At 38.8% G+C, this 241,594-nt stretch overlaps 9 protein-coding genes across 13 annotated transcripts; 4 read left to right on the forward strand and 5 right to left on the reverse strand.

The window, feature by feature from the left end:
* Positions 1-6,184: 6,184 nt before the first annotated feature.
* On the reverse strand, positions 6,185-18,822 carry FAM151B (family with sequence similarity 151 member B). The gene is made up of 6 exons (XM_063296735.1): positions 18,612-18,822; positions 15,074-15,199; positions 11,224-11,386; positions 9,409-9,620; positions 7,966-8,101; positions 6,185-6,511 (listed from the first exon to the last, which is right to left on the reverse strand). The coding sequence occupies exons 1-6, from the start codon at positions 18,658-18,660 to the stop codon at positions 6,364-6,366; spliced, it is 834 nt and encodes a 277-aa protein (XP_063152805.1). The 5' UTR covers positions 18,661-18,822; the 3' UTR covers positions 6,185-6,363.
* Positions 18,823-20,166: 1,344 nt separating this feature from the next.
* ZFYVE16 (zinc finger FYVE-type containing 16) lies at positions 20,167-65,960 on the reverse strand. Of its 2 annotated transcripts, XM_063295481.1 has the most exons (18): positions 65,754-65,959; positions 59,742-59,850; positions 57,300-59,482; positions 56,705-56,801; positions 54,408-54,509; positions 53,287-53,408; positions 50,601-51,021; positions 45,681-45,797; positions 44,504-44,659; positions 40,225-40,449; positions 38,513-38,595; positions 35,057-35,161; positions 33,626-33,776; positions 32,948-33,028; positions 30,235-30,397; positions 29,228-29,333; positions 27,399-27,560; positions 20,167-25,029 (listed from the first exon to the last, which is right to left on the reverse strand). In XM_063295481.1, the coding sequence occupies exons 2-18, from the start codon at positions 59,809-59,811 to the stop codon at positions 24,865-24,867; spliced, it is 4,509 nt and encodes a 1,502-aa protein (XP_063151551.1). In that variant the 5' UTR covers positions 59,812-59,850; positions 65,754-65,959; the 3' UTR covers positions 20,167-24,864. The 2 variants fall into 2 exon arrangements, with proteins under 2 accessions (XP_063151551.1, XP_063151552.1); XM_063295482.1 differs by lacking the exon at positions 54,408-54,509 and having other exon boundaries at positions 65,754-65,960.
* Positions 65,961-67,721: 1,761 nt separating this feature from the next.
* On the reverse strand, positions 67,722-93,376 carry CCDC125 (coiled-coil domain containing 125). 2 transcript variants are annotated; one of them, XM_063295485.1, is made up of 12 exons: positions 93,226-93,376; positions 91,615-91,981; positions 89,761-89,819; positions 85,129-85,215; positions 83,948-84,025; positions 77,257-77,342; positions 77,083-77,165; positions 75,627-75,742; positions 74,789-74,896; positions 72,967-73,141; positions 70,295-70,410; positions 67,722-70,172 (listed from the first exon to the last, which is right to left on the reverse strand). In XM_063295485.1, exons 2-12 carry the CDS (start codon positions 91,922-91,924, stop codon positions 69,849-69,851), a joined length of 1,542 nt encoding a protein of 513 aa, XP_063151555.1. In that variant the 5' UTR covers positions 91,925-91,981; positions 93,226-93,376; the 3' UTR covers positions 67,722-69,848. The 2 variants fall into 2 exon arrangements, with proteins under 2 accessions (XP_063151555.1, XP_063151553.1); XM_063295483.1 differs by lacking the exon at positions 93,226-93,376 and having other exon boundaries at positions 91,615-93,040.
* A 3,579-nt stretch (positions 93,377-96,955) lies between these two features.
* On the reverse strand, positions 96,956-106,029 carry AK6 (adenylate kinase 6). Its single transcript, XM_063295487.1, has 5 exons — positions 105,698-106,029; positions 104,924-105,016; positions 104,042-104,100; positions 103,805-103,950; positions 96,956-97,855 (listed from the first exon to the last, which is right to left on the reverse strand). Exons 1-5 carry the CDS (start codon positions 105,723-105,725, stop codon positions 97,666-97,668), a joined length of 516 nt encoding a protein of 171 aa, XP_063151557.1. The 5' UTR covers positions 105,726-106,029; the 3' UTR covers positions 96,956-97,665.
* Positions 106,030-108,349: 2,320 nt separating this feature from the next.
* On the forward strand, positions 108,350-132,250 carry RAD17 (RAD17 checkpoint clamp loader component). Its single transcript, XM_063295486.1, is given in 17 exon segments — positions 108,350-108,376; positions 108,378-108,413; positions 109,342-109,596; positions 111,945-112,028; positions 112,919-113,078; positions 114,349-114,485; positions 115,458-115,510; positions 115,789-115,914; positions 116,001-116,070; positions 116,543-116,648; positions 121,880-122,071; positions 123,081-123,166; positions 123,297-123,443; positions 126,860-127,006; positions 127,739-127,859; positions 130,230-130,287; positions 131,270-132,250. Coding segments are annotated over 17 exon segments (2,076 nt in total). The 3' UTR covers positions 131,541-132,250.
* Positions 132,251-136,037: 3,787 nt separating this feature from the next.
* Positions 136,038-144,183, forward strand: MARVELD2 (MARVEL domain containing 2). Its single transcript, XM_063295488.1, has 7 exons — positions 136,038-136,297; positions 137,247-138,372; positions 139,468-139,500; positions 140,108-140,244; positions 141,020-141,191; positions 142,169-142,219; positions 143,409-144,183. The coding sequence occupies exons 2-7, from the start codon at positions 137,254-137,256 to the stop codon at positions 143,517-143,519; spliced, it is 1,623 nt and encodes a 540-aa protein (XP_063151558.1). The 5' UTR covers positions 136,038-136,297; positions 137,247-137,253; the 3' UTR covers positions 143,520-144,183.
* A 10,954-nt stretch (positions 144,184-155,137) lies between these two features.
* On the forward strand, positions 155,138-187,523 carry OCLN (occludin). The gene is made up of 9 exons (XM_063295489.1): positions 155,138-155,230; positions 159,109-159,187; positions 161,244-161,946; positions 163,525-163,683; positions 173,576-173,712; positions 178,391-178,591; positions 180,484-180,655; positions 182,842-182,883; positions 185,316-187,523. The coding sequence occupies exons 2-9, from the start codon at positions 159,138-159,140 to the stop codon at positions 185,415-185,417; spliced, it is 1,566 nt and encodes a 521-aa protein (XP_063151559.1). The 5' UTR covers positions 155,138-155,230; positions 159,109-159,137; the 3' UTR covers positions 185,418-187,523.
* Positions 187,524-201,533: 14,010 nt separating this feature from the next.
* GTF2H2 (general transcription factor IIH subunit 2) lies at positions 201,534-225,185 on the forward strand. The gene is made up of 16 exons (XM_063295490.1): positions 201,534-201,654; positions 209,472-209,547; positions 209,659-209,736; positions 215,761-215,797; positions 216,344-216,430; positions 217,224-217,274; positions 218,369-218,423; positions 218,642-218,747; positions 219,527-219,617; positions 219,791-219,878; positions 221,085-221,192; positions 221,576-221,639; positions 222,247-222,350; positions 223,497-223,599; positions 224,138-224,177; positions 224,775-225,185. The coding sequence occupies exons 2-16, from the start codon at positions 209,492-209,494 to the stop codon at positions 224,892-224,894; spliced, it is 1,188 nt and encodes a 395-aa protein (XP_063151560.1). The 5' UTR covers positions 201,534-201,654; positions 209,472-209,491; the 3' UTR covers positions 224,895-225,185.
* Positions 225,186-229,465: 4,280 nt separating this feature from the next.
* Positions 229,466-238,781, reverse strand: LOC134491613 (survival motor neuron protein-like). Of its 3 annotated transcripts, none has more exons than XR_010067344.1 (10): positions 238,627-238,779; positions 237,969-238,040; positions 236,683-236,808; positions 235,317-235,517; positions 233,540-233,683; positions 230,939-231,010; positions 230,499-230,609; positions 230,278-230,339; positions 229,738-229,822; positions 229,466-229,662 (listed from the first exon to the last, which is right to left on the reverse strand). XR_010067344.1 is itself a non-coding variant. In XM_063295491.1 (10 exons), the coding sequence occupies exons 1-9, from the start codon at positions 238,678-238,680 to the stop codon at positions 229,771-229,773; spliced, it is 885 nt and encodes a 294-aa protein (XP_063151561.1). In that variant the 5' UTR covers positions 238,681-238,781; the 3' UTR covers positions 229,466-229,662; positions 229,738-229,770. The 3 variants fall into 3 exon arrangements, 2 of the variants coding, with proteins under 2 accessions (XP_063151561.1, XP_063151563.1); XM_063295491.1 differs by having other exon boundaries at positions 230,287-230,339; positions 238,627-238,781; XM_063295493.1 differs by having other exon boundaries at positions 229,466-229,822.
* Positions 238,782-241,594: the final 2,813 nt, after the last annotated feature.

Consider the following 241,594-nt stretch of genomic DNA (forward strand, 5'->3'; position numbering starts at 1 on the left):
GTGAGGTGAGTTGGGCTGAGAGAGAGTGACTGGCCCAAGGTCACCCAGTTGGCTTTCATGCCTAAGGTGGGACTAGAACTCTCAGTCTCCTGGTTTCTAGCCCGTTGCCTTAACCACTAGACCAAACTGAAATAGAAAGCCAGTTTGGTGTAGTGGTTAAAACATCAGGATAAGAACTGGGAGACTGTGAGTTCTAGTCCCACCTCTCTCTCAGCCTTAGGGACAAAGCAATGGCAAACCACTTCCAAAATCTTGCCAGGAAAACTGCAGGGACTAATCCAGACAGCCAAGAGTAAAAAAAAAAAAAAAAAAAAAGACTTGAAGGCACACACAGACACATTTTTGTTCTTGTTGTTGAAATACATTAACTTTTAAAATTTAGATTTCTTTTCAATTTATTGAAAGCTTGCTTTCTCTACTCATATTCTTGAATTTTTGTGGAACCTGGAATATGTTGGGTCTGGTATATTGTGGAACTCATTTTGGATGCCTAAATAATATTATAAATAATATATTCATGCAGTAGTAAAACATTATGGAATGAAAGAAAAGGAAATGTCTGTGGAGGTAGTATTTTATTAGGTTCAGCATGTTTCACTTAAAAATTTAGGGACACTAAAAAGCAAAACTATTATTTTCTAAAAACATTTGGGTAATAATTGTGGTGGTGAACTTCCCTAACAAAGATCTTGATCAAAATACATTAAGACTAATGCAGTCACTTCAGAAAAACCAGTATAGCCATTACGCATTGTGAATGTTCATATAATCTGATTCAGATGGGTTAGGCTTCAGTTTTTGTAATTATCTACCCAGTAATCCAGTCTGGAGATTATGGAAGTTGAAGTCCACCACATCCAGTGGATATGAGGTTGGATAGTTGGATCTACAATGTCTGTGCATGGGAACTATAGCTTTCACGTACAGCTAGGCCTTGCTGAACGTAGTAGGTGTTCTTTTTATGTTTACCCTACATCTTTTAAGCCCTGTGGGCATTTATTATGAAAAATAACTTTGCTACTTACTCTTGTTCTATGGGAATAAGAAGGAATGTTAATACTGTAAATGTCAGAATTAAACTTTTTGTTCTGGAACAGTTCCTGTGAAGAAATGTCAGACTTCTACGCTTGTCATTAACAGTTATTTTAAAATTGTTTTGAAGCTTTTAGTGTCTCAGTTTCTGAAGTAAGATCAGGAAATAACAACAAAAGTACACATCATGATTTAAACCTTGGAACTATTGACAGTATTCTGTTCTATGTTTTTAACTTTTTGGTACACTTAACACTAAAACAGTATAAAAAAAGATTGCAGTTTTGTGCCATTTTTACAGATTCTCTTGGGTATCAAGATCATTTAGCGTTTAGGGGGATGGGGATGGCTTTTTCTTCTAATCACAAAAGGGATTTTATTATGGTATCTATATCCCCCTTGTGTTGCCCTTGCACTAATTATTTTTCAGACAACAGTGGTATTAACTGTAGTGGTTAGGGACAACATCTGATATTAGGGAACTGATGAAAAAATTTGTACCAATATTTGTTAATACTTAAAATGCCAGAAGACTTGACTGCTTTTCCTAAAAGACTAATATGTCTATACCTCTAGAAATAATCTTTCCAGAACTGTTCACTGTTCAGTACTTTATGCTGTGGAGTAATTTCAGTATACTCCAATAATATTTAGCAAGAGTTTAGTTTTGCTAATAAATTGGCATGTTGAGTTGATTCATCCACCCTAAACTGCATCATTCTACATTATTATTATTATATCCCATCTTTTTCACACACATATATATATATATAGAGAGAGAGAGAGACTGACTGCATTATCACTTTAAAATAATACTATATTCCATGCATCAGGCTAAGCCTTAATATATGTTTTGGTTTAGCATGTTATGTGAACTAAGTGAATGGTGAATTTGGTAAGTAGTGATGAAGCATACCATGGCTTTCTACCTTATCAGTCTATATTTCTTAAATGTAAGGTGCCATAACACACATTTAAGTTTATGACAATACTATCTGCAACTATTTATAAAAATGTGTTTTATTTAATACAGCATACATCTTGGTTACAGGTAGTTTCATCCAACCCAACATCTGTTTCTGTAACCTGGAAAATAGCTCCTTGGGCAGAGAAAGTTATTTGGTTTTATCTTAACAGCATGACTTAGAAAACCATGGGCTTAAAGTCCTGGCTTAGTGTTATACATGAACACAGTTCTTCAAGATTCCATTATGTACAACCTTCTCTAAATGACAAAGTTATTACGTGCAGGCGGCCTGTCTATCTGTCTTAACAACATGAAAGAAATAATATGTAACATATGCTGGTAATCACTGATACAGCTTTTTCAGAGTTGTATAACAGGATTGTGCAATATCAAATCACTGTAGAATTATTACAGTTTCCTTTATGTACCCTCTAGTACACCCACAGCCGTTGGCAATGTGAAACAGATAACGTGCATTTTGAAAAGATTAAATTCTTTTGTTTCCAACCTCAATACGGCTCTGTTTGGGAGTTACAAGATAGCGTAAAGAGGTTTTATGGAAAATATTGAAATAAATATACTCAAACTTCAGTAAAAGCCTCTGTGATTAAAAAGAAGTGGGATAATGGAGAAAATGGAAAAGGGCTAATATCCAATTAAGATAAATTACATTTGAAAGGGGAGGCTACTGTATTTACTCCCTGCAAATACTCAAAAAGGTTGGCTCTCCATGTTGAATGATAAAGGGAATAAATACTTTTTAATGATGTGCTTTCAAACCAGTATTAATTTTAAAATAACCAAATCAAAATTATCCATTTGTTATAGTTTCACTGCAGAGCTAATTATGTCAGTGAATTGAGGCAAAAAAAAAAAAGATTTGAGTATGTTACCTAAATCCCAAAATTTGATACAATTTTTTTTTAATCCATTCATTTGTGCTTGATTCTTGGAGACTGCCTGGACAAGTACCTGCAGTTTTCTTGGCAAGGTTTTTCAGAAGTGGTTTGCCATTGCTTGCTTCCTAGGGCTGAGAGAAAGTGACTGGCCCAAGGTCATCCAGCTGACTTTGTGCCTAAGATGGGACTAGAACTCATGGTCTCCCAGTTTCTAGCCTGATGCCTTAACCCATACACCAGATTGGCTCTAATGTTTTGTTTTACTCTGTGTTAAATTTTAATTATAATGGATAACTCTTTTACTTCTAGCCTTTTTTCTTAAAACGTATTAAGGTCAAATGCAAGAGCATTTTCAGTCATATATCATTCCATTTACTGAAATGAAAAATAAGAAATAAGAATGTACATGAAATAAAATTGCACTTATTTTCAATATCCTTTGAGGGGAAATACGTATTTCTGTTAAAGACTGTGTTTGCTTGGGTGAAAACCAATATGCCCTTGAAGGCTGTGTTTCCAGAACACACTAAACTTACTAGCCAATTATCCTAGCATATTGTACGAATGGTTCAGTATAATATGGGAACCCAGAATGCTGAAATAATTTAGCGAACCATGACTTACATAGATGGGAGTGGAAAGATGTGTACGTAATATTTCTACAATACTAAGACAGCCATCTATGGAGAGATCAGTTAGAACTATAGAGGAAGGCAGGGTTTAGATAGTGATAAATATATCTGTGGCAGCTGTTTTGTGTTGGTGCCACAACACTAAAAATACCAAATTTGCTTATGGAATGAACAAGAATAGCAATCTTTATGTGGACAATTTTCTCCTAGGAAATTAAATACATAAAAGTAAAGTCTCTTTCAAATCAAGCTTGTCCATTTTGTTTCCTTGGGAAAATACAGGTGTGATTGTGCTGTTGTCTTCTGGGATGTTTTTTGACTGAGTTTTTTAAAATGTAGACTGCAACCCTGGAATTCCCTGAAGTTTTCCATCCAAGCATTTATCAGTTCTGAACCTGCTTAGCTTCCAAACTAAGCAAGGTCATCTACATACTGTCACAAAGCTATATAGCAGTACCTACATTTGTCCTATTAATGTGGACACAGGTTAAAATGTATGAGAAAGAAAAACACATTTCTTACTAATGTAGCACAGGAAGAACAGAGGATTGTGTTTCAGGTTCAACAAGTTGTTCCAACCACTTCAGAATTGTTTTGAACTTTAAACAGCTCTAGTTTGAAACAGTTCCTTAGGTCTTTGAACAGTTCTAGTTAATACAGGATTGGAACATTTCAAGTAAGGTTGTAATAGCTGTTTCAAAGTCAAGATACTGCATTTTAATCTCTCAATGTTTTCCTCACTACTGTGGGATTATATGCATTTTGAAAACAGCTCTGTTTCTTTAGTTTGTTTTAAAGCCAGTTGCCATCAGTTCTCCTTGCAAATGTGTGCTTTCTGGAGGAACTGGAAAATAGGAAAAGGATGTCTCTCTGATTGTCTTCAAAAGGCCTTAGTCAGATCGGAATAGAATAACAGACTGGCAGGGATGTCAAAACTGTGTAATGTCTGTACAAACTAAAGTTATGGACCCAAAACTCCCCCATCTGCCATCCTCCCATGAAAACCTGCTACAGTATTGGCTTTTTCTAACAGTTGGAAGTTCCACAGAAGAAACAGATGAAATGTACCTTCCAAAGAGGAATCAGCTTTCAAAATTCTGGGCACCAACTTGAGAGGGGGAAAAAAAACTTTCAATAGCTTTGGCAGTACCCTCCTCCCCACCATAAACCTCATAGTAAGGATGCACTAAGGAGTGTAAGCATGGACTCTTTATTTTAAAAATGTATATGCTTCTCAATTCCACTGGTTTGGGCAGCTTACAGAAATAATTGTAAAATCCACGAAAGACATAAAATTGAATGGTCTAGACTGAATTTCTTTTGAGTCCACCCCTAAACAGTAATAAGGAAGAGACACCCCTGTGGCAGTTTGCTCTGTATTATAGGCTGCAGTGCTACAGGAGAGTAGACTTAATTGTTGCTGTGAAACGCATCTGTGGAGAACCTGTGAAGGGTGCCTCGCTAATGGCGTAAGAGGAGGATGGGCAGCACGCAGTCCTGCGGTTGAAAGCCCTGAGTCCAATAATGCCTGTGTACCTTAAGTGAGTCCCTTGAACAACTGTTAATCAAGGTAATCACATATCCTTGAGGATGATTTGGCACTATTTGTGTTGCCATATGAAGAGTATAGCCTCAATAGTAGCCTATGTGCCACAGACACCAGGTCATCTCCTGAATGATGCTAATTAGCACCCCCAACTCATCTTCATAGACCAATTGCTGAAGGAAAGTACAGAGCCTTCATGGAATGGGCAAGGCTTTCCCCGTTCCTGCCACCCCTATCATTTGGTCCACTGGGGCTTAGAGAGGGACCAAACTGACTTCAATGTAAGATGTTTTATATGACCAATTAATAGTTGCAATACATTTTCTAGATCATTGACTATTTTTGCATCAATAAAGGAATGCTTAGTTGCACATTATGGCATATGTCTTGCATTCTGCGTAGAATTGTTCTAGAAATTTCTCTGTATGAAAAAGATACAGGTAGTATTAATACCTCGGGGGAACTTGGAAACTGTTGCTAAAGTATAATAGAATCAACCCACTGTACTAAGCCATGGTTTATTGGTTAAAAAAAATCTGTTAACATTCTAAAGCAGAATCAAGCAAATATTTTTTACAGCTTAGGCTGTGTTGTGTGAGTCAATCTATGTTTCAAGTCAGTTAAAAATGTAGCATATTGTGATACTTCGCAAAAATCCATGGCAGTGCCAGTTATCTAAACCAGGAATAACTAAATTTCATCTGGTTTATTTTTTACTACAATTCCCCAAATTCTTTCCCGGTGGCCATGTTGGCTAAAACAGACTGAAGTTGAATTTGAAAACATCTGGAAAGCACTGGGCACAACCTAACTACAGATACAGGGATGATGTTTGGACAGGCAGAGAGAAGGTAGAGCCCAAGGGAGAAATTTCAAATGCTGGAGCTGGTGACCTCAGTAGGAACAGTTTCAGTAAAGTTTCTTAAAATTCTTTTTTTCACTTTAAGAACCCCACTCTGTGAAGAGGATAAGCAAACTTGGGAAGCAAGATAGACTTTAAAAATGTGACTTTGATCTTAGTTTCTCCATTTATGCAAGGAGAAATAATTTCTCCCATAGCATACCTCCATTTGTTCCCCCCTGACCCCCCAATTTCATACTATTCATAAGAGCAACTTGTGTGGAGGCAGAAGATGGAGGCAGCTGTGGAAGGGAAATTGATGAAAACACCCACTTCAATAAATACAACTGTTCCATTCAGGGATGGAAAATTATTCAATTTAATGCATTTTCCACTCAGTCTGATGCCTAAATGCATTGTTGACAAGGGTATTTTATTTATCCTTTTTACATTCCTATGGCTTTTCTGAATTGGGAATTTTGTGGCTCCAAGATATCATAAAAAACTCTGCATCTATCAAAGCTGTGTCTGATGAAGAGTAGGTCATCTACGGAATATTCATCATCATTTCCAGTCCAAATGGTTAAAGTATACCTGGAAGAAGAGTTGCCAAAGTTGAATTCTTTCACAAATAACTAAAATAGGTATTGCAATAAAAGTAAATGCCAAAATTTCCATTGTATTATAAAATGTTATATTCACATAATTCTATCAAATGAAAGCTCTTACATCATCATAAGTCTTATTAATATAACAGTTGGTTTCAGACAATAATTTCCATGTTAATGAACCATGATTCATAGTTTTGGGGTGGCTCAAGGCCATAATGAAGATGAGGCTGCATCATATACGGGCAGAGCTAGGTTTGGGGCCTGGAAGCTGGGGAGATTTCTTTGGGTTTTAACTCTGATAAGCCTACTTTAGTATTTAGTTGATGGGTTTCGTATATTACCCCATGCAAAAATGGGGGTACCTTGCTGTTAGTTTTCACCATTTATAGTCAGAGACTCTGAAAATCATAAAATGAGCCTTGAGGATGGCTGATTGCCCACCCTGATATAAGGTAAAACCAGGATAGTAAATGAAGATTGGACACTTCTAGTGTATGTTAGCATTGTTTCAAATGTCTGTAATGTCTACATGGGCTGCTTCCCTGCTGTACAGAATAGTCATTCTGTATTCAAGGACAACTGATATCCCAGCAAGACTTTACAGAGTGGCTGCTCTCATTGCTCATTTGACATTTAAACATATTCTTTAGGTGGAGTTGTGGGAAACATGACCATCTTGCCCCAGTAAGTATAAGCCCCTGATTATTTCTGTTATCCATCAAAAGTAGTATTTTCTGACTTGTGCTGGCTCAAATGGGGTTATATGGTTTGCCTGTTGTGCTTAATTTCGTTATAGGTCAACACCTCCACTCAAATTTGTTACTGTGCTGTGGCAGAAACCCCTCCACTCTAGTCACTGGTTCCCCTGGCAATTTTTTTTACAAGTTCACTAATGGAAAGTGAAAAGCTGGGCTATTTTTTTAATAAGTTCATTAATGGAAGAGTGAATCTGGAAAATGAGATAATACCAACCTCATTTATATATGATGGGTGTGAAGTGCTTTGAACAAAACTGCAATCCTGTGTGGCTCAGTCCAAGATAAACATAGTGGAAGTTATTCTGAATAAACACACTGTATTAAAAACAAACTATTATATGTTTTAAAATGTGTGTATACTGTGCTAGCTACTTTGTTTTGCTCAGTTCCCACTAGGCCGAAAATATTTAAGCACTGAACTGCTCAGTACACGCTGGAAGAACTAAGAATACAAAGCATTTTCTCAACATAGGATGAAACACGACTATGTATTTGGAACAGCAGACACTGGCCCTTGGATCATACTACATCCGTATTGTGTACACTAGTTGAAAAAGTATATTCTGTTTTGTTAATTTATTTTCAATCATTTCTAAAACCTTTTTAGGATGACTGCATTTGAAAAATACCTGAAAAGATATTATACGTTATTAAAATAGCCAGTTAATGCAAATCATACCTGTCTGATTGCTGTAGTAACCACAGAAGTTCAGATATTGACTGACAGACCAGATCAGCTCTTACAGCAAATGTGATTGGCTGAGTACAATCTCTACATATTGCTGCCATTTCCTGTACCGTGGCTAGACTGTAACCTAAAGAAGGAACAAATACTATAGTACTCAGATACGGAATCTGCACATCTGATCTCTTAGCTGTCTATCACTAAGTATTAATTACTCAGAAACCTTTTTTTTTTGTGGAACCAGGAGGAATAGGAAGAGATAATAAGCACTGATGGGAAAGAAACCTTGACTCTTGCAAATTCCTGTTGTTTTTGGAGGAAAAGTCTTCTCTGGGCTTAGAAGAGATAATGTGTAATGTAACATAATCAGAAGCATCCATATGATCTACTGTTTTTGTCAAAATGATGAAAGCACATCACACTGTCACTCCACAAACTCAACAATGCACATACAAAAGGGGTGCAGCTTATATCATGTCAGCATGACCCTGCTTACATCATTTCTACCCAACTTGCCTCCCTATAGATCAGGATTTCTCAACCAGGGTTGCATGAGAGGTCACTAGGGGTTCCCTGGGAGATCACAATTTATTTTAGAAAGTATTTCAGATTTGGGCAACTTCACATTAAAGAGGTAAGTTGCATTCTTTATTTTTAGTTTAAGAACACTGTTAATGCCTGTAATACAGGCCTACCCATGAAACGAATATAATAATTTTGTCACTTCTGGCCTATATTTGAGCCTGAATGTGCAGGGGTTCCCCAAGGCCTGGAAAATATTTCAAGGGTTCCTCCAGGGCCAAAGGCTGCTAGAGATGCTACTGTGTATTATATTATTTTTTAAAAGATGCTGCATGTAAAGACTTCAGTTGTAACTTCTTGCTGTGTTCTTTGAAATTAATGTTAAAGACGTGGGATCAAAAAAGCATTTTGATAAAAATCTCAGCCATGTCAGGTTTATAGTGCACTTTTTGAAAATTGCATGAATAAAGGAGATGGAGAATCATTTTATTTTATTTTTATTTTATGTGTTTCATAAATTTATATAGCTGCCCAATTCACACAGAGTTGGCAGCTTACAGAGTTAAAACCAATTAAAAACAAACAAACCTCCCCACCCCCTGATTATGATTTTAATAAACTGATCACCCCTGACTGAATATGATCCTCTGGTAGGAGGAGATGGCAGTGACAAATTTGATAAATAAATAAATGAAAATGGCTTCTCCACCTTGGTAATCCTCCAAATGTATTGAACTTTTGCAGTGACCTCAGGGTAAAAAGACAGGACAATAATATATAATTATAAACAAGTAAGTATGCTGTCCTTGTCAGTCACCTGAGGTGGCTACCTAAAGATATGTCTTGCCCAGAATTGCATAGTATTATGTACAGATGAATTTAAAGCATTAGCACTGGTTGATCATATTGCATTACCTGTATTGCATTTTGAATTAATTCTCCCAGTTGTCCATCCCAAAGATAAAGTTACCTCTGGAAAAAATGATATCACTGTGCCCAGGAATCCCTTTGCATCTACTACAGGGTTACTTCCGTTCGGCCCAGGAAGTATGTCTGCATTTATCCAAACAGGTTGCCTAAGTTGTATGTCTCCAAGAAGCTTCATTGAGGGATTCACAGCTGCTAGGCTGTAAACAGGACAATACATTTTAAAGTATCTGGTGAAAAAGATGGAGTATATTTTTCACTGCTTATCCAAATACCAGAAATGCAAAATTGGGCATGTTGAAAATTTGGGGGGTGGGGTTAATAGGAAAATTGGGTGGCTTAAGCCTGCAAAGGCTTAAGAAATTCAGTGTACTCCTAAAAAAAAAAAAATCAGGCCAATTCCCCCCCCCCTTTTTTTAAATTTTAAACTGCAAATTTTCCCCTCTTACTCCCCACAAAGTTCCCAAAACTACAAACTCCTCCAACTACTTTGCATTTGAGTTCATACATGGCAATAAATCGTGACTCCAAATTTTCAACCTCCATAGTCAGGAACTTGCTCACACCAGAAGCGTAACACCGTGACATGGCTTTATTGCAGACAATGCAGAAAGGTGGAACTACGCTAGACAGGAGGGGGAGAGAAACCATTCACAACACCAGAATGTTATGTTTGAGGCTGGCAAGGAGGGAACTGGGATTTCTTTTTACTCATACATGCTTGCTCCAGGGTTTTAATTCTAGGTCTTTTCTTCCTGCTTTTTTGTTTCCATCTTCCACTAGTTCTTCATTTTTTAAAAAAGAAAACTACAGTAAAGAAAAGGCCACAGTAGTTTTTTTCTTTATCAGTAGAAAACAAACACTTTCAGTGTTGTAGTACCCTCTACTGATGAGGAAAAAAACTACAGTTTGTTTGGAACATGTGGGGAATTTTATTATTATTTGCTGTCATTTTCTTTATTAAACTTCAAAAAACTAACAAAATAATAAAATAACTCATAACGATAACAAAAATAAAATATAAGCACTTTGGAGTGAGGCCCTCAGTTTGCCACATGGAGCTCTGTAGTCCTTGAGGTGACAAACTGTACACCCAAGCCATACAAAATTCAAAGGACTTTTCAAATCTATGATACATAATGAAACATCATATACGTGTTAAATTAAACATGGTTAAACATAGAATCACATTTTATTTGTAGTGTCATTTATTTTAATTACTGGTGACTTTCAATTTTGAACTATTTAAATATATATTAAACATATCTGGATTTTAGTATTATAAGTAGACCTATCTATTGCAGTTGCAGTAGAAAGTAGATAACAAATTAGCTTACACAAAAGGAAGTTATAATAAAAATTATCACCTATTTACAACTTGGGAATGGAAAAGATATAGAAAAGAATTAATGGCTGCAGATCAAGTAAAGTAACTATTATATGAATGTTACAGATACTTGCAGAAAACCATTAAATGAATTATTTGCTGATGTTGTATTGTAAAATATATTAAATACTTGCCATAAGGCTAATTCTTCCCAAAATTTTGGTATCAGCTATATCCATCTTATTTTTGTTTTTGTTTTCTTTACGAGGGTATATGTATCTTTTAGCACTTTAAAGAGAGCTCCTGCAGGACAGTACTAATAATTCAATTCTTGACATATTTACTCAGAAGTCATTAAATTTCATTGTGTGTGTGTTGGTAATAGTTTGACCGATAATTGTTTACTCAATACCATAGTGCTTATTTATTTAAAGTCTGAAATATGTGTGTATGTGTATATATATTTTCCAAATTACCTTTTAAAATCAAGTTTGATTCCCTTGTTGGTGTTTTGAATTTCATTTAGCCATTCTTTGAGTGTGTTATCACTATTTGTTTCAGGCGGATGAGCCATGACTGGCTCACTACTTTCCTTTCCTCCATAAAGAAGGACATCTGCTTCTATCATGTGAGCAGCACCTATTAATTTCCAAAACAAGAATGGAAAAAGAAAAATCGCAGTAATGTTATTGTTATTTGTTATTGTCTAAAAAGTTATTTGTAGCAAAGTTTTTGTTTCTTATGACTTACATATCACATGAGAACTAGTGGAAGGAGCTATGTGGAACTCACAACCTACAGGTAGTCCTCACTTAACAACCATAATTGAGACCAGAATTTCAGTTGCTAAGTGAAGCAGTCATTAAGCAAATCTGACTTGATTTTATGACCTTTTTTGCAGTGGCTTTTAGGGGAAACACATGGTCATTAAGTGAATCATGCAGTTCCCCATTGATTTTGCTTGCCAGAAGCTGGCCAGGAAGGTCAAAAATGGCAATCACATGACCATGGGATGCTGCGATGGTCACACATGAGAACTGGTTGCCAAGTGCCCAAATTGTGATCATGTGACCATGGGGATGCTGTGACGTTGTAAGCGTGAGGACTAATTGTCAGTTTTTCCAGCACAATTGTTAGTTCGAACCTGTACTGAGGAGCCATAGTGATAAATCACCAAAGAACCATCAGAAAACCTGTGTCTCTCAAACTGATTTTCCCTTTTATGCAATGGGGTTATTATATTCAACTAAAGAATACAAGAACAATTTCTCTCCCCCCAGGTATGTATACATTCTAATCACATTACTTATGTTGTCTGTTGGGAAGGCAATGGAAATTGTGGTGGATTCTGGCGCTGCTGCTGGTTCCCAGGGAAAGAATGCATTCCGGACTGATAAGAGGCTTCGCAGCCCGGACTCTGTTGCTGGGAAGGTTAAGAGGGTCAAGGTAGCTCCGCCCTAGAACCCTTCTGGGTTATTTTCCCTTAGGTTAGTTGAGTAGCCTTAGTCTGGCAAGGTTCTGTTTATATGGTGAGAACAATAAAGGACTAGAGTTGGAAATATTGGCTCAGCGTGGCTCTTGGCCTGTTTCCTGACAGAAATACTTAGTTTAGAATATTAACTTTAAAACATCTGTGTTTTAAAATGCAAAAAAGTAAAAGAATTAGAAATTACTAAGAGGGCAGCTAACTGAAAAAAAAAAACCACTATTCTCTCTGTTTGCATATCCCAAATTATTTAATTAACTTCTCATTTGTGTTTTTAGGATAAGCAATTTAACTGATACAAGGTATGTTCTATATATAACTATTTATTTATTTATTTTGTCTGTGTGTACAGAGGCGGAGTCTGCTGCACACACACAAAAAATAACCACCTAGTATTTTTACTAGGTAAGCTTCATGTACAATTTGGGGTACATCCCCACTTCCACCCAGCAACACACCCAGGCCTCCTCCTACAATGTTCATGCCAGCCCTAGCCCTTTGGCAGGCTCTCTGGTAGCATAGCTAGGAATAGAGATGAAAAAGGACAGTGTAAATAGAACAGCAAACTATTCCATTTTCTACCAAAAGTCAAGTTACTTTTAAAAGAGAGCTGGATCAATCTTCCAACCTCACCTAAGGAAAGTACTTCATCTCAGATCACAAACTGGAAACAGGGTTTGAGCGCTGTGCCACATGTAAGACACATATAAGTGTTATTTATTTACTTAGCTGCGCACTCCTCCGCCAGCCAACACACATTTCTGTCTCTCAGCCTTCAAAGGGATGGATTCACCCAAACAAGTCATTAGCTGTGTGGCTCCCAAACTGTGGAATTTTCTCTCCAAGGAATGTGTTAGGCTCCCAACTCTTCCAGTATTTATAAAAATGCCCCTAATACATCTTTTTCTCCAAGTTTTTAACTGTTAACTGAATTCTCCTGAGTTTAATTTTGATTTGACCTGTATTAATTTTAGTATTGTTTTATATTTTGTATTTTGCTTCACTGCTGAAAGCTACCTTGAGTGCTTATATAAGCAGAAAAGTGGGGCATACATAAAGGAAGGAACATGGGCTAAAGCAGTGCTTGGCACCATAAGAATAGTTTCCCACTAATCCAAAATCAAGAAATATATGTCTAAATTACACTGTTTCAGCAGTTAAGCAAATTTAGAAATAAAGTACTGTTTTAAGGAAGAAAATATATTAATTTCAAAACTGAGGTATGTGTTAGAAATAAAATATTGTTTTAAATAAACAAGCCCCTGCACATGCCAACCCACTTTTTTCAAAGGATTTCCAAAGCCCTAACATATATAAATGCCCAGTTTAACAAGTTGGAAATAGTAATAAACATCTTGGTTGTTATTTGATTTCTTTGGGTTTTTTGCTTTATTTATAAACTTAATAATGAGAGTGAAAAGGCAATGCACTATCCTATTTCATTCTTTCTCTTCCACCCAGATTTTCTCTTAGCTGTGGAAAAGGTACAGGCCAAGCAGAGGGGTCCCATTTCAGTAAAAACCTCCTCCTGCATATCTTCCCTCAATAACCCTTCCTCATTCTTCCATCATTTGCCCCAAACACCTTGGTTTTTGCTGCATTCTGCACCAGAGTTGGCAACAAAAAATAAAATCAAACAACCAACACTCCCATACCAGCACATAATAACAGCTAAAACAGTTTAGTTGCACTGCAAATAAACTCAAATGTTCTCTTTCTCCTTTATGTCCTAACAGCCCTGCACACAGGATGGTTGTGTTGCTTGTTTGTGGCCCTCATTTACTGGCTCAATAAGTTCTTGCTCAGTCAATTCAGTGGTTGCCTATTGCCTGAGGAATTCAGTAGAGCTAGAAGGACATAGAGGGCAAGGAGAATTTACTAGGATTTCCAAAGACAAGGAGAACTTTCCAGGCAAGATGAGTCACACCGAAGTTGACAATTTTGGCTAATCTAGACGGTAGGCAAGACTTCATTATATCAGTGGCCACTTTCCCACTAGCCAAGCAGGCAGTAATGCATGTGTCTTGGGCATTACATCCATATGTGAAATATCTGCTCTGAATTAGTACCCCTTGGCAGTGAATTCACAAAGGAATGCCTCGCTTTTTCACCAGTCTACAATTCCAGCTTTCTTCCTTGGAGGATGGCTGTGGTAGGCGAGTTAGCCTGATATACAATTGCCTTGGAACAATTTTGGATTAAGTCTGCTGCTCAATTCAAAACATATTTATGCCTGAAGAAATATGTACAGTAATAGAATGTGGGTTTGCAGAACATACTGATCCAGAAACTAGTTAAACTAATACGTTGTACAGTTACAGGCTGTGGTTAATTTATGACTCAATGGATTGTGTAATTAGAGACAATTAGATTGAGCAAACCATGTTTACATTAACCTTAGATGAAGCTGTTATATGAATCTGCCACATTGTCACTTACATTTTCTGCCCTGGAAGAATGTTTAATGGTAGGGTATGTAACCATATAACACATGTGAATGAATGAATACATTAAGCTAGAAGAAATAAATGTACTGCACATTGTACAATTATATTTTTCAGATTTTGTCTCCAAGCATAAAAGTTTTTCCTGATGCAGCTGCCAGGAAACTCAGTATCTCTGTAATAGATCACTTTTTTTTAGAAAAAGCTTATCCCCCCCCCCAAAAAAAACCTGCCACTTCCAACAAACAAAATGCAATGCTGATGTGATTTAACTCTGTTCTGCTTTTTAGAATTACTGAAATAAAATGCTGCTGTATTATATTAAGAAGCACACAACAGCAAAATTTTAGATTTTCTTACCTGATTTACTTTCAAATATTATTTTGCAATACTTACTCTGTATTGCCTCTTTCATGTGTTGCTTGCTGTTTGCTCTATGATACCAGATGATTTCAGCTCCATCTCTTGTTTTAATTTGCTTGGTATTCAGAAAATAATCTAATATATTTTGACTCCAAAATCCTATGTGGAAAACATTGGAGTTAATAAATTCATAGAAGAGACCTTAGAATAAATCATAAATGTAAATTTTATACCTGTTGTGAAATCTCAGAATACATATATGTCATATAGTAAAATAAAAGCAACTGCATCTACTATTAAGAATAAAATTTAAAAAAAGAAAAATTGAACTGAACACATATAAATAATTGAACTTCTAATTAATGTAATAGTTACATAATTTTTTAAAAGATTTTTTTATCCTTCCATTGTAAACTGCCCAGAGTCCCCCTGGTGGGAGGAGATGGGCGGTGACAAATTTGATAAAATAAATAAATAAATAAATAAAATCCTGCCTTTATAATTTTTATAAATAACTCAAGGGAGGGAACATACCTAATACTCCTTCGTCCTCCTATTTTCCCCACAACAACCACCCTGTGAGGTGAGTTGGGCTGAGAGAGAGTGACTGGCCCAAGGTCACCCAGCCGGCTTTCATACCTAAGGCAGGACAAGAACTCACAGTCTCCTGGTTTCTAGTCTGGTGCCTTAATCACTAGACCAATACTAGCAATAGGTAGTAACTGACAGATACTGACTTAATTAGAGGCCACCTCCCCAGCTCTGAGCTGATATACAATAGCACCAGCTGCATATCTTATATAGCTAGAAACTCCCAATTATAGAAGTGTCTTCACTCAAGCTTGGCTGCAATGCCCTCTCTGCCTGTATTAGAAGGTGTTGTGGATTCAGTCTGAAGAAGGAGCAAAACACTGTTTATTGCAACAGTCATGGGGTGCCTGCTTTACAAGAAAGAGGGACCCTGAACAATAATGGAAAAGCAAAGATTGCTATAGAAGTTGAGGGCTACAGAGCAGGGAACCTAGGGATCTGATTTGCTGGCCTGTACCTGGGGCTATTTCTATTGTTAGGCAAAGCGGCCTGGGGGGAAGGGGGGCAGAGGAGCTGGGGAAGTCCATTGTTAAAGGAGATGGAATGTTGGGGCTTCTCTAGGTTGCAATTCCCTTGTAAGGGATGACCTTGGGCTGGGTTGTGAGCTGGTGGAGAGGGTTCTATTCTTTGGTTTAGATTGGATTGTGAGCGGGGGGGGGGGTTGTCTGGGGCAGGTAGGGTCAATTTGTGTCTGATAGGATTAAGCAAAGTGACGAACAGGGTTTGACCCTGATCATGTCCAAAAAACAGGGACAGTAAAGGGTACAGCCTCCATTTTGTTTGTTAGATTTATTTTCTCCACTACAGAAAGTACGTCTAGGAAAATTCCCTTCCCAGAATACCAGTGGCCCTTCAATCCTAGGCAAATTGAAACCAAAGAACATATCTCCTCCTGTTCATTTATAGGGACCTTTATTTATTTTCCCTTATTCACAAGGTTTCCTGGTGGCACAGGCCAATTTTAAAACTCCCTAATAGGTTCTGACTTCTACCACCTTGTGACATATTGCTAATATCAGTCCCACAGTGTCAAGAATTCTCCAGGTATTGCCAGTCAGGCTCAACATAGTTCATGTCTACAATTCTCTTTTCTATATTATAACAATTCTGTGTTGCAGTTGTTAATCCCATAATCTCGGTTGTTACTCTATGCTAGTCAAAAACTAAAATGAAGATATTGTATTATATATAGTTTCTTTAATGGCTAGATCTAGACACCCTACTTTGGCATGGTTAGCACTTGGATGGCTGAAGAAAACATCCCACAAGGTAGAAATGGCAAACCACTTCCATGTAGTCACCAGGAGTCAAACTCAACTTGAAGGAGACTTTACCTTTATAAATTTATTTATTTATTTTTCAAATTTTGCTACTGCCCATCTCCCCCAAAAGGGGGACTCTGGGAGGTATATGCATACAGAATATATGTGTGTATATATACACACACACACACACACAAACATATACATACATACATACATAAACAATATATAAAAAATATACATGCACACATTTTATCATGTTATTTCTAACTTCAGTGGAAAGTGGAACAGATCACATTTGTCTCCCTATCTGCCAGGTCATAGGTCTGAACTATTAAAAACAATTATAGCTGTGTTGGTCCAGAGTTTCCCAAATCTAAAATCCATGGTAAGATAATACTTTTACTAAAAACAAGCACAATGTCGTAAAATAAAGGAGTCTGCTTTCAACTTGTTCAGACTCTTTATTAGACAAGATACAACTAAAAGGTGATGGGGGAAGGCACAGAAAATTCCAAGAATAGCTCTGGATGTTTCATTCTCTCTTCTATTCTCTCTTAATTTATTATCTACTGCCTCAGAGGGCAAGACCAGAACCAATGGGTTAAAAACTACTTCCTGATTATGTCAGCCGGTGGAACAGGCTGTCACATGACATGGTGAGTTTTCCTTTGCTAGAGGTCTTCAAACAGGTTTAATTGTAGTCTGTAAGATACATTCTAGCATCTCAAGCTCTGTAACTTTAAGATAGGTGAATTTAGCTACTGGAATCGCCTAGCCAGCATGCTGGGAGTTGAAGTCCACTGTCTTAAAGTTGCTGGGTTTGAGAAACACTGTGCTAGTGGCTCTTGCGCTATCCTCTATGGTAGAGTTTCTCAAACTTGGCAACTTTTAAGATGTGTGGACTTCAATTCCCAGAATTCCCTGGCCATTCTGGGAGTTGAAGTCCACACATCTTAAAGTTGCTAAGGTTGAGAAACAATGCTCTATGGTGTCTTTTAACTCTGTAATTGTAGGATCCATGAGGTCTGAAGCACAAAATCAATCTCAGGGACAAAGAATGACAGTTGATACCCTTCTGCCTTAGCCCTGAGACCACAATGATGACTAGAGTCCAATCAGTTTCAATCGGAGCAATGTAAACTGGGAAAAGGAAGGAAGACGGAAGGAAGGAGAGAGAGAAAGAAAGAGGTCACGGAATATTCTCTCTCTGGGCAATAGCGTGGTGAGAATTTTCCCCGCGCCCGGAGAGAGGGAGAGAAGGGGCGCAGGAAGTGGCGCCAGCTTTTCTCGCTCAGGAGCAGCGCAAGGGCAGAGTCGAGATGAGCTGATCGTGGTGCGCGGTTGCCCCTAATCTCTTTCTTACTGACGATGGAATGGAGGTCAGCCTAGCAAGGGAGGGCAAAGGGCTTTCTAAAAGGGCTTTCTTCTCGCTCTTCTTTCCAGCCTCTGCTGGGATTATTGTATATAGTTTAATCATCTTTCCTTGGTCCAAATAAGGTTGTTCTGCTGCTTGGGGTATTTGGCTTTAATAGTCCAACATAAATGGGCAAATAAAAGATCCTGATTTAGCGATCAGATCACAAGATCAGCAACTCCGGGAAGAGAGCGCAGCATTGAGCTAGCCAGAGCCGCCTCGGAGCAGCTCCGCACATGGCTCTACCCTCTAGGGGGCTCCAAGACCAAGCGAACTGAAAAGGGAAAAAGGAAGCGGGTACCTTCCACCTTGCCGCGTGCGGATCCTCCTCCTCGCTCGTCCTCTTGCATGTCCGACCTCAGGCTCTTATCCAGGCTTTCCAGCGCCCGCAGAGTTTGCTTTCGCTTTTTAGAGGCGCGCAACCGGCTCTCTTTGCAGCATTGACGGGGCCTTCCGGCAAGCGCGCCGCAGCAAGTCTCGCAGAGTCGACGTCCGAGTGCGCGTGGTTTGCCCATCGCGTGCCTCCGCGTTTGTTGTCCGCGGAGCGACGGCGACGCTTATTCCCGAATTTGCCTCGCTGCTCTTGTTTTTCTAATTTGACCATCTTTGAAATCTGCGGTGCGGGATTTATTTTTAGCTAGACAGCCAAATCAAAGAGAGTTAGAAACCACGGATTCGTATTGGTGCCAGCGACCAACTGGAAGAATCATGGTGTCCTACGATGCATCCGGGCTTAATTCCCAGCTCAAACCAGGAAGCTCGAGAGGGATACGGGCATGGCACCTGCTACCTTTTCAGACACGCGGATTGACTTTACTCGACTGTTTTCTGGAAATTTAGAAACACCAAACCTTCAAGTAACCTCTCTGCCCAAATCCTGCTTTTCTAAAAACGTGCTTGGTAGTTTGTGGGGATTAGTAAATGATGATCCCATAATGAGAACTGTAACCCTGTATCTTTGGAAAATCTTTACTATTTGTAGGACTTTGTGCACACATTTGTTTATTTAATAGTACAGAATGAGAAGTGGCAGATAACAAAGGTAGCTGCAGAAGAGTCAAGGGCACTCAAGATCCTGTTGCTAACATCTGATGGCTAATGCAAATGGCAAGGGAGCTTGACAAAGATATGTTGATTTTATAAAAGCTTTTGACTGTGTAGACAACAAATTGTGGACAGTCCTTGAAAGCACGCATGTATAAAGCCACCTGACTAGTGAAGAATATGTATGTTGATCAGGATGTAATGATATGGGACATCTAAATGGTTCAAAACTGGGAAAGGGGTTGGCCAAGATTGTATTCTGCTGCCTTATTATGAGACATGCTGGATCTGGAAAAACGACAACTGTGATTAAAATTTCTGGGAGAAACAGCAATCTCAGATATGCTGATGATGGCTGGAAGTAAGGAAAGCTAAAGGAATCCATTGCTGAAGGTGAACGGAAAAGAGTGCAAAAGCAAGTGTGCTGCTCAATATTAAAAAGATGCAAGATAGTCAACAGGCAACGTGTGGACGAAGATCCTCAGTCATCCAGGTGGAATTGTCTAGGTTGAGTTATGGCAACTGGATTTCTTTTTGGTAGAAACATTTTGCTGCTTGTCCAAGCAGCTTCTTCAGTCTGGGCAAAGGTTGGTGAGGGGACCCCAGGGTGGCTGCATTGTCCCTACACCTGAATGGCTGTTAATTGTGCCATGGAGGTGTGTTCACACCTCCATGGCACAACCTTTGCCCAAACTGAAGCTGCTTGAATAAGCAGCAAAACGTTTCTACCAAAAAGAAAGAAATCCAGTTGCCATGACTCAACCTACAGTCAAAAGGCAATGGTAATCCAAGGCAAATAGCTGGAGACAAAGTTAAAGAAGTAACTGATTTTATTTTCTAAGGGATGGTGACTGTAGACACGAAATAAAGAGACATCTGCTACTTGCGACAAACTGTGACAAACCTAAGTAAATGATTAAAGAGCAGAGACATCACATCAACAACATAGGTACATATTATCACAGCCATGGTTTTCCCAGTTGCAACACAGAGAAATAACTTTGAATTGTGATGTTGGAGAAAATTGGACACTGGACTGCAAGAAAAACAATATGAAGTAAAATCAAAACACTCACTGAAAGCATTAATAATAAAGCTAAAACTTAGATACTATGGACACACAGTATGAACACAAAAGCCACTGGAAAAGACCATGATGCTTGGAAAAATCAAAGGTAATCAAAAGAGATCAAAAGATGACAAGGTGGCTAGATATTATCATTGTCGATAAAAGCTTACAAAACAGTTACTGACAGAATTAGCACAATGTGTATCAGGTTGATTAGCGGTGACTGAACAACAATGATCTTTTATTATGGTTTAATACTGGTTTATATACTATTTTTAATGGTTTGTCTTTCAATATAAATATTCAGAGAGAAGGACTTGAACTTAATACCCCCTTTAAATGTTTATGCCTAAAGTTACCATGTCTTGTGGAATTTAAGGATGGATAGAATTGTAACTTGAAAAGTAAATATATTTTTTGGAAGAGCAGCAGTCCCCTCATTAGCAGTATCTGTAACATACTGCCTTTACTGATTTTCTGATAGTGCTAAGTTGTAATGGCTCAGCATGATTTGCAAATGAGGTCACTGAATAAGCTATTTTAGTACAGTAAGCAGCAGAACGATGACTTCCTGACAACATGTTTAGTGTGATATGCAACCATTACATGAAGTTCATTTGTGATGTCTTATTTATTCCTGCTTTGTTTTGTGCTCTAAGCCATTAGCCAATTCTTAGACATGCAAGGCAAAATCTTAAAAAACAAACACTCCCCACCCTAAAAAGTAGCCATCAGTCCTTCACTGCTCATTTGCCCAACTAACTCTGCTTTGCAGACCACAAAATAAACAATCACATAGTTGGGTCACATGTTGTGCTAGTTTTACTTCTAAGATTTGTATCTCTTACATCAAGCACTAAGGCACAAATAATCCTACACAGAAGATTGCAAAAACAAACAAACAGAAATAACAGAGATGTCAGGATTACTTTAAACTTTAAGTGTACATTTTAAACAGAGGTTGAGAATTTTTTGTCAAGGTCAGAAACATTTTAAGATATTTTGAATTTTAAACATTTTTTAATCTTTAGCAAACCATTGGCATCATAAGATACAGAGGACAAGAATGTTTCCTTTGACTACAGTAAGCCTATCCCAAAACTAGAGTTAAACCTGTGGGGCATAGTATTAAATCTGCTTCTGAGGCATATCTAGAAAAAAAAGTTAAGCATAAAATGTACAAATCCTTCAGCTGAACCAATCTTTGAAAGTATACATTTGGGATAGCCTGAAAAGAAAAAGAGTATATTAAGGTATATATTTCACATTCCCTATAATCTGGAACTGACCTGAGCTACTTCCTTGCACTAGGCAATATGGAATTATGAACAGTTGCTTGGCAAGAATGTAGTTACCCTAAATCTTTAAAAATAGGAAGATACATAATGCCCCATTCATGAACAGAAACATGACCTGAAGCAACATTTTGAATGTGTACAGTGCTTAATTGAAGCTATACTTAGTTAAAAATGAGGGACAGACATTTGTGACTTTATTATAAAGCAACAGCAATCCTGGCAAATGATTATTAAAGTATTACAGTAACATGCTTGAAAAGAAAATGCTGGGGAACTGAAGTCCAGAGAAAGTAGATAATCCAGTGACCAGAAAAAACACATCCAACTGCTATGCAGTAGCTGTAAAATTTTCATACCAGTGAAAATATAGTGGGTTATTTAATACAGTCATAAAGTATATGAAAACAGTACAAGGGACAATATGAAATAGTCTCCTACAGTCCTAACTACCAGGCAAGATGAAAACAAGGAGAGAGAGAGAAAATGGGGAAATACATAGTGAGGCAGAGAATGACAGCTGAAGAGTTTACAAGTGATGTGGAACATGAACCTAAAACACCACTGGGTCAGAGGAATACGTGACTATGCCAACTATATTTGGTAGTTTCAGCTTTGCCTGGGAAAAGCTTTTGAGGAACAAACCCTTTTGCTTACCTAATACGTTATGAAAGACTGTTCGGTAATCATACTGACTGGATTCATACATAGTGCTGGTTTATTTAACTTCATTTACTGAATAAACCACAATGGTTCACATAACAGGTTAAGCCAAAATCAAATAAACCACATAATGACTTTGAGCTTTCCCCACTAAGTTACAGTACCATCCACCCATCATTTACAGAAAATTATGCTGGTGTGACATTTGCTATTCCCAATCCTGCCTCTATTCTCTAGGCGATAAAGCCTAACAGATTTGTACCCACCTTGAGGACATCTTTGGATGGTTCCACTTACAAACTGGAGATGAACTGTAGGCAACAAGATGAGAACTTGCCAGAGAAAAGATGTCAGGGCAAGATTGTGCCTGTTGGATGCAACTGAGGACTTCAATATATCTAGGGCCATTTGACTTCCTTCTCCATCCCACTGCCATATCAAAATAAGTCTCAAAAGTAGATTCCCAGATAGGGAAGGAAGCACTTTTATTTAAAGGGAAACAAACACTAAGATTCCTTTAAACATGGACAATTGATGTGAAGTTCTTGCCATCTCAGATTTTGTTATTTATGCTTTCAACACAGTCATAAGTCTGCTTTCTTATAGCAGGTTACTCAGCAAGTTTTCTGTAATATGTGGCTCATGAAGTAAGATCACTCCCAATTTTAGTGAATAGTGCTATCAAAAGAGCTGCCAACATTTTTGTGAATACCTTTTTAGGAACTTTTACAAACAGATAAGGAATGGATGAAATTGAACTAAACCACTAAAAGAAAAAAAAAGTACCTAAGTGATCTAAGTAGAAAATTAAAATGTTGTTTCTCATTTGTTAAGACATCATGAGCTTAATTTACAAAGTTTTTGATAATCTTTATATGTTTATATAGCAATATTTATATTATAAAATAAAGGCCTAATGTTGTTAGTTATTTATAAAATGAACACAGGGATCATCCTCCAAGAGAATATAAACTTGTTGTAAGAGTTACACTTGCTGCTACACAATATTGTGTCTTAACAAGCCATATTTACACATTATGGATCAATATTTAAAACATTTAACATTGTCTGCTGCAGCTGCCTTCCTTTGTTCAACAATGTCAGAATCCAGAAATGAATGCATATTACTGTAGCATTTAGTCTACAACCGAGTTAGAATTCGTGACACAAAGGAGTGCAATGTTTCCATTATAGTGGTCCATGGGACTGTAGTTTCTTGGAGTCTTCTACATTTCTATGCCTTTATTCTATAGTTGACAAATGTCTGAATAACTGCATTTATAACTGCAGTTAATATGCCCATCTAATGTCAAGGCATTTAGTTACAACTAAAATGTCGTATGTTCACTGTTATAACATTGTATTTATATATAATTCAAAGACACACTGACACACAATTTCCTATGGTGCATAACAAACAGGAACATTATGCAGGCATTATCAAACTTGATTTAGGTTACTTGAGCAGTAATCTCAGTCATCTTTCTGGTACATAAATGCTTACTTATTGAAAATAACCCATTACAAAAATAAGACCTATATAAAGAGCCTCAAGTATTTTATGGCAAACTGCTCATGAAAATTCACACTTAATACACTGTTCTCCCTGAAAATAAACAGGGATACCAAGAGGTCTCAAAAAGTAGAGAAAGGAGCACAGACAGGCTTCGTGCCTGATTTACTGCTACAGGATGACTACTTTAAGGGTCATCTGGCTTCTTATTCCTTCTTGGAAAATCCAAGAAACAACTGTATATCTGAGCACAGAAGAAAACAACATTATTAAGTATTTAATATAAAAAGTATTAATTTTATGTTCAATAAAGCCATTATAAATATATAACAAAGTCAGCTATTAAAAAAGTGATTCAGTGGGAACTCTCAAGTTCCAGAAATATTACACACTTTAAAATATACCAATTTTAAAAATGTATAGTCTTATAAAATGATCACATCTGGCAAAAGCATACTGTTTTTGTCACAAAGATTATTATGCTTATACAAACATCTTCAGGACAGGTTAATCATGCCAATATTCTAGTAATTAACAGCTTTTTTATCTGAATTTCAACTATACAGCAAGAAACTTCCACTCCACGTAAGTGTGATAATTTTAAAAAAATCACAAAAGATGGTTAAGAACAACTCATTAGATTTACCAGTAACTGCAAAGAATGTTAAAGATGACTGTAAAACAGAGAGATGTCTCATTTTCTTAATCACACATGCTAACTTTATTCCTTCCTTGCCGTAGCTGTATTAAGTGTAACATTTTAGAACATAAGGAAAACTTACAGTTTAATTAGTTTTTCTGTTTAAGTTAAGATAGAACCCAGCTTTTAATTAAATAAAGCTCTCTTAGAAGACCCTAAATCATTGGCTTAAAAAAAAAACTTGACTATTTCATCCGTAGTATAATGTTAACTGCTTTGGTATTGGTGGATATAGCAATTCAGTTCATTACAGTATAATATACTTGCCAGTTATATTAAAAGAGACTCATTAATGAAAAATATTAATTCCATTTCCAGTGGTAAGCTTGTAGTACTGGATATCCAGCCATGAATTACAGGAATCAAAGCACTATCCAAATCATTTAAGTAATGCTGTGGAAGAAGCTGGCCTCCAGATCCTGCCTGATATTCTACCTAAAAGAGAAAAAAACAAAAAATACTGCATTAGATTTCTGAACAAAATATGCAGTCGACTACTATTGATATTTATATCTTATCATATGACAGAATGGTATTTCTGTCATTAACACATTTTAGCATTTTTAAAAGCAATAAGCAATTGACCTCTTTTAAACCATCCTATCCCATCCCATTTGCTGGCAATGTTAATCACCAAACAGATGCAGATATGAACAAGTCATCCAAAAAATGGGACTCCATTGCAAAGGAGTTTGCACTTGGAGGGGGAGGCACAAGCTGACACATTTCTAAGTGCTACCTAGTCACCCTATTTCTCCTCTATTGGACAAGGACACCAGACTCCCAGCAGAGTTGCATTTCCTCTGTCGGATAGGTTTATTTGTCATGGCTAGCAGATGTTAGCTAAGAGGAAGAGGGATGCAAGTTCTCAGTACCTGTAGTTTTTTGTTTAGTATGCTAAGGTTAAAAATGCTGTAGTACAGCAAAAATAACCTTTTTGAGCAATGAGGAAATGCAATCTTTAGCTTCCAATGAATGTCATTTTTAATATTTTCCAAAAGAAAGCTGCATTTTAGCTTTGTATACAGTGCATTCGGAAAGTATTCAGACCCCCTTCACTTTTTTCATTTTTGTTATGTTGCAGCCTGATACTACAATCGTTCAAATTCATTTTTTTTCTCATTAATCTACACTCAGTACCCCATAATGACAAAGTGAAAACAAAATTTTAGAAATGTCTGTAAGTTTATTAAAAAGGAAAAACTGAAATATCACATGTACGTAAGTATTCAGACACTTTGCAACAACGCTTGAAATTTAGCTCAGGTGCCTCCCATTTCTCTTGATAGTTGCTGAGCTGTTTCTACACCTTGACTGGAGTCCACCTGTGGTAAATTAAATTGATTGGACATGATTTGGAAAGGCACACACCTCTCTATAGAGGGCCTCACAGCTGACAATGCATACTGTATCAGAACAAAAGCCATAAGGTCAGAGGAACTGCCTGCAGAGCTCAGAGACAGGGTTATTGCAAGGCACAGATCTTGGGAAGGCTACAAAAAAATTTCTGCTGCACTGAAGGTTCCCAAGAGCACAGTGGCTTCCATAATTCTCAACTGGAAGAAGTTTGGCACAACCAGGATTCTTCCAAGAGCTGGTCGCCCGGCCAAACTGAGCAATTGGGGGAGAAGAGCCTTAGTAAGAGAGGTGACCAAGAACCCGATGGTCACTCTGACTGAGCTCCAGAGATCCTGTGTGGAGATGGGACAAAGTTCCAGAAGGTCAATCACCACTGCAGCCCTCCACCAATCTGGGCTTTATGGCAGAGTGGCTAGACGGAAGCCTCTCCTCAGTGCAAAACACATGGAAGCCCGCTTGGAGTTTGCAAAAAAGCACCTGAAGGACTCTCAGACTGTGAGGAACAAGATTCTCTGGTTTGATGAAACCAAGATGGAACTGTTTGGCCTCAATTCTAAACATTATGTCTGGAGGACACCAGGCACCACTCATTACTTTCCCAATACCATCCCAACAGTGAGGCATGGTGGTGGCAGCATCATGCTGTAGGGGTGTTTTTCAGCAGCAGGGACTGGGAGACTGGTCAGGGTTGAGGGAAAGCTGAATGGAGCAAAGTACAGAGATATCCTCAATGAAAACCTGTTCCAAAGTGCTCAGGACCTCAGACTGGGCTGAAGGTTCACCTTCCAACATGACAACGATCCTAAGCACACAGCCAAGACAACACAGAAATGGCTTAGGGACAACTCTGTGAATGTCCTAGAGTGGCCCAGCCAGAGCCCTGACTTGAACCCTATTAAACATCTCTGGAGAGACCTGAAAATGGCTGTCCACCAATGGTCCCCATCCAGCCTGATTGAGCTTGAGAGGATTTGCAAAGAAGAATAGCAGAAAATCGCCCAATCCGGGTGTGCAAAGCTTGTTGCATCATACCGAAAAAGACTCGAGGCTGTAATTGCTGCCAAAGGTGCTTCAACAAAGTACTGAGTAAGGGGTCTGAATACTTACGTACATGTGATGTTTCAGTTTTTCCTTTTTAATAAATTTACAGATATTTCTAAAATTCTGTTTTCACTTTGTCATTAGGGGGTACTGAGTGTAGATTAATGAGGAAAAAAAATGAATTTGAACAACTGTAGTATCAGGCTGCAACATAACAAAATTGAAAAAAGTGAAGGGGGTCTGAATACTTTCTGAATGCACTGTATAAGATCTAGGGTGAGGATATTGTATACTACCTTCCCCATGATCAAAATAAATTACATAAGAAGTAAAACAAAGGTTCATGTCCCTAAACAATTAAATTATATTTACAGATACATAGCTGTAACATTTTTAAAACTTACCATGTCAGCATCCATGGAGACTCTGAGACCTATCTTGTTCATTCCATTATTTTTCAGTGTTTTGAGATGCTGTCCAAGTGCAGTATAAGATGCCAATGCAATTTCTTTAGCAAGCTGATGAACACTATTGTATAGCTCACTAGCATTTGACAAATAGAATACCTAAAGTATTAATTTAAAAAATTAGTAGTGGTAGGTCTTCCTCCAAAACTAAGTAAGATAGTATAACATCTCTTGAGCAGTGCATAATGAGCTCTAGTCACTAGAAATAGACAACCAACAAAACAGGTAAGATAAATATTTAAACAGAGTGACAACGGCAATAAAAGACCAACATCAGAGAAAAACACTTGTTTAAGATTCTATAATGAATTGATTTAAGATTCACAAGAGGAAATTATGAACTTGTGAACTATGCTTCCAATGGTGTCTCTAGGAATATTCAGTGCCTTCACTATCTTTCTGTATCCTGTTTCTTGTTTGTAAAGGGCGATGATCTCTTCTCTTACCTTTTTGGACCATTCTTTTGACTTAGCCATACTGTATTTCTAACATGCAGTCAAATGTGACACTCAACAAACCCCTAGCCAGTTCAGGTATTTCATGTGTACCAGCTCAAGCTTCACCCAATGAAGCCCTTGATTAGTTGCATCAGGTGCACTTGAGGCAACACCTGTTTTGCATACTGTATGTGTGCTGTTGTGATGGATTCTATTCAGGGGGTTGAGTAATTTTGAGACTGGAGAAGTCATTAGAAGGTGCATTTTCAGTTGAATTTGGGGACACTACTTGAAGCATTCATTGTGTTGAGCTATTACAATGGCTTTTGTTTGATTTGTTCATTGCAAACAGCTGAAAGTCTGTACATTTTGACAATCAACCTGATTTGCAATGGGGGTTGTATAATTTCGATTAAAACTGTATATATTTGCATTTTGTTTACTCCATTTCTACTCACCAATGAAGTGCTCATATTTAGAATATGGAAATAAAATATTTGTGTCTTTCTCAATAAATCAATTGGCAAAAATGTTCATCATACAATAATAGCCATTAGAAGATTGGGGGGCTGAATCATGTGAAGAAGCAAATGTGAAAAATCAGAGTAAGGAACGTAAGTATAAGGTAAAGGTAAAGGTTTCCCTTGACGTAAAGTCCAGTCGTGTCCGACTCTAGGGGGCGGTGCTCATCTCCGTTTCTAAGCCTTAGAGCCGGCGTTGTCATAGACACTTCCGGGTCATGTGGCCAGCATGACGACTCGGAACGCCGTTACCTTCCCGCCGAAGCGGTACCTATTGATCTACTCACATCTGCATGTTTTCGAACTGCTAGGTGAGCAGGAGCTGAGACGAGCAACGGGAGCTCACCCCGCCGCGCGGTTTCGAACCTCTGACCTTCCGATCGGCAGCTCAGCGGTTTAACCCGCAGCGCCACCGCGTCCCTTAATGTAAGTATAGGAGATGTTCAAATTATATAGCCTTTTGTTCTATTGGCATTGTATCAGAGTGAATGTCAAATTCAAAAATGAAAAGGAATTTGACATTATTCACTCTGATACTTTCATCTCATTGCCAAGAAAACTTCATGGATGTGTTGATCTCCAGTTTGGGGTAATTTTATCTTTTTTAGATGAGTGACCATGCAATAAAGAATGAAAAGAATCTTCCCAAAGAAAACTATTTAATTTAATGGACAAAAATGAGAGTTGGGGGTGCAGATAAAGCTGCTGCATGCTGAATTCAGCATTCTTGTCTGTTTCACATTCAGAGGACTATTAATATTCTAACTAATTTCATTTAATATGCATAACTTTAAAAAAAAGCACTTACTTCTGTACATTTTACAAGTTTTCCATCCACTTCAAAACGTTCTTCTTGAACTATTTTTTCACTCTGTACTCCTTCCATAGATTTCCCATCTATTGGGCTTGTAATTCTATGAAGCAAGGTTTAAATAACATTATTTGGACTAATCAGGCTCTTCTGGTCTGCTCAGAACATCAGGAGTCAACCCCAAAAGACTATACTCCTAGCAATATATTCCTAGCTGCCCAGCTAAAGCAAACAGGCATCTATATTGGGCAGCAGATATAGGAAGCTGCTGAACATGGATCACTTTAACTTTAGTGACACCACCGAAGGCATCAGTTCATAATGCACAGGAAATGGCAATGGTAAACCACTGCTACATTTTACCAAGGAAACCACATGGGTAGATAATATAAGGCAATCCTCGGTTAACAACTGCCCTGTTTAGCAACTGTTCAAAGTTATTATGTCACTGAAAAAGTAACATTATGACCAGTCCATGAACTTATGACCATTGCAGCGTCTTTGTGGCCACATGATCAACATTTGGCTGCTTCACAACCAGCATGCATTTATGACCATCGCAGCATCCCACAGTCACACGATCGCCATTCGCGTGCTTCACAGCCAGCTTTCAACAAGCAAAGTCAATGGAGAAGTCGGCAGTAAAATTGCAAGTTGTAGTCATGAGATGTCTCATTTAACAACCGTGGGTGATTCGCTTATCGACTGCAGAACTCATGTTGTAAGTCCAGCACAGTCATGTGATGTTTTGCTTAATGATGTTGCTTCACGATGGAGTTGCCAGTCCCAATTGTGGTTATTAAGTGAGGCCTACCTGTAACATGATTGACAATATAGTCTGGATGATGGGTCCCTCCAGCTTGAAGGTAAAAGCTGAGGAGCTTTTGCAGTGTTAATGGTGTTTCTGCCGGTTGCTAAGTATTAGCCATTTTACAAAAGACTTTGGCACTTTGCAGAAAAATCTTAACACATACTTCTGCTTTAGTAGAAAAAACAATACATACCTCATGTTTGTTTTCTCCTCATTATCTACCCAACAAATATCTACATATTCTCTGAAATCTCCTGAATCCACTTTGCCACATGTAATTCGGAAGTCTTTTTTTCCCCTCAGAGCTTGACGCAAGCCATCCATAGTTTCTGCAGTTATTTGTACCATTATTCCATCTATGAAGAAACACAGTCGTTTTATTGAACATAAAACCCAAGTTACTGATTTTTTAACAATTAAAACTGCATTCCTCTTGTTGAGATCTACCAGCTGATGGATTATAGGGTTTGGCAGAACTGTCACTATGAGGCAGAAGGTCCAATCTGACATCATTTTGATTAATGCACCAGTAGAATATCATAATAGATATGGTAGCAGCTGAATATGCCACTAGCAAAGATATACCAGCAAAACATCTAAAATACAGGAGTGGTTTGAGCAGAAGAATATATTTATGTCATAGTCTAATAATCCACAGTTAATATCATCTCTAGAATTTCTGTCATTGCTGACATAATAGGACTTCATATGGTTTAATCAGTGGATAGCAAATTGTCATCAGGATATACAGTAGTCCCTCGGTTTCGAAAAAGATATGCTGTTGTGCAGTTCACCTGTGAACATGGAGATGGCTCTGCAGTCCCAGTCTGGAAGCACAGAGTGTAGCACAGTGCGGGCACTGTAAGTCCATTTCTGTAGTAACTGTGGGTGTTATTCTGTGATGCCATTCACAGCTTTCTATCAGTTTTTGGCAGCGCTGGTCTTCAAAGCCAGTGGAGGCTTCATAGTACAGGGCTTGCCAGTGGGTTCTGTCAGCAGCTGCAGCAGCTTCTAGTTTCCCTGGCTGAATGTCACAGTGCTGTACGGTTTCATACAATCTTACAAAAAATCACATTATGGTGGTCTCTTCCTCTCTCTGTCTCTCTCTCACACATACACTCTCTCTTTCTCTCTAGCTTCATGCAGAACACAGCATTGACAGATGGAAACTACAGAGACTGGAATCTGGGTATGAGGCTGGAATCCTCTATTTCCTTACTTGGGAATAAATCCCTTTCTGTAGGCTTACTTCTCACAAACATGGATAAAATAGTATTACTTGTCATAAGTGCCATATGTAAAGTATCATGAAAGTAGACATAAAATGTCAAAGAAAACTAGATTGCTGGAAAATTGGTTATGGAGTTGTTTAACAAATTGGGAGGATATAATACAGAAGTAAATAAAAACATAGCATTTGTGTATATATTCCTCATTTTTAGACACACAGGTCCTTACTCTTATCAATATTATCAGTACAATAAACTCTTGCCAGAGCATAGTTTAGCAGTCCCTGGGTGCAAGGGACAAATCCATGCATTATTTTATTCAAGCATAAAATCCCATTCCCATTTTATTTATAATGCTATTTTATGCATACATAAAATCCCATTCTGATTTCATACATGTGCAATAAAGAGTAAAGCATGTAATACATGCACGTTTAACCCCCCCAATGTCATTTTGATTATGTGCCATCAAGTCACTGTCGGCTATAAGCGACCACATAGATCATCTCCAGGATGGCCTGTCCCCAACCTGGCTTTCATGTCTTCCAACAGTGCACCCATTGCCACTGTAGTCATGTCCATCCACCTTGATGTTGGCCATCCTCTTCTTCTCTTTCCTTCCATCTTTCTCAACATTATGGACTTCGCTACAGAGCTGGGTCTTCGCATAATGTGTCCAAAATATGATAATTTAAACCTGGTCATATATGCCTCAAGCAAGAACTCTGGATACATTTGTTCTATGTTCCATTTGTTCGTTTTCTTGGCTATCCATGATATTCTCAAGAATCTTCTTCAACACTCACTTCTTTATTACTTTTTTTTTCTTTCCTTTTCTTTTGCCTTATTTCTTTTTCACTTTCTTATTACTTTTCCCTATTCCTTTTGTCTTCAATTTAAAATTTGTATTGTTTTTATTTTGTTGAAAACTACTTTAATAAAAATAATTTTTTTAAAAAGGATCGTCTCCAACATAAAGTTAAAAAGTATACATATTCTTTCTATCCTTTCTCTTTCAAACCCAACTCTTGCTACCATAAAGTGTCTTAGGGAGAACCATTGTCTGCACAATTCTGATCTTTGTAGGTATAGACATGTCACAGCTTATGAATATCTTTTCCATTTTCATTGCTACCCTACCAAGTGGTACTCTGAGGCACTTGACTGCTGGTTCCTTTACTGTTGATAGTCAATCCTAAAAGGCAGAATCTATCCACCACTTCAATACCTTCACTATTAATTCTAAGGCTGGTTGCTGTACTTGTTGTCATTAGTTTGTCTTTTTTAATCTTGGTCCCACTTTTTTAATGAGATCCTTGACTTTCATTACTAGAGCTTGCAGATCATTTTCAGCTATCAAATTAGTGTCTTCAGCATAGTGCAGGTTATTCCTCCTATTTTAAAACTATGTTCATCTTCTTTCAATCCAGCCTCACTCAATATATATTCAGCATATAAATTGAATAAACAAGGAGAAAGTATTGCCTTCTCTCATTCCTTTGCTGGAGCCAATCTGTTTTGCCACACTTCATCCAGTACTTGCCATTTTACATACACACAAAAATTCAATTCTGGAAAACACTTCCTCTCCCCATTAGTTCATTACATTAAATAATGTAATGTAATTTATTTCATTTGACCCAATCTTTTGATTCTAGTAAGCATGATAATCCATACCTTCAACAATACTAGATTTCGCAAGGAATCCAGAAGATGTCTTTAGGGCTCCATTGAACACTACAAAACTTGCACCTGTAACTGAATAGACAGCATACATTTAATTATTCATGCTAACGCAAAATATTATATACACAACATTGTACATAGTAAGCTATATATGAAATGCTCCTGACTCCTGTAGTTCTAGACAAGCGCACCAGGCTTCGATCATTTCTCCTCAGAGCATGCCTATTCAATTCAGAGTAAATAACAAATGCCACTAAGTTAACATGGCCAAAGCTCAAATAGAAAGGAAATGTGATTTGCATGCAAAAGAGTCTACAAACAATAATCCCCAGCATCTTTTTATTGTAAATCAAGAATAGAAATATTGATCCTAAATGAGACAACAATCTGACTCAGTATGCATCATCTTAATACTAATAGCATTAAGTAAAGTTTTAATGTGTATTTTATATTATGATGCTGAAGTTCCAGAGCTAAAGAAAGATAAAAATTTAAGAGCAAGAAAACTTTTTCCATAATAATCTACATATATCTTTAGTATGGTACAAGATAATATCTTTTGTAATATGCTGGGTATAAATATTTCTTTTCTATAGCCAAATAAAAAAAAAAAGAATTGTACCACATCAGAAACTAGAAAACAGGTGCTCAATACTGTATGACACTTACTTTTCCTAGGAAGTCCAGTGGCACTGTTTGCTTGTGTTTGATATATTCCATCATCATTTTGTACACAAACTAAGTGGGAATCTGCTTGAGAATTAAAACTTGCTCCAATGCTTATGACATGTTCATTAGAAGTGTTCATTACTTTCATCACCTATGAAGAAAAAAAGATAATATATATTAAAATATGTCTAAGGCTGCAATATCATGAATACTGACTGGGAAATAAGTTCCACAGGAGCTTTTCCTGACAGAATTGCACAAGATTAGGCTCAAAAGCGGATTGATGTTATTTACTTACATGTAACTGTTTCAATCAAATTGCCTTTGCCTCAGATTGAACCAGTGGCCCTTTTAAGAACACCAGAATTCCTCCAGAAAACCAATGCTGCTACTTCTCTCTTGTACAATATTGATCAGTGCCTACACAGCAAATCCCTTTCCCCCATACCTGCTGTGAGTTTTGCTATAGAAGCATTACTTCCTTTCCTAATATTTGGGAAAATATTGTTAATAGAACAAGAGTAATATATGCTAGATTTTTCTCCAGTATCATGAAGCCTTGATTATTTTTTCCACTTAAATAAAATGTGCATTATCAAACACAAAGTTTTCAATATTTCTGAAGGCAGAATATTTATAGGACTAATAATTTAATAATTGGGACGCGGTGGCGCTGCGGGTTAAACCGCTGAGCTGTCGATCGGAAGGTCGGCGGTTCGAAACCGCGCGGCGGGGTGAGCTCCCGTTGCTCGTCCCAGCTTCTGCACACCAAGCAGTTCGAAAACATGCAAATGTGAGTAGATTAATTGGTACCGCTTCGGCGGGAAGGTAACGGCGTTCCGTGAGTCATACTGGCCACATGACCCGGAAGTGTCTATGACAACGCCGGCTCCAAGGCTTTGAAACGGAGATGAGCACCGCCCCCTAGAGTCGGACACGACTGGACTTTACGTCAAGGGAAACCTTTACCTTTACCTTTTAATAATTTACTACATTTTATCTCATCCATTCTCCAAGGAGATCAGGACAATAGTACAGGGTTCTCATCTGTCCAAACACCCTGAAAAATCACCTAGTGAGACTGAGTGAGAATTTGAGCCTGAATCTCTTCAGTCACATCATTGTTTAGTCTATAAATATTCTGCCTATCAAGAAAAAGCAAGAAATGCTAAAAGGAAGACATAGCTTTTACAAAAATCTCTGGTATGTCTCCACCAGAGCACAAAGTTGCCTCAAGTTCAAATCCTACAATCTTGCATAAGTGTTTGTAAGTATTGCAAAGGAGTTCATGCCACTTGGCTCTTTGTTGTTTTACTGTAAAAAAATACCCCACTTCAAATCCTAGATAATCCATGAAAGCTGCAGCTCATTCCTGAACCTTACTCATGATTCTTACATCTGGCACCAATCCTTACTAGAAATTATACTTACCTCATTGTATTTCCTCAGAGGTATTTTTATGTAACTTCTACCCATTTCCATATGAATAAATAAGTTATCTATAGTATGCAATGTATATTGATAGTTCCTAAGGTCCTGCAATGCAATAAAAAATAGATTAATCTAGTTCTTTAATTTTGAACCACATAACTCATTACTGTTCATAAAATAAAAAATCAGCACTCAAAATCCAGCACCACCACTGATTCACAGAGATTTTTGAGTGTTACTTGAGTAAGTGAATATCCTTCACACTGCAAAAGCTGACTATTAAGAGTCTGTGGAATGGCTGTTAAAATACTTGGCAACCACAAAGTAACCCAAATTATGCAAGATGGTTTAAAGCGGGAAATAAATTCTAATTGCAGCCAAAGAAAGTAAGATATTTAAATTTATTTATATTAATAAATTTATTTATTAAGTACAGTGGAGCTTAAAGGTTAAAATTTTCAATATTTCTGCATAAATATGACCTAAAACATGATCTGTTCCACATACAAGAACTAAAACTAAAGAGAACCCAATTCAACAGATGTGTCAAAAACATTGTACTTGTTCATTGATTTATTGAGAAAATGTGACCCTGCCACGTTTGCACCAACTGCATTATCCAGATGCTTTTCTTATAAAATATTTTGCAATAGACAAACAATCTGCAACCAGAGCATGAATAACTGTTGTTAAGTCTGACTGCTTCATGAAGGTTCGCAGTTGGAGCACCAGCTGTAATTGTGCAAAAGAGCTCCTCATCGCAATTGCCAACTGCAAATTCAGTGACAGCTGAGAGTCACAGAGCACACCCAAAGTGCAAATCTGCTCCTTCTGGAGAAGTGCAACCCCATCCAGAAGAGTGAGATACCTCAATCCCAGTGTCCAACTTTCTTCTTATCAACAGCACCTCCATCTTGCATGAATTTAATTTAAGGCTGTTTTCCTTCATCCAGCTTATTAATGAGATTGGGTAGCATGTAAGGTACTGACTGCTTTCTTGTAGTTATAAAATAGGGACTATAATGCTGAGTATCATTATTATGGTGATGTCTACCCGCAGTAAATATTAAACACCACAGGAGACAATACCCCTGACATGTGCCCCAGTATCACCTTTTGGGCACATTCTGATGGGAATGTCTGAAACTATTGCAAAACAATGCCCCCAAAAATCAACCATGCCAGATAGGCCAAAAGCATACCATGGCTGAAAAGCCACCAAGAAGAGAACTAGCATGTTAAACTACACTGTGACCAGTCTGCAAAAGCCATCTACCAAAGTGATCAACACAGTCTCAGTAGCATATCCCAGATAAATCCTGACTGAAATAATCCAGAAAATCAGTTTCATGCAGATGCACCTGGAGTTATGCTCAAGCACTTTACCCAGCAGAGTACAGACTTTATTACAGTCACTTACCAGAATTCCATCACCCTACCTGAGAACCAAATATATAAGACTGGCCTACAACTGGAAAGGTCTTCTGGGTCAAGGTTGTATAGCTATAGCTACCTCCTTTAAGTATGCAGGAACACGTCCTGTATTTAGTGAGGCATTAATCATCCATGAGACCAGTCCCAATTTGACAGATTTTATCAGCCAGGAAAAGCAAAGGTCAAGCAAGCAAGCAGTGGTCCTTATCCCTCCACATATCCTGTCCACACATCCATGATATCTATAAGCTGAAAAGAGTCCATTTGAACCTGGCCAGCAAACGTCAAGAGCTCACCTGCCAAAATACCAGTCCAAATCAAGATGAATTTACTTTTTTTTGCAAAGGATGAAAAAATTGCTCACAGTGGGCCTCTGACTGGTCTGGCTCCTCTCCTATTCTATACTGCCACATGGTGTGAAAAAACATTGTTGGCCTGTTCTGTGCAGACAAAATGGAGACACAAACTCTCTTTACTCTTCCCACTGTGATAAAACAGGTTTCAAATGGACCTGAAAAAGGCCTCTGCTCTGTGTTTTGTCTGATTCATCATGAGATTTCCTCCAGTTGCACTCCAGTCCTCTGCCTATCTGCTTCATTCCTCTCAGCTCTCCATAAACCTGATTCAGCAATGCTAAAAAGAAGGCAGTGTTTAAAAAAAATAATGTCAACTGCCCAGGCTATCTCTATGTTCCACAGATTAGCCAGGGCATCAACAATATTGCTGACAACTGAGGCAGGAAATTCCCCAAGTACATTCAGAAAATCATCTGGATCCATCAAGCAACTGGACTGTTTTAACTGGTCCTCCACATACATAAAGGTTTATAGCAATTGCTAATCTAAAAATGAGCAGAAAACTATTTGTTGATGTCAATGGAGACACAGAAAGATCCTCCATTTTCTGATCACCAGCATCAGATGAACTGAATCCAGTATGTACTTTGCTGCATGGACAGGACCAGATTATCAACTGGGACAGGTGTATGGCTATCATGGCACACATGAAATCCTGAGCCACTAACTGGAAAACTTCAATACAAACCCTGGAATCCTCCAAGACAGGAAGTCAAAAATAATCTGGTCTAAAATAATCCAGAGATTAACTCACTATTGTCATGCAATGAGGTGGACACTACAATATCCATATGCTGTCCTGGCTACCCAAACACAGCAGCCAACAGCAACTATCAGATGGAGCTTGTGGTCAGCAAGATGGAATTCCTATAAATTACAGCTATCCTTCCAAACACAGTCTGCTGCATGACTGAGTATTCCAAAAGATTACTGGAAAGATTAACTCTCCCTCCATTCTCAGTTAGGTCTCCAAAATACATGAGAAATAAGTGTTTTCAGTCAGGATTAGATCCTGGGTGATAGATGTTTTACCAGCCATTGATAAGGTAATCATGGCAGTAATAAACATGCTTCTCATTAACTCTATAGTTAATGAGCTAACAGAAGACATTTCTCTGTAAATATATAAATAGCATTTATTTTTAGCCCCATTAAAATTAACATCAAGTTATTATAGACCACTCCTCCCACACTTAGATTCTTTTGCCACTTGGACTTTTTATCTTTACTCTTATTTATATTATTTATTATTGTAATTTTATACTGTATATTTTATGATTGTTGTTTTAATTGATTATTGTAAACCGCCCAGATTCCCCCGATGGGAGGAGATGGGCAGGGACAAATTGGATGGATGGATGGATAGATAGATTGATAGATAAATTTAGCTATTTGAAACCTGTAAAAGAAGATTAATAATAGTTTGGGGACAGTTTTACAGCAGTAAGCTACACAGCTTTAAGAATATCATTTTTGTTAATTCCATTCAATTAATATATGATATTTTTTTTTGGTTCATGCATTTTACTGGTAGTTTCTATAACTGTATCTCACAGATATTTAAGCCACATTAAATGTTTGATCTAGCAAGCTTTATTTTCTGGTGTTGCTATTTCAGTATCAGCAACAAGATATTTATGAAATACAAGCAATAGCATATACTCACAACAAGTAAATCCATGACTGTATGGCCTATGTCTCCAAACAGTGGCTTTCTATGTCTGATACTTGTTAATGGAGTTGGATATACTAACAAACAAACAAAAAACAAGAAATCAGAGTTTACTGATTCCTTTAGAAGTTGAAACATACGAATCAGTATTTGCACTTAAACTAAATTGGCATGGATGAAAAGCAGTAACGTTTTATACACTAGCCTTAAATGCCACATAGCAAACAACTTAATCCTCTGAAAAAAAATGCTTTATGGAAATATTTTTTTTTCAACAATACAGTAAGGATAATGGCAGAAAGTGACACCATAATGCCTGAGCCCTTGAATGTCCTTTGGAAATGGGAAACCTTGAGTAACAGAAAATTTCACTCGCTGAGATGGGCGGCTATACAAATAAATAAAATAAAATAAAATAAAATAAAATAAAATAAAATAAAATAAAATAAAATAAAATAAAATAAAATAAAATAAAATAAAATAAAATAAAATAAAATAAAATGACATGACATGACATGACATGACATGACATGACATGACATGACATGACATGACATGACATGACATGACATGACATGACATGACATATTGTTTTCAGTCTCTGGTTTAGTAATTTCTAGCTTGAACATGCCTTTTATTTTCACAGCATGATGAGTTGCCACTTAAAAGTCATGTTTTCATGAGTATCTCAGATCTTTCCAACATTGTGTAACAAATCAATTTTAGGGCTCAGAGTTTTGGGACAAAGCAACAGATGAAACAGTATATTTGTCCCAATGTACACTTTGCATTTATTCTGATTATTTGCCACCATTTTGTACCCAGTTTGATACAGTGGTTAGGGTGCTGAACTAGAAACTAGGAAACTGTGAGTTCGAGAACTCCCTTAGGCATGAAAGCCACCTGGTGACTTTGGCCCAGTCACTTCCTCTCAGCCCAAATCCACCTAACCGGGTTGTTGTTGAGGAGAAAATAGGAGGCAGGAACATTATGTATGCCAGCTTGAATTGTGGAAAATAAAGGTAGGATATAAATCTATTAATACATAATTAAATTCACCTACAGAAACTTACATAAATAACATTTCCCAAATTATACAGCAGCGCGTTTGTCCTATAACAAATGCTACTTACTCTCAGTTCCAGATAACTGTATTTATAAACGAGATGTCCAAGCACAGATTCTTGGGGCACTGCACTATTTGCTTTTATCCTTCTTTTTCTATTTTTTTAAAACATATTATTTTGAAATGGGATCATGGGATGTTTCCTCTTAAAGGAATATTTGCTGAGGGACTTTGTAAAGAGATTTTGCAAATCAAAGTACACACGTCTAAAACCTTGCTGACAACTTCACTGAATGCTGAAAGAAAGTTGGCAAGATAAGATTTGCCATTATACAGCATCGTGCATCACTGACCTTGTAACAGAGAGATTGGGTATCAGACAACCTTCACAGTCAATCATATCAACAAGACTGCAATTACATTAGCTCAGATCTGCACACACTATTTTAATCAACCATGCAAAAGTGAGAATGAAATACTTGTAGAGCCATAAACTGCACTGCCAAAATGACCAATGAAACTGCTGAGTCTTTCAGCAGTATTCTTCAGACTAAGAGAAAGTAGGGTATAAGCCTCAGAGCAACCCACAAAAGTTTATCTTTATATAAATACAGATTTTAAATATTTGAAATAAACCTACCCCCATATTCAGCACCTAATCTCAACATCAGGCGAATAGGAAAAACCTTTGCCCAAGGTACTTCCTGTTTATGAATAAGGATACCACATAAAAAGGGATTTGAAGGTAGCATGAGATCATCTAACTTCTGAAATGTGGGTGTAACAAACAGAAATCCACCATGCTCTTTGCTTCCAAGAAAGTCTTCGGTGAATACAATATTTTCCAAATTCCCCATAAATTTTCCTGAGAAGAAAAGAAGAACACATGACATCAAAGTTGTAACAAAAATACCCTTGATACAAAGAGATGAACTAAACCAAATTTCTAATGCAAAAAATAAACAAAGCAGATGGCTATTTTAAGGGCATTTATTTATCTATTTGATACTATGTATAATCTGTCCCTGCTGTGCTATCAGCTGATCCCAGACAAGGGATACATATCTCAGTGTCTTTCAGGCATGACCTTTAATACACAGCAAGACAAGGCTGACATCTAGGCAGGAAGAAATTTTTCCTATCCTCTAAGTCTCAGAAAACAGAGCTCCAGAGAAGATGGAAGAACATCTGGAACCCTCAGGAACCATTTGAGGAAGGGATGCAGGAAACTGAGAGGGGGGGAATGTTGCAGGCAACAATTTTCTCAGTAGAAATAAGTAAATATCTAATTAGCATTGTGCTGAGGTTTTATTTTCTCTTGTGTTTTTAAGTTTAAATTTATAGTCCCTGAGATTATTATTTTTAGCATTTTTTATCTGTGCATGTGTAATAAATTATGTAGTTACTTGTTTATTTACTTAACTAATTTTTATCCCACCAAAATCCTAAATAGCTAACAAAAAGGCAGTAGAATAATTATCCATAATAAAAAACAAAAAAACTCAAAGTTACTTATTATTACCATTTTGTGATTTGCCCAGAATCTGACATTTTTACTGTATTATTCTGTGGGAAATTCCTACCATTCACTGCCTGTAATTTAAGCAGATGGTATTTCTAATTTTCCCTATCCTAATTGTTTTTTGCATTTGACTAGCAAGATTAAAAAGAAAGTCTTACATTTTAATTTTATTTAATAAAGTTAATTTGGAATTATAGATTGTGTGATTGTGAATTATAGGATTTATAGACTGTGATTGTATAGATTGATCCAGCTTACTTATTTACTTAGCTTTAGAAGACCATCCAACTCCCAAATGACTGAAGTTCTGAAGGGCTAGGAAGTTGCACTATAGAGTCATTTATTATTACTGTTGTTGCTGATGCTGTTCTGTTATTCCCAGTGTACTGACAAGTAAATTCATTATGGAATGTGAGATCCTATCAATTTCACATATCAGTCTTAAAAGGGAGGATAGCAAACATATGATCCACAATACCTATAATGTCCATCCATAATCAGAGCCAAAAGCACAACTGCAACAATACCTATTTCATCAGTTTTCACTCATTTTTGAAAATCAGGATACGGGCTATGCACATGTCCAGCGGCAAAGTGTTCAATAGAGGGGGTGCAACCACCTCAAGGGTCTGTTGACTTATCTGTGTCCTGTGAACCTCTCAAGGGGATGGGACTTTCAACAAGCCCTCTTTAGGTGACCTGACTGGACAGTCAGATTCAATTCTAGCAAGGTGCTGCCTGATGTATTCCAGTGTCATGCCTGTAGGGCTTTAAAACATTTTGAACTGTTACCAGAAGTCTACTGATGTCAGTCCTATAAGATAGTCTGAACTAAGAAACAGACAATGTGTGAGCCTAAAGCTATTTTTATTAGAACAGCTATAGTAACAGAATCCTTCAAATCTGAATGTGCTTTCCCTCTTTTTTATTATATCTTCATGTAAATGGGGGGGGGGGCTGACTGAGGCATTTTCATAAATCTCTTTATATGGGCTCAAGCCACATTTATCTGGTCCTTGCCTTGGTAGCAGATCTTCCCTCTGTCCATCAAGACCATCCTCTGTATTCTGTACAACTGGCAACCAGTGCAGCAACTTTAAGTTCAGTGTCACTCTGCACTAATGAGGTTGTCAGGCCAACAATCTAGCCACCATGTTTTGTACCAGCTGCAGCTTCTGGATAATGTCCAAAGACAATCCCACATAGAATGTGTTGCACTAGTTTAACCAAGTAATGATCAGGGTGTGAGTTCCTGTCATTAGGGCATCCTAGTCCAGGTAACATCATGACTGGCACACCAGTTGCCCTCCATTCACAATTTCTACCTGCTATTTCAGCAGAAGGCTACAGTCAAGGAAAATACAAAGTCATAAAGCACCTCATTTGGAAAGAGTGTGATTCCCTTCCAGATCGATATGGTCCAATTTCCAGATATTTATTGATAAGTAACAACTCTGTCTTCATCGGATTTAATCTGAATTCGTTTCATACCAACCATATCCTAATGCTGGTTCAGGACTACCATGGCATGTCTGACTCAACCAGTGGTGGCAATGTCTGAGTGTCATTAGCGTATTGATGACATTTAACTTCAAACTGACAATGAGCTCTTCTAGCATTTCATTTTGTTTTGGGTAACATGGGAGAGAGCCCAGAGCCCTGAGCCCTGCGGGAAACTACACTAGAATATTCATGGATTTGAGTGCTTTCCCTCATGACCATTAACTGTGATCACTGACTCAGAACACAAGGCACAACCACCAAACCATGGCACCCCAAACTCCCATCTGTTGCAGGTAGCCCAGAGAAATACCAGAGGTATTGAGCCAAGAGGTCTAATAGGGCTAAAAGGAGCATACTTGTCCCATCTAGGTCCCACAAAGGCCATCTACCAGTAACGAATGCCATTTCTGTCCATGACTGGAAAGATCCAGATAATGTTTCCTCTAGGACCCTATGTAGTTGATCTTCTACCAACTTCTCAACGATCTTCCCTAAAAAGGGAAGATTGAAGATCAATCAAAAGTTATCAGACATGGTTTGGTTAGGGAACATTTCTTCAGAAAATGATACATAACCTCCTTGGAAGCAGGCAGCATTATGGCCTTCCCCAGAGAAGCATGAGCTCCCAGATCCAAGCTTTCATGTCCCACTTAGCCACCCAAAGGATCATCAGGGTCCTGCAGGTGGCACAACTCAAACTACAAAGAACCTATTCACCTCCTTGGGTTCCACAAACTGAAATATATCCTAGATTGCTATATGAAATGCCACAGTCTCATCCAGAGTGGACTCTGTCTAACCAGCATCTAATCCAGAGTGGACTCTGTCTAACTGGCATCTAATCCAGAGTGGACAGAAACAACTTTATCTGCTAAGAAATCCATAAACATATGGCAGCCTTCCCAGACTGGATGTTCTCTTGATGTACTTACTAATCTACAGTTCTCAACATTCTCAAGTATCATCATGCTGTTTTGGATCCAGAGAAGCTGTCCTCTTCTCAATAGTTTAAGTATAGTTTAATACTTCCTTAACTCAACTGACATTTGAGGGACCATCCAAAATAGAGTTATATAGTATCACAGGAACTGCAATGAATCTGTACAAATTGTCTATGGGCAGAAGGTGGAGTGGGGATTATGCTTAGCTTCTGTGGATCAGGCCACAAATTTTTGGTCTAGCCACTTTCAGGAATTTAAGCATACTTCCCTGAATACTGTATATCAAGCTATCAATACTGAGGTTCCCCCTGCCCCATCCCATACATACGTAGAGGAAAAACAGATGACTTATGGATCAGCATCATTTCTAGGCAGAACAGTTTAGAAAAACAGTTAAGTATGATTAAGCTCATAAATACTTCATGTAGCATCAATGCATGTCCTAACACCTCAGAATACTAGTGTGCACTGGTGATACATGTCAGGCAAATCAACTTATAAATAGAAAATCTAAAATGTTATTCAGCTTCTCTCTTTCTACTAATATCCAACACAAACAATACTAATATCCAACACATATCCAATAATTTGCTTATTGGGGTAGGAAGTGGGGGTTATGCTTAAATATGGAAGCTCCCATATAAGTAAAGAGGGATTAAGTGACCTAAAGCCATTCCTGAATGTACAATTATCTAGGAAGATTGACTTTCATAAAAAAAACAACCTATCATCATCTACAATATTTTTCCAATTTATAAAAAATTCTAATTAAAAAGTACTGAGTAGGCATCCCCCTCCCATAAGTTTGCTATGAATGAATTAAATTCTATCTCTGTGTGCATGTAGGATTAAGAGTAACACACCACATTTAACCACAGGTTTAGAATATTCAAACAGTTCACATATATTATCTTTAATACATACTAGATTAGAAGTCTAGTGAAACTTCATACCTTTCATGGCATCTTTATATATGTTGATAAATAAGTTGAAGATTTCTTTAGGAATGTCACTTTCATTTGACAAACATTGTAATAATATTATAATTTCAGCTTGCCCCAAGCCATGCATTCCATTGGTGGAAAAATACCAACATCTGTCTGAATTATCTAAATGACAAAAAAGCATTGAGGCTTTTTTATGCTGTTGTTAAGATACAAAAATTTAGAACTTTTATATCTTTTGCAATGTATCCAATAGAGAAATTCTGACCCAATCAAAAAAAAGAATCTGCCACAGAACTGTTATTAGCCCCACTTCCCAGAGCCCTGCCAGAACATGTTATCACTGCCAAAAGGGAAATCTTAACAGTCCACACCCCCTACTGGTTTCAATGACAAGGAAAATAACTGCTTAAGTTGAGTTTGGCATAAACTGACCCCTGGATCTCATCTGAAATTGAGATGCTATAATCCAATGGTTCCAAAGTCAATCTTCTCCAGTTGTGGAGTGTCCTACTCAGGGATCATTCCCTAGCTAACATATTGAAAAAATACTTTCCATATTTAGAGATATGGGAAAGGACTGAATTGTAGGGCCAATCGTTATTCTGTATTACATTGTTTATAAAAAAGATTGTTTTTAGACAATCTTACATTTGTATAGGACATTACCAGAAAATATAAAATTAGAATTTGGTGATGTTATTAAATTATCTAAACCTTATCATCAAGAATGAACATATTATAATGAAATAAAAGCAACTGTAATTAGATTACTGAATCTAAAAATATTTGGATCTGATTCTACTTGACTTTCTGTACTACTATATTTCCACTTGATTGGGCCTAATGAAGAGTTTGCAAGGGGGCAAAATCCTGCACTAATACTTGATTTAATACAAAATATCAACCTCCTGTTTTATACCCCTATCAACAACACTTTAGAATAAAGTCAGAGTATGTCCCAATGGTGAAAAAAGATGACATTTATTCAAAAGTAGATCAAAATAGCATAAGACGGAAGATAGAAAGTAAAAGGTAATGAATTATGATAGAAATAGTAATTGGAAAAAAATCTTTTAAAAAGTCAATTAAAACTGACCAGTCCATTATAATAGTTCAGAGTTTACATTTGCAACTATAATTACAATAATATTTTACATGTTTGTTTTGATATAGTAATACTTACAAGATAGTATCTTGACATTCACAAGTAAGTTTGCATTTAGGATGAATGTCAATGGATTAGATTCTTCAAGCAATAAGGTAACTTGCTCATTAGAAGGATGTTCTTCTACTAAGGATTCTGAAGAAAATATGAAAATATTGATCCAAAATATGATACAGTAAAAGGACCGACAACTGCAATTCTGAATATTCAAATTTTTTTCTTAGTAACTAGAACTATATTGAGGTAACTGATGCTTAGAATACAATCCAAATTAATGAAGCATGAAGAAACCAAAGCTGGATCAAACCAATTTTTCATGTTTCCTCAGTTCTGGACCATATAAAAAATAGGTCTGTGAATACCTATTTCAGTGTTCGAATTGGTAAACCTGTTGTGTCTTGAAGTTTGCCTATTTGTATCATACAATTGATGGGTGAATAGACTTCTTTTAACTTATCTAAAATTGAACATACATGGGACAACTACACTTTCCTTGAGAAACAATTCTATAATTGAGGTGACCTAATCCATAAGACTGTACTGGGCCACACAGAAAGTTGTGACCATGAGTAAAGTCTCCTTTGGCAATCTCAATGCGTAAATTTACTGGTATTGGAAAGGTATTAACCTTGAATCCAGCTAATGCAATACTGTTAGGTTAAACATCACATTTCTCACTTAGCTGCTCCACTTAAACTAGCAACTACATTTTCCATTACTGCAGCTTCTAGACAATCTTTAAGGGTAGTCCCATGCATACTTCAATAATGTAACCATGAAATTATTAAGATATAGATAACCAAAAACCAGGAAATCCCCAACTCTCAAAGCCAAGCATGGGCACTAGATGCAGCAGCCATTGTGCATCTCTCTGTACTGTAGCTCTGGATTAGTCCCATCAAAAGAGCACAACCTCATCCAGAACATGCCATGTCCCACAGCACCTCATTTTACCAGTTTTGAATTTCAATTTATACACCCTAATCTCTTCAGCAAAGGATCGTTACCTTGTCGTGGTGCTGGAGCTTGAACACCTCAATGATGCTATGAGCTAAACCGTGAAGGGCCACCCAAGACGGGAAGGTCATGACAGAAAGGTCAGACTAAATGCGATCCCTGGGGAAGGTAATGGCAACCCACCCCAGTATTCTTGCCGTGAAAACTAAATGGATCAGTACAACCAGAGATATGTCGGTATACCATCGGAAGATGAGACCCCCAGGTCGGAAGATGGTCAAAATGCTATTGGGGAGGAACAGAGGATGAGTTCAACTAGCCCCAGACGTGATGACACAGCTAGCTCAAAGCCGAAAGGACGGCTAGCGGCCGACGGTGCTGGTGGTGAACGGCGAATCCGATGTTCTAAGGATCAACACACCATTGGAACCTGGAATGTAAGATCTATGAGCCAGGGCAAATTGGATGTGGTTATTGGGGAGATGTCAAGATTAAAGATAGATATTTTGGGCATCAGTGAACTGAAATGGACTGGAATGGGACACTTCACATCAAATGATGACCACCAAATCTACTACTGTGGACAAGAGTACCACAGAAGAAATGGAGTAGCTTTCATAATTAATAGTAAAGTGGCTAAAGCAGTGCTTGGATACAATTCAAAAAACGATAGAATGATCTCAATTCGAATTCAGGGCAAGCCATCTAACATCACGGTGATCCAAATATATGCCCCAACCACAGATGCTGAAGAAGCTGAAGTAGAGCAGTTCTATGAGGATCTGCAGCACCTACTGGACAACACGCCTAAAAGAGATGTTATTTTCATCACGGGAGACTGGAATGCTAAGGTGGGCAGTCAAATGACACCTGGAATTACAGGTAAGCATGTCCTGGGAGAACAAAACAAAGCAAGACATAGGCTGATAGAATTTTGCCAAGACAACTCACTCTGCATAACAAACACTCTCTTCCAACAACCTAAGAGACGGCTTTATACGTGGACTTCACCAGATCGACAACACCGAAATCAGATTGACTACATCCTTTGCAGCCAAAGGTGGCGGACATCTATACAGTTGGTAAAAACAAGACCTGGAGCTGACTGTAGTTCAGATCACGAACTTCTTCTTGCACAATTTAGGATCAGACTAAAGAGATTAGGGAAGATCCACAGATCAGCTAGATATGAGCTCACTAATATTCCTAAGGAATATGCAGTGGAGGTGAAGAATAGATTTAAGGGACTGGACTTAGTAGATAGGGTCCCAGAAGAACTATGGACAGAAGTTTGCAACATTGTTCAGGAGGTGGCAACAAAATACATCGCAAAGAAAGAGAAAACCAAGAAGGCAAAATGGCTGTCTGCTGAGACACTATAAGTAGCCCAAGAAAGAAGGAAAGCAAAAAGCAACATTGATAGGGGGAGATATGCCCAATTAAATGCAAAATTCCAGAGGTTAGCCAGAAGAGATAAGGAATTATTTTTAAACAAACAACGCGTGGAAGTGGAAGAAGACAATAGAATAGGAAGGACAAGAGACCTCTTCCAGAAAATTAGAAACATCGGAGGTAAATTCCAGGAAAAAATGGGTATGATCAAAAACAAAGATGGCAAGGACCTAAGAGAAGAAGAACAGATCAAGAAAAGGTGGCAAGAATATACAGAAGAGCTGTATAGGAAGGATAACAATATTGGGGATAGCTCTGACGGTGTGGTCAGTGAGCTAGAGCCAGACATCCTGAAGAGTGAGGTTGAGTGGGCCTTAAGATGCATTGCTAATAACAAGGCAGCAGGAGACGACGGCATCCCAGCTGAACTGTTCAAAATCTTGCAAGATGATGCTGTCAAGGTAATGCATGCTATATGCCAGCAAATTTGGAAAACACAAGAATGGCCATCAGACTGGAAAAAATCAACTTACATCCCCATACCAAAAAAGGGAAACACTAAAGAATGTTCTAACTATCAAACAGTGGCACTCATTTCACATGCCAGTAAGGTAATGCTCAAGATCCTGCAAGGTACACTTCAGCAATTCATGGAGCGAGAATTGCCAGATGTACAAGCTGGGTTTAGAAAAGGCAGAGGAACTCGGGACCAAATTGCCAATATCCGCTGGATAATGGAAAAAGCCAGGGAGTTTCAGAAAAACATCTATTTCTGTTTGATTGACTATTCTAAAGCCTTTGACTGTGTGGACCATAACAAACTGTGGCAAGTTCTTAGTGGTATGGGGATACCAAGTCATCTTGTCTGCCTCCTGAGGAATCTGTATAACGACCAAGTAGCAACAGTAAGAACAGACCACGGAACAACGGACTGGTTTCAGATTGGGAAAGGAGTACGGCAGGGCTGTATACTCTCACCCTACCTATTCAACTTGTATGCAGAACACATCATGTGACATGCTGGGCTTGAGGAATCCAAGGCTGGGGTTAAAATCGCTGGAAGAAACATTAACAATCTCAGATATGCAGATGATACCACTTTGATGGCTGAAAGCGAAGAGGAACTGAGGAGCCTTATGATGAAGGTGAAAAAGAAACTGCAAAAGCTGGCTTGCAGGTAAACCTCAAAAAAACCAAGATTATGGCAACCAGCTTGATTGATAACTGGCAAATAGAGGGAGAAAATGTAGAGGCAGTGAAAGACTTTGTATTTCTAGGTGCAAAGATTACTGCAGATGCTGACTGCAGGCAGGAAATCAGAAGACGCTTAATCCTTGGGAGAAGAGCAATGACAAATCTCGATAAAATAGTTAAGAGCAGAGACATCACACTGACAACAAAGGTCCGCATAGTTAAAGCAATGGTTTTCCCCGTAGTAACATATGGCTGCGAGAGCTGGACCATAAGGAAGGCTGAGAGAAGGAAGATCGATGCTTTTGAACTGTGGTGTTGGAGGAAAATTCTGAGAGTGCCTCAGACTGCAAGAAGATCAAACCAGTCCATCCTCCAGGAAATAAAGCCAGACTGCTCACTTGAGGGAATGATATTAAAGGCAAAACTGAAATACTTTGGCCACATCATGAGAAGACAGGACACCCTGGAGAAGATGCTGATGCTAGGGAGAGTGGAAGGCAAAAGGAAGAGGGGCCGACCAAGGGCAAGGTGGATGGATGATATTCTAGAGGTGACAGACTCGTCCCTGGGGGAGCTGGGGGTGTTGACGACCGACAGGAAGCTCTGGCGTGGGCTGGTCCATGAAGTCACGAAAAGTCGGAAGCGACTAAACGAATAAACAACAACACCCTAATCTAGCAGAAATCTCTACTGATATCCAATTTTGTTTCATTATATCAACAACAACAAAAAAGGTATGCTACAAAATTTATTTTCTGCACAATGGCAGAATCACACCAGCTAATTTTAGTTCAAACCCAATTTCCAAAAATCAAATTCTTAGCCTAACAATCAGTATATATATAAATCTATCTGTATTTCTATTATTCAGTTGCATTAAATGTATATTGATATTAATATCACAACCCTGGGTTTCCTCAGAAATAAGTACAGTATAAAAACAAAATAAGTAATACCAGTGTACTTTCTAGATTTTTTTATCTCACCTTTATTATTTTTATAAAAAACTCTAGGGAGGGAATATACCTAATACTCCTTCCTCCTCCTATTTTCCCCACAACAACCCTGTGAGGAGTGTTGGGCTGAGACAGAGTGTCTGGCCCAAAGTCACCTAAGGCTTTCATGCCTAAGGCTGGGTGAGTTTGGGCCAGTCACTCTCTCTCAGCCCAACCCACTTCACAGGGTTGTTGTTGTGGGGAAAAAAGAGGAGGAAGGAGTATTATGTATGTTCACAATGAGTTTTTTTAAAGTAATAAAGGGTAAAAAAAATCTAAAAAAATAATTTAAAAATTAGTATAATTCATTTTATTATTTTATATTTCTAAATTGAAAAATAATTTGGAAGAATAAGAAACAATCCTATTTTTTTGCAACACCTTGAAAGCAAAACATTACCTTTGCCTTTTTCTCCTCTTGCAAGCAGAAGAGGTGGAAATCCATCATCCTCAGGAATAAGGCTGACCTCCTTGCTGACACAATTTTCAATACAAGAAAGCATCCTATAGTCTAATGTACTAGTAGGCATATCATTTGCTTGATCAGTTGAGGCAGGAACAAGTTCCTTTGATAGTTCAGCAACAGTAGGAAATTCAGTTACAGCTACAATCACAGAGTCAGAATCACATGGCACTTCAGTTTGTGTAATAGGCAGACAATCAGAATCACATGGTAACTCAGGCTGCCCTTTACTAGGCAGTAAGTCTTCTTGTGGAACAGAAGTAGAACACCATACAATACCAGTTTGTTCAGCGACATGCATTTCATCTTTTGATCTGGTATCAGCTGCAGAGACAGTTTCACTTGTTGGACTTCCAACCTATGACAAAAGTTTTCCTATTAGATCTGGCATTCACTTGAGTTCAATACTGCAAAATTTATATAACTACTTTAACTATTGGGTTAAACTTGGGGTTGAGAGAGCTTTTGCCCTGAAAAAAAAAACAAATTAATAAAGAAAATAGGAAAACAAGATCAGGCAGCACTCTGCACACGTAAAAAAAACCTTAAATGCAATCAAGCAGAACCTATTACTGTATTTATTTATTCAATTTATATAGCCACCCATCTCACTTTTATGTGATTCTAGGCAGCTTATAATAAAACAAATTAAAACACAAAATACATAATATAAAACAAAAATAAAAACACATAGCAGCCAGGCATGTTCTAATCCATTATCCATACAACCAGGAAATGTGCTCTAGTCCATGCCCAGGGTCCCAGGCTTGAGCACAAAGCCAGGTTTTCAAGGCCTTATGAAAGGCCAACAGGGAGAGGGCCAATCTAATCATAGGGTTTCAAAGGGTAGGTTTATGGCAGAAAAGTCTCTCCTTTTGGGCCCCGTCAGCCGACATTATCTAGCTGAAGGTACCTGGAGCGTTCCCTTCCTGCCAGTTTGGATAGGATGGGTTGAAACAATTGGGGAGAGACAGTCCCATAAGTAACCCAGTCTTAAGCTGTGAAGGGCTTTAAAGGTGACAACCAACACCTTCAATTGCACCTGGAATCACACCGGAAGACAATGCAGCTTGTGTAGCAGTGGTGTCACATGTGCCAAGTAACTGGCACCAGTAACAGCCGCTGCATTTTGCCAGTCGAATCTTCTGAATACTTTTCAAGGGCAGCCCCATGGAAAGTGCATTGCAGTTGTCCAATCTGGAGGTCACAAGGGCCCATGAGCAGTCCAGGAACAGACACAACTGATGCACAGTCCTAAGCTGTGCAAAGGCTCTCCTAGTCACAGCTGCCACCTGCTCTTTGAGCAGGAGCCATGAGTCCAGGAAGACCCCCAGATTGCACACCGGGTCTGTCTGGGGTAGTGCCACACCATCCAGAACCAAAGATGGAAGGTCCCCAGAACTAGGAGGTCCAAAAACCCAAAGCCACTTGGTCTTGCTCGGGTTAAGCTGAAGCCTGTTGTGCCCCATCCAGGCCCAATGGTAGTATCAATGCTAGTTTTAGGGAATTCTTTAATTCACCTAAAGTGACCTTTAAAAAAAACAAAAAACTCCTCTACCCATGGTGTGAGGCAGCTGAATAGATTTCTGGACTTGAAATGAAGTTCAACTACTCCTACTCAACAATTTAACCCATCGTAACTGGCTGAAATTAAAAACTGAAACTATCCTGATTGTTGGTTTACACATGCATAAACTTAAGTAAGTTTCAGCTTTTCATATTGGATCACTTTATTTTTTATGTATTTATTTATTTGCCATTCAATCATGTCTGATCCTTGGCAACTGCCTGGACTAGTCTCTGCAGTTTTCTTGGCAAGACTTCAGAAGTGGTTTGCCATTGCCTCCTTCCTAGGGCTGAGAGAGTGTGACTGGCCCAAAGTCACCCAGCCAGCTTTCATGCCTAAGACGGGACTAGAACTCACGATCTCCTGGTTTCTAGCCCCTTGCCTTAACCACTACACTTAACACAAAACAAAAAGATGTACAACATTCAAAAAATGATCTCCCCACAGCAGGAACAGAAATATCTACTTTTCATTTTTGAAGCCAAACAGTAAGGTGTGATGTCACTAGAAAAACAAAATTATTATATTACTATCTGTTGCTGTTCTGGTATACACCTATATAAAAAACAGGATACACAAATAAATAATATAAATTATGTTATTTGCTTGCAGGAGAAACATAGTCATAAGCATTTTATTATATGCAGTTGTTGGATAAACACATAAAATAGATCTATGTATGCTGCAATTTATTGCAAATACAGAATTAGAGAAACCTGGCAATAACCTGGGAATATAAGAATACAAATGGGTCATCAATGCACTGGTTCCTTTGATCTTTTGTTACAATATCAGTTCTATTGTAAGTAATGAAAACATTCCTTCCTCGGTATCAACACCTCAACACCTCTTATAATAAACAATTCTCAACAGAGTGGTATTGTTTTCTAGCCTTCTGTGAACTCATTGGCTGCAGGGTAACATGCAGATGCTAAACAAATCTGAGCAGTATATTTTCTGTATTAGAAGACCAAACACAGGTTCGCATGATGCACTTATCAACTAGCTAACTGATTCAGAACATAAAATGACAATTTCAGATAAAGTAAGGCTTACAGGATGTGGTTCCTGTGGGAATCGTCTGACTCCAGATGACAATTTTGTTGTGTCTGCAACTTCCCCATTAGGTAAAATTCCATCTGCAAACCAAACTCTTCTCTGTTCTTTAGGGAGAAGTCCTGTGGGAGAAGAAACAAATGAGTATCCCACAGGTATTTGTTTAGCTAACACTAAAGTCACCTACCCTCTCTCCCCCATACAAAAATTCATTTAAAATCCACATGATGGTTTTGAAATCTCATGGTAGGTAAAAAGAAATGTGATGAACATCTTGATATCCCAAGATACATGATTTCTGCAGCTAGTAATGTCAAGCAACTCCTGTATAATACTTTACATAAAATTTCAAGATGCAGATGGATAAGCAGATAGAAGAATTCGCATAGGAGCTATAAGAATTTACTTCTCAAGACTAGCTTATAAAAGCTCCTTTCTCACTTTTTCCATCTCAGATATGGAGGTGTTATCTTAAAGGTGTTGAATAATTCCTTAGGGGAGTTTTGTTTTGTTTTTTACAAGATCTCTCTCATGAAAGTTCACTTTTTGGGAGTGTTTCTATTCAAATGAATTTCATGGCACTGGCAAAAGGAATACTTGCTACTTTCATCAGTGGGTTCTCAGAATACTACCCACCTGACATTTATAGCATGAATGTAAATGCATATAGAATTAAGATGCATCACAGGTGTACCTGACTTACGTTTTTTTTTAAAGTAAGTTTTAGTTTTAAGAACATCCCACTCTCTACCAACAAATATCACAAGTTGTATGCTGAAGAAAAAATAATCACCAAAAAAGAAATACTTCTTTGAAGAATTTACCCACCTAACAAAACAATGCAGTCTGCAAGTTTATTGTGCAACAATAAATGTCTAAGAATGCTTGGGCAGTAAATTAAGTTTAGCTTGGTTGATCTCTTTAATCAGTATGGATAATGTGCGATCTCTAGATGTTAAACCGTAACTCCCATAATTCTTACCACTGTCCTTGCTAGCCAGTGCTGCTGTCAACTGGAATATAATCTGGAGGGCCCCTCATGGGCCTATTTTTTTTTTAAGCTAACCATTACTCTTTAGCTGTTAAAATAGAGCTGGATAATAACATAGAATAAGAGGTACCAGATGTCTGGGTTTCATGCAGAGATGGAACAGCTGAAGATTCAGAAAATACAGAATTAGGTGCTGGACCAGTTGGGCTCATCATTCTTTCTAATGCCTGTGCTAACAAACAAAATTTAAAAGAGTTTAAATGTCAAAACTATAGCCTAGAATCTTTCACAAATGTCTGCTTGGGGGGTATCCATATGCCTAACAGTAATCAAGATAAGTTCAGGGTATATCATATATAATTTCATTTTAACTACTCCTACAATGTTTGAGATTTTAATATATAACTTTTTAACGTAACTGCTTCTTACAAAACATTTATTTAAAAAGCATTACTGTTTTATATTGATCCAAAGTTTGCTAAATAAAATGCAATCTTTAAGTTTTATGTTCCTTCTTGGAAAGTTCTTTAAGATGATGATGACATTCCACAGCCATTAACATTTCTCATCTATGGCTTTTAAAAGGTCAAATTTAAATTGTGGATCTAGCAGACAGTTGGGAGTTCACTAGGACTTTGTGCTAACTGGGAAACTCAGATGGTAGTGGTGGCCAGGAATATTTTACCAGGAATAAAGGCAAGAATACTCCTGCAATCTTATCTGAAGAAAACACATCTTCCTTCAGTTATTCTTACTCTTGTGACATCTAGCTGGACTGGACTATTATACTGCATTATATACTGTATGGATCTTCCTTCAAGGACAGCTGAAAAATGTTAACTGATGGAAAATGTAGCTCCTGAATACTGCTGGGAATGGGGCAGTTTGAACATTTGGCAACTAGATTATGCAAATTAATATTCTTGAAGGGCCACCTTTATCTCTAAGACTCTTCATGAACCCTGAGGTGCTGCTTATATAGTCCATCTGTAAGACCATTTACAGGGGATGAGGCAGAAGATCTCTCTAGCAATAAACACACAAGCCCCACCATTGTACAATGCGAAATGGCTCCAAAGACTCATTTGCTTACTATTGCTTTCTCTTAAATAGATTTTCTTGAACTGCTTGTAGATGATGTTATTATCATTATCATTTACATAACATTATACACGCACACACTGTTATGTAAGATATATCTATCCTCCCGCTTCCCCAGACAACAAAAACCCTGTGAGATAGGTCAGACTGAGAGTGAGTCAGTGGCCCTAAATAAAGTGAGCTTCCATAGCTAAGATTGGATTAACATCTGGGTCTCCCTGATGCCAGTCCAACGCTCTAATCACTACATTTGTTCTTGTTATCATGCCATGCACAAAAATGAAATGGGAGATAATTACTGTTTATTTAGAAGGAGATAGTATTTTTTACGGACTGTGAGCTGCTTTAGTATTTGCTGGCTTAAAAAAAAACTTTTAAAAAACTTTATTATTTATATATTACAAGTGTATGCATATCAAAAACAGCTTTGAGTTTTATCCTATTATCTTTTTTAATAAAGAAAAGCATTTGTGGAAGACACTTATATTTATAGCTAACTGAAAGTGCTAAATCATTTTCAGAAACAGTTTCAATGAACATACTTCTATACCACAACTGTCTCACATTGGCACCTTGGGCACAGCGACTTATTTGAGAAGAACGTGTGGAAATCCCATCCACTGCTGCTATAAACATAAAAATCAAGATCATACAGATGTAGCACAATCTTAATTATACCTTATCACTGAAGTGGAATACAGAAAAATGTATTGACACATTTAACCTCTTTCTCAGGAGAGCAACAGTAACTATAGAATGAGTATCAACATATAATGGTGTACCACTTGGTCTCCATGGTGTACCACTACACCACATTAGCTCTCATGGTTATTGTGCTTTGCACAAAAATGACATGGGATATAATTATTGCTTATTTTAAAGGGGACTGTACAGTTTCTCAGCAAACATATATAATGCAGATTGAGGACTATTCTTATGCTTAATTTTAATGCAAGGTTATATACTTTTCAGGTGCATATTCAGATTTCTGATTGCACTTTGTTTAGAACTTTTGTGCAAGTAGGGAACTGCTAACCAGCCTTAGCACAGTAACTAGGTAAAAGGATAAGCACCATCTAATCAAGTGAAATAATTCATATTCTATTAGTAATTACAAGCAGCAAATTAATCATTAAATTGAAATAATTTTAAAGAATGCTCTTTTCAAATAGTACATATGGAAATAGCTATTAAAAGGTTTTCATATTTATTTCATCTTAAATATTTCATACCATGTTATTCATACTGGGAAGACTTGCTCCAACATTCAAAAATTATTCTAGTTACTTTTTCTGTTTCTTCTAATTCTCTCCAATTAAATTTTACCTTTGTTAATTGACTCATAGCAGCTTATACAGACTCTTGCTTCTTTATCCAGATATTGGAGTTTGCATTTTCGATTGCAACAGGGAGCACAAAAAACCTAGATTAGCACAAAAGCTGCATTAAGATTTTATAGGTGTATGAATGTATCTATTTTGACATAGCAACAGATTAAGATCATACAGTACTAATTATAAAAATCATAAACTAGAGGAATAAAGGCAACCCAGAGCTATTACATTTGTAATTCAGTACCAGCATAGACAAAAATCACTTAGATAACACAGATAGCTCAAATAAATTCTACAGCATGAAATTGGCTTGAAGAAGTCAGTAAATATGGACTTTAGAAAAATCACAAAGCTTACAAAATTACAAAAGCGTATATTTTAGCCAGTAACCAGAAACATTTTTAATAAATCAGACCAAAAAATTTACATGCTGATCAAAGTTGGTTTTAATGGAGTGAAGAAAAGATACTAGTAAAAGGATTTTTTTTGGCAGAGCAAAAAAAGGGCAACCTGCACCCTTTTCCTCAGCTACTAAATGGAAAGTTAAAAAAATGAGCAGACAAGAAAAAATGGTTTATTTTACTTACTTTCCCACAGGCACGACAGTGGTGTCTTCTTTTTCTAAATGTGAATTTGGCTTGACAATTCATGCACTTAGGTGCTTCTGAGTCAGGAACCCAGGATGGTTGCATCTGTCCCAAGGCTACAACTTGTCCCACTACTTTACTTGGCTCTGAAACCACAGGTAAGATCTTTTCTTCCATGTTTCCCAAGCATCTTTGTCCATCAGCATCATTATAGCTGAAGTCTGATCCGGGGGAAATTTTACCATCTGAGAGGAAGGTACTTGAGTCTGTGGAGTTCATCATTTGGGATTCACTCCCAGATATATTTTTATTGCTAAACTCAGAAGGGATTGTGGCTTTTGGTTGAAGGTTTAGCAGCTGCTTTGGTCTTGCTCCTCCACTGTGCACTGCTGGCCGTCCGTTTATTGAATCTGAAACTTCACTTCCAATCTCATTTGTGTTATCTGTAGTCTCTTGCTGAACCTGCTGTGTGTGTTTTTCCACTAGGATCCCTAAGCTAGATTCCGGAATACAGATACAATTATTTTCAATAGAAGCTTTTGCTTTCTTAAATTCCAGCTCTGCTTGTATAGTATCACTTCTGACACTCAGATGGCTTATATCCAGCAAGTTGTCATTTATTACATCAGATTCCAAAAGTCCACTGCTAGTATCTTCTTTCAGAGGCTTTGAATTATTTGCTTCAAGACAATGTTCAGACAAAAAGGCATCAAGCTCAGTATCACTAATGAGCATGTTACTTCCAATAATGTCTTCTTCTAAAGCTAGATCAACAAAAGGTCTTTCATCAACGTCAACAGGCAAAACACTGCTGCACATTTCAGTATCTGCAGCCAAAAAAGGGCTAAGAGTAGCAACAGAATCCTGATGTTGGAAAGGCTCACAATTACTAGAAACAACACACTCTCTACTTGTTAAGGAAGATTTTTCTGTCCCATATTCATTGGTTTTGTTTAGATTGCTCTCCTTTTCTAAAGTGTCTATTTTTCCAAAACATTCACCTTCAGGAAGGCTATTTTCAGTGTGCAGAGCTATGTCACTAATGACATCTTCTTTCTGAGTAATCTTTCCATTTGTGTCATGAGTATTAACTAATGATGCACATATAGAAACAGCAAGTGGAAGACAGGATAATGAAGTCTGTGTATCTTCAGAGATTTCTGGTACTGAAACTGTATTTAAAGATGTATCAGTGTATTGTTGTGCATTACAAAACTTGTCAGTTGTGCTGTGTTCTTTATCTAAAGCTAGCACATTTTCTGTTTGAAGAGTAGAATCACACAAATGTTTTTTGTTACACATTATGTTGGGATTATTTACTTCATGGATCTTTGGCAAATTCAAGGCTTCTGATTCATTTACAGCTTCTGAAATGGCTTGCTTGTCACTCTCACCATGTATCATTTGAACTTTTGAATTATTTTCATTGACTAACATCTCACAAGGCAGCTTTTCACATGTTGATTCATCTTTGGACCCAAGTGCAGCTGAAAGATGAGTTACTGAAGTTGATAACCTATCTATTCCTATCACTTGTTCTTTCTGGTCAAATACTTTATTATTGTTCAAACATTTTGTTTTTTCTTGATCTTTACCAGAGTCTGCTATATTTGGTTCAAAAGGAGTGTCTGTCTTTAATTCCCATTGATTAAGTTCTCCTGCTGTATTATATTGTATTTTGTACAGTGTTTCATCAATCTGTTGCTGTGCACCAGAATTAGAAATGCACTCAACCAGTGAATTACTAGCTTTGGTTGATAGTAGTGCTAAATCAAAGTTATCAATAGAAAGACTACACTGAGAATCATCTGACTGCAACTTTTGAATGCATCCCAAATTACTTTTTAGTTGGCTCAAGCCACCTGTGTCACTGATAAGATCACAGACAGGTATACTGCATCCCTTCAAGCCAGATGACTGATTTTTATCTGAAGAACCACCACCCACCATGGACAGAAGATCTAAACCAGTAACATTTTTCTCATTCTGGTCAGAGTTCAATTGTTCAAAATTTGCTACTTTTGTAATTTGAGAAGATAATGAGAGATCATTGGATATAACACAACTGACATTTTCTTCTACATTTGGCTCAAAGGGTTCTGGCTGCTGGTAAGATGAATCTGACAAAACTAAGTGGTGCTCAGAATTATGAAGATTTATAGTGCTGTTGTTTTCGAGTTCATCTAAAAAAAATAAGAAGATTATTATTAAGAATGTCACCATACACTTGCTATACACGTTGTTCTCTCAATGATAAATACTGTCTACATTCTACCTTCCCTTATATTTTCCCCGCCACCTTATTTGTCCACTGTAGATTTAGATTTGTCTGAAAAACACTGTGTGTGCCAATGATGTGACATACCATAAGAACAGATTTTTATGAACTTTTATACTTGCTGCTCACATACACATAGAAGAAGACACAAAGAATGAACCAACCTGCATTCTGTTCAAATTCATCAAGTAATTTGTCCAAATCAGAGACCGCTGCTTTAAAGTAATTGTCCATTCTAAGGCTCGATCTGCAAACCGTTTTCTCCTGTTGCACCTGTAGGGAACAATGTAATGAATTAAAGCAAAAAATAGATGTAGGATTACTAGTAGACCCTAGATGACGTACATTAAACTAAAATTATTCTTAAACTCAATTCTCAATTCTTTAAGAGTGACTACTAATAAAAGATGACAGCCAATTTGGTGTAGTGGTTAAGACACCAGGCTAGAAGCCAGGAGACTGTGAGTTCTAGTCCCGCCTTAGGCACAAAGCCAGCTGGGTGACCTTAGGCCAGTCACTTGCTCTCAACCTAGGAAGAAGGCACTTGTGAAAAAAACCTTGCCAAGAAAACTGCAGGGACTTGTCCATGCAGTTTCTGAGTATTGGACATGATTGGATTAAAAAAAAACAATAAAAGAGTTGTTTATTGTTCTGAGTTAAGCTGCTGAGAAGAACATTCGGAAATAAGGAATAAAGCTTAGCTTTAGCATTCAGAGAATCAGGGCACATGCTCAGAAACATCTGAGCTTGTCTAAATATATTGCCTTACCTTATAAACAATGGAATGGTACTTTTTCATACCCTTCCCCCTTAAAACAGGGAGACAGAAAATACCAATCCTTTCATTTCTATCCTGTTGCTTTGCAATAGGCAGGACTTCAGAAACTACCACAGTGTTCTAAGAGTGGAGTACTTTAGTTAAACAACATGTTTATTAGTGTAGTTTGTTTGGTTTCATCTTAGCATGTTGTAAGACCCACATCTTAGCAAACCCATAAACTATGCTTTACGATGTGTGAACCCTGGCAATTTTGGCTTATTCAATAAGCCACAATTAAGCAAACCTTTGCTTAGTATGACTGTGATCTCAGACACTGTAGGAGATAGTTCTGAACATGAAAATTTTCTAGACTTTAAACTATAAATTCATTTTCCTAAGGTAGCTTTGACTCCTACATTATACAAGCTATTTAAGACTAAAATAAGCTAAATACAGCAGTGCCCCAGAATGGCACGATAGCACGCTTCTGTCATCCAAATGAAATTCAGAATATGAAAGGAGAAAAAAATCTGTTTATTTCACTGACTATTCACTGGCCACTCTTATCGACACATTATAGTGACAGTTCATATCCTCCAATAATTATTAAAATAAGCTACTTATTTTTTATCATATTATTAAGGAATTCTGATTCATAGGATTTGCATTATGTTCTGTTTAGATATACCTAAAATTGTACCATTTTATAGTACTTGCTTTATCTTAAAAGCTAGACATACAAGCTTTAAATCACAGTCCCCCCTTATGCATCAGGAATAGATATGTAACAGGTTAGAAGGCAATTTTTAAAAGTTATCATCTACTATATAAACAGACCTCCAGAAAACTAGGTGTATTTGAAATATTGAAAAGGATAGCAGTGTACTCAAAATAATGCATATTGAAAGAACACCAAGAGTTGAAACATTATAGTGAAAAGATAGCAACAACTTAATTTTCCTCAAACATATATCATTTACAATGTTCTAAAAAGCTGGAAAATGTTGCCTTGTTGTCATTGATCAAAAAAAGCCACTTGAACTAAATACAATTGACTGGCAAGAAATAACCCATTCCAATATTCTCCCAAGAAAACCAAATGGAATTTACAATCAGGACAACAATATCAACATGATACCGGAAGATGAGCCCACAGACCAGAAGGTATTAGATGCACTGGTCCTTATAACATAGCTGGATCAGGATTTCAGTTCCTGATGTGGCTAAAGTCAATGTTGCAAAGGTATCTATACTACTGGCATGTGGAATGGCAGAACCATGAACCAAGACAATCTTGAAGTTGTTAAGAACAGAAATGTCAAGACTAATGCTGACATCCTGGGAATCAGCAAACTGAAATGGAGTGGAATGAGATCTTCTACTCCGGACAAGAAAATCATAGAAGAAACAGAATAGATGTTATTAATAAAAGGGTGTCAAAGTCAGTGCTTGTATACAATCCCCCAAATGACAACACTACAGGAAGAAGTGAAGTAGCATGTAATATAACAGAATTCTTTTTACCTTGGTGTATGAAATGAAGCAGAAAAGAGACTAATGGAAAAAGAAAATATAAAGAAGACATGGTGCAAGTAGACAGAAAAACTGTACTAAATGCTCCCAAAATTGATGATACACACAATTCTTTGATTACTGAACTAAAACCAACCATTCTTGATAGTGAAGTTAAATAGCTTCTTGAAAATATTGCTAACAACAAAACTGCAGGACTTTGATGAAATATGAGCTGAACTGTTTAACTACATCAACTTGTAATATTTTAAAGTGCTGCTTGTGGTTTGTAAGCATGTTTGAAAATGCAGCAATAGCCAAGGGACTGGAAAAGATATGCTTATATTCCAATTTCTAAAATGGTCAGTGTTGAAACTATGAACAATTGTGCTTCTTTCAGATGCTAGTATGATAATGATCAAGACTTTGAAGTCAAGTCTTCAACAAAACATGGCACAAGTTGGACTTACAAACTGGATTCAGAAGACGCAAGGAAACCTAAGATCACATTGCTGATAGATAATGAAAAAGGCAAGGGAGTTCCAAACCAACACTGTTTTTACTTTATTATACTAACACTTTTGACTGTGCAGATCACAACTAACTGTCACTAGCCTTTAAAAACATGGGTGTCTACTGAAGGATTTGTATGATGATCAGGAAGCAACAATTACAACAAAACAGAGTAATTAAATAATTTAAAACAAGAAAAGTGGTATGTTTTTAATTCTACTGTTCATGAGAATTTCATGTATCATGAGAATTTCTGGGTTAAATAGATTGAAATTAAAACTGCTGGGAGAATCATCAATAAGCCGGGATATTTTACTGATAGGCTTTGATGGCTATCAGTAAGATCTCATTCCACTCCATAAGAAAGCTCCTGTCAAAGGCTAAAGAAAAGACTTAAAATTCCCCTCCCCCCAAAAATTATGTCAGTGGGCTAGCAGTTAACAGACTTTAACTCTCTAGTCTCAAATTCAATACTAGATAAAGTCAAGTCAGACAGCTCACTAATTAAGAAGCAAGAGTTATTGGAAAAGGCATTGATGTTTGGAAAAATAGAAAACAATCAAAACCAGGCCACAGATAACATCCAGATACCAGCAGATGGCTAGGTATTATCACTGCTGACACAAGCATGCACTTAGAAGTACGTTAAAGAGCACTTACTGACCGTCATGGTGAAATGATTCCCATATGGTCACAAAGAATTGGAAGGGACTGAACAGTAACAACAGTAAAAATGAATAATAACGACAGCCAGTGTGGTATAATGCTAAGGTGTTGGACCAGGAATGGGGAGACCCAGATTCTAGTCTGTCTTCAGCTTTAGGATGGTCACTCTCACTCAGCTCAACCTACCATATAAGGTCATTGTTGTGAGGATAAAAAGGTCTTATGCTAAACTTGTATCTAAGCACACACCAAATAAAAATGCTAATTCTCACTGTAGTAATATGCATGGACGAAAGTGCTCCTAAAAAGTATGTTTAATCAAGAAATTGTCTTATCTCATTTATCAAATTTTACACATTGCTATATACTATTTGCAATCCTGCCATGTTCTCATTTTTTTCTCAAAAAAATCAGTTTGATAAAAAGATGGAATAATTGCACACTACATTTCAAGTGGTAGTTGTTAGAACAGCTCTCTTCCCTCATCCCAAGAATGAAACTACCTTTAATTGCAAAGTTGCAGAAATTTTTTTTAAAGTGAATAAAATATTCCCAATCCCTAGTTGGCCAAAAGGCAGAGGAACTAGAGACCAAATTGCCAATATCCGATGGATAATGGAAAAAGCCAGGGAGTTTCAGGAAAACATCTATTTCTGTTTGATTGACTATTCTAAAGCCTGTGTGGACCATAACAAATTGTGGCAAGTTCTTAGTGGTATGGGGATACCAAGTCATCTTGTCTGCCTCCTGAGGAATCTGTATAACGACCAAGTAGCAACAGTAAGAACAGACCACGGAACAACGGACTGGTTTCAGATTGGGAAAGGAGTACAGCAGGGCTGTATACTCTCACCCTACCTATTCAACTTTACACAGAACACATCATGTGACATGCTGGGCTTGAGGAATCCAAGGCTGGGGTTAAAATCACTGGAAGAAACATTAACAATCTCAGATATGCAGATGATACCACTTTGATGGCTGGAAGCGAAGAGGAACTAAGGAGCCTTATGATGAAGGTGAAAGAAGAAAGTGCAAAAGCTGGCTTGCAGCTAAACCTCAAAAAAAACCAACCAAGATTATGGCAACCCGCTTGATTGATAACTGGCAAATAGAGGGAGGAAATGTAGAGGCAGCGAAAGACTTTGTATTTCTAGGTGCAAAGATTACTGCAGATGCTGACTGCAGTCAGGAAGTCAGAAGACGTTTAATCCTTGGGAGAAGAGCAATGACAAATCTCAGTAAAATAGTTAAGAGCAGAGACATCACACTGACAACAAAGATCCGCATAGTTCAAGCAATGGTATTCCCAGTAGTAACATATGGCTGCGAGAGCTGGACCATAAGGAAGGCTGAGAGAAGGAAGATCGATGCTTTTGAACTGTGGTGTTGGAGGAAAATTCTGAGAGTGCCTCAGACTGCAAGAAGATCAAACCAGTCCATCCTCCAGGAAATAAAGCCAGACTGCTCACTTGAGGGAATGATATTAAAGGCAAAACTGAAATACTTTGGCCACATCATGAGAATACAGGACACCCTGGAGAAGATGCTGATGCTAGGGAGAGTGGAAGGCAAAAGGAAGAGGGGCCGACCAAGGGCAAGGTGGATGGATGATATTCTAGAGGTGACGGACCCGTCCCTGGGGGAGCTGGGGGTGTTGACGACCGACAGGAAGCTCTGGCGTGGGCTGGTCCATGAAGTCACGAAAAGTCGGAAGTGACTAAACGAATAAACAACAACTAGTTGGCCAAGTAACCAAGTTTGGGCTTTTTCTAATCATAGTATGAGGGCTACCTTAAGTGCACCACCAAATATTTCTTTGCTAAGCTCATTATAATCACTACAATTTTTGTTGTTATTGACCCAATACTGGCCCAACATTTTTAATGAAAAGTCTGCCTACTGAAAAGTACAGATTTGGATGCAATACAACCACCGTTTCAGGCAGATATTCTACACTCTCATGTCTCACAATCAACATAGCCCAATGATGAGTTGAAGTTGGAGAAAACTGCTCTACCTTTATACTTACTTTCTTTACCTTGCAGGAAGAAAATGCTCTTAAATGTAAAAACAGGTATTTCCTGTTATTTTAACCTTGTGCCTGATCACCCTACGCTGTCACCGAGCATCTGTGATTAAACTCCAGGGATCCCTGATCTGACTTCCAAGCAGGCATAGACAAAACTTCTAAAGAGAGATGACCCCTTGAGTAATTCCAGGCAAAAATGCGGCTGTGTTTATACACACGAAGCTGGGGCCCAGCTGAGGAAGAAAAAAGCAAAGGGGGAGAAAGACAAGAGAAAGAAGAGGGACTTCGATTCGAGGAAAGAGAGGAGAGAGGCGGAGAGGCCCTCCGTGGGGTTTAGATACGAGGTCAGGCTCCATCAGTGACAGCCGGGCCGGTCTTTCCAGCCCCACCTTCGGTTCTGCAGCCAACCCGCTCTTCTCCTCAGCGCGACGGCTCCATCCTCGTCTCAGCTCGCGGAGGGGAAAACAACACCAGGCGGAGGCGGAGGCTCCCCGGGGTCACAGCCGCGTCTCTCTCCACCCCCGCCCGCCTCGCAACGCGTCAGAGAAAAAGGCGCCCAGCCTTCTAGGATCTCCCTCTCCCCTCCCTCCCTCCCTCGCTCCCTCCCATCCCACCAAGGTGGCTGAAGGGCACAAAGGGGTGCGCGAGCCCCTTGTAAGACTGACACCTCGGCCGGACACGCCCCCTCCTTACCTCCCGTCTGCGCGGAAGCCGGACCTACTCCGAGCAGCCCCCGATCCGGACTAGCTCCCCGCCTGGGCGCCGGCTCCAAGTCATTCTCCGGGCCCCGAGCGCGAAGGCGTCCGCGGCACTTTTTCCAGACTTCAGTCTTTCGGAGATAGAGCCTCCTTCTCGTTCCTGGCCTTCCCACGCAAGCGTGCAGGAAGGCGGCCAGGCCACCACCCACTTGAAGCAGACGTCTGCTACCAATCTCCGGGATGGACCCATCTGCGGCTGCGCAGTTGCTATGCAAGGTTCCTCATCCCGTCCGACACCGCCCCCCCATCCGGAGGGTGTGTTCGGGAGAGTCTCGGGTGTTAATTGCGGGCGGCGGCGCGCCCGGAAGGCGGTGCGTTTCGGACGCTCGTTACGGTGGTACAGATTGACGAGCAGATGAGATTGTCTTCCTTGCTCCCCGAACTTTTTGGGAAACGGACCTTAGAGTTTACAGGCGGAAGGAAGTCTGGGGCTGATTTGTCAGCCGCAGGTATTATTCCATGTAATTGCAATTTATAATAACGGGTTAAATCGTGGATTGTCAGGAGAAGAAAGACGGGCGCACTCCCTAGTTTAAAATATGGTTGGCTCACCCAAGGTTCCTTGTGCTGCGCGTATCTAGGCAGTGTTGTTGAGAAAAGTAAGGGATACTGATAGATTGGAAAGCGCCCTGAACCTTGGGACTGAAGCGAGGTGTAAAAAGAAAAATGCCTTTGTGCAAAGTATTTTACTTACTAATTTCTGAGATAACATAATACATAATGCCGTGCCATATAATATGTAGTTCACACATAGGCTGCGTTTTTGCAACATACTGAACACAAATAAGCCACCACATATTTGAATCCCTAGCTGGCCCGGCTTGGGGATGGAAACGAAGAAAGTCGGGCTACACTACTCTGGGAAGTCTAAGAGAAGACTGTCAGGGATGCAAAGCACTTCTGTCCATTGCCAAGAAAAACGGCATAGTCAATTGAGCCCTCCCAGCGGCAGTCTTAAATAGCGGGCAAACTCAGGCTTTATAGCTGATAGGTGCTATGTTCGCACGCCTAAATTCTCCAAAGCACCTTTCAGAGATCTAAATCTGAAGTGTCTCATAGGCCCATTACATATTTCCAAACGTTTATCTGATTAACCATGGATAAAGCTGATGCAAAGAAATACATGCTTGAAAACAAAACAACTTTGTGGAGTACACAGATAAAAGCAATGTTTTCTTGCTATATACAATGTTACTGAATTAATACAATAATTGCCTTTTAAGATATCCAGATAGTTATGAGAGTCATAACCCATAACTTCACCAGCCAAGCTGAAATTTCTACAATTCAAATAAAAGTATTTATAATACTGTAGTCGGTATTTCAAAAGTTCACTAATCTGTTTCAGATAGTATTCACTTAGAGGTAATGAATTTTTCACTGGAGTTCAGAAGTTAATTTTGTGGGGGAATTAATGCTGTTAAAATAGTGTGCAAACTGGGAACTATGGGCACATATTTAAATTTGCTTCAATTGGAGAATGAACCATTTGTCCAAAAAATATTCTTTAAATAGCTGGGAATTTACTGATTTTCAACAGAAAAGGCTACTGAAAAAAATCTGTTCTCAAATATGATGGAGTTAACAGAGGCCCCAAAGACTGCTAGTTTGTATGTACCAGTCTCAGTGAAGTCGTATCATTACTCATTCAAGTGCTGGGTTTGATCTGAATTTATGTCCTAAAAGAAATTCTACACTTCAGAGGATCGTTCAGTTACCATTGGAATTGAAAGTTGAGAAATACTGTGCTACACTTAAGATATTTTCAGGATCCATTTCACAGAAAGTTGAAATGGTAAGGGCTATGGCCCAGTGTTTTATTTCAAAATAGAGTTTGAAGAGTGAGATGATGGGGAATACCTTTAGGGTTACAGGAAGTATCAAAAAATATCCGCAGCAAGTAGCCTCTCAGTATTTATTTTTGGTCATGCTTACCATGGGAGATATTTTGTGTATGAGCAAGCCCTAGAGTGACAATCATTTTATTAGAATGCCCACCATATACTCTAAAATTTTTAGATACATCCACTGTTCAAAAAAAATTATAATCGCTTATCTTAAAGATTTTGGAGATGTTTCTATATAAAGTTAAACATTTCAATTTACAGAAAATATTTAAGAAGCATTACAAGAGAAATTCAAATTACTGTGGCAACATATACATGCAACATAACTATTAACAGGCAAGACTTCCAAATACAAAATCAGTGATGACAGAAGAAGGCTGGGTTTACTTATCTGTTTTATGTGAATTGGGATTAGCTTAGTGTGCTATATGAACCTAGTCACGATGGTTTGTAAACTATGGACTTACTAAAAATATGGCTAAAAGTAAACCATGGCTTAATGCAATATGTGAACCTACCCACTGGAACAAAATATAGACCATGTTTCCATAAATTTGATATTTTCAAGAAAAGAAACCCTGTATCATATCACCCACTCACTCATACATGCAGCATTTGTCTGTATGCACTAAACAGACATCCAATGTGAACACGACACAAATTTATATTGTGCACACATTTCCAAGTTAGCTGCCATCGTGCTCCAACTTTCTGATATGGAAATCTGGTGAAGAAATGATCACATGCAGTGTTTTTTTATATATGTAGTTTGTACATACTGTATATAGTGTACAGATTAATATTTTACACAAATGTGGGTTAATGTATAAAAGACCTCCACATTTTCTAAGACAAAAGATTTCATCTGATCATGCAATCATTCTTTCACATATATACCTGCACAAGGCAGGGAACTTTCTATGGAGATCAGGTTGAATCCCATTATGCCTTCTCTTGTTCAATGAAGAGATGCAATTTGTAGCAATTTTGTCTGTCTGTATCCTATGAAAATGTGGTCCAGAAGAAATGAAAATCAATAAGCAGACATTTATCCAAATGAAAAATATCTCAGCAATCATTCATTGCTGCAAATAAATTAGTAAATGATTGAATTTTAATGAAAATTCTAGAATGTTCCTTCATAATTTTCAAAAAGAAAGTTACTTGAGCTATAAAATATGTTCAAGGGTGAGAAACTACAGCCTTTAATTCTCATCACACACAAACATAGTCTGTGATGTCTGGAGTTGACAGGACTTGGGAGTCTAACTACATCTGGAAAGTGAAATGTTTCCCTTTCATGCTACATAATTGCAAGGAGAGACAGTTTAAGAGGGAATTAGCAAGCCTTGATTAAGGCAAAAGCTTCTTTCTAGTTTTCTGCCACTGAGGAACAGCATAGATACAAGAAGCTAATACAAAAAGAAAGAGCAGCAAAAGAAAACTTTCAGAGCTGCATCAGACAGGTCTGAAAAAAGAGAAAATGCTCTCTGCTGAAAAGAAAACAGCATGCAAAAGGATGAACGCGCACACAAAAATGGTTTCTAGCCTGTGGAAAGAGTCTTGACAAGGAACCAGCTTAAAGGGCCAGCTTAGAAGAATCAGATGAGAAAGTAATTAAAAATGTCTGTCTTGTTTTCAGGGAACAGAGAAAGCATGCAGCAGGAGTGTGGTAGATGTGCGCAGAGGGGGCATTAGTTGGTTCTGCTAGCAAAGCACTCTGTGAGATCAGAAACCACAAGAAGTCTTTAGAAAAATGGAATAAGGCCTTCTGTTCACAGATGGAGACTGCTGAATACAATCCAACTATAATAAATTGTACATTTCCTTATTTTCTATAAATTTTAAGTTACTTAAATGGTAAAATATGCTTAAAGTAATTTTATAGTTCGTTTCCTGAATTATGGCAGAATTACAGTTCAGTGCAGGTGTTCCACAGATACACAAACCCTTGGATATTTTCAGCTTTTCCTTCTGCCTTCCATTTAATGAGCAGTTTTGCATTTCTGTTTATAGGCCTGTCCCTGATATGGAAGTCATGAAGAAGTCCACTCCTTTAAAAGTTCCGTATGTCCAGTGGAGCACAGATGGAGTTTAAGAGTCCTAAATTACGAAGGAAAATGTTAAGGAAGTTCTTGTCATTGTTTTCCTCCTAGATCTACATTTTCCTAAAAAGCAGTATCTTACTTCATATTAGCAGTTTCTTTGAAGTTGTGTTTATTTTCCTTAGATCCTATGGAATGAGAATTTGGCATTCTGTTGGGGTATGTATTGGAAGCTGAAGAAAAGCCATCCTGAGCAGTGTATGTTTGACAACATGAACATTCAGGAAAAATCCATTGGGGTTTTAACTCTTTTTTGCACTGGTTGTTCTTAAAAGTAAAGTTTTCCTCTGAAAATGTATTTTCTTTCTTTTGCTGTAAAGTATCTTCTTTATCTTCCAATGCACGAGCAAGCATATAACTAACCTTCCTTTGATGAGCCAACATCTCCTCCTTATCATTCAGCTATATCAACAAGAAAGAAAATAAAAATAAGAAATATTGCAGTCAAATATGGCAGTATATACATAAGTTTGTTCAGACATATACAATAATATAACCTCTGAAACCATGTAAGAGATACCAACCAGGTCTATTAGCGTCCTAATGATCTCCAGTGGATTATCTAGTTCTTCTACTTTCTTACTATCAGTGCCAGAAGCGAGCATGCCCATCAGCTTTTCTCCCAGGCTTTTTCTTTTTTCTTGAAACAATGTAACACCAGAAAAAAACATGGGGGTGAATATGGTATCACATTAAAAAAAAATAATTAGATATTGAAAAGTTTATATATTTATTTAATTTGTATTGATTTATATGGCTGCCCATCTCACCAATGTGACTCTAGATAGCTAACAGGAATTAAAATACAATATAAATGCAATATATATTTAAAAGAAAAATTACCATTCCCAATCAACTGACACAAAGTGGCTCCTGAAAATACCTTTCACCAATAGTGTGCCCCCATGCCTGGGAAAACAGCCACGTCTTCAAGGCTTTCCGAAAGCTGAGCAGAGTTGAGGCCAGCTGAGCCTCAGGTGGTATGGTGTTCCAGAGGGCAGCTATGGAAAAGGCTGATTCCTGGGCCGCCCTAGATAGGAATCCCTAATAGATGGGACCCAGAGCATGCCCTCCTGCCTGACTTAATGGAATGGGTAGAAACAATGGGAGAAAGGCAGTCCCTCCAATACCCTGTCCCCATGCCATGTAGGGCTTTATAGGTAATAACCAGCATCTTGAATTGAACTTGGAAGCAAACTGGAAGCCAGGGCACCTTGCAGAGCAAAGGTGTAACTGGGGCATAGTGAGGCACACCCATAACTGCCCATGCTGGTGCATTCTGGACCAACTGAAGTTTCCGGATGTTCTTCAAGGGCAACTCCATGTAGAGCACATTACAATAATCTACTCAGGAAGTTAACAAAGCATGGTCCAAATTCCAAATAAAATTGAAACTACCATAATTTATATCACTGAAAATGGTATATATCTCACATATAGCTTTCAAAAGCATTTTTCATTTTTGTGATTATTACATTTTTAATGCCCAAAATAAAAATCAGAAAAAACATTTCAAAGAGCAGGGCAAGAATTTCTGCACTCTAAGAAATGCATAATTACAACACAGAGGTGCATAAATGAAGACCATATGTCTAGATCTTAGACAAGTTATTGAGTTGTTATTTAATAATAACCTATTGTATGTATTTGTTACTAATGCTACACAGACTCCAGCCACTTTACAAAAAAAAAAGAAGATAAAATCTATGAAAAGAATTAATGCTATCATATCATAATACTTTAACTTTGCAAGCAACCATCCCTAGAAAAATTAAAGTTACTGGAAAAAAAGGAACCTGGAGGTTAAAAGGCATAAAATGTACATAAAATGAAATCAAGATCTACACAAAAAACCCCTCCCCACATGAATTAAATAGCAGTGGATCATTTAAAAGATGGCTTAAGAAACCAACTGTATGATTACACATTTCATAATATACAACCTTTACAATATTCTCATAGACCACCAAGTAGAAATTATACGTGTGTGTGAAAACACTTCCCTCTGTGCTTCTAATTTAATTTTAAAATGTATTTTAGCAGTAGCTTTTTCGCCTATAGTTATGTTTCACCTTTTCCAAAATATTTTATAATCATCTCTCCACATAGCCTTTTGCACCAGATTATAAATATTATACTGAACAAATCTTGGAAGATAGTATTGCAATGTATCTATCACTTTTAGTATGGTTTTAGAATTTGGCCAGCTAATCTGTTTGGTACAATACTGAGTAAATCTTCTCTAGGAATTTTCCAGTCTATACTGATGATATGATCAAGTTTACTGTACAAAAAAAAATCAGAGACAAACACAAAGTTATATTTAGGTACCAACAATATAAAAATTGTCCAATAAAACCCATTTACAGATAATCACGGGAATCCAATTTTTGCAAATACTAACTGTTGCTATGCAAAAGTTGTGACATTATAGGTAACAAGAATTTGATAAAAGAAAGTCAGTATAATATTAGTGTAATTGACATGGGTCGTCTAATCATGAGGGAAAGATGAAGCTTCATCAGCTGTCATTACAAAATAAATATTGTAGCAACACATGAACAATGGATTCAACAATGCCAGAGCCACAAGATCGACAAGGACTTTCCCATATAGAAAGCGTAAGATGTTAACCTGGCTGTAAAGAAGAATCTTTATTGAAAGAGTGAATAGTGAAGGAAGTGTTATAATGCCATCTAGGCTGTTCTGATGGGCTTTGCGATCAGGCCAGTCACATATTGATACTCATTATCCAAAAGCTTTTCTCTGATTATTTTCTTAGCCTAAGAAATTCTAAAAAATGTAGAAAGTCTATACAGAGGGCACAATAATGGTGATTATTGAAGTTATATCTGTGCTATTCTGCCTGGGATGCCTCTCCAACAAATCAATCATTGGTAGATCCTTTAACAATCAGATGACATGCATATGTGAATCAGCTCAAAGCTCTCTTAGTAGGACTATGTCATCTTGTTTCTGTATTCAGAAGAGTGAACACTAATACATACTTTTTTCTAGATTGCCTTGAGAGAATTTTTGCCCTAAAAAAAACTTGAAATAAAATTGGTGGTAGTTATATGAATCCTTTGGATAACGAAGGGAATAGATTAAAACAAAAGTTTAAATGCTAAACAATACTGCCAATACCAAGTTATTTTCAGAATCACTGAAAAATATGTATAATCGAAAGAATTACCATCTTCTTTGGTGCTTTTCCACTTTACTGTTTTAGTTTCTTTTCTGCAGATCTTACTCATCTGTGCAAGCCTGAAAGCCTGCTCCTTCCTCCGCATCAGCTGCTGCTCAAAAGCTATTCTGAAGGCATCTGCCATTATATAAGCTTCTTCTTTACTCTTCTTCAGAAGTTCAAACTGTTTTTTTTCAATTAAGATAAGTTTTAGATTGCATTTTTAAAATAAGGATAAAATCCACATGTCTATGGTTACTGGAAAACAATATGGTTATTGCTTCCTCGGCTTAAGCAGAAATCCACATAGAATTTGAATATAATCTGTCCCAATAATGACATTTTTTTAAAAAAAGTGGTTGACAATACAGAGGAAGTCATTTTTACAGGTCATTTTTGTCCTACAATGTGAATCAATAGCAGAAAGCAGAGTTTCTACAAACATGAATATCACTTATTAATCCTCCCATAAGAACCTCTTCCTAGGCAAGATGTTTAGAAAAACTTTCTTTCCCCTCTGGAATAGAATCAAGAAAACAGAAAGTTTTGCTGGCTACTCAAAGGTTGGTTACTTACTAAATCAAACTAATGTCTGTGCACCCTGATCTTCAATTCTATTCTCTGTTGAGAATTACGCTAATTAATTTTCTTAATAAAGCTGGAATTGATGGATATATATATCTTATTACATGACCAGGAGTAAATCTAAAACAATTAACTTGGTGGAGTAAAGGGGTAGCAAAGCAAAGAATATTATTAGGGGAAAAGGATTTTGTTATGTACTATGTACTTATAAAATTATTGTTATTTTATTGATCTTCTTAATGAGGCTGAATATATTTTAGGGCTAAGAAACCATTTTTTCTACATATCAAGTATATTTGACAACTCTCTAACTCCAAATCCCACCAATAACCATGACAGTCAAATCCCTGAGCTAATCCTTTATCATGCTGCACTTGATAAGTATTAGCAGAACACTCTTCTCCTGCACTTTCTGAGGCATTTCATTTTACATATCTGTACTTCTCACTGATTATTCATTCAGAAAACAGGCAAAATGCTTCTTAGAAACTATTGGATTACTCCAAACTTTCTATTCTACTTCTCATGCAATTTTTTTTCTTTCTGTTCAGAACTATACGGCAGGGGACTGTGGTACAGGAAGAGATGTAACATTTGCAGGAGAGGGGTCCCTATACTTCCTGTAGAGTATAGCCCACCTTCTGGAAAGGACTGAAGCTAAGCAAAGGGCTGATTGCTGAGACGATAGATACATTTCCTACAAAACTAGTTGAACTAGCTTCTGCTGGCAAAGAGACTTAGTGGATGAAAGTTTCTTAACATAATTTGTTTGAACTATAGAATTGTGGCTGTATTAACTGATACTAATTCTGTTGGGTGACTGGGGAAACAGAGAAGTTTGAGTAGGGAGTATCCTTTAGCCTGAAAGAAGGCTAAAAAGTAGATGCACAAAGAAAGGAGATGTATTGGTGAGATGAATGGAAATCTGTTATATTGGGATGAAGCCAGAGGAGCTTCCTCCGTCAGAACTCAACATGTTACATTTTCATGGGTCACCCCATCTAAAACATAATGTTTGAAAAATACTTCTTAAATACATAGACCTGCCATTATTTATATATCCATTCTACTTGTAATTTGAAGTATCTCTCAGTAAACAAGAAAAAAGAAAAGAAAAACATATTGATATACCAGCTGCCTAACTATTACATTTTCACAACAGCAACATTTGACATTATTTCTCACATGGCAAAGCTTTCCACCTGACCTGTTAGCAAAATAATGCTTTTAACCAAAGTTCAAATACCTCTTGCTTGAGTTGAAGAAGTTGCTTTCGAGTTGCTGCTGACATCTTGGCACAGGAACAGGGTTCTCCTTCTGGGCCATTGCAAGCGCAGGCTCCAAGTACTGCCAACTTCCAATTCAAAATGAATTCCAGCAGTTACTTTAAAATCCAGCTCATTGACAAATACACACACAGGCTGGATCACATATACTGCTTAGCTATCAAATGACTTATCTGGAGCATAATAGGATGTACAAACCATCTATCATGACTTTGCATGACTTAATCTTTGCAGGACACTTTAGTTTTATTTAAGTGGAAGGACAGTTCTTTATTATCAGATTAGACTGCATCCAGAAGACCTCCTTCATGCTTGGCAAGGTTTTCTGTTACAGAAGAGACCTTCAAAATGGTAACTCCAAGTCATGCTAAGCCACATCTTAGTGAAATATGGAGTAACGTCTTTCAGTTCCATTTTCTTCCACCTAACTCCTCTTACAGTTCAAAAGAGGAATTTAGTGGTTTCTTTGATTAACGGTAGCTGGCTATGTTATCCAGATGACAATTCTGGATACATGTGATATAGTAAGCCTCAGTTATTCAAAGCTTCCATCTCCTGCTACCAGCCACATGGGAGTAGATAAGAAGATCCCAAGGCTCCTTAGTGCACATAGCCGTTCCTTCATAATGCATGAAAAGAGAACCACAGTTACTAGCTTCTCAGTTCATTATGTGCACTGAAAAGCTCATGTCAGAATAAATCTGTGTCTTTTAAAAACATTCTTGCTCTTAGTACAGATGTTCTGGAATGATTTATAAGATGTTGGCAAAAGAAGTAAGACCATTTTAAAATACATACTTCAAGTCCTGTAACCTCAGTAACACCACTCTTGCTAAGAGACATACTATCTTGAACAAACTTCTGCTGCTTTATATCAAGCATCGCAATCATCTCCAAATGCTGTTGCTCTAAAACTGAAAAAGGTTGAGAAAAAAAGTTTGCTTGTGGCTTACATGGCATATCTAATATAAAAATCCAAAAAGTAGAACTTTAATTTGTCTGGATTATCTGACTTGAAAATATCCTTAGTTAGATAAAGCTGGATGAGGATATACAAGGAAGGAAACAGTTATTGTTTGTGTTATGATTGCACATCATGGACGGAACCCAAACATTGTTCAGTTAAGCCTTTCTTAAGACAGGCAATATTATCAATGCACACTATGAGATCCAGTACTGCATAATGGTTATTGCCTAAGACTAGGACTGGGGAAGTTCAAGTTCCCCCTCTTAGCCATATATGCAAAGCACCAGTCATAATCTTTACATTCCAAGAATGCTGCTGGGCTCTGTGTATATCCCAGAAGCATTTTTAGACAATAAAAGGATAGAGAACTGCAACTCAGTGCTTTATTTGGAAGTGTGCCCAGGAAAAAAAAGACAAGCTGAGTCAATAGAAAGCATCTTGTGAAACTAGGTGTGTGCTGGGAACAAAACTATCTATTTGCCTTCTGGTAAATCAGTGCGGTTTTTTTACTGGTCTTGCCCTCCATGGCACTTCTTTTGTGGAAGTGTCCGAAACATGTTAACAGAATTCCAAATTTGCTTACTGCCCCAAAAAAGCTGTGACCCCCTGGATAATAGTTCTACTTAAGTCACAGGCTTTACTTCAAATAACTATCTGAAGATGACTTCAGAGTGGTATAATTACTAAAGGTAGTAGTTAGGTAGTAACTAGGTCTGTGGAGACTCAATGTCTAATCCATACTCAACCATGAAACTTACTGGGGTACTTTGGGCCAAATACTACCTCTCTGTGTAATGTAACTTACAAGATCATTCCTGTAGGAATAAAATTGAAAGAAGAGTATTATGTATACTGCACTGAGCTCCTTGGAGCAAAGATAGGATATAAATGCAAACAAAGAGATTCACACTAATGGTTTTTCTCTCAAATAAATAAAAAGTAATGTTAATGAAATATAAACAATAGGGCTTAGTTTCAGGTAAGAATGCATAGGATTTTAATCTTCTAAGATTGTATTATAAGATATGTCTTGTATTCTCTTCAAAAGCAACATGACAGTATTACATATTGCACTGAGCATTCATCTGCAGTATGACCAGTCTGCCACTGGAAGACTGTTTGTCTCTGAATGACAAACTTGAGCCAAACATGCTTCAAGTGTTTAGCAGAACACAATATTAAATTGGACATGGATTTCCCAATATGTTTTTTAGATGCTGACCTACATCTAAGCCAAGTGATTCACATTTTAAAAATGAAAACACTGAGAAAGCAGAGCTTACTTACGTTCGTTCTCAGACTTCACTAGTTTAATTTCTTCAGTTTTCAATTTAAGTGTTTCTTTAAATGCAGCATTTTCACAATAAATTCTGTTGACATGGGAAATATATGAATATTTCAATCATACCTTTAATATGCTTTCTGCCTAGTGGGTTATTAAAAGAACATATTTTAATTTACCTCTCGTATTTCTCTGCCCAGATCTCGTCTACATTTTTTAATTTTTCCTCATTAATTTTGATCTCCCACTGCAGAACATTTATTTCCTATAAACATAAAAGATTTTTTTTTTGTATGTTAAACATTACATGGTTAGTGAAACTGGATTAAGTTACCTCAAATGTGTATTTCTTAGGATCATTATATTTTATTTATCACATTTCTTCACTGCCCATCTTGACAAACGACTTGCTTTTACTTTGCAAGAGAAGAATAGCAATGCACAATTAAGATATTTGGAATGTTTTTAACTACAGCCAATTGCCTGGCAGAACAAGCAAACTACAAAAGAATTTCTAAATAATTCTGGTTAAATGCTCAATTTTCTCATTATGATTCCTAAGGCAATTTAGGATTGCTGTTTAAAATACCTAAACTTTTTGGCAATTCCTTAAAAATATTACACTATTCAATATAACAGGTTTAAAATTACTGAATTCAGGCACTTCCATATCACTACCTCATCTAAATCCTTCCAAAGTGACCATCTTTGCATCTGCCAACTGTAAAAGACTGAATTTGCAGAGATCCCCACAACCCTGTGTTCCCTCCAGCTCACCAAAAATATAATTAAATTGGGGCCAAATCTGCTGCCAGTTCTTGAGTAACAAAAATCCTCATATACCTCAACTCTATACAACAAGGAAATAAAATAAATTACTAACATCCCCCTATCTTCATGTGTAGTTCATGTTGCATGCATTTGTCTGGATCTTTGCAAAAAAGTTCTGAGCAGTTGCTATGAAGGGAAGCTTCCAACCACAGAATTGGTCCTCCCCCTGCATTTAAGAGCCTCTTATGACCTGTGATGGTGAAATGATAGTATACTGGTTATTTTGCAACTTGCATTTTCTGTGGCATACTTCTGTGAAGGCTAGAATGAGGAAGTGAAGAGATGCATTTAGGTAGGCACCAGGAAAAACTGATGGGTGTCCAGGAGCAAATGTTCCTGTCAATAGGAAAACAGACCACGCACAAACTGAGATGAATGCTGCAAAGAAAACAGTAGTTTTTCTCCAGTTTGAAGTAAACTGCAGCAGAGCCAGAAAAACAATGCCTCAACTCTCAGAGCCAGCTGACTTTGGGTGATCACACAGGTACATACTGTAGCTGGTTCCAAACTAGTGTCAAACTCATACATGGAGGTTGCCTCAATAACTTTAGTTAATTATGACAAAAGGCAAAAATATTTAGTAAAAAATTGTTTTGTTTTGGCAGAGATCTGGCAGAGGGCATGCTTTGGATCCCATCTGCTAGGGACTCACACTTGGTGGGTCCCAGGCGGCTGGCCTTCTCTGCCGTGATGGCTGCCTGATGGAACATTATCCCCCCGAAGTGAGGTTAGCTCCATTCCTGTAAATATTCCTGAAGTCCCTCAAGGCCTGGCTAAGTCATCAAGCCTGGGGCTCCCAGGGGACCAGTGACATTCTAAGAGGGCTCCATCATTGTGTTTAATTTACTTTCTCCTGTACTTGGTGGTTTGTATTTTAATAAAGACTGTTTTATATGTTTTAATAATGATTGTTTTTATAAATTTATTGTTTTAATTGTTGTACGCTGCCCAGAGTCACTTCTTGTGAGATGGGAGGCCATATAAATTTGAGAAATAAATAAAGCATCCTATGGATTCACATTGTCATGCAACCAATTAACTTCATGGGCTAACAAACTGAATCTCATATATGAACTTAAACTGCATTATCATGTACTTTACGGGAGGGGGGGAAGAGCTGTGAGGAAGTGTTTCTTCAAGTTTGGAGAATTGTCCTTGGGCTCTTCCTCACAGCCACAATAATGTGTTTTCTTCCTGTCCTTGAGTTAGAAAGAAACCTTGTTGATGTAAAAAGCACTGCCCCACAGCCTACCTCTCAGCAGCCAGGCTGGTCAACATTGCTGCCCTCTTTTACTGTAATGCAGGGTACTTTTTAGGCAGCAACTGCTGGATTCATAACCATCCTTCCCTCTCCTACTCAGTGTCAGCTACCAGCAGGAAAACCAACCCCAATTGTTGTTCTGAATGTGTGGCAATGCAGGGTTTGGTGTTCCAACTGTCATTTTTGTTATGAGCTTGATAACAAAGAACTATAGGCTTTTAACATTTGTTCTCTAAGCCTAAGTAATCTCCCAGAAAAGGTACCATCATGCCTTGGTGCTTAATGGGTCCACTTTTAAAGAACTCCCCTGGCTTGCTCTGCTGAGATGGGGTTGCCATTCAGCAAAGCTTATGCCATACCTCTGGTTCTTTGTGATGGAAGTCAAGTCATCTATCTATTTAGTATACTACTAAAACTCTGGGGTCTGTTTGATACTTGTAACCTTTAACTGGGCAAAATGGTGTGTCATAGACCAACAATTTTTGAACTAAGGCACTTCAAATGGGCTAACTTACAGAATGTGTCCAAAATCCAGGACCCATGACTCCCATGGAATAGAAATTTGGCAAATTTTATAAAACATTTTATGATGTAATACAAAATGTATAAAACATTTCGTCAACTCCTGATGTTTGACTGTGCTGTACAGCTCAACATGGGCTACTTTCAAGGCGGATACATCTCTCCCTGAATTTTTAAGAACTTTTCCAGTACGTTAGAAGCTCTGCCATTGTTGAAGGCATTGAGGAATTTGGTATGGAAATATCTCTGAAATGATGACCTAATGGGTCACAGGTTGTCTAGTATACTACTAAAACTCTCATTGTGTTTATCTGTTTTGTATCCCTCAAGTTAGCCCAAACGATGCATTATATGGCAACAATTTTTGACTCAAGGTACCTAAAATCTGCTAACTTAAACAACGCTTAAAAAATCCAAGACCCATTACTCCTGTGGGATTGAAATTTCCATGATGTTCAGACCAGTTTATTTGCAAATGTGTAGCTGTTGCAGCATCCTCGTGGTCACGTAATCCTAATTTCCAATGTTCCCTGCCAGCTTTAACACAAGCAAAGTCAATGGGGAACCGTTAGGAAGTTAGAAGTCGCTGCCACTCCCACTGTTTTGCCCACCTGTGGTCATTCTGTTTATCTGTTTATGTAAGTAAATATTGACTTATTATTGAAGTTTGTTTGCCACTACAATTATTTTTCTATTTATGATATATACTCTTCTTAGATCATGGGACTGTCCAGCATTGGGGTAAAAAAATATGGTCAACCTAAAGTGTAATGTTCATTCTGACTGCACTACCTTTCTCTCAAAGGAGGACCCAACAGGTCACAGGGTTGTCTTTTGCCTCTGGCTGATGCTGGACAGCACATTAATTGCTGGAAAGATCCTGTCTGATTCAGACTCTTCTAGATGATCTCAACATGGTGCATTCAATGTTACCTGAGAATTCATGGCCCCTGCAGCCAGAGCCAATAACTGCTGTCTATGTGCCAGCACTGGTCCTCCTGAGTTTGTTAGATCTCATCTGGTCAGGCTCGAAGAACCCTCCCAACATTCCGATTTTTTCAAGTAGTTGGATACACACAATTTCCCTTCCTACATTTGCCAGTCCTCCAAAATCCTTTAAAGTACAAAAGCTTAGTAATGAGAATATTCATCACTTGGATCTCTTCCATGAGATCTGTATTCCCATGTCCAAAGCCCCCAAAAGAAATATTAGTCTGCTCAAATGAGATGTCCAGTCTTTCTCACTGCCACAGCCAAAGTGCTCTTGGAGGAACAGAGTCCAGCAGCTGCAAAGAAAAGGGCAGTCCCACAGCAGACCTGCCCTAACTGGAGCTGAGCAGATGGCTGGTCCTGAACATGTCCTCCAAAGGTTCCTCCTCCATTTACCTAGAATGTCTGCATGGGAGGTCTGGTGTTGAGGTAATCAAGACGACACTATTTTCACATTAGAACACTTTAGACTGATTTCAGCCTGTTTTCGCAGCATGCCAACTATGAGATGGAGGCTGTATCATGAGCACATGTCCTCAACAAATGGTTAGCGGGGTTCATGCTGTGGTAAGCTGGATGTATTGATAAGCCCTCCAGCAAAGTATATAGATAGATAGATCTGGGCCATAACATGTAAAAATGAAACATAGTTCTCTGACCTCTCTTGTCCCATCGAACCCAACACTCACTCAACCCGACGTAGTTTACAGAGGAGTTGAGGGTTCTGAAGAGGATTAAGAGGCATCTAGAGTGCCACTGGAAGAAGACAAGGACTGAACCCAACCGAACACAAGAAGCGCCACTATTAAGGCCTACCTTGTGGCGGTCAATATTTCTCCACTCTTATTGCATCTGCAGAATCCCGACAGCCCTGTTTCGGATCACCCAACCCCTTCTGGGGAAGGGGGAACTAGGAATTCACCTACAGGGTCACGCAGAGGAGTTTTCTGGGCATCTGGAGGATAAAATCACTTGGATCCCTTCCAAGTTGGATGCCAAGCATGAGGCATGGTCTGTGGAGATGCCTGGGGAGCGTATTTACCCGGTTATCTGGGAACAGTTTGATCCTGTTGGACCTGAGGAAGTGGACAGGCTTCTCTGGAGTGTAACCACCACCGCCTGTCAATTAGATCCTTGTCCCTCCTGGCTGGTGAAGGCAGCTCAGGAGGTGATATGTGGGTGGGTCCAGGCAATGGTGAATTCATCCTTGAGGGAGGAAGTGTTTCTGGCTGCCTTTAAAGAGGCACTGGTGCACTGCCTCCTCAAGAAACCATCGTTGGATCCCATCATGCTGGACAATTTTCGTCCAGTCTCACACCTTCCCTTTTTAGGGAAGGTGGTTGAAAAAGTGGCATTGCAGCTCCAGAGGATCCTGGATGAAACGGATTATCTGGACCCTTTCCAGTCGGGTTTCAGGCCTGGATATGAGACAGAAAAAGCTTTGGTCGCACTTTTAGATGATCTCTGGTGGGAGCGGGATGGGGGCAGTGCATCGTCCTTGCTCTTCTTGACCTCTCAGCAGCTTTCAATGCCATCAAACATGGTATCCTTTTGGGTCGGGTCAGGGAGTTGGGGGTGGCACGGTTTTGAGCTGGTTCACCTCCTTCTTCAACGGCCATTCAGTGTTGATAGGGAGTGAGAGATCCGGTCCACAGCTCCTCCTTTGTGGGGTGCCGCAGGGTTTGGTACTCCCTCCACTCCTTTTAAACATCTACATAAAACCACTGGGTGAGATCATCTGTAGCCACGGGATGAGGTATCATCAATATGTTGATGATACTCAACTCTATCTGCATCATCCAGAGGAAGAGCCACTCTTGGGTTGATTGGTTCCCTAGTCCTGCTGGAACTGGTCTGGTCCCCTTTGGGTGGAATTAGATATGCCATCACTTGGATTTTATTATATTTTATATGTATATTTATTGATATTATTCTGATTTTATTGAATTTTATACTGTTTTATTGTGAACCGCCCAGGGTTCCCCGAGTGGGGGAGATGGGCGGTTAATAAAAATATGACAAATAAATAAATAAATTTAAGTGATGTTGTGACCACCCCTCTCTTGGTGCCTGGAGGCTGTAGGGGTGTGGATGGGAAACAACAGGCTTCAGCTGAACCCTAGCAAGACAGAGTAGCTGTGGGTTGGGGGCTCCCTGGCATCCAGGAACTTACCATCTTTGGTTCTGGATGGGGTTGCACTGCCCCAGGCAGACCCGGTGCAGAACCTGGAGGGTTCTCCTAGACTCACAACTCCTGCTCAAAGCACAGGTGGCAGCTGTGACCAGGGGAGCCTTTGCACAGCTTCATGTTGTGCACCAGCTACACCCCTTCCTGGATCAGGAGTCCCTCTGGTCAGTCACTCATGACCTAGTCATCTCCCGCATAGACTATTGCAATGCGCTCTACATGGGGCTTCCCTTGAAGAGTATCTGGAAGCTACAGCTGGTGCAGAATGCGGCTGCACAAGCAGTTTTAGGAGCCCCAAAGAGGGCACACATAACACCTTTGCTGCGCAAGCTGCACTGGGTACCATTTGCTTCCGGGTCCAATTAAGGTGTTGGTTATCACCTTTAAAGCCCTACGTGGCACGGGTCCAGGTTACTTGAGGAACCACCTCACCCCCATTACATTGATCTGTCCCACCCAGTCAGGCAGAGAGGGAATGCTACAGACCCTGTCCATGAGAGACTGTTGATTGGCAGGGTCCAGGAGGAGGGCCTTCCCTGCCATGGCACCCGCCCTGTGGAACAGCTTACTCCGGAGGTAAGACAGGCCCCCACTCTCCTGGCCTTCCGTAAGGGGGTTAAGACTTGGTTGTGCCACCTCGCCTGGGTTGGGAGGGGGGATAGTCAACTTGGGGGTGGTTGGCACCTTGAGGGGGCCAATGATGACACCGTTATCCACCATCTTGGACTCTATATTTTATATCTTGCATTTTTATATTTATGTATTTATATTTATATTGTATTTATTTTAATCTTTTGTTTTTAACTGCTTGTAAACCACCCAGAGTCACTGTAATACTAGATCGATGGGGAAGAAATATGATGAATAAATACATACATACATACATACATAAAATGTACCCAAAAGCACATCAGAACATTCAGTGGAGCCAACTGCTTCAGAAGAGTACCAGCCCATTGAAATAAACGGTGTTAAGCATGCCTAAACCATGGTTTTAATTTAGAGCTACAGTCTCATGCAATACCACATTTCTACTCTTTTTCTTCTTTTTCAGGGACAGTATAAGATACATTCTTACCTTTTCTAAAGCTCGTTTTTGCTGCTCTGTTTTTATAAATACTGCTTTAGTATGAGTAGTAGCTTTCTCCAAAACAGCCTGAGAAATATATAAAACAAAAAGTAGAAATACTCCATATCACAGATCATCTTAAATTTGAAATCAGTGCATATAAATTAAGACAATCAACAAAAGCTGCTGCTGTACAATAAAACAATGTATATAAAAAGAATCACAATGAGCTGCTGCAAGGGCAATATCACAAGCTATATAAAGAACAAAAATACAATTCTTGCTTTTAAATAAAAAGTATTATCTATCAGGAAAAAGAAAACAATGATAGTAATTTTTTGGTGTGGGGGGTGCCAAGAAGATCCTAAAAGTGAAAGGATATAAAAAAAGAAGGGATATCACTAATTTGTCTTCTGGCAAATGTGTGCTTTGTGACTATCTATGCCTCTCTGTGACAGTCACCTTGTGAGAGCAGCAAAGACATGCTCCCAAAATTCCAGATGTCTTCACTGCCCCCAAAAGGTTGTCTAATCTGCTCTATATCAGGGTTTTTCAAACTGTATTCTGCCAAACCCTAGTGTTCTGTGAGAACTTGATGAGGTTCTATAAGAGACTAAGAGGAAAAAAAAAAGTTTACTCAAACACAGGCTCCAGGGCTGCCTATAGCCATTTCTCTACAGTACAATGGAAAAGGCAGGGCTTATAAGCTGACATTCAGAATCACTGCCACCACCACCCGCCCCAGGGAGCATTTCTCTATCTGAGAGATAATTTCCACAGTCTTAAAAAGCTTGAAATCACCTGCTCTACATAACAGATCCTAAACTCATTACGTGAAACATCAGCAGATCTCCCATTGCTCAATAATTGTCCAATCTATTGTAATACTCTAACACTACACATATGCCCAAATAAGGCTAAAAATATAGGGCTTAAATTAGGCATAGATGAAGAAAGCATTAGGAAGAATCCACTCCTTTGTGTGCACCTCTGTCTGCAAGGTATGTGGATACGGGTGGATCACACATATAACATTTAAGCTTATATAATTTAGACATAATATATTAACATTTTATAATGTTACCTCTTCATCCTCATATAAAGAAAATAAACTCTAATATATTGTATTACATGTTAGTTATAAATACTAACCTAGTTGTTACAACATTTTAAAGTTTTATTTAAGTTACCATGCTCTGCAGAATTTTTAAAGCTTGCTCTTTGCCTTCAAGTTGTCTTTGAGATGCTTCCAATTCCACTCTTAAAATCTCTACTTCCTGGAAAGAAAAAAAGTTAAGATGGGTAAACAAAATCTTAGATATAAAGTATGGAGTCCCTTACATTTGTGGAAGATACTTATGATTGTGGAAGTTGAGGGATTTAACTTTTATTAATTAAAAGGTATACTGCCGCAATCAGTACTACTCTCATTGGTATAAAATATAAAACATCCTCTACTTATAACCACAAATACAATAATAAAATCAAGAACCATAAAAGTCCCAAAAGACAACAGCACATAACATGCCTATGGTGTTATCTAACTAGTTAAAGAAGCCCTAGAAGGTTGGGGTTAAAGAATTCTGCTTTAACTTGCTCCTGGAAGGTCAATAGAATTGGATCAAGTCTTCTTTCCCAGGGAAAGCTGCTCCAAAATGTGGTGCTGATGGCAGGAACACACTTCCTCCTAGCCTCTGCTCAATTAATTTCTTGTAGTGGAGAATTACAAGTAATTTTTCCAGTGATGTCATATCACACAAGTTTATTCTAGCTGAAATACAGTAGGTGCTTGAAACAGCTACAAGACTTTTATATATACAATGATGGAAAGATCCACATATATCTACAGTAGAAGACTGGATTACTAAATTAATGGATTTGGCCCAAATGGCAAAGTTAACAGAGAAAATACTGTCTCTGCATTCATCATTACTTGGCAACCACTTTTAGACTACTTGCATGTGATGGAAAAAATGAAGCTTTAATTATGGGGTTTGGGACTAAATAGTTTGCTTTGAAAGAAACAATATTAATATGGTTTAATTATGGGTAAGAGATTATATCTCAAATTGTATTTATATCTGTATTGGAGAAATTGGAAATCATCTTTCGTTTCTTCACTTTTATAGCCTCTTCTTTGTTCATTAGCTATCTTTTTCTTGTTTCTCTACATTTGTTATATTGTATTTCAACCACATATATTGAAATTGAATAAGGTGCTTATTAAAAAGAAAGAACAGGAAGGAAGGAAGGAAGGAAGGAAGGAAGGAAGGAAGGAAGGAAGGAAGGAAGGAAGGAAGGAAGGTCAGTACCAAGCCAGATGGGTTAAAAAAAAAAGCACTTTAAATTGCATTCTAAAACCTCTAGGTACCCAATGCAGGTCCTGCAGCGTAGATGTAATATGTTCATGGCATCTTATTCCACTCAGTACATAGTCTGTAGCATTTTGTACCAACTGCAGTTTCTAAGTAATATTTAAAGGCAGCCCAATGTTAGGGCATTGCAGTAGTCCAAACAAGCAGCAACGAGAATAACAGTTACTGTTATAAGATCCTCCATTCATGTTAAGGTGTACCAGCTATAGCTGAGCAAAGGCCTTTGTGGTCATGGCCTCTACTTGCCCACCTAGTATTAGCTGTGAGTCCAGCTAATACATGGACAGTATTAGGTACAGATCTGCTCACCTAGGGGCAGTGCCATCACTTCAAAAGACAGTACCAGAGCCAGTGGAGAACCTCAACAGACAAATGGAAATTCTGTCTTGTTTGGGTTTAACTTCACCCTCTTTGGCTTCCCCCAAAGCCTCCAGACCCTGGGACTAGACTACAACATCATCACTGGAGCAACCTGGGATGGCAATGCAACTTGGATATCACCAGCATATTGATGATTTTGTAACCCAAACTGACAGATGACCTATCCCAGTGGCTTCATATAGAGTTTAAAAAACAGGGAGGACAGAACCAATACCATACTCAATAGTACTGAAGGCCACCAAGAAGTTAGTAACAACATAACTCCTGCCACCTAGGTTCCATTAAAAGTCATCAGCCAGTGCAATCATTGATGAGTCAGAGAAGTTAGATAAATAAAAATTTACTTATTGAACTTCTCCACCGCCCAGAGTCATCGTATATGAGCTGGGCAGTGGAGACGTTCGATGAATGAAATAAATAAATAAAATCAGTGGAGTTTCCATCTCATGCCTGGACCTGAAAAGGGTCCAGTTAATCCACCTCCTCTAGAATGCCCTGTAGTTGCCTCCCTACCATGGCCTCAACAACCTTCAGGCTCCATAAGATGTCTGGAGCAGCAGTTTTAATTCATCTATTTGTTCCATGGAGCTTATGGTTGGCAGCTAGTCTTATGCAGACCAGGTAATAGCCTGACCACAACAAAGGTTTAGAAGTTACACCCTCCATATCAATCTCACTAAACAAATGCTTTGAGAACACACAGTTTAATGTATGACTGCCTGTGTTTGTTGGGCCCAAGACTATGTGAGGCACTCCCATGGTGTCCACGAACTCCTGAGTTCTTCCAGATCCAATCCAGAGACTTGAGACTGAATTAACCCACCACTGCCAGGCAAGGAGACTCCAGTACCAGCTGAGATAAAATCTAGCAGCTCAGGAAGGGTTTCCACTGGGCAGTAGGTTGGCTTCTACATTAACAAGATTCCTAATTTGATGAACTGGCACTCATACTTAGTCATCTCAGGAACAAAAATTCTGCTCACAGGTAAAGTATCTTAAAAAATTAGTGTCATCCTGCCTTGATGTTAAAAGCCTAGAGGGCAGATTTATGACAGGGCAATGTTAGGGCCCCTACCTAAACAGTTTTCAGTAATTCAGTAATGCACCCAGGTGCATCTGCTCATTCTCTACAGATTATAGATGAGTGTAGTTTTGTTATAGATGCCCCTGGCAATTACCATCACAAACCTGAGGTGAAATTTACCAAAGGTTTCTGTCACAAATTTCACCTCAAACTATAACTCATTTATCTCACACCATTCAGAGTATTTACTGGGCCTGAAGAGTGCTTTTCAAAACATTACACAAAGTACTGTGCTAGAAAGAAGCTAGGAAGGACTACATAAAAAACATTTGATTTATAGAATCCTACTAATTAAGCATTCAAGGCTTTGTGACCCATTCTTAGGCCCCTGATCAAAGAAAACATTTTGGATGCACTAAATAAATTGTTTTATTTTGACCACTTCATGTTCAACCAGGCAAATACAAAAGCATACAAAGGCCTTCTTTGAAACAAATTGTTCCTCTTTAAGCTTAAATTTCTGTTGGAGTTTTACATTCTCAGTGTATATTCTTAAACCCCGAGTAAAGGAATATATTGGTAAATATAACTTTTTTACAAACTGAATATAAATCAGATAAAGAACAATTAATTCAGTTATAGGAAATGAAGCAGTAACACCATTTTATAAAGAGCAAAAATATTTAAAATACCTGACAAAAAAGGCTAGGAATTCTAATTCTATTCAGAAACCCTTTTCTCTGACAGAATATGTCAAACAAAAAGAAACAGAAACCTCCTTACAAGGAATTTAACGGGATTTATATACAGTATATTTTAAAGATACTGTACTGAGTTGATGTTAATGTTGACACTGGAATGAAGTTTTCCAAAGATTATCAGTGAAGTCAGAAGTTCATCCTAACCACTTTCAGGCCATTCTGGTTCAAAGACCAATTATGGACCTCATCCTTTTGACAATCAAATATATTAAAACAGATCCTCTATTTTCTAGTCATTAGCTGTTCTTGAATCAAAGGGGTTTCCCTTAGTCCTCTAAAATGGTCAGTTCTTGGGTGTATCCATAAATCTAGTTCTAAACCATATCGAAAAATGATTTATCTATGACATTTTGTTATACAAGAATCTTCTTTGTAGACCACAGCACCCAGAATACAGGAGCTTTTCCACCTCATGAAAGGCTGAAATGAAAAAAGCAAATAGAATCTGTGGATTCAGGTTGAAATTGTGAACAACCCTGGAACCTCAGAGATAGGCTGGGATACTTGCATAACTCTTTTCATAAAGCAGTTGGGGAGAGCTTCAATTTAGCAGAGGAAGTGGAAGGAAAATTAAAGGAATTTTTTCTGCTTAAGCAGCCATGTCAAATAATAATTTATGTTTTTCTATAAGACCCACCACCAGCTATTGCAAGACATATTACTGGAAACAAGCTTTATGTTTCAAGTCACTTATCAGATAATAATGTATGCCATTATCTATTATAACAATACACACAATAGTTGCACTTTAGGAAGTAGAAAACACCACAGATCTGGCATTCCAGTAAAATCAAATATGAATTATTACTGCATATAAAATTTCTTTACATACAACTCTAAGTTTATGACTTAGTATTTTAAAAATAATACACACAACAGCTCTATTCAAAATTCATACATTATAAAATCATGACTCTATGTTTTTAACTTTACAGCAACCATTACTTTCATTTTCTATTTATTAAAGACTCTATAGACTATCTGTACTGTGTCTTTATCTTTTTCTTCTGGGAGAAGAGGAAGATATTTTTCATGTCTAAAGAAAGGAAACTTTTAGAGGCAGCTGAATATTTTAAATTAATTTCAGCATTTAATTGAAAATATTTACAATTAAATTCTTAATTTATAAAATAAAACTGTGTTTGATTTTTTTGCTTCCAGATTATGATACATAACACTCAGGTCACCCAAAAACTAAATATAATATAATATAATATAATGTAATATAATAATAATTTTAAAAAATGAGACTCAAGAATCTAATATAGTAGTGGTACTTACCTCTAAAATTTCTTGCAGATGTTGCTTTAATTCTTCATTTGATGTCTCAAAATTAGACTCTGAATTCACAACGGAAAACAAAACTGTTTATGTGTCTTTGTTTGGAGAGACAGGATACCAGTTATGTTTAACTTTACCTTAAATGAACATTAATTAGTAGTTGGGAGGAACAACATAATCCTACTTAACTGTTTCAGATGGCAGAAGGAAAAAGGTTATCAATTAAAGGGATAGTAAAGCAACAGGGGACCTTTCAGAAGTAGCCATATTTGCTTACCACAACTGATAAAAGTTGCTGGTAGCTATACTGTCAAGATCAAACACAAAGGACACAGGCACTCTAATGCTTGAGGCCGGATATTCCTAGTTTTATTTTTAATATTAAAACATGATAATAGCATAACAGGCAGTACTTAATCTCGGAACATGAAATAAGTATTAAGATTGAAAAAGTAATGCTTGCTATGAGTGCATTTCAAAATAACTCCATGTAAAACATGCATGACCACAGTTCATACAAAACACTATTTATCAGGAAGAAGAAAACTATATGTTCCCAAAAATCTAAAAATACTGAGTATTGGGAAAATGTGAATTTCCAAATTCTGGATCAGGGAAAATTATTGCATATTTCCTGACTAATATACAATTGTCCAGATAGGCTTATTAAACTCTTATTCATGGTATCATCCAAATGTGATACCTTTATATTACCACATAGACAGCGTTAAACTCTTGGGTGCTTAGAATTTAAAATTTGTCCATATTTATTGGAATCTTGCATCTAACTGGTTGAGTAAGCAAAAAGAAACCAAAGATTATCTATAGACATGCCAGACCTGAGCCCTGTATTAATTTTTTATTACCATCTCCTCTCTTATGATCCATTGCCATGAAGGATAATTTGGGGAGGGGGGGTTCAAACTATAAGCCCCTTACCTAAATATATCTTCCCAGGGAAACTAAACTGTCAACTCAGTCATAAAACATTTAGAAGACCAAGAAATGCTGATATACTAGGAAAAGATACTGGGAGGGGAGCAGAGCTCTGGGAAAGCAAAAGGAAGTAACCCTCCCAGAAAGAAACTATGTTCATGGAATACAACCTTTTTGTTTTTTCAAAACTCCTATGGTATTGTCTTTGTAGCCCTGCCCCATTACCTCTAATTACATAATTCACTCGCTGACCTCAGTGCTGTAAATGCATGCTGTGCTATATCCAATCAAAAACTTTGCTATTGTGTATACCCAAGTACCTTGCTGCTGTAGGCAATCACTTGTATATTCAAATTTGCACAAGTCTATAAAGAGGGACTGTAACCCCTCCCCTCTTTAAGCCTCTCTGTGTTTTCAGCACTGTCAATGAACCAATTTGTGCTTCAATGTAATTGTGTCCCGGTCTCAGGTTCAAATGTTCCCCTTGGAAAATTCTCCTATAGTCATCTCTTACTTTTAAAGGTACAAGAACAAATTCATTCAAATATTATTTAATTGTATTTTTGTCCAAAATATTTATTTCTTAAAAGAAAATCACTCTGCATGCTCTCATGTACATATAAAATGATGTAGGACCAAATATTTATAATCCAATTATCATGGCATCAATATAAACCAAAATGGTACCTTCTTTTAAAGAAGGTCAAAATTATTTCTGAGACTGACTAATATATTAATTTTGCTTTGAACATATCTATCTGGAAGAATTTATAATTAAACTTCCAGCCACCATCGTTAATCATAGTAGTCTAATGAATGGAATTTCTTCTGCATTATTGGATCAAAAAAGTTTATCAACCTTAATCTTGTAAAACTTTATGGCTTTCATCACTTAATAACAGTTGTTAAAAGGCTTACCAGAACTGGCTTGTCGTTTGAGGTGAGCAAATCCATTCATTCCAATATTTTTGACTGGCACATTATTCAAACTGTTACATTTTGAACAATGAAAAAACACTGCACCATATTCTTCTCCATCATTTGGCAAGTTCTTTCTTACAGAACCACTTCTAGACCTAACTGTATAATTGTGGATGCCTTCTGGTTCATAAATATCACTATGTTTTTTCAATCCATTTCCCAAATCTCCGTATATCATGTCATCTTCACCTTCTGAGGCATCACCCAGTTTGCTCTGCATTAGGACTGCTTCACACATTGGCAACATAAATGACTTCTTATTCCCAGCTTCCACACTTTCCCAAAATCTTCAGGTAAAGGTATACTAGAAAACAAATTCATGAAAATTTAGAGTCATGTTCAGATGTAAGATGCCGCCATTTTTTAATACTTGTTCTAATATGCTTACAGATGTTTTAGCCAGTATCTTTTTTTATAATCATGTTTCCTAATTGATCCAAGCCTTCCATCCTTAAAATTATCTAGTTATGTGAAACATTTTGTTTTTACTGCATACAAAACAAAAATGATTGCACAATTAGATTACAAAAGCCCATCACTGGAAAACTGTGCCTTGCTGGCATAAACACACTGAGGTGCTTTGTTTATTTAGATCAGAGAAAAAAGAAAGCATTGTTTAACTTAATAATTCACCAATTGTAGAAGGTGCATCAAGTTATATGTAGTGCCTAATTATGCTACAAATCATCCAATTCTCCATTTAAGTGCTTTCCAAGTTTTCTTTGATAGAATGTAACCAATAATAATATTCTTACAAATGAACTCTGAGTAATTTTTCTTCTTTGCAAGCAATCTTTTAAATGAAAATTAACTATATTACAATACAGTACCAATTCACCAAAAGATACATCATCCAAATAGATAACTGTTCAAAACATTACTCACTAGATATTGCAATTTTTATAATAATCAAAGACAAGGTTCCAAGAACCAATATCCTCAATGTACAGAAGGTAAATTAAATGAAGCATCTGTTTATTGGTTTTCATACAAAACATCTATGTTGTTTTTACTATCAGAAGTACTGTCAGCAATATGACCTAAAATCACAAACTAGAAACACCCAATAATTTTACTTTCTGATACCTGTAATTTTTTTTTATCTGCAAACCTATCATCACCATCTCCCCAAAATTTAATTTAGTAAAGGGAAAATATCCTTTTTCTACAAGTAATCATTATAGGAACCCAAACCATTATTAACAGCATGTATGCATTCATCCTGTTCAAATTACCCCATACTTCTGTACAACTTACATTAAAAGTTTGATCCTATGCAGATTTCAGCTCAATTAGATACCGATGGATTGGTTAACAGATATTATTCATATATTACATAAAATAATAACCCACTATTATTAAGTTGCACATTCACTGTACTGTATGTATGAAAATTATCAGAGCCTTTATATTTATTCCTGGATGACAAAAATCTATTTTAAAGTTTGATGGACCACTAATCTAACATTAGAAGAGATCCATTACTAGTACAACATATATGTCACTTATGTAAAGTGGAATATATGCTGCAACTCGTGCTTTGTACACCTATTTTACAGGTACCAAGAACCTTATTTGTTAAGCACAGTGGCACTCCATTTGTTCGGAGCAGGGCTCCCCTGTGTCTTATAAACACCTTGCAACCAAGCATTCAACAGGTGCAGCTCTGTCTACGTTGACCAGAACTAAGCCTGTTCTTTGTTGGATTACTTGGTAGGAAAGACAGGCAAACGCTCGCTGCTCCAACCCATCTCTGAGAGGCATGCAGACCCATGGGCATCTGAAGTCCTCCAGCAGTCACTCCGGGGACCACGACACGCAAACCCTTCCACAAACTCCCTCAGCAGGCCTCCCCGAGGTTATTCTATTGCAAACCAAGGGCAGGTTTCCACAGAGCCAAAGCCCGCGACGTCTGCCACAATGTGCTCCTCGCCTTCTTTCTCCTCCCTCGACGAACCTGGCGTCCCACAACTACCCGTCGCGGCTCCCACGCGAAACTTCGCGATCCAGCGGGGAGACCCCGCTCTCTCTCCCTCACCTGGCTAAGCACGGCTGTCTCCATTTCCTCCTTTGCCAGCCCAGTTCTGGTTTGCTTGGCCGGGCCCTCCCTTTCTCCCGCAGGGCAGAGCTTCAACTTTCCCCCAGCTCTTGACCTCAACCCCGCCTTCTCCGCACTTAGAAGAACGCGGCTTAATTAGCTGGGCGAACAGAGACGGAAGTGGGATCCTCCTTCGAAGTCAGGGCCGGTCCTGCCACAAACCACGTCGGCAGACGGAACCAAAGCGAACAAAATTGCGAGGGTCGAAGGTTATCCCAGTCCGATAGACTGCATGACGAGAATTCGGAGGATAACTTAAAACAACTTAATAATAAGTCTTTTAAGATTATTGTTAAACTGCCTTCTATTGATTCAATCACTGATCTATTTAGCTCACCGACTGCCAGCGGCATTTTTTCCTATTCTACCCGGAGATGCTCCGGATTTTTCCTACAAACCTTGCACCGAGTTTTTGTATTTCCTGCTGTATGGTTTATCAGTTTTAAAACAGTTTGTAAATAAAAAATGCAAGGCTTTCTTTTTCGATTCAGGAAAAAAAAAAGCAAAAACCTTACAAGATTTCCACCAGGAGGAAAAAAAAATTCCTAAAAGCTACAAGCTTAAAAAAGTCTAAATTGAATTTTTACTAGCAAACACCTATATAATAGGCTGTCTGAAATTACTTTCATATAGGGTAGCTTACTGAAATCTCTTCCAAAACGCTCCTTTAAACAAAGAATATAGCTAGTACTGTACAGGAAATAATACAGGTTCAGGCAGATGTCCATGAAATAGACATCTGGCTGTGGCTTAATTACAAAATTGATTTTGTAATTAAGCCATAGTTCTAAATTAGTCATAGTTTGAATGTGTTTCCTATTATGTAAGCCACTGAGATGCAAACTGATTGCGTTGGGATGGGATGGAAATAAATAAATAGTTCTTATTAAAGGTTTGCCTTTAGTGTCCTCATTCATTTTCAAAAACTTATTTAAATATTTGTTATTAGTTACATACAGAAAAATGTGGTATGAAAGAATGAATCTAATAATAAACTATAATACAGTATGGTACCAATTCACCAAAAGATGCGTCATCCAAATAGATAACTGCTCAAAACATTTATTTTATTTATTTATTTATCTAATTTATCCCCGCCCATCTCCTCCCGTTGGGGGACTCTGGGCAGTTTACAACAATCAATTAAAACCATAACCATAAATACAGAGAGTAAAATACAATAATAATATAAATAGAGGTAAAAATAAAGAATCCAAGTGGTGAAGCATCTAAAACAGTCCAAGTGTGGGAGGAGTGGTCTATAACAACCATCCCCATGTAGCTCTATTCCCCTCTCCACCCCAAGTGAGGCAGCAGAACCAGGTCTTCAGACTCCGCCGAAAGGCCAGGAGTGATGGGGCCAATCTCACCTCCGGGGGCAGCATGTTCCACAGGGCAGGAGCTACTGCGGAGAAGGCCCGCTTCCTGGACCCCGCCAGATGAAATTCTTTTACAGATGGGGTTCGTAGCATGCCCTCTCTGCACGATCGGGTGGGACAGGTTGATGTAATGGGGAAGAGGTGGTCCCTCAGGTAACCTGGCCCCATGCCATGTAGGGCTTTAAAGGTGATAACCAACACCTTGAATTGGACCCAGAAGCAAACTGGTACCCAATGCAGCTCGCGCAGCAGTGGTTACATGTGCCCTTCTGGGGGCACCAAGAACAGCTTGCGCAGCTGCATTCTGGACCAGCTGGAGCTTCCGGATACTTTTCAAGGGTAGCCCCATGTAGAGCGCGTTGCAATAGTCTATCTGAGAGATAACAAGGGCATGAGTGACTGTTCAAAGGGCCTCCTGGTCCAGGAAGGGGTGTAACTGGTGCACAGCACGTAGCTGCACAAAGGCTCTCCTGGCCACGGCTGCCACCTGCTCTTACTCACTAGATACTGCAATTTTTATAATAAAGACAAGGTTCTAAGAACTAATATTCTCAATGCACAGAAGTAAATTAAACCTTGAAATTGGCCAAGCATCTGCTTTTCAGGTACTAATACATTATGTTAGGATACACCACCTAACGGAAATGACTATTTTCAGTGAGATTAGTTCAGTTGCAATACTAGAAACATAAAATTTTTAAAATGTCTTTTTCTATGAGAACTTTAGTTTCTGACAAATGAAGTAATACTTTTGGCAGAGTGACTAAAAATTATGCTTATGACAGACTTTCTAAAAGTTATCTTTTTACAGGTAGCCTTCATTTAGTGACAATTGGGACCAGCAACTCAGTTGCTAAGAGGTGGCTAAGTGAAACTGCAACTGTGCTTATGATCTTACTTCAGCTTTCCTTTGCTTTACAGACCTGTGAAGGTCCTAAATGTGAGGATTGATTTTAAAGTTACTTTTTCATCACAACTTTAGTCACTAAACAAGGACTACCTATACTACCACCATAGGAGTACTGTAAAGTAGTACCATTGGCCCCATTTATGAATAGACAAGTATTTGTAACCCAATTTTAAAGCCATGTTGATTCGATTTAAGGGGATTTGTAACCATTTTCCTTTCTTTTCCTACAAAAGGTAACCAAAATAGAAAACAGAAGGCAATGGTGCTTATCAATGAAAGTCATTTAAATAATGCTACAAGGGGCAGAAGAGTCTACATCCCTGTAGCTCCTCCTATCCAATCAAAATCTGCTTTGGATCTTGCAGGCATTGAAGGTTGTGGTGAGAGAGAAGGAAATCTGAACATGCACTTCTGTTCATATTCTGGATGGAATCCAACGATGTATCATTAAGGCTAAAATCTTAATCTATCGAATTTATTATTAAACTTGAGAGCTGCTAAGAAAAATGTTTTATGTACCTTATATATGTATTTTGACATGACAAAATAAAATGTACACTTTCTCACCAGTTTTATCACCTTTTTGCTATAGGAAGCCGATGCCATCAAAACAGATCTTCATGTTGCTTTCTGAAACTATTATGTATTTGCCACACTGTATGTACATTATTGTAAAGTTAATGCAATTTTGTTCACAAAATTGTTCACAAAATGTAGGAATAGCACATGAAGAAGCACTAAGCATTTCAGTACAAGAAAACTGATTAAAGTTTTCAGGTTGCACTGTGGGTGGTCAGTGTATTCATCTTTACATTGTAAAGGATGTTTCTATATGCAGACAGGACTGCAAATAACTTCACTTTAATTAATATTTAGAAAAAAATAGGATAATGAATTCTGATAGCAATTATTATGAACCAGGCTAGTGCAGAGAATAGAAAAACATGAAGCAACAGCATCAGACACTTCTTGAATCATTGTAATTATGGGCACATACAACCTATTCACTTGCTTCAAAAATCCTGCAAAATGCCATCAGCATTCACTTTCAGAGAGATGAGTTAATGAATCTGGGGGTGGGAATGCCTTCTATTTAACAAGAAATAAGCTGAGCAAAAAGTAGATTTCTACTAAGCTGCAACAAATCTTGCTTACAAATAACAAAAATATGCACACAAACTCACTTAGGTACTTATAGCATGTTAATAAGTTAATCAAATTATTTTCATATATTAAGTTACATGGTCCCATGTTTAGAAATGATTCTCAAAGATCCACTGCATTAATAAAACTTTGTACAGGAATTAGATTTTGGCAGCCATAATATCTATAGAACTATTATTGCCCACCTTTTCAAATATTTTTATTCGAAGTATTAGATATCCAATTTAGTATAATTTCAGATTTTTAAGTTAACTCTTTAATATCTGACTCCTGCTTTCATAGAGTCTAAGTGAAGAGCACAGTATAAAAGTGAACACTCAGTGGCCTCCTTGACTTAATTTTCATCCTGAATGAAACAACTATTACTGTTTCTTCAATGAATGAAAGCACAAGTTCTAGTTATCGCTGTTCTATTTCTTGATTTTTTCCCCCCAAAATTAGTTGTTGTCTTTTATCCACTGTTCAATCCACTGTATAATTTGATCCAAATTCCGCTCCATATCTTCTGGAGTATTACTGGACAACTGATGTACAATTTCTTCTTTATAGGATGACATGGCCTCTTCATAAATCGTCTGAAAGATTTCACACTGAATATTGTCTTGAAGTTTTTTTCCTTTGTAACCTCTAGAAAAATATAAAAACGACATAAAGTATTTAGATAATTTAGGTAAAAATACTGAAGTTTGATACTATGCACTAATAAGAGGGTTTGGTTTAAGCTGAATCTTACCTATATTTAGTTTTGCATCACTGACCTACTGTCATCTTCACCGTTCCAATGTTACCGTTACATCGTAACATTTCGCATGTCATTTGGCTGATGCGTGTTTCATCTGGGAGGGGAAGAGGATTCCATCTCGTGGGATTGTTATATGTTAGCAGCTGGATTGGAATGTGTTTGGGTTATCTCGTGTGTTCAAGGTTCCTTTCCCAGGATATCAGCAGAAACGGTTACCAGCACCTGGGGGCGGGGAGTTTGCAACGGCAGGGCGAGGGGAGGGATTACATTTGAGCCGAGGGTTTTTAGTTTGTATTTGGCGCGCTTTTGCTCATTCTCAGCTTTCTCTGTATTTGCATACTATTCTTTAATAAATCAGATATCATTAAGTCCCTGCTTGTGAGTCTGAGTCTATTAGAGTAGGCAATCATTACATAAAGCTGAGAATCAAAAAATTTACCGTTAGCCCCTTTCCAGATTTATTTTGTGAGGGAGAAGTGCTAGCGATGAGCAAACCAAATCCCCAAACCATGGAAAGCGAGGAATCAAGCGAGGGGGAACCCAACTCCACAGTGATAAGAATGGAGAGGGTCCCTCCTCGAGAGCTTTCAGAAGTTCGAGAGGGGTCGAGTTCCAGCCTAAGAGAAGAAGAGGTTGGAGGTAAAAGAGCCCCTGAACCGACTGGTGAGTCTCCAGGCGAGCTGACCACATGGGATGAGACACAGGGATCCCTACCAGGGACGTCCAAAACGTCTTGGAAGCAGTGATACCTGAGTTCCCCAACTGTGGTAAGGGAAGAGAGAAAGGAGGATTCCCAAACCCCTGATCGTATAAGACTGGTGGAGGCCAAATTGGAGTCACTGGAATTTATGTTTCGAAAGATGTCCATGGACTGGGGTCCCCGGGAGAGGAGGAGAGAGGAGTCTAGTACTAGGCATTCGACTCCTTCTTTGCCCTCAACTTCCCCGGAGGAAAGGAGTAGGACCCGGCACAGAGAGGAAGCAAGAGTGCCGAGGGTGAGGATTTCAAGGTCCCCTCCTCAAGAGCAGAGATCCCTGGGAGCTACAAGAAAGCTCGACTGCCCAGCTGTGGCAAAGGGACCACCCGGAGTGGGGGTTAAGGACTTTACCGTTAAATTTGATGGAGATCCAACTAAGCTGTCGTTCTTCCTTACCAATGCAAGGAGTTATATGGATGAGTGGGAGCAGTTTTTCCGTTCAGAAAGAGCCAAGATTAATGCCATTGCCACTAGGCTCAAGGGGCGGGCAGCCGATTGGTATGTGCAGTTATGTCAATCGGATGCCCCTGAGCTGGAGGAGTTTGAAGAATTCCTGTGGGCGTTGAAACTACACTTTGAAGACCCGTTAGCTAAAGAAAGAGCAAAACGGGCACTGAGGGAGCTGTGCCAGGGGCCACGATCGGTGGCAGACTACGCTCTGGAATTTAAGACTCTGGCTGGGAAGGTTGAGGATTGGTCCCAATCTACCTTAATAGAACTTTTTAAGGACGGTCTGAATATGGAGATCCTGAGGTGGTCGCTTGGCAGGGACGACCCAGATACCCTGTATGAATGGATACAGCTGGCAGGGAAGGCTGAGCATGCCCATGAGACCTTCGCTCACAGGAAGGGGATGAGATATGCTGGGCTCAGCAAGGGTTCCCGCACTGCTGCGCCCACCGGAAAGTCCGGTCAACGTGCCTGGGAGGAGGAGAGGGAGCGTCGCTATGTGAAAGGGCAATGCCTCTGATGTGGGAAGGAAGGTCACCGAGCGGTGGCGTGCCCGAAGGGAAAGACCGATGATCGTCCGGGGAAGCTGTCGGGGAAATCTCCCTCTCTACCCAGGAAAATGAAGGCAGCCATGGCTGGAACTGAAGTGGAGGAGATTCCTTACTTCGGGGGCGAGGGGGAGCCCGATCTACTCCAGCCAGTAGGAAACGCCAGCCACCTGCTTTAAAGAGCGCCTCTGGGCAGGTGGTGGTGGAGGGGCGCGAACATATTTCGGTGAGTGGCAACTATCCCACACTGACTGTTAAAGTGAAGTTAGGCTCCCGCACAAGGACTGTTGAAGTTTGGGCATTGATTGGTTCGGGGTGTTCGTGTTGCTTGATGCACCCTGACGTGGTGGCTGCTTTGGAGTTGCCCAGCTTTCCACTACAACGTCCCATGATTTTCACCCAGCTGGATGGTTCTACGGCGGGGGGGAAGCCAGTTACCCATTTCACGGGCATGGTGGCGTTGCAAGTGGGCAGCCACCGTGAGGGGCTGCCGTTTGTGGTGGCACCTGTGGGGGGTCCCTTAGTCATTCTGGGGATTCCTTGGTTGGTCCAACAAAACCCCTATATAAATTGGGTGCACAGGACTTTGACTTTTGGGGATGGTTTCTATCAAGCCCCTGGGGAGGACGACACTCCGGAGGCTGCAGTGGGGAGGGCGGCGGCAGCAACCCCGCATTTCGCTGTCACCCCACTGGAGGGCTTGCCGGAGCAATACCAAAGCTTTGCGGATGTGTTTGGTGAGAAGGAAGCGGACCAACTTCCACCTCATTGAAAAACTGACTGTGCGATAGAGTTGGTCCCCGATGCTCAACTGCCCAAACCAAAAATCTATGCCATGACACAAAAGGAACTGGCGGTGTTGCGGGAGTTTGTGGACAAAAACTTGGCCAAGGGTTTTATTGAACCAGCAAATTCGCCAGTGGGCGCCCCCGTCTTGTTTTGAGCAAAGAAGGATGGGACATTGAGACTTTGTACAGATTACCGCGGATTAAATGCAGTCTCGATATTAAACAAATATCCTCTGCCAATAATAAAAGACATGTTAGCACATCTGGCTAAGGGGAAAATCTTCTCTAAGCTGGATTTGCGGGAAGCCTATTTCCGCATCCGCATACGGGAGGGGGATGAATGGAAGACTGCTTTCAATTGTCCACTGGGTTCTTTTCAGTACAAGGTTTTGCCTTTTGGGTTGGCAGGGGCACCAGGGGTGTTCATGCAATTGATCAATGAAGTGTTACATGAACATTTGTTCAAGGGTGTACTGGTCTATTTGGATGATGTTTTGATTTATACTGAAACGGAAGAGGAACATGAGCGCTTGGTGAAACAAGCTTAGCAAACTGAGAAAGGCTGAGCTCTATGCTAAGCTTTCTAAGTGTGAATTTCATCAGACTCAGCTTGACTACCTGGGGTACAGGATCTCTGACAAGGGCATTGAGATGGATCCTGCGAAGATTCAAGCCATTTTGGGGTGGGAGCGCCCGCGTACCCGCAGGCAGCTCCAAAGTTTTTTTGGGTTTTCCAACTATTACCGCCAATTCATCCAGGGGTTTGCAGAAATTGCGTTGCCTCTCACTGACTTGTTACGTACAAAGGGGTTGGGGGACACACGCAAGGTAAAAAACCCGGGGGCATTGCTCACTTGGACACCTGACTGCCAGTTGGCTTTTGACAAACTCAAAAGCCTGTTCACTGCTGAACCCATTCTTCAACACCCTGATCCCACTAAACCCTTTGTGGTTGAAGTGGATGCTTCCGATTTCTCAATTGGAGCGCTCTTGCTGCAAGCGGATGCTGGTGGCTGCCTGAAGCCCTGTGCGTATCTATCCCAGGAATTTTCAGAGATGGAAAGGCGATGGCAAGTTTGGGAAAAGGAAGCTTTTGCAGTCAAGGCTGCTTTGGAGGCATGGCGCCACCTCTTAGAGGGGGCTAAATGTCCTTTTGAGGTTTGGACTGACCATAAAAATTTGGAAGCGCTCAGCACACCCTGTAAGCTCAGTCCTAAGCAGATCCGCTGGGCTCAATTTTTCAGTCGCTTTGACTTTAAGTTGAAGTTCATTCCGGGCAAGAAAAACTTCCTGGCTGATGCGCTTTCCCGCCAGGATTCCCCAGGATTCGGTCCAGGCACCTGACGTTGTGGGTACAGTGTGGACAGCATCCCAATTGGGGTTGCAAGCTGTCACACGCAGTCAGACTCGTGCACAGCTGCCCCCGGTTTCGGTTTCACCAGCTGGAGGAAGAACGCCAATTCCCTCGCAATTGCAACAACAGTTTCTGCTAGAGCTGAAATCTGACACTTGGTTGCAAGCGAATAGAGACAATGTTACATTTGACAGAGGCTTCGCTTGGAAGCAAAACCGCCTCTATGTCCCTGACAGTTTGCGAAGGGAAATTTTGATTAGGTCTCATGATGATAAAGTGGCTGGTCATTTTGGGTTTGTCAAAACCTTGCACCTGGTGCGCCGCCAATTCTGGTGGCCCACATTGAGTCGTGATGTGAAAAGTTATGTTGCTTCTTGTCCTGTCTGTGCCATGTCTAAACGGAAGGGGGGCAAGCCGCAAGGGATGCTGCAGCCGGTGGCCAGCCCCTCCCGTCCTTGGGAGGAGGTTTCCATGGATTTCATTGTGGATTGCCTCCTAGTCAGAGAAAGACTGTGATTTGGGTGGTAAAGGACTACTTTTCTAAGCAAGCCCATTTCATTCCATGTGCTTCCATTCCGTCTGCGCAGCAATTGGCCTGCCTTTTTCTAATCCACATCTACCGGATTCACGGGAGCCTCTCCCGCTTAATCACGGGCTGCGGAACACAGTTCACTTCCCAATTTTGGAGGGCATTTCTGAAGCTGGTGGGCACCAAGCAGGCGTTGTCCACTGTGTCGCATCCGGAGACTGACGGATCTACGGAGGCTCTTAATTCGACCCTGGAGCAATTTTTGCGGGCATTTGTCAACTATCAGCAGGACAATTGGGTTGATCTGCTACCTTTTGCTGAGGTGGCTTATAACAACGCCGTCCATCAGAGCACGGGGCACACCCCTTTTCGTACTGTGTTTGGCCGGGACTTTGTTCCCATTCCTGACTTGCCTCAACCCTCCACACAGCCCTGCTCTGCTTCTGATTGGGCTGCTCGCCTGGCTGATTCGTGGCCAGTGATTCAACAGGCATTGGCTGATGCCCAATCTGCCTATAAACTGCACGCCGATAAGCGACAAGCCCTTCAACCTGCTTTTAAAGTTGGTGATAAGGTCTACCTTTCCATCAAGTTCATTAAATCCCCTCAGCCCTCAAAGAAGTTGGCTCCTAAGTTTGTTGGTCCTTTTCCCATTGTGGGAGTTGTGAACCCTGTCACGTTTAAACTGGATTTGCCACACAATTTGAAACGTTTACATCCTGTTTTTCATTGCAGCTTGCTCAAGCCTGTCAACCACTCTGATCATTGGCATCCGCAACCCCCACCTCCTGCTCCGATCATGATTGATGGACAGCAACATTTTGAGGTGAAGGAGGTCCTTGATTCTTGCAGACTTTGTGGCACCCTGCAGTACCTCATTCGGTGGAAACACTTTCCCAACCCTGAGTGGGTGTCTGCCCGTGATGTTCAATCTCCTGTTTTAGTTAGATGTTTTCATCTAGCTTATCCTATGAAACCTGCTCCTTAATATTTTTGGGGGGGCGGTATGTCATGTTCACCGTTCCAATGTTTCCGTTACATCGTAACATTTCGCATGTCATTTGGCTGATGCGTGTTTCGTCTGGGAGGGGAGGAGGATTCCATCTCGTGGGATTGTTATATGTTAGCAGCTGGATTGGAATGTGTTTGGGTTATCTCATGTGTTCAAGGTTCCTTTCCCAGGATATCAGCAGAAACGGTTACCAGCACCTGGGGGGGGGGGGAGTTTGCAACGGCAGGGCGAGGGGAGGGATTACGTTTGAGGCAAGAGTTTTTAGTTTGTATTTGGCGCGCTTTTACTCATTCTCAGCTTTCTCTGTATTTGCATACTATTCTTTAATAAATCAGATATCATTAAGTCCCTGCTTGAGAGTCTGAGTCTATTAGAGTAGGCAATCATTACACCTACCTGTTTTCTAATCTGTCATACAGAAAAGAGTTTTCAGTGCGAAGCACAAATACTATGTTAAACCAACGTTCAGGAAAGAAGTCACAGCTGTGATAATCAACTATGACACCTCCATCCTTCATCTTATCTTCCATTTCATCAATAACCTATACAGAAAATAATGCAAAGAAAACTTTACAATGGATTCTTAGCTATAAAAACAGAATGCATTACATTCATCTTTCAGCTTAGACTCACCCTGTCTTCATCTAATATTGGGCATTCATATTCTTCATCAAAGCCTTCATACAGTTCCTCTGAATAATTAAGAAAATCAAAGCCCATGATTATTAAATCATAAAAAGCTATTATCATTATTTATTTAAACAGTCTATTCTCAGAAATCTTCATGCTGCTTCATCAAATGAGAGCCCTGGAAATAAGCTTCAACGAATATCAGGTTCACTTCAGATGTATTTTATACTGTTAGTATGTTCTAGATCAGTGTTTTTCAAACTTGGCAACTTTAAGAAGTGTGGACTTCAACGCCCAGAATTTCCCAGCCAGCATCAAAGTATTGTAATTTACAATAGTCATCTATTTAAATAAGCAATGAATTTCTCATTCATTGCTCCTGAGATATGGAAGATTTTCCCCTCATCTATTAGATGGCATCCGCTTGGTTTTTGGGAAAGGAGTTAACAATAATTACTTCAGTCTGGCTGTTTCTAATGATTTTAATGGTGTTTTACAGTTGCTTTTCATATTTTGTTTATGTAATTTGTTGTACAGTGCTCCATTTTGGAAATGCTTCTGGAATGTCAATATTATTAAAATATATAGTTGAACTAATTATAGATACAGTTTATATTAAATATAAAATTTATCCATCCTGAGTGGTGCATATACATTAGAAGAGAGGGATATAAATGTTAATGAATTTTATTTATTTATTTATCAAATTTGTCACCGCCCATCTCCTCCCACTTGAGGGACTCTGGGCGGTTTACAACAAGATAGCCAATTAAAACAGTAAATAAAATACAAATATAATATATAAAAACCATTAATAAATAGATATAAAAATAAGGATAGGAATAAAATCCAAAATGCCAGATACTATAAAATTTAAAAAATTACCTTCTTTAGCCAAATCCCCCACATTAATGTATGTAAAATCTGTTCTCAGAGCTATCTCTTTGCCTAGTGTAGTTTTCCCAACACCAGGCGTCCCTACAAAAATACAAGGCATAAAGAAACAATCAGGACAGTACTAAATATTAATATATAATGAGCTTCTATTGCAAAATTGGTTTGAAAGGCTACACAATGTATTTATTGCAACATATGCTTCTTGGTCCTTAAAAATGTTATCACTTTAGCCCTCTCATATACATACACACACACAGAGACAAGTATTTATTCAAGAAAAGACCCACTGGTTAACCCAGGCCTTCACATGCAAGAGGTGCTAAATGGTTAAGGAATAATAACGCCACTTCCAACTGCAAGTAGGTAATCGCATTTTCGAATGCTTCTATATATTAAATTTCATGCAATCAGAAAAACAACATGAAAAGGGTATTTTTTACCTGCTATTGTTCAGAGAGAAATGCAATCTAAAACGTAGAGAAGCGTGAAAGGGAAAACAGCTAGAGCACCCAGCATAATGCAAAGCAAATGAAGCTACCTTTTGCTGTCCCATCATGGATTCTGACCGCGGCACCACTAGGATCTGTGTTCTTATAAACCCTTGCAGAGACTGAATCGGAGATTTGCTTACGCTCTTCCAAACACACACTCTCTCTGTCTTTCTTTCTGGAAAGTGCGAATGCGCTCGATCTAAAGCTACTGACCCGAACTACCTCCCGCTTCTTTTCCTGTTTACGGACCCTCTCGCTGTTTTCCTCCTACCTGTGAGTAAAATGTTAGGCCTCTTCATATCCGCTCTATTGCTCCTGCAGCCGCTGTGCAAGTTGCCATCAAGAAGACACGTGCAGCAGCTCGCTGGGACCTGAACCGCCCTGTTCGGATGGCAGCAGACTAAGACGTCAGTTCGGCTCTCCTTCCTCTCTACGTTCCAACTGTGGGTGGATAAGCGCCGAAGGGGAAAGCCGTGTAATTGGTTTTTCCCCGTAAACTTTCCCGGTTATATTTACTTCTTCTCCCAGAGTGTGACTGAAAGGGGGAGGGGGGGAAGCAGCCGCCGTATCAGGCGCCTGGCGAACAGCTAAGCGCCAAGGAGCGTGCAAGGCCCCAGTCGGAATGGAGCTGGCCTGAGAGAGGGTAGGGAGAAAGAGGGGAGTGGGAAGGGCTGGGTGTGGTTTTTGGTGACGGAAACAAGTGTGGGTTGCAGCCTGGCAGGGGCAAAAGGTGCCCGCGTACGACAGCTCGATGGAGCCCCTTTCCTGGGACGGGCTTCGTGTGCGTGCAATGGAATCCTCAACACGTTGGCTGAGCGCAGTCGGGAGATTTCTTTCGAAAGTGCATGGCGGCTGAAGCTTTCTTCCACCTTGGAGGTGTCTCCTGTAGAATAACACAGACTCCCGCCTTGCTGGCTTGTTTATTTTTTAATTTTTTTTAATTTATTATTTATTTTTTAATTTATATAGCTGTCCATCCCACATATGTGACTCTTGCTTATAAATCCTACCTCATGTCTTTTTCATAGGAAATGGGGGCGGGGGGAGGCTGGAGAAGCGCACCTATCCCGGTCCTCTAAGGGCAGCCACTGAATCTTGAAGACTTCAAAGAGTCGATATTCAGGGGCAACTGGTTAAATGAGTATGTGCTCGTTACAGTATAGTGTGAACTGAGTGCTATTTTTGTTGCTTCTTTGCAACACTTTTCTTTTGATAGCATAAATGTCTCTTTTGCAAGTAATCACAATTTTTCACTTTCCTGATTTCACTTTGACTTGTAAACGTTAAGATGTGTGGACTTCAGCTTCCAAAATTCTGGCTGGGGAATTCGTGCTGGCTAGGAAATTCTGGGAGTTGAAGTCCACACATCTTAACGTTTGCAAGTTTCAAAAACACTGCTATAAACTCTTCAACATAATCCTTATGCACTGTGTTCGTCAGGGAAGGCAAATACCTTCATTTCAGAAGGGTATCTGAATATAGAAATTGTTAGAAGCTTTTTCTCACTACCTCAGGTGAAATGTACAGTTATCTGAGCAGTATTTATTGTGGGCTTAGTTGTATAAATATGTAATGTTGATGCTGCAAGAAGCTGGGAAATCTTGGCTGTTCTACTTTTGAATTATTAGTATTCTCTTTGACGGTAAGCCCAAGAACTAGTTTTGCAGGTACATTGTCAGTCTGCTTTTCAATTTTTCTCAAAAGCTGGGAATTTATAATTTGATCAAGTAGGGTACAATGAGGGGATGCGGTGGCGCTGCGGGTTAAACCGCTGAGCTGTCGATCGGAAGGTCGGCGGTTCGAAACCGCGCGGCGGGGTGAGCTCCCGTTGCTCGTCCCAGCTCCTGCTCACCTAGCAGTTCGAAAACATGCAAATGTGAGTAGATCAATAGGTACCGCTTCGGCGGGAAGGTAACGGCGTTCCGAGTCGTCATGCTGGCCACATGACCCGGAAGTGTCTATGACAACGCCGGCTCCAAGGCTTAGAAACGGAGATGAGCACCGCCCCCTAGAGTCGGATTCGACTGGACTTTACGTCAAGGGAAACCTTTACCTTTACCTTTTAGGGTACAATGAGGTATGCTGATTAGGAGCATGCTTAGATTAGTATTCTCTTGGCTGATTTGCTTCAAAATAAAAATAGCGTAATGTACTTGTCCTTGTTTAGCAACTGCCTCAGACAGCAACCATTCACAGTTACGACAGTGATTTAAAAAGTAGCTTTGCAACCAGTGCCCGCATTTACGTCTTTCACGGGTCTATAAAGCAAAGGAAAGCTGAGGTAAGATTGTAAGCAGAGTCATGGTTTCACTTAGTGACCGCTTTGCTTAACGATCGAGTTGCTGGTCCCAATTGTGGTTACTAAATGCAGGACTACCTGTATTTAAATTGTTGGTTGAAGTACATTAAGAATTACAGGTGGAGTTCATAGATATAAAGATATGCGATTCCAATTTGCTTATGGCACCTAGCAGTTTCCTTCATATGTGTACATTATTGTACATACCAAGACATTAAATATTTGTGAAAAGTTAAATATACAGGTTCTCTCATGCTGCATGTGTTAAAGTATCATTATAGCATTATATACATTATTCTATTTCTGGGGCTAAACAGATGTTGCTATAATTGAAAATTGTAGAACTATGCTTAATAGAAATGTGTTTTCTTCAATAGAAGGCAGAACTGCAGACACTTTAGAGGTGGTGCATTCCTGTTCTCTAGCCATAAAGAGTAGCTTTTCTAAAAAGAAAAAAAAAGTGACAAGTGGAAGAGGAAAAAAGAGGAGCTATACAGATGAGAAAAGCAGATGTGAGCAAGACCTCTCTTAGTAATTATTGCAGGGCTGCAGATTTCATTTATGTAAATATTTTCTCAACTTTTAGGTACTTTACTTTTAAAGGCATCTAGTCATATAGTTCGGATGGAAACTGCAAAGGTGGATGATGTCAAAAAAATCTTCAAAAAGGAAGACAGCTCCAACTAAAGTAAGTGATTTGTTTATTTGATTGGATCAATGGTCAAGAAACAAGTAAAAAAAAATTTTGTGAAACTGATAAAATGGATTAAGTGAAAGAACAAATGAGATAAAATAATAGGTAAAATAGATTAAAATCAAATAATATAGATTAAGGTGTTATAAACAGCAATAAAATGGTAAATATCGTTAGGCAGCTACTTCTGTAATCTGCATTAGCATATAGTAATATAGGGATGGGTCTGTGAAATTGAGCCTAAATACTATAATTCAATAGTAAAGGGGCAAGGATGTAGCCCTGTTTAATCCCAGTGTGGTGAGGATCGGATTAGTAAGGGCTCTATTGGCACTATATTTTATTTGCATATAAGTGTTTTTGTGGAATAACATGATCAGTTGGAGTAACAGGTGGTCAGTCAAGGTCACTACTAATTTCTTCTATAGTCTTTCTTTTGAGATTGTATATTGTATTTAAAGTGCTGCATTAAGGTACATCAAGACCCTCATGGCCAAGTGGAATATTTTGAAGTCATTATAACTTTAAACTTTTAATAAAAAGACAGGATTGTATAATTCTGGGTATGAAGAAAAAAATCCCGTTATTTTTCTTTTAAGTTGAATTCAGCCACTGACTGTTTAAAAATTGCACTAATTCCTTTAGACTAAACAAGATTGAAAAGTAAGAACTGTTAAACATAAGATATGTGAAATGTTAATAAATGTTTAGAAGTGCTTTGTGTTTAAATTGTTTTGTTTATGTTAAACAAATGATTGCACGCATATTACATATTGTGTGATAATTTTCTTCATGTTCATTTTATTAACTACTAAATTATTGGTTATTCTACTGTAAATAAAAGGAGTAATTAAATACTAACTATTTTAAGAATTGATAATTTCTATACTGCAATAATTTCTATATGCTTATATTTGATCAGGAAATTGACTGGGTGGAACCATCTTTTATTGATTTCTGTAAGACTACAAAACTGTCATCTAGCAGTCTTAATAAAAAATCACCTACGGATACTGACAGTTATCACAAGAGCAAAGACCATTTTCCTCTGCTTGAAAATTACAAGTCTGGGAGAAAAAAAAGAAAACCACTTTCTGAGGATGAGAAATATAAACTCTTCAAACAAAATCACAGCCAAATTGAACCATGGGTAGATAAATACAAACCAAAAACTCAGGTACAGTTCAATACAGAATTTTGTTAAAACCAACAATAAGTAGCTGTATTATTTGTTAAAATAGCATGTCTAAAGAAGTAGAAAAAGTACTAATGATACTGAACTATAAAAATGTAAGGTATGTGTCCTGGTCATAAGTGTTCAATGAAACTGTAATTTAATGAACCAGTTGTAGAGAGAAAGATCTGTTATTCCCAATAATCTGTTAAATTAGAGAGTACATCATTGTAGCAATTTACATTATTTGCACAGTGATTGGTTGGTTGGTTGATTGATTATGTGCCATCAAGTCGTTTTTGACTCCTAGCAACCACATAGATAGATTTTCTCATGATGATCTATCTGTAACATGTTCTGTCAGGTCTCCCACCAGTGCAGTCAACACCACTGTAACTGAATCCATCCACCATGCTGCTGGTCATCCTCTTCTTCTCTTTCCGTCCAACATTTCCAGCATTAGAGTCTTCTCCAGAGACCTAGGTCTTTGCATAATGTGTCCAGAGTAGGATAATTTGAGCCTGGTCATTTTTGCCTCAAGCGACAACTCTGGGTTGATTTGTTCAATGATCTATCGGTTTCTTTTCTTGGTTGTCCACTGTATTCTCAGGAATCTTCTCCAACACCAAAGTTCAAAGGCATCAATACTCTTCCTATCCTGCTTCTGCAAAGTCCAACTTTTGCCTCCATAGAGTGTCACAGGAAATACCATGGCTTGCACAATTCTGATCTTTGTAGGTATAGACGCATCACGGCATTTGGATATCTTTTCCAAGGCCTTCATGGCTGCTCTATCAAGTGCTAGTCTGCGGTGTATTTCTTGACTGCTTGTTGTTTTACTGTTGATGGTTGATCCTAAAAGGCAGAAGCTGTGCTCCACTTCAATATCTTCATTGCCAATTCTAAGGCTGGTTGTTCTTTAATTTTATATCTTTATCTATATATGTATGTGTGTGTATATACATACATACAGTGTGTGTATATACATATACATATACATATATATATATATATATATATATATATATATATATAAAAGTTTTTTTTAAAAGGTAAAACTAATACAAACTGATACAGAGTGAAAAAAAAGAAAAAGAAATCAGAGAGCTAAAGGTGCAAGAAAAAGAGAACAAGAAAAATGGAAAAGAAAAAGATACAAAGAAGTGGCTTCTGATCTTCTTTACAGCAGTTATAAGTACAATTATAAATTTATCTCTTTCTTTTACTTGCTGGGTGTTCTACCTATTGTCACTAGTTTGGTCTTCTTTATATTTAATTTTAATCCCATTTTTTAACTGTGCTTTTTGACTTTTAGTACTAAGGCTTGCAGATCATTTGCATTTTCAGCTGTCAGGATAGTGTCATCAGCATAGCACATCCAAAACTGTTCATGTATTTTCCATCAATTTACTTGGTATGATTTCTGATGATTTCAGAAACTCAGTGTAATGGTATGTGGGAAAGACCTTGGGAGACAGGGCAAAGAGATGCTGCTTAGGGAATGGTCAGATAAGAGACAGCATAGCCCACAGCTGCATAATGGGTGGGGCAAGAGACTCAGAAGGGACCCTCCCAAGTTTTTCGGGCTGTGAAGGAGACGGCAAGAGAACTGTACTTTCAGACTTGCAAGATTCTGTTAATGTAGCTTTACAGTAAAGTAGAATTAGCTTACCTGGTCATGTTTCCTGTCTGGTCTACCTGGTAAGACAGATAGCCATCCACAAGGAAAGAAGGGGAGCAAATTTGCATGATGACATTATTGTGCAGTTTGTTAGGAATGCTGCTGAGTAGATCAGCTTGACGTTGTCTTGATGCAGTGGATTACAATTCTTTAATTCCAAGACAGTAGGATGTGCAGTTAATGTTAAAGCCAAGAGACAAAGAAAATACAGTGGATCCTCATTATTCACAAATTCCGTTTTTGTGAACACCTACCTGCTAAAATGTATTTGTAATCCCAAAATCAATACAGTGCTTTTGCAGTCATTTGCACACATGTGCAAAGTAGCAAAAAGTTTGAGTCGTCTGATGCACACATTCCTAGCTGAGGTTGAACAAGGTAACGCTCTGCCTTCTTGTTGCAGCTCTCATACGGTCAACAAGTGTCCTGTATTTCCTCTAGAAGGAATGGTTCAATATTTGCTAATTCAGTGTTTTACTGACTTCATAGAATGTAACTACTGCAAGTAACGAGAATTGACTATAGTTGGGTATACTTTCCCTAATATTTTAATTGGTTTACACTTTGATTCTAGTGTATATACTAGGAGAATTCTAATATAAACAATGCAAGATTTAATATTTTGCTAGATAAAAATGTCTTTTATTATATGTATATTTTTAATTGTTAGAATGACCTTGCCATACACAAGAAAAAAATTGAAGAAGTTGAAAGATGGTTAAAAGATCACATCTTTCAAAATCAGTCAAGACAGGTAATATTATATACCCAAGGTCTTTACCTGACAGTTTGCTTGTTTTGAAGCTTTTGTTTAACTTAAATCAATAGTTTTATTTTTTATTTATGTTTATTTTGCCAATTTTATTTTGCTGAATAATTAATGAGGTGATTAGAATATTATCAAAATCATACGTTATATTTAATTTTACAGCAACATTTATTTATTAGAATAAAATAAACTTATTTGTGGAAAATAGCGTATTTATTTAAGGATAAAGCAAGTTACAATTGATTTATACAAGGATGCCTTGAAAGAAAACTATTAAATTGTTTGTTTGTTTTTTCTGAATATGCTGAGGTTTTGTGTCACTAAAGGGGTATGCAGGATGGGATTAATCTGTGCCATAGTTTCCACTAAGGAATACCTGCTTCCATTTGGAGAACATTTGACACACACTAGGCCATCTGGAATGCAGTCCAAAAAGTTTGTCTGAATTATCTTTAAGCCTGCAACAGGTATTAAATTGTAACAGGAATTAACTTGCACAGCATAAAGAAAGTGGGTTACTGTAATGAAATACTGAGTTATTGAGAAAATAACTATGGCTATTGTACTTACTGGAAATATAAAAATGGAGGAGAATATTGACATCAAAGTTCTGTTATGTTTTATTCAGAAGCCCATATTGTTTTTATTTATTTATTTATTTATTTATCTATCTATCTATCCATCCATCCAATTTGTCCCCGCCCATCTCCTCCCATCAGGGGACTCTGGGCGGTTTACAATAATCAATTAAAACATCAATCATAAAATAAACAGAATAAAATTCCAATAATAAATAATATAAATAAGAGTAAAGATAAAAATATTTTTCCTTTAAATATTGTAAACTCAGCTTGTGATACAGTATCTTGTTGTAGGGAGGCTCCATTCTAGTGTTAACTGGTCCTCCAGGATGTGGAAAGTCTGTAACTGTGGAAATACTAGCCAAGGACCTTGGCATTCAGATACAAGAATGGATAAATCCTGTATCGCTAGACTTCAAGAAATATGATGACTTTCGAGTTGCTTTGAATCATGGTAAAATTTAATTTTAAAATGTTCACTTCTTCACTGTTGAGCAGTTAGAATATATTTAATAGGAATATCTATTTCTGGTAAGAAGACCATTAGGTGATAGCCAATGTCATTAACATAAATGGGACTAACTTCTAATTAGTAGATTCTAAGATAGATTGCTGGAGAAAATTCCAAAGGGTTTGTACATGTCTTCAAGGCATTCTTTACTCTCAGCTTCCTCTGTATTATGATTTCCTGTGTTTTAAAACTGCTACACTTTAGAGTGGTAGGAGAGTTCAGTCAAGTTTAAAATACAAGCCGAGACATGCAAAACCATAACTGCAGCCGATGGCCGGGACTACTCACAACAAGCCCTGGACTCACGTGCTCCCCGTTTTGCTATCCCTGCTGCTAGTGTGACTGCAAGGAAGTTCTAGATGAACCACAGTATAGCGTTATGTCTGAACTATAATTTGTCCTTACCTATATTTAGTGGAAAAAGCCAGCTCCAAGGACAGGGGGTTAAACTTGGTATGCGTTTATTAAACGTGTTTTAGATTAATTGCAGTTTATTTTATTTCAGTTGGGTGATAAACTGCAGTCTTGACTGCTGCAATTAAGCTGAGGCAGGGAGCTTGTGCAGGACTCCTCACGAGTGAGCCTAGAGTTTTGTGGTGATTGGTGAATAAATTTATTATTGTTTAGTTTTTAAATGTCATATTATTTAAGTTCTATTGAATTTTTATTTTATTTTCTTAAATATTTCCCACTTGCATTTTAATCTGGTTCAGGCCACTCAGGAGTGTTGTGAGCCACATGTGGCCTGTGGGCTGCTTGTTTGACACCTTTGATCTAGATAATATGACTGTTATTTCACTGATGATTAATTTTCGATGCAGTGTGTTTTTCAGTAGATTAGTTTTTAAAACTTTCAAATAAAATTCAGGCCAGTTTTTATGTATGGCTATTGGCTTGCCCAGAACTGTTGCATTAAAATGATGGACAGGCTAAAGCACATCTGACATTTTGAAAGAACGTATAACTTGAACTCAGAAATTGGTTTGTCTGGTCCATTGTTTGAAAATATATATTAAGATCAATACCTGTACAGCCTATCTAGTTCCTCTAATTTACATGTTTGGTACAATTCAAGTTGTCGTGGACCAGTAACAATCCATGCAAATGATTATACATAAAATTCAAAACAACAGGCCATAGCGTTCTGTAACTTTGTGTTTGTATTACTTTCTTAGTACTTAATGCATATTGTAAAATAAGTATTCCTATTTAGAATCAGATTTTCAGATACTTCCTTATCAGAGCCAGGCAGCCATCTTTCAAGAATTTCTGCTAAGAGCAAACAAGTATATCAGGCTTCAGATGGTTGGAGAGTCCATGGAAACTGACAAAAGACTTATTCTTGTGGAAGTAAGTTGAAATAGCTGAATAACTCCGTTAAGATGTTTTAATAATTAAAATCAAATGTTCTGTTGTTTTTCCTCAATTTTTAGAAATAGCAGTTTAAGTTGGTTTCCCAAATTTAGTTTCTCAGTAGTAAAATCTCATTTTTCTACAATAATAATAACAGCTCATTTCAAACAGAACCACTGATAATCGGTGATAGAAATTGCTCATAAATATAGGACAAATATTTGAATTTTTTCAGTTAATTGATTTTAACACTACAGTTTTCAGAAAGTGCAAAAATAGTGGCTTGAAATCTTCATTTCATTCTGTTGAGCTTTATTTTACTTTATTTTACTGGAAAAAAGCTGTAGTCTAATGGTAGAGCACAAACTGTGAGTGCAGAGTCCTAGATTCAATTACCAACATTTCTTGGTGCCCAAAATACCAAAGAGCAACATGTCAATTAAATTATAGATTTAATTGTTTTTAAACAATTAAATAAGGATATTCATAACAATGGCATTCAGATTCTTCTCTGTTCTAAAGCTAGTCAAAATCAATCCCATAACTATTGTGTTGGACTTCTCTCTTAGGCATGCAATAAATCCCAGCTCTCCAGAATCTGTCATAAATGGATAAGCCCAAAGCATATACTATCATGAATAGATAAGTTCCACTTTTCCACTCTTCTCTACAAGGCAATGGAAACCAGCTACAGCTCTTCATTTACATAACAACTTTTTCTGGTTTGAGAGTTGTAGCTTTCTGTTTCTCCAGCTTCAGCCTTGGCACCATATTGCACTGGGTTCACCTCAAGTAATTATTCCATATTCATAACACATTTATAAATGTGAAGTAAAATACCCTTAACATGTCATTTTAGTGGGTCCAACAGATTTTAGTTCATTAACTAAACAGTTAATTAACTAAATTAACTAAACAGTTAAACAGCAGGCATGTTAGAATAACAGCATTGTGTTTGCTTTTCAACAGGATATGCCAAACCACTTTTATCATGACCCTAGCAGTTTACATGACATTCTGAGGTATGTTCAGTATCTCATTTTTCCAAAGGACCACTTAGAGAAATTAATGGGTATGGCTGGACCAAGGCTCATGTTCTCCAGTGCAGAATGGTCTGCTACCAAAATACGAAGTTCCATCTTCTCCTTTTGATGCTAAGTTGGGGGTGGTGAATAAGAAGATGGCAGGTTGTGAGTTACATAGCTTTTCTATTTTTGCTAATACAATTTTACTGATTGCTGGCCAGAATTAATGCTGTTAAGTTTGAGCTGCTGACTTTTTTTTTCATTTTTCATTGTAGGAGGTTTTTGCGGACAGGCAGATGTCCTCTTGTGTTTATAATATCAGATGTTTTCAGTGCAGGCAGCAGCCAAAGGTCTCTATTCCCAAAGGCAATTCAGGAAGAGCTATGTATAGCTACCATTAGGTAAATAAATTGACAGCTACATTGGCCATGATGAAAGGTTCATGATGAAATATACCTTGACAATTTCCTTTTTCCAATTTTCTCAGTTTTAATCCAGTGGCACCAACAATGATGATGAAAGCCCTAAGTCGAATAACCACAGGGGAGATCAGTATGGTGAGATAAATTAAATTGCAATGTTGTCATGCTGTAAGGGATACAGAAAGTAAAGGTTGAAGATAGGGACATTTTTATTATATTCCTTCTGAAGGATAACTTAGAACTTTAAAAAATGTGTTGTAAAATAATGGTTGACAGTATTGATCTTAAAAATCTTTGCTCAGTCTCAAACATTACTGAGGGACTCATAGTTACCATTGCTCAGCCAACTTTAATATAAAATTGCTGTGAGAATAAAATAGGGATAAATCATGGACAGAACTTTGAATGATTCTTTAGAAGTAGTAAAAAAAATAAAAATGACAAGTGATAAATGTTCATTCCAGGGTGGGTAGGGAGCCTTTAGAGCTTTTGAACCAAAGGAAAGATAGAAATGGAAGCAGGAGGCATCTGGGAAGTATTAGTTTTTGAATCCTTTGTGCAGATTTACTACAAATTAGCTTTGCAATGTTTTCAATTTTCTTTGTAGAGAAAAGCTGATGTCCCTGACAAAGCCTTATTGGAACTGATTTGCAGTGGGTGTTCAGGTGACATTAGAAGTGCAATAAACACTCTTCAGTTTTCTTCTCTAAAAAGTAAGCCTATATTTTCATTAATTTAAAATGTGTTAAGGTTTTGCACTAACATTTGAAAATAATATTTTTTCCTTCCTGAGGAAGAATTTGTTTGCTTTTGAGCTTGTCAGAAAAACATTTTATTATACAATACAGGAAAACCAAAGTATATCTTTTTAGCATTATTAATACTTAAGTGTGGGAAATAGCAGTGTTGTCTTTCTGAATAAAAATTCCGAATATGGCTAGTTAAGTTGATTGAATTCTTAAAATTAGAGTGTTATTTTTATATTAACTCAGACTGGTTTTTTTTAATGTTTTCCTTTTTTGCTATCATTTTTTTTCTTTTATCACTATTCTTGTTTATAATTGATGTTTTCATTCTGTTTAACTAAGTTATTGGGGGAGGTATTGGTTTCTCCCCTGTCAGATCACTTCCTGGTAAGCCTCCAGTTCTCTGGCACCACCCCCCTCTGCAGAGAGGCTGGGCCTATTAGATTGGCCCACTGCAGGCAACTGATGGACCTAACTGGGTTTCAGAGGGAGCTTGGGGTTGTTCTGGAAAGTCTGCTTCACGGTCTGGCCAAGGCCTTGGTAGCCACCTGGAATGGGAGGGTAGCCGTGGCTTTGGACCGGATCATGCCTGAGTGGTCTCTTTGTGCCCATGGTTCCTGTAACTCCCCGTGGTATATGGAGTTGCTGAGGGAGCTTAAGAAGGCTAAGAGACGCCTTGAGCGCCACTGGCGGACAACAGAGTGAAGACAATCAAACATGAGCTAGAGCTGCGATTAGAACCTACCTCATGGTGGTAAGCATGGCGAAACGTAATTATTTCTCTGCCCTTATTGCGTATGCGGATAGCCACCTAGTAGCCCTGTTTCAGGTGTCCCGAACCCTCCTCAGAGGGAGTAATTCAGGGGTCTACCTTCAGGACCATTGTGAGGAATATGCTGAGCATCTGGCGGATAAAGTTCCTTGCATCCACTCTGTGTTGAATTCCAGCCTTGATGCAGGGCCAGTGGGGGCTACGGGGCTGAGTCTTGCATGGTTATCTGGGAGGAGTTTGAGTCTGTTGAACCTGAGGAAGTGGACAGGGTTCTCGTAGCTGTTAGTTTGGCCACTTCTGTGCTAGATCCATGCCCTCCTGGCTGGTCAAGGCTACCCAGGAGGGGACACGTGATTGGGTCTGGGCGGTGGTTAATTCCTCTTTGAGGGAGGGGGTGGTCCCACCGGCTCTTAAGGAAGCGGTGGTGCACCCCTCCTCAAGGGGCCATCGCTCGACCCAACTTATCTGGACAGTTTTCATCCAGTCTCCAACCTCCCCATTTTAGGGAAGGTTGTTGAGAAAGTGGTCACACAGCAGTTTCAAAGGGCTCTGGATGAAGAAGATTATCTGGATCCTTTTCAGTCAGGATTCAGGCCTGGATATGGGACTGAGACAGCATTGACCACACTCTTGGATGACCTCTGGTGGGAGCGGGATGGAGGCAGTGCATCCATCCTTGCTCTTCTTGACACCGTTCAATACCATTGATCATGGTATCCTTCTGGACTGGCTTCGGGAGTTGGGGGTGGGTGGCATTATGTTGCACTGGTTCTCCTCCTTCCTCTGGGGTCAGTTCCAGTCAGTGTTGGTAGGAGGGGAGATGTCCAGTCCATGGCCCCTACTGTGTGGGGTGCCACAGGGCTCAGTTCTCTATTTAACATCTACATGAAGCTGCTGGGTGAGGTGATCCAACGGTTTGGGTGAGGTATCACCAGTATGCTGAAGATACCCAGCTTTATATCTCCTCCCCAGGCTGTCTGAGTGATGCCGTGGATGTCCTATCTCAGTGCCTGGAGGCTGTAGGGGCCTGGATGGGGTGCAGTGTCTTTGGATGTTTGGGCCTCCCAGTACCAAGGTTTTTCCATCTTTGGTCCTGGATGAGGTGGCAGTGCCCCAGATGGACCTGGTGCACAATCGGGATCCTCTTGGACTCACGGCTCCTGCTGGAAGAGCAGGTGGCAGCTGTGGCTGAGAGGTGTCATGAGTACCTATGATGAGCAGGAGGGGGCCCCTATCCAGGGGGGGGAAACGCATGCATAGTTTAGAGAATTTGAGCTGTTATTCAAAGAAACCCAGAAAAGACCCACCTTGACTTTTGGAGTTTATCTGTCTGGGTTTTCCCAAGCTTCTTCAGTTTGGTAGGATTTTCTGTCTACAATAGCTGTAATAAAACACTAGAGACTTCTTCCTTGTCTCGACGTGGTTCTTGCTTAGTGAGGACAAGAGGGCCTTTGCACACCTTTGGGTTGTGCACCAGTTGCACCCATTCCTGGGCCAGGAGGCTGTATTCACTGTCATTCATGCCCTTGTGGCCTCCTGTTTGGACTATTGCAACGCACTCTACATGGGACTGCCCCTGAAGAGCATTCAGAAACATCAGCTGGTACAGAATGCAGCTGTCTGGGTTGTAAATAGTGTTGGCTATTCAGCACATGTAACACCACTGCTTCAGGAGCTGCATTGGTTGCCAGTGTATTTCTGGGTGCAGTTCAAGGTGCTGGTTGTCACCTTTAAAGCCCTTCATGGCTTGGGACCGGGTTACCTGAGGGACCGTCTTTTCCCAGTTGTTTCTACCTGTCCAATCTGGTCCAGCAGGATGGGCATGCTCTGGGTCCCATCAGTCAAGGAATGTCGGCTGGCAGGGACCAGGAGATGCAACTTTTTTGCCATGGTGCCTGCCCTCTGGAACATCCTCCCTCCTGAGATTGGGATGGCCCCGACCCTTCTGGCTTTTCGGAAGGCCTTGAAGACTGGCTTTTTGCCCGGGCCTGTAATTAATACAGTTAATACAGTTAATTGTATATTAATTGTTCCATGGTTGTGCTGACACCAACAGATTTCTTGGCTGTATTTATAGTCAGGACCAGAAATATTGGAACAAGGATAACTGTTTTGGCATTTGGCCTCTGTACGCCACCACATTGAAGTTGAAGGAAACACACCCAGATGGGAGCGAAGTCAGGACTTTCAGCTGTAATTCAAGGGGTTTGACAAAAGTGGGGCACTAACCATTCAGGAAGTACAGCCAGTGGCATACACACACACCCATCGTTGGTGGCTCATAGGTAATGGAACAAATGGCTGACAAGAAGCTGCATGGCCAGGTGTGGCCTGTTTCCTGGGTTCCCCATTACCAATCAAGCAGATAAAAGGCCTGGAGGTGGTTCTGAGTGTTACATTTGCATTTGGTAGCTGTTCACTAGAACTCTCAACATGAGGTTCAAAGAGGTGTCCATGCGAGTGAAGGAGGCCATAATTAGGCTGAGAAAACAAAATAAACCCATCAGAGAGATAGCAAAAAAAAAATGGGAGTGGCCAGTACAACAGTTTGGAACATCCTGAAAAAGAAGGAATTAACTGGCAAGCTCAGCAACAGCAAAAGGCCTGGAACACCACTGAGGACAAATAAAGTGGATGACCGCAGAATTCTGCTCGTAGTGAAGAGGAACCCATTCACAACATATAGCCAGGTCAGGGACACTCTTGAGGAGGTAGGCCTGTCATTGTCAACATCTACAGTCAAGAGACGGCTTTATGAATGAAAATACAGAGGCTTCACAACAAGGTGCAAACCACTGGTAATGCTCAAGAACAGAAAGGCCAGATTAGACTTTGCCAGCAAACACCTAAAAAAGCCTGCCCAGTTCTGGAATAAGATTCTTTGGACTGATGAAACCAAGATTAACTTGCACCAGAATGATGGGAAGGGAAAAGTATGGAGAAGGAAAGGAACAGCTCATGATCCAAAGCATACCACATCATCTGTCAAACATGGTGGAGGTAGCGTTATGGCATGGCTGCCAATGGAACCTGGTCACTGCTGTTTATTGATGACTTGACTGCTGATAAAAGCAGCAAGATGAATTCTGAAATGTATAGGGCTATACTTTCCGCTCAGATTCAGCCATGTGATGCCAAACTGATAGGACGCCGCTTCATATTGCAGATGGATAATGATCCAAAACATACAGCAAAAGCTACCCAAGAGTTTCTCAAGGCAAAGAAGTGGGATGTTCTTCAATGGCCAAGTCAGTCACCTGATCTCAACCCTGATCTCAATGGAGCATGCTTTTCACTTACTGAAGACAAGACTGAAGGCAGAAAGATCCACAAACAAGAAGCAGCTGAAGGCAGCTGCAGTAAAGGCCTGGCAAAGCATCTCAAGGGAGGAAACTCAGCATTTGGTCATGTCCATGGGTTCCAGACTTCAGGCAGTCATTGACTGCAAAGGATTTTCATCCAGGTATTAAAGGAGATCCTTATGTTTATAATGATGTTGGTTTGTTCCATTACTTACGAGCCACCAACAATGGGTGTGTGTGTATGCCACTGGCTGTACTTCCTGAATGGTTAGTGCCCCACTTTTGTCAAACTCCTTGAAGGACAGCTGAAAGTTTTAAATTAGGTCCCATCTGGGTGTGTTTCCTTTCAACTTCAATGTGGTGGTGTACAGAGGCCAAATGCCAAAACAGGTATCCTTGTTCCAATATTTCTGGTCCTGACTGTATATTTAATTTTCTGTATTGTTTTAATTGTTTGACTGTTTTTTATTATTGCTAGCCACCCATTGGGCTGAGATGGACGGCTAAATAAATTGAATGAATGAATGAATGAATGAATAAATAAATAAATAAATAAATAAATAGTTCCCTCATTGTATATTAATTGCAGGCTTTCAGTATTTTACCCCTATTGTATACTAATGTCTTTTGGATATCACAAATTAGAATGTTTTTCTATTTGGTGTAAGACTGTTAATAGCACCATGCAAGTACGTTAGCAGGTTGTTATTAATATTATTAATTAAAATAAATAATGCAAATAATATAAGAAAGCATCAAACAAGACTTTTTAATTATTTCCAATTTAAAAAACCTCTTTACATATATAAAACTGTAAATAATCTAAACAATTAAAGAAACAAATACTCAGAATAGAAACAGTTATCCTTTGGAAGAATTTCAAACTTTTTAAAAATTAAAAGGATTTTAAAAACAATATTTACCTCCTTAATTTTTTTTTGTAGTCTCAAAATGTGCATGCATTTTTATACACAATGGAATTAAATAAACAAAAAATAAAATAATTCATGTTCTTTCTAGACAGAACTTTGCTATAAAAGTGTGTTGTATCTTACTATTGAAATCAAAGTTTTCCATTCTTCCAATATATTAATTCTTTTGTTGTTGTTTTTTATTATTTCCAGAGTGGCCATCAGACAAGGGCTTATGGTCACAAAGAAAGAAAAATTCTATATTAAAATATGATACATCATCTAAAATAAAGAAGAAAAAACTATTCAATAATTTTTTAGAAGACCAAGAAATACCAGCTATTGGTAGTAAAGATGTTTCCATCTTCCTTTTCCATGCTTTGGGGAAAATACTTTACTGCAAAAGTAAGAGAATCTACTCGTTATATTGCCATGTCTGTGTAAAAATGTAACATTTTTTTCATTAATTTCTCTGTTTGACTGTAACTGAACATATCTACTGTATATATCTGTTATAACACTTTTTAATTAGCATTTTCAGTGATAATTTTTGTCCTTAACTTGGTCTGTCACTGTAGTGAAAACCATGTAATTTGTATGGGTGGATATACTGTACTGTATATTGTATTGTACTGCTGGCCTCAGCAATCAAGGCTTCCTATCATGTACAGCAATTAAACTCTCCCCACTCTGCATTCCTGAGCAGATGCAGGAAGACTAGATAAGTAGATTCATTATATAGAACTAGCAAGCAATACATTTGAAGAAGCTCTCCATCTAACAGCATCCTGAAATCATGCCATCTGTGGATGTTAGTCCCCAGTTTTACATCCCTGGCTCCTTCTTCCTACCTTTTTGAGTCCACAGCCTGAAGCTGCTTATTTTGTGGCTTTGAAGATTTCTGGCATCTGCCCATGAAAGCAGTTTTCTCTGATAATATAGGCTGTTTCCTCACCAGCTTCAACCCTTATAGCATCTGCAGATATCCATAAGTTAGCACATACACTCTCTATACTAACAAGGCTTTCCATGCAATTAGGACACATGGGAAGCTGCATAAGACTTCTTCAGTACATACAGCCCACCCCAACATATGGACATCTTGGAGCAGGATGTTGTCTAATTACTTTGTGAAGCTAATAGAGAACCAAAACCTATGGAAATGTAATAGTGAAAATCTCCAACAAAACAGAGGTGCTGCCTTTTTGATACAGGCTAATTTACTGTTATATCACTTCGAATTCAGATAACGGTGTACATATTAAACAGTGCAAACCATGTGAGCCAATGTTGCCAGGATTGAACTATAAACTTTTTTATTTTTGAAGAGATATGTGTCCCCATTTGCCAAAATTCTGTTCTTCAGAGATCTAATGTTTGATGAAACTGCAGTGTTTTTAAACTCATTTTATAGGAGAACCAGCTACAGAGGTGGACATTCCTCAGTTACCTCGTCATTTATCAGAATATGAACGAAATCCCTTGATCGTTCAGCCTGAGGTAAAAGTGTTTGCTATTAATTAATAAATATGTATGCATATACAGTAGGCAAAATTCTTAATTTAAAGGAATGCTAATAATTGTTTCCATGTGATATGATATTCTGTGTATATATATTTTTTTTTATTAGGATGTCATAGAAAAATCACATATGCCTGGGGACTTATTTAATGTCTACCTTCACCAGAATTATTTGGAGTTCTTCTCTGATATTGATGACATTGTAAGAGCCAGTGAATATTTAAGTACCGCAGATTTCCTTTGCAGTAACTGGGATGTAAGTTTTTTTTTAAAAAATATAACAATATCACCAACCTTGTGACATACATTCTGTAATTTTCACAATTTGGAATCTTATGGAGAGTGAATAACATAACACCAACTGCATTTACTGTTTATACACGTATTGTTTTATAACCCATGCAAGACACAGTTGCTGTTTGTTCACTAGTCTTCTCTGACATTTCTGACATTATCTCTTGATGGGGTACCACTTCCTCTGGAAGAGCAGGTCCACAGCTTGGGGGTCCTCCTGGATTAACAGGCAGATGGAGGCTGTGGCCAGGGGAGCCAGTTGTGGCCTACCTGGAGCGGAAGGATTTTCTAACAGTAACCCCTTCCTTTATCATCACTAAAGCAGACTACTAGAATTAACTGTACATGAAGCTACTTTTGAAGACTACCCATACATTTCAGTCGGTCCAGGATATGGCCTTTGGGGAAGGCCGTTGGGGTTCTGGCTGTTATAAGGGCATAATATCTGTGCTCTGGGTCCTGCACTGGCTCCCTCTTTAATTCTGAATGCAATTCAAATTGCTGATTTTAACCTTTAAAGCCATATATAGCTTGACATCAAGATGTTTGCAGGACTGCCTTTATCAACTAGCCATGTCATTCACAACATATAACATCCTGGGAGAGACAGATAGCGATCCTCCACTTTTGCAAAGTGAGGAGGGTAGAGGTTCATATGTGCTGTTTTCCAATAGTGCACCTGCATTTTAGAACAGCTTTCCTCCAGGATTCGTTATTATGTTATTTTCTTTATTTGCTTACTATGATGTTTTATTATTTATAGTGATGGAAATTGTAATTTACCATATCTTTGATAATGGCAGGAAGAAATCCAATAAATCAATAAATACTACTAAAATGATTTCTCCAAAGGAAAAGGATCTACCAAATCATTTTATCCATGGTTTGATTTCCAGATACATTTTTGTCATCTTCATTTGGCAAGTAATTTGTTCCTGCATATTCCATTGTGGAATATGAACCAGAATAAGAACCAGAAAAACCCACTGGAATGCACAGAAGTATATAGTAATTAATCAATAAAGATTAATATTCATCATATGAATAATTTGGAAAATATTGTAATGATTTCTATTATATATCTAAAAATTTTTTTGCCTCATAATATTTATCCCACAGAAAAGCCCAGAGTTTATCAGTATACCTTTGATAATAGACAGGAAGTAGGTTTACCTATGCCATCTATACTTTTGTACATTTGGAGGTGAGCTACTTTTCCATCACACAGTGTAAATCTATGTATTTATTTATTTATCTGATTTATCTGACCACCTGAAACCAGCTAGACTTTACGCAGTTTACAGTGTTAAGTACAGCAAACTAGTGATTCTTGAACCTCTAGCATCTCCCTGTCCCTCAAACAGGCATTGACTGCAGACCTATCCAACTCCTAGTCCTCTTCCTTGCTGCTTTGGTTAGATGTGGGACATGGGTCCAGTCCTCAAGTGGCTGAGCTGAAATTGCAAAGGACTCTGTCTACCTCACAGATATTTTTTTTTTAATCGTATGGCATAGCAGTTTGGTGTTCATGCTGCTTTTTCTTGCTGGGAAATCCTTGTGAGGTCCAGCAGCCAAATGTATAGACTATTTAGCTGTGACAAGTCACGTTGCCCTGGCTGTGCCATGAGGAAGCTACTCTACATTGCACTGAGCCAGCTTTCATGCCTATGGCAGGACTAGAAGTCAGAGACTCCTAGTTTCTAGCCCAGAACCTTAACCACTAGACCAAACTGGCTCTCAGCCTCATAGATAATACCACAAGACATCACTTCTGTCTTCTGAGTAGATTCTGCCTATCCAGCTTCCAGCTTGGGGTGAATACGAGCAATTTCTCCATAAAATACTTAGCCAGGTGATCACAGCTTAACACTGATTAGGTCTTCCAGCCCATCCTTCCCCAAAAGGATCAGGACATTTTAAACAGTGTAGTTGGCCAGGATTCTGGAGACACAGTAAGTGCAGTGAAGTAATTATGCTTCACTGTGTTTTATCACCACAAAATAGACTCAAACTTGGGCTCTTATTTGTGTCCAGTTGCATTCACTTCTTGTTTTCAGCCAGCAACCCGCCAGGTGTTTCATGAAGATCCTCAGTAAACCAAATAGCTGCATGGGATCCATCGGTAGAGAGAGAGGCTGCTCTGGTGATTTTTTCCCGTAGTCAATAAAATGCCATGCAGGAGTATCCTCAAAATTGCTGGGAAAGTCCAAAGCTCCATGAGGAAACTTGCTGGATCCATCAGATATCTGGGGTGGATAATCTTAGTAGGCCTCTCCTCCCTGCAGAGGTTGGTGTCCCAGTTAACCCCACTGTTATGGGAAAGTGGTCTGTCCCTGATAGTGGACTGATAGAAAACTTCCCTGGAATCAGATCACAATAGATCTGCTCCAAGATGAATACTAGATCTAACGCATGGCCAACCATGTGTCTTTTGGCCTAGGGATGATCTGGGACACACCCATGATTTCATGGCAGTCCTGAACTCCTGAGCTGCCTCCAATCCCAAGGAGGGGACGGTGAAATCTGCCAATACTAATAGTCTGGGCAAATCTACAGCTAGTCCTGCAATGATATTGAGCAGCTTGATGAGGAATGCTGCTATGTAGCTGCAACGATGGTACAGTTGCAGCACCCCCAGCTTGTCCTTTCGCCCAGCTAAGCAATGTCTCACATCTGCCACCTGTGAAGCAGCACTCTTTGCAACAGCTAGGGTCTCCTGGAATACAATTGTCGTACCACTTCTCCTGCCCTGGGGTCAGGACAGATACAAAACAATCCTTCCTTCCCTCCTTCCAAATGGTAATTACTAACAACTATAACAATAAGTATTAGCAATGGTGGAATAACTCCACAGTTTGAGTGATTCCATATTTTAAGAGCTTTTAGCCTTTGCTTTTAAAGAAAATATGGACAGTATCATCCAAGAAGTTTTGCCAGGCAGTGTTCTGTTCACCATCTTGACATACAGTATATCAATTTCTGTCTGTTTTAAACATAATCTCAGCAAAATGTTCAGAGCTTGTTAATAAAATTTAGTAGAAAATCAGTGATTTTGTTTACTAATTCTAAATGCTAGACCTTGCGCAGTTTTTAATGACAAAGTAGAAGTTTGGTTTTTATATTAACAGAACAAACTTTTCCTAATAATGGGTTTTCTAGGATTGTCTTCAGATGGGGAAAAAACTTGATTTTTATATAATCAAGCACATTTATAGAACCAAGATTTTGACTGCTTTATTGGATGTACAACTTGGTATTTCAACAAGTATTAATATATACCTGTAATATACAAGTAATTTACTTCTGGTCCTGTGTACCTTGCTTTTAAGTCTGTTATGGAACTCTTATACAATATTTTAATTCTGCCGCTTCCTGTAGGCACGAGCTATACTTCAAACGTATAGTGCCTCTGTAGCCACAAGGGGTATGATGCACTCAAACCGAGCCAGAGCCTTTGCACAATGCAAAGGAGGAATGGGCTTTAGACCTCTTCATAAACCACAATGGATCCTAATTAATAGAAAGGTAATTATGTTGATGCTGAAACAATTTACTTTTTCTCAGCCTATTGATGTTATTTGCATCATTAGAAATAACAATCTAAAAGAGGATCACATAAGATTCTAATTTCTTATTATTCCTCTCATGGTGGAGTTAATAGTGAAGTAACATTGACTTAACTTCTGTATTTGTGATAAGCATTATGACAAGATGAGGATTAATAGAAAGATTTAGGCTTCAGCTAAAAATAGCCCTGTCCTTACTAGCAAAGTAAGATATTTTAGATGAGTCAGTAAATGTACCACTAACTTGCCTACAAAAACCATGTTAAAGAAAATATCTTTATGGATTACCATGAAGCATCCTTTGATATGGAAAATATATACATTCCAGCATCCTCTGAGACACTGAAACGATGTTAAAGTCTCTTAGATTATAATCCCTTTAAATAAGTTTTCTCGAAGTTGGAGTGCCCATTTAAGTGATATCTAGAAAACTAAATAGTAAGCTCAGACTGAAAAGAAATAATTTGAAGATTTAGGATCTTGCAATTCATTAGGTATTTGTTATATCATATTGCAGCAGCTATTTTACAGAGCAGTCTAATAGAATAATACTGAAATTAGACTGTTAAATACAGAAAAAGACTTCTTAATATATATAGCTATACATGGAAGAAATGAAGTAGTAGTTTAATGGATAAAACTGAAAAAAGTGTTTTTACATATTAGATTTGTATGTTCTGATTCCTTATAGTATCAAGAAAACTGCTTTGCTGCAAAATCCCTCTTTTCAAGTTTCTGTTTATCACCATTGTGTCTTCAGACTGAGCTAATACCTTATCTTACCATGCTGACTAATCCAATGAGAAACCAAGGTATATTTAAACACATGCAAAGTTTTATATTTCTGTTTGTTTTATATTTCTTTAGAAGCAAGGGCAGTTAGTCATAGTACAGAATATTTTTCAATGCAATTGTATACTGTCTACTTGGAAGTAAGTCCTAGTGACATAAATGGGATGTATCAAATATTTATGTTACTTGTACGCTTCACATTCCTGCAGGCTCTAGGCTGCTAACAATAGAAACATATAAAATACTCCACGAAATCCCATGTAAATGTAAGCATTAAAAAAAAAAGCACTAACCAATACCAATGTCACACACTAGAATCTCACCTTCCAGCCCAGCTGGAGTCCAGCTCATTTTGGATTTAAGCAGTTCCGTCCACCAAATTCTGTAAAAATTCTTCACAGCAGCCTTTCAGAAGGTCTTGGTTAAAAAGGCCACTATGTAGGCTTAAGCTTAAATTTGCACCAGTACAGTATCTTGTCAGACTCATGATGGGCCTTCCTTCACTGGTGCTCCAAGCATCTCCTCTGTTGTGTCATCTACCTAAGTTCCTAAATAAACCAAGGGGCTATAGTAGATCTACAAACAGGGAGAGGTCCAGAACGACCTGGTATAGATGTCCTTTCTCCCTCCTCAAGTTACAGTAATACAGATCAGGTCTCTGTATTACTCTTCCTCTCATTCATCAAGCCTTGGATGAGGAAGATCTTACTACAGATAGACCAGGCATTAAATAGCAGCAGTTGGAATCCTTGGGTTATACAAAGATGTAAACCCATTTTCCCTGAATGAGGCTCACTTTCAGTCTCCTGCCATACCTCCCTTTGCCATTCACAGTTGTGATCCAATTCCCAGTGATGCCTCCTCCCTCTTCCAACCAGTGTCCACCCCCTGCTGAGGAAGAGCCTAAACCATCTAATTCTAAATACTAAAAATATACAGAATTATTTATGAAGCGAGGTCCAATCTGAACATAACAATTAGCCAACGTTCTTTATAAATCTGCCTTGTAATTGAACAAAAAAGCTGAAGTCAGTCACCCTGTTCAGTTTTTCTTGCCTGTGGAATATGATCTGGGATTCCAGGTCTAAAATATTTGTTGTTTCACATTCCTGGCATATTTGGGAGCGACAATCCAAGGATTTGACTTCGCATATCATGCCAAAACTATAGATATAGCTTCCTGAATTGTTCAACTGCTTCTGTTGTAGGAAAAAACAAGTGAGCAGCATACACTAATCTCTTTGCTTGATCACACTAGCCCAGAATTTTAAATAATTCTGCCTTGCTAGGTGTGAACTGGACTGCTTCTGTTATTTGCTTGTGTAACTATAGTGCTTAAAAAGTTTTATCAACAGCATTTTCAGCACTCATGTCAGAAAGTATGAAACGTTTTGGATTTTATAGCCTGACAGTATGATACAGCAGCTAGAATTTGGATCTCAGATCCCAGCTCAGCCTTGAAACCTGGGCAAATCAATTTTACCTTCTGAGTTTACCTCACCTCTTGCAGTTGCTTGGAAAAAAGACTGGTATCTTTTATGCAAAATGTTTACCCCTGAAAGAGGAAAAAAAAAGGATATTCATTTATATTTCCAGACTGCTGGAAGAAAGAGGAGATGGCACTGAATGTATCAAGTGTGTCTCTGCTTAGAGAGAAGTAAAGTACCGTGTTATCATATCCTCAGTTATTAACATTTTGAAATGAATGTATTGGCTAGGATCTCATCTGAATTTTTTTTAAAATGCTGTCCAGTCTCCTTTTCCAGCCACAGTTCCTCACCCTCTTCAAGCTGTCTGAGAGCTCGCTGCTAGAAGAAAACAGATTCTTTGCTTCCCGCAGCTGCCTAAGCACTTTCCACCTCCCTGGGTGGAGGTGGGTGGGGGCAGATTAGCTTAGATCCCAGCAGGAACAACTAAGTGCATTTGAAAAAAATGCTTTAGGTTTCAGTGCTGTATCAACTTAACTTGAGAGAGTAAAACAAGTTGAGCTCAATGGGACCATGCTCAGATATTGATATGTATATAATTACTCTGCAAATGTTACTTTACAACTTTCCCTGAAATAACAATGTATTGGGTTGTTTTGTGAACTTATGCTGCTAAGCTGGATAACAATTCAGTGGTACGTTTTGTATACAAATGATTGCCTGTTTTAAAAAATGTGACTTACAGTTCTAATGAAGCCGTTTATTGATTCCAGAATGATTTAGATTTTAAAGTCTAAACCAGTTTCTGGGGTATATTATCATATATTGACTTTATATATATAGGAGCAGTTTTCGAGTCAAACTGGAAAGGAAATGTTTTTTTATTTAAAAATAGGTATAAAATGCATTCTAGTTACAGATTGAAATTACTTTTAGGAATAATTTTTGTTTGTGCTTTTTCAGCTCAGATTACCTTTATTCAGGATGTTGGAAAACTTCCCTTAAGGAAACACTTTGGAAGGTAACCTTGATGTTATTGATAAAGGTTTATTGAATCCACCCCCCTGCTATCATTCTTTACCTCTCAGAGAAATAAAGATCAAAATGGTCCCTAACATTGTTTCCTGTTGTGAAGTCCTGTTTTATAGGACTTAATATAAAATATCTTAAAATATCTTTATTTACAGATATTTGTTTATATCTGTATACTGTCATAACTTAAAGGTATAAAGCATATGTTTGCTTGTTTTTACCTTTTTCTACTGTGATCTGTCTTCATACAGAAAAGGCTCAGCTGATCTTATTTTAAGAAACACCACTTTCGAATTGAACTGAACTGAACTGAACTCCTGGGCTCTGGCCTGATTTGCACAACACACTCCAGTTAAAGAGGGCTCTCTGAGAGCCATTCTTTCACCTGTCATCTCAGTTCCCAGGTGGATCCATGGGGTGGAAAATGGGTGGGGCAATGGATTCCCCTCCTGCAAACTATCCACTGATACTGACATTGATGGGCCCAATGGGAGCTTATTTTTCTCTCTCTAGACTTTTTTTAAAGGAAGTGGGATAGGAAGCACCAACCTCTCTTACAATGGCTAGGAATGTAAAAATGGTTGAAGCTCAGAAGACTCAGCCATCCCATGCTGGGATATCATATGATGCTGGCACACACAAGTGATTGAACTGATTGGGAGAGAGGCAGTAGGCAGGAAATATGCTAGTAACTCTTTTGATCTCCATTTATTTACACTGAAAAGAATAGACAGCAGAACAGATACCAAGGTTGTAATTTTCTCAGCACTCTGCCCTACTCTGCTGTTCTCCCCTGAGTAATACAGCTTTTGACAGGTAGTTGCTAGAGCCCTAACAACATGAATTGTCTGACTAGGATGCATTTTTTTACAAACATCCAGTGTGGAAGAGACAATTATTATGCCAGGGTTTGGTGTCTTAGTTCACTCTGAGGAAGAATAATATTTCTGATGCTGTATTGCTGTTCACAGGTTAAAACTTGAAACTCTCACTGATAAGGATTCTGCAGTACAAATCCTGGACAGTGATGATGAAGGGGAGTTTGGTGAGATGCAGCCCACAATTCTACATATCCAAGGGGAGAAAATAAAAACTAGTGAGGAAAATGAACTGGATGAATTCCTCCTTACTTCCAGTCAGTATAGTGGAAGTGAACTCCCAGCCAGTCAACCTCAACCTGTCGCAGCACAAGCAATAATGGAAGCAGATGATCTAAATATAGAAGAGTATGACAGTGAATAACATTTATAAAGTAGCAATTCCAAAGCTGTGATAATGTTTAAATTATAATTTTACTTTTGTTTCATATGTTGTATCCCAATGTACAGAAAAGGTAGAAATCACTTTATTCATTATTTTCTGCAGGCTGTTACGTATCTGTCATGAGTAACAGTTAATATGGAGGGAAATGGGTACAGAGGCTTCCTATTTCTATCTGAGTCTACATTGAAAAGTTCCCATTAAAACTCAAGGTTTTCCTTATCCATAAGGAAGCATGGAAATCAGTAAGAGGAAATGTATTTACTTTGGCTTTTTATACTTGTATTTATCTTGCAGATATTGAAGGCATTGTCAATTATTTTGTTAATGTTTCAAAAGTTTAGACCTAACCTGGGGTGATGAAACATTGTACAAAACATTTAACCTAGGTTGTGTACTATTTAATATGTAAATAAATCTCTGGGTGCCTTATTAATAAATTGTATCATTTTACTTTTAGATATTTCTGAAACAAAAATGTGTACATATGTTTTGGACAATTCTATCTTGAGAAGTATTGCTAATACAAGACAGAGAATAACATGAGAGTTCTCAGTATTTTAAAGAGTTAGTTCTTGAACTTGTATTTTCAAATGGTTCTTCATTTTTACTGATGAACAGTTGTTTTTAAAATAATTTTATTAAAGATTATAATTGCAATAGTAAAAACTAATACAAACTAAAAGAAAGAAGACTAGAAAGAAAAAGTGCAAAGGAAAAGAAAAAACAAAGAAAAAAAGAAGCAAATATAGCAAAGAAAAACAAAAAGAATACATAAGAAGTGTTTGTTTTATTTAAAAATTATTTCAGATTGGGGCACCTTCATATTAAAGAGTTTCATTCTTTACTTTTAATTTAAGAACACTGTTAATGCATATATACAGCCCTACACATGAAACCAATATAATAATTTTATAACTTGTGGACTATATTTGAGCCTGCAGGGATTCCCCAAGGCCTGAAAAATATTTCAAGGATTCCTCCAGGGTCAAAGGTTGAGAAAAGCTGGTATAGGGATTCCTTGAGAGTGTTCTGATGAACTGAACACTGTTCAGCTCCAACGACACCCTCCCCTCTCTACTGCAATCCCCTCAAGAAGGCACGACCGAAACAGCAGCTCCCAAGCTGGCCCTGAGCTGCATGCCTCTTCCAGTTGCCATAGGGCTTAATGCCAGGCCTTTGGGGAGCTGGCCAGCCTGGGCCCTGGAGGAAGCAGATGCTAATGACAACAGACAGCTGAACCCTCTATCACCTTTGCCTACTTATTGGCAGTACTCCAGGTTCTACACAGGCTTCACCAAGTAATATGAACTTCTGAAGCCCCACTTGTTTCCCATTTCCCAGAGTTTGCAGGGAAAGGCCATAGGGCCTTTCACAGCCAGATCACAGGCTATCATCTGTGCCCATGCACAGAAGACTCCTTGAAGAGTCAAGTACAGCCAGCCTAACTTCTTTGACACGTTGGACAAATGTCATAGGCTTCAGTTCTGAAAAAACAGGCCCATGACCAAACCCTCCATGAAGAACAGGAAAAGCCTGGGGCTTCCAGCCAGGAGGAATCACAGGAGAATGCAGTGTCAAGGATCTCTTTCTCCAAGGGTTTCTCTCTACACCACCACAAAAGGCAAAAGCCAGGCTGTCTTTCCATGCAGAAGAGACCAGCCATTCATGACCTTTAAGTGAAGCAACTCTGTTGCCCATTTTATGTGTCAGTATGCAGAAACTTAACTTCAAACAAGGGTTCAGTATGGATCAAACCCTGACTCTCCTAGGCACTTACAAATGCCATTGTGCTATTAGGCTCCACCACTTCTTATTTAGAATATTTTAAATTAAATAGGAAACGCCTGGTAGCACTTTTTCTGACTAACAAATTTTATTAAAAGACATAAAACTCTTGTGTGCTGCATCTTCATCATTTGCACAGAGTGAGTAGCCTAATAAAAGATTTAAATTGGGGTGAGGTGTAGAGAGGGAAGGAGGGGAAAATGGGATGGTTATGCAGATTACATGTGAGACAGATTACAAGTACCTTATCAACTAATAATTGTAATGTGTTAAAAACCCATTGTGTTTGTTGAGGCCTGAGTTGCCTGAAACCTTTTGATGGATGGAAGTTCAAAGATTTCTCACTTGATGGTACTGTTGAAGTCCTGCTTTTCCAGACACTTTGATGTCTGCCTTGGAACGTATTGGGAGGTTGAAATATTCTGCTATTATTTATTTATGTCTATTAATTTTGCACAAAGTTTGTCCCATTTGTCCTATGTAGAATCCAGAGGGCATTGCTGGGGGATGATGGCATATAGCATATTGGAGGAAGAGCACTTGAAGACACCTCTAATCTTGTTTGTGTATTTGTTGGGGCCTGTGATGGTGCTGATGGTATAGATGTGGGGGCAAAGTAGACATCTGGGTTTGTTGCCACCATAGCTGTTGACAGCTCTATAGTGTGTAAAGGAAAGTACCAGCCTCGATTGTAATCTTACCAAGAATACTTTTGGATCCACTAATTGCCTAGTTTTACCAGTCTGCTCTCTGTATTTTATGACTGGTTGCTAGGTCTGTGCAATACCTCAACAGGGCATTGCATTTCAAACTAGCCTTTGACAAGGCACTTCTTTAACCTTGCTCCATAAAGTGAACTGTAAGTAATGCAGCAGAGATGTCATAGTACCATACCAAAGCAGCCAACTCACCAAAGCAGCCAGATCACAGGCTATTATCTGTGCCCATGCACAGAAGACTTCTCTTGAAGAGTCACGTAAAGCCAGCCTACCTTCTTTGACAGGAGAAATGTCTTACTTTTTCCGTGGCATGTACTGCTTTGCCCCAACAAGCAGCATCAAGGCAGCTTTTCTTGGTTCAAAACCTCATAGTAATCTTTAGTCTTTTAAAGAGATATAATATAGTCAATAATTCATAAGCAATTAATGATAGATGGGAAAATGGTAGACTCCATGACATTTTCTTGGTTTATGTATTAGAACTTTCTTGTTCTTTTTACTTGTCTTTTGTTTTGTTTATACTCTTTCTCTAAAATGCTTAATTAAAATACAAAGGAGCTCTCTTTCACACAACCATGCCAGCTGGAATTGCAATGTTGTTGTTTTGTTTAGTCGCTTCTGACTCTTCGTGACTTCATGGACCAGCCCACGCCAGAGCTTCCTGTCGGTCGTCAACACCCCCAGCTCCCCCAGGGACGAGTCCGTCACCTCTAGAATATCATCCATCCACCTTGCCCTTGGTCGGCCCCTCTTCCTTTTGCATCAGCATCTTCTCCAGGGTGTCCTGTCTTCTCATTATGTGGCCAAAGTATTTCAGTTTGGCCTTTAATATCATTCCCTCAAGTGAGCAGTCTGGCTTTATTTCCTGGAGGATGGACTGGTTTGATCTTCTTGCAGTCTGAGGCACTCTCAGCATTTTCCTCCAACACCACAGTTCAAAAGCATCGATCTTCCTTCTCTCAGCCTTCCTTATGGTCCAGCTCTCGCAGCCATACGTTACTACGGGGAACACCATTGCTTTAACTATGCGGACCTTTGTTGTCAGTGTGATGTCTCTGCTCTTAACTATTTTATCGAGATTTGTCATTGCTCTTCTCCCAAGGATTAAGCGTCTTCTGATTTCCTTACTGCAGTCAGCATCTGCAGTAATCTTCGCACTTAGAAATACAAAGTCTTTCACTGCCTCTACATTTTCTCCCTCTATTTGCCAGTTATCAATCAAGCTGGTTGCCATAATCTTGGTTTTTTTGAGGTTTAGCTGCAAGCCAGCTTTTGCACTTTCTTCTTTCACCTTCATCATAAGGCTCCTCAGTTCCTCTTCGCTTTCAGCCATCAAAGTGGTATCATCTGCAATGGCAACCATTTAAATAACATGCTTTAACAAGTTGGAGACCCTTGGGTGAGACTCTTCTGCCCACCTCAATCTATTCCACTTTGCATTTCTTGCCAGTTGCTATTACTTCTGGCTATAGTAATCCAAAGTCTTTATCTGCAGCTGTCCAGTTAGCTGTCCTGACCTAATACACAACAGTCCAGTTTTTTTTTCCTTTTGAAGCTTGGATGACGTCCTTTGAAACAGAAATGCAAAATTCATTTCCCGCGGTGTAAAGTCGGAATCATAAAAGCAATTACGATTTGGAAGGGACCGGAGGAGGCAAAGGTTCAGCGCAGAAAGCGGAAGCAACCAACCTGTCGTCCTGCGCAGGTCTACCTGGGGCGGGCGAGGCAGGTAGGCGGGCAGCGTTGCGGCCAGAAGGACTTCGCGCATGACTCGATGGGCGGGATGGTTGTCTGCGGCTGAGCCGCCCCCGAAAGAAACGCCTCCGGGAAAGAGAGACGGAAGCGGGATTGTTCTTCTGGCCGTTGCTCCTCCGTCGGTAGCGGCATATTTCTGCCCGCCCTTTGTCTGAAAGAGTGAGTGGGAATGTTATTACCGGGGTGGGAAGATCCGGTCTGAGCAGCAGAGTGGGCGAGGCTGGCACGGTCGCGGCAGAAAGGCGCCGCGGTCCATCCACCTCGGGGCTTTGGGGACAGGGCGGAGCGGGTGCAAGGTGTGGTAGCGGGAATACATGCAGTTGCGCGATTTGTGGGGACCAGCGGAAGGGAAAATGGGAAGCAGTTCGGAACTGGGTGGGAATTCGACTTTCTGAGACGCTTCTGGTGAAATCCTGTGGACATTTCCTTGGAAGTAAGGCCCGCGAAGTTTAATGGGATATACTCAAAGGTAAGCGGGTATAGGATTGCAGATTGCAACGCGTACTTTAATGCTGGCAACTAGTAAGTATAAGTGGGATATGTCAAGTCTTCCCTCTCTCTCTCCTCTCTCTAGGCAGCACAAAGTGGAATGGGGCAGGGGTTCTCAAACTTTTTTGCTTCTTTACCTCTGTGAATCCCTCATAGTCACCGTTAGCTGGAAAAAAAGGGTTCTTTGCCATCCGCACTGTTTATTAATCTAAACCAGTGTTTCTCAACCTTGGGAACTTAAGATGTGTGGACTTGAACTTCCAGGATCCCCCAGCCAGCCATGCTGGCTGGGGAATCCTGGGAGTTGAAGTCCATACATCTTAAAGTTCCCAAGGCTGAGAAACACTGATCTAAACTATCATATAAAGACTGTGTGGCCCTCTAGAAATATGGCATGGCCTCCGGGGAGGGTGTCACTAGCTCACATTGAGAACCAAAGGAATAGGGAATACCGGGGAAAGGAGTGAGGTACTAAGGTTAGCTGACATTGTTTTCTTCTCTATCTAAATTATGGTCTCTGTGCTGCTTTTTCCTGTGTACATACAGTATTTTGGATTCTCTCAAACTATCCAGGCGTCTTGCTGTTTCCTAAGTTGGGCCTCCTGTTGCGGCAGACTGGACTTTGAACTTGCACGCGAGGCAAGTTTAATGTTTTTTGCTTATCCATTGCCATCTTTACTGTTGTAGGCCCTGGAAGAGGTTCAACCATTAAATTATGATAAACCCAAAGCAGTCCAAGTGACTTGGGAGTTCTGAGCTGCCTTACTGTGGAAGAGGACTTGGATCTCAGTGATTGCATATTAGATTTTTGCTGACTCTGAGTGCAGGAATTCAGTTGGCTTTCCTTTTTAAGGCTTCATGTGAACTATTTATCCTGCTCAGAAAAAAAATTCAGGGTTTTTAAAATTATTATTATTATTTCTGAAACAGGGGAAAGGTCTCAAATGTCTTCAAGGAATACATCACTGGAGCACAAAGCAGGGCAGCACAGTCGTTCTGTCCATTATGATAAAGTATATGTGGATTCCCCTTCACCAGAAGATACTAATGAGATCCTGAATTCGGATACTTTGCCACCACCTCTTCCACTGCAGCCACCGTTTGGGCCTGAATTTTATCCAAGTGACAATGAAGAGTCAGCTGACATCCCTGATATCAAGCCAGTGAGAAAATTCATTCCAGATTCATGGAAAAACTTCTTCAGAGGAAAAAGAGATGATCCAGAATGGAGTAAGCCAGTATCAGCCATTTCAGATGGAATTCAATGCTCTCCACCATCATCTCCAACACTTACTCCAGTGAAACCAGGCCATACTTCAGCACCAAGCTCTTATCAGGATCCATATGGAGGATCAGGGGGAACTTATACTTCGCAAAAAGAAGCTGAAGCCATTCTTCCTCCAGATCCATATGGCTCTCTGGGAAGGCATACTCAGGCTCTGACATACAGTGAGAAAGTAGAAGCTTTTAACCTGAGATATTCCTACATGAAATCTTGGGCAGGATTGCTTAGGATCTTGGGTGTTGTTGAACTGCTCTTAGGTGCAGCTGTATTTGCCTGTATAACGGCTTATATTCACAAGGACAATGAGTGGTACAACATGTATGGTTTTTCACAACCATATGGCTATGGTGCAAGCAACATCTATGGCGGTTATTATTACAGTGGACCCAAAACTCCATTTGTTCTTGTTGTAGCAGCACTTGTTTGGATAGTGACTATTATACTTCTGGTACTTGGTATGTCAATGTACTACAGAACGATTCTTCTGGATTCCCACTGGTGGCCTTTAACTGAATTTGGAATCAATGTGGCTTTGTTTATTTTATATATGTCAGCTGCTATTGTCTATGTCAATGATGCAAACAGAGGAGGACTTTGCTCCTATCAATTATTTAACACACCATTGAATGCCGCTTTTTGCCGTATAGAGGGCGGTCAGACAGCTGGAATTATTTTTTTGTTTGTAACAATGATTATATATCTCATTGGTGCAATAGTTTGCCTAAAACTATGGAGACATGAGACTGCCCGCAGACACAGAGAATTCATGGAAGAGCAGGTAAGTTTTCAAGAACATACAGGCACAAAGCTATATTTCTGTGTATGTTTTTTAATGAAAGATGGAGTATATTGCTTCCATAAAGGTTCTTCATTTTTTTTTCTTAAGATTGTGTCAAACTCAAAGACAGATAAGGAGAAATAGAAAGTTTGGAAAGTTAAGGGGCATTTTCAATCTTTGCAAATTACCAATGAAGTTTCAAGAAAGGTGTGGAAACTTATTCTTCGTAATGCTTGGATTTAGGGAGAGGCAGAAAAGATCTCATTTGTAACTGCTCCTTCCCCCAACAGTTCTTCAAATCTTATTTTAGGGTAATCTATAAAACAAAGCATACTGAATTCTCTGCATTGATAGATGAAAGCAATACACAGTAAGTATCTTCTAAACCAACAGAGAATTACCTGGATTTTCTTACTAGTAAAATTGTCACTCTTGCTTTTTATATGAGTTCTTGGCCAAGGGTTATAATAGAAACCAAGCTTTAGAAGGAATGTTTTAGAGTAAAATTAAAAATATGAACATTATGTATATATTATATCATGTGAGTCATCATGTAGTGTCTTACAACTTTTTTTTTTCTGAATTGCTCTCTAGTTTTAGAAAATGACATGCACAGGCTTGCTATCAAAAAACTTTTTCAACCACTTCAATTTTTATGTACAAATATTTATTTATTATAACGTAAAGATACTCATTTCCTATGAGGATAAAATTTTGTTGAAATCACTCCTTGTCCCATCAGTCACTGAATGCAGCTGGCTAATAAAAATAAAAAATAGAAAGTTTGTTGTTAAAATAAAATATGCATTAAAACAACAATAAAACTGAAAAAAAATTAAAATTTGAAAAGTCTGCCTAAATAAAAACCATATTGTTTTGGTGGACTGACTACCATCTGTTTTTGGAAGATGCTTAATTTTGCTTTCAGTACCAAATTCTCTGCACAGGTTAAAAAAAAAAAGGCATATACACCACCAAAACCTATATTCTGTCAGTATAAAATGAAATGAATTTGCTCTTTTCATCCCATAATAACAATACCAGGCAGTTGCAGTCTGAATGTATTAATACTGTTATCTCTGCTTCTTTTATTAGATGAAGTCACAATCATTTGCCCCCAAAAGAATGGTAAGAACAAAAACTGCATTTGCTCTTTTTAATTTGTAATTACAGAATTTGGGCTACCTTAGTTTCAAAAAGACATGCAAAATATATTGATTCTTACCAAAAAAAAATCTGTTTTAGTGAAAATCCACAAATTTTGGTTTAATGTTCTACTACCATCACCACCTTATCCCCCAGGAAATGATTCCCCTCTCTGATGTTGAACTTTTACAGCACTATCTTGTAGCTATTGCCACCTGCAAAAACCCAGTGGAAAAGGAATGAAATGTTCGCTCTTTTTATGGGTTTTAAGAGGCAACATGAATCTTGTTTTCACAAGTTAAAGTACCGTTTGTTCCCCAGCTCCTTCATTTGGGATGGTTTGGGGCAGGGCAGTTGAGGGCTATTCCAAGTATCTTAAGCCTCTGTAACAACAGTATTGTACTACAAGAGATGTCAGTGCTAGTTTTTTGCCTGCAAGACCTTCTTGTCCAAATGAGTTTATAGAGGGTAGCAGAAGAGTACCTCTAACACAATAGTTCATTCCAGCAAACTAGCACCAGAGGTGGCACTTGGTTACTTAATGCCAATCTAAGCAGGAGTTAAGACTTTTTTTATCCTATTTACATAGTATGAAGATCATGAAAATGACACATCCAAAATAGCAATAAAGAAACTGAAGGGTGGAGAAATGAAACCTGAAGTGCTTAATGGCCATATACCAGCAGGACATATTCCTAAACCTATAGTGATGCCAGATTACTTAGCGTGAGTATAAGTATTTTTAGCATGCAAAGTAGTATTTAAAGTCACCATTATGTCAAGCCCTAAACCACAGTTTACAAACCATGCTGGCTGGGTTCCAATAATATACTAAACTAAAAACAAATAAGACATAAAATTTTAAAATGCAATATATAAATCCAACAAATGTAGTTTACTAAGTTGAGAATGTTAGCCTGTTATTCACACTTCCTAAAAAGTTTACTGCATAAGCTGTAAAGCCACATCATGGGAAGACTTCCCAATCTTTTTAAAATAGAAAAGTACACTTTAGATTTTGAATTTTAACTTTTAATAAGCTTTAGGAAATAATATTCATATAGTATTTTACATATTAAACTGTAACGCGGGATCCAGGATCTCCATCAGTTGTTTGGATTTGGCTTAGTGTTTATGTGAACTCAGCTATTACACTGTAAATGTCTTAGGGTTATAAAGGGACCTAACCAATGGTCACTTGTCAGATCATACTTTAACCATGTGATGTGTGAATTCAGTTGACTTGTTGGAATGTTCAGAGTATTATCTGGTCCAGCCCATTCCACCAAATGTTTTCCAGATAAGTGATTGTCCTGATTTTTGCAGTCCAAATAATGTATGCTAAGGGAAACAATGGTCCTAGTCCTTGTTGATGCAATTTTTAATCTGTAGAGAACTTTCCATGCTATATATTTTAAAGTTAAATTTTCAAAATTCTAACACATATTTACAATTTACTAAATTGCTGACATACCACTGATTGCAAACTTTTTGCTTATAGAAAATACCCAGCAATTCGGACAGATGAGGAAAGAGACCGTTATAAAGCTGTATTTAATGATCAGTTTTCTGAATATAAAGAGTTATCTTCTGAAGTTCACGCAGTTTTGAAGAAGTTTGATGAGTTAGATGCACTTATGAGGAAGCTTCCTCAGCATCCTGGAAATACTCTTGTAAGTATGGATTTAAAGTTTGCATTTATAAGTAGATACTGATAGATGGGTTACATGAACAGTGGCCTAATCATGACATTCCCATATTTTATATTTGTTCCTATTTGCTACTTGTTAGAGAAGAGGCATAGAAGGTCTTGGTAGTTTACCTGCACCAGTTATCTAACAGTGAAATTATTGGATCTAGTAATCACCATACGCTTGGTCTACTTCTTCCTTGGTGTTTCTGACTGAAGATGCATCTGTCAGACCAGCTTCTAACAGGGCTCAGTGGCTATGCAACTCTTACCAAAGTTGATCCAGCAAGCAAGTAATCTCTTTATGGTGACATTCAAACTTTGCCATGATCAAGTTAAGGTTAGAACAGAACACATGTGGTGTTGAGAATTATTATTTTACAGCCACTTCTCATTTAGCAGCTATCTTGTTCAGCAACCATTTGCAAATACGGTGGTAATTTTTTTAAAAATCATTTTCCAACCAATACACACACTTGTGACCAAATTTCGTGCACCTGACAATAACGCATGCCAAAGTGAGAGTAAAGGGTAGCGTAGCTATACAAGAGAACTTCCTCTAGATGAGGCAGCAGCAACCAGTGATCTTTACAGCCTCTCTCTCTCTCTCTCTCTGGGTCATGTGTTCTTTTAGCGACCATTTCGCTTCCAATTTAAGGAATGAATTGTGATCGCTAAATGAGGAGAGGGTGTATTGCTCTTTCTGGACATCTATCATTCTTTTTTGTTGGTTATATAGTTGTTGATAGTCTATAATATTGTGAACTGCTCAGAGTCATTTTGGGGTTAGACGGCAGCAATATTAAAAATTTGAGAAATAAATAAATAGGAAAACGTTAATGGAACAAAGTATTGTACATAGTAGAAAACAAAACAAAGTTATATAGAACATAACTATGTAAATTTAACAAATAAATAAATAAAACACATGCTGATGTTTCACATGTTTTCCTTTTTTAGGAACATGACCGAATCGCCAATGTTCTCCAACAGTATAAAAAGAAAAAGAATGTGAGTATTGTCTTATTTATGGATTTATTGCTGTCAATGGCTTTGATGTTCAGAGCAATAATAAAAACACCACCAGGGGTGCCCTGGACCCCTGAGCTTCCAGGATTTCCATCAGTTTGTTGATACTAAAAGAGCTGTTATTGCAAAGAAAATCAGCAGTGACAGACTGCAACATTAAAGCTGTGTGTGTGTATACACACACACACCGCATTCAAACCTAATGTATCTTTCTGCCACATGTGCATCTTACATGTTAAGAGCCACTTGATGCTGAGCAGGAGGAACAGTTGCCCTGTACATTGCTATTGTAACAGATAGCTCTACCCTCAGTCCCTTTGCTTCTGATCTTGCCTGATCTAATCCTCACATCTCCCTACTCTGGTGTAAAGCCCTTATCTTGAATGCAGTAGTTTCCAAATTAAGTTCTTTATATCTTCAAAGAAGTTTGGAAAGATGCCTCTGTGTAATTCTATTGCCAATATTGGACCGGATAGACTCATTGTCTTACTCGGTGTAAAGTGACTTTTACAAATTCCTATGTTCTCTCACACTGAAATCAATAGAACGATGAGTCTTCACTCCTTTTATCTCTTTTTAACGTTGATAAATGAGGGATACGGAGACAGGATTTCAGTATTGGAGGCAATTTCCCCAGTTGTCTAATAATGGCTTGGCTGCCCTGCCCAAGACCAAAGGATCAAATAGGAATCTGTTTTATATCAAACCAAATCACTGAATATTTTAAGTATTTTCTATGGTGGCTGGCAGTGGCTGCCAGGATTTCATATTGGAGCCAGGGATTGAGCCTTCCTATAAATCAAGTGTTCTATCAATAAGATAGGGATACCATATGCATAAAATTAAATAATAGTACTGTATGTATAAAACAAATAAAAGACATGAACACCAGAAGGTGAAAAAGAACTATAAGGACAAATTCCTAAGACAAATGATCCTTCAGAGCAAAGTTTTGCTTAGATTTTATTTTTCATTCATCTTTTATTCAGGATATAAAAATACTAATTTCATCAATTAAATGTATTGCTTACACCATTCCAAATGACAAAAGATTAAAGCATGCAAAAAAGCCCCATAAAGTAAATGAAGTTCATATATTTTATGACTTAACCCAGCTAATCCAAAGGTACAAACACTGTAAGATTTACTTACTGAATCATTTGTATTTCAGGATCCCACGTTTCTAGAGAAAAAAGAGCGATGTGAATACCTGAAGAACAAACTTTCTCACATAAAACAAAGGATTCAGGAATATGACAAAATTATGAATTGGAATACTTAGAATGACTTTACCAGCAAGATTTTTTTACCATTTAAAAATATTTATTGTCATTACTGTATATATTTTTCCTGTAAAATTAGTAACTAAAAACTAGTATATATATCTTATCAATTAAGGAAAAGCTTTGTGTACTGTAAGATACTGTAAAACTTTCTAAGAATGTAGTTGAACCATGTGCACTGTTGATGATCCTATTCTGCAATAATAGATAAAATTGGTATCTTTTTATTTTTTTAATTCAAAATATTTGTATTTCTGTCATTGAGATATTTTCCTAAATATGAATATGTTGTATGCATTCAAGTATGGCTGTTTCAGTTACATGAAATGCAGTCTTTCAGAGATCCATATGTATTAAAAATTGCTTATGTGCTAAGGTGCCACTTCACTATTTATGTGCAATGACCTACATGGAAGGACAGGGAACCAGAATCTAGCCATCTCCTCCTTTGGCAGACAGGAACTTGGGTTCAGGCTCTCCACAACCCAAACCAGGTATTTGCTGATCTCAGAGCCAGCAACACTAATTCTCAATTCTCTCTGGATAGTTCCTAATGAAATGTTGCACATTTTATGTTTAGGACAAAGATTCATATCCATCGAACATTGGATTGAGCACTATTTTGCATAGGTGGTTAACAAATAAATCCTTTTGTTTGCCTTATTTTTTGGTCTGGGTAAATACATCTTTAGTTTATATGAACTAACTATACAGTACAATAATCTTCAGCAATTTTCCTTATAGCCATACATTTTAAAACTAAAGAATTTTGAAAAGTTTAATATTTGTAAATGTTGTCATTCTAAGCAAAAATTGGAGTTGTATGTTTGTGACCTGTATCTATATTGCAACAAAATAGGTATATCAGATTCCATCTGACTGTGCTGTGGCACTTGAAAATATCTAAATGATGCAAGTATAACCTGTTCATTGGAGGGGCAGTTACTCTCGGATTTCCTCAGTGGACCATATGAATGCAGAAACAGAAGCTTTAGGATAATTACCATCCTTTTAAAATTGATTCTGATGCAGAAAAGGACCTAAATCCAGGTCTTTTGATACTTGTGATTTTAGATGAAGACCCACTCCAACTTTATTTCATAGGTAATGCATTTTGAGGATACAGTATAACCTTTCTCAGAGAAAGTCATTAGCTTTGTGTGGAAGTATATCATTAGGGAAGTAAGTGTTAAAAGAGAATGTGAATACTATCTAAGAAAAGCAACATTCAACCCAAATATTTTCAGACTGAAGTACTGAATCCTACTTCTGCTGCTGAAATATAGCCTGTCATGTATATATCACTGACTTATTAATTACTGTAGTCTTGTTATCTCTTAAAAACAGATTGGAGGAGTGATTGTAGCTGACTTTTTCTAAGAAGCAACTTAATATTGATTGGAATGGCAGGTTCAGAAACAGTATTTGGGGTATTAAATAGCCACAGCTTTTTAATAACAGCTCTCAGAAAATAGAAATCCCACAAATTCTACCTTTCTTTATGAGTGAGGAGTGGTGGGGAAGATCTTGCTAGTAAGTTCATATACATTTCTACATTTCTATATTGTATCTTATCTCAATTTTTGCAGAAGAATCCTAGCATAGCATGAATTTCTACTTGGTGTGTGACTTTAAAAACAAATTTAAAATAAGATGCACTGGAATGCAAGTCACTTTCCTTTGATTTCTTTACAGTGTTAATATTTGATAACCTTCTGAAATACTGAACGGTATATTTTCATAAAATGAGTAAAACATATAATATATCCCTTAGAGTTTATTTTAATATTAGCAGGCCTTGGGAATAGTCTATTTTCTGTTGAGCAAATATTTCAAATTCACATTTTAGCAGAAGTTATAATCTCGAAGTGCAGAACTGTAAGAACATTTGTATCGTAAGTGTGTTTTATAAGCACTGAAGATGTAAAGAAAGAATAAATTATAACATGCTGTATGTTATGTATAGTGTAACGTTTGTATTTTCTTCACATTTATCTTTGGACATTTGAATTTCTTCAAACTTGGCATTTGAAAAAAATACATACAAAAACTTGTGTTAGTGAAAATGCTGTACAGTGAAGAAAATTCCTTGCACAAATATGCATGTTAAGCAAAGGTGTATACCCTGAACATATAAACTGTCCAGTACTCCAGATTAGCTCTAGACCTGCCATTCCCTAAAATGTCAGCTAATTCTAAGGGCTGAATTGGCATTTTTCTTTCTTGTGCTGGTGGATCTCAAACTAAAGCAAAACTGGGTCTTTTTTGCACCACTGAAACATGCAAGCTTTCTGTTTTTCAATTGGTTTTACAGCATTACTGTTACTTCACCATATTTCCAAAACCCTAGTTACAAGCAAGTCTTCCATGGGATCTGCTGCAACATACTAGGGATGGAGGAATCACATCTATGACTCTAACCCTGCTGGGTAGTTTCACAATCCTTCATGTTAAATAGCCTGGCTTGATTTTCTTTGCTTATATAACCATTGTAGGCCAAACACTTGTCTCACCCCAGGCCATTAATTAATCCATCTCTGTTTCTCACATGCAGGATTCAGTATAGAGCTTTTGGTGTCTGTATGTGTGTGAGAGAGGGGGGTGGAGGGGGGAAACTGTGTAGAGTAGTTGCAGGAATGTTGCCACTTTATCCTTTTAGTATCAGCCAGCAAAGGCTTTTTTGTAAGAACAGAATGTCATTTTCACAGCAAGGTGGCTTCCTCACCATAATGCATGTTTGTTTATTTTGCAGACAGCCAGATTCACACAATTTGTACTGAAAATGTGGAAGGAGTGCTAGCAATTCATTTTCTTGTGTGTGTGTGTGTGTGAAGTGGGCATGAGAGATTTTTTTATTATTATTATTCCTGGTGCTGTGGCAGCCCATGGAACTGATACTGCTGGAGTCCCATTGTTCTACTGGTCAGCTACATGAACTGGTTGACTTAGGGTTTTTCCTGAATGTCCTTGGCATTTTGAAATGTAGATTGGCTTACTTCAATGTGGTTTATGATGAAAGACTATCATGTGAAAAAGCCCTCAGTATCAGATAAAGATAGGGGAAGTTTTAAAAGAAAATCAAGACATTTTACCCAATGGAGTCCATCCTCAAGTGGATCTGAACTGTTGATGGAATGGATTCTTACTTCCTCTAGATGCTTAAATCGTCTGTTGAGGTAGCTTCCATTTCATCGGGTACATGAAGTGATCTTAAGTTGGCAGATACAGATGACACCTAAGTGTTTATGAAAAAAGTGAAGGTATCCAGTTGAAGGAAATGTCACATCACTACAGTCATCATTCATAAAGTAATGTTGATAACACAAATAGTCCTTAGTGTCGGACTATGAGGTGGCCAGACAGAATTATTATCAAACTCTTTATTTAAAACAACTATTTACAACAGTAAAAGTCCTGGTGAATAAATAAGCAAACAGTTCCAGTCAAGACCACCCAGGCAATGATGGATGAACAGACAAGGCTGCGGGATCAGACTGAGGCAGAACAGCAAGGCAGAATTCAGCCAACTCTCTGATTGAAGCTGTCAGACTTGGTGATGCTAGAGTGCGTGGCAAGGCAGAAGCTGGAGGCAAGGTTCTGTGGACCGGCACGCAGATAGGATTGAGCTGAAACATGGAGGCTAGTCAAGACTGGACTGGAACCTCTAGGCAAGGCTTGGCTCTGGAGGCTAAGCTGGGCTGGACTGGAGAGTCTAGGCAACACTGAGGTCTGGAAACAAGGCTGTACTGGACTGAAGATTCTAGGCAAGGCTGAGATTTAGAAGCAAGGGTGTACTGGACTGGAGAGTCTAGGCAAGGCTTGAATCTGCGAGCTCACCTGGATCATGCTGGAGTGATGTGACGAGGCTTGGAGCTGGACACGACGCTGTGCTCAGCAGGGATGGCAAGGAGAGGCTTGTACAGAAGGCAGGTCCGCGGTGGTAGAAGGCACTGGTGCTGGTTCCATGCTGGCTACAGGCAAGGCTTCTGATGCTGGTAAGGACTCTTCCACAAGTGCTGTGAGCTCGAAGGATCGGTTGTCTCCAGCAGCTTACTCCTTGCACACCTGCCTTTTAAACGATCCTTTCCGCGCCTTTTCTCTCATGCAGCCAATTGGGGTGCCTTCTGATTCGCGTGCTTCTCAGCTCTCCTGTCTCGAGCGCTGATTGGAGAATTCAAATCCTCCTCTGGATTTTGTCCAATCCGCATCTGCAAATTCTCCCGCTCTGCTGAGTCACTTCCTGGTTTAGATTCTCCAAGTCCCTCCTGGTAAGTTTTGTTTTTCCCTTCTGACATCAGGTAAGTTTTGTTTTCGGAGTCAGAAGTGGGCTCAAACCTCACACTTAGATCAATATGCTAGTCAACATGTGCCAATTGCCTTACCAACACCAAGATGTTGAGCTGACATTTACTAGTAGTTACTAATGATTTTATTTACAAAATAATAATAATAATAATCCTAATCTGTATCCTTGTATCCCTCTGACCTTACTACTTTTCCTCTATGCCCATGTGTTATATGTGTAAATGCATCACAACTGCTTTGTACGGTCAGCCATTTACATGTACTTCTACACAATTAGTAGATTTCTACTACCACCTCTTTTTTTTCTCTAATTGAAATAACAAACTAGGTATCTCCCCGATAGTAACCATGATTTGTTCAGTAACTCACAATGGCTTGGTTCGCTGAGCATGTTACGCCTATACCAAATAAACCACATAACGCCCTAGCACATTGTATGAATGCAGTCACTGAGTATTTTCACATGAAATCTCATTCTGGTTACATACTTAGAAGTGACAGCTGCTTTAGATTTGAACAGCATGCTTAAAGAAAGCTACAGGGTGTTGTTAACAAAAGATGCAGAACAGTTGTAAGATGTATTCTCTTTAACTGCTCAGAATGGCTTAGCATGTAGTGCAATCATGCTAATTAACTAGTGAAAAACATCACTGTCTTGTGCCTCTAATTTTCTGTTGGGTATAATAGAAGGTGAATTTAAGCAACGTGGCAGGTATGTATAGTGCTCTGCATGGCCACTCATACTCTGGTCATCTCCCATATAGACTATTGCAGTGCGCTCTACATGGGGCTACCCTTGAAGAGTATCCGGAAGCTACAGCTGGTCCAAAATGCAGCCGCATGAGCAATTTTTGGTGCCCCTAGATTGGCACACGTTACACCATTGCTTCACGAGCTGCACTGGGTACCGGTCTGCTTCTGGGTGCAATTCAGGGTGTTGATTATTACCTTTAAAGCCCTTCATGGCATGGGGCCAGGGTACCTGAGGGACTGTCTCATCGCCATTACCTCTACCCATCCCACCTGATCATGCAGAGAGGGCAAGTTATGGACCCCACCCTCTGGAACATCCTTCCCACAGAGATAAGACAGATTCCATCTCTTGTGGCCTTCCTAAAAGGACTAAAAACCTGGTTCTGCCTCCTCGCTTGGGGTGGGATGGGGAGTAATCACCCCTGGAGATGGTTAGCACCCTAAAATGGCCTCTTAGATACACATGAGTGATATTCCAACTAGTATCGTCATTTGGATTTTATACTGTATTTATCTTCAATATTATATTTGTATTTATATTTATTATGGTATTTTAATGTTTTTATCCTTGTTGTAACTGCCTAGAGTCCCCCCTTTGAGGGAGATGGATGGTGGCAAAACAAACAAACATGGGGTTCACAAATGGTAACTGCATTTTGCAATGGTTTATTATAATACATTCAGCTTCTTTTGCAGACTGATCCTACTACATTGCTTTTAAAATTCAAAAGCTACAGGTGTTTTGAAGTGATTATATTCTAACCACCACTAAATTAAGTATTAATCGAATCTCCATACGTTTGAGGTTTGTATCCTGGGGCAGCAAGTAGCTTTCTACCATTTGCCAAATGTTAATCTTTTGTGTTAGCAGCTAATTTAAATGCCTGACATCTGTTTTTTCAAGATAATTGGTTCAGAGAAAGATACTTAGGACATTATTCCACTGCAAGGCAGTGGAATGTGAAGTAAGGGGAAAAGATTTAAATAGAAAGACACAGCAACCTGAACCTATCTATAATCCCTGGGATGTATCAATCTCTTTAATTGATTATTTTTAATATATGAATCACAGAATGGATGGAGTACTTTAACTGCTAAATGTACACAATATGTATGTACACATATATTTGTGTAAAAAGCTTCTTCACTGATGTATAGTATAGTTTACTAAAAGTGCCTCACTGTTGCCCAGGAAGTAACAGTGTTACTTGCAAGTAACCAGAGTATTTAATATGAAAATGCTATGTGACCGCATTCACATAATGTGCTAAGACATAATATGGTTTATTTGGTATAGGTTTAACATGCCTGAATTAGCCCAGTCATTGTGTATTTAATATATTACTGTGAATATAGTATAATTTTATTCAATAATTTTGTAAAACTCTTCTTTTGAGAGATAGTGTCCCAATTTAATGTTAGTTAATAGCCAGTGGATTTGTTGACTGTTGACTCCCAAATAGGGAAGTAACAAAACAATAGGGAGTAACAAAATACTGATGTACGTTACCCAGTGATATTACTATAACGTTGGAAGCAGAGCATTTCAACAGAATGCACAGAGTAGTCTATGAGTGATTACTCTTGGTATGATAGCTAGAAGCAAAACCCTATGTATATTCCTCAGAGCTAATTCCCTTCTTACATACAATAAGATTTCATTTAATAATTCTCCAGTGCACAATAAAAGGTGACATAGTTAATAGCAGCTGTTCATTGTTCTCTATGATTATTTTTGTCATGACCTCATTGCAAGGCACAAAGAGCCTCACAACGTAGATCATGATCATCAAGGAATAGAGGAAGAAGATAATTAAACCAGGGATTAAAACAAGCACCCAAAGCACCCACACCCATGGACCCATATACAGCTGAAAAGAAGGACATCGGATGAGCAGAGATAAGCCGCACCTGGTGCCCTGGAGGACACACCAGAATCGAGAGGACAAGAGAAGACACCGGGAAAACGCCCATGCAGCAATCAAGGACCCCATCAAGAGGGATTGGGACAATAGAGGGTGGGGGAGCCCGGGGCCATACAAGAGGGTATAAAATGGGCACCTCCACACTACACCCCCCATTCCCGTTTTTCGTTCTGTCAGCTACCATTCCAATAAACCAGAAATCCTTAATACCCATTAAGTGAGTCTGTGTCTTATTGCGAAGCGAGACTGACCCTGACAATTTTGCCTTCAATTCGGATTTAACTCCTGGTGACTACATAGGCAGGTCCAGGGAGCATTTTCAGAAATGGTTTGCCACTGCCCTCTTCCTAGAGCTGAGAGAGCGACTGGCCCAAGGTAACCAGCTGGCTTCTGTGCCTAAGGTAGGACTAGAACTCAGATTTCCCAACTCTTAGCCCACCACCTTAACCACTAGACCAGTGGGTTTTTTTGTCTGTTTGTTTTGTTTTGCCTATACAAAGATGCCATGCAAAATCTAGCAGGGGAATTGCTTGAGACTGTTACACTGATGGAAAACTGTCTTAATACTTCTTGATGGGATGGTATGCTTGAATGCTTGAATGCTAACTCCTATTTTTTGATAAATGAATACTCTTTGGCTTATGGCAATTAGAAGCAAGATAAACTTTGGGATAAAAGGATTGTATTCACCATTTGCTAATTTCGCCACTGGCTAAACCTCCTTTCTCTTTGCTGGACAGCACTGGATTCTAACTGCCACCCAAAATATTGTATCTTTTTTTCACTGGGTGGAAACATTAAGTAATAGTTCTAATAATGGTTCTAATGTTGTTGTTGTTATTTATCTTGGTTGTATGAATACTGCAATGTAAAAACTACCCTTGAAATCCAGAAGACTGCTACACTGAAATCAGAAAATAGTCTTGTTGCTATGCAGATCACCTGATTTTGCCACAGATTGTGCCTGCCTTGTGGGCAAAGCTGGTAATTAGTACTAATTGGGCTGTGCAATGCTTTGTATTCAGTGCCAAATTCATTTGCCAATTCTGGGCAAAACAGAAAGTTTATGTCATTATCTTTAAAGCCCTACACTGCTCTGTTATAAATGGCTAAGACTCTTCAACAGTTGGCAGGCAGTACAGCAAGTGAAATAAGTAAATAAGATGCTTTGGAGCACCTGGAATGTATGAATGCAGCATCTCCTTGGAACTTTTTTAAGTAGCTACCTCTTTTCTCAGAACCACACAGCTGCCCTCATACATTTTGAAGTGCCTTTTTGGAATAAAAATCCAAAGTGCTACACAGCCCTGTTACTACTACGAAGCTAGAACAATGTTAGAGTCCCCAAGGGTATATATCCCTCCATCTCAAATGCTCTTTAGAGTAATGATTTTCAACCTGTGGCCTTGGAAGATGCTGAATATTGCAAGTGATCCCTGATCTGGGCCAACATTTATTTATTTAAATATTTATACAGCTTCCCATCATGTATCATAACACTGGGTGGTTTACAAACAATAAAACAATAAAAAGCATAAAACCAACATTTTAAAAAACCCTCCTGGTGTCCCCAAAGACAACACACTGCTCACATTCAACAGACAATTTTTCGGGGTTCCAGCTAACACATTACTCCAATGCTTGCAGGAAGAGCATTGGAGAAGGCTAGGAGGTTAGGGGCCTGCCGGATCTCAGAGGTAAGGTATTCCAAAGGGCAGGGGCTGCTATTGAGAAGGTGCACTGCCTAGGTACCACTAGACGGCAACATATAAGGGAAGGAACCTGGAGTGCAGCTACCCTATTGGACCTGGTAGAGTGGGCAGATAGACTCAAGGAGAGGCAGTCTCACAAATAACCTGGTCCTGTGGCATTCAGGGCTTTAAAGGTGATAACCAGCACCTTGAATTGCACCTGGAAAAGAACTGGAAGCTTGTGCAGCAGTGTTGTAACATGGGCACACCATGGTTTGCCCAAAACTGTGTGCGTTGCTACACTCTGGATCACTTGCAATTTCCAGATGGTTTTCAAGGGCAGCCCCACGCAGAGCATGTTGCAGTAATCCAACCAAGAAGTGACCAGGGTGAGAGTGGCTGTGAGCAAGGCCTCCTGATCTAGGCATGGGCATAGTTGGTGCACAGGATGAATCTGTGTGAAGCCCCCCCTCCCAGATGATACCTCACCAGACCCAGGGGAACCAAAATCCCAGAGCCACTCCATCTTGCTGTGTTGAGTCAAAGCCACTTCCTCCCCCTTCAAATCCTTACAGCCTCCAGTCACTGGGCCAACACTGGGACAGTGTCACTTTATCAGCCATTCCCAGATATACAATTGGGTATCATCAACATACTGATGATATTGCACCCATGCCATTGGATGACCTCTCCCAATGGCCTCATGTAGATGTTAAAGAGGAGGGGTGAAAGACCTGAGCCCTAAGGCACTCCACATTGCAGGGGCCTAGGGTTCCACTTATGTTCCCACCCACAACTGACGAACCTGCTACAGAGGAAGGAAGAAAACCACCACAAAACAGTGCCCTCCACTCCTAGCCCACAGAGTCAATCCAGAAGGATACCATGGTCAATGGTACTGAATGCCAATAAGAGATCCAGGAGGGCCAGGACAGATGGACCACCACTGTCCTGAACCTGTCTTCTACAAGCCTGGCTAACCTTGTCTCAGTGCTGTATCCCAGCTTGAAAAGGGTCCACTTCATCCAGGGCCTCTGAAGCTGAGTGCCTACCACCTGCTCAGCAACATTTCCTAAAAAGAGTTGGAAACTGGACAAAAGTTGTATAACATCCAACTTGCTGAGATGGTCAGCTATAGAAATTGAATGAATGCATAAATAAATAAATAAACATAGTTGGGTCCAAGGTTGGCCTCTTAAGATTTCATGAGATCACCAAGTCTTGTTAAGATCTTGGCATTTAAAAAAAAAAATCATTCTCATTACATTCTCATGTAATTTGGTATCTCACAAGATTTGGACTTCTGCAGCTACCATCAGGGGCAATCACATTCCATGGTGCCCACAGGCAGCACTTTGCTAACCTCTGGTTTATGTTATAATCACCAAAAGCCTTCAAATGATAATGTAGTGATCCACACAAAGGTTGGGAACTACAGTTCTATAGCAAGAATACACATTTTTTTTTCCTGCTAGGACTGCACATGGCTTTTGAATGGCATGCTGAGGGCTAATTTTGAGGGACCACCTCTCCATGGTTACATCTACCTATCCCATCAGGTCTGATAGAAGAGACATGCTACAGGTGCCATCTATGAAGGAGTGACAGGACTAGGAAAACTGCTTTTTCTGCTGCAGCACCCACCATTTGGAAAATAATTCCCCTGACCCATCTGGCCTTCAGGAAGGCTCTGAAGATATGGTTGTGCTATTGTGCTGGGAGTCTAGCAATTGTGGGGAGCTTTTATAATATCCGTATTGAATGTGAAGTATTGATTGGATTTGCTGATGTCTATGTCTATGGTTATTTTGTGTGTGTGTGTGTTTTATTGTGGTTTTTTTATGTTTGTTTTATTCATTTGTTTTGCTTTTGATGTTTTTATTGTTGTGCACCGCCCAGAGTTACTTTGGTGAGTTGGGTGGCTATACAAATCAAATAAATAAATAACTCCAGAAAGTGCTGGGTGATGCCACAAAAAACACTGAAATTGTTTTCTTTCATTTATATTTAAATTTAGACATAGCTGCTATTCAGCCATGTATTTAATATTTCTCTTCTGTCACACTAAATAATCATAGTTTGGTAACAACATTTGGTGTGTTTATCTGGGGACCACTTACATTTCTCCAGGTTGCCTGATGTGCACCTCCGATTTAGAGCAGTTTCTCATGCTGGGTTGGGAATTCTGGGAATTGAAGTTCACATCTTAAAATGCTACGGTTGAGAAACACTGCTTCAGAATACCTCCTATCCTGTATCTCTGAGATGGGGGACTGTTTCCCTGAAGACGAATATTCCTTTCCAATAATTTTTTTTTGTGCAGTGTACATTCATGCATCACGACTCCAATGATAATTACAAATTAGGAAGATATGATGCCAATCGAAGAGAATATCGAAGCGATATGAACCCCTTCAAAAACTTTCGATCGCCCAAAAGGGCATATAGCATCAGCTCTTCCGAAGTGGCTGCCCCAGAGCGCCTGTCCTGTCTTTGCCCCCACCTCCCTGGAAGACAGGCGGGAAAATAAACTGCTTCCACCGGAGCGGTTTGCTATCTAGGCGGCTACAGTAAGAAGAAAACGCTGTACTGGACAAGCCTTGGTCAGATGATTACCCGGGCTCCTAGTCCCTGTGGTTGAAACTGTGAGGCGACAGCGAAACAATCGCTGGAAACAAACCCTCCTTGCGTTAAAAGGGAGTCTCCCGCCCTGAAGGACTCATCGAACCAACCTACAGGTTGCCCGCAGGCGAGTTTCAGGTGCTTCGGTCACACACAGACAAACACGCTTCTCTTCACATCTCAGCCTCCCGGGTGCCTCCGAGCCCCGCCCCGAACTGGCCTGGAAGAAGGCGCCAATGGAGATGAGCGGGCCGAAGGCGCATCTCCCCTCCCTTTGCTCAGGTATGTAGGTATTGCGCATGCCCTGACCTTGCTTGGGTGTGGTGCGCGGGGTAGGCTCCCTTGGTTGCTCGAAGAAGCGATGCGCCTCTTAAGGAGAGCGAAGCCTCAACAGGCGGTTGGAGCTGCGTGAAGGCGAGGTAAGATTGCTTTTCTGTGGAGCTGGTGTTCAGAGCGGGGTAGTATTAGAGGCATTCAGAGCAGAGGACTTTAAAGGGGAGCAGGGGAGGAATTATTTCCCTAATTGTTTTTTTCTGAATTGACTGTGATTTGAGGTGGTATCCCCTGTACTTGTCACAGTCACCTAGTTTTAGGTCTTGAAAAGTATTTCGGTCCCATGGCCTCTGAGCTGGACAGCTCTGATCTCTCTGGCTGAAACTAGTTCTCTCAGCTTCTAAAGCTGGTCGTGATTGAGCAATGTTTGCTGGAGGAGGGGGGCAGCCGAAAGGAACGCAGGGAATGGGGGGAAAATGTCCCTTGTTTTCCCCTTTTGTGTTTCTCCTTAAGTTTCAAGGGATATACTAGGTGACTGTCAGCCTTATACTGATGAGGTTTAGGCTGAACCTCAAACAAGCAAACTACATTTTGACTTGGCTTGATGTGTGTGCTAAGCTTTTATCTGTCTACTTTTCCCCTCCAAAGTATTTCTGGTAAATACACCTTCATTTATCATGACTTATTAGGTTTCCACTTAACAGCTGGCTGTGCTAGTTAGTTGTAGCAAAAATAGCTAGAGCTTCCAGATCAGGGTTTTTCAACCAGGGTTCCCTAGAGGTCACTAGGGATTCCCTGGGAGATTGCAGGGAAATCTTTATTTTAAAAAAAAACTCAAATTCAGGCAACTTCACATTAAAGAGGTAAGTTTCATTCTTTATTTTTAGTTTAAGAACACTGTTAATGCATATATACAGGCCTACCAATGAAATGAATATAATAATTTTGTAACTTCTGGCTTAACTATCGAACAGTGGCACTTATTTCACATGCCAGGTAGGTTATGCTCAAGATCCTGCAAGGTAGACTTCAGCAATTCATGGAGCGAGAATTGCCAGATGTACAAGCTGGGTTTAGAAAAGGCAGAGGAACTCGGGATCAAATTGCCAATATCCGCTAGATAATGGAAAAAGCCAGGGAGTTTCAGAAAAACATCTATTTCTGTTTTATTGAATATTCTAAAGCCTTTGACTGTGTGGACCATAACAAATTGAGGCAAGTTCTTGGTGATGCGGGGATACCAAGTCATCTTGTCTGCCTTCTGAGGAATCTGTATAACGACCAAGCAGCAACGGTAAGAACAGACCACAGAACAACGGACTGGTTTAAGACTGGGAAAGGAGTACAGCAGGGCTGTATACTCTCACCCTACCCATTCAACTTGTAGGCAGAACATATCATGCAACATGCTGGGCTTGAGGAATCCAAGGCTGGAGTTAAAATCTCTGGAAGAAACATTAACAATCTCAGATACACAGATGATACCACTTTGATGGCTGAAAGTGAAGAGGAACTGAGGAGCCTTATGATGAAGGTGAAAGAAGAAAGTGCAAAAACTGGCTTGCAGCTAAACCTCAAAAAAAACCAACCAAGATTATGGCAACCAGCTTGATTGATAACTGGCAAATAGAGGGAGAAAATGTAGAAGCAGTGAAAGACTTGGTATTTCTAGGTGCAAAGATTACTGCAGATGCTGCCTGCAGTCAGGAAGTCAGAAGACACTTAATCCTTGGGAGAAGAGCAATGACCAATCTCGATAAAATAGTTAAGAGCAGAGACATCACAGTGACAACAAAGGTCCGCATAGTTCAAGCAATGGTATTCCTAGTAGTAACATATGGCTGCGAGAGCTGGACCATAAGGAAGGCTGAGAGAAGGAAGATAGATGCTTTGGAGGAAAATTCTGAGAGTGCCTTGGACTGCCAGAAGATCAAACCAGTCCATCCTCCAGGAAATAAAGCCAGACTGCTCACTTGAGGGAATGATATTAAAGGCCAAACTGAAATACTTTGGCCACATAATGAGAAGACAGGACACCCTGGAGAAGATGCTGATGCTAGGGAGAGTGGAAGGCAAACGGAAGAGGAGCCGACCAAGGGCAGGATGGATAGACAATATTCTAGAGGTGACGGACTCGTCCCTGGGGGAGCTGGGGGTGTTGACGACCAACAGGAAGCTCTGGCACGGGCTGGTCCATGAAGCCATGAAGAGTCTGAAGCGACTGAACTAATAAACAACAAAAAAGTCTGGCTTATATTTGAGCCTGAATGTGCAGGGGTTCCCTGAGGCCTGAAAATTATTTCAAGGGTTCCTCCAGGGTCAAAAGGTTGAGAAAAGCTGGTTTAAGCATTTGATAAGCATACTACATACAAGCTGATTCCATAGCCAGTTTATTAAGTTTTTAAAGTGCCACTGGACTGTTTTCTTTATGTACTGATAGATTGGAAAGCATCTTCTCGTAGTGTTAATGCCTATTTTCTAGTAGTAGTAATTTGACATACAGGTGTGTCCAATTTAAATGCCTCTGATAGGTACTTAGATCTTTCTGTTCTTTGCCAAAAAAAAATCATTTTGCACTGAGCTCTTTTTTACAATATATGGTTTTGAACAGGCCTGCTCTTGAAGAACTAAAGACAATAATTCTTCAAGAGTCTGATCAAAACTGAAGTCTTTAGTATTAGGCTGTTTTACCTATAATCACAACACCAGCTTCTTGCAATGTTGCCATTCTGTCCATAAATGTGATTCCTTTAATAATCTTTAGTTCTTCCAGATGTCTGCTTTAAATAATACATTAATGGTATTAATACATTGGTGCATTAATGTAATACAGCAATTTATATAATACTATCATTCTGGCTCGTATTTATAAAACATTCTGCACAGCATCCTTCTTTCACTATTAAGAAAACAAGACAGGTGCTTTGAGAGCAAGAACATTTTTCAGTAGTTTTGAGTTATTTCTCTGCTTTCTTAGTTCTTGAGGTTATACTTGGTAAATAAGCTCCCTTGTATACAGCATATGAATATGACTTCTGAGTAAATCTGGGATTGTACTGTGCAGAGCATACTAAAAAATCTTGGCCAAAAAATGTATTTCATTCAGATAGCAAGACTTCTGTTAAAAAAAAAAAAAAGATCTGGCAATCATTGTATAGACATAGGCTTGTTCCAGAATCAAATACAGTAACTATCATATTTAAGTATAGACTGGGAAAATTAAATTAAAGTGCATGCCTTGTCAGGAGTATGAACTAATAATTTTTTTCCTGATTGTTATCTTTCTTGCAAAAGATGAAAAACTGTTTAATAAAAGGGGCATTATGAAAGCTCTTTGCTGTTATTTCCTGCAGCCTCCTTATAAAATATGTCAAGAATGTGAAACTGCAATTTTTATCTAGACTGAAAAGACAACTCATTATAAAAGCTTTGAGGAGGGGGGGATCTATGATGCATATTTCACTGGAAGCCTACATATGCTTGAAATAAATTCCACAGAATGCAGAAGAATTTATTTCCAATTTACAAGTAGTCCTCATTTAGCTATTGCCTCATTTAGCGACCATTCCAGTTACAATGGTGATGAAAAAGTATCTTTGTGACCAATCCTTGCATTTATGATCTTTGCCGGTCTGTAAAGCAAAGGAAAGCTGAAGTAAGATTGTAAGCGAAGTTGCAATTTTACTTAGCAACCGCTTCATTTAATGACCAAGTTGCTGGTCCCAATTGTGGTTGCTAAACAAGGAGTATCTGTATTTCTATAAGATTGCATAGTGAATCTAGGTAATTGTCTGAGGATTATAAGGGCAAACGATACAACTAAAAATTGCTAACTAAAAATAGCTGATTGTGATATAGAGTATTAATAATTTAACTCATGAATCCAGGCATTCTTGGCTAAAAGATTTTTGTTGTGACTTGAATTTAATTTTGAAAATTAGCATTTCACATAGTTATTGCCATTTTGTTTCAATTAACTTAAAATATTAAATAACTTATTCAAATATTTTTTTTTATAGGTAAAAAAGTTACAACCCAAAGTTCCACTATGTCATCCAGACCTTTTGAAAGTCCTCCACCTTATCGACCAGATGAATTGTAAATACCTATATTTGTTTACTATAGATAAGTAAGGTACACTATTAAGATACGGATTCTGGCAGTTTTCTCCATTGCTGATATAAACTTTAGGTTCAGCTACATGGTTTCACCAAGCCAATGCAGGTTTCAAAAGTGAAATTACCTAATGAGGTAAAGCAATTCAAATTTAAATCTGAAAACTTATTTTCTGCATTAGCTTTCACCTACTGCCTTCTAGATGTGTTGAATTTCAACAAATTCCTTTTGCCCAATTTGGATAGCCATTTTGTGTAAGAATTTCAGAAGCTGCAGTCCAGCAAATTTGGAAGACGCTAGGTTAAAGAAAGTTGGCCTTTAAGACTCAAGGGCATAAGAGAATAGACCATTCTGGGTCTTACTGCTTTGAATAATAGCATTACAGAATGTAGGTTGGAAGAGATTTTGTAGATTATCTAGTCCATCCTTGCAAGAATGCATGAATCATTAAAGCATACCTGCCATTCAGCTCCTGTTTGAAAAGATATGTTTGGCCCCTACCTTGCTCCTTTTCCGGAAGGCCCTGAAGACATGGTTTTGTCAGTGGGCCTGGGGACCCCAGGTCAATTCAGAACCGATCAAGTGGTTAGTTTGAGTGTGTTTGTTGCTGCTGTGAGGGGTGGGGGGTTATTTATTTATTTGGATTTTAATCTTGTTAGCCCCTGGATTCACTGTGTGTGAGTTGGGTGGCTATATAAATTTGTTTAATCAATCAATAAATCTCCAGCAGGCGGAAAGCCACTGTTTCTCTCAACTCCTATTTCTGTTCTGCCTAACCTGATGAAGAGTTTCAGTAAACTTACACTCATACACGTGTTTTGTCATTTTGATTGGCTACAATAGAGATTTTGCACAACTGTTGATTGTGGATTTTGTTTTTTCTTTTGAATCCACATAATGGTCTTTGGCTTTTATATATGCAGTGACTTCAAAATGGCTGCAAGGATATGATGGCAGCTGGGAAGGCTATTAGTATAAAGGAAGAAAACTTTTTTTTAGAGAGCAGGTTTATGGATTTGCATTTCACAGCAAACAAAGCTCTTAGTGAAATTTAGTCCATGGCCAAATATTTACTACCTGAACATCATTAATACTAAGTTACGAAGCTGGGTAACTTTTTTTTTAAATGTTAAATTATATAATCCATCTGTATGAAATTGTTTTCTTCATACTCTGTTTATAACCGGACTTGCCATTATGAAGGATTGTCAGGCATTGATCTCTGTTAGCACTGCTACTAGGGATCTGAAAGTCCTAACTGAAAACAAATCCTGTATCCCAATCAATTTTATTTCATGTGGGAGGATCAAGGTGTCATTTCTTACATAATGACAGAGCTGTTAAAACATATGTACAATGATTAGCGTATTATATTATGACTAAAGATTAGATATGCTATAGCACCTGCTCATTTTGTTAAAAACTTTGTATGCTTCCCAAATAGCTGAGTATTTAACAGCAGGCATACAAGTGTTTGGGAGCTTTGAACCTCGTGAAATACAAGTTTAAGTTGAAAGGCAGGTAAAATGTACTTGCCCAGTGACTGGAATATCACAATAACTGACAAAAGCCCCATTTAACCAAGGTACTTATTATACTATGGAAGAGATATTCACTGCTATTTCAGACTGAGGGCTCAACTAAATGGATATGTGAATGAAATATCTTTTCCATCTCATTGTTTCCATCTCATTTTCTCATTTTCTTCCACACTTCTAAAAAGTACTCATCATGGAAACGCTTCCCACCCCACCACAGTTTAGTGTGTATTGCCCATGCATATAATTTCCTACTTAATCAACTCTTTTAATCAGATATTAGTAGCTGAACACAACTTAATGATGAACATTTTTGGGAAGCAGCAAGAAAACTTACGGGCTTTCTACATACACGTTGTATTTTGATCATGGCAGATTATACATGTGAATATGTAGCAGATATAAATGTGTTTTGGAGGACTATAAAGAAGTAAACTTGATATTTAACGTTATTAGCTTTTATAAATAATAGTGTCTAATAGTTTCTTTAATCTTTGTAGCAAACCTTCACACTATCCACCAAGCAACAATACATACGGCGGTGAGTTCCATCCTCAGCCTATGTTCTCTCAACCGGCATATTCCTATTATCCGGAAGATGAAGTGCAACGTTTCTACAAATGGTCCTCCCCCCCTGGAATAATCAAGATCATGTCAGTTCTCATGCTAGTCATGTGTATTGGTACCTTTGCTTGTGTTGCTTCCACTTTGGCTTGGGATATGGACTTGTATGGAGGTCCGCTAGGAACTGGTTTGGGGTACCCTAGCTTTGCAAGTTTTGGAACCAACTATGCTGGATTCGGTGGCAGCAGTGGTTTTGGAAGTTTTGGTGGCTATAATGGTGCATATGGCCTTGGAGGAAATTATATTGATCCACGAGCAGCAAAAGGCTTTATACTTGCAATGGCAGCTTTTTGCTTTATTGCTGGATTGGTGGTTTTTGTGACTGGTGTTACAAAGACTAAGATGGCCAGGACAAGCAGATATTATCTCTTTGTGATAATAGCAAGTGCTATCTTGCTCTTCTTGATGTTCATTGCTACAATTGTATATATACTAGCAGTCAACCCAACTGCACAAGCTTCTGGATCAGCGTTCTACAATCAGATCTATATGTTGTGCAACCAGTTTTACACACCCACAACCACTGGGCTCTTTGTGAATCAATACTTATATCACTACTGTGTGGTGGAACCTCAGGAGGTATGTAAATAAATTAGTAGTATCATTCCAAATGCAAAATATTAGTTGTATTTGAAATCAAAAGTACAATTAAATAGCTATATTAAAACTTAGTTTTATAAGAAAATTATTTCATTAGTCTGTATGGGACAGTGAATGTTAGCTACCCTTTTGGAACAGTGTGATTTTTTTTGGTTCTTAATATGGGAAAACAAGAAAAACGGAGATGTCTATATTTGTGCTCACTAGATGTTTTGGGCTACAACATCCATAATTCCCAGCCATTAACTTTGGGGTTATTGAAATTCTAGTGCAGTACATCTGGAGAATACCACCTCCATACCACCCAACTTAGATATGAATTAATATACAAAATGATGAGGTAGAGACTAAAACTTCCTTTATTCTGTCGTATAAGTGCAGGATTCCAACACAGTGGCTTGACTACATTTATATACCATTATCTGCTTGTACCTGTAAATTTTCAGTCCAAGTATATGTCCCCTGATTAAAGTTCTACTTAATATATAAAATCTTTTGCTAAATAGATTGGCTGCAGTTGCTGCTATTTGACTAGACTAACTTGTGTTATTGGCAGGGGAAATTCTATAAATGGATAAGAACTCTAGATACATGGAATGTGTGCAAACTTCATTTTTATAAACCAATATGAATGGGTAATCTGGAGCTTCACTGATCATTAAGAAGATTTATATATTTTTGTTGGGAAAAAAAAGCTAAACCTTATATATTTTTATGACTATATCCAGTCATATAAGTATGTATTTGCCTGGTAAAATTATAGATTTAACATGAAGAACATTGGATTTTTTTTCCAAAAGCAGTGTTCCATCAGACTAAGTTCAGTAAAGTTTGCCTACAATAAATATGAGAGGGACCTATTTATCTATTGCATAAGTATTATTTTTAAAATAATGCATGTCTGTATGCATGCATTATTTGGCTTTTGCAACTGAAACACATGCAAATAAGAATGCCTACTTCTATATTTAAGATATAGAAGATATATCTTAAATCCCCCCCCAATTTGTTTAATCTTAGGTATAAATCAGAATATCTCAACCTGAAATTCTGACTTCTGGCAACTTCTAGATTGTGTGGACTTCGGTTGCCAGAAGTCTTAGCAATGGCTATGCTACCTGGGAAATTCTCGGAATTTAAGTCTGAATATCTGGAAATTAAAGGGTTAAATCAGTGTATACTAGAAAAATTGTCTAATGCCTTCCTGTCCAATGCTGCTAAAATTTCAGCTTCTAGAAATGGAACATGTTAATTTGTGTGATAATATGGTCCTAGGTACTTGTACTGAGCTGCTGTTTGGTTTTAGGATTAGCTTACAACAATCTTGAGAAACGGACTGTTAATTTTACTAGTGGTTATAGGCCAATTACAGTTAAAGAAAATAGAGTTGAAACAGTAGGTTAAATATATTTTTGAATCTTGCATATTCAGTCACTATGTAATGGTTCCATATTGCTGTTTACTTGTAATTTGAAAAAGGCGGACTTTCTATGTAAGATTTTTTGTGGTGGATTTTAAAAACAGTCATCTGAACATACTAATCTGTTCTTTTCCTAGGCTATTGCCATTATATTAGGCTTCCTGACTGTTGCAGCTTTGGCTATAATAATATTTTTTGCGGTAAAGATCCGAAGTAAAATGGATTACTATGGTAAAATGAATATACTGTGGGATAACTCAAAAGGTTTTGATGAAGCTCCTAATGTAGAAGAATGGGTAAGTTAACTACTTAACATTTGTTTGTTGACTGATGCGGGTTTTATATCTGTTTTATAAATGTGTGCCATGCTGAAATACGCTTTGCAGTAATGTGCAGGTAATTATGTCACTCATGACATGAAATGAGGCAGTATATGAATGAATGAATTTTTATTGTGCCCTTTGGCTAATCAAGATAATATATGCAAATAAGGAGTTACTTTTATAAGTAGAGAATATTAGTTTATAGGCAATTCATTTTAATAAGAAGCTATTTAATTTATCTTATGTCTTGCCTTGCCCCTTTTGGGGGGAGGAATGTGGGTTTTGGCAGATGTCTGTCCATCCATCCATCCATCCATCCATCCAGTTGCATGCAAATGTTTAGGCACATTTGGTCGAATAGTGTGCTTCAATGGATCCCCGAGTGAAAAGAAGTTGATACAACCCCCACATGACACAAAGTTAAACAGCACATTTTTTAATTTACTATTTATGTACAGTTTATGAATCCAAAATAAGCAAACAATATGACAGAACCCTTTATCCATTTCATTATTTTATTCCCCCATGAAGCATTAGAAAGGTAACAGTCACAGAGAATGCTGCTCATTTGGATGCTTCATATGGGAAGCCACTTTTGCAATTTAAAACAAAATGCTGAACTGGTGGGTGAGGGGCTGCATTTCAGTGATCCACCTGTGAAGTTCTTAAAGAGAAAAAACCTTCAAGGAACCAACTGGTAGTACAGAGTGACCACGTGTTAGCGTGAGGGGCATTCCTGGCACTTTGTGCTGAAACCAATAAAGTGATGGGGTTAGCCTCGAACAAATTCAAGTACACCAACCAAACAGACTACAACACTTGAAGCAACATAGGCAGGAAAACAGAGCAGGAAAATGCCTGGAGGTTGCACTCAAGGTACCCCAGGGATAGAAATCGGGCAATGTCTTCCATTCCTGCTCTCCAAAAATAGTTGTTGGCCTAAACAAGGCAAACTGCCAGTGTGGAAAAGCTCTTGGGTGAATCCATTTTCCTTCCACCAACACATTATTTCCTGTACCACTGGCTGGACCCAACCTCAAAACATAATAGGCCTCCCTCCCTGGGCTTAAAGGTTGGCATTGCAGTATGTCCTCTACTTTTAATGCTTCAACCTTTTTCATCTAAAAACAAATAGGTGTTATAGATGCAAATCAAATTTTTAAATGAAGTAATTCACCTTCTTAAATGTCCACAGCTTAGAAGGCTTGGGAACTGAAATTAGTAGCATAAATCTTGTATATAGCTTGTTTGTGTTTATAGTATTCATTGCACCCTGGTACTTTATAACTTGCCTGCGACATTGCTTTGCCTTGACCTTTATCCAGAAGCTTATTGTAAAGACTCTGATTACTTCATCCAGTGCTTTAAATAAGACAATGTGAATCTTTCGGTGAGACAGTTTCAGGGTGTGTTCTTTATTAGCTAATGAACTTGTTTACTCATGTTTCATCAGGTAGAGGAGAGAGTAAAGCGTAGCTGCAAATCAAATCCCAGTGAATAAATTGTACCTGTGGTTTTTGTGTTTATCACAGATCAGTGATTTGTATTTGTCCTCAAGATTTGTGCGTAGGTATAGACTCTCTTTTAGTTCTCCCCTCTCCACTTTATCACTTTGGACTTGTTAGTAGTGTTCCTTTTATTTATTTATTTATTTATTCTATTTATTAAACAAATTTATATGGCAACCCAACTGACACACAGTGACCCTGGATGGCTTACAAAATTAAAATCTGCAATATAAAAACCTTTCAACCCCCCCATTCCCCACGGCAGCCACAAACACAATCAGATCAGCCACTTGATTGGCTCCATCTCAACCTGGGGTCCCCAGGCCCGCTGACAGAACCACGCCTTCAGGGCCTTTTGTAAAAGCATCAAGGTGGGGGCCAATCTAATCTCCAGGGGAATGATGTTCCACAGGCAGGGAGCCACCACGGAGAAGGCCCTTTTTCGTGGTCCCACTAGATGAACTTCCCTCATAGAAGGGACCATAACATACCCTGCCTCCCCACTCCGGTGGACCGGGTAGATTTAACTAGGAAAGGGTTCTCCTTCAAATAACCAGGCCCTGAGCTATGTAGGGCTTTAAAGGTTATAACCAGCACCCTGAATTGGACCCGGAAGCAAATCAGCAGCCAGTGCAGCTCCCACAAAAGAGGTGACACATGCACAAATCTAGACTTGTGCAAAACTGTGTGATATGCTGCATTTTGAACCAGCTGAAGCTTCAGATACTCTTCAAGGATAGCCCCAAGTAGAGCACATTACAAAGTCCAAACAGGAGGGGACAAGGGCATGGGTGACTGTGAGAAGGGAATGTTGATCCAGGAATGGGCACAAATGGTACACAACTTGCAGTTATGCAAAGGCCCTCCTGGCTATGATTGCCACCTGCTCCTTGAACAAGAGTCGTGAGTCCAGGAGAACCCCCAGATTGCGCACCAGGTCTCTCTGGGGCAGTGCAACCCCATCCATGACCAAAGATGGCAATTCTCCAAGAACCAAGGAGCCCCAAACCCAAAGCCATTCCATCTTGCCAGGGTTCAGCTTCAGCCTGTTTCTCCCCATCCAGATCTCAACAGCCTCCAAGCATTGAAAAAGGACAGTTGCAGCATCGCTTAACTCCACGAGGTAGGCTTTACTAGCAGCTCTTACCTGTGTTTGGTCCAGTTTATTCTTCGTTTTTCACCAGCAATGCTCTAGATGTCTCTTAATTCGTTTCATCCCTCTCAGTTCCTCCGTACACCATGGAGCACAGTGAGGTCCATGGGTTGGGAGGGGTCGCTCAGGTGCAATCTAAAGCCTCAGTCACTCTCCTATTCCAGGCGACAACTAGGGTCTCAGCAGGACTACACAGCATATCCTCGGTTAAAACCCCCAGCTCCCTCTGAAACCCATCAGGGTCCATCAGTCACCAGGGGTGGGCTAATCTAATAGGTCCTGCCTCCCTGTGAACAATTGTGGCCCTAGGGAAGCTCATAGCCTTTAACTCTGTTGACAGTGTTTTGTTCTAGTTGTTTTGCTTTCTATCTTGCAAAATTAATAGGGAAGAAAACCACATTCTAGTGAAAAACTTTTACTTGCGGCTTTTGTGTTTGTCATGGACCAGCAATCTTTAGTAGAAGATCATAGCAAAGGCTGTATGTAAAGAAATGCTTTGTAGAAAATCTGTGGTTGTCAGTGCAGGAGGCATGGTAGAGGGGTGGGAGGAGCACTACTACTTCTGTGCGTTTGTGTTATTGTTTTTTTCCTGTTTTTTGGAGAACTTTTAGATGTACATAACAACTTACTCAGAATTACTCAGTATGCAGAGCCATTTATAATACCTTGATCTATTTATCTCAGATTATAATTGCTAACCAAAGTTGCCCGAGGATTAAGCAGAAGACCTCAATATTGATGTTGTCTTCTTTGTGTCCTCAAAATGGCCATGGTTATAGAGATTAAATGCAGTTATTGTAATCGAACAAAACATTAAATGGTTTCAGCAGTGCTGAGTGGGCTGATATGTAAAACCTGAGTAGGTGAGTTGTCACAGGATTTGCAGTGGAGATGGTCAAACCATATACAATAGTAGGTAAAGTGCTTTGTGTGCATATGTACAAAAGTTCTTTCCCACAATTTGGGGGTGATTATTCCCTCCAAGTTGTCGAGCCCAAAAGCAATTGAGGCAGAGCCACAGTTGCCATGAAAATCTGAGTCTCAGCTTGCATGTTGAGGTCCCTGAGAAGTCTGTGGTTCTGAAGCACCAAGATATTTGGGGGGGTCACAATCTGTTTTTCTTTCCTCATAGGGAACATGGTACACTTGGGACCCAGACTGTGTTCCCTTTATGCTTCAACTCTGTGAAGCTGCTGGAAGTTGCTTGTGAAATGTCCCAAATCATGCCTAAGCCCCTTAAGCAGGCTGGGCGTTCTGGACACTGGAATTTCTCTGTAGCATTTGCAAAGCAGAATTGTGTATCATTTAAAAACAAACAACATTCTCTTATTGCGATGTGTCAAGCACTGTTAATTGCCATAGTTCAAATAAGAATTGAGCAGTTGCTTTCACTTAGAAAAGAAAAAAGGTGTCTTTGAGGACAAGAATAAAGAGCATATTCTTCTATTTTTTTTTCCTTCCCTCAAATGATGGTTATGCTTTAGTTTCTCCCTTGGTGCTGAGAAGTGCCATGTGAAAGTGAGTCTGTTACCTTTGTTTGGATTTATGTCCGCAGAGATTTAATATTGTGCCTATACCATATGAAGAAGGAACATACCAAAAGCTATGCAATCTAGGCCCTGCCCCCAATGTTATTTCTTAGATATTGTTCTGTCTGCAGCTATGCCAGAATTAGTGACTATAATGCTAAATCATACATGGCCATTGTGGTCTAGTATGTAAAGTATTAGATTAGGACCAGGGAGACCTAGGTTTAGATTCTCTCTCAAGCATGCACTCATGCACTCTTTTTGTCAGCTATTATATACATCACCTTTGAGTTCCTGGGGGGAAACAACAAGATTGAAATGTAAAAATAAGTAGACTAGCATTAAACTAAGATATCTTCTTTATCCTACTATTTATTCTTCTTGTATGCCACAATTAATTAACACTTCCTGGTTTGTGACCAACTATAGTTGGTGACTGCATCTTTAACAGTAGTGTCATTCACCATATGACAGGAAATGTAATTAGGAGCTCTGAGAGGAGATGAGTGTGTAAGTATAGGTTCATTCCTGGATTGCTAAACCATGGCTTAGTTTATACTATATATGAATTGGCCTTATGTTATTTGGGAACAATAGGAAGACACCCACAATTGTTGATTCAGTGTTCCATAAACACCTCCAAAATAATTTAGTTAGAGTTATTTCATAGATGATGGATAAACTTGCATCTGAGCATATAGATAGATCTATCAAGTATACTTATATGACATTGTGTTAACATTCAGATTTCATATTTTAAAGTCTTATGTTAAGATGTAGGCTACCACATTCTTTATTTACATGTTTAGTTTTCCTCTTTTAAATACATTGTATACCATTTTATACCAGTAGAGTAACATTTGTATGGTTACCAATGGAAAAAAAAATACATTTTCAGAATAATTTGGAGTTTGGGCTATCTCCTTAGTTACAGTGCTCCTACCACAAAGATCAACAACAACAAGAACAACATACACTTATATATTCTGCTGTTATTCACTGCAGTGCTGCTGGGAACATGGGGAAGGGTTGCATTGCTAGAATATGAAATTCTTTACATTAGAGTAGTTTTTCCCAGCATTGTGTAATGATTGCCTATCCTAAAACACCATCAGACTCATGAACAGGTTCATAGAGATATCTGATTTATTAAAGAATAGTATGCAGGATCACAAAGAAAGCTGAGAATGGGAAAAGCGCGCCAAATGCAAACTAAAAAACCCTCGGTACAAACGAGATCCCTCCCCCCGTAGCATCTTCCCAGGCTCACAATCCCAGGTGCTCCTAATGGCTCCTGATGGTCCGCGGGAGAAGTCCTTGAGTAGACCACATAATACAAACACATTCCACAGATACAGAGCTCGGCACAATGTTTCACAGCAGCTCCCTCCCACCATAAACGCGCGTCAGCACCATGGCATGTGAAACGTTGCGATGTACAGTGCACATTGAAACACTGAACATGACACATTGTCTACCAGTTGCATTGGATTATAATTCTTATAAATCCCAGAGCACCTAGCTATTTGGGACTTTAATAGCACAATACAAGTGAAAGGTATTGGTTGAAAAAAATAGCCCTAAGTGATCTACTTAGTCTCCTCTGATTTGAAACGTCCTTCCTATCATGAATTGTTTTATTGTTTGTTCCTGTCACAGTACAACTATTCTTTAATTATTGATCACAACTGTCACTGCGAATCCAAGGTTGAAAAGCAGGGCAGAAAATTAATAATAAATGTAAGTTAGTTGTCCTTTGGAGTAATTTCATTTTCATAAAACGGAAAAAGTAAACCTATGCAGTGAGATTTTTCTTCCCCCCACCCCACTTGGGTGCACTTATCTTGTTAAGATATTGTTTGTTTGAACCATAGTTTATTGAACCAGAGTGAGCTGATTCACATATAATGCTAAGCCATAAACTACAATTTGCAGACCATGTAGCTTGGTTTATTCATCATACTAAGCCAGAATCAAACCAAGCCTCCTATGCTTTAGCACAATACAAGATTTCAGCCAGAGTTGGCTGCTTCTGTTGCTGTGCTCTGGAAAATTGATGTGCTTTGCTATGTCTGTGAAACTTGTAGGCTATTAGCAATTCCTTTTCAGGTTTTTAGGCTTTAAATTCTGTCTTAAAGCTTTTTGAGATGGTAATGTCATATGGAACAAATCAGGGAAGAATGTCAAACACTTAAAAATACTTTCCCCTTTTTCTTTGAAAAAATATTTCTACAAAGCCCCATAAAAAGCTTGAAAAACCAGTTACACTACTCCTTTTTGTTTTGCCTTTCTGTTAGAGGAAATCCTAAACTGAACACAGACCGATAAGAATTTAAGAGCTAAGACTATATAACACTGAGTATTAGCTGCAGTCTGGAAATAAGGTTTTGTGGTATGTGGTTATGCTCATAACATACACCAGTTTACAAAACCTATTAGACTCCAGCCGTGAAGTTAATGGTCTCTTAGATCCATGTTCATATTAACCAGCTCTTGAATAATCTTAACCTAAATACTGTTGCCAGCAAGAAATGTTCTGCCCTGTTTACAATGTGGGAACACTCAACTGTTAACTCCAGTTATCTACCTTGGAAAGATCCATGCTCTTCTGAAGCCACTATAGAAAGGTATTGTAGTCAAGGTGTCACTATAAATAAATAGACACCTGGCAGTATGTTTTTGCTCAAAACATTTGGCATGGTGCACAAAAACGCTAAGACATAATATAATTTGTAGTTTATTAATCATGTTTTTATAGCTGCATTTTCTGAACTTTGCCAGTTGTGATTTATTCAACAAATAATTATTAAACAATGGCTTACATGATATGTGAACTATAGCTCCCTCTTCATGGAGAGAATATTTTGCTTTTAGAGTTTTGTAATAAATCGTTCTGTATTAGGAGAAAAAACAGCATGTAAAGGCTTCAGGATTACAATTTACAGACTGCATAGCTTGTTTTATACATCATACTAAGCCAGACTCAAACCAAGCCTGGTATGCTTTAGCACAATACACGATTTCAGCCAGAGTTGGCTGCTTCTATTGCTGTATTCTGGAAAACTGATGTGCTATCCTATGTGGCAAAAGTACGTGAACCTTTGCTTTCAGTAACTGGTGTGGCCCCCTTAGGCAGCAATAACTACAACTAAGCATTTCCAATAACTGTTGATCAGTCCTGCACATCAGCTTGGGGGAATTATAGCCCATTCCTTCCTACAGAACAGCTTCAACTCAGGGATGTTGGTGGGCTTCTTCACGTGAACTGCATGGTTCAGGTCCTTCCACAACATTTCTCTAGGATTAAGGTCAGGACATTGATGTGGCCATTCCAAGATATTAACTTCTTCTGCTTTAACCATTATTTGATCATATGACTTACGTGTTTTGGGTTGTTGTCTTACTGCATGACCCACTTTCTCTTGAGCTTCAGATCATAAACAGATACCCTGACATTTTCCTATAGAATTTGCTGGTACAATGTTTTTGGCTCATTTGTTTAATTGGGTTCTCTTTATCTAGTTTTAGGACAAGGGTGGAGATCATGTTTTAGGCCATATTTATGTAGAAATATTGAACATTCAAAAGGGTTCACAAACTTATAAGCACCACAGTACTTTGAAGGAATGTATGGATTGTTGTCTTTAGACAGCAGACATTGCTTCACCCACAAATACCATGGTTGTCTTAGCATGAAGTCATATCAGGTTATTTATATGACCAACTCTATTTCTATGACATCTTGCCGTGCAGTTAGAATTGTTAGTAATTTTTGTTAATAAACTCTAGTACTTTGGGCTGAACATTCCTGAGTATATAAGGAATGTTATATACACTCTCACATTTGCCTGGAAGCTGTTCCGGAATATGGCTAATTGATACATGAAAACCATCTGTCCAATCCCCATAAATACTCTGGAGCTGGGCCTGTAGGTGGTCCCTTAAGTGAAAGGGAAAAGCCCTCAAATTCTTATTTTGAGCAGTGAGTGAGGCTAAAACAGACGCAGAATTGAGTCTTCTCTGTAGAATGCATTTCCTAGGATGGGCCTGTTTGCTCTCTTTTTGTTGAAAAATGTGGCTGCTCTTGAGAGTTTTTTTTTCCAACTGGCTGGTTGGCATGTGTGTTAAGCTTTTAATTAGCATATGTGTCGTAGAGGACTGAGCTTTTGTTGGATTGCTGCTTTCTTACGCTAGCATGATAATTGTTTAGACTGGTTTAATTGACTCATTTAAATGAGTTTAGTTGTTGCTGCTTCACATGCTGTTATGTGGTAAAGAATGAGACTAAATGTCTGTATCTGCTCCTTTTTACCCTGATGAGGTAAGAACAAAGCTTCCTAGCAAAACTGCTGTTTTTACTGTGAGCAGCTGCATACAAAGGTCACTGCTGGGGGATTGGGATCCAGTGAAACACTCAAATATTGCTGAAGTAAAACTCACACCATCCTCACCACTGGTCATGCTGTCTAGGGTGGCTGGGCATTAGGATTCAGCAATGTCTGGGCAGCCACAGATTTCCTACCTCTGCACTGTTATAGGATCTATTGCATGTGTTGGTATGATGTACTTACACATGATTAATTTACACAGTGCATTCCGTTACCCAGTCTCTGGGTTCATACAAAGCTCTGATCCAGAAACAAATTATACAAGCATTGGATGAAATAGGGTTGGCTGGTTTGTTTAGTGTAGCATGCAGATACAGCCCTTACATTCTTCCAGGATTATGCTTTTTTCTAATCGGAGCCCATATGAAAATTCCTAAGATGGTATCAGTAAGTGCTGCTTCTCCTAGAAGAAATGGTCACGGTAAGGTGAAGGGGAAAGTTTGGTCTAGTGGTTAAGGCACCAGGCTAGAAACCAGGAGACTGTGAATTCTAGTCCCACTGTAGGCATGAAAACCGGCTGGGTGACTTTGAGCCAGTCACACTCTCTCAGCCCAGCTCACCTCACAGGGTTGTTGTTGTGGGGAAAAATAGGAGAAGGAAGGAGTATTAGGTACATTTCCCGCCTTGAGTTATTTATAAAAATAATAAAGGCGGGATTAAAAAAAATCTTTAAAAAAAGCCCATCCAGTCCAGTTTGTCATAGCATCCCATCAGATGGAAATTAGAAAGCACACAAGCAGGTTATGGAAACACTAATCCTTACCAATGTTCTCCTGTGGCTAGTATTCAGAGCTATGCTACTTCTGATCCTAGAGGTAGGATGTATAGCCGTTATAACTGAAGTCATTGTTAGTCTTATTCTGCATGAACGTTGAACTCCATTGGTTGCCAGCTCTGTCCAAAGTCATGTAAAAGGGTGGCTATATTAAATAAATAAATATTGTTTTTATTTCAACTGTTGAATTGCAGTGATTCCTGTTTGTTCCTGCACTACTGAGAAAAGCTTAGTACAAAATTTTGGCAGTGGAAACACTCCATAATTACATTTGGAGTACAGTGGGCTATTATGCATTCCTACAAACAGATCGCTGGAATCCAGTGTCTTTGTTAGTAGTGTGCTTCTATTGCAGAAGCTATTACCTTCTTTGCATTCCAACATGGTTATTATTTTTTTCCTGACAGTGTTATGTAACATTTAAACATAGGAAATTAACCAATTAAAATCTGAAGTACTGGAATGATAGTATCCTGTTCAGTGTTAAACATTTTGCATGCATGTTCTTCCAGGTTAAGAATATAAGTGCAGAACCAGAGGCAGCTGTGCCAGGTGCTGACTCTCCAGATCAAGTTGCCAGTTCTATGGGATACTCAGTTTCTGACGCTCCTGCACATCCGATTCCCAACAAAAATTACACAGCTACTCCGTGAGTAATCATTCCCATTTTTTTGACAGAATGAATGCAATGTACTTGAAAGTCAGTGCAAAACCATGGATGCAAACTATATTAGAATTTGCTCCTTTCTAGTAAAATTTTATAGACCATGAATCCTCATTATATTGCTGCTGGTGAAACTTTTAAAATTAGTATTATTCATCCTGGCTTTCAGTCCTTTCAGAGAATTTTTTTGGTTACTGATTGGTTTATATGTATCAAGTTTATTTTTGCCCTTGTTTAATTCTAATTTTGTAAATCATCCTGTTCTTCCTTTATAAGAGCATATAAATATTTGCTCTTTAAATATTAATTTAAAATATTTGTTAAATATTAATATGCCAGTACATGACCAACCCAAATACTTTAAAACAATGTTTTTTTAATGGTTGGCACTATTGGTCCTAATAAATATCATTGCTAGATACTTGTGTATTACTTGGGCCACATTAATTCTAGAATAAGAGGCTTCCAAGGTTTGCCTGACTGTAGGCTAGACTGGGAAGTTGAAAAACCAACCCAAAGAAGGCAGACTACTTCCTAATGTTTTCTAAGGAGAAATCATGGGCATTTCCATAGTCACCAGGAATCAAGCTTGACCTGAAGACTTGACTTTTTTTTTTGTTTTAATCATGCACTTGTGCAGTATTTATTAACTACAGTACTTACAATTATTTGAGTCCATATATTGAACTGTGCATGGTACTCTAAAAGCACATTTCAATACACAGAAGATTATGCAGACCTAATGACCAAAAATTCAAAGAAGTTCTAAAATGACCTAGGGAACTACAGTATGTTCAAATGTAGTTTCATATTAAAGAAATGATTGTCTCATATGTAAGTTCCAGTACTAATCTGTATTTGTATAAGATAGTCATTATTTGGATAAGAATAGTTAATTTGCCTTTTGATAATGTAGCATATAAATACACAACTATACTAAATCCTGTGCTCGGTAAGACTGCCTGGGCTAGGTAAGAAAGTAGAGCTGAGATGGACAGCCTGAGCTCCAGGATCAGATACCGCCTTTGAAAGCTTGGGTGCAGCCCCCAGAACCCGCCCAAAGTTTGTCACACTGTAATAAATAATTAAATTTAACTTTTTCCCCTGGCTTTACTTCTTTGTTCAGGTGTTGCTTGCTTCTGTATTCACTCACAATGTACAGAACTATATGGTTTAGTCTCTTGACTATATTTATTGTATCTACTAAAACATCATCTTGTGTTGCATTTTAGATTGACTAATGAGATTAAAAGGAAGCTATGATGAAAGCTATAGTAAACAGAAGGCATGAAGCCAACATTTCTGGGTCTTAAGGCAAAATTAATAATCTACTTTGGATTCCTGATTGGCAGTAATACCCAGTTTTCCCTCATTTGTCTATACTTAATGGAAGGATTATTATCTGTGAATTGAGAGTGTCATTTTGATTTGTTGTTTGGGGCTACAGGCCTGCCAGATTTGACTCTTTCTTTAATCCTTAATAAGAGGTTAACTCTTATTTTTTCCCCTGCTGAGTTACTTCTTCCCCTCCCATCATTTCCATCCAGTTTTGTCCCCTCCTTTCCTTTCTTTCCTAATGCAGCTACCTATTCTACTCCCATGTCTCCACCCTGTTCTTCACCTCCTTTGTATTGTTTCTGTTGGAAGGATGAGAGAAGTATGTGTATGTGAGAGTGTGCGTATGTCAGAGAGTGTTTGTTTATGTATTTCTGCAGAGGAGATTGATTTGTGCATGAGAGAGGCTAGCCAATGCAGAGACCAATTAGTTTTCTAAACCTTGTATCATTCGTATTAAATACAAGTTAACTCTTGATTTAATGGCCTTCTTTAGTGGACTTTGGATGCTATGAAAAAATTTGTAACTTGTAAACTCCTTCAAATGTGTACAATCCTGTTCGCTATTTTATGCATATATAAATGCCTGAAATATGCATACTTAAAATGAATGAAATATGCATGCATTAAATCCTCTTCCCATACATAAAGCATTCATTTTTACAATGTCATTTGGATTTAATGGTCATTCTTTTTAATGGATACTCCTTTCCCCTGTTGGTATGTTAAATCCAGGGTTTAGCTGTAATTCAATTAATGCTTTTGTTTTGTTTTGTTTTGTTTTGGCTCTCCTTTTTTTAAGCACAGGCTTTTGACAAGTATATATATACACATGCAGTATGCAAACACAAGTGTTTCACATGCACATATTTATTTTGGAAAGAGAATGTCCAGGATTGGTTTTAGCTGGACTTGGCCACCCTAAATTAGTAAAGGGGAGCCAAAACAAGTAATGCACAGGATTTTTGTCTAGTTGTTTTTTTTCCTGTTTACTCTTCCATTGGAGATGGGGGTGATCTGAATTTGTCTTTCTTTGGGATAAATATGATACAATTAGAAAGTCTCTTAGTTTTAGTTCATTTTCTCCCATGTTTTTAATCTAGTAGTATTTTTGCAAAAGTATTTAAATGAGAAGCATCAATTTAGGATTGCTGGACAAATGCAGGACATGGTTATTTTATATTTCAAACAGGAATATTGAAATATTTCCTTTTGTTTACAAGACTGGCTTGCTTTTTCTTATTTTCCATTATCAACTTCCGAGTAGGACACTTGTTCATCATGTATCCTATATTGCCAAGAGGCATCTATACCAGTTTGCCTTCTGATAAAGTATTTTGAGACCACCATGGAGCATAAAGCCATACTACCTGCGCTACCAATTTTTAGAGTGCCCTTCAACCAAATGTTTCAGATTTGCCTACTGATTCCAAATTTGAAGATTCCTGGTTTGTTGCAGCATTTACATCATGGATATGTTACTTATATCAGTTCATGATTTACATATATCTTGGATATATTTGTCAGGCCTTTTCTAGTTGGTATACTCAATGTCCATTTTGGGAGGGGTTTTATGGGATGAAATAGATACCCTAAGCACATGAAAGTTTTAAAACACCCAATTTGCTTCTTTAAACCCACCAAGAAGCTCCAAATATTTGATGCACATGGGGGGGGGAACATGGTTACATTCTAGGGGCCACAGAAAGGATGTAGCTGTTAGACCATATGTTTTGTCTCCCAGATCTACATGATAAAGGGGAAGGTTGAGGCTGGCTCTTCAGATGGTAGGTTGTCCAGGACACTTGGATAGTTCTCCTTGAACAGTGCAAAATAAACAATACTTCCCTTTCCTTAGCTTTTAAGAGTGTAAACCTAGACAAAGAAACATTATCATTGTCTCCCTAGAGAAAGAGGAAAAGATCAGGGACCAACTAACCTGACTTTACAGTGAAACTATTTTTCAAGTAAGCATTAAGGTGCACTAAAAGGTCTGTGACCTGGGGACCACACATTTTGTTTGACTACCAAAGCTAATAAATATGATTGTGTATCTCATTCATATTTTATTATAAGAAGACCAGATTTACTATTTATCTTGATCATGGATGTACCAGGATAGTGGATGGTGGATGCATGACCACTTAATATATATACATTGTTTCTAACAGGAGAATAAAGATAATATAAACCTTTCATTCTTGAACCTGACGAATTTATGTGAGCTATTCTGAGAGTTCACAAATCCATGTGGCTCATCAGCTTATAAATAACACGTAAAGAAAGACAAGAAAAGAAAGGGAGAAAAGTGTGGAGAGAGTATGCAATCATTTAACTTATTAGTCCCAAGAAGTCATTGTAGGCCAATGTTTTTCAAACTTGGCAACTTTAAGGTGTGTGAACTTCAACTCCCAGAATTCTGGGAGTTGAAGTCCACACATCTTAAAGTTGCCAAATTTGAAAAACACTGCTGTAGGCTGTAGACTATGCAGACTGACCATTGTGTAATGGGCAACAACAGTATTTATCCATTCAGATTCTGGAAGTAATTTATCCAGTCATTAATGCCAAGTAATTATGTTTTAATTTTGTAGAAGCCTAGATGTGGTGGATTCTGACACTGCCGCTAGTTCTCAGGAAGGGAGGAGCGCATTCCAGAGAGATAAGAGAATTCATAGTCTAGAAGGTTTTTGTGGGAAAGCTAAGAGGTTCAGGGTCACCCCGCCCTAGAGTGTCCCGGGTTATTTGTGCTTAAAGAGCAGCTTTAGGGTTAGATTCTGTCTGTGGTGAGAACAGTAAAGTACTAGAGTTGGAGATATCGGCTCATTGTGGTTCTTGGCCTGGTTCCTGACACTATATGACCAGGCACCTAGTGCTTCTTCATTCTATTTCAATGTTCTAAGATATAAATATTTTCAAATACTTATTTAATTCATATTCACAATTCAGTAAACTTTCATTTCCTTAACATTTTATCATTAGGTAATTCAAAATAGAGAAATAACTTAAGGTCTATTGGCTGAGGTAGAATTGCAATTTTAAATTATTAGATATACAACTAATAATTTATTTAGCATTTGTATCTTTGGAAAAGGATATTGGCTTTTACCACAAAACAGAATATAGGATATAAACAATACAGATAACAAGAATGTTATGCTGGTTGTTACTGAAGACTGCCATGTTGTCTATCTGAAAATCCATCTAACATAGTTCTTATATAACAATTTCTTTCTGCATAATATAGAATAAAATCCCATCAATTGCCCCCTGCATTGCTGGTGTTTTGGTATGAACCTGACAGCTAATTATATTTACTTTTTAACAGGGCACCTGAAGCTGTTGCTCCCTTAACTAAAGGCCTAAAGCAATTCCAGTATGTGAACACCAGCAGTTACAATGGGTCAGCTAAGGAGCCGCCACAGAAAAAGAAAAGAGGAAGAACAAGAAGAGCCAACAATGATCATTACGATGGCGATTACACCACTGGTGGAGAGTCTTGTGATGAACTGGAGGAGAACTGGGATAGGTATTGGTACCTCCAACTATTTGGCAGTTGTTATAACACTAATAGCCAGTGAGGTCTATATAGGAGTGGAGGATCCTAGTTCTAGTAATGTCTAGGAGTGTATGACAGATGATGGTGATGATGATTTAAATGTATATGCTGCCCACTTCCCAGCAACTCTGGGATATGTCTGTATGTTATGGAAAGAGGAGGGAATAAGAATTGGAGTTCAGTCTCACAGTAGTGATTAGGAATTATCAGCCAGAATTTTGACAAGGAAATGGATGAAATACCTTTGTTACCAAGAAAAACACCACTCTTACCTGTGATTGAGATGAAGCTCAAGTCTTTTATGAAAGTGTGTGTGCAATAATGTAAGGTTATGGAATTCAGTAGAAGTGAAAAATCAGTAGGCATAATCTCTGTATTAGTAGTGTAGTATGGTGTCAACATATAAAGATTTGTGCGTAAGGGTAGAACAGTAAAGAGAGATACAGCATTGTGTGTTGAAGTGCAGTCTCTGAAACTGCAAAAACATCAACTTTATTTTGAGATGCTACTTGTATGTTTCAACATTTGATTATAGGATTATGGTAAGGATTTTGATGGTGATTCTAGCAGCATGGAATTCCCTCACCTGACATTTCAGTCTGCCTCTTCTTTGGCATTTTTTTTTTAATCTAAATTTTTATACCATAATTTGTCCTTCACAGAGTCTGCATTTTTTAAATCTACTAACTGGCTTGCAATGTTTACTCCATGTTTTCATGTTCTTTGTTATTATAATCGTTTTTTTTCTTTTTGACTATATAATTTTTTAAATGATATTTGACATACTATGTCCAGAGTTGTTTGTTAATGATTGGATTTTATTAGAAACTACTGTGGGCTGGGTCTGCTGGGAGTATGCAGTATATAAATATGATAAATAAAAGAAATGAAACAAATAGTGTAACCCAAAAAATAATAAGCTTCATATCAGAAACATCATTCTTTCTAAAGGAAAGCCATAACTGCTGTACATTTTGGAAATATATCTGCCCATATTTTTACAACTTGCTCAGTACCACTTTATTGAAATCTGCAATAGTATGTTCATTACTAAATAATTTACTAAACTATTTATCTAGTTCATTTTCTTTCATACATTTTAAAACAATATCACCCACATGGGGATTTAAAAATGTGTCTGTAAAAATAGAAACTTGCTTAAGGAAACCCTTGTGTTAGCCATTTCATCAGACTGAATTAGCCCACATGTCAACATTTTAAAAATGTTCCTTGGGTTGGGTAAGAGAGTGCAATCTGAGTGTAAAGTATTGCTTTATTTTGCAGAAATCATTTTCAACCACAAATATCTACACCAAGTTGAGAATCACCTGTAGAAAATCAAATTAATCATTACATTTGCCTTCAGTCAATAAATTAACCATTGTGTATAATTTAATATTAGTACGTCTGAAATAAAGGTGCAGGAAATACAGCCTGTCAAGTACCACACTTCAAGAATTGGGGGTATTTGGGGCAAATTTGAAGTGTTTAGGGACAAACACGACACTAATTTCTTCCTTTAAAATCCCAGTGCTATCTCTCATATTTTCCTTTATTGCAGTGTGGCCCTCAAGCTAACCGAAGCTGCATACCCCCACTATAATGTGGTGCTATTGAAAGATGTGGAATTGCAGATTTTTATTACAAAACTCCACATTCATACTGTGTGGGTTCTAACAGAAAAGCGTATTTAACTAAGTCTAAGTGTTTCTACATAGATTAAAGAGTAAAAGTGAAAGGTGAATTTAGCTCCTGTGTTAAATATCCTTTTCTTTATGCAAATCCAACTTGTTTTTAGCATAATCTGACCATAATTATGAACCCAAACCAACAAGACCCATTTTAAATTACTTGTCATGTAGAGAGTATCCACCTGTATCATCGGACCAGCAAAGACAAGCATACAAGCGAGACTTTGATGCAGGATTACAAGAATACAAACGATTGCAAGCAGAACTTGATGAGATCAGCAGAGAACTCTCTCGTCTTGACAAAGAACTGGATGACTGTATTGAAGGCAGTGAAGAATATAAGGTAGTGGTTTTACTTAAACTATTCTAAACAGATAATCCATGCAATTGCCACTTTAAGCTATATAAAGGAAGGGAAGGGATTATTGTGTTTTTAGTTAATGTTGGTCCTGAAGTGGGTTCTAGAGTTAAGGATATTGCAACTGCTTTTTATTCAGGTCAGATGAATAAAGAAAATAGGCTGAAGTAATTTGCAATAATTACCCAGACCTTTTTCAACATGTCTCACTGTTTTACTCAGTGAGTGAATCACTGTCAGGCTCATTTAACATGGTTAGGATTGCTTCACATTTCCTATTTTTGTTTTTTTTTGTTTTGAAATGTTCTAAAACATGAAGCAATGCATACATTTGCAAAATCAGATGAAGACTATTCATAGTCATTCAGATGAAGACTATTACGTTATTTTGTTCTAGATGTTTATAGGATACTGAAGAATTAAGGTGGCAGAATTCCATTTAAAGACAGGACTTGGGGAAAAGCACATTAGCAGGTTTATAATCAATGTAATTTTGTTTCCTAGAAGTTAGTCTGATCATATTTTCCCTTAATTAAATGGCTACAAGCATTTTTCTGCTTATGAACTTCACAGAATAATGGAGTTTATCTAACAAATAAGATTGTCTGTGATTAAAAGACCTTTAGTTTTTGGGCAGGGGAATGGGTAGTCCAACCTCCCAGCAAACTCTGACCCCTAGGTGACTGGAGCTGATGGGAGTTGTAGTCCAACATTTAAAGGGCTACAAATTCTACAGCAGATGTAGAAGAAATAGCATTTTAAGGGAACTTTTAAAACTTGTTCAGACAACAAGGTTGTCCATGTGTTATGGGAGTTAACAAAGTAAGAAGTGTTCAGTAGGTCAGTTTTCACAGGAGGAAGGTTTGCGTCTCTATAGTCATTGTTTGTTTCTTCCTCTTCCTTCCTGACACATTAAAATCTTTCCTTCTTAAAGATCAACTTTATACTCTGAGATTACTCTGAGAATAGTGAAAAGGTCTCTTTTAAGTACTGTCCTGGTTCAGACATCCTTCCAGACTGTTCAACAACAGCTATAAAGGGAGATGCTTTTAGAAGCCAAATATCTTTCTACAAGTGCAGTTTTTCTTGTTTCTTTCCTGGTGATGCTCCCTGTGACTCCCTAAGTTTCTGTAGTAAGTCTTTTTATATTTTTTGACCAGTGGCCCATCCAATCCAGTGCTGATTGTTCTTATTGCCAGCAGCTTGTAGGTAATTGGAATAAAGGCTGCTTTTGAGTGAGTCAGAGCATTGGTCTGTCTCGTTCGACATGGCTTATATCAGCAGTATGCAAGATTTGGATAGCCAGGAGTTGCACTTCAACATGGAAGAGGGCTGCTGTGGATGGAGTGATAATATGGAGTAGGGTTACACAAGTGGGTGGGGCAAGCATTTTCTCTTTCTTTCTTTTAGGAAGAGAGCTTGAGGCATTTTTAAAAGAACTATATTAACTCTGTTTTAGATTTTACACTACCATAACCATATTTCCCAATTCAGAATAAGCAGGGAGAAGAAACCATTGGAAAGGTTTCTGCAATCTTTTTTTTTAAATGGAGGGGTTGTAAATGGGGTTTCAGATTGCTCATTCTTAGGATGTGCTAATAGCTCTTCAGCATTTTAACTCAAGGCATATTTGGAATTGATAGTGATTGAATTTAGAACTTTGTGAATATAAAACTTGATCTCTGCCACTGAGCTAAGCCTTGTACTTCATCCTTTTGACCATCATCCTGAGAAATATAGTGAAGTCTATTCTTTTTTTCTATTAAAAATGTTTATTTAATAAATAGGACTGTGCATACTTCAGAAATGATTAGGAAAAGGTGTTTCAGAATATATGGGAGTATGAGTGCAGTATTGCTTTATATCTGCTTCATCTTTGTTTAAGCATTCTGGAAAACTAGAAGAAAGATGTGGCTGCTTTTATGATTCAGCTCATTAAGATGCCATATCTTCAATCTTTAAATAGCAGCGACTTCTTTTAGGCTTGCAAGAAAGCCTGAAAAAAAGACATGTCTGCTTTAAAGAGGTGCTCATGTACTTCATGTTTTGAAGTATATGTATTTAAAAATCGTTTCAAAGTATGTACAGATTTAGCAGTAATTTACCTTTTTATACATTGAGTTTCAACTACAAGGTTGTCTAATTTGACGCTGAGTCTTTTTTTGTCATAGGCTGCAGCTGATGAATACAACAGATTGAAGGATATCAAATCAGTAAGTGGTTTTAAGAACTGTGGAGGCAAAATTCAGTTTAAGAAATCATTTTACATGTTCATTCTTTCAGAGTCTCCCATTTACATTTCAAATTGTTTATTTTCTTCTTTCTGTATTCATTCTTTTCTAGGCTGCTGTGTGAACCCCTCTCTGTAACTCTTGCTTTTTTTTTTAAATAACAGTAGCAGTTTCCCATTTCCCAAACACCCCAGATAGATAGGATAATCTTGGGGAGAGAGTCATTGGACCTGCCAAAGAAGGCAGAGGCGCCTTCCTCAGAGCCAGTTCTCCCAGTACCAGGGCTTTGTGACACCAAACTGTGGTGGCAAAAATTTACCTTAAGAAATAAGTCAAAGTGATGGGAGAGGTCCAGATCATTTTCTTTCTTAGATTAGTCAAGTTTACAGTGATCGCTGTAATTCAAAAGCTAAGAGCAGAGACTGATCAGAACAAATCTTACATGGGATTCAGAGAGAAACGAAAGGGCACAAGCCCAATTTGATCTTCTCGTAGCAAGAGTTTACAACTGATAGGAAATGCAGCTGGGTTGCCTAAGGAATCTTGGTGTTGGGGACAAGAACATTCTGTATTCCTAGGGCACTGTGCTTAACAATAACAGAAATGTCACGCTAATTGCTGTTTGTTGCTATTTTAACAGTTTGCCCTTAACCTACCTGGACAGGGAAAGCTGGAAGGGCATTTCTTATCTGCATCCTTGAGGGGATGGTAGTTGTAAAGACCATCAAAGCCTTTTATGGTTCAGGGAGGACGTGCCTAAGGGAGCTGGTTCAAATGTATAGAAAAGGCTGCCACAGTTAAAGCTACAGTATACTGTGATTGACCTTGTATCAACAGGAACAGAAGACAGGAAATAAAACAAATTCAGAGGTTCACCGAATACAAGTTATTGAACTAAATGCTAATAGATGCATAGAAATACAGGATCACTTTTGTGGACTAACTTTTAAAATTAAAAAGGGCTCAACTTGCCTCCACATAATGTTAAATGTAAAAATAGTTCTCTTGTTCAGTGGTTAATAGTGTAGTCTTCCTTGAAGGTATCAGCACAACTTGGTCTTCTCAATTTCTGATATCAGAACCACAGCAAACAAATATTTTTGTTTTGTTTTGTTTGCCTCTGTCCCTAATAAGCAATGAGAGTACTTGATGCCTGGCCTGGCCAAGAAAACACATGTCAGTTCATACATATCTGTAACAGGAGTGAGCAGATTTCAGGCTTGTAAGATCCATCAGAGCCAGATGTCAGGGACGTAAATTAAAATTAAAATTAAAAGGTGAGGAATTAACAGAACTGGATGGCACTTAAAATTATTCCGAACACAAATTCAGTGTTGATTACCCCAAGTCTTCCTTATTTCAGCAGTATAATTTAAAGGATTCCATTTGTTGTTGCTCTAAAACTAGTAGATTGACCTGGCTTCATCCCACTGTTGATCTATAACATCCCAGAGAGCATATTTGGTCCATTGTGAGGGAGTGCTATCCCATTAATAAAAGGTAGAACTCTTGTTTTACTTAATATAGTTGCTTAATTTGATTTTTAAACAGTTCTGGGCCTGTTTACTTGACAATTCCATTAAAACAAGCAGGAATTACTTATCAAAATACATGTATAAGATTGCAAGATTCTAAAAATTGTGATGCCTCCTCTTGGATGATGCAAAGTATCTCACAAGCTTTGTTATTAGACCAGAGTGTAGGTAGAGCTATTCTTTTCTGTTTGCCTTAAGGCTGTATAGTGCTTTCGATTCTACTTGGAAGAATTGTTTCAGAATGCTCAAGAGCACAAACATAGCACTTATCTGTAATTTACTAAAACAACTGAAGTGGGATTATCCAGTTCTCGAAATAGATCCAGTTGCTTCAGTAATTCACAGCGCGGGCTACTTTCAGGTTTCTCTGCATTCTGAAACATCTGAGTAAAGACAAACTAACCAGCCTTAGTTTTTTGTGCATATTGTCTTTTAAGTACTTTTAATGCTATTATAGCTGGAGGAACTATAATTTCTTAATATTAAATATAGGCCAATTTAATTTTATTAGTATGCACTACTGTCATGAAGAAGTATAGTCTCCTTCGTCTAACTTCATTCCTGGTGATTTCATGGACACATTTATGTAGTTTTCTTGATAACAAGTGTGGCTTTTCATTGTGTTCTTTGGGATGTTTTTTTTACTTCCTAGTTTAGTCTAAAGCCTTGGGATGTCCTGGTGGTCTGTCATCCAAGTCCTAATCAGGCCCACCCTGCTTAGCTTTTTTTAAACCAATCAAAGTTGGCTAGCTATTGCCATCTGCCACGACTATTTTTATGCAATAAAACAGGATTATTAGTCATATTAGTCTAGTATTGTGTTCTTAATATGAAATCTTATATGTTTGATATTAATTCTGTTTTGTATGTTGTCCTTAGTCAGCAGATTATAAAAGCCGAAAAGCACACTGCAAGATGCTGAAGAGTAAACTGTCCCACATCAAAAGGATGGTCAGTGATTATGACAGTCAGAAGTCATAACAAGAAGGAAACAAATCAGTCTGCATAAGAATGCTAATTTTCATTAAGCAGGGATACGTTTGTGTTGGACAACAGATACTGAGAGAGTTCCTCTGTATACTTTTATCTACTTCTTCGTTGTAATACTTGTGCCATGTTTACCATGAAATATGAATTCAGTATATGGGATCTTTTATAGCTTCACTCAGTCAAGGAATTTTACCACCTATGTTATCAGGATCAACAGTAGACATCTTGAACTTCTGCTTTCCTTGTCTTTGGTAACTCATATTCCATTTTTCTCAGTATATTGCAATCTTAATTTCAGAAATATTTGACAAATGTTTTTGACATTGCACCTTCCATAGTATAAGCTATGTTCTTTGTCTGAAAGGTCTGTCTTCCTCCCTTATTCTCAACCAATTTTGTACATCTAGGTCACTTGTAAATATCAAATTAACAGGCGCTTTTAAATGGTGTCTAAACGGACCCATTGTTGATCAGCCACTATTGACAATGTGAAACTGAATGTAAATTTATTCTTTTAAAATCTCAACTTGTATTTTAGATATCATTTTATTACAGAAATATAATTTTGAATAATAGCGTGTTTGACTTGAATGTCCAATTTATAACTGTTATAAAAATGCCTGTATGTTATATTGGACTATATAAGCAGCTACAATCCTATACAAACTTAATGGGAAGTCCTAAATTGATAGGGTTTATTTTTGATATTGCAAGCATAATTAACTTGATCCTTTTAAATTGCCAAAAAATCTAGACTGCTCTGTAAGGACAGGTTAAATTATGGCCAAATGACAGAAGTAAAAGCAAATGTATTCACATTACAGGTAGTCCTTGTTTGACTGCCACTAGTTCAGAGACCACTCAAAGTTAACGACAGCACTGAATGAGTGGTACTTACAACTGGTCCTTGAAGTTCTGGCTGTCCCAGCACCAGGCAACCATCTTGCACTTACAGTGGTTGCAGCATCCTGTAGTCACGGGATCACCATTTGCAACCTTCCCTGCTGGCTTCCCACAAGCAAAGGCAATGGGGAAGCCAGCAGGGAAGGTTGCAAGTTGGTCTGGCAAGTTGCTCGTGCCCTTCCCTACCTGGCAGCAGCCATCATGTGCCTTGCCTGCTTGCGAACCATCTGGGACTCACTTAATGACCTGCAGTCCTCACTTAGCAACAGCAACGGGGAGTGCCATTGCTAAGCAATGTGGTTGCGTGACATTGTGCTTTATGACTGCATTGCTTAGCAGTGGAAATTCCGGTCCCAATTGCCATCTTTAACTGAGGGCTACTATAATGCATTTAATGTTATAATGTTGTAATAACATTGATATTATTAAAAATATATTAAATATAAATTTTACTATGAAAACAAGTATTGTAAAGCAAAAGAACCTAAACTTTGTACTGCTAATTTTCTGTTGATTTTAAACCTAGGCACTCTTAACCATTATCTCCGGTGATAATTCAGTAGGCGTTGGTGCTGCTCTTACCCTGCTGGCGATGGAAAAATTATAAGCACTGAATTGAAAAACCATATGCATACAATTTGGCTGTGTTCCAGCGATGTACCTTATGATTGGAACTGGGGAATTTCTTTCCTTTTGGAGGATCCCTAAAACTGCCTGATTTAGGTCCCTGACAGTGGCTGCATCCAGAATTCTTTGAAACAGATTGGAGGTGGGGAAACATGCTGGGGAATAAAAGTTCTGTGAGTGCATGCCATACATGATGAGTCTAAGACTCTGGACTGCAAACAATTTTGATCATAGAACCATAGATTTGGAAAGGACACCAAAAGTTATGTAGTCCACGCTGTTGCTCACTGCAGGGTCTGTTCAACTATGTTTTAAAGATTCATTGAGATTGGTAGGATCTAGTCATGACTAATAAGTCCCACAGATCAAAATGTGACTAAGCTTGGATCCATCTCAATTTATGTAAGAATTGTAATAAAATTTAAAAAGTCAGCTTCTCAACAATGGAAATTGTGTTTAAATATATGTAACTAGAATGCAGTAACTACTTGTTGAAGGACTAGATTTCGTTTTGTAATTTGTATGATACAGTGTCAATAAAATTGAACTCTGTCAATGCATAAACAAGTTTTGTTTTATAGCATTTTTCATTCTTAAGTAATTGAGGAGGCGGCAGAGGGCACTCCATACAGGCACCAGCTTCATCCTTATTTCCACTACAGCATTTTGCAGGACTACATGAGTATTTTCGGTGCAGCTGTCCGCTGTTCTGTCCTCCCGTTGAGCCAAGTAACATTCCTTCCAGTTGGCCAGTGGGAAAGCATGAAAAACAGCAGCCAACCGGCTCTTTATTCTTACTTCTTTCTTGCTCCATTCATTTTTCATGATGGAGGGTGGAAATGCTCCATCCTATATACAGGAAAATGGCAGTGTCCTCCTCAGAACAGCCAGGATAAATGAAGAAAAATCCATCCAGGAAATCCTGAAGTTCCCATGGCATCTTGGTTTCATGAGTAGGATGGTGGAAGATCCTGCAACAGCTCCCAAAGCAAATGTGCAAAACTGTCTTCACAGCATTTTATCTGGAGTAGTTGAGCCAAATGTTAATCAGCTCAGTTTACAAAGATATTTGGAAGTCCCAGAGTTGTGAAGACACAGGAACATAGCACTGATCTCAAATTAGCATAGCCCTTACATGTGAAAGAATTCAAAGTCCAAGTAGGTAAAACTTTACGGATGAATAACACTGCTTGTTTTACTACGATAGATGAAAAGCTGTTTGACATGTTAGATGAATTCAGTGAGTTGGTTTACTTCTTGGGATCAAATCAATGCCTGGGGGTGCCAATATGTCCATATGCTTAGCTTTTGGTACAAGCCAGTTTCGTTGTCCCACCTGTTGTTGTTTTTTAAGTTATGTAACATTTTAAAAATAATGGAAAGTTAACATGCTGCAAAGTTAACATGCTCAAATACAGTATTTATTTCCAAGAATTCTTCTGAATCCACATAGATTCCAGAAATATTCTTGCTAAATAAAAATAGTAACTCCAGCCCAGTACTTTGGAAGAGCATCTCCCTGCTAAGAAGAAAGACAATACAAAAAGTAAAGAACATCTTGGGTGTTAACAGGACTACCCTCTTTTTCTGTATGTGTGTGTGCGCGGGCACGCATGTAGCTATCTGTGAGTACACCTAATACGTTGTTAAAAATGCCAAGTATCCCCACCAACCACAAAATTTGATGAGCTCTGCTTCACAGATGTATCTATATTGATTTTTTCTATGATCATCTTCTCTAGGCTGCTGCATGAGCTTATGTGCAAATGAGATTTGTAAATAAATAAAAGTATATTCATGGTAAGGCTTATCCTCATGTAAATACTTAACATGGAAGTGTGTAGGAACATTAGGTTTTTCCACTTCTGAAATGTCTGGAGTTTCTTCTTGAATGATCAAATTAGAGATTTAGAAGAATTCATCAACCCTTTTCTCTCTGAAAAAGAATGACTGTTACACTGAATCTCTGTGTTCAGAAGCATTTTTACTAGTGGTTTGGGGACCAAATAAAGGAAATTTCCCTGAAATATCTACCTGGCCAAATTGGAAATGCAATGCTGGACTAGACCAATCTGTTAGCACAGCTTGGGCCTCTTATTGGTAATCCTAATACATACTGTATAATAGCCTGCCCACTTGATAAGCAGTAAGCATTGGAGTCTATCCCTGGAGATAAAGCAGAATTAAAGAATACTGTAGTTTAAAACAATTGGGAAAAAAAAGATACTGCTCTAGAGCAGTGTTTCTTAACCTTATATGCTGGCTGGGGAATTCTGGGAGTTGAAGTCCACACATCTTAAAGTTGCCAAGGTTATAAAATCCTGCACTAGAGTGTCACCCCTTGCCAATGTGATCCAGATGTAATGAAGTAACAGCCACCTGTCATCTATCAAGACCCTGGAAGCACGTCTTTTCCATAGCAGCACCTACCCTCTGGAACAGTTCTGGATGGCCCCTATTCTGCTATTGTTTAGAAGAGCCATGCTGATTTGGCTCTTCACCCAGGCCTTTGGCGAGGAAGAGTGAGACCCCTTGCTTCATTTTATCTGGTTGCTTGCCATCTTTTATCTATCGTTTATTGATTTTGTTGAAATTTCTTTGTTGTAAGCTGCCCAGAGTCGTTGAGAGGCCGAGTACAAGTTTAATAAATCCAGCACAGAGAGTTTTTAAAATTCTATGTTCTGTGTATGTTGCAAAAAGGGGGAAGAAAAGAACTTCAAAAATATGCATTTTGTATGCATTAAATAAAACTAATCCAAGAGGTTGTTCATTTCAGTTCTAGTCTGTTTTCCTATTAAAGAAAGCAAGGCAGCTAATAATAATAATATCAATAATAATAAGCAATAATATAATGAACTGAATATTATTTCATTTTTTGTCAATTGTCTACAACTATGTAGAACTTGATAGCAGCCCATGACATCTTTAAAATTAATGGGAACAAAGATTGTATAAAGAGAGTAAAACTCAGTAACTAAAGCCTAAATTAATTTTCTCAATTACACTAATTATGACACAAACCACAACAAATACTTTGGTATTTTGTATATGCAGTCCATTTCTTTTAAGTGTTTTAGTGTCAGCAGTAAAAGATATTTACCTTAATCCTACAACTATTTATCCTTAAAGGCCTACTTCATATATTAACACCAGAATTGTCCTAACAGTCAGGAACCACGCTGAGACGAGGAGTAAGTCTCTTGTGTTTTATTACTGCTACATTAGACAGAAAATCCTAACAAACTGAAGAAGCGTGAGAAAACCCATACAGATAAACCCCAAAAGTCAAGGCGGGTCTGTTCTGTGTCTCTTTGAATGACTGCTCAACTCCTCACTACTACGCATGCATTTTCCCCCCTGGATAGGGCCCCCTCCTGCTCACCATCAGTGCTCATGACATCACCCTCCCCTCCAGATTTACATTCCATTTCAGCTCCCTCCTCTCTAGAGTTCCTTCCTCCCGCCAAAGTCTCATGAGAGTCCACCTCCCCCTCCAAGCTCCCATGGGAACTGGGCAACAATGGAAATTCTTCAAAGGAAAACTCCTCCAAGGACGAATCAGTGCTGCTCTCCAGGTCTGATAACGCTTCTGGCCCAGGTGGCTGCTCTGGAAAATAGCTAGATAATTAGAAGATTCTTCCCCCCTCTCCCTTGGGAAATGCAAGCCGGAGGTGGAGGGCTGCGGCTCCCCCTCCTCCCAAAGGAATTTGGATCCTTTCTTCAAAAGCTGTGTGAGGGGCTTGGCCCTGTCACTAAATTTATATATGAATTTTCTATAAAAATTGGTGAATCTTAGGAATTTTTTATACATATTTCACATTGCGGGGGGGTTGCCAAGAGAGAATTGCCTGGACCTTTGAAGGATCCGTGGATATGCCTTCTGTTGATATTCTATAGCCCAGGAAATGTAATTCAGTTAAATCGAAGGCATACTTCTCTAGCTTGGCGAACAGCTTGTTCTCTCTGTCTTTGTAAGACATTACGTACATGGGTTACATGAGTTGTAGCATCTTCAGAGAATATTAATATGTCATCTAGACAAATGACCAGATACTTATCTAGTAAATCAGAGAATATTTGATTCAAAAATCGGGAAAATATGGCTCCTGCATTCGTCAAGCCAAACGGAAGAAAAAGGTACTCAAATTTCCCATACCTGGTATCGAAGGCAGTCAGATATTCATGCCCCTCTTTCATCCGGATCAGATTGTACGCATTCCTGAGGTCCAACCTAGTAAAAATGCATGCTTTCTGTAAGCGATCCAGCAGGTCAGCTATTAAGGGGAGTGGGTAATTTTCTTTGACCGTGACCTTATTGAGGGAGCTGAAATCATGAACAACTCTCATTGGTGCCTCCTGAGCTGCCGGTGCCAATGGGTCAGGCTTCTTTGGTACGAAGAATGTAGGAGCAGATGCTGGGGAAGTAGATGGTCGGATGAAACCCTCTTGGAGATTAGAATCCAAGTAATCTTTTAAGGTGGCTAGTTCCTTGGGGGACATGGGATATTGTTTCCTTGCTGGAATCTTGGCTCCTGGTATCAACTCAATGGTGCAATCACAGTCCCTATGGGGGGGGTAGTGCTGTGGCCTCTTGTTCGCTGAAAACATCTGCGAAATCTACATACTTGGCTGGCAACTGGACCCCCCCTGCTTTGGCGACTGCGTTGGTTGCTGGAGAGAGAAGAGCGGCTTGAATCTTGTGGTGCTGGCATTCCTTAGCTGGGAAGGAGACTGCTCCCGTAATCCAGTCCAACAATGGGTTGTGGATCTTCAGCCAAGGTGTGCCCTGGACTATAGGCACATTAAGTGATGCAGTAACATAAAGTTGGATCCACTCAGTGTGGTCTCCCGTTGTTAGTTGCAAAGGTTCTGTGAAACTTCAAATCAGTCCTGCCTTGAGGGGCTGGCTGTCAATGGTCTCAACTTCTATGGGACGTGGCAATTCTATAGACGGGATGTTCAGGTCTTGTACAGTCTGTACATCAATAACATTGGTGGAAGCTCCGGAATCCACGAGAGCCTCTAGCTTGACCTGGTGCTCTGGGTTTACGTGCATTATGACTGGTAAGTAGTAAAAAGATTGCCTGGAATCCTCGGAAAGAGCCCTTAACTGATTGATGGTCTCCCTGCTGAGCTCTGTGGAGGGAGACCGACGGAGTTTCCCTGGTTGGAAGTAGAGGCGGAGGTGGCTCTTGGTTCTGCTGCTTGCCCTGGGGCTCTTACAGAATTTGCTTGGTTTCTCGCTGGGCAAGCTCTCACCATATGCCCTGGGGCTCCGCAGTAGAAACAGAGGGCTCTCTCTCTCCTTCTCTGTCTCTCAGCCTCGGAAGTAAGCCTCCTCCTTGCCCCGATCTGCATCGGCTCCTCTGGTCCTGAGTAGAGAGATGCTGCAGAGAATGCTGGAAATCCTGGAAGCGCTCTGAAGCCCCTGCCTCTCCCCGGCTGCATCTGTCTGAGCTCTTCTAGCCTGGCGTCTATGACCACAGACAGCTGATATAAACCTTCTAAAGTAGCTGGTGTTCCCTGGCGTGCTAATTCATTTTTTATTTCCTCATCCAGCCCGTTTGAATTGGTCTTTCAAAGCACTCTCATTCCAGTCCAGATCTCCTGCTAACAGCTTGAAATCAGCAACGTAAATTCCCACCCTCTTGTTGCCTTGCTTGAGCTTCCGAATTTCCCGGCTGGCAGTGACCTCTCTGATCGGGTCATCAAAGTGTGCTCGGAACCCTGCCAGAAAATTCTGGTAGTCATTGAGAATTGGGTGGTTGTTCTCCACCATGGGAATAGCCCATTTGGCTGCTGGGCCCTTTAGCAGACTTAAAATAAAAGTGACTCAGGTTCAGTCTGTTGGGAACTCTGCCAGTCTGCTGTCGAAAAACATTGTGGACTGTGTAAGAAAGGTTCTCAACTGTCCTGCTTCTCCTCCAAACTTCTCTGGTAAACTGCCCTGGGATCTCAAGACTACTGGCGGAGCTGCTGCTGCTGCTGGCACCGGTTGTGGGTTAATCGGAGCTGGCTGGTGTAACTGCTGTAGCATAGCTGCTTGTAATGTGTTGATCTGGAGATCTACTTGTTGCTGGTGTTGTTGCAAGGCTGCTGCCAATTGTTGAATGGCTTGCCGAATTTCCTGGTTTTCCGAAGACATTTCCCCCCCCCCAATTTTTTTTTCCTTCCTCCCTCTTTCAATGGGAGTAAGAGTTTGTTAGGATTGATGTCGTAACAGTCAGGAACCACGCTGAGATGAGGAATAAGTCTCTAGTGTTTTATTACTGCTACATTAGACAGAAAATCCTAACAAACTGAAGAAGCGTAGGAAAAAACCCAGGCAGATAAACCCCAAAGTCAAGGCGGGTCTGATCTGGGTCTCTTTGAATGACTGCCCAACTCCTCACTACTACACATGTGTTTTCCCCCCTGGATAGGGACCCCCTCCTGCTCACCATCAGTGCTCATGACAAAAATAGTTTATTTCTGCTACTGTGTTGAATATATGGAATCTTGGGATCTGCAGATTTAACCATGATGGAAATTGCATATATATTCAATTGGTCCAAATAATTGTCTTAAGATTTCCTGTACAAATTAAATAAGTAGGAAATAAATTAGAAGACTGAATACCAGAATCACCAGCTATTCTGACTGACAGACTGATCCAAACCTGTCCCTTCAGGTCTTTCAAATTTATCTCCTACCAGAAGAATGTTTTGTTAAGACCATTAAGTTGGAAACTTATCTGATTAAGGGCAATGTTTGATGTTCCCGTTGTGAACTAGAATATGTAAATACTTGGATCTGCCCTACAGCATAGGGAAAGAATTTCCAAAGCAGAAAAAAAGTAACACAAACAGTCCTCACCCAGTTCCACATTTAGTCAAGGGAAAAAGGCTGTGGGTGTGGAGTCATGGATTGCAGTCAAATATTTCATATGACATTTTCATTAACATTTTCCAGATTCTATTAATTACCCTCAGAATAAGTAGATGAAAATATTTGTATTCTTTATGAAGAGTATTACAAGATCTATGAAATCTGAAGGGCTGTCTCATATTAAAATTATAAAACTACAGGGTGTTGATCTTAAAATACATGTATTCGTTTCATACAGGAGTATATTGCTTAGAAGCACACATTGCAAAGTTCTTGAAGAATATGTAAATTATCAGCTATAGTTAATAGAACTTAAAATATTTTTAAGCTTTAGTCACAAAATATACATCTAATACAGTTCTTCAACTGAACTGTTATTGAGATTAAAAAAAAATTAAATGGATGCACCATTCCCATCCTGGCTCTGCCAAAGGTCATCAGCAAGTGTGACCAACACTGCACTGTACCTGGCCTGAAGCCAGACGAAAATGGGTCTAGATAATCTGTTTCCTTCAAGATCCTCTGTAGCAGTCGTCCAACCACCTTTTCCACAACCTTCCTCAGGGGAGATTGGAAACTGGCTGATAATTCTCCAATAGGGAAGGGTCCAGCGATGGCCTCTTGAGGAGGGAGTGTCCCACTGACTCCTTCAAGGCTGGTAAGATCACCCCCTCTCTCAAAGAAGCTGAAACCACCACTTGAACCCACCCTTTGGTCACCTCCTGGGCTGCTTTAATAACCCAGGAGGGGCCAGGATCTAGCAAACAGGTGGCTGGACTAACAGACATAAGGACCTTGTCCACTTCCTCGGATGTAACAGAAGCAAACTCAGCCCAGATAACACCACAAAACTGTTCCCTGGGCAACCCATTAGGACTTGCCCAGTCGGAGTCCAACTCCGAGCGAAAATGAGTGACATTGTCTGCCAGATAGCATGAATATTCCTCACCATGGCCCTGGAGATACTCCTGTGGCCCCAACCCCCCAATCAGCAGATGCAGTAAGGGTGGAGAAATAGTGATGTTTTGCTGCTCTTATCATCACGATGTAGGCCGGGATATGCGTTCTTACAATCAGATTTACTCTTTTTCTCCAGTTGCATTTTAGGTGTTGCTTCTGGCATTTCAACTTAGAGTATTCCAAAGAGCACCCTGGCATTGGTGCACAGAGAGAGGCCACAAAGAAGCAATCCGATCCAGGGCCTCCGTCACATGCCTATTCCAGGCTGCAGCCAAGGCCGCAGCCAAGTGGCTTGACAGGCCCTTGGGAAAAACCCCAAGCTCCTTCTGGAACCCAACAGGGTCCATCAGTCGCCTGAGGAGGGCCAGCTGAATAGGCCCTTTCTCCCTGCGGAGGTGGGTGGTCCCAGCAAGTCAGAGGGCAATCAAAGAGTGATCTGTCTGTGGCAGCGGACTGATAATAATGTCCTCCAGTGCCAGATTGCACTGCAACTTTCTAAGTACAATATACTTTGTCAGCTGTTTCAAGCATGACTGAATTTCTTTTCAGCATTTTTAAAAACTTTTCAAACATTTGTGTTCCATTCTTGTTTATTTAAGTTCCTTTCTTTATATCATGACTTTTCTATTTTTTCCTTTATTTCTTCTGTCTTCTTAAATAATTTCATTATTCAGGGATAGCTATCCTGTTATTTACACAGTTATTTGTGTAAAAGAGACAATAACAAAAACATTGCAACCTCATAAAAGTGTGGTACAGTCCCCTAAGCTTTCCTGCATAAATTAGCTTATTTAGCTAATTTAAATTATTTAAAATAGCTTATTTAACTTTTGAAGAGATGGATGGATGCTATATAAACACACAATTATACTGAGCCATACAATCATAATGACTGATTTGATTATCAGGTCCTTTTGCTTTGAAGTTGCTGAGCCATATATTAAAACTGAACTGTATGATTAGTTTAAGCTATTAGCCTCTACAGCCAGAGGTATATAACCTGAGTCCCAAGGCTACATGTGGATCCAAAAGCATTAGATGTATTCACCAAAAACATAGGAAAGCTGTAATTTTTGCTGTGATGAAGAGAATAATTATTAAATGCATGACTGCAGAGTAATTATATTAACCATAGTAGCATTTTCTTCAGCAAAAGATCGTTACCTTGTCATGGTGCTGGAGCTTGAGCATCTCAATGATGCCATGAGCTAAACCGTGAAGGGCCACCCAAGGCGGGAAGGTCATGACAGAGAGGTCAGACTAAATGTGATCCCTGGGGAAGGTAATGGCAACCCACCCCGGTATTCTTGCCGTGAAAACTAAATGGATCAGTACAACCAGAGATATGTCAGTATACCATCGGAAGATGAGACCCCCAGGTCGGAAGATGGTCAAAATGCTACTGGGGAGGAACAGAGGATGAGTTCAACTAGCCCCAGACATGATGATGCAGCTAGCTCAAAGCCGAAAGGACGGCCAGCGGCCGACGGTGCTGGTGGTGAACGGCGAATCCGATGTTCTAAGGATCAACACACCATTGGAACCTGGAATGTAAGATCTATGAGCCAGGGCAAATTGGATGTGGCTATTGGTGAGATGTCAAGATTAAAGACAGACATTTTGGGTGTCAGTGAACTGAAATGGACTGGAATGGGCCACTTCACATCAAATGACCACCAGATCTACTACTGTGGACAAGAGGACCACAGAAGAAATGGAGTAGCCTTCGTAATTAATAGTAAAGTGGCTAAAGCAGTGCTTGGATACAATCCAAAAAACAATAGAATGATCTCAATTTGAATTCAGGGCAAGCCATCTAACATCACAGTGATCCAAATATACGCCCCAACCACAGATGCTGAAGAAGCTGAAGTAGAGCAGTTCTATGAGGATCTGCAGCACCTACTGGACAACATGCCTAAAAGAGATGTTATTTTCATCACGGGAGACTGGAATGCTAAGGTGGGCAGTCAAATGACACCTGGAATTACAGGTAAGCATGGCCTGGGAGAACAAAACGAAGCAGGACATAGGCTGACAGAATTTTGCCAAGACAACTCACTCTGCATAACAAACACTCTCTTCCAACAGCCTAAGAGACGGCTTTATACATGGACTTCACCAGATGGACAACACTGAAATCAGATTGACTACATCTTTTGCAGCCAAAGGTGGCGGACATCTGTACAGTCAGTAAAAACAAGACCTGGAGCTGACCGTAGTTCCGATCATGAACGTCTTCTTGCACAATTTAGGATCGGACTAAAGAGATTAGGGAAGACCCAAAGATCAGATAGATATGAGCTCACTAATATTCCTAAGCAATATGCAGTGGAGGTGAAGAATAGATTTAAGGGACTGGACTTAGTAGATAGGGTCCCGGAAGAACTATGGACAGAAGTTTGCAACATTGTTCAGGAGGCAGCAACAATACATTGCAAAGAAAGAGAAAACCAAGAAGGCAAAATGGCTGTCTGCTGAGACACTAGAAGTAGCCCAAGAAAGAAGGAAAGCAAAAGGCAACAGTGATAGGAGGAGATATGCCCAATTAAATGCAAAATTCCAGAGGTTAGCTAGAAGAGATACTGAATTATTTTTAAACAAGCAATGCGCAGAAGGGGAAGAAGACAATAGAATAGGAAGGACAAGAGATCTCTTCCATAAAATTAAAAACATCGGAGGTAAATTCCAGGCAAAAATGGGTATGTTCAAAAGAAAGACGGCAAGGACTTAACAGAAGAAGAGATCAAGAAAAGGTGGCAAGAATATACAGAAGAGCTGTATAGGAAGGATAACAATATCGGGGATAGCTTTGATGGTGTGGTCAGTGAGCTAGAGCCAGACATCCTGAAGAGTGAGGTTGAATGGGCCTTAAGAAGCATTGCTAATAACAAGGCAGCAGGAGACGACGGCATCCCAGCTGAACTGTTCAAAATCTTGCAAGGTGATGCTGTCAAGGTAATGCATGCTATATGCCAGCAAATTTGTAAAACACAAGAATGGCCATCAGACTGGAAAAAATCAACTTATATCCCCATGCCAAAAAAGGGAAACACTAAAGAATGTTCAAACTATCGAACAGTGGCACTCATTTCACATGCCAGTAAGGTAATGCTCAAGATCCTGCAAGGTAGACTTCAGCAATTCATGGAGCGAGAATTGCCAGATGTGCAAGCTGGGTTTAGAAAAGGCAGAGGAACTAGGGACCAAATTGCCAATATCCGCTGGACAATGGAAAAAGCCAGGGAGTTTCAGAAAAACATCTATTTCTGTTTGATTGACTATTCTAAAGCCTTTGACTGTGTGGACCATAACAAATTGTGGCAAGTTCTTAGCAGTATGGGGATACCAAGTCATCTTGTATGCCTCCTGAAGAATCTGTATAATGACCAAGCAGCAACAGTAAGAACAGACCACGGAACAACGGACTGTTTTAAGATTGGGAAAGAGTATGGCAGGGCTGTATACTCTCACCCTACCTATTCAACTTGTATACAGAACACATCATGCGACATGCTGGGCTTGAGGAATCCAAGGCTGGAGTTAAAATCGCTGGAAGAAATATTAACAATCTCAGATATGCAGATGATACCACTTTGATGGCTGAAAGCGAAGAGGAACTGAGGAGCCTTATGATGAAGGTGAAAGAAGGAAGTGCAAAAGCTGGCTTGCAGCTAAACCTCAAAAAAAACCAACCAAGATTATGGCAACCAGCTCGATTGATAACTGGCAAATAGAGGGAGAAAATGTAGAAGCAGTGAAAGACTTTGTATTTCTAGGTGCAAAGATTACTGCAGATGCTGCCTGCAGTCAGGAAATCAGAAGACCCTTAATCCTTGGGAGAAGAGCAATGACCAATCTCGATAAAATAGTTAAGAGCAGAGACATCACAGTGACAACAAAGGTCCGCATAGTTAAAGCAATGGTGTTCTCCGTAGTAACATATGGCTGCAAGAGCTGGACCATAAGGAAGGCTGAGAGAAGGAAGATCTATGCTTTGGAACTGTGGTGTTGGAGGAAAATTCTGAGAGTGCCTTGGACTGCAAGAAGATCAAACCAGTCCATCCTCCAGGAAATCAAGCCAGACTGCTCACTTGAGGGAATGATATTAAAGGCAAAACTGAAATACTTTGGCCACACATTGAGAAGACAGGACACCCTGGAGAAGATGCTGATGCTAGGGAGAGTGGAAGGCAAAAGGAAGAGGGGCCGACCAAGGGCAAGATGGAGAGATGATATTCTAGAGGTGACAGTCTCGTCCCTGGGGGAGCTGGGGGTGTTGACGACCGACAGGAAGCTCTGGTGTGGGCTGGTCCATGAAGTCACGAAGAGTCAGAAGCGACTAAACAAATAAACAACAACAAGCATTTGATTATATTTAAGTGTGAATTAAATTAAATCCAGTTTCACTTTTGTCCTCACCCTACCAATTTATATATGGAGTGTGGCTCCCAAAATATAATTCAAAGTCCAAGTACAAACTTCACCTTCAAAAAAGTCATGCATCCCTGCTCAACAGTAATCAGTTAGGCTTCCTCAGGAGGTGTAAATCATTATTCTTTAAGCAAAATACCATTCATCTATGTTAAACTACATTTCACGCAAAATAGGAATTATTTTTTGTTTTGGTTTCTATTTTTTTCTTTAAGTTTAAAGATTTTTCCTTAATTGTGTATATTAAGTAGGTTAAATAAAAATTAACATTAAAAAATTGATGAGATCAGTAACTGGGCAATTGACAGGATAAAGAAAATTATTAATCCATAGAGTCCTGGTTGGAAGGTATGCTAACATGAATTAGGTATTTGAGAATTTGGAAAGTACAAGTTCTGAGTTTCCATTACAGCCAATTGGACATACTCATAATCTAAGAAGAGTCCTCTGCATCCATTTTCATATCTTCATATTAATAATCAAATACTTAATACATTATAAATTTCCAGCGCAACATAAATTACGAAGATGCCACTGACATTCCATCCTCACGGACTGAGAATGTATGAGGTGGTGTTACTAGAGTTGAGAAGAAATTCCTATCTCAGGAACTTCCTGAATCTTTTGCCTGAAATGTTACTCCCACATCAATCATGGGATAAAAATTCCATTCTACATTTTGAAACTTATGGGTGTTACTATATATACTCTGAAAAATGACTGTTTTCTAGTATTGTGCTTCACAATACACATTTGTGCAGTTTTGGTTACACCCAGTGGAGGGGATTGCCACAATAAATCATATGATTATATTTAAGAATAGAAGTAATAATCACTGTTTGTAGGAAATGTATGGCTAATGCAGAGGCAGAAAAGGACAGCCCAGTGGGGGCTGTCTCTTGAAAAGCTCCAAGATACATATGGTTCTCTAAAGAAAATCCATATTACTCAAGTTAAAAGAGTGGTTTAAAATAAACCACACAATCTTACACAAAGACATATTTGATAAAAATACACAAACCCCAGGAAATCATCCTTGCCAAATCAAACTGAACCTCAGAACAATAAATCCCAGTTAGAGAAATGTCAGAATTCAGACTGAACAAATGGTCATCCAGGTATTTTCACATGTTTATAATATAATGGGCACTTCCAAAAGTGTAAGGCCATTGTGGAAAAAGCCTTCTCTTATGCACTGGTCAACTTAATGTCCCCCAAAACCTGACCAAATGAGATCATAATATTGCTTAAATTAATATTGCCTTTCATAGGCAATTTGCTGTACACTTAGGAATAGTTTTTTTAAAATATTCCTAATAGAATTTTATCACAGAAAATCACAGGATTTTACACAGCTTACTGTTACCCCTTTCCCAACACAAAAAATTAAAAAATAGCATTACCTATGAAAGTCCAACAACAATATAACCCATATTTCCAAACTTCAAGTTGCAAGGGTGGAGTCAAGCAACCTGAGGCTGAGGAAGAGTGGTTTACTACAATCTTCCACTATTGGTATTACAGATTATTGTAAAAGGCTGATAGTGTGGCTTTTGAACCAAACCCTCCCTACACATACCCATACATCTTCCTTAAATCACCCCCTCCGTGTCAGGCCAAATCAATCCGACAATCAGTTGGATCTGCAGAAACCAACCTGTGCTCTTGACTTAAATGCTCCGTTAAGGCCTCTGTGTAGTTACACAGTCAACATGTAGATATAAGATTACACAATGAATTTTTTTTTTAGCCAATGGAAAGGAAAATATTCAGTAAACTTGAGCCGTTCCTCCTCTTTGCTGTAATTTTTTTAGCTTCGTGGTCGGTGGGAGCGGGGATACACTGGTATCCAGTCACAATTGCACTGCAATCCATGAACTGCATCCTCTCCCATTTCTTTATGGGTTGCTCTCCCTCAAGGTCTAGTGATACCGTACGCCTAAGCACTGCACAGCTGTGCTGATCCCGGAAGGGAAAAAAATCCACAGCTCAGAATTGAGTTATATCTTTGCTAGAACTACGCAAAATAATCTCCTTTCGGTTCAGCAGAACTCTTTCCGTAACAAGAGGGTACTGTAGAAAGTCTTTTCCAGCCCTTCAAAGATTAAGCCTTTCAAAGCCAGAGGCTAATAACAAAGAGATAATAACATACTCCTTGTACGTCTATGGAGTTCTCCTTCTGTTCACGAGGTTTTTTTCTCAGCGGAACTGTTATGCTCCGTTTTTGCCCTGCGACCGGAATGTTTAAAGTGGAGAACCGAATCAGAGAGAAGGCGGTTTTGTTGGTGCAGTTGTTGCCGGTTTTCTCAGGGAAGAGGGGGGTACTCTTGTTCGTTTCCTCGTTTTTCCAAGAGAATTTGACGAAGAAAAGGAGGCTTGAAGAATCCCTCCCATTCCAGGCTCTTTTACTCTTTCTGTTACCCGAGAAACGCTGTGTGTGAGTGCAAAATGCTTTTCTCCTAAAATTTGTTCTGCTGCTCCTGGAGACTGAACCTTCTCCATCAGACATGCTAGAGACTGGCTTTTCTTCGACTGTATCAGTCTTTGGTCAAAGTTTTGGTCTCGTGTTTGGTGTGACTGTACAAGTATTGCGTTGCTGCTTTCAGTTTCTGAGGTTCCCCTTGTAGCCCCCATCCCGGTTATCAGGATTTACCTCTAATCAAATTACGTTTTGAAGTTACTGGTTATATACTTCTTTATTTTTATGTTGTGTAAAAACTTTTATGAATAACAAGATGTGTAAAAAAACGTTTAACACATTGCCCTGTAAGTTAGGTAAATTCCAGGGATATACTTGTCAAAAGCAATTATTTTTCCTATGTACACAGTAAAGGGTTAGGGACTCAGGGACAGCAGTTTAAAAACTTAGCTGAAATTTATGATTGTTCACAGGTTGATACCTTTGATGGTGAATTAACTCAAATGGATAAGATGTGTAAGAATAGTTATGCTAAGGTAACTGGATAGGAATGTTTGTTGTTTATTCGTTTAGTCGCTTCCGACTCTTCGTGACTTCATGGACCAGCCCACACCAGAGCTTCTTGTCGGTCGTCAACACCCCCAGCTCCCCCAGGGACGAATCCATCACCTCTAGAATATCATCTATCCATCTTGCCCTTGGTTGGCCCCTCTTCCTTTTGCCTTCCACTCTCCCTAGCATCAGCATCTTCTCCTGGGTGTCCTGTCTTCTCATTATGTAGCCAAAGTATTTCAGTTTTGCCTTTAATATCATTCCCTCAAGTGAGCAGTCTGGCTTGATTTCCTGGAGGATGGACTGGTTTGATCTTCTTGCAGTCCAAGGCACTCTCAGAATTTTCCTCCAACACCACAGTGCCAAAGCATCGATCTTCCTTCGCTCAGCATTCCTTATGGTCCAGCTCTTGCAGCCATATGTTACTACGGGGAACACCATTGCTTTAACTATGCGGACCTTTGTTGTCAGTGTGATGTCTCTGCTCTTAACTATTTTATCGAGATTGGTCATTGCTCTTCTCCCAAGGATTAAGTGTCTTCTGATTTCCTGACTGCAGGCAGCATCTGCAGTAAACTTCGCACCTAGAAATACGAAGTCTTTCACTGCTTCTACATTTTCTCCCTCTATTTGCCAGTTATCGATCAAGCTGGTTGCCATAATCTTGGTTGGTTTTTTTTGAGGTTTAGCTGCAAGCCAGCTTTTGCACTTTCTTCTTTCACCTTCATCATAAGGCTCCTCAGTTCCTCTTCGCTTTCAGCCATCAAAGTGGTATCATCTGCATATCTGAGATTGTTAATGTTTCTTCCAGCGATTTTAATTCCAGCCTTGGATTCCTCAAGCCCAGCATGACGAATGATGTGTTCTACGTACAAGTTGAATAAGTAGGGTGAGAGTACACAGCCCTGCCGTACTCCTTTCCCAATCTTAAACCAGTCCGTTGTTCCGTGGTCTGTTCTTACTGTTGCTACTTGGTCGTTATACAGATTCTTCAGGAGGCATACAAGATGACTTGGTATCCCCATACTGCTAAGAACTTGCCACAATTTGTTATGGTCCACACAGTCAAAGGCTTTAGAATAGTCAATCAAACAGAAATAGATGTTTTTCTGAAACTCCCTGGCTTTTTCCATTATCCAGCGGATATTGGCAATTTGGTCCCTAGTTCCTCTGCCTTTTCTAAACCCAGCTTGCACATCTGGCAATTCTCGCTCCATGAATTGCTGAAGTCTACCTTGCAGGATCTTGAGCATTACCTTACTGGCATGTGAAATGAGTGCCACTGTTCGATAGTTTGAACATTCTTTAGTGTTTCCCTTTTTTGGCATGGGGATATAAGTTGATTTTTTCCAGCCTGATGGCCATTCTTGTGTTTTACAAATTTGTTGGCATATAGCATGCATTACCTTGACAGCATCACCTTGCAAGATTTTGAACAGTTCAGCTGGGATGCTGTCGTCTCCTGCTGCCTTGTTATTAGCAATGCTTCTTAAGGCCCACTCAACCTCACTCTTCAGGATGTCTGGCTCTAGCTCACTGACCACACCGTCAAAGCTATCCCCGATATTGTTATCCTTCCTATACCGGTCTTCTGTATATTCTTGCCACCTTTTCTTGATCTCTTCTTCTTCTGTTAAGTCCTTGCCATCTTTGTTTTTGAGCATACCCATTTTTGCCTGGAATTTACCTCCAATGTTTCTAATTTTCTGGAAGAGGTCTCTTGTCCTTCCTATTCTATTGTCTTCTTCCACTTCCACGCATTGCTTGTTTAAAAATAATTCCTTATGTCTTCTGGCTAACCTCTGGAATTTTGCATTTAATTGGGCATATTTCCCCCTATCACACTTCAGCAAAGGATCGTTACCTTGTTGTGGTGCTGGAGCTTGAGCACCTCAATGATGCCATGAGCTAAACCATGAAGGGCCACCCACGACTGGAAGGTCATGACAGAGAGGTCAGACTAAATGCGATCCCTGGGGAAGGTAATGGCAGCCCACCCCAGTATTCTAGCTGTGAAAACTAAATGGATCAGTACAACCAGAGATTTGTCGGTATACCATCGAAAGATGAGACCCCCAGGTCAGAAGATGGTCAAAATGCTACTGGGGAGGAACAGAGGATGAGCTCAACTAGGCCCAGACGTGATGACGCAGCTAGCTCAAAGCCGAAAGGACGGCTAGCGGCCGACGGTGCTGGTGGTGAACGGCGAATCCGATGTTCTAAGGATCAACACACCATTGGAACCTGGAATGTAAGATCTACGAGCCAGGGCAAATTGGATGTGGTTATTGGTGAGATGTCAAGATTAAAGATAGACATTCTGGGTGTCAGTGAACTGAAATGGACTGGAATGGGCCACTTCACATCAAATGACCACCAGATCTACTACTGTGGACAAGAGGACCACAGAAGAAATGGAGTAGCCTTCATAATTAATAGTAAAGTGGCTAAAGCAGTGCTTGGATACAACCCAAAAAACGACAGAATGATCTCAATTCGAATTCAGGGCAAGCCATCTAACATCACAGTGATCCAAATATATGCCCGAACCAGAAATGCTGAAGAAGCTGAAGTAGAGCAGTTCTATGAAGATCTGCAGCACCTACTGGACAACACGCCTAAAAGAGATGTTATTTTCATCACAGGAGACTGGAATGCTAAGGTGGGCAGTCAAATGACACCTGGAATTACAGGTAAGCATGGCCTGGGAGAACAAAACGAAGCAGGACATAGGCTGATAGAATTTTGCCAAGACAATTCACTCTGCATAACAAACACTCTCTTCCAACAACCTAAGAGACGGCTTTATACATGGACTTCACCAGATGGACAACACCGAAATCAGATTGATTACCTCCTTTGCAGCCAAAGGTGGCGGACATCTGTACAGTCGGTAAAAACAAGGCCTGGAGCTGACTGTAGTTCAGATCACGAACTTCTTCTTGCACAATTTAGGATCAGACTAAAGAGATTAGGGAAGACCCACAGATCAGCTAGATATGAGCTCACTAATATTCCGACGGAATATGCAGTGGAGGTGAAGAATAGATTTAAGGGACTGGACTTAGTAGATAGGGTCCCGGAAGAACTATGGACAGAAGTTCGCAGCATTGTTCAGGAGGCGGCAACAAAATACATCCCAAAGAAAGAGAAAACCAAGAAGGCAAAATGGCTGTCTGCTGAGACACTAGAAGTAGCCCAAGAAAGAAGGAAAGCAAAAGGCAACAGTGCCAGGGGGAGATATGTCCAATTAAATGCAAAATTCCAGAGGTTAGCCAGAAGAGATAAGGAATTATTTTTAAACAAGCAATGCGTGGAAGTGGAAGAAGACAATAGAATAGGAAGGACAAGAGACCTCTTCCAGAAAATTAGAAACATTGGAGGTAAATTCCAGGCCAAAATGGATATGATCAAAAACAAAGATGGCAAGGACCTAACAGAAGAAGAAGAGATCAAGAAAAGGTGGCAAGAATATACAGAAGAGCTGTATAGGAAGGATAACAATATCGGGGATAGCTTTGACGGTGTGGTCAGTGAGCTAGAGCCAGACATCCTGAAGAGTGAGGTTGAGTGGGCCTTAAGAAGCATTGCTAATAACAAGGCAGCAGGAGACGACAGCATCGCAGCTGAACTGTTCAAAATCTTGCAAGATGATGCTGTCAAAGTAATGCATGCGATATGCCAGCAAATTTGGAAAACACAAGAATGGCCATCAGATTGGAAAAAATCAACTTATATCCCCATACCAAAAAAGGGAAACACTAAAGAATGTTCAAACTATCGAACAGTGGCACTCATTTCACATGCCAGTAAGGTAATGCTCAAGATCCTGCAAGGTAGACTTCAGCAGTTCATGGAGCGAGAATTGCCAGATGTACAAGCTGGGTTTAGAAAAGGCAGAGGAACTCGGGACCAAATTGCCAATATCCGCTGGATAATGGAAAAAGCCAGGGAGTTTCAGAAAAACATCTATTTCTGTTTGATTGACTATTCTAAAGCCTTTGACTGTGTGGACCATAACAAATTGTGGCAAGTTCTTAGCAGTATGGGGATACCAAGTCATCTTGTATGCCTCCTGAAGAATCTGTATAACGACCAGGTAGCAACAGTAAGAACAGATCACGGAACAATGGACTGGTTTAAGATTGGGAAAGGAGTATGGCAGGGCTGTATACTCTCACCCTACCTATTCAACTTGTATGCAGAACACATCATGCGACAAGCTGGGCTTGAGGAATCCAAGGCTGGAGTTAAAATCGCTGGAAGAAACATTAACAATCTCAGATATGCAGATGATACCACTTTGATGGCTGAAAGTGAAGAGGAACTGAGGAGCCTTATGATGAAGGTGAAAGAAGAAAGTGCAAAAGCTGGTTTGCAACTAAACCTCAAAAAAACCAAGATTATGGCAACCAGCTTGATTGATAACTGGCAAATAGAGGGAGAAAATGTAGAAGCAGTGAAAGACTTTGTATTCCTAGGTGCAAAGATTACTGCAGATGCTGACTGCAGTCAGGAAATCAGAAGACGCTTAATCCTTGGGAGAAGAGCAATGACCAATCTCGATAAAATAGTTAAGAGCAGAGACATCACAGTGACAACAAAGGTCCGCATAGTTAAAGCAATGGTGTTCCCTGTAGTAACATATGGCTGCGAGAGCTGGACCATAAGGAATGCTGAGCGAAGGAAGATCGATGCTTTTGAACTGTGGTGTTGGAGGAAAATTCTGAGAGTGCCTTGGACTGCAAGAAGATCAGACCAGTCCATCCTCCAGGAAATAAAGCCAGACTGCTCACTTGAGGGAATGATATTAAAGGCAAAACTGAAATACTTTGGCCACATCATGAGAAGACAGGACACCCTGGAGAAGATGCTGATGCTAGGGAAAGTGGAAGGCAAAAGGAAGAGGGGCCGACCAAGGGCAAGATGGATGGATGATATTCTAGAGGTGACGGACTCGTCCCTGGGGGAAGCTGGGGGTGTTGACGACCGAGAGGAAGCTCTGGCGTGGGCTGGTCCATGAAGTCACAAAGAGTCGGAAGCGACTAAATGAATAAACAACAAAACCCCCTGTCACTGTTGCCTTTTGCTTTCCTTCTTTCTTGGGCTACTTCTAGTGTCTCAGCAGACAGCCATTTTGCCTTCTTGGTTTTCTCTTTCTTTGGGATGTATTTTGTTGCCGCCTCCTGAACAATGCTGCGAACTTCTGTCCATAGTTCTTCCGGGACCCTATCTACTAAGTCCAGTCCCTTAAATTTATTCTTCACCTCCACTGCATATTCCGTCGGAATATTAGTGAGCTCATATCTAGCTGATCTGTGGGTCTTCCCTAATCTCTTTAGTCTGATCCTAAATTGTGCAAGAAGAAGTTCGTGATCTGAACTACAGTCAGCTCCAGGCCTTGTTTTTACCGACTGTACAGATGTCCGCCACCTTTGGCTGCAAAGGAGGTAATCAATCTGATTTCGGTGTTGTCCATCTGGTGAAGTCCATGTATAAAGCCGTCTCTTAGGTTGTTGGAAGAGAGTGTTTGTTATGCAGAGTGAGTTGTCTTGGCAAAATTCTATCAGCCTATGTCCTGCTTCGTTTTGTTCTCCCAGGCCATGCTTACCTGTAATTCCAGGTGTCATTTGACTGCCCACCTTAGCATTCCAGTCTCCCGTGATGAAAATAACATCTCTTTTAGGCGTGTTGTCCAGTAGGTGCTGCAGATCCTCACAGAACTGCTCTACTTCAGCTTCTTCAGCATCTGTGGTTGGGGCGTATATTTGGATCACTGTGATGTTAGATGGCTTGCCCTGAATTCGAATTGAGATTATGCTATCGTTTTTTGGATTGTATCCAAGCACTGCTTTAGCCACTTTACTATTAATTACGAAGGCTACTCCATTTCTTCTGTGGTCCTCTTGTCCACAGTAGTAGATCTGGTGGTCATTTGATGTGAAGTGGCCCATTCCAGTCCATTTCAGTTCACTGACGCCCAAAATGTCTATCTTTAATCTTGACATCTCACCAATAACCACATCCAATTTGCCCTGGCTCATAGATCTTGCATTCCAGGTTCCAATATTGTGTTGATCCTTAGAACATCGGATTCGCCGTTCACCACCAGCACCGTCGGCCGCTAGCCGTCCTTTTGGCTTTGAGCTAGCTGCATCATCACGTCTGGGGCTAGTTGAACTCATCCTCTGTTCCTCCCCAGTAGCATTTTGACCATCTTCCGACCTGGGGGTCTCATCTTCCGATGGTATACCGTCATATCTCTGGTTGTACTGATCCATTTAGTTTTCACGGCAAGAATACTGGGGTGGGTTGCCATTACCTTCCCCAGGGATCGCATTTAGTCTGACCTCTCTGTCATGACCTTCCCGCCTTGGGTGGCCCTTCACGGTTTAGCTCATGGCATCATTGAGGTGCTCAAGCTCCAGCACCACGACAAGGTAACGATCCTTTGCTGAAGCGATTGGAATGTATTTAATTCCAATTGTCTTAGAAAACAGGCTGATTTCCCAACAGAAGTAATAGAAAAAGGATGTGGAAGTTTCTTGGAATGCAGGGTCAAGAATTATAATAGAGGGAGCCTCAGATGTGTATGGAATTATATTAATCAGAGTATGAAAAAGGATGCTTGCTGGGTTGATGAAGTGAAAGATACTCTAAATGAGAAAAACAAAAAAGGACATGCAAGAGAATGATTGCTTAACTGTTAGTATCCAAGGGGGAAAAATGATGAAAGGTAAGTCATAAATGCTGTGAGGAAAGTAGTAAAGCTTCAGTTATAGATGCTGTAACTGAGGAAATGTTAAAAATATGGATGTACTTTGTTTATCGAGTGTTTGTGTGACTTGTTTAACATGTGTGAAAACCACATCTGTGTGTGGAAGAATGCAGTTAATTGTTTTCATATGTGAAGGAAAGGGTAGCAAGAATTGATGCCAATGTTACAGGCAGACTAATTTGTTAAAGTAACAAATTTGCAAAATTCTGATTGAAAGGCTATGAAAGGTGACAGTGAACCTTGTGACCTCTATTAAGTCTTAAGAACTATATATTTCCATGTAGCAAATACACACTAAACTGCAAATAACTGCTTTTTCTGAATCAAGGGGAACACAGCCACATAGATTTAGTCCTCAACACAGTTCAGGGTGTGGCTAGATTAGCTTTCTATCTTGTATGTATGTATTGTGTGTGCATATAGGTGTGTGTGTGGCTATTAATACAATGTTTTAAAATCTTTTTAATTAGATTATGATAATTATTTTTGTTACTTACTTAACTAGGAAGACGTTGGCTCAAAGAAATGGATGATGAACCTGAAAGAACCAAACGGTGGGAAGGGGGTTATGAAAGAACATGGTAAGCATGCCTTTTCAGCACTTAGTTTTTTCTCCATTCATTTAAAATGTGATGTCCTACTGTATGTAAATTATAGTATTCTTACTATTTTTTGTTTCTTTTTGCTTCTAGGGAAATTCTTAAAGAAGATGAATCTGGATCATTAAAAGCAACTATAGAAGATATTCTCTTCAAGGCCAAGAGAAAACGGTAAGCACTAATTGAATACAGTCCTTAAAAATAAATCCATATTGATATAATTTTATAAGAAGTGTGTAACTTGAATTTAAATGCAGTTAAATTCATTCCATTTGGATGTAGATATTCAGCTGTCCCTTGTTTGTAGTTATATTCAGTCAGATAAATGAAATGCAGCACTGTCCTCATCTTTAGTGCTTTATTTTAAAACTCTAAAATATGTTCCTGGTAATATTTACTTATTTATATGAAATATTTTACCCCATTGTTCAGCTGAAAAAGACCTCAAGATTGATTTTAAAAATTAAACAGGTAGAGAGTCACTGCTAACATTAAATAAGTTGGAAGTCACATGCTAAAAAAGGAAAAGAGATATGGACTGAGGAAAAAATTGAATTCAAGCATACTTTGTAGATAGCACATTCTTGTAACAGCCAGTTAAAATGACAAGTTAACATCAGTTAACATATAGATATGTGTGATCTGTTTAAAGTTTGTGTCTCAAATATCAGTTGAATTTGATGGGATGTATATCTGAGTAAATGCACAAAAACTATATACCTGTAATGTGACCTAGTGCATTTCATTATCATTAGAAAATTGTTAAGGTGCAATTTGTTTACACATTTCTGATGCAAGTTGCACAAATAGTGGAATGTAGCCTAATACAGCTACTCAAAATCTTTTTAGCAACATACATTTTTAGCTATTCAAGTAAATTGAATAGTCAATTTTATCTGCAAATTAATGTTACATACAGATTTCTAAATACTGCATCTTTAACTTTCAACATTTATTTTTAAGAACTTTAATTCTGTTGTTCGTTTGATTTAGAATTCCAGGATCATATACAATTCATTAAATCTTGTGTCTGTTCCTGGAATGGGAGGCTTTTCTCACAGTAACTCATGTCTTAGTCACCATGTGACTACATTACTGCAGTGCACTTTACATGGGGCCGGTCTTGAAGACCATCCAGAAGCTGTAACTAGTTCAGAATGCAGTGGTGGGAGTAGCTATGGGTGTACCTCAGTACCGCTATGGGTGTACCTCAGTACCACAATGTAACACTACTATGTCATGAGCTGCATTGTTTACCAGTAGGCTTCCGGGTGTAATTCAAGGTGCTTGTGGTCATCTGTAGAGCCCTTCATATTGGATATTTGCAGGACTGCCTCTCCAGTTGTTTCTATGTGTCTGATAAGGTTTGACAGGCTTGACCTCCTCCAGATTGGATCTGGCAACTTATAGGACCCAGGAAACAGCCTTCACTGTTGCCATGTCTGTCCTGTGAAATAGTAACTCCCCTGAGGTCCATGTGACCCTCACCTTGCTGGCCTTCAGGAGGAAATTACTCTGAATTACTTTTATATATTGTCCTTCTAAGCACCATAAATAGTGTAATACCTCTGATTTGTTTCTCCCAAAATGGCTGGTTTTTGTTGTAAACTGCTCAGAATCAACAGTGAGTAGTCAGCCTTGCTTCAGCTTGCCAGCTTTCAGTGATCTTATAAATACCATGAGGGAAGGAGCTTTATGAATTTCAGGGAGTTCCAAGATGTAGAGGCTGCCAGCAGATAGGCAGGTTTCTTACTAGTATTCAATTCACCCCATGCCAAGTTATTCTCCCCAGACTGACAGATCTGATTCTGTCAAGATGATGCCTGATATAACCAGGTGCTGTGTCATATAAGGCTTTTTCTGTCATAAACAGTGCTTTGAATTGGATCTGGTAGCCCGTGCAGTAATTTTAGGAGAAGTGTTACCCTGCAATGATGGAATTTGTTGGCAGACTGCTAGGAAAGCATTTGGCCCAGGAGAGATCAGAAAAGTCACACACCAGGCATTTCTATAAAAATAAATTTATTTACAGAAAGCAAACATATTTAAAAGCTTCTGCATTCTTACAGGCTCTCAGTGAGAGCTGCTTAACTCTCTACATGCCTACACAGAAGGGAAACTGAAACTAAAAAAAATCCAGGCAAGTTCTTCCCTTAGGCAATGCAACCATTAACACGTGAAAAGGGGACAATTAAATTCATCCTCTTCACCCAATGATTAGTTACCATAGTAACTTTAATCTGTAGTAGAAAACATATTAACACTCCACTTTTTATACTACAGAATAAGACACAATCCAATTTTCTTTGACAACTCTGTATGTCTTTCCATTCACATTATTTTAACATTATCTCCCCTTTGGTTTAATAGAAAGCTACCATCCTTCTCCCTGTGTATTTCCAAACCTAGGTTATTTGTTACAGTTTCAAGGCTTTTTAATGTGAAAGGGCTTTTCATGCAGGCTTCAAAATCAAGCCTTTGTTTTTCTGTTGGTGTGAACAGCAGCAAATCATCAACATAAATGCACAGATACATACAGCCTTGTTTGTCTTTCTTCATATATACACATGGATCTGCTTTTCCTTCTTCAAAACCAAAATTCTGCACTTTTTCATCTAATTTTTGGTTCCAGGATCTAGCAGCTTGTTTTAACCCATAGATTGACTTCTGCAGTTCACAGACTAGATTCTCCCCTTTTTCATAGCCAGGGGGTTGCTGCATGTATAATTTGTGGTCTAAATCACCATAGAGAAATGCAGTTTGAATGTCATAGTGGTGAACTGACATTCTTTTGAGTGCAGCAATTTTTAACAGTAATCTAATTGATTCACCTTTAGTAACTGGTGCAAAAGTCTTGTCAAAGTCTAAATCCTTTGAGTGAACCCTTTTGCAACTAACCTTGCTTTATATTTTTGGATTTTGCCATCAGCATGCCTTTTCAGTTTGAAAACCCACCTACAACCTAGACAGCGTTCATAGGGAGGTAGATTTACCAGTTTCCATGTTTTATTTTCTTTCAAGGATGCTAACTCCTGTTGCATGGCAGAATGCCAATTTTGTGCAATCTCAGGTGGTAAAGCTTTCACTTGTTCTAAAGACTCAGGTTCTCTGAATATGTGAAAAGCCTTTACTGTTTCAACCTGAAAACATGATGGAGGAACGCCTTTATTACTTCTCTGAGATCTGCGAGGTAATACAGGGCTTAAATTTTGACTCCTATCACTTTCCTGAGAAGCACCTGTCTCATCAGACAGATCTTCAGTTTGCTTTTCTGGTTTAATGTCCTCATCAGGCAAAAGATCACCATCAGCAAGTCCTTGCTGTTCTCTTGTGGTGGTCAGATCAACTGGAGAGCTAGAATTTAATCTCCCCCAGTTTTGTTCGGCAAAAGAAGCGCTTTTGCTAATTATCAATTTCTCTCCCATTATGAACTTGTAGCTCCTTTGGCTTTGTTCATAGCCAACAAAGATGGCTTTCTTTGTTGTGGGGCCTCCTTTCCTTCTCTGTTGTTTTGGAATATGAACCCAAGCAGTGCTACCAAACACTCTCAGATGGTTTACCTTTGGTTTCACACCATAAAACAAATGGAATGGAGTGTCCTGAATCACAGAGTTACACAATCTGTTTTGTACGAAACAGGCAGTAGATATTGCCTCTCCCCAATACTTAAAAGATAAATGTGAATCTTTAAGCATGCATTCCATCGCATTTTGCAAGGTTCTGCCCTTTCTTTCAGCAACACCATTTTGCTGAGGGGTATAAGGGTTAGAAAGAATTTGTTCTATCCCCTTTTCCACTAGGAACCTTTTGAATTTGTGAGAAAGGTACTCTCCTGCTCTATCACATTGGAGTGCAGATATAGGCCTAGGGAATTTTCCATTTGCCCATGTCACAAAACCTTTAAATTTCTCAAATGCCTCATCTTTATGTTTTAAGATGTAGATAAATGTGTATCTTGAGAAATCATCAATGATGGTCATTGCATACCTCGCTTGTCCAGGACTTGGAGCAAAAGGACCAATAATGTCAGAGTGTACAATTTCCAAAGGTCTAGTTGTAACTCTGTCACTGTGCTTACTCACAGGAGCTTTTAGTGTTTTGCATTCTTTGCAAACTACACAATCTAAGTATTTGTCACAGGGTTTTATCTTTAGGTCAGCACACAGCTGTGGCATTTGTGCTATATACTTGAAATTAGCGTGACCAAATCTCCTGTGCATCAGGTGTACACATTGGTCATGATATGGCGTGTTGCCAACTGCAGCCTTGCAGCTTGGCTTCCTTGCATTTTGCACAATGTACAAGGAGTCTTTTAATATACCAGTAGCACACAATTTTCCATGTTTACGTATCTCACAACCATTTTTCTTAAATGTTATGATATACCCTGTTGCAGCCAATTATGCCACAGATAAAAGGTTTGATTGTAAATTTGGCACATACAACACACCTTTTACAGTTTCTCCCAAGCAGGATAAATACAAGTCACCTTGTCCCATAATTTTGGTCACAGACCCATCAGCCAAAGATACACTTTGTCTTTCAGTTTTAGACAGTGACACAAAAGAGCTTTTACAATTACATAAATGAGAATTGGCCCCAGAATCTAACACCCATACATCAGAATTACCCTTCTCAGCAACCTGTGCAATTTGGGTTGTCTGAAGAGCCTTCTTCTGTGTTGCTCTTGTGTTCTTCTTCTCTGTCTTTCTACTGTTGGGTCTCAAGGCACAGTCTTTCTGCAAATGTCCAGCTGAACCACAAGTGAAGCATCGCTGGCTGGCTAGCGCTGTGGCCTCAGCTTCCTTTCCCTTCTTTTCCCTTGTTTTCTGGTACTGCAGCTTTCCAGAAGAGATGGGGGGGGTCTTTCCTCTCTCTTCTCCCATTCAGCAAGTAAGTGCTGTGTAACATACGATGGGGTGAGATCTGCTTCAGGCATAGCCTCCAGGGTACAAATCAGCGTGTCCCACGTTTCATTCAGTGAGGACAGGAGGATATAGGATTTTGTGAGAGGTGTAAATTCCATTCCTCTCTCCTGCAACTCAACGAACAGCTGCTGAATATAATGCAGGTGCTCAGGAAGGCTATCTCCTTCTGCAAGGTAGGCTTTGTACAGCTTTTTTGTCAGGGTAACTTTACTCCCTGCTGTTGCCTTTACATACAAGTCTCTCAAAGTGTCCCAAAGTTGCTTTGCAGACTGCATACCTCGCGCATGGACTAGCTGATTGTCCTCAACTCCCAGGATAATGGTGGCTCTAGCCCGCTCATCCTGTCTAAGCCATTCAGCACTGGGATTTTGGGGGGTTTGCTCACCAATTGGCAGCCAAAGATTCTCTCTGCGAAGAAAGATCTCCATCTTCAGGGCCCAATTCAAATAGCTGGTCTCTGATAGGCGCTCCAGAGGCATTGCTGAGGGCTGGGAGGTAGCCATGGCTTCTTCCTTCTTTTGCAAGTCACCTCAGCTGGCTTCTTTGTCCTATAGACCGGAAGTTGCTGGAAAATCTCCAGGTGGCTTCAAAGAAAATCTTCATAGGTCTTTGCTACCTGCCTTTAAATTGTGCATGAGGTGTGGAGCTGATCTCTATTCTCTCTGGGTTTTACTGGGCTTACTGGGATTACTGGGCTGCTTACTGGGCCCATAACCTGTTGGCAGATTGCTAGGAAAGCCTTTGGCCCAGGAGAGATCAGAAAAGTCACACACCAGGCATTTCTATAAAAATAAATTTATTTACAGGAAGCAAACATATTTAAAAGCTTCTGCATTCTTACAGGCTCTCAGTGAGAGCTGCTTAACTCTCTACATGCCTACACAGAAGGGAAACTGAAACTAAAAAAAATCCAGGCAAGTTCTTCCCTTAGGCAATGCAACCATTAACACGTGAAAAGGGGACAATTAAATTCAACCTCTTCACCCGGCCAAAATGATTAGTTACCATAGTAACCTTAATCTGTAGTAGAAAACATATTAACAGAATTGACCCTCCAGCCACCCTATTCTGGATCAGTTGTAGGTTCCTTTTAATCTCCAAAGGCTGCCCCACATAGAATGTGTTACAGTAATCCAGGTGGGTAATGATCAAGGCATGAATTACTTGGATTCTATCCTTTAGAAAATGCATAAATTAAAATATATGAGCAGCTTACCTATTGACCATGCAACGTGAACCATTACAATAATTAATTCTTATTTTATAGAACCTTTGAACATCATGGACAAGTTCGACTTGGAATGGTATACTTTCATTTCCTCATTGGCTCAAAAACATTTTGCTTCAAGTAAAATTGCTTAAATTGAACTTACGTATTAAATGAAGTAGGACGAATTGGGATGACAGCCTCTTGAAACCCCTGGGTTTCATTGTGGGAAAGTCAGTTATATTATCAATCCGTTTAACTTTAATTGTGGTGAATAATAAATTACTTGGACTGGTTCAAGTGCATTTTATGATGCTTCAGGCAAAGAGGTTAGGGTGAGCCCTCACAAAATTTGTCTGTAATACCTGCAATCTGAACTTCACGCTTATATATTCAGGATTAGTTTCTTTGCTTTCAGTGGAGTTTAACTTCAGTGGATCTTAAACAAGTGTATGCAGGTTTACAATTTGTAGTTCTACATTAAAGGAATGACAGCAAAAGAACCAACCATTTTGAAAACAATACATAGGAGTTTTGTCATTTTAGGTTAAGTTCTACATAAAGTTAATATTTAATGCTGTTTTTTAGTGCAATAGTATAGATAACATTAGTTTCATGTTTGTTTTTTAAAAAAACTTTACAGATGCGCCATCTGTATGTAGTTGTAGATGGATCAAGAACAATGGAAGATCAAGATTTAAAACCTAATAGATTAACTTGCACCTTAAAGGTAATCATTTTTTAAATAATTCAAAATGGCTCCAAATCTGTATAACAAATAGAATGTGGGGTTTGGACTGGAGACCCAGATTCGTACTGTTGACCATAGACCAGTGACCATTTCATAGTTTAATGATCTGGCAGAATTGTTCTACTAATAGAGGAGGGTAGGAATAACATAATACATCCCTGGGAAATGAAATATATAAATATAGTAAATTGCACACTATTGTTTTTCCTGTTCAGTGAAGATAGAAGCCATTGAAATTTGTACTTATATATTAAGGTAACTGTATTGCAGCAGCTTTCCATCATGTGAGTTATCAGTATGTATTAACCTGCTTTGCATCAGTGAATCTGATTCCAGGCATATGAGCAATCCCTTTGATTCACTGGGAATTAATCCCTAGAAAATGTGTTCAGGAGTGCAGTTTTACAAGGCAATCACAAACACATCAGTTCAGTTTCAAGTCCTGCTAAATTCAGTGAGAGTTGCAGTCAATAAATGTACATAGATTTCACTTATAATTGTTTTTAACTAAATATGTAGGCTGGTAGAACTGGGAACATAATTTTTGAAAAGAAGCTGACCCTTGAAGTATGCTTATTCTCATAAATATAATGATTAGATGTACTGGTATTTTTTTGCTAATAACTCCTAGATATATATTTTAAACCACTATAGTTATGTTTAAAAAAACTAGTTTGAAGAGTGTTTTTATAAAGAGATACAAAGAAATGAATACATTTTTCCAATATAAAATAGTATTTGATATATTGTTTTAATGTTTGTCATTCTGTAGTTACTGGAATATTTTGTCGAAGAATATTTTGATCAGAATCCTATAAGCCAGGTATGTGCACTGTTGAAAACAATAAAGTTTCAGAATTGTTGCTACTGAAAGGAATCTGTTTAAATATACAATTTCCTTTGAAACACTGATGGCAATAATGAGTTCTCTTTCTTGTTTGTTTTTTCTGTCTTGTTATAACTCCATAACAAATAGAGCTTTGTAGTCCTGGAAAAAGATTCTAGTACAAAACAGATGTCTAAGCAGTATATATGTTGTACTAAAATAAAATTAAAAATCACTAGCATAACTCATTTCTGCCCTGGCAAAAATCAAAGCTCCAGTGGATATTAATTCTGTACTAACATTTGTTATTGGGTAAGGCAACAGGTAATGCATAATGGAAGAAATGAGGAAAGGATCATGTAGGATTTGAAATTATGTAGGGTGGGGTGCTGTGTGCAATTACATTCCTGTAATAGACGTTTTCCCTAATGTTTGGTAAAGTAGGGGAGATTAGTTAACCATTTGGAGTTGGGGAAGCCAGCATACTTTCTTTTTTCCCAGTTGTTGCAACTGGATTCTTAGAATGATTTAGAATGACCAAAACCAGCTAGGTTCTGCAATCTATATAAACGTAATTAATATTTCTCTATTCGTTTTCCTGGATTACGGAGAAGCAGTGCTTGATAATATCCTGAAGCTCTGATTTTTAGAACTGTGATTTCCTTCCTTCCTGGGCTTCTGATTTCATCAGGCAGCAACTATCAAGCCTATTTTGTAGCCATATAAACTAGACACTTAAAAATAAAGGGGGTGGGGAACAATGATTCCTAGGATTCATTGATGATGAATTAATGATACCTGCATTATCAGACTCCATGGCTTTGTAGCACAATTAAGCAATAACAAACTCCTTCATATAATGGAATTAAGTATGCAGACTACAAAATGTTTTGTAAAGCATTTTACTAAATATTTCGTAATGACTGTTTTTGTTAAGTCTTTTTCCCAGCAATACCTATGGTAATACAAGGAGAGGCAATAGTGTTCTGTATGTGGAGCTGTCCTGCTCTGGCTGTTATAGAAATATAACCGCATCTTTTACTCAGATAGAATTTTCCATTGAGCATTAACAGCAGACAAATTTCTTGCAGATTGGCATCATTGTAACTAAGAGTAAAAGAGCTGAAAAACTGACTGAACTTTCAGGTATCGATTCTATGTTTCTTCAGTTCATATTTCTTCCTGAAATGGCCATTGTTTCTGATACAAATATTATACGTATTTGATGTTGTAACAACATGTACATTAATTTTCTGAAGGCAGAGAGAATGACAGCAAAATACAGCTCCCAAGGGAGTATTTTCCCTAGCCTGGGAGTGACTTAGGAGACTAATCTGTGATGACAGGTTAATTTTTTTTCATAGGGAACCCAAGGAAACATATAACGGCTCTGAAAAAAGCTGTAGATATGACCTGCCTAGGAGAGCCTTCTCTATATAATGCCTTAAATTTGGCCACCCAGACATTAAAGTAAGTATATTAAGAGTGAATTTTCTTTTATATTTTATTTTAAAATAGCAGTAAGAGATTCTACTAATTATAATTGATCTTAAAAGGGCTAGAAATTGGCAGTGCAGTTTAATAACTTTTGAGTGTGAATACTTATTCATTTCTTTCACATGCTCTGGTTCTTCTCTTGACTTTTGATTTCAGTGGTAAATCATAGTTTCTTGTTAAATCTGAACTGGACAAATGTATGTCTTGCCTGCATACCAAAATGGCTGCCTTAATTTGTTCTTGGCAGATTGCTCCTCCAAGTAATTTTGAAATATAAAGACGCTAGAATGGCCTGTCCAGCCTTGTTCCCTCTAGCTCTTTTCGATTTCGACACATGGAAATCCTGGCCACTTTTGTTTCTGGAAGGCATGTAGTCTAATGTGATTACTGAGGTGGAGTAAGACTGTGTTAGGATAGCTCAACAGAATTGTTCTTGTTATTAATGATTTTGGAAAATTGTAAAATCCCATATTTTTTTCATTTGTGTTTTTATTTCTCTTATCACTCTCAGATTAACCATGCACACTTATATACACACACTGTCTTCAGACTAGATACGTGCGCAGCTTTGTTTATCTGCATCAGAAATTTGGGTTTGCTTCTTTCAGTAAGAAAGGAGTTAATAAAACATTAATGATCTGATTGCAATTGAAGTTTCAAATAGACTCCTCACATATTCCATAAAATCATAAATGTAAGTATTTTAATCTTGTTCTTGTAACTATTAGAAATGAATATTTTACTGTCTTTAGGCACATGCCAGGACATACAAGCAGAGAAGTTTTAGTAATACTCAGCAGCCTAACAACATGCGATCCATCAAATATATATGATCTAATTAAGGTACAGAGTTTTATTCTATTTTATTATTTTTAATGGTAAATGAATGCTGGGCCAGCCTGACAATTAAATAATTAATTGGGTTGTCATAAAATATTGGATTTTTTTTTCCTTTTATAGTTTTTCCATTCTGATGGTGTATGTTTTTTCATTTCTTTGTCTTTTTTCATCCAAAGTGCTTAAAGTCAGTTAAGATCAGAGTGTCTGTTGTTGGCCTTTCTGCTGAAGTTCGAGTTTGCACTGTGCTTGCCAGAGAAACTGGTGGTATGTATGCTTGTATATGTAATGAATTCTTATCCATCCATCCATCCATCCATCCAAAGAAAATGATGTAGAAGTTCATCATTTTATAGAAAGGTTATTCAGTTCTCTTTTTTCTTGACCGTGCAATATAAAGAGTTCTGATCTGTAATCATTCTCTAGTATACCTTTAATGTGTTTCTAGGCAGGGTTCAAAAACCAATATAAAACTTTACTGGAGCGTCACGAACATTGTTACATCCTCGGGTGTTGAACTTCTGGGCTCTGGAGGACATTCACAAAACTAATTCCCCCTTCCTCTTGTGCACCTGAAGCATGGCTGAGAAATCTTTTGATGGTGGCGGGTGACACAAAACTTGTGTTGGGTGTCTGATAACTGTAGTGGGAGGGGTGCTAGTGCAAGGAGGTTGGTGATGTGATTTAAAAAGTTTTATTTCCTTTCAGTCTAGAGGGGAATTGTGGACTTGTTCTATTTTAACCTATGTTAGCTATTTTAATGTTTATGCTCTAGGGTTCTTTTTTAAAGTGTTTCCAGCTTCAGAATGGCAGAAAACCATGCCAAGTGCTACAAAGACTGCAGCCCTGGGCCTCTGGTGGCTTATTGCTGCCTGGAGGGATGGGGGACATTGGCGCAACAGCAGGGCATGGTGGCAAGTGTGTTCAGTGGAACCCCAAGGAACTTAAAAGTACATATTTTTCGAACAACTGCCATGCAACAAATTTTAGATTATTGATTTAATTTTTTCTGCTATGATAATAGAAGAAAAGATAATTAGGAGCATGTGGTAACTTTCATAAAGTAAAAAAGAAGGCAAAAAATCCCCAGTTGTTGTTTTTTGCATGTGGCAATCAGAATTGCCCAGGTCTTTCTGCCTCTTTTTGATTGGAGTAGAATTGATACAAGTCTTTCTGTTAAACTATGACATCTGTTTCATTGATATTTTTATAAACAGCCTTACAGAAAGTCCAAGGGTAAGTGAATGAGGAACAGTTTCTCTATTCCCGCTATGCACAACTCTCTCTGTATCGGACAGACCAAAGGAGAAAACAGTACCTCCCATTTTATAGAGCTTTGTTACTTGCAGAGAATCTTCTTTACTCGTCTACAGGAGGATAGTTCTCTCTCCTCCCAAACAATCAAGCATGCTGCTCTTGGTAGATCTGCTGGCAGTTGATGCAACTTCTACTCTGTTATTTTTTATGTGGCAGGAACGTACCATGTTATTTTAGATGAAAGCCATTATAAGGAACTCCTGATGCATCATGTCAGTCCACCACCAGCCAGTTCTAGTTCTGAAAGTTCTCTTATTCGCATGGGTAAGAATTCTTTTACTTTTAAAAGTTTCGTATCGTATCCACATCATTTTCATAAATGTTCTATGCAACTTTGTTTACTCCATTGTTTGTTTATCATGCAAAGTGCAGGCCATACTGTGGAAACCCAGAGGTAAAATTCTGCCGTGTCTCTTTACTTCTAGATTCAGTGTGCAGTGTTTTTATGGCAGCTTGTTTTACCATGCGTAATGTGTAATCACGTGTGCCAAGTGTACTGAAAGAAGTCACATGCTTCATTCAGAATTTGCTTAAATTGCAACATGAACTCTTGTGGGTTCCTAATCATGGGATATTATGCCCCATATCTTTCCTGAATGCAAACTTGGACAACATCAACCTTTCTAAGTACTTTTTTTCTTACATAGGCTTTCCTCAGCACACAATTGCACTGATGGCTGATCAGGATGCAAAACCGTCTTTTAGCATGGCGTAAGTAAGATGCGACAGTATTAGATGTCCCATTTCATAGGGCACAATCTTAAGGTATGTCAGATCATTGAGCAGCTTATGATACATGTTTTTTTAAAATCTTCTCTGTAAATGTAGTAGGCAAACTCAGTCTTGCTTTTTCGGCTGTCAGAAATAGGAAGCGATGTACTGAAAACTGCAAATACATTTGTTCTGATGTAGTCCTTTTCTACATATTTGTAAATTTCAGTCATAATTGGCTTTCACCAAAACCCTCTTTTGCTCATTCTAAAAGTATAAATATTTTAAAAAATAATTGAACTGAAGTCTCTTCAGATGTATTTATTGCCAATAATTCAGTTGTTATTTTGCAACTGAAGACAATCCTGATATTTTCTTAGCTTCTTATCCACCGCAGGACACTGACATTTTCCCAGTAAAATGCAGTACAACTGCTGGAAAAATGCAATATAAAATGGAAGCACTTAATAGTTATGATTTCTTTATGTATGGCAATTTCTTTAAGAATTAACTATGATATTACTTGTGGAAGCTTAATACCTCCTTTCCCCTTTGTTCAAATAATTCAAACACAACTATTCAGGAAACAATATATGTTTCTGTACAGGCATCTGGAAAACAGCAATGATCCAGGCCTTACACTAGGAGGATATTTCTGTCCCCAGTGTCAGGCCAAATACTGTGAGCTCCCCGTGGAATGCAAAGTGTGTGGTGAGTGTCAGGGCATTTATACTTGTCTACTATAATGGGGCTTAATAGTATCTTCTTTTCTTATAGCTAAAAACAAGAAGGGGTAAGATCTTGTTGCCACAAAGTAGTTGGAACATTTCTACTATAGTTAGATGGCACTACCTCCATCTTTCATAAATGATCTAAGCCTCAGTTGTTTCAACTGTGTCATGTACCCCAGAAAAATTACACTTTTAAGCTGTTACATAGATCCCAAGTAGGCTGCTATTCTTATCACCTGCTTGACTATTTAAAAATCCGACTCAAATATAGCTAATCTACTAGAGTCTGAACAATGGTTAAAGGTTCTGCAGTTTAAAGTAGGAGGAATTTGTTTATAGAATGAATGCAGAATAGTTTCAAGTAAACAGCATCTAGAAGTACTAATACAACAAGAAATTGACATCATAGAGCTGATCAAAGTTTTATCATGCATTCAAAATTGAGTTTATTGTTTATCTATGATGCTCATTAATGAGTGGTTCATTCATTAATGCTCAAAACACTTCTAGCTTATTGATCTTTTACAGTCTGGTGTGTTGCAAAATTTTAGTACAAGTATGTTCTGAGATACTTGAATGAACAATTATAATTTTATGATTACAGTTTTTATTGTCCCGCTTTTTATGTCCTGTGTAGAAATTATGACTTAATCTTTGTGTAAGTATTTTTAAATAATACTTTAAAAAGTGTTACAGGTCTGTTAAATGATAAGTTTACTAGAATGGGAAGTCCACATGCATCTATATCTGCCATGATTTATCAGAAACATCAACAATCCCATAGCTGTGTGCAGGGCATATAAGACATTCCCAGTTGATAACACCTGAATGAATTAATTCCACATTTAACTGACAATGACCAAAATTAGATTGATCTGTAAATCATGATAATCACAGATATTGGATTGACTGTGGCTGTTCTGTCAAAAGTAGAGTTCAGTATGCGTTTGCTTATTATACTTTTACTTCAACGCTTTTAGGCAACCAGAATAAGATCTGGGGCTTAAGCTTACTCACTTGCAATGTTACATGGATAAACATAAACTTGAACTGCTTTTATATACAGGACATAGTATTTTGAGATGAAGAGAGAAGTTTGAATATTAATAAAACCTATTTTATGTAGGACTTACACTAGTGTCTGCACCACATCTGGCTCGATCGTACCATCACCTATTTCCTTTGGATGCCTTTGAAGAAGTCCCATTGGAACAGTATATGGGGGAAAGGTATGTAAAAGGATACTTGATATCATCAGTCCAAATCCCAGGGGTTGTGTTCTTCAGCTAAATGGTGTATCCTTTAATGTTTCTCGTGAAGTGCTCAAGTAGCTCCTTGTTTAAAACACGTAACATATTCACTGCTAAGTAAATATTTGCAAATAATTTTTTTTTGTAGATGATGAGATTTCTTTTGATTCTTCATCTATTACTGTTTCTAAGAGTAATTTAGGGTTTGAGGCAGAGTTCCAATTTTTTGGAACACAAGGGAGGGCCTTTTCCTGCATTCTTCCCAGGCAGTGGAACACAGTTCCTTGGAAATTGTGTATCCCCAAAGGGCTGTTCCCCTTTAAAAACTGTTAAAGTTTTCTTTATGGAAACCATTGTATTCTGCTTCTGTATTTATTTTAAATAAAGGGATTAGGTGGCATTATTAATAGCGTTTACAATTAGTCTTCTAGTTCTGGTAGTATATTGGAATAAAGAGATTCACATGAGGTTAATATGGGTTTCCTAATAGAATTTTGCAAATACTTTTTTAAAATAGGTATTGTCAGGGATGCCAGGGAGAAATCAGAGATCACCATGTAAGTATTTATTGAATTACATTTATAAACTATTCTATATTTATTTTGATGATGATGCTATCTGTTCAATTGCATCCGATTCTTGGCGATTCTATGGACCAGCTCTCTCCATATTTTCCAATCCTGTACAGCTTCTTTTACTTGTTTCATGTTCTGGCTGGTGTCAGCTTTGATGGTGTCTAGCCACTGTGTTTTTTGATGGCGTTTCCTTCTACTGCTGACCATTCTGAGCATAACTGCCTTTTCCAGCAAGTTTGATCGCATGACATGGCCGAAATAAGTAAGGCTGAGTTTTGTGATTTTGCCCACCAGCTATATGTCTTATTTTATGTCCATGCAAATAGGCTTTAGGAACACCTTTTTGGGGACCTCATATGTATATCACATTAGACGTTAGGCCTTAAAAGTAATTATTTTCAGTCTTGACATTGGAATAGGCCAGCTTTCATTACAATGTAGTAAAATTATTGTTTATATTAAATAGAATATTATCATTTGCTTAGCAAAATTTTAAAAAGCAAATGAGATCATTACCATCTCATTAACAATGCTATGATGTGCTGAGATGTAACTTTTAAATTTCATTTTTCCCCTCAGGTCTACGTTTGTAAAGTCTGTCATAGTGCGTTTTGTGTTGAATGTGATCTTTTTGCTCATGATACCTTGCACTGCTGTCCGGGTTGCATTCACAGCCATCCTGCTCCTCCCTGCATTTGATGCCTCTAATTAAACATTACTTCTTGTACATTCCCGTGAGCTGAGAATCCTCACCAATTGTTCCACTGAACATCTCAGCAACTTCGGTTAAAGAGAAAGATAAGGAAGATGAGTCAGCTGGAGGCTTATGTAAATATGATTTTGCACACCCATTCTATGATATAGTCATGGACACACAATTCTGTATGTTACCTGTATATGCTTTTGTTAACGTTTTTTTGGAATTATATGGAATAATGTGCCAAATTATATCTTGAAAGTATTAAACTGTGCACATGCACTTAAAATATGGATCTTATTTATATGTTGCTTTTCTTAAATATAATTTTTGAAATTATAAAGGCTACTATCTGACACTTAATTAGAAGTACTTGATGGCAGTCATTTTTATGTACCTGTATGCAAATGTGAGTAGATTAATAGGTACCGCTTCGGAGGGCAGGTAACGGCGTTCCATGTAGTCATGCTGGCCACATGACCACGGAAGTGTCTACGGACAAACGCTGACTCTTTGGCTTTGAAACGGAGATGAGCACTGCCCCCTAGAGTCGGACTGGACTTAATGTCAAGGGAAACCTTAACCTTTACCTTATATTATGTCTGGACTTAGAGAACTTGAAACTTCTGTGATAGCTCCTGTACATCTTAGCTCCCTTCCTCCATTCCATTTAGGGAAACGTTGAGACTGATTCCAGGGAACCAGTGGGCCTCCACGTCAATAGTTTTAAGGTGCTGTGTATTTTGCTGTGACATTGTTTACAATTTTAAAGATGAAAACTTTAATAAATGCCCAACTCTTCTTTAGCTTCCATAGGTGAAGAGAAAACTACCCTGTATAAGAATAGGTTCTGTTTAAAGTGATGTTTCTATGAAGAATCTTATATTAGAGGTGTGATTTTAATTAGTGAGACTGGGAATTTAAATTAATTTTTAAAATTACTCTTAAATAAATCTGTTAACAGGATCTGTTAATATCTAGAGTAAAGGTTGACTCCCCAAGGACGTCCAAAGCAACTCATGGTGATACTAAAATGATGATATACATGTGATGATGTAATTATTATGTATATGTCAACTCAAGGTGGCGAACGTCCTTAATACACCTGCCTCCTATTTTCCTCACAACAACCCTGTGAGGTAGGTTGGGCTGAGAAAGGGTGACTGGCCCAAAGTCACCCAGCCGGCTTTCATTGGGGCTATGCTTATTCATTTTTTAAAGCCGCTCGCACAAATCCAAATTGCAAGTGGCATTCCATTTACCCATAAGAAAATGTCCTATAAATTTGGTTTTGCATTGAACCAGCAACAAGAAAAAATTGTGAGGGAACACTAACAAAGAAATATTACATGCACAAAATCTACTTCTTTATCAACATAAGTTTTTTAAAAAAACTGCACTGAAGTTTCTTCTTTTAGGTTTTTTTTTTTTTGCTATCCCTACAATGCTGAGACATGTTAGACCAGTGTTTCTCAACCTCAGCAACTTTCTGTTGGGTGGACTTCAACTCCCAGAATTCCCCAGCTAGAATTCTGGCTGAATTCCCCATGCTGGCTGGGGATTCTGGGAGTCAAAGTCCACACATCTGAAAGTCGCTGAGGTTGAGAAGCACTGCATTAGACCCTTCTATGCTTCTTAAATGAAAAGCATAGCAAGAGGAAAATAAGGCAGAGAAGTTTTTATATGGGTTTTTCACCATCCCATGCCTAAGACTTTGTTTGTTTCTACTGCCTTGCAGGGGAGCCTGAGGGCCAGCGTCCTCCATGTGAAGGTGCATAATGTTGTGGGGTTAAGCAAAACCCTGAGCAACTCCCTGGCTGTGGATGGGTTTGTAGCCTCTGTCAAAGGAAGACCGATACAGTAGTCTTGTGGGTGCTTCAGGCCATCAGTGTCGGTGGAAGAGGCTTCAGTGGGAAGGACAGCCTTGTCTAGCTATGGTTAGTTTACCAGCTGTGGCCATTTCTGGACAACACTCCAGTCATCCAAATACTGGATTACTGCAGTATGCTATACAGCCTTCCCTGAGGTTTTCTTGGAAATCGCAGCTTGTGCAAAATATCTAGCTTGGTTACTGAAGAAAACAATATACAGTACCATGAAGATATTAATTGGTTCTAAAAGCAATGCACTGGCTTTGCTGCCAGTGAAAATCAAAGTAATGATATACAATCTGGGTTAGGATCTGGATATCCAACCGATTGATATTCTTGAGAGTACCAGATCTCCTTTGGAATGCTGAATTCTTCCAAAGTGCATGTCAGACTGCAGAGTAACTCTTTTGAAAGAGGCTAAGCCTGTTTTTTAGACAGATTCGGTGCTCTTTGAAAGCAGGGTCTGCCTTCTGAGTGCATTATAGGTTTTCTATTGCTTCTGCCAACAAAGATTTCATATGGTTGTACTTTGTACCGCTGTTACTGCTTTGCAAGGAAGGGCACTATGCTTGTACTGGCTCTTGGGCTATTTCTGGATTCTGGATGGGATTGGGGGAACAGTTTTCTTGAAGACACCCATGGCTCGCTCTTAAGGTATCAACCCAGGCGGTTTGATTCGACAGAGTTGACATGCTCGATTCCTTCAAACAAGCAGTGCCTTCTCTGTCATTGTAATGGTATGTGGAACTGGGGGAATGGTCAGGTAAGCAGCAGCTTAGCCTGCAGCAGGAATGTGGGTGTGAAAACATCTCAGAAGAGACCCTCCCTAGTTTCTTGGGTTGTAAAGGCAACAGGGAAGAAATGTACTTTCAGACTTCTGTTAATGTAACCTTATAAGAAAGTAGAATTAGTTCATCTGGATGTGCTTCCTGTCTGGACTGCCTTTCATTTTTCTTATTTTTCCATAGATTCATGAGAAATACCATATACTGCTTAGAGAGATGGGGTTCCAGAATATTTGTGACTTGAGGCCCATTATAAACCCTTTCTTTGAAATAATGCTACAGATAATATACTTTTAAAAATTCTTTTACAGTTGAATTTGTATGGAACTTTCCAAATTTGCTTTTCATTTAATGATTTTGACTTCTCTGATAAAGAGGTCCTTACGGATATGACTTCTTGCAAGATACTAACAGAAATATTAGGCATTTTTCAGTAATAAGGATGTCTTTGTTTTTAGTAAGAAAGGAAATTGACAGATCATACCCTGCATCCTTCTACTCAAAAAGCCTTTGATCCATTGGAGGCTTTTCTATGCATGAAGGGAGGGAGATTTTTGCTAATTTGTTTCCTTTCTTGGAAAAAATGAGTCAAAATGTTGGATGGTCCTTTAGAAAAAAACTGTTGGTGGCCCAGTAGGCTGATGAAAAAATGACATGTTAAAATTAATCTTGTTCATGGAAGTTTTTGTCAGATCAAAGCACCTTCTGTGAGCAGGAGGATGTATTTGGACACAATCCCTTCTGTTTGCTTTGAGTGCTTCAGTTTGCATAAAAATCACCCGTAAGTAGAACTCAACTTCAAGTGACTACATGGTCACATCCTTGTAGTTTTCTTGACAACAATATGGAAGATGTCTGCCATTGCTTTCTGCTAGGATTGTTTAATATTACTTCTATCTTATAGTCTAGCTTAGAGTTCTTGAGCTTTGTGCAAATGTTCATTAATAACCTCCCATTCCCTCCCATGGGGTTTGCCTGTGAGAGCAGAGAGGCTGCAGCGATAGGGAAAATGCTTATTCCTGTCATCTTGAGTGTTACGGAGGGTGGGTATGTGTGTGTACTACTCCATGCATCAAGGGATTATATTGCAATTACCTAGATTAGACCAAAGATAACTAAAGAGTCTGACACTTTAATGAGAAGAGTATCATGGTATGTAGGAATGACCTTGGGAGGTGGGAGGAAGAGCCACAGACTAGGCAATGGTCAGATAAGAGGCAGCTGAGCCTGCAGGATTGGGGGCGTGGCAATCATCTCAGAAAGGACCCTCCCTAGTTTCTTGGTCTGTAAAGCGGGGGAGGGGGGGGAGATGTACTTTCAGACTGGCAAGATTCTGTTAATGTAACCTTACAATAAAGTTAGAGCTAGTACTCCATGGTGTGCTTGTCTGGACTACCTCACAAAGCCAACAGAGAGCTTGTTGGACTTGTGAGATAGAGAAAGTTGTAGTAGTGGAAAATGTTAGTATTTCAAAAATTAATGCTAATGGTAAACCTTGAGAAAATCAGTAAAATAAATAGATTCCTATGATTCATATGTAGCTGTGTCTAACTGATAATGTGTATTCAAAACACAATAATTATGATACAAACAGTAAAAGGACACGTGTTATAAAATTAGATTCAAAATAGGGCCTTCTCCTATTTGTGGCTTCCTCACCGCATCAAAATCGAAATCAGTGGTGATGCCATGGCAGGCTTTTAAAAACCTTAAATGGAAAGTAGAGTTTTGTAGGGAGCTTAATTCATGCAGTGTGGGCATGAATTTGTGCTCTGTTGGTCCATGTGAGAATATATAACTATCTGTGTGTACTTTATAGAAGACTCCACAAAAGGGAACATGGCCACTGAGATAAAATATGCTTTCCATCTGTTCTAGATATCAGTAAGTTTACTAAAAAAGAAAAAAGATAATCAATTTGGAAAAGGTTAATTTTATTGACCAATATTTCAAACCAGTTGAATGATAGTAAACAACCATTCCCTTAAGTGACAGAGGAGTTGTTCTAGTCCTGGATCCTGGATAGTCCATGCACGAATACAGTTTTTTACTTAGGTCATTGCTGCTGTCCACAACTACAACATGGAATACATCAGGATAATGTTGCTGCGGAGCTAGAAGTGAAGATAAGTCTTCATCTTGGAAGTTGACTCTAAGAATCAACGTGTACTTAAATGATCAGAATTTACCTGAAGATTATTCAGTTTGTCCAGAATATGCACCTAAGGATGACCACAATCTGCCAACTGCAGGGTAATCCAGTCAGTAGTCTTGCTAGCAATGAAAATAATGTAGACAAATGCATTAGTGACAGATTTTCATCTCTGAGCATTATCTGTTCAATTATTTTGTTATCAGTGAGGCCCTTCTGCTGACAAGGGTAGAGATGGACTCTTTCTCTCTGAGAGACTGTTAAAGACATCATGTGAGAAAGCAAATTCATTTGAGAACAACCTTTGCCAATCTGATGCTTATTATTCTTATGTATGTAAAATACATAGTAAAAATTGGAAAAACTACTCTCAATAATTTGATCAAACCATGCCCTCTGCAGCAACTTTGGATTCAGTGTTAGTATTCTATGATTTTATAGGTGTTACTAACAATGAATACCACAAGACATGCTTTTGCCAACTATTCTTAAGAGATACTTGGTCAGGGGCCCATCTTATACATTCAAAGGAATATCTTCTACTGTACAATTAATGCTAATAAAATGCAATACTTACCAGACTTACTTCGAGTGGGTGTGTCTTTCCAAGATAGCTTCCATTCGGCCCTGCTTTAAACCCTATGCAATGTAAGTTTTCACATCAATCTCAGTATATAGAACATGCCTTTCAAAAAAGCCATATTATCATAAACCACATATTTATTTTATTATTAGCAGTAATAAATCTAATAAGGTAAGCAGTTTGCATTTTAATAAGGAAATAAAAAGATATCTCACCAGATAATAGCCAGTGTGGTAGCCACTCATATACCAAGCTATTAACATACTTCCTAAAGCTTCATCATCATCAGGAGAATCTGAACTAAGAAGTGGAGGAGGTGGTATTAACTAGAAAAATAATGGACAAATTTATAAGCTGGACTGGCTAGTTTTACTTTACAAAAACAAAAAGGAAAGCACTCATGCTAGAAACAAGAGTTACATTTTAACTAGCTAAAACCACAACACGCAAATTCCAGAATTAGTAACTTGTAATGCAGCTTTTACATTTTTATTACAGCTTATTAAATTCAGACAAATCCTTAATGCAAAATTAACGTAATTAATGGAATAAAAATTGTAGGGCAATATTTCATGACAAGTTTCAACTACAGACCCAACAGCATAGTTCATTTCTGATAAGTACAACATGCCTTTTATTGCCTATCATCACTCACCGGTGGCCCTGATGGAAATGGTGGAGACCAGCCTGATAAGAAAGGTGGAGGCCCACTGAATTTTCTTCCAGCCTAGACAGACGTCATTTTCAAATTCAACAGAAGAAGTTCTTCATTATACCAACAGTGACAAAATATATTCTGCAAGATACATCAATACACTCCCACCAAATCTGTGGTCCATTAAGAATTTTACAGCACCACTCTGAAACTTTAATAAAAGCTACCACATGTTTATTAAGTTTTCCTTATCTCACGGGTCTCTGGAGGGGGGGAATGATGAAATATGTATCATGACATTAAGTCTGCTCTTTTGGACATTATGCGTGCGTACGTAAGGGACACAGCTTGTGTTGTAACACCCTGATGCCTATTTCAGTGTCCTCATGAAACATTTGGATTATATGGATGCCTCTGCCTCATATAGATAAGAAAAGAAAGAAAGAAAGAAAGAAAGAAAGAAAGAAAGAAAGAAAGAAAGAAAGAAAAAGAAAAAAAGAAAAAGAAAGAGAAAGAGAAAAAGACAGACAGACTCCAGGATAAATTAAACTGTGATACAGGATACATTATATTTCAGCAGTAGCCTGGTATCCATTGGTGAGAAGGAGTACTTTGCTGTTCCTTTGCACAAGAGCAGGAACCAAATGAGCTGCTGAGAAAGGAAAGCCTCCTTATTTCCCAATAACACAAAACTACAACAGGTGTTTGCAGGCTTATATGGTAGTACTTTTTATCCTGCTTTAATAAACAGTGCAGGCTGGAAACCATGTCTTTTATAGGAACATAGAAAGCTACTTCATAACAAATTAAGATTACAATTTTGTTTGAAAGCATTTGACTCCTTTTGAAGTTTCTGAATTTTTATGCATCTTTTGCCACTGAACATTATCAGAACTTTTATGTGGGTCCTACAGTTATATACAGAAAATCTAAGTGGAGAACACCAAAATGTGCTGCTTGTTTCATTTACTTCATACACGGAGTCATCCTACATGCAATGTGCTAGTATGAAAGAAACAGCCACCTCCTTAGATTCCGTAGTTGGTTATGCCACCTTTAGCTGCATGAACTGCAATCAAACTCTTTCTTTAAATGATGATGGATAGGAATGGAGGCCTATTCCTCTATAGTGAACTGCACTGACTCATTTGATTAACTGCTCATTCCAGGTAGTACGCAACACTTCTAAGAGGTTAGATCTGGATTTTAGCTTAACCATTCCAAAGTACTGAATTTGTTATTTTTTCATCCATTCTTTTACAAAGTTGCTTGTATATGTAGGATTATTTCTTGCAGCATGACCTGCTTGTACTTCAACTGGCAGATGACCTGATACTCTCCTGTAGAATTCTCTGATACAAAGGAAATTCATGCTATCTTCAGTGATGGCAAGTCATTCAGATTCTGAAGCAGCAAAGCACCCCCAACCAATGACACTACCATATTCATGCATGACAGGTGGGAGGTCGGTCTGATTAATCATCAGATTAACAACACCCATATAAAACGGAAAGTCTACTTTTGACTCAACAGTCCATAAAACATTCTTCCAGAAGCCTGGGGAGCCATCCAAGTGCTTTTGGGCAAACCTGAGATAATCATCAACATTCTTCTTAGTGAGCAATGGCTTCTCTCTTGCTTCTTACCCATGAATCCCATTTTTACTCAGTGCTTTTCTGATGGTGGAGTAACTTTAGCCAAGGTGAAAGAGAGTTGAAGATCCCTGGATGTTATGCTGGAAAGTATTTTGTGCCTCCCTAGTTCGTTTGTTTGTTTAACAATGTTCTCTTTGAGTGATTTTGTGAGGATAGCCACTCTAAGGAAAATTCACTATTCTCCAAAATCTTCTCTATTTTAAGTCAATGTTTATGATTGTGAATTGAACCACAGAACTTTAGAAAGGTTTCTGTAACCTCTTCCAAATGGATAGGCTTCACTTTTTTTTTTTTTTTCAAAATCCTCAGAAATTTCTTTTGAGTGGGACATGACATGCCTCCAGAATCCATGCAGCGAGAAATGCACCATGAGGGGAGCCAAATCTGTGAGATTTACATAGGGTAGATTTGGCCCAAATCAATCTGACTGTTTAATGCAACTGTTCACACAGCTGTTCTAGTTATCCTTTTTAACTGAACTGTCTGAAGTAGGGAGACAGTTAGGTTTTCACACTGGTAGACTACCTGCTGGATGATTTTGTTTATGGACAAAGAAGAAAATGTTGATGTTTATTTGTTCATACTTTCTTTATGCATCAATAGGACTCACACAAAGCTGATAACATTCAGTGGCAAAGATTCACAAAAATTCATAAAATCGGAGAGAGGGGCAAATACTTTTTCAGAGAACTGTGTTTATTCATCTTCTTCAGTATAATCTCTACTCACTTGCAGGGACTTCCTACGGATTCAGATAGGAGCCTTTCCCATCCAATATGAACAACCCAACCCAACTTAGAGTACATGTTTTTCATGGAAGAGTTCCCGATATCTCCTTCCTCATAAAATTAATTTCAATACTGCATCTTAAATATTAATATAACAATTACAATTTAATTTTGTGAACACCATTGTCTAGTAAGCTGAAACTTGCTTATAAACCTACCTTTCCTGGGCCTTGTACTGAAGGTGATGGTGGAAGAGGAAAGCGGGAATTCCACTGCGCTGATTTTGTATGAGTGTGTTTGCTTTGGGGTGACCGGAAGGAAAAGTCACTTTCATCTGTTGAATATTGAGTCTCATTTTCATTCTAGAAAGAATTAGTAAATTTTATGAATGTGCAGCAGATATTTAAGCTACATAAATTTAGTTTATAAAATACATTGTACTCTTTGTTTTCCTTTAAAATATACTGTTTTAAATGTAACTGCTAAAATCCCTATTTCTAAATATTCAAATAGTTTCAATAACTCCCTATGAAGACATATACATCCACTCATTTAGCGACCTCGGTTAGCGACCATTCAGTAATAACGGGTAATAAAAGCTCATTTTTCGACCAATGAATGCATTTACAACCAAATTTCCTGCATCTGACAACAAAAGCCTTCAGTGTGAAACTGACTGAGGTCTGGTCAATTTCAGGAAGCAGTTCCATCTGGCCCAGGGTTCCAATTAAGGTCACAGAGCTAAACTTCTTAACCTGCTTTAGGGAAGCACTGCCTTCAGGAGAAAAGCAGCTCAGGAAGTGATCGCTTGTTTAAGCAATCTGTCTGCGCTATGAGGGGGCAAAACAAGAAAAAAAAAATGGGCGAGGCACAGGACACTGTACAGAGAACTTTATCTGAATGAGGTGGCAGCACCAGTGATCTTCGCAGTGCCCCTCTCTCTCTGTCTCTCTCTCCCTCTGTCATGTGCTCGCTTAGTGACCATTTCGCTTAACCACAAAGTTGCTGGAATGGATTGTGATTGCTAAATGAGGAGAGGGTGTATCTTTTTAGCTACTTGAATTTATTAAGCTGCAAATATACTTCTCTGTTGGTAGCCTTGGTTTGAAAACTACAGCAGATTATGTGGAAACATTTCAAAAATACAAAGGGAGCAAAAATAAAATAAATTACTTATTTTTACTATGAGCCATTCATCCTAGTGTTCTGGATGGGCTCTGGGGAGTGAAAGAAACAATGGCCCAAATAACTAGAATCATATTAGAGCAAAACAACAGCCTTAAGGAGCTAAATTAGAAGTTTGGTCAACTGAAGAACAATGTCATATTTCATATGTATTGCTTTTACTTCTCATACAATCCCTTTTCCTGGTATTTATTTTCTTTGTGGACTATGTGAAAAAGGGTAATGGAAATAAGAACACTAGCTCCCTTCAATTGCCATCTTAAGTTCAGGGCAAACTTCTGCAACAGGACACTTTGTTACATCCATTTAGGCTCCTCATGTGATATAGAAACTTGAAAAAAAATCAGGGTTCTATATTGTGTAGGAAACTTATAGAAGACCTCACATTGCAGAAGTCCCACTCTGAACATGAAGATATTAAAGTTAGTGATGGGAAACCAGTAAAACTCTTATGTTCATTCCTACACCTCCTCCCCCGACTCGCGCATGGCTGTGCTGGGCTCCAGGAGTCCCCCAATCCCTCTGCGGCACCCCGCGCTCCTTACCTGAGACTCTCTCTGCTTCCTGCTTAACGACCCACAGAGCTTGGGATACAACAACCAGGACTGCTTGGATTGCCGTTGCTAAGCGATGTGGTCACATGACATTGCAACTTAATACTGGATTGCTTAGCGACAGCAATCCCAGTCCCAATTGCAGTCGTAACTCGAGGACTACCTATATTTGCATCTAAATGCAGTCTACTTCCATTAGAACCTCACAAGCTATAGTATTTTTCCTATTTGGTATAAATGGTTAAATTTGCCTCACCTCAGCAGCACTTTTCTCTTCATTAGTTCCCTCAGCATCTATTGGTGGTAAAAGATCTGACAAATTCTGCTCTTCCCTATTACCATATCCAGTATAAACTACTGCACAAGTTCCTTTCTTCCAGTTAATTGAGGCAATAGTTGCTTGGTATACATTGCCATCTTCAGACCAAACTGCACTGCATGCATCATTAACTCTCCACTGCATTGAAGGAAAAAAAGTTAAATCAATAGTGCTTCAAATCAAATTTCTTCCTCACCTTACTATATATTTACTACCTGCCTCCTGGCATAAAGGTGTGGCATTATTTTTATGCAGCAAACATTCCAAACAGTTAAGGCAGTTCTGGATTTATTAATGGATTGGTGGAAGGGTAAAAAAACCCAAAGCTGAATTAAGGTGGGCGCTGTGCAGGTGGGTGTTTTGTTCTGTTTTGGTATCTGATGGTAAATCAGATCAGCTCATATTATACCAGTTTTAAAGAACTGCATTGTTTTAAAGATAACTTCAGAGGCAAATAAATGAACAAATGCCTCATCCCATACATTTTATAATCTTTTGCTGATGGTTTGCTCCAATTGCTTCTTTGGACTTGCACTATGTAATTATAAAGAAAAACAGCCTTTCCATAGCACAGTGCTCTTGCTACCTCATACATTCTTACATTTGTGTAGTTATGTTTATTTACCCTGGGATTTAAAAACGTATCCAGTGCCCCAACAAAAGCTTATTTAATTTGCTGTGCTAGGATAGGATAGCGATGTTACTATTTATGTACATAGTACATTTATGGCACAGACATCTTGTATAATGAAGGGCAGTATGTGTCTACCATAAATTATATAAAACAAACTTTCAACATTTATAACAATATGCTAGCTTTAGTCACTGAACATCAAGTCACTTTAAATTTGCAATTCAGGATTTAAGAGTTCCTGCTTCATTATCTCTATTGAAATAGTTCTAACGCACCAGCCAGAAACCCTGATTCAAACAATGTGAAATGTACAACAGTCTCCATAAACATACCATTTTGCTAACAATAGTAAACCATTTTACTAATAAGCTATTTTAATAATTGGAAAATAACTAACCTACCAAAAAAGCTTAAATCTTGGCAAACAGCTGATCTTTCCATTTCTCTGTCAAATTTCATGTGAAACAGAATGAGATAATTGAAGCTTTGCCTCCTATCTGTTTCATACCAGAGAACAATTTTTGTTTTTTTAATTTTCTTTCAGGTTTCGTTTATTTCCTTTTTGAAGTCCAATTAAAAAAATGTTTTTTGTTCAATAAAACAGTAATTAAAATGGCTTATCTTTTATTAATTCTAAATATTGTGTTCTACCATACCCCCAACAATAACCTGTTTCTGTGTTGTAGCATTACTCTTCTTTCTACTCTTATTCTTTTTATTGTTTTTTCTTTTTGTTCCAGCATTTTGCTCAGTTTTGTCCAAAGGTTCTGAACAGTCACCATTCTTCAAGGCATTCTGTCAGAGAAAGTTAAGAAATTAGTAAAAGTAGACATTTCTTCAAGTTGAGCTTGACTCCTGATGACTACATAGATGTGTTTTTCTTGGCAATTGGCTTGGTTCTGCTTTCCAAGTAACTTTTTTGAACCTACAGTCTAGCCTACAGCCCTGGGATTCCTGATAGACTCCCAATCAAGTACTAACTAGATCCAACTCTCCTTAGTTTTCAAGCTCATTGGTTCTACAACCAGTTCAAGGAAATCACTGTTTACATATTCAACACCCACTGCTAAAACCTCATGTTACAACCACCAGCCTTTTAACTGTATTATGATTCTTTAAATACAACATACAGATTTTAAATAATTTGAAATAATTATGCAACATATAGAATGTGATAAATCAAAACATGTAAAAAGAAACCTCTGGGAGTTGACAAGCAGTCCTTCAAGGACTCAGATTGGTGATATGTCTAAATATCATACTAGCAGATGGACTGGTTGTTTCTCTTTCAAACTGTAGCTCCTACAGTGTAATTCTTAAGAGCTTCTGTTAGCTTTCAAGTGGTATGTAATTCTAAGAAAATGAGAACGTGGTGTAAAGGTTCAAATTCAGTTTGCTTACCTCTGCATAAAGACATATGCATAAAGACAATTCCACATTAGAATGAAAGTTCAGACTTTCACAAGACCAAGGACTTGTAATTTTGGCTATTTATCTAGAACATCTTATATTACTAAAAGTAATAATAAAGTCTTTTTTTAAAACTATGTTGACTTTCTTACCAAACTTGTTACAAAATTAAATTAAGCAGAATATGTTTGGCATACTCTTTGGAGAGCTGAAGAGTAGCCAACCCTGGGGCTTAGTCCTAGCACACGTTTCATTTTCCAAGACTTTTTCCAAGACAAATAACATGTTAAATTTAGAAAATAAAATGGGTTGGAACATATGTAAACATATGTTCTTCCTGAAACTTTTTGCCTTTTCAGTGTGTGTGTGAAGTTTTTGTACTTTTACTACATCTCTGTACTAAGGAAATTGTTTCTTTAGAATACCGTTTGGTTCCTAGCTAGTTTAATGCTTAAGAATCAAAAACAGTAACGTATATGATGTATACATTTCAGCAAAAATAATATCTTTGCATAGTAAATGGGCACTTCCATTGTGTGTTTTACCTTGAAAGATGCAACTGCTTTGTCATATGCTTTTATGAGTGCTGTATCATCCCATATATCAGAATCATCACTCTGTGAAAAGCAGAATTAAAAAAAAAATACAGATTTTTCTGAAGAAGTTAAAGAAATGTAACGGACAGTCACAACAATGAACCATGCAATGTAAATAATCTTGGCTTTTACCGGACATTACTATTGCTTTGTTTCAGGAATATTATTCACATGCTTCATTCGAAGCTCTGGGTGAAGCGGGCCAGCCAAGTTGACTCTACCACGTGGAATGTAAAAACAGCAACTTTACACACCTCCCCGCCCTGCAGCACGACAAGCTGTTTCTGAAGTTCCGCCAAGTTTCACGAGCAGTTTCCTCTGTGCCCAGCGCAGCTTCAGTTCCTAAAAGTCCTTTCTGCCCCTTCTCCCTGCAGAAAGGAGCGCGGCGCTTCCTTGCATTTCAGGCAGCGTGAAAGCCACGCAGACCCACTCCCGAACTCCAGCGCTTCCTCCTCCCTTCGCTTTAAATTAAGGGGCATTAAATTAAGGGAAAAATATTTTCCCTCACTATTTTCCTTCCTTTGCCTCAGGAGCTACTGGCCAGCCACTCCGACCGTGGTTATCGCGAAGGCCGGAGAGGCCCTCGAAGGGACGCCTAGCACCGTACCTGCCCGGCCCCCCGTCTGAACAGGACCGCATCGTCCTCCTCGTGGGAAGCCATGCGAGCTTCGGAGCCGGAGTGGAAAGCGAAGAACGACTGAAGGAGGGCGCCTTTCCCGAAGGCCACCTCGCGGCACTGCCTCCTCCGCCAAGGATCGGCTGGGAGAAGCTCCGCCAACGGAGGCTTCCGCAAGCGCGGGCGGCTTCGTGGCACCAAGGCGGTACCGTCCCCTACTGGTTGGGAGGCTCCCTGTCTTCCCTTGCTAGAAGATCATCGCTTCGCCGGCAGCGGGCGCCTACTTTTAGCCCGCCGGCTGCCTTTCTCGATTGGCGAGCGGCGCATGGAGGCAGTTGTTCAGCGTTCCCCAACCGGGGGCTCTCCAGAAGCGAGGGAGGGTACAACCTATCAAATTCCCAGCCAACCGGGGCAACAGCGAGGGATTTTGGGAGCCATAGTCTAGTACCCCTGGAAAGCAGCAGTTTGGGAATCGCCTTTTACCATAGAAACTCCCCAACCGGATTTTTAAGAATAATTCTATAGCCGCTAGCCATGCCCTCCTTTTCAATCCGTATCTCCAACGGACTCCCAGTGTTTCGCACGGATCTCCGGATGCTGCCTTATTTCGTCCGCAGCCCATAATTTAATCAGACTGACAATCCTTCACCCACCATCAACCGGCCTACTGTATTTCTTCCTGCTTGCTTAGGTCAACACATACATATAGTATGTGTATAGTATGGCGTATAAGCATTATTGTGCTTCCTTTCACCGCTTTATGAAGTCTGTTCGTGTAAACTTGATCGGTAATTGGTACAGTACCAGCTAGCAGGATGGAAATACTTACCAGTTGCTATTAATGCAATCAATTAGTGCACTCAAAAGTATCTCCTCCTTTCCACCACCACCAAAGACAATGCTTTTTGTTAGCAAACAAGGATAAGGTATTACAGTACTGTTTTGACAAAATCGATACAAAAAGGGCTGTTATGCTAAAACTAATGATCAAAAGCTCAGGTCTATTTATCAGCGTCTATACCAAGTATTATGCAACCAATGGTAGACCAACAAATGTCACCTATGCCAAAATTGAGGGGCATAGTATTAGAATTACCATATTTGAAATATCCCAATGTCCCTCTCTGCCTCCATCTACTGGTCCTCTGGCTTTTGCATGATAGCTTTAATGGTGGTTGTTCAGTCATTAAGTCTTGTCTGACCCTTCGTGACAAGCCAGGAAACAAGTGGGTACTAATCCCCATTGTCATGTTAAACTTGCCATGACTAAAAAGGTCTTCCCTTTTTTGTACTTAAATTTTGAGCCGCAAAAGCAACCATTCTTCTCAAATGAAGTGATTTTATTTTATTCCATGTTACTGTATTGTTTAATATGGCATTTAAAATGGTAATGTATTTTTCAGGATTCTTCTGTAATCCATCCCTGATGCTATTACATTTGTTTTGAAAATGACAAAATTTATAGTTTAAAAATTATTATTTCAGCACCTACAGGATGGTCCTACAGATTGTTTCTAAAAATGATTAAAATGTCTTTGGAAGTTGGATGGCTCTTTGGTAATCTGCTATAAAATGTGTTTACCCTGAAATACCCTTTTAGACCAAATAGTTCAGGTCAGTGTTTCTACTGTATTTATGCAACTCAATTCTTTCTACATTAAGATTTGATTTGAGGCAGGCGTGGCTCCTGGTGATGTCATTAACATATTCATGCAGTTACAAAAGTGGCTTGCCACTGCCTTATTATGGGAAGTTTCCAAATTTTCTGGCTACCATAAAATCTTAGGATTTTTGACCCTTCTTAATTTTTGAACCCAGAAAAAGTTAGCTGTGCACTGCTATCTACAGAGACAATGCATAGTGCATCCTAGTACATACAATAGGCCTAATCTCACAACAGTCAAATGCTTAATTATGAGGATTACACCATGTTAAATCTTAGTGAATTAAACACAGTACCCCTAAATTCTTTACACACACTATTTAAAACAAGGATAATACTGAGCCCTCTCAACTTTGTGAACGATAAAGAATATGATCAAGGCTCCAGAACAGTAACTATATTGCTTGGAAAACCAGCATTTATTTAAATCGATTTTTCAAGTTCTGTCATCTCCCCCACAGCTCTATTCCCCACTGATTACAGTGCACAGGGCAGAAAAGAAGGCAAACATTATGAAAAATTAGGGCTACTAGAGCTGGGCTGCAAAAATCCAGATGACTTCTAGATGGCAGCAAAGATACCCCAACCCCCTTAAATTTTTGTTGCCAGCTAGCCATCATCCAGATTTCAGCATCCTAGTAGTCCTATTAATGAAGACAGAGCACATAGCGTAGATACAAATTGGCTGTAGGTTTAGATGTTAGGAGTATTTCTTCATTCACAATCATTTTACTGTTGCCATATGCTCTAAATCACCTTTCTGGAACTGAATCTGAAGCACTGCACAGCCCTATTATCTACAAGTTGTTCTTAGTCCAGAAGGCTAATTTGTACCTAAACTCCAAGTCAGTTTTAGTTAAAACCCAACTACTTTTAAATCCCAAGTATAACTGAAATTTAGTAACAGCACAGAGGGGACACAAGCCCACCTCTATCTTAATTTTTATACCAACATATCACATTTAAATCACAACTGTACTTGTTTTAAAACAAATTAAATTATGGCTAACAGCCATTTTCAAAATACATACTTTGTTGCAGTAAGAATTGTTTTCTATTTATTCCCTGAAACTTCTTACCCAAAAGATTCTGAATTATCTGTACCTTTCAAACAATGCAATTAGTTCTCCTTTGTATGTTCTAGCACATTGTCTTTGAACTTTTCAGAATTAAGTTAAGGTCACCCTGACTACCCTCTTCCAACTGACAAGTATGTCAGTAAAACTTCACAGTTCAGAAGAAGTCGCTGTTCTCAGAAGAATAACTTGATTTAATCCTAGGTCAGTTTGGTTCTGT

The sequence above is a fragment of the Candoia aspera genome, chromosome 2, assembly GCF_035149785.1.
Source record: "Candoia aspera isolate rCanAsp1 chromosome 2, rCanAsp1.hap2, whole genome shotgun sequence".
Lineage (NCBI taxonomy): Eukaryota > Metazoa > Chordata > Lepidosauria > Squamata > Boidae > Candoia > Candoia aspera.

Excerpts from the sequence above, each read along its gene's own strand:
- OCLN (XM_063295489.1), top strand. The coding sequence starts at position 159,138 with ATGTCATCCAGACCTTTTGAAAGTCCTCCACCTTATCGACCAGATGAA. Across the intron at positions 159,188-161,243 it reads CCTTATCGACCAGATGAATT|CAAACCTTCACACTATCCAC; the intron begins GTAAATACCTAT and ends TAATCTTTGTAG. Across the intron at positions 161,947-163,524 it reads GTGTGGTGGAACCTCAGGAG|GCTATTGCCATTATATTAGG; the intron begins GTATGTAAATAA and ends TTCTTTTCCTAG.
- AK6 (XM_063295487.1), bottom strand. The coding sequence starts at position 105,725 with ATGAAGAGGCCTAACATTTTACTCACAG. Across the intron at positions 105,017-105,697 it reads GCCTAACATTTTACTCACAG|GGACGCCTGGTGTTGGGAAA; the intron begins GTAGGAGGAAAA and ends GTATTTTTGTAG. Across the intron at positions 104,101-104,923 it reads GGGGGATTTGGCTAAAGAAG|AGGAACTGTATGAAGGCTTT; the intron begins GTAATTTTTTAA and ends TTAATTATTCAG.
- MARVELD2 (XM_063295488.1), top strand. The coding sequence starts at position 137,254 with ATGTCTTCAAGGAATACATCACTGGAGCACAAAGCAGGGCAGCACAGT. Across the intron at positions 139,501-140,107 it reads CATTTGCCCCCAAAAGAATG|TATGAAGATCATGAAAATGA; the intron begins GTAAGAACAAAA and ends CTATTTACATAG. Across the intron at positions 140,245-141,019 it reads GTGATGCCAGATTACTTAGC|AAAATACCCAGCAATTCGGA; the intron begins GTGAGTATAAGT and ends TTTTGCTTATAG.
- GTF2H2 (XM_063295490.1), top strand. The coding sequence starts at position 209,492 with ATGGATGATGAACCTGAAAGAACCAAACGGTGGGAAGGGGGTTATGAA. Across the intron at positions 219,879-221,084 it reads GCTTGCCAGAGAAACTGGTG|GAACGTACCATGTTATTTTA; the intron begins GTATGTATGCTT and ends TTTATGTGGCAG. Across the intron at positions 221,193-221,575 it reads AAGTTCTCTTATTCGCATGG|GCTTTCCTCAGCACACAATT; the intron begins GTAAGAATTCTT and ends TTTCTTACATAG.
- LOC134491613 (XM_063295491.1), bottom strand. The coding sequence starts at position 238,680 with ATGGCTTCCCACGAGGAGGACGATGCGGTCCTGTTCAGACGGGGGGCC. Across the intron at positions 233,684-235,316 it reads AAGAGAAAAGTGCTGCTGAG|AATGAAAATGAGACTCAATA; the intron begins GTGAGGCAAATT and ends AATTCTTTCTAG. Across the intron at positions 231,011-233,539 it reads CAGTACAAGGCCCAGGAAAG|GCTGGAAGAAAATTCAGTGG; the intron begins GTAGGTTTATAA and ends ACGTCTGTCTAG.
- ZFYVE16 (XM_063295481.1), bottom strand. The coding sequence starts at position 59,811 with ATGGACAATTACTTTAAAGCAGCGGTCTCTGATTTGGACAAATTACTT. Across the intron at positions 56,802-57,299 it reads ACTGTCGTGCCTGTGGGAAA|GTTTTTTGTGCTCCCTGTTG; the intron begins GTAAGTAAAATA and ends GTGCTAATCTAG. Across the intron at positions 25,030-27,398 it reads TCTCCATGGATGCTGACATG|GTAGAATATCAGGCAGGATC; the intron begins GTAAGTTTTAAA and ends TTTCTCTTTTAG.
- FAM151B (XM_063296735.1), bottom strand. The coding sequence starts at position 18,660 with ATGCAAGAGGACGAGCGAGGAGGAGGATCCGCACGCGGCAAGGTGGAA. Across the intron at positions 9,621-11,223 it reads ATCAAACTTGATTTTAAAAG|CCTAGCAGCTGTGAATCCCT; the intron begins GTAATTTGGAAA and ends TCCTGTTTACAG. Across the intron at positions 8,102-9,408 it reads TAATTCAAAATGCAATACAG|GTTACAGTCTAGCCACGGTA; the intron begins GTAATGCAATAT and ends TTCCTTCTTTAG.
- CCDC125 (XM_063295485.1), bottom strand. The coding sequence starts at position 91,924 with ATGTTGCCAATGTGTGAAGCAGTCCTAATGCAGAGCAAACTGGGTGAT. Across the intron at positions 77,166-77,256 it reads TGGGCAGAGAAATACGAGAG|AATTTATTGTGAAAATGCTG; the intron begins GTAAATTAAAAT and ends CCATGTCAACAG. Across the intron at positions 70,411-72,966 it reads GAAAAGCACCAAAGAAGATG|AAAAAAGAAAAAGCCTGGGA; the intron begins GTAATTCTTTCG and ends CATTGTTTCAAG.